The sequence below is a fragment of the Phacochoerus africanus genome, chromosome 10, assembly GCF_016906955.1.
Source record: "Phacochoerus africanus isolate WHEZ1 chromosome 10, ROS_Pafr_v1, whole genome shotgun sequence".
NCBI classification, from domain to species: Eukaryota; Metazoa; Chordata; class Mammalia; order Artiodactyla; family Suidae; genus Phacochoerus; species Phacochoerus africanus.
Genome location: NC_062553.1, coordinates 76,035,481 through 76,285,486, shown reverse-complemented (window position 1 = coordinate 76,285,486; position 250,006 = coordinate 76,035,481). Strand labels below are relative to the sequence as shown.

At 42.8% G+C, this 250,006-nt stretch overlaps 3 protein-coding genes across 16 annotated transcripts; 2 read left to right on the top strand and 1 right to left on the bottom strand.

Moving 5' to 3' along the window:
- Positions 1 to 72,141: 72,141 nt before the first annotated feature.
- On the bottom strand, positions 72,142 to 82,828 carry TIGD4 (tigger transposable element derived 4). Its single transcript, XM_047798241.1, has 3 exons — positions 82,284 to 82,828; positions 75,378 to 75,468; positions 72,142 to 75,219 (listed from the first exon to the last, which is right to left on the bottom strand). Exon 3 carries the CDS (start codon positions 74,676 to 74,678, stop codon positions 73,140 to 73,142), a length of 1,539 nt encoding a protein of 512 aa, XP_047654197.1. The 5' UTR covers positions 74,679 to 75,219; positions 75,378 to 75,468; positions 82,284 to 82,828; the 3' UTR covers positions 72,142 to 73,139.
- A 542-nt stretch (positions 82,829 to 83,370) lies between these two features.
- On the top strand, positions 83,371 to 185,331 carry ARFIP1 (ADP ribosylation factor interacting protein 1). 12 transcript variants are annotated; one of them, XM_047798228.1, is made up of 10 exons: positions 83,376 to 83,520; positions 99,996 to 100,075; positions 116,578 to 116,679; positions 131,185 to 131,293; positions 136,628 to 136,723; positions 138,178 to 138,290; positions 142,124 to 142,345; positions 149,757 to 149,914; positions 158,172 to 158,346; positions 183,460 to 185,331. In XM_047798228.1, the coding sequence occupies exons 2-10, from the start codon at positions 99,998 to 100,000 to the stop codon at positions 183,613 to 183,615; spliced, it is 1,209 nt and encodes a 402-aa protein (XP_047654184.1). In that variant the 5' UTR covers positions 83,376 to 83,520; positions 99,996 to 99,997; the 3' UTR covers positions 183,616 to 185,331. The 12 variants fall into 12 exon arrangements, with proteins under 12 accessions (XP_047654188.1, XP_047654194.1, XP_047654184.1 ...); XM_047798229.1 differs by lacking the exon at positions 83,376 to 83,520 and adding an exon at positions 83,593 to 83,672; XM_047798231.1 differs by lacking the exon at positions 83,376 to 83,520 and adding an exon at positions 83,793 to 83,820.
- Positions 185,332 to 203,836: 18,505 nt separating this feature from the next.
- Positions 203,837 to 248,445, top strand: FHDC1 (FH2 domain containing 1). 3 transcript variants are annotated; one of them, XM_047798851.1, is made up of 12 exons: positions 203,837 to 204,030; positions 210,369 to 210,993; positions 222,113 to 222,174; positions 223,054 to 223,156; positions 230,825 to 230,910; positions 230,998 to 231,098; positions 233,232 to 233,302; positions 233,413 to 233,520; positions 235,472 to 235,542; positions 237,031 to 237,148; positions 241,783 to 241,947; positions 244,335 to 248,445. In XM_047798851.1, exons 2-12 carry the CDS (start codon positions 210,505 to 210,507, stop codon positions 246,243 to 246,245), a joined length of 3,285 nt encoding a protein of 1,094 aa, XP_047654807.1. In that variant the 5' UTR covers positions 203,837 to 204,030; positions 210,369 to 210,504; the 3' UTR covers positions 246,246 to 248,445. The 3 variants fall into 3 exon arrangements, with proteins under 3 accessions (XP_047654807.1, XP_047654806.1, XP_047654805.1); XM_047798850.1 differs by lacking the exon at positions 203,837 to 204,030 and adding an exon at positions 204,179 to 204,301; XM_047798849.1 differs by lacking the exon at positions 203,837 to 204,030 and adding an exon at positions 205,361 to 205,590.
- The last annotated feature ends 1,561 nt before the right edge of the window (positions 248,446 to 250,006 follow it).

Sequence of the window (250,006 nt, the reverse complement as noted above, 5' to 3'; positions counted from 1 at the left end):
TTATAATTGATAAACACATGGGTACATCACAACCACCCCAAGTTCATCGTTTACATTAGGGTTCACTCTTGGCGGTATGTATTTTATGGGTTTGGTAATAATGACATGTATCATCGTCATAGCATCCAACGGAGTAGTTTCCCTGCCCTGAAAATGCTCCATCCACCTGTTTATGCACCTGTTCTTCCACCCCTCACCACCACCTTAGCCCCTGACCACTGCTGATCTTTTTATTGTCTCCATAGTTTTGCCTTTTCCAGAATGGTAGATAGTTGGATAATTGGTCTCATAAAGTGTCCAGCTCTTTGAGCTTGGCCTCTTTCACTTGGTAATATGCACGTAAGTGTCCTCTACATCTTCTCCTGGCCTGATAGCTCATTTGCTTTTAGTGCTGAATAATAATTCCTTTGTCTGGATGGACCACGGTTAACTTATCCACTTACGACGGACATCGCAGTTGCTTCCAAGTTTTGGCAATTAGGAATAAAGCTGCTGGAAACATCTGGGGGCAGCGATTTGTGTGAACACACGTTTTCAACTCCTTTGGGAAAATACCAAGAAGCTGAATTGCTGGATGTATGGCTAAGAGAGGAATGGTTTTTTAAAAGGCCCATTTCCAAAGCAGAATATCCTCTCGGAGGGGAAAAGTGAATCTGTATTTGACCTTTCTCCCTTCTTGAATACCATTTGCTCAGAGGTCATTAACAACAAACCAAATAGAACCCAGGTGGGTTAGAACGGAGGTGGAAATCCTACTGAACTAAAACCAAGCAGGAAGGAGGTGGTAGTTTATACCAGTGTTTGGAGCGATTCGATAGAGCAGGTTAGGTTTTGTGTGTTCAGCTGAAGTGAAGGGCCTAAGCATCCCAGACTGGAATATCACAATTACGTTGGTTGTGGTGCCAAGAGAGACAGGCAGATAGAGAGAGGCATCAGACAGCCATCTCATCTCTAGCCCTTTGTCTGCATTGTGAGTCACCAACTTCCCTTAGTTGCCATCATCAGTGATCTGGCTGGTGTAAACCCAGAAGGTGACTGGACGCCTCAGCCTCTGACGTTGCCATTCATTCTGGGGGGGCCACGCCCGCAGCATGCAACTACTCTCCCAGGCCAGGGACTGAACCCATACTATGGCAGTAATCAGCCACAGCAGGGACAACAGTGGATCCTTAAACTGCTGAGCCACCAGGGAACTCCCAATTTTTTTTTTTAGTGCATTGCTGCTTTTTGTTGTCATCCATCACTGTTTATCTTGATTCTTTTTTTTTTTTTTGTCTTTTTGCCTTTTCTAGGGCCGCTCCCGCGGCATGTGGAGGTTCCCAGGCTAGGGGTCTAATTGGAACTGGAGCCACCAGCCTACACCAGAGCCACAGCAACTCGAGATCTGAGCCGCGTCTGCAACCTACACCACAGCTCATGGCAACGCCGGATCCTTAACCCACTGAGAAAGGGCAGGGATCAAACCCGCAACCTCATAGTTCCTAGTCAGATTTGTTAACCACTGAGCCACTACGAGAACTCCTATCTCCATTCTTACTCACAGAAATCGGTTGATGACTGTGTAATAATTAGTGTGTTAATGGATCTTCAGAATGCGGTTCAATGTTTTAAACCGGCAGTTAAGTCAATTCCTGATTTTAAAAAAAGGCTTTTGCCCTTTAGGTGACAAGGCAGAACAAACATCAAAAAAAAATCAAATTCAAAACTGGAGGATTGATTTGAAGAGAGAAGGGAAAGGACTATGAATCAAACTTTTTTTTTTTTGTCTTTTTGCCATTTTCTTGGGCCACTCCCGCAGCATATGGAGGTTCCCAGGCTAGGGGTCCGATTGGAGCTGTAGCCACGGGCCTACACCAGAGCCACAGCAACGCGGGATCCTTAACCCTTGAGCAAGGCCAGGGATTGAACCCGCACCCTCATGTTTCCTAGTCGGATTCATTAACCACTGAGCCACAACGGGAACTCCCAAACTCTTTTTTTAAAAAAAATTTTATGATAGTTGACTTACATTGTTCTGTCAATTTCTGCTGTACAGCAAAGTGACCCAAATAACAAATGTTGGAGAGGGTGTGGAGAAAAGGGAACCCTCCTGGACTGTTGGTGGGAATGTAAATTTGTTCAGCCACTATGGAGAACAGTACAGAAGTTCCTCAGAAAACTAAATACAAAACTACTATATAATCCAGCAATCCCGCTCCTGGGCATACATCTAGACAAAACTTTCATTCAAAAACATACATGCACCCCTATCTTCATAGCAGCACTATTCACAACAGCCAAGACATGGAAACAACCTAAATGTCCATCAACAGATGAATGGATTAAAAAGATACAGTACATATACACAACAGAATACTGCTCAACCATAAAAAAGAACAAAATAATGCCATTTGCAGTAACATGGATGGAATTAGAGATTCTTATATCAAGCGAAGTAAGTCGGAAAGAGAAAGACAAATACCATATGATATCGTTTATATGTGGAATCTAACACATGGAACAGATGAATCTATCTACAGAAACAGACTCGAAGACATAGAGTACAGACATGTGTTTGCCAAGGGGGAGGTGAGGGATGGGCTGAGTTTGGGGTTAGTAGCTGCAAACTGTTACTATATGCATCAAATTTTTTTTTTTTTTTTTTTTGCTTTTTAGCGCCGCACCTGAGGCATATGGAGGTTCCCAGGCTAGGAGCTGAATTGGAGCTGTCGCTGCCGGCCCAAGCCACAGCCACAGCAACATCAGATCCAAGCCTCATCTGTGCGACCTACACCACAGTTCATGGCAACACCGGAACCTTAACCCACTAAGAGAGGCCAGGGATCAAACCTGCAACCTCATGCTTCCTAGTCGGATTCGTTTTCTCTGAGCCACAATGGGAACTCCTATGAATCAAACTCTTGATGAGCAAGTGACTGGATCCCTGGCTTTGAGACCCTCTAGCACTTCTCTCGCTGCAACACACATGTGCCATACAGAAGGCCCAGGGCTTGGGGGCTTGCTTCACTTTGGCATTTAAGCCTTATTAAAACCATCTTGGATCCCAGGCTCGATGCATGTGTTTGGCAAGGTGTGGGCCTTGGTTTCTTTGATTTTAAAACTGCAGCTTGCTGGAGGCTGCGCAGAGTCAGGGGTCTGGGCTGCAGCCCTCGGTGGGGCCTGGGCACCGGCAGCCGGCGCCGCGCCATCTCTGCCAGGGTGCCCTGCTTCTGGGCCAGCAACACGACATCACTTAGAATGATGTGCAAAATAAGCCTCGGGGAATCTCTGCATCACCCTATAATTTTTTTTTGACCCCTGTGCTCTCTAAGACCCTTGGAGTGATTAAGCTGATCTTAAGGGGAAGAAAATTACCATCATCGATCAGAACATTGCAGCACCTCAGTGATCTCTTTGCTGCAGTTAACCTCCAAGGAGCCTGTGTGCTAGGTAAGGGGCTATTTACCTCTGTTTGTTCTAATTTCACCAACCATTCATTTTGGCAGCAGCCACTGGCCTCAGATTAAATCCTGATACATTCGTGGCAGGAAGTCAGGGCCCCAGTCACAGCCGGGAAGGCAGATGGGAGCTTCAGAGCCAGTAGGCAGGCCCCAGGGCTGGGGTGAGGAGGGCCTGCCCTGGCTTTCAGCAATGGGCACAGGAAGGGAGGTAAGGAAGTAGGGGGCCTAGGAGATACCCTGAGGCCTCCTCAAGCTCAGGAGGGCAGGGAGAGAAGCCCGTACTGGTTGGAGGCCCCCTCTTTAGTACTTTGCACAAATGTCAGGCTTTTTTTTTGTCTTATTTTTAGGGCCTCGCACCCGTGGCATATGGAGGTTCCCAGGCTAGGGGTCCAATCGGAGCTACAGCTGCCGGCCGACACCACAGCCACAGCAACACCGGATCTGAGCCTCGTCTGCGACCTACACCACAGCTCACGGCAAGGCCGGGTCCTTAACCCACTGAGTGAGGCCAGGGATGGAACCCACATCCTCATGATACTAGACAGGTTCTTAACCCACTGAGCCACAACAGGAACTACCTGAGTTCTGTTTTTATGAATGTAAGTACATATGTGTGTGAGTATAATAAAATATATATAGACATTTATATATTTCTATAAAATATAATATATATATGTTCTAGGTGTATACTCAGTCTCATCACATCATCCACAACCACCTACGCACACTCACATGCTCATGAATGTCCACACACACACAGGCTCACACTGACACACTTGCACACACTTTTTGGGGCTCCTTTATTTGGTAAGTTGTGGTAGTTAAAGGCTCAGCAGGGTTTGCTTAGCAAGAGGGCAGGCCCTTAGACGACATAATCCTTTTTTTTTGTTTGTTTTTTTAGGGCTGAACCTTTGGCATATGGAAATTCCCGGGCTAGGGGTCAAATCACCGCTGTTGGTGTTGGCCTTCGACACAGCCACAGCAATGCCAGATCAAAGCCAGATCCGAGTCTGTGCTGCGACCTAGACCGCAGCTCATGGCAAGGCTGGATCCTTAACTCACTGAGCAAGGCCAGAGATTGATCCCGCATCCTCACGGATACTAATCAGGTTCTTTACTCCTGAGCCACAAAGGGAACTCCCCAGACAACGTAATTTAACCCCCAGTGGGGCCTGAACATCACCGCAAAGCTGGCCAGGAGGGCGCAGGGAGAAGGAGGCCAGGGAAGGTCCGAGGTTCCCAAGGGGCACCCAGGGCGCTGAGCAGGTCAGGCCTGAGAGCACACGGGGAAGGGCTCGCCTGGCAGAGGGGCTGACAGCGCTCCCACTGTGGCTTAGCTCCTGCCACCCAACCAAACATCACAGCCTGGGCAGCTTCCACAACAGGCATTCATGTCCTTGGAGTTCAGGAGGCTAGACTTCTGAGGTCAAGGTCCTGACGAGGACCTCTTCCTGGTCTGCTGACGGCCTCCCCGGCTGTGTCCTCAGACGGCACCAAGGCACTGAGACAGAGCGAGCTCTCTTGCCTCTCTTCTTATGAGGACACTAACCTCGTCATGAGGGCCTCACCCTCAGGAGCCCATCTAAACCTAACCACCCCCAAAGGGGGAATACCATCCTATTGGAGGTTAGGGCTTCAACACCTGAGTCTGCGGGACACTGAGTGTTGAGCCCATAGCTCTGCCTTCGAGGCTGGGGGCCTGCCCCTCTGACTTGTCCGAACCTTCAGTGGTCCTGTCCCTGCACCCAGGCTGCTGACCCTTGTCTCCAGCTGTAGCTGGTCCCTCAGCGAAGGGGTTGCAGGGTTTGGGGAATTCTAGCAGCTTCCACCACAGGCCTCAGCCTGGACCTTCTCCTTGACAGAGTCTCCAGGGCCTTTGCACATGGTCTGGCCACCACCAACCAACCCGAGAAGGATTGTAGTTGGGAGCCGAAGTGGGTATGGGATGAGGCACAGGGCTCCCAAGGAGAAGAGGTTGGGAGCTCTGCAGATTCAGGAGTCCCCCTCTCAGGGTCCAGCTACGCCCTGAGGGCAGGGGGCTTCTGCGCCTCTTTCTCCAGTCCATCCCCAGCAGTTAGATTTTTCTTGCAGATTTTTTTTCTGAATGAGCAGATATGGGTAGGTGAATAAAAAATTCCTTTTATAGGAGTTTCCATGGTGGCTTGTGATAATGAACCCATCTAGTATCCAGGAAGATGCAGGTTCGATCCCTGGCCTCGCTCCGTGAGTTAAGGATCCAGTGTTGCAGTGAGCTGTGGTGTAGGTCGCAGATGCAGCTCAGATCTGGCTGTGGCTGTGGTGTAGGCTGGCGGCTGCAGCTCTGATTCAACCCCTAGCCTGGGAACCTCCATATGCCTTAGGTGCTGCCCTAAAAAAAAAATTCCCTTTACAGCAGTATTTTTTTGGTGTGCTGGGAGGGGGTACCCATATCAGAATTGGGGGGGGGGTGGCTTGTTAAAATGCAGAGTCTTGGACTTCACCCCAGCAGGGCTGAGTCAGAGTCTCTAGAGCTGAGGTCAAGAAATCTGCATTTTTAATGATATTCGGGAGGATTTTCATACACGATAAAACTGGAGAATCACTATTCTAGAGTTTCTCTTTCTTTTTTTTTTTAAGGGTTCCTAGAAAGAGATGTCCCTTTTCTCACACAGTAAGAAATAAATAGCACATGGTATCTTCTGTTTTTCGTTGACGAAAAGCTTGGAACGAAAAGCAAAGCTTGAGTGTGGAACGTGCACCAGCCCAGGTCCTCTTATCCTTTCTTAGGCTGTCTCTTGCCCTGGCTAACCAGTCCTTCTCCTTCAGGATTCAGGCCAGGAAGCCCTCTCAGAAGTCCCCCCCGCTGCCCCCAGGCCAGCCTAAGGGCCCCTCCCCCACCCCATCCTATATGCCCATCAGAATGTACCAGAGGGCCTGTCTGTGGTCTTCCCTGGCTGCCCCGCTCCCCCTCAACTGTGGCCTCCCACGGCTGTTAAAATGAACTAAACTAAACTTCCTGCCACTGCTGTTTCGGTTTTGATCAAATCATATCTTGAAAACATTTTTTCTAAGTCCCTTCAAGTTTGTTTTTTTTTGTTTGTTTGTTTGTTTTTTCAGGGCTGCGCCTGAGGCATATGGAGGTTCCCAGGCTAGGGGTCGAATTGGACCTGCAGCTGTCGGCCTACACCACAGCCACAGAAACTCAGGATCCAAGCCCTGTCTGCGACCTACACCACAGTTCATGGCAATGACGGAAACTTAACCCACTGAGTGAGGCCAGGGATTGAACCAGAGTCCTTATGGATACTAGTCAGGTTCATTAGTGCTGAGCCACAGTGGGAACTCCCCCTTCAAGTATTTTTGAAGTAGGACATATGTCATTGAAAACCACAGAGAATCTGTATCAAAGTGCCCTTGAGAATGATACACACAGACGTGTGGGCTCTGTGTTTGTTCCTTTATCTGTTGTTCTGTTTAATTTGACTTTCCTGATTCACAGTTGTTGATGTGCTGGCCAGCTAAGTCCTCAACACCAATGACACCAGAAAATGCAAAGGCACAACGGTTTGGGGGAAATATCGAATTAAATAGAATCAGGGAAGATGTTAGGAGGGACAACTCCAGTGCCAAGAATGTGGGTAGTCACCAAAAATAAACAAAGGTTGAGAAGGAGAGAGTAGGGGTGGCTCGGAGGCAATAGTTTTGAGATTAAAATAATATATTTTTCCTATTAAAAAAAGCACATGTTTATTGTGGAACAATTTTAAACGCATATAAGCAAAACAAAATTATTCCATACATAAATACTTCTAGGTCTTTCTCCGGAGATTAGCTAAGAGTATCACCTCTACTTCCACCTGCAGTGCTAGCCACTGGTGTCACTATCTTGCCGACACACTGTAGGCACAAAACTCACAGGTCACAAACTCAGGTATGGAAGCAGCAATTTACTCTGTTTTTCTATTACAGTATCAATTTCGTGTTTGTTTTTGTCTTGGACATGCCCATGGCACTCAGAATTTCCCGGGCCAGGGGCTGAACCCGAGACACAGCAGTAACAATGCTAAATTCTTTATTTTTTTTATTTTGTCTTTTTCTTTTTTTTTTTTTTGCCTTTTCTTGAGCTGCTCCCGCAGCATATGGAGGTTCCCAAGCTAGGGGTCGAAATTGGAGCTGCAGCTGCCAGCCTACACCAGACCCACAGCAACGTGGGATCCGAGCCACGTCTGCAACCCACACCAAGAGCTCATGGCAACGCCGGATCCTTAACCCACTGAGCAAGGTGAGGGATCGAACCCACAACCTCATGGTTCCTAGCTGGATTCGTTAACCACTGCGCAACAACGGGAACTCCCACAATGCTGAATTCTTAATCCTTAGGCCACAAGGGGCTAAGAATTTTTTTTTTTTTTGCATCAAAAAATTTTTTTGGCTTTTTTTTTTTAGGGCCACACCCTTGGCATATGGAGGTTCCTGGGCTAGGGGTTGAATTGGAACTATAGCTGCCAGCCTACACCACAGCCACAGCAACGCAGGATCTAAGCTGCAGCTGCGACCTACACCACGGCTCACAGCAACACTGGACCCTTAACCCACTGAACACGGCCAGGGATCGAACCTGCAACCTCATGGTTACTAGTCTCGGATTCATTTCCCCTACGCCACAATGGGAACTCCAGCATCAATTTTTAATTTCATTTCTGGTAGCAGTACACTGAATACTATCACAAATACATCAGTTGCGTGATTTCCCAGTTACTCAGGATTAACTTTGGCTTTTGCAGGGTCCCTGCTTCTCATTCTCTCCATCCCCATTTTCTGTAAGATGCCTTGGAAATGCCAGAGTTAGTAGGGAGGGCTATCTCTGAAATGCAGCTCAGATCTTGGGCCCTCAGAAAATCAAAAGCAAAGAATTAACTCTTTAACTTTGCATTTTAGTAAAGTCCTCCTTTTCCTAGACCAAACAGTAGCCTAACTTGCTAGTTATGGGGTCTTCAGATGGGTGTGTAAACAGGGTCCAGATATTTATGGAGATTTAAATCCACATATTTTAGAATTTCATCTAGTATCCTGCCACACATATTCATGATAATTTCAACAACAATGAAATTAATTCCTCCTGGAAGAAGGATCAATGTGGTGAGATTCTGTGAGTCCTGTGGATTGAGAATCACAAGTCCAAGGCCATGGTCTTAACTCTTTCTTGAACTAGATTCCCTGGCCTCATGTGCTTTATCAGCAGGGCTGACTAGAGAATCACCATATTCTATGAGCCCATGATATTCTTTTAGGGACAGGCTCATTTAAAAAACGTTCTTAGTGGGAGTTCCCGATGTGGCTCAGTGGGTTAAGTGTCCGTGAGGATGCAGGTTCCATCCCTGGCTTCACTCAGTGAGTTAAGTTTCCGACACTGCCACAAGTTGCAAGTTAGGTCACAGAAGTGGCTCAGATCTGGCGTTGCTGTGGCTGTGGTATAGGCCGGCAGCTATAGCTCCAATTCAACCCTTAGCCCAGGAACTTCCATATGCTACAGGTGTGGCCATAAAAAGAAAAAAATTAAGCTCTTAGTGGATTATACATGGCCAATAGGCACATGAAAAGATGCTCAACATCCCTAATTATTAGAAAAATGCAAATCAAAAAATACATTTTAGGAAAAAAATTTAATCAAATAACGGCAGCTTCCTATTTTTCCTAAGATGTTTAATTTGCTTATTATAATTTTATTCACCCAATATTATTAAACAATAGCTTCCACTGGTTCTATTTTTTAAAAGGCGCATTAAAGAAGAAAACATGTTTTGACTCCAAAACAATTCTTAGTGGAGGAGCTGCAATTGTGGTTCAGTGATAATGAACCGGACTAGTATTCATGAGGATACAGATTTGATCCCTGGCCTCGCTCAGTGGGTTAAGGATCCAGCATTGCCATGAGCTGTGGTATAGGTTGCAGATGGAGCTAAGATCCTGCATTTCTGTGGCTGTGGTGCAGACTGGCTGCTATAGCTGTGATTGGACCCTTAGCCTGGGAACTTCCATATGCTGCTGGTATGGCCCTAAAAAAGAAAAAAAAAATTATTAGTGGAGAAACAGATGTCAACTTCCAAAGACAAGACCTGCTGTAAACACCCCAGCCTGGATCTCAAGCCTGTCCTGTATCACTGAGATCCGGAAGTGTAGGCAGGTATTTGCAGCCACATCACAGCCCTGGGCTGGATGAGAGAGGAGGGTGGAGGATTTCCAGAAATGCCAGGCAGCAGAGGAAGACGGAGCTGACCCGGAACAGCCCTTAGCATGGGGGTGGGAGCAACGGGACCGTTGCGGAACTGGGGCAGGAAGAGGAAATCAACAGGCAATACACCGAAAAGAAAGATGACGTGCTGCCTTTACTGTGTGTGAAGCAGCAGGTGCAGAGCTTATCTGAAGCCGGGGACAAACGTCTTCAAGTCTTCAGGGATGGCTGTGCCAGCCAATTACAGTCACACTGGCGTCTCAGGACCCAGAGGCCAGCTCCACTACGTGGGAAGATCGCACCCGTGAGGCTGTCTCTCCAAGAAGAATGGGCATCCTTTACGGCAGATTAGACCACGCTTCCCTGTTCTTCATGCTTTCTCTGCATGACATGAATGACATCGCTGTCCTGTGACCTGGCGGTTTTCTTCCACTCGTGTAGGCAACGTTTACTTTCCCGTCTTATTGCTCTTGGGCCGGGCCGGGTGGGACCGGCTCTGATGAAGGAGACCATGTGGTTACAGTTTCTTTCAGAGCCGTCACACAATCTGGCTCGCCTTCAGTGTCCCTGTGATCTGGCATTTCTGTGACCTGAGATCATGAGCCCTGTAATGTGAAGCAGGCCTCACCAAGATCAGCACCTGGAATCCAGCCCAGCTCAGCCCAACTCTCAGCTGACTGCCAGGCACATGAGTGTGGACATATAGGTTCATGAGGGTGAGGTATAGAGCGATGGACGGGCAGGTTTTTTGGTTTTTGGTTTTTTCGGTCTTTTCTTGAGCTGCTCCTGCAGCATATGGAGCTTCCTGGGCTAGGGATCGAATCAGAGCTGTAGCCACCAGTCCTATGCCACAGCCACAGCAATGCCAGATCTGAGCCGTGTCTGCGACCTACACCACAGCTCACGGCAATGCCAGATCCTTAACCCACCGAGTGAGGCCAGGGATTGAACCTACAACCTCGCGGTTCCTAGTCGGATTCGTTAACCACTGCGCCATGACGGGAACTCCGAGGGGCGGTTTTTTGCACAGCATTAAGACAAACCTAGCTGGTTAATATATCTCCAGATGCTTCATTCGAAAGTTGCAGATTTAAATAGAAAAAAAGCAAGAAATAAAATGAGTTGCTCTTATTAGAACAGTGGCTGTCGCACCATCCTGTAGCTGGTAACAATAAGGCTTGAAAAGATAGGGCTGTTCACACTTGCCATTGTCATCTTCCCCCCATCCCCTGCCCCTGCAGGGACCAGAGTTCAGTCCAGAACCAGCAAATATACATGACTGGGTCTGCTGTGCTGTCATCCATGGCCTTCCTGGATCTTTGGAACCTTGGACAGTTAACGCTGGAAATGCTCTTGATAGGAGTTCCCTGGTAGCTCAGTGGGTTAAGGATCTAGCATTGTCACTGCTGTGGCTCTGGAATTTGGAGCCCAGGAACTTCCTCAAGAGATGGGTGTGGCCAAAAAAAAAAAAAAAAGACAGAAAGAAGAAAGAAACAGTGTTGATGGCAGAGCTTATTGCAGAGGAAATCTCTTGATAATATCTGCAGGATTTTAGCTGTACTTAACGACCTTCACCACATTATAACTGAATTTTATCACTCAGACAATCTCTATCCACCCTGATTGACCATGTACTTCTGGAGAGCAGGCTCCACGTCCGAGTCAACTTTATGCCCTCCCTCTCTTGAAAACGCTGCCCTGCAAGAAAGCCTAAAACCAAAGCCTAAAACCAACGAATATGTGTTGAATGAACCAAGGAATTAGAGGAAGAATCTAAAAATGGCCCTTAGCCAAACAGGATTTTAAAAAACCTCTTCTTTGCACTTGGGTACCTGCATTTAGAATGGTCACGAGTTCCCTAATCAGAAACAAAATAAATCTTTCTGATTCCCAGCCAGGAATTTAATCCATGAGCCTTTTCTAAGGAGTGTGGTCACTGGAATGAACCCCAGTCACACCCCGTCTAAATTCTCCTCCTCTGGTGTCACTATTTTTTGCCACTGCCTAAACCTGTCTGTCCTCTCTCCTCAGTGTCCTTTCCAAAAAAAAAAAGGAGCTCTTGTTGTGGTTCAATGGATTAAGAACCCGACATAGTCTCCTCGAGAAGGCGGGTTTGATCCCCAAACTTGCTCAGTGGGTTAGGGATCGAGCATTGCCATGAGCTGTGGTGTAAGTCGCAGTTGTGGCTCGGATCCCAAGTTGCTGTGGCTGTGGCGCAGGCCAGCAGGTGCAGCTCCGATTCCACCCCTAGCCTGGGAACCTCCATATGCCGCGGGTGCGGTACTAAAAAGAAAAAAAAAAAAAGAATCAAACACTATGGAATGGAGGTATTCATGCTGGGGTTAGCATGGGTTTAACCTGAAGGGGTTCACCTGGTGGGGCTTTGGCAGGAGGAGGGGGATGTCTATTTTCTATTTTCGATACCTACAGAGCTCTAAAGAACCTCCTCTTTGACCATCTTTGGGGACTGAGGATTACTCTGGCAGGGGACGGAACAATAGAAAACGCATTATCTTCACGTACAAACATTGGCATGCTGAAAAGGCCATGAGGGAAAAGAAATAGGCTTGCATCTGGATAGAAAACTGGAGGCTAGAATCCAGCAGGAATCATCAGTTATCTCTGGAAGGGAGGAGGAGGAAGAGGGGAAACAGATACACTTCAATATATTTGGATACTATTAGAAAAAAAATGTAGGAGTTCCCGTCATGGCGCGGAGGAAATGAATCCGACTAGGAACCATGAGGTTGTGGGTTCTATCCCTGGTCTCGATCAGTGGGTTAAGGATCCGGCGTTGCGGTGAGCTGCAGTGTAGGTGGTAGACACAGCTAGGATCTGGCGTTGCTGTGGCTGTGGTGTAGGCTGGCAGCTGTAGCTCTGATTCATCCCTAGCCTGGGAACCTCCATACGCAGCAGCAGGTTTGGCCCTAAAGAAAAAATGTAATACATCTGTTACCTTCTTCTCCTCCTCCTCCCCCCACCTCCTCCTCCTTTACCTCCCCTTCCTCCTCCCTCTCCTTCCTCTCCCCCTCTCCCTCCCCCTCCTCCTCTCCCTCCTCCCCCTCTTCCTCCTCCCTTTCCAGAGATAACTGGAGAAAAAGGAGGTAACAGATGTATCACATTTTTTCTAATAGTATTGAAATATATATTCCTCCTCCTCCTTCTCCTCCTTTGGGCCAAGTGGAAGTTCCTGGGCCAGAGATCCAACCCAAGCCATGGCAGTGACCCGAGCCACAGCAGTGATGAGGTCAAATCTTGGACCAGGGAACTCCTTACCTTCTTAATATAAAAAACAGGACAAAAAAGATATGTGAGGAGAAAAGGAAACCTACAATTATTGAATGACTTTTAGGCCCACAGATAGGTTGGAAAAACTGGGACTTTGAAGAGATACTGTGTCAAACTGAAGAGATACTGTGTCAAAAGTAGGATTATCTGGTATACAAAAATGGAAGGATGAGTTAGGAAAGAGGAAATGTTTTAGAGTTCAATGCCCAGGAAACAAAGGTTTCTTCTGGGAGATTCTGTGGACAGAATCCAGAGGAGAAAAACGCACATGAAAAAAAATGCAAAGGCATCTTTATAAAAGGTTGGCAGAGAGTGGGGGAAGGTGTCAGACATAGAATGTTGAAAAGCCTTGTTTATTCCATGACCAGAGCTAGAGGGAACAGCAAGATGGGAAAAGTGGAAGGGTGACCAGAATACAACTCTAAAAATTCACACTAGGAGTTCCCAAGTGGTGCAGTGGGTTAAGGATCCTGCATTGTCATTGCTGGGGTTCAGGTTGTAGCTGTAGCTTGTATTCAGTCTATAGCCCCAGAACGTCTTTGTGCCATGGGGGTGGCCAAAAAAGTTAAAAATTAAAAATAAAAAAAAATCAAACTAAACCAGGGGTTCTCACTGGGTTCCCTTTGCTCCCCAGGGATATTTGGCAATGCCTAGAAACATTTTTGGTGGCATACTGGGTAACCATCCTGCAACACACAGGCCAGCCCGCCCCCCCTCCCCTGCCCACCAGGAGTCATCCAGCCACCACAGTACCCATAGTGCTGAGGCTTCAAACTAAGGTGAAAATTGGGATTTACTGAGATGTTAACACCTCACCCTGGGTGTGCTTTACAGTTTGCAAGGTGTTTTCACACCCGTTTGCTCCCCCATCCCAAACCCTGAGGCCACCCAGGAAGCTGAAGTCCATGGGACTGACCCAAGGTTGCCCAGCTTGGAATCCGGGTACTGGCCCCGGCTCCATGCTCTACTGATTCAAGACACACCAGGTCCTCTGGGAACCAGACAGCTGAGTGAATGAGAGCTCTATTCTGGGAGAGGAGCTGCCACGGAAACACGAAATGAGACGGTCTCAATTCTGGGGTTTAGTGATTGGAAGAAACTGGGAGAAATTATTCAAGCCATATCTTTGAAATGGCTACAGTTGTCTCCTTGGTAATGGCTCTTGGTCACATTTGTTGTACACCTGCAAGAGGAATTTTTGATACATAGAGATCAAAAAGCGCTTGGCTTGCTCTGGGCAGGGCAAGCTCACCTAGTCAGAAAGTGGGGTGTATCAAGGGAGGCAGTGGGCAGCGAGGAAGAGGAAGCTGAGATACAGGCTGGAAAGAGAGGGGAGAGTGCAACTGGTATCTATTGGCCATGAGGCACCCTGGATGTCTTTAAAGGCAGGAGTGACAGGGCTGGACCGGTATTTTAATAAGCCCACTCCAAGAAGAACACTGTGTTTTAGAGAACATTTATTCCTTCTGCCCATAGTTACAAAATGGGTTGCTCTGAAAAGCCTTGCATTTGATGTTGGTGGGTTTTCACTGAGGACTGCGTGCTTTGCTGCAATTTGGATGAAACAACTAGCGACTGGATGGAGGCAGATGAAAATAGCCTCTTGCACCGCCATCCATTTGGATGCCTACTTAAGTGCGTGGTAAGTGAAGTCATAGCACAAATACTCGCATGAGTAACCATCATCTGATACTAACCTAAATAGGGTTATTACTGCGATTCTAAATTCAAATGCACCAAAATAGGCTACAGTGTGTTCCCAGCGTATCTAGTGCCCTTTACACGTGCTAACTCTGGAATGAAGAATGTCACCCTCAAAGACATTAGAAAAGAAAGCCCTTAGTAACTTATGGCACCCTGCTGGGTACCACACCAAATAAATTGCTGACTTTCCTTTTAATTGCTTGCAATTCCCTTTTTTTTTTTTTCCAGTCTTTTTTAGGCCCATGCCCGCAGCATTTGGAAGTACCTAGGCTAGGGGTTAATTCTGAGGGGAGGTTGTGACCTACACCACAGCCACAGCAACACTGGATCCTTAACCCATTGAGCAAGGCCAGGGATCAAACCCACGTCCTCATGGATACCAGTCGTGTTCATTACCGCTGAGCCATGCTGGGAACTCCTTTTTTTTTTTCTCTTTTTTTTTTGGACTGCACCTGCAGCCTATGGAAGTTCCCAGGTTAGAGGTCTAATCGGAGCTGCAGCTGTGGGCCTATGCCACAGCCATAGCAACACTGGACCTGAGCCGCATCTGTGGCCTACACCACAGGCACAGCAACACCAGGTCCTTAACCCACTGAGTGAGGCCAGAGATCAAACCCACATCCTCATGGATGCTAGTCAGTTTCATAACCTGCTGAGCCATAACAGGAACTCCCTGCAAACCATATATTAATATATTTTCTTTTTTTCTTTTTGGCCACGCCCTCAGCCTGTGGAAGTTCCTGGGCCAGGAATCAAACCCGCACCACAGCAGTGACCCAAGCTACAGCAGTGACGATGCCAGATCCTCAAACCAGAACCCAGTTCTCCTGAGCCACAGGAGAACTCCTTAACACAACATTTTAATATTTCTCAGGTGATACATTCTCAAAGTAGAAACATTAGAAATTGCAGAGAAGGAGATGGCAGAAAAGGGTGGCCCACTCTTTCTTTCTATTTTCTTCAAATTAATAAAGATAACGTGTAATTTTTTTCAAAGAATAATTATGAAATCAGACATGTTTTTGTGTTTAAAAATCAAACATTTCAAGAAAGTATATAAAACCTAATCCATCCTCCTGGTACCTCTTGGTAAATTTTATGCCAGTGTGATAACCTCTCTTGGAAAGCTGCATGTACAGGATTATTTAATCTTTTAAAAAACTACAACATTGCCTCATAAATTGTTTTTATCTTAAGTTAATTTAATATTCCTAAATATTCTTAGTCCTTTCGACACTGTGACATTGTGGATTATCTTTTTTTTTTTTTTTTTTAAGGTGCATACCCTCAGCATATGGAAGTTCCCAGACTAGGGGTGGAATTGGAGCAATAGCCACTGGCCTACACCACAGCCACAGCAAAGCCAGATCTGAGCCGCGTCTGCAATCTACACCACAGCTCATGGCAATGTCGGATCCTTAATCCACTGAATAAGGCCAGGGATCAAACCTTCATCCGCATGGATACTAGTCGGGTTTATAACTCGCTGAGTCACAACCGGAACTCCCAACACTGTGGCTTATGTGTTCATAAAGAACACATTTTTGCTTCAGCCTTGATAACCTATTTTCCATTTCTTTTATCCCAAACAGGTTAAGAATCATTGCTGATTCTAAAAGAAAGATTTTGATGCTATTTTCCTTCCTACCTAAATCTGAGGCAGGGGAATCAGTGCGTGTTGCTGATTCAGAGCTCTCCAGGACACAGAGCACAGGTAGTGTCATGAAGGTACTAAAGCAGTAACGGAAGAACCTGTTCTAGAATTATGTTCTGAGTCACTCATGGTATCATTCATCCCTAACTTTCTCTTATAGTTTCAGGGAAGGTGCACCAGGATATTTTATTGTTTTGAGGTTGTCATTGCCATTGTCACTCAGGGGGGCACTTGATCCAGTGCTGTCCAGTGGGCCGGAGGGCTTTTGTCTGGAAAGAGATAATAAACTAATCTAAACTTGTCCCTTTGAAATCTGGACTAAAGGATTTGTAGCTCCTGGCCAGTTGGTAGTGAAAGGAGAAGGCAGAATTTAAAAGCATAGAGAAGTTCCCGTCCTTGATCAGTGGTTAACCAACCCAGCTGGTATCCATGAGGACTCAGGTTCGATCCCTGGCCTCACTCAGAGTGTTAAGGATCCGGCATTGCCATGAGCTGTGGCTCTGATCCGGCGTTGCTATGGTGTAGGCTGGCAGCTACAGCTCCAATTCGTCCCTTAGCCTGGCAACCTCCATATGCTGCATATGTGGCCCTAAAAAGGCAGAAGACCAAAAAAAAAAAAAAAAAAAAAAAGACCAAAAAAAACAAGCATAGAAAGAAAGGCCTTTTCCAGAGACCACGTGGCTCCGACAAGCTGGAAGCAAGGAGAATGGAGGGAGCTGTGAGTGGTCCATCCACATGCATCCCTGTAAGAGGCCACCTTTCTCTAACACCTTGTTTTCATTTTGAACAGTCAAAAGTGCTCCATGCTTATTTTCATTCCAGTGTTCATGGTGATTAGCATAAGTTTGACACAAAGTGAATCTTAATGTTTCTGGAAATAAATAATTTATTTGTTCTCTCAAACAGCATTGTATTCAAGACCTTGGAAAAACTCCACATAAAATGTCAGGATTTTAAAAGACAATATCAAGAGAATTAGCAGACAAGAGCCAGACTGGGAGAAAATACTTGCAAAAGACATAGCTGATAAAAGACTATGATCCACAATATACAAAGAACTCAAAAATCAACAGTATGAAAATAAACAACCTGATTTAAAAAATGGGCCAAAGACCTTAATAGACACCTCACCAAAGAAAATATACAAGTGACAAATCAGCATATGAAAAGATGCTCCACATCATAGGTCCTGGGCGGAGAGGCATGCAAATAAAAACAACAAAGACATACTACTGCACACCTGTTACAATGACCAAAATCCAGAACACTGATAACACCAAATGCTGGTGAGGATATGGAGCAACTGGAATTTTCATACATTGCTAGTGGGAATGCAAAATGGTACAGCCACTTTGGAAGACCGTTTGCCAGTTTTTTACAAAATGAACTGTGCTCTTACCACATGATTCATTAATCTTGCTTTTTGGTATTTACTCAGAAAAGTTGAAAATTTTGTCCCCCCTAAAGCCCCCAACTAAGCACATGGATGTTTTTAGCAGGTTTTTTTTTTTTTTTTTGGTCTTTTTGCCATTTTTCGGACTGCTCCCACAGCATATGGAGGTTCCCAGGCTAGGAGTTGAATTGGAGCTGTAGCCACAGGCCTATGCCATAGCTGCACGGCAACGCAGGATCCTTAACCCACTGAGCAAGGCCAGGGATCAAACCGGCAACCTCATGGTTCCTAGTCAGATTCGTTAACCACTGAGCCATGACGGGAACTCCGCTAGCAGCTTCCTTTTTAATTGCCGTAACTTAGAAGCAACCAAGGTGTTCTTTAGCTGGTGAGTGGATAAACTGTACATCCAGACAGTGGAATATTAGTTGGCACTAAAAAGAAATGATCTATCAAGTCATGAAAAGACTGGAAAGAGGAAAGTTAAATGTATATTACAAAGTAAAAGAAGCCAATCTGAAAAGGCTGTACATACCGTCTGATTCTAACTATATGTCATTATTGAAAAGGCCAAACTATGGAGACAGTATAAAGATTGGTAGTTGCCAAGGATTGGGTGGGAAAAGGATGAAGAGGTAGAGAGCAGAGAGGATTTTGAAGTCAGTGAAACAACTTTTGCATGACACGCTCATGGTGAACTTATGCCATTATACGTTTGTCTAAACCCACAAATTTGTGCAACACTAAGAGTGAACCCTGGAGTTCTCATTGTGGCTCAGTGGAAACGAATCTATTCATGAGGATGCAGGTTTGATCCCTGGCCTTACTCAGTGGGTTAAGGATCCAGCGTTGCCATGAGCTGTGGTGTAGGTCACAGACGTGGCTGGGATCCTGCCTGGCTGTGGCTGTGGTGGAGGCCAGCGGCTCTAGCTCCAATTCAACCCCTAGCCTGGGAAATTCCATATGCCTTGGGTGCGGCCCTAAAAAGACAAAATAAAAAGAGTGAACCCTAATGTAAACTCTGGTTCGAGAGTGAGAATGATGTTCAAGGTAAGCTTCTCAATTGTAGGAGATGTTCTACTCAGTGGGAGATCTTTTAATGGGGTGGAGTAGGATGGGGTTGGGAGCTATGCATGTGTGGATCAGGGAGTGTATAGGAAATATCCATACCTTCCTAATTTTGCTTTGAACTTAAAACTACTAAGTCTTTTTTTTAACTCTCAAAAAAAATCATGTTTCCCAGTCTCAGGGAATATATGAGATGTACACACAAATATCTATAGATAAATAAAAATAGAGTAATCTTAAGATGGCTAAAAGAACATGTATCATTCAGGATGCTTTGAACTTTAACACACAGAAGCCCTAACAAATGGCTGCAACAAAGAGAATCTCACATAAGAAAAATGGGATAAAGCAGGTCCAGGGCTTGTTGGTTCAGTGGCCCAACAGCATCATCAAGGCAGGACCCAGTGTTTCCCATCTTCACACTCTACCATCTTCAAGGTATTGGTCCTGAGGCTTGTGCCCTTGCGGATGCCAGACAGCTCTTCCTCCTGCAAGAACTGAACCTCGCACAAGAGTCTGAGGTCTGCACAGAGAATGTTCCTGAGTCCTGTTCGCAAGGGAAACTCCCCCAGAGACCCACCGGCTGACTTCTCTTCACATTTGTGCTGTTTTTATACCACTCATTGGCAAGGGAAATGGAACCACCTTTATCGGGTTAGACTAATCAAGATGAGACAGGCTGGGACCTGGGACCCTTTTCTGTAGTCGCTGCAGTGCTTGCACCTGGACAAACATTCCTTTGAGTAATAAAACACAAAGAAACTATGGGGGCTAAAAAATGATGCATGCACAGTTGGGACACATTGTGGATGAGAAAATACCAAAAACCCTAAAAAATCAACTACTACTTGTGAAGCGCCAAGAGCAAAAGAGAGTATTAAGAATGCTCCCATAAACGCAGTGCTACTACTAAGGGGGTGGGCAAACCACCAGCGCCACCCCCCCCCCCCACTGCCCCACAGGCTCTGACCTTCACCCCATATAAGGAACCAAGGAACCAGCTCGCTTCACCCTTGGAGAACAAGCAAGCAAGGGAAACTGTTGCTTATTTTCTATCCCTTTTGCTGCAGCAGTAGACCTAGTGAAGCCTTGCCTGAATTTCTTTTCTGGTCTGGTATTCATTTCTTTTCTTTTTTTCTTTTTTCTTTTTTTTTGTCTTTTTAGGGCCACACCTGCAGCATGTGGAGGTTCCCAGGCTAGGGGTTGAATCAGAGCTGTAGCCGCCGGCCTATGCCACAGCCACAGCAACACAGGATCCAAGCTGCATCTGTGACCTACACCACAGCTCACAGCAATGCCGGATCCTTAACCCACTGAACAAGGCCAGGGATTGAATCCGAATCCTCGTGGATGCTAGTTGGATTTGTTACTGCTGATTCAGGATGGAAACTCCCTCAATGTCTATTGATTAAAAAGGCCGAGAACCCTGGATAGTAATGATACAGTATAAGTGACGACATTGTGTTGTGAAATTGAAATTTGCCAAGAGAGTAGAACTTAAATGTTTTCTCTCTCCTTTTCTCTTTCTCTCTCTCTCACACTCACACACAAGATAAATTTATAAGATGGTAGATGTGTTGATTAACTAATGGGAGGAATTATTTCACAATGCATTTGTGTATCAAATCATCCCAATATATACTTTAAGTATCTTACAATTTTATTTTCTTTATTTGTCAATTCCACCTCAATAAAGCTGAAAAAAGACTTTAGAGGGGCTCATGAAACCTATGACCACCCAATACCTCAACCTACTAGGGGTCTAGTTAACAGGAAGAGGGTTTAATGACCCTCAAGTAGGCAACAGTGTCTGTCACTGGGTCAAAGGGAAAATTTTTAAATATTGATAAAGGGAGTTCCCGTCGTGGCTCAGCGGAAACGGATCCAACAAGTATCCATGAGGATTCCAATGCCATCCCTGGCCTCACTCAGTGGGTTAAGGATCCAGCGTTGCTGTGAGCTGTGGAGTAGGCCGCAGACGCGGCTTGGATCCCTCATTGCTGTGGCTGTGGTGTAGGCCAGTGGCTACGGCTCCGATTTGACCCCTAGCCTGGGCACCTCCATATGCCGTGGGTGCAGCCCTAAAAAAAAAAAAAAAGATTTTTATTTTGTCTGTTATACTTGATTTACAATGTTGTGACAATTTCTGCTGTATGGCAAAGTGACCCTGTCATACATATATGTACACATTCTTTTTCTCACATTATCCTCCATCATATTCCATCACAAGCGACTAGACCTTCCCAGTTCTCTTTCACCCCCTCTCTGACACCAGCGCCCGCTAGATCACTTAGCCTACAGCACTGGGCTCCAGGGGCCTGTGGTCCACACCACTCATCCCTCATCGAATCAGCAGTGCCTACAAGGTCACATACTTCCTGGTCACTTGAAGGAAGGTTTTAGGAGTCCTGAACATGAAAGGCTCAGAATCCAGGGCTCCAGCCCATTGTTGAGCCATTTCCCTGGGCTTCATAGCTCTACAGAGTCCGTCTCCCTGCAGACTTTACTGCCTGTCTGCCCTTATCTGCTCTGCTGGTAGCACCTGCTCACTTGTTTCCACGCATGTCTTTCTTTCTTTTTTTAAAATTTTATTTATTTTATTTTATGTTTTGCTTTTGAGGGCCATATCCATGGCCTATGGACGTTCCCAGGCCAGGGGATGAAACAGAGCTGCAGCCGCCAGCCTACACCACAGCCACAGCAATGCCAGATCTGAGCCCGCATCTGCGACCTACACCACAGCTCACGGCAATGCTGGATCTTTAACCCACTGAGCAAAGCCAGGGATCAAACCTGCAACCTCGTGGTTCCTAGTCAGATTCGTTTCTGCTGTGCCATGATGGGAACTCCCCCAACGTGTCTTTCTGGCAGCATCCTTGACTCACACCATCTCATCACACATCTTTTTTTTTTTTTGTCTTTTTGCCTTTTCTAGGGCCACTCCCACAGCAGCACATGGAGGTTCCTAGGCTAGGGGTCTAATCAGAGCTGTAGCCACCAGCCTACGCCAGAGCCACAGCAACACGGGATCTGAGCCGCGTCTACAACCTACACCACAGCTCATGGCAATGCCGGATCCTTAACCCACTGAGCAAGGCCAGGGATTGAACCCGAAATCTCATGGTTCCTAGTTGGGTTCGTTAACCACTGCACCATGACAGGAACTCCTCATCACACATCTTAAATGTCAGAATCAATGATTCTCAAGCACACGAAGGTTTTATACTGATAGTGCTTTGTGGTGGTGAGGCTTCTCAAGAGGGTGAATGCAGAGAGGAAACAAAGAAGGGTCTAAGGAAGGAGCTAAGAGAATTTGTGTGTGTGTATATATATATGTATTTTATATATATGATATAAATTCCCTTACACATCATATACTATATGAGATTATAATATATATCACATATATATGTATAAAGGAATTTATATACACTATGTTATCTAACATATAATATGTAAGTTCATTTATATAAAGGACTCAGTGTAAATACAATATATAGTCATATATAATTAATAGAGTATAAAATATATTAGGTATTATAGTATATAGTACAGCATTATGTAAAAATTATTATAGTATACATATATGTGAATTCCTAAATTTTATTATATATAATTATTTATATAAGAGCTTATTATATTATAATTGATATGAGATATTAATTATATACAATTACATATTACATGTCATTATGTTACATATAAATTCCTTTATATAGTATATGTAACTATAATATTATACATACACCTATGTATAAATTCCTTAGGAAGTCATATATGTGTGTACTATTATAATTTATATGATATATAATATTTAAAGGATTTTTATATAATTTATATTATATATTAAGTTCATATGATTATATGATGTGTGACTATGTTATGTAATTTCCTTATATAAATTCATATTATATATAACATATATACATTTAGATATTATAAGCAATACTTATATAAAATTATTTTATATGTATATTACATATACATATATATATATATAAATTCCCTAGGTTCCCCTCTTAGAGATTTTTATTTATGTGATTTACGGTGGGGCCTGAGCATTTTAGAAACTCCTCTGGTGATCTTTCTGTGCAGCCAGGATTGAGAGCCATTGATTTAGAATGAAACTTTGGAAACTCAGATGTTTAGATAAATATAACATATTTAAAGCAAAAGGGAGAAATACAGCTAACGAAAGCCCCCAAGTAACTCATGTCCAAGGGAAGAAGCCCTGGCCAGTCTTCTTCTCCTCTGCCCTCCCGCTCTGGAGAACCATCACCGAAAGGAATTGTGGGCAGCTCCCGCTGCAACACTGATTCCTCCAGCCATTGAACCTTCACCTTCCGTGATGGCCCAAAGGCTTTGCTCTCACTCCCCATCCCAGGTGGCGAGCTCAGTTCCACTACCTCTTCACACCTCCCTCTGCTGCTAAATCTCCCTCAAACCAACCACACAGGTGATGCTCCTGAGCCTTCTTCTCATCTTCCAGGCCCAAGTGAGCTGAACCTCCAAGCAGTGGCAAAGCAAGACACATGAGAGAAATGCCCCCCAGGGACCAGAAGGCAATGGCATTGATGCAGCAGAGACAGGGCTGGGAGTGGTTGACCAGCTGTCCTGGCTTGCTTGTTTCAGGGCTAAACCTGGGATGGTCTCAGATGAACTAGGCCAGTTGGTCACCCTTTAGCCAAGGACAGGTTTGTATCCTTCCGGAACAGAAAATCATGTGGGCAGTGGGGGCTTCCTTAACACAAACCTTTTCTATTTTCCTTGTTGTCTTACACCCATGCAAGGAGTTAATTTTCCAGTTTCATTTTTTGCTCCTTTAAAAAATAAAGCAATCAACGTGTCAATCATAGACAAATTTAAATATCCAGAGAAGAAAACAAATGAAAGTGCTTATAATCTCATTCCCCAGATAAAACTACTTTTTCAGATTCTACAATCTGCAATCTTTTTATGCAGATATATTCTAAATTTCTATGCATATCTAAATATGTTAGATGTATTCTTCTATTAGAGACATCAAAGATGTTGGGAGACTAGAAAAGATCATTAGGTGCCAATAAAACATGGCACACCGAGGGAAATGAAAACGAAAACATGAATGACTAAGTCACTTAGAGTAAAAGTGGAACATACTTGAGCTTTGCTGGAGCCGTGGCCTTGCGCTGAGGCATCTGGGTGGTGCCTTGTTCGTGGAGGGAGGTGATTAGAATCATGAGGTCATGCTCCCAGCATCCCAGTGATGGTGAGCAGGGTTTGTGTACGTTCTAGGCTCCAGAACTCAAGGGGGTGGATGGCACTTTCGGGAGAGACTGTTGCTATAAAGGGCTCAGGGAAAAGGAACAACGAGGCCTTCAAGCAGAGGTAAAAAAGTGGAACTCTTCAGCCTGAAAAGAAGGGAAGCCAGGGGCAACTGAATAGCACCTTTTATGGAAGGGTTTTTGCTCCTCAGGGTGACCTGCTGTTCTCTAGCTTCACTGAAGACTGACAAAGGAGAACCAATAACAACGGTACCTCCCCTGCCTAAGAGCTTTTTTCTTTGCCCATTAGTTGATAGCCTCCTCGGAACATCCGAGATGCAGAAAAAGCTCACACAGGGGACTGTGGTTACATGGAGAAAATGCTGGGAGGGTTAGAGATTTTCTGCAGTGGTTACAGATTCTTTTAAAAGTCAATAAACCAGCCAGAACGGCCACCATCAAAAAGTTTACAAACAGGAGTTCCCGTTGTGGCGCAGCGGAAACAAATTCGACTATCATCCAGGAGGTTGTGGGTTCGATTCCTGGCCTCACTCAGTGGGTTAAGGATTCCGCATTGCCATGAGCTCTGGTGTAGGTTGCAGACACAGCTCGGATCTGGTATTGTTCCTGGGGTTTGTTCTCCTAATGCAACAGTTAGCTCTGTGTTGTTCTCTAGACCAGAAAATGAGAGTTCTTTGGGAGCAGACATGAGATCCATGTCTATTTCAAGAAAGCAAGGCAGCTACGAGTCTCCCCTTGGACTCCCATTTTGTATGTTCAGTGAGAGCACTAGTTGACAGCATCTGAGAATAGAAAAGGTGTAGTGATTAAAAAAATTGTTTTCTGCAGTTCCCGTCATGGCTCAGTGAAAACGAATCTGACTGTGTCCATGAGGACACAGGTTCGATCCCTGGTCTTGCTTGAGGGGTTAAGGATCCAGCATTGTTGTGATCTGTGGTGTAGGTCACAGACATGACTCATACCTCCCCCAAAAAACCCATAAAAAGACAAAAAAAAATCTTTTTTTCTTTTTAGGGCTGCACCCATGGCAGATGGAGGTTATCAGACTAGGGGTCTAATTGGAGCTGCAGCTGTGGGCCTATACCACAGCCACAGCAACACTGGATCCAATCCACATTTTCGAACTACTCCGAAGCTTGTGGCAATACTGGCTCCTTATCCCACTGAGCAAGACCAGGGATCCAACCTCCATCCTTATGGATACTAGTCTTAACCTGTTGAGCCACAGTGGGAACTCCTGTGCAATAATTATTTCTTCGTGATTCCTGGGCCCAGCAGGGTATGCCTAAGAGTGGAAAACATCGACTCATAAATCTAAAGGATAAATACTAACAGCAAATACACCATAATAAATACTTAGAGGAATCGATGAATAAAACTTGCAGGTTGAGGTAGTGCCTAAACAACATTCAGAAATTAATATCTGGTATTTGAAGCCCTCTCTAAAGTCGTACATTCTCTCCCAATTCTCTGCCCAAGTGATCCCACTTGAGAACTCAGTACTGTGGGGACTCAAAGCCGTGCAGATTTGAAGCAGGAAGATTCTGCAATGTGAAGCCAGGGCTCCCTAAGGACCAGTCTCAGGTCCAGGCCTCTTCCAATAAAGATCTTTCTCCCGTGAAACAGGAACCACCAGGTGTGGCCTGGGTTCGGGAGAACTTTCTGGGTCAGAGTGATGGCCTGGTCAATCCACCCACCCAGTGGATCCCCAAAAACAGAACTGTTACAGGCTGCAAATCCCCTTCAGGGAGATCAAGCCCCAAAGCCTTGGCCACATCTCATCCTAATGCCCCTTCCCCACCTCGACCATCCTGGTAGGGAAGGAATGTCGCCCATACTTCACCCCGCCTCTTATAGAACCTGTTCTCCATGCAAATGAGGCATCCTGCCCAAGACCAATCAGAAGATCAGATACGCCCCCTACAGAGACCAAACAGCACTCAGCCCTGCATAGGGGGGCTGGGGCAGGAGAGATTGGGTCTCCACTCGGGGTCTGCCCTGTGGGGGTATAAAAACAATTGTAAAATAAGCCCAACCCTCCTTTAACCTGCACTCACATGAGCTCTCTCTCTCTCTCTGAAAATGTACTTTTGCTTTAATAAATTGAATGCCAGACCACCCACACCTCCAATTCTTTGTTGCATGTGGGCCAGGATGGAGAAATAACGCAGAGGGACCTGACATGCTAAACCATCCTCGGCTACCAGACCTGACGGAACCACCTTTGACCTCTAAGGTCTTTGGAGCCAAAAGGGAAGTCAGGTGTCTTCTTTCAGGTGAGTTTATGGAAAGGTGAAGGCCAGGAGGTGGGGAGTCAGGGGGTGGCAGGGAATCAGTCACCAGGCAAAGAGAAATGTTTGAAACTAAGACATCTCAAAGTCCGCAAGTAAAAATCTATAAATCTTCACATAGGAGCAGGAGCATGAAAGCAATTTCTGGCTCTGATCCCAACCCCGGTCCCAACCCCTAAGTGCTTTGTGGGGACAACCCTTCTGAAGAAAACAAAGACTCACCCCCCAGGCCTGTTGGGCTTGGCCTACGAGCTGGTTGCCTGAAGGTTGATTGTTTTCTAAAGAGCTCTCCCAGAGAGCAAAAGTAGCTTAACCATCTCCAGCTTTCTGTCTGGAGAGCCAGCCAGCTAGAGCTTTCTCCACGGTTCCTAGACTTTATCTGTCCTGTTACCACTGAACAAGTGGGATGGGCAGGGACATACAGGAAAGGACAATGGCCCAGGCCCTGAGGGGTAGGGAGCGGGATAAAGATTTGCAGGTGGGTACTGGTTGGCCAAGAGTCAGGCGCCACATTGCTGCATTTCCTCTGGGCACTGGCTGAAGAGATTCAGATTCCTTCTGTGTTTTATCTCAGCCCTGCTGCTGGACAAATGCATCCCAGACTCGCTTCCTCTCCGGGGTGATCTCTGGCAACAGATGTGCTCCGAGGGTTCCTGGCTCAGCCTGCCTTCCTGCTGTGAATTCATCCCACATTTCCGTCCACACCTCAGCGATGTCACAGGCTGTCCGTGGCTTGTTCCTTCCCCACTTCCCAGAACACAGAGGGTCTGTGCAGACTGAGGCCCCCAGAGAGGCCAGCATGGTGGCACCTCACAAACAGAAGTTTTAAAAGTTTTCTAATTAAAGCATAGTTGATTTAGGAGTTCCCGTTGTGACTCAGTGGGTTAAGGGCCTGAAGTTGTCTCTGTGAGGATGTGGGTTCGATCCCTGGCCTCGCTCAGTGGGTTAAGGATCCAGCATTGCTACAGTCTGCAGTGTACATAACGGATGTGGCTCAGATCCCACGTTGCTGTGGCTGTGGTGTAGGCCGGCAGCTGCAGCTCGGATTTGAACCCTAGCCTGAGAACTTCCCTACGCTGTGGGTGCAGTGGTTAAAAAAAGAATTTATTTTAAAAGTATAGTTGATTTAAATTGTTGTGGTGATTTCTATAACTATACATTATAGAAATGTATAGTTACAGAAATGTATAGTTATACACATACATATTCTTTTAAAAAAAAATATTCCTTTCCATTATGTTTTATCCCAGGGGACTTGATATAGTCCCCGTGCTACACAGTAGGACCTCGTTGCCTATTGATTCTAAAGGTAATAGTTTGCATATACTAATCCCAAACTCCCCATCCATCCCTCTTCCTCCCCCCACCCCACTTGGCAACCACAAATCTGTTCTCCTTGTCCGTGGATCTGAACCCAAATTTCTTTAGGCAACTTGACACGAAGTTAAATACCATGAGGCACAAAGTTGTTTTCTGGCCACTTTTCTTTTTTTTTTTTTTTCAGTTCCGCCTTTTGTGTTTATAGCTCTCAATCACGCATGTTGTCATTCTGCCCCCTTCTCCTCCTCCAGAAAGCCCCAAGGAAACCATATCTCACTGAGTTGCCTTCCAGAGTGACAGAAGCTTCTCACGCAGGCTGACTGCTGTGCACCTTTTCTCCTCCTGTAACTCAGTCAGGGTTCCTGTCCTCCTCCACGTGGTAGAGCCACTGAGATCATGTTCTCTCTGCCTTTCTGTGTTATAACCATGCACCATGATACTTGCTCATCTTTCTTACCCACCGTCTCCCTCCACACCCACTTCTCAGGGTGGGCTATTGGAGTTGCCAACACAGCTTGTGTCGCCACGTATAAGAGACAGACCCTGTCGTGTAGATCCTCCACCTCGGCTACCACAATGAAGCTAGAGCAAAACATTGGAGCGGTCACTTAGAAGCTAGATGGACAGCAAACAAGCACATGAACAATTGCTCCTACTGATTGTCCTTAGAGAAAGGCAAATTAAAGCCATTTGCGTGGGAGTTCCTGGGTGGCTTAGTGGGTTAAATATCCAGTGTTGTCACTGCCATGGCTCAAGTCACTGCTGTGGGATGGGTTCCATCCCTGGCCCGGGAACTTCCACATGCCATAGATGAGGCAAAAAAAAAAAATTTTTTTTGCATGGTTTTAATGAGATATTACCCACCTATCAGAATAGCAGAAAAGCAAAACAAAATTAACGATGCCAAGTGCTGAGGATGTGAGGCATCTAGAATGCTCATGCCCTGCTGGTGGGAACGTAAAATGGTACAACCACTTTGGAAACCAGGTTGCCAGATTCTTATAAGATTAAATACATACCTTGCCATGTGACCCAACAATCCCACTTCTGACAGAAATAAGAACCTATGTTCAGGAGTTCCTGTCGTGGCTCACTGGAAACGAACCCGACTAGCATCCATGAGGACACAGGTATTTGATCCCTGGTCTTACTCAGTGGCTTAAGGATCTGGCGTTGCGGTGAGCTGTGGTGTAGATCGCAGACGTGGCTTGGATTTGCCATTGCTGTGGCTGTGTCGCAGGCGCGGCTATAGCTCTGATTCAACCCCTAGCCTGGGAACCTCCATATGCTGCTGGGGCAGCCCTAAAAAGCAAAAACAAAAAACAAACAAAAAAAGAATCTATGTCCACATAACAAGCTTTATATGAATGTCTACTGTAGCCTTATTCAAAACTGCCCAAAGCTGGAAACAACCCAAATGTCCCTCCACTGGGAACTGATAAACAAACTGGACTATATCCACGCAATGAAATATTACTCAGTGACGAAGAACTGCTAATACATGCTGCAATGCAGGTGAACCTCACAAACATTGGGATGAAGGAAAGAAGCCAGACTCAAAAGTTCACCCACTGTATGTTTTCCGATTTGTACGATATTTTGGGAAGATGCTTGCAATGGCAACGCTTTAGGGGCAGAAAACAGACCAGTTGTTGCCAGGGACTGGGGGTGTGGGGTCGACTGCAAAGGAACACGGGGGAATTCTGCCAGTGACAGAGCTTGTTCCAGATCTTAGTTAGGATGTGGTTACACTATGTACACATCCATCAAAATTCACCCACCTACTGGAGTTCCCGTTGTGGTGCAGCAGAAATGAATCCAACTAGTATTCATGAGGATGAAGGTTCGATTCCTGGTCTCGCTCAGTGGGTTAAGGATCCCATGGTGTTGTGAGTTGTGGTGTAGGCCACAAACGAGGCTCAGATCTCACGTTGCTGTGGCTGTGGTGTAGACTTGCAGCTGTAGCTCTGATTTGATGCCTAGCCTGGGAACTTCCATATGCTGAGGGTGTGGCCCTAAAAAGAAAAAAAAAAAAAAATTCGCCCAACTACATACTGAGGGTGAATTTTACCATATGTAAACTAAACCTTAATTTTCAATATGCGAAGCCAGAATTAGACTCTGTCTTCAAGCAGGCTCTGTAAATGCCCATGAGGTCACATCTCCAGTCAGCCTCTCCCGAAAGGCCATGTCGCTGCTTCTCCCCCTCCTGTCTGTACAAGAAATGTCACCTCAGAGTGGCTGCAAATAAATGTGGCTTTCCCACAGGCTTCCAGTGCTAGAGGTAATTACTATTGCTGCTTCCCCGACAGCTCACAGCAATGCCGGATCCCTAACCCACTGAACAAAGCCAGGGATCGAACCCATGTCCTCATGGATACCAGCTGGGTTTGTTTGCTGAGCCATGACAGGAACTTCCAGGTCATGTTTTTAAGAGCCCCAAATAGAAAGTCAGTGGTAATGCTTCTTAAACTTCTCTGTGGACGCAAGTTATCATAGGATTGTACTAAAATGCAGGTTCTGATTCAGTAGGCCTGGGATGGAGGCCTCAGATTCTAGATTTCTAGCAAGATCCTAGACAATTTGATGCTCTGGTCTTCAGGCCACAGTCTTGGAAGGGGTCAGTCACAGGTGTTTAATCATTTAATAATGGCTTTTCAACAAGTGTTTAATCACTACCTATAAAACTCCACTAAACACTGGCTAATTCTAGTCTTCCTCTCTCCTGGAGGTCCCTGCAGCTATTCTAAACCAGCCAGGGCCTCCAGCTGAACACCTCAGAGGCTCCCTCAAAGCGAGGAGGCAGTAGGTGCCAGATTTTCGAGGGTCAGGAGCAGCATCTCTCGGAGTTCCCTGGTGGCTGAGAGGGTTAAGGACTGGGTGTTGTCACGGCTGGGGCGGGGGTTCCATCCCTGGCCCCGGACCTTCTGCATGCCCTGGGCGCAGCCAAAACAATTAAAAAGAAAAAGAGCAGCCTCACTTGTCGGCAAAATACCTACGGCTTCTCTTACCTTCTGCCTCATACATTAGTTGCTGGAAAACATGAAGCTTGGGAACCAAGATGCTGCAGAAATGGGTTACAGGATAGGCTGAGAGACTATAGAAAGGGGGAAGGGAACAAGGGTATTCACGGGAAAGCCAGAAGGAAACTTCTAATTATGCTGCCAAGGCTGATCCAGCTTAAGGCCCAGGACTGAGGGGTGAATCTGAGATGCAAATGCTGTTAAGTTTGAACCCCAGCTCCCCAGGAAAACTTTCCACGCAGGCCTCACCTGCTTCCTTCCTCCCAAGACGCGCCCTTCCCCTCCTTTCACTGGCCCCCAGTAACTCCGATGTTTGAGGAAGGGTTGCATTAATCAGGCTCATTCCTCAGGCTGCACATATGTGGCCCAGAGCCTAACTGTAATGAAAGCTTTTTCCATAGGGACCAATGGTGGCAGAACTTCCCCTCCAGTGGAAATGACCTGGAGATGGGAACTGTTGAAATCCCTCATGTCTGGGTGCGAAGTTTTGACAGCGTGATTTACAGGATTAAGTGCACGTTCATCTTCAATCATGTGACAGGCCCTGGGGACACAGCCCCTTCCCTGGAGGGAGGACAAGACATACACTGATGCATCAATGTTCTTTCACACTGGGAGGAGCAGACAAAGTGTCCTAGGCGATCAGAGATGAGAAGGGTCACTTCCAGGGACGCCATATGGGGAAGGTGGCCTGAGGCAGATGGCACTGACCCGAATGATGGCTAGAAGCTGGTCAGGGGAAGCTAAGGAGAGGGTGTTCCAAGACAAAGGCACAAGGGTGAGAGTGTCACCCTTCATTGTTGGAGAGAGGAAGTTACCCAGTTTGTGTGTTGGGAGGGATGGAGCTGGGAGCTGGGAGGTGAGGCCAGAGGCCTCCTTTGACTCTGTTACTACCTGGACTATATTTGGTGCCTAACCGAGGATGTAGAAATGACGGAACTGGAGTTTCCGCTGTGGCTCAGTGGATTAAGAACCCAGCTGGTATCCATGAGGATGCAGATTCTATCCCTGGCCTGGCTCAGTGGGTTAAAGATCTGGCCTTGCCACGATCAGCAGTGTAAGTTACAGATGCAGCTCGGATCTGGCATTGCTGTGGCTGTGGCGTAGGCTGGCAGCTGCAGCTCCAATTCGAACCCTAGCCTGGGAACAGGTGCAGCCCCCAAAACAACAACAACAACAACCAACCAACCAAACAAAACAAAACAAAAAAACAGAAATGACAGAACCAAAGGGGTTCTTTAAGGTGGACTGGCGCCCATGGGCTTGGATCAATCTAGAGATGAGACCAGTTAGGTGGCCATTGTGTCAGGCCAGGTGAGAGGGCCTCACCCAGGATGGGGATCTGGGAACAGAAAGATGGTCTGGATGAGTAGGTGGGGAAGGAAGACACCTCAGGCTCTGGTGGCTGTACCTCAGAGCAGGCAGCGATCTTGCTGCAATGTTTAGTCTTTTTGAGAAAATGACAGCTCCAGACTGTGAGGCCTGTTTTCATTAAATTAAGACATTCACGTGAGAGCATCCGGCAGGCGGTTAGAAACACAAATCTGCAGTTTTGAAAGCGAGGGCCTCCTGGAGACACACAACTAGGCTACTTACACAGAGGCCCTTCTCCCGAGAAGAAAACAAAACCAAGCAAAGCGGGAGCATCTCCAGAATCCCACCCAGAGCGGCTCGCTGGGGCTAAAAGAGAGACAGATGGTCCTTCCCACGTGACCGTCTCGTGTTTGTAAAGGAAACAGGCCCTCCTGCAATAACAGCCCCCAGCACCAGCACCATGGGTTGTCCGCGGTGCACCCATGTGCGCGGAGTTTCGAGAACACCGCTGGCGGAGGGGGGGGGCGGCTCTTTTCTCTCGGGGCTACTTTTCCCCAGAGCTTCCAACATACCAGGCACGGGTCTAGGCCTGGCCAAGTGCAGCCTCGTGCCCACTGCACTAAATATTCCCGCTCAGTAATGTCTGCATTCTGTCAGCAGAGGGGAGAAACTGGTCAGAGACGGATATGGAAGGGAAGCATCCCGGGGCTAGAAAATCAAGATACTGAAAAGCCAAAAAGGAAGCAATGTCAAGGGAGAGCCATGCTCGCCAGTGTCCAGTGCAACGCAAACATCAGGAAGGATCAGAACTGAGCGGGGGTGACCGAATTGGGAACGTCTAGAAAGTCATGGGGACTTTTAGTAGCAATTTCAGCTTAGAAGCAGCCGAGAAAGTCATCTTCTAGGAACATGGCGTGTACATGGCTTTTTGGAAAATTCTGGTAATAAAAGGGAAAATGAGTGCAGTAGCTCAAGGTGAGAGCAATTTAGGATTCTTTATTTTATTTTAAGATAAGAGAGCCTGGGGCATGTTGGTGTCCCGAGGAAAAAGGGACCAAGGGGTTGGAATGGTGGAAGATGGAGAAAATGAATGCACTGAACTGGAGAGGGGAGGGTCTCCTGGGGTGCCCACCTCTAGGGGCCCTACCCTCCTTTGGGCAGTCACCAGGCCCTCACCTGCGGCTGCAGCCCCCAGGGGGACATGGACGACCCCCCCATACACCAGCTCTCTGCCTGGACCCCAAGTCCTTCTGGATCTGCTCTGCCCTGATCAGTGGTTTGCCTGACAGCAACTCATTGGCCTGAAGCCCCATCTCCCTGTGGCGCTCCTTCTGCATGTTCTCACCTGTGAATAAACTTTCGACCAGACCCAAAGCTTTCAAGGAACTGGTTTTCCTAGTCCTGGACACCAGAGTCCCCCGAGATCCAGCGACAGCTCTGTTGGGTGCCGACCGTGTGTGCGCCTACGTTTCTATGACCTTCAGCTTTGCGACCATGGACACCCAGGATTGGGGACTTGGCTTGGAAATTTTGCTAGTTGTTCTTCTCCCAAAGAGATGTCATACAGAAAACACCTTTTGAACCCACAGCTGTCCAATAACTGGCCTTATTGGCACCAGATAACCAGTGTTCAGGGTTCTCCAGTTTAGCCAGGCTGCTGTTGCCTTAGCTTCGGGGTTGAGAATAGGAAAAGCTGTGATAAAGAGCGGAGGGGAGAGGGGGCACACCCTCCCCACCCCAGAAGGTTCGGGAGTCCAAGCAGGTCAGCCTTGAGCTCCCAGGCTCCAGTCAATCAGCCATTCACTTATTCGTCCTTTCATTCATCCTCTCGATAATCCGTTTCTCTATTTGCCAGTTAACAACGTTAGAGAAACACCCATACCCACACGCTAGGTTCCAGAAACAAGAGACAAAAACACTGAGAAAGGAGTTCCCATTGTGGCTCAGTGGGCTAAGGACCTGATCTGTGAAGACGCGGGTTCAAACCCTGGCCTTGCACAGTGGCTTAGGATCTGGCGTTGCAGCAAGCTGTGGTGTAAGTCACAGATGAGGCTTGGATCTGGCGCTGCTGTGGCTGTGGTGTAGGCCGACAGCTATAGCTCCAATTCGGCCCCTAGCCTGGGAACCTCCATATGCCAAGGGTGTGGCCATAAAAAAAAAAAGCACTGAGAAAGCCTCAGGAAAGACCGAAACTGGCCCATCAGTGACTCAGAGGCCTAGACACACCCCAAATCTCTCTGCTTTCAGTCAAGAAGAAAGGGGAGAACCTGTTTTATTCCCAGTTGCTGTACAGGGGTTTCCCTTAAGCAATTGGGACCTCAGGGCTCCTCACCCTCTAGGAGGGGTAAGTAAAGCCATTCTTTGGCATTGCTGGGCAGTAAAGCAAGCACAGGGTGCCAGGCCTTTAAAGACCTCGCCCACATTACCAAATCTGGAGGTAAGGATGAAAGCTACCCACCTGGTTATTCTTGCTCTTCATCATGCAACATTTGAAACTCAAATCTAACCCCAGGCCCTGCTCTAGCAGAAGCCCTATTACCAGCGGCTTCCCAAACTTCCATTGCTTAGCAGTTAAAGACCCTCAGTGGCCCCCACACCTCTCGGTCCCACCTGAAGACACCTGTCTCTGGCTCTGCTTCCTTCCCTGATAGGACTCATGAGACCCAGAATCTTTCCGGCCGCATCTGCTCCTCCAGGACCAGTGCGGAGCCCAGCCTTGGGCCAGGAAGAGAAAGATGCTGGGGTATCGATTGAAAGGAACAATGAAAGACTTTAGCAAACCAGCAGGAAGCTTGGCCCCCTCACCTGGCCACTGTAGGATGTGGGAATCAACAGGCCTCTAGCTAAGTGATGTTCATTTCAAAATAGATTCGTATTTTTTTACATCTCTGATTAAAAGCAAAAATAGTGTTGTAGTGGAAATTTATAAAACATTAAAAGGGATTAAGAAGAAATCAAAGTCACCTGGAAGTAAATGCTGTTAACGTTGGGTCAGGAGTTCCCATCATGGCACAGCAGAAATGAATCTGACTAGTATGCATGAGGACACAGGTTCAATCCCTGACCTCTCTCAGTGGGTCCGGGATCCGGCGTTGCTGTAAGCTGTAGTGTAGGTCAAAGATGTGGCTCGGATCCTGTATTGTTGTGGCTGTGGTGTAGGCCGGCAGCTGTAGCTCTGATTCGACCCCTAGCCTGGGAAACACCATATGCTGTGGGTGTGGCCCTAAAAAGACTAAATAATTAAATAAAACATTAAAAAGGATTAAGAAGAAATCAAAGTCACCCAGAAATACACACTATTAACATTCGGTCAGGAGTTTCCTGGTGGCTCAGCGGGTCAAGGATCTGGTGACAGACATTACTGTGGCTTGGGTCACTGCTGTGGTGTGGGTTTGTTTTCTGGCCCAGAAACTTCTGCATGCCACAGGTACAGTCAAAAAAAAAAAAAAAAAAAAAGAAAAGACATTCGGTCTTTGCCAACCTTTCTTTTTTTGCATCTATCTATTTCCAAAGTGGTCTCTTTTGTAATCTGCTCTTCTTTTCACTTCGTACGTCACGCCCCTTTCCTCATGTTTTCAGATGTTCTTCTACAACATATTTAATGGCCACGTTGTGTCTGCAGAAAGAATAATAATAATAACAGCAGCCAACAAAGAATATAGCGGGAGAGTAACTCATTTAATTCTCATGATGACTTAATGAGGCAGGTGCTATAAAATTATCCTCATTTTACATATGAGGCCACTGAAGCACAGAGAAGCCAGTAAGTGGAAAGGCAGAATTTGATCCCAGGCAATCTCAACATCCATGCTCTTAACCACTTACTCATACGGCGACAGAATTTATTGAACCTCAATTCCCTCATGATAAATATCATTCCAACTCAGGCTTTTTTTTTTGCCTTTTTTTAGGGCCACACCCTTGGCATATGGAGGTTCCCAGGCTAGGGGTGGAATCGGAGCTGCAGCTGCTGGCCTACACCATAGCCACAGCAAAGCCAGATCCGAGCCATGTCTGTGACCTACACCAGAGCTCACGGCAATGCTGGATCCTTAACCCACTGAGTGAGGCCAGGGATCGAACCCACAACCTCATGGTTCCTAGTCGGATTCGTTTCTGCTGCGCCACGACAAATCCACAGGCTTTTTTTAGTGTTACAAACAATATTGAATTGAACATCCTTAAATACACAGTTTAGAACACATGCTTAATTATTTCTTTACAATAATTCCTAGGTCAAGGGAAAACTTACTTTTAAGACTTTTGATATATATTGTTGAATTTCAGGAACATACCAATTGTATTCCGCATGTTTTTAAAGAAATGCTCACCAATGCTTTTTTTTTTTTTTTTTTTGGCCATACCCTCAGCATGTGGAAATTCCTAGGCTGGGGATCAAACCCACGCCACAGCAGTGACAACGCCGGATCCTTAACCCACTGAGCCATGAAGGAACTCCCTCATGATTGCTTTAATGTGCATTTCCTTGTTTACTAGTTTTCTAGAAAAAAATTTTTAACAAAAGTATTGGCACTTTTTTCTTTAAATAGCTGTTTTGTTTGTTAACATATTTTTATTAGCGTATTCTCATTTTAATTAGAAAAGTTTCTTATACATTAAGATTTTTAAGTCGTGTCTGCAATATATGTTGGAATCACCATTTGAGATTGCCGTTGGCATTTTAATATTGTTTTCTCTGGTTTTTTAAACATATGTAGACAATTTTAGGAGTTCCCGCTATGGCTCAGCTGGCTAAGGCCATGACTCTGAGAGGACGAGTGTTCAATCCCTGGACTTGCTCAGTGGGTTAATGATCCATCATTGCCACAAGCTGTGGTGTAGATGACAGATGCAGCTCCAACTGAATCCCTGGCCCAGGAAATTCCATGTGCCACAGGTATGGCCATAAAATACATACACACATACATACATACATAAATTTTAAAAATAAATGAATAAATTTTTAGTTTTTACTGTGTTCAAAGCACTGATATTTTTGCATGTGGTCTCTCTTTAATGCCATTTAGTGAGAACTTCCCTACCTCAAGGGATTAATATTCACTTATATTTTCTTGCAGTTCTTTCCAAACAACATTATTTAATGGCCAGTGAGGAACACTGCAGAATAGCAGAACAACTTGTCCAATGACTTGATTGATGGCCCAGCTCAGCCACTCCTTTGCTGCCACTTAAAAAATCTCCATCTTGGGAAAGGACAGGATTCTTGCCATTTTGTGGGTCTCCTGGGAGCTGCCTATCATCCGACTCAGAGCCTTTCATCCTCCACATCCCCCAAGGCTTCATTTCCTAGCTCAGAAGTTGCCTGCTTGAGTCAAGAGGCTTTCTTTGCTGCTGTTGATAGGAGCTGTGAGCTTACCATCTGTCCCATTGGGACCACTTTTCTTTCCTCTCCAGGCTTCTCCAAAGAGTAGGTTTAGGAAAAATCAGCACCTAAATCTCCCAGGAGTTCCCGTCGTGGCTCAGTGGTTAACGAATACAACTAGGAACCATGAGGTTGCGGGTTCGATCCCTGGCCTTACTCAGTGGGTTAAGGGTCCGGCATTGCCATGAGCTGTGGTGTAGGTCGCAGACGCGGCTCGGATCCAGAGTTGCTGTGGCTCTGGCCTAGGCCGGCGGCTACAGCTCCGATTAGAGCCCTAGCCTGGGAACCTCCATATGCCGCAGGAAGTGGCCCTAGAAAAGGCAAAAAGACCAAAAAAAAAAATAGAGCTCCCAAAGACTTGGAAAAATTGGTCCAAGTTCTCCGAATTTCCTTTAAAAAAAAAAATTGGAGTTCCCATTGTGGCACACCAGAAATGAATCCAACTAGTAACCATGAGGTTGCGGGTTCGATCACTGGCCTTGCTCAGTGGGTTAAGGATCCTGCATTGCTGTGTCTGGGGTGTAGGCTGTCAGCTGTAGCTCCGAGTCAACCCCTAGCCTGGGAACCTCCATATGCCATGGATGCAGCTCTAAAAAAAAAAAAAAAAAAAAAAAAAATCACTGCCTTTGTAGACACTCCCTAAACCTTGTCCCTGTGGGAAGTACCCCACCCAGGGGACCACCTCTACCTGGCTGCAATCCTAGCTCTGTGAACTCATTTTCCAAGTTCTGCAAGGTGTTCTTGCTGAGTGACAGGAAGACTCGGGGTTCTGGGCTGCATTCTCTCAGCAGCCATGGGAGTAAGAAAAAGATAATTTAAGAGTTCCCTGGTAGATCAGCAGGTTAAGGATCCAGCCTTGTGTGCTGTGGTGTGGGTTCAATCCCCATCATGGGAACTTCTGCAAGCCTCGGGCGATGCCAAAAAAGAAAAGAAAAAGATCATTCAAGTGCACAAGTCACACAGTGCTGGCAGACAGTATCTTTCTAGACAAACTTTTCCAGATCGGGGATGAAGAAGCTACATCCTAATTGCCTTCGCTAGAAGCCCACAGTCAAGCCAATGGAACCACTTGTGACTCAAGAGCCTGTAAATTCTTGATTCTTATAATATTTCTCCCTCCCCATTGTGAGTAAAAAGTGAAGAAAAGTATTTTCGCTGCGTCATTTATCTATACCCTCTAACTTCATTCGTCCCCCTGTATTACAATTACGATCACGTTCTTTTAAGAGCTCTCCCACAAAAGAGTTTTGTCCCTACAAGGACAAACATCTAAATGAAAGGTGCCTCAGAGTTCCCATCGTAGTTCAGTGGAAACAAATCCGACTAACATCCATGAGGATGCAGGTTCTACCCCTGGGCTTGCTCAGTGGGTTAAGGATCTGGTGTTGCCGTGAGCTGTAGTGTAGGTTGCAGAAACAGCTCAGATCCCACTTGGCTGTGGCTGTGGCTTAGGCTGGCAGCTGTAGCTCCAATTCAACCACTAGCCTGGGAACCTCCATATGCTGAGGGTGCGGCCCTAAAAGGCAAAGTAAATAAATAAATGGAAGATGCTTGAGCTCACACGGGAAGGGAGGGGCTAGACCCAATAGACCACCTTTAGGAAGCAGCATCACTGTGCAAATCAGTTTCCCCTTCTCCTACCCCAACCCGCCATCAAAGATGCAGGCCTGTGCGTGCGTGTGTGTGTGTGTGTGTGTGTGTGTGTGTGTCTGCAGCCCTGAAATGGAAACTAGCAGTGCGTCCGAAGTTAGCAGCAACCTACTCCTTCTCCCAAAACTGAGGGTCTTCAAGCTTAGAAAGAATGAAATAAATGCCTATGAAATACCAACTTTTAGTCACTTTCAATTTCGTCTCTCAAACACATACTTAAAACCGTCCATAGCTAAGGAGCGGGGCGGGGGGTGGGGGAGTTCCCATGGGGCTAAAACATTGTAAGTAGGAACAAGAAATTCTGAGAGGCTCAGTACAGCATACTATCACACTCAACCCAATAGCCAGCAGGTTTATTTTTAAGACACTTTCTTTTTAGATTTACAGAATTTACAGTTTCAGATTTACAGTGATTTAAAGAGAGAGAGTGCCTATATACACAGCTTCTCTTTTTTTTAGGGCCGCACCCGCGGCACAGTTCCCAGGCTAAGGGTTCAATGTGAGCTGTAACCGCCGGCCTACACCACAGCCACAGCCAGATCCGAGTTGTGTCTCTGACATACACCACAGCTCATGGCAATGCCGGATCCTGAACCCACAGGGCGAGGCTAGGGATTGAACCTGTGTTCTTATGGATACGAGTCAGATTCATTTCCATTGAGCCACTACAGAAACTCCTAACTTCTCCTATTTTTAACATCTGACATCAGTTTATTAAATTTTTAACAGTTAAAGAACCAATATAGATACCTATTATTAAAGTTCATACATGAGTCACATGTCTTAGTTTTTACCTAACATTCTTTTTCTGTTTGGGAGCCCATCCAGAACACCACATTCCATGGACTTGTCCTATCCTGGCTGTGACAGTTTCTCAGACTTGACTTGGTTTTGATGGCCTTGGCAGTCACGAGGACTGGTCAGGTGTTTTGAGGAAAGGCTCTCCATGTGGGTCTGTCTGATACTTTTCTCCAGATTAGACTGGGTTAGTGCATTTTAGGAGGAAGATCTAGGAGGCAAAGCGTGCTTCTCATCACATCAGGTCAGGGACACACACATCCATATGCTTCGCCACTGCTGACATTAACCTTGATCGCTGGGCTTGAGGGGGTCTCAGGCAGGTTTCTCCACTGCACAGTGGCTCTTTTCTTGCCCTTTCCATTGTGCTCAGGAAGAAAGCTTTATGCCAAAGCCACACCTAAGGACTGAGGAGTTATGTTCTGCCTCCTTGAGGGCAGGTGTCCACATTAATGATTTGGAATCTTTCTGCATTTGTCTCTTCTTCCACATTTTTGTTTATTCATTTGTTTGTTTTTCACTTGTTAGGGCTGCACCTGTGGCATATGGAGGTTCCCAGGCCAGGGGTCGAATCAGAGTTGCAGCTGCCGACCTATGCCACAGGCATGGCAATGCCAGATCCAAACTGTGTCTGTGACCTACACCACAGCTCATAGCAATGCTGGATCCTTAACCCACTGAGTGTGGCCAGGGATTGAACCTGAGTCCTCATGGATACTAGTTGGCTTTATTTCCACTGCGCCGTAATGGGAACTCCCACATGTATTTATTTATTCATTTAACCTATTATTCATATAACTGTTGATTCACAGATATTTATAAAATGTAAGTTCTTTGTTATGTAAGCTATTTATGTTATAATCATGACTTTAGGTTACAATTCAATACTACTTCAACCAATAGATTTTTCTTACTTTTTATTATGAAATATTTTAAATGTATACAAAAATAAACAAAATGGTATAATGAGCCCTCATGTACCAGTCACGCAGCCCCAGTGCCCACTAAGCCTTGTGCAATTCTGCCCCCTAAATGTCACATCATTTCATCAAGTATTTCCATATGTATCTCTAAAAGACAAGGATTAAGAAAATAACCATAATACAGTGAGCATAGGTTTAAAAAAAAAATCTCAAAGAGCACATAGTCAACGTTTAAATTTTACATTGTTTCATAAGCATTGTTTTATATACATTTTACAATTTTTCTTTTAAATCAAGATCCAAATCAGATCCACACCTTAATTGACTGCTGTGTCTTTTTTAATCTGTGAATTCCCTTTTTATCTCACTCTCTCTTTTTTTTAATTTAGCAATTTATTTGATGAAGGGATTAATTGCATGTCCTGAGAATTTTCCAGGCTGGATTTTGCTAATGGTACTCCTAGGGTGTATTTCAGGTTTCCTCTGGGCTCTATAATTCCTTTTTTCCCTTTGGTTTTTAAGGCCGCACCCGCAGCATACGGAGGTTCCCAGGCTAGGGGTTGAATCAGAGCGGTAGCTGCTGGCCTACACCACAGCCACAGCAACACCAGATCCGAGCCACCTCTGCGACCTGCCTACACCACAGCTCATGGCAACACCGGATCCTTAACCCACTGAGCGAAGCCAGGGATCAAACCCACATCTTTATGGATACTAGTCGGGTTCGTTTCTGCTGCGCCCCAACAGGAACTCCACCCTGTAGTTCCTTTAAATTGGTAGTTGGATCTGGCGCCCCTGCTGGTGTTTAAAGCAGCCATCAACTACCAGTGAATCCTGAAGCAGAAGTCATCTGTCCTAGTTACTGTGGCCAAGGACACAGATGCTAGTCTGAGCAGGGCCATGCTAGAGCCTCAGACCAGCGTTGCCTGGAGGTGGGTGAGTGTCACGCACCTCCAGACCCCGTACTCCGGGGAAGCAGCCTGAAGGATGCCCACCGGGCCTCGGTGGCATCAACGGTCATTTACTAACTTGGCAAGCTCTGCAACGGAATCCCCACAGAATTCATGTTCAAAGTGATCTGCACACATCTCATTCTCCTGTTTCTATCACTTTTTAAATGTTTTCGAAGTTCTTTACAAGCAGCTGCTGATGCTAGAAGTTTTTGAACTATTAAAATTCCTGTGCCCTGGGATCCCAAACAGCTCCATACAGCTACATAAGAGCCAGGAAGCCTAGGTCTGAAGATGTTCATTGAGCAGGAAGCCTAGGTGCCCCTTGTTCATTGAAATCAGTAAGAATTTCAAGACAGCAACAGCAGGGCATTAAACCACACTGGTTGGGACTCCAGGCTCAGCAGTAACAAACCCAACTAGTATCCCTAAGGGTTTGATCCCTGGCCTCGTTCAGCAGGTTAAGGATCTGGCATTGCTGTGAGCTGTGATGTAGGTCACAGACGCAGCTCAGATCCCTGGTTGCTGTGGCTGTCATGTAGGCTGGCAGCTGTAGCTCTGATTGGACCCCTAGCCTGGGAACTTCCACAGGTGTGGCCCTAAAAAGACAAAAGACAAAAACAGAAAGAATGTTCCAGAACAGAGAGCCACAAGAACAAAGCCTTAAACCAGGGTGCCCCAGCCAGGCAACCAGCATGCCAGGGCTAAAAGCCTACACTTGGGGTTCCAAAACCAGGCAGGTGTCCCTCACAGAGCCTACTTTATGTGTAGCACTGCACAAATGCACCTTGCCCTGTAATCCCTTCTCTCCCCTCTAGAATGTGAGGCCCTCAGGAAGTGAGTTTTCCTTGAACACTCTGTCCCACTGTAGCCCAGCCCCCAGAGCAGGGCTGCAGCAGCGGGAACTCCGTGTTTGTTGACTGGGTGGCCAGGTACGACTAAATGGTCAAAATGAGCGTTTGACGCCTGAGCCATCTCCTCGGCCACTTTCCCCTCGCGCTCCTGCACGAAGCTGGCCTCGGGAGGAAGGGATCTGTGATGTGCACCACACAGACCCCCACTACAGCTCCGGGAGTAGGAGACTTTGCGAAGAGAGCCAACGATGGAGAGGAGAGTGATTTTACTAGAAAGGCAAACCTCTGTGGAAGACATGGTTGGGGCGGGCGGAAGAGGAAGATGAAAGGGGCAGCTTTCCTGCAGTTCAGATCCTTCCACAGAAACAGATTGGACCCCACTCGCCCCTTCCTTTTGTGGACCCTCCTGAAATGCACGCCTGGAGGGTGAAAAAGTTGCTGCTGGTGTTATTTCACCTCTGCCCTGATGCCCTCTCTTATCAGAAACAGGAATTCAAAGGTCCAAGGGTTAAAATACCACTGAGCCCCCTGACCAGCCTCCCCAGTGGGGTTCGCAACCCCACTGATGTTTAGGCATGACCCAGGACCGATGTGTCTGTTAATAATTTTGCAATCTGGAAATACCCAGCAGCAGCTGGATTTAAACGGAGATTGATATGGACCTACCTGCTTGCCATGTTGATGATCTGGCAGAATACAGCAGAATCCAGGGCCACATTTTTAAAGTGATTTTGAGCAGACAAGTCCCATTCCGGTGCCAGGGGAAAAAAAGAAAAAGAAAACAACTGTCTGGGAGATCAAATAAAGTGATAATTCCAGACCTTGAGAATCAGAGAGGGAGCCACGCCACAGGGCTCAGCGGTCTTGTCGAACATGATTTAAGAACAGCAGGTTTCTTAAATACAGAGCCACACGCGGTACGGGCCAGCCTGTGAGCTTGCTTCCCCGCCTTGTGAAAATGTGTGCATTTATTCATCCGAAAACACCTTAAGACTGTCAAATACTAAAAAGTAAAAATAGGACTTGTCGTGTCGAACGAACAGGATTTACGAACCAAATGTGACTTGCGTCTCAGAGGGGAAATAATAGAAGATTCTAAAGAGCTAGAGGCTTGAAACGCTAGAGGGTTTTTTTTTTCTTTTTCTTTTTTTTTTTTTAGGGCCGCACTCACGGCATATGGAGGTTCCCAGGCTAGGGGTCGAATCAGAGCTGCAACTGCCAGCCTACACCACAGCCACAGCAACTCGGGATCTGACCCACATCTGCAAACTACACCACAGCTCATGGCAACACCAGATCCTTAACCCACTGAGTGAGGCCAGGGATCAAACCTGCATCCTCATGGATACCAGTTGGGTTCTTTAACTGCTGAGCCATGAGGGGAACTCCTTTTCTTTTCTTTTTTTTCTTTTTCGATCCTTTCCCAGAGCCAAGAAAACAAAAATGATGCCAAATCATCCCACTGTTTCTCTCTGTCTGGGAGTTTCAAATCTTTTTAGGGAACAGTCCATCTGTTTAGACAAAAGAAAACAGTCCCTTGGCCTTGACACAGGCAAAACTTCTTAAGAGACTTGGCCTTTGGCCTCAGATAAAAGCTGGACATGCCAAGTCCACAGACGTATCAGGAACGAAGGTGATTCCAGGAACACATCTTAGTTCAGCCCTTTGGCAAATGAAAGGTGAGTGTTCTGTTGGCAGACAGGCAGAACCCAAGCAAACGGCAGCTTGAAAAATTTCTGCATCTTCTCTCACAATCAGCGAAATAGAAAAGTGGTCATATTAACCACTGCATTATGGATTAGAAAAACTGGCATTAAGTATTCTATTGCAGGAGAGCTTGTCCATATAAATAACTAACGTAACCAATCTGAATGCATCTAACAATAAATACACATCTGCTTTAGAAGGATTATCACCTAAGTTTTCATCATAAGTATAGTTTTAAGAACAAACGTGTGGAATTCCCTCGTTGCTCAGTGAGTTATGGATTTGGCATTATCACTGCTGTGACTCTGGTTGCTGCTTTGGCTCGGGTTCAGTCCCTGGTTTGGGATCTTCCAAATTCCATGGGCATGGCCAAAGTTGGGGGAGGGTTAGGGAACCTTGCTGTGGGCAGAGACCTAAGATCTCATAGGAGGCCCCAACTGGCCTAACATTCCACTGATTAAGCAGCACACCACATCCCAAAGAAGTTTGGGGGAGCAGAAATCAGCTGAGGAGAAAAAAATAACGAATCTGTATGAAGCTACTAAATAATAGCACAAGTGATTGTAACATAGTATTTTTTGGAGGGCAGACACACCCATGTCCTATAGAAGGTTCTGAGTCAGGGATCAGATCTGAGCAGCAGCTGAGACCTATACCACAGCTGTGGCAATGCCAGATCCTTAACCCACTGTGCTGGGCGGGGGATTGAACCTGTGACTCACCAGCCACCCAAGCCACTGCAGAGACAATGCAGGATCCTTAACCCATTGTGCCACAGAGGGAACTCCTATAGCATAGTATATTGAATTGAGATTATAATCGCACACTGTATGACAAGGGTTGAATTACTGGGCATCAGTGGTGAGTTGAGTGCTATGGGAATTGAGAAGGGGCCCGTTCAGCAGGTATTGGCAACATGTTATCATGAAGAGTATGAAGTGTTCCGGCAGCAGATTCCCAGATTGAACTCCTTCCTCTAGGACACTCAATAAGGGTGTGGCCTCAGGCAAAGCAATGACCCTTTCGGTGTTTGTTTTGTCATGGTAGAATCCAGATGAAACTGACACTTATGACTTCAACGCAGCCAGAACCCAGATTGGGACTTGAACCCATAGGCTGGGACTTGAATCCAGCCAAAGCCAGATTAGGACTTGAATCCATGGTTTTTTAATTAGAATCATTCACCTGGTGTCTGGACTTACTGAGGCTCGGGTTCTTTGTGTCTCAGCACAAAAGGAACTCAGCGAGAGGCAAAGTGATAGGTAAGAAATAGATTTATTAAGATAGGACACTTGTGAGAGATGCAAGCGGGTGGGGAGAGAAGCTCTGGCCCATGGATTAGGTGCGCAACAGTTTTATAATCCAAGGAAAGTGGGAAGTAGAAAAAGACCGCCTCTTCCTCTTTCTTGGAGTAGATGGTAGGCTTATATCATTAGCTTCTCCTTGGTATCCGGTAAGAGAGCATTTGACCCTATGGAGTCAAACTTGGACTGTCGTGGAGCTTCTGCAAACCAGCGGGAGGGGGGTAACATAGGCTTAAATATGCTGAATCATCTCAGGTTTCTGGATAATGAGGGTCTTCCACTTTGGAAAGTCATCTTTCCCTTAAATTCCTGTTCTTGGAATTTAAGGATCATTATCTTGCTGAACTTGAATGCAGGCCTCATCTTATCTTTCACTGAATGACCTGAGGCACATCTTGTGCTTTTGTTTACAGTTTTATAGTTAAGCAAGGCTGCTTAGTTCTGATGGCTTTCTTGAGTGATTATTAACTTACAGGGATCTCCCTAATTCCCCTAGGTTTCCCTCTCTATCTGTGGTCCCCTACTGGGACTTGTATGCCTACCTGCATAACTACTCCATCCCTATCTCTGATACTATATTTAGGTTGTTACGAGGATTAAATAAGATAGTGCATGTGATGTCTTAGGTAATGCTGCCCCATGTTAAATGCCCACTGAGTGTTAGCTTAAAAAAAAGGCAGGCAGTGTGTGTGTGTGCGCATGTGCGTGTGCGTATATGTGTTTGAGTGTGTGATGTCAGCAGATGTTCTTATTTGGAAGGAACAGAAAACTAGTTAACTTGAGTAGGAGATATTTTGCTGGAAGGCTATAAGGTAGCTTCAAAAGGGCAGGAAACCTGAATCAAGAAGCCAAGGGCAGGAGTTCCCGTCATGGCGCAGCAGAAATGAATCTGAATAGGAACCATGAGGTTGTGGCTTTGATCCATGGCCTTGTTAAGTTGGTTAAGGATCCAGCATTGCTGTGACTGTGGTGTAGGGTGCAACTGTAGCTCTGATTCAAACCCTAGCCTGGGAACTTCCATATACCGCAGGTATGGCTCTAAAAAGATAAATAAATAAATAAAGCCAAGGGCATGGAGTTCCCATCGTGGCTCAGTGGTAAGGAACACAACTAGTATCCGTGACAATGCATACTGGTTCCATACATGGCCTCACTCAGTGGGTTAAGGATTCAGTGTTGTCGTGAGCTGTGGTGCAGTTCGAAGATGCAGCTCACATCCTGTGTTGCTGTGGCTGTGGTGCAGCCCTGGTCTGAGAACTTCCGTACACTGCAGGTGTGGCCCTAAAGAGACCAAAAAAAGAAGAAGAAGAAGAAGAAGAAGAAGAAGAAGAAGCCAAGAGTGGGGAGTTCCCATTGTGGCTCAGTGGTAAGGAAGCCAACTGTTATACATGAGGATGCGGATTCATTCCCTGGCCTCACTCAGTGGGTTAAGGATCCAGCATTGCCACAAGCTGCAGCTCTGATTCAACCCCTAGCCTGTGAACTTTCATATGCCATAAGCGCAGCCCTATTAAAAAAAAAAAAAAAAAAGCTGCAACAGAAGAAGAGGGCAAGGGCAGCGGGGTCACTAAAATGACTAAGTCCTGTCTCCCACCAAGACTCACACAAAGAGGATGTCCCCCAAATAGCAAGGGGACGAAATGTTGGGGAGCTCCTTGATTATCAAATACCTGCTAACATGGGTACTATGTTTGGAGGAGTCAGAGTGGATTTCATGCGTTTGACAGTGAGGGATAATAGGAGGAAAGCCTCATGTATTCAATGGGCACAGAGTCAGAGTACAAATGAAACCTTCTGGCGAATCTAAAATTCCAGTTAGGAGTTCCCATCGTGGCTCAGCGGTTAATGAACCCAACTAGTGTCCATGAGGATGCGGGTTCATTCCCTGGCCTCGCTCAGCAGGTTAAGGATCCCATGTTGCCATGAGCCGTGGTGTAGGCCACAGACGTGGCTCGGATCCTGCGTTGCTGTGGCTGTGGTGTAGGCTGGTCGCTACAGCTCCGATTTGACCCCTGGGCTAGGAACTTCCATACGCCACGGGTGCGGCCCTAAAAAACAAAAAAATAAACTAAAATAAAATTCCAGTTAGGCGTTCCCATTGTGGCTCAGCCGAATACAGATCCTGGCCTGGGAACTTCTGTATGCAGTGGGTTCGGCCAAAAGAATAATAAATGAAATTCCAGTTAAGATTATAAGACCAGGAAAATGAAAGGAGGCATGAGTGGAAGGGAAGGCAGGATTTCTAATTCTTCCCCTGAAGCAGCTTCACCAGCAGGGAGAGGAAAATGAACTCTTACCTCTGAAGGGCCAGCAGGAGCAGCCCAAAGTCACCTGCCACAAACTCAAAATTACTTTCAAATGCCCTATTTGGTCTTTAAAGTTTGTTTTTGTTTTTGCTTGGTTTTTTTTGTTTGTTGTTTTGTTTTGTTTTGTTTTTTAATGGCCGCACCTGCAGCATGCAGAAGTTCCCGGGCTAAGGGTCTTTAAAATTACTGTGATTTATTGTACTATTCTGGTTCATAATATGTTCTTTTTTTTTTTTGTCGTTTTAAAAAAAAAAAAAAAAGCTGCAACAGAAGAAGAGGGCACACCCACAGCATATGAAAGTTCCCAGGGTAGGGGTCGGATTGGAACTGCAACTGTCTACCTAAACCACAGCCACAGCAACACCAGATCTGAGCCATGTCTGCGACCTACACCACAGCTCATGGCAATGTCAGATCCTTAACTCACTGAATGAGGCCAGGGATTGAACCCGTGTCCTCATGGATGCTAGTCAGATTCATTTTTGCTGGGCCACGATGGGAACTCCTATTCATTTCAATGTATAATCTGATTTAGGTTCTCTGTACTACACTGTTTAATTTTTCCCTTCAAATCTTTAGGTTTAAGTAAAATGGATGTTACAGAAAAATATATTTTATCTGCATGACTTCATACATCCCCACTCAAAGTGGCTTTGTCCTCTCTAGGGGGGATATGCACATTTTCAGGCATTCATTCATCAAATGTTGGTTAAGTGCCTCCTGTGAGCCAGATGCTAGGTGCACAGAAGTGAGTGGTAACAAGTGAGGCCCCTTCCCTCGTGGAGTGATGGTCCAAGTCGTGGTCCAGTCACAGGAGCATGAGTCCTAAAGGGCTGTGACCAATGCGGCTAGAGAAATACAGATGGGGCAGACCACATTTGTCAACCTCAACTCGACAAATTCTAGGCCTTGGAGAGCCAAAGAGTTTCTATCAAGTAGGAGAGGCAGACAGGAAGAGAAGAAAATTAGACTCAGAAAGTGGGCAGAGAAGTTCCTGTCGTGGCTCAGCAGTTAATGAACCCGATTAGTATCCATGAGAATGTGGGTTTGATCCCTGGCTTCACTCAGTGGATTAAGGATCCGGCGTGGTCGTGAGCTGTGGTGTAGGTCGAAGATCCAGCTTGGATCTCACATTGCTGTGGCAGTGGTGTAGACCAGCAGCTGTAGCTCCGATTGGACTGCTGGCCTGGAACATTCCATATGCCTCCGGTGCGGCCCTAAAAGGACAAAGGACAAGAAGAAGGAAAGAAAGAAAGAGAGAGAGAGAGAGAGAGAGAGAGAGAGAGAGAAAGAAAGAAAGAAAGAAAGAAAGAAAGAAAGAAAGAAAGAAAGAAAGAAAGAAAGAAAGAAAGAAAGAAAGAAAGAAAGAAAGAAAGAAAAAGAGAAGAAAGAAAGAGAAGAAAAGAAAGAAATGAGGAAACCAGCCACCGAGATGCCTGGGGGACGGGCACTCCATGCAGAGTGAACGCATGTGCAACGTAGAGGCGGGAACGTCCCTGTCAGTTCCAGTAAGAGCAGTAAGGTCAGTTAGTCTTAGTGAATGAGGGGAAGAGAAACAGGAGATAAGCTAAAAGCAGTAATGGGATCCCCTTCACGCTGGGCCTTGAAAGTCATAATAAGGACTCAGGCTTTTACTCCAAGTGATACGGGAACTGCCCGTCGCGGAGCAAAAGAGTGACGTGATGGGACTTAAAATTGAACGGGCTAACTTTTGAGAATAGATTTCAGAGACAAGGGCAGACGCAGGGAAACTGATGTCGTGTTGTAATCCGGGAAAGAAATGACAGGGGCTCTGAACAAAAGGGTTGCAATGGGGGTGGTGAGAAGTGATCTGTTTCTGAGTAGAATTTGATGGTAGGGTCCATAAAATTTTCTGGTGGTTCCATTACAGTGTCTGTGTGTGTGTGTGTGTGTGTGAGAGAGAGAGAGAGAGAGAGAGAGAAGAGAAGGTGGAAAGAGAGAAAGGGCAAGGCGAGAGAAACCAAGCCTACGTCTAAGCATTTTGGCTGAGCAGCTGGAAAAAAAAAAGGAAGGATCTTGACAGGGAAGACAGCAGGGAGGTGGATTTGGCAGCTCAGTTGGGACCCGTTAAATTAGTGATATCAATTAATTGTTGGATAGTGGGTTGGAACTCCTGGGGAGTGGTCTGCACTGGAGATAAAAATCTAAGAATGATGATAGGTGGTGTTTAAAACTCTGAGATCCACTAGGGAGTGAATACGTAGAAAAAAAGAAGAGCTCCAAGACAGACAGGCAGAGGCTGAGGAGTTGAGGAAGGAGGAACTATTACAGGAGACAAAGCAGCCAGAAAGGTGGGAGGAAAACCCAGAAGCGTGCTGTCCCACAAGCCAAGTGAAGAAAGCGTGTCCAGGAGTTCCCGTGGTGGCGCAGTGGTTAACGAATCCGACTAGGAACCATGAGGTTGCGGGTTCGGTCCCTGCCCTTGCTCAGTGGGTTAACGATCCGGCGTCGCCCTGAGCTGTGGTGTAGGTTGCAGCCGCGGCTGGGATCCCGTGTTGCTGTGGCTCTGGCGTAGGCCGGCGGCTACAGCTCCGATTCGACCCCTAGCCTGGGAATCTCCATATGCCGAGGGAGCAGCCCAAGAAATAGCAAAAAGACAAAAAATAAAAATAAATAAATAAATAAAAATAAAAAAGAAAGTGTGTCCAGGAGGAAGGTGCTGGAAGATTATCCGCATGTACCTTGAAATTGCTAAGACTTAAGACAGGGGTAGGTGAGCCGGAGAAGGTGAGACGGGTATTAAAATAATCAAAAGGTGATAAGGATGACTGGAGGCTAAGTGTTCCAGTCCAAGGACAAGATCCTCACAGCCGAGGCAGAGGCAGCAAGGAAAAGAGCCCTGCCCACCCCCAAACCCCATGGGGCCCCCAGGGCAAAGGGCGGGGGGGGGGGGGAGTGGGGGCTGTGTCCCCAGGGGACAGAGCTAAGATTCAGGCCTGGAGGGGAAGGGAACGCTCCAGAGAGGCTTGGGGAAGGAGGGTTTTGCTGATGATTGCCCCATGTTCCAGAGGGTGGGTCAAAGGGTTACAGGAGATGGGGAGGGGTGCAGCTGAGGTTAGAAAAGGGGATGGAGTTGGACTCCCAGGGGTGAACGATGACCTGCAAGTTCTAGGTCTTGTGGATGGACATCGGATGGAATAAAGGACATGATGGGGTTAGGCCTGCCGGTCCTAAGGCAGAGAGCAAAGGATCTGGGAGTCTTAACAAGAGCTGGATGGGTTCTGGGGCTCCCCCGTCCCATGGCTGCTGGGAGAGGTGTGGATTCTGGAGTAGGGGGGCGGGTCTTACTCTGAACTGGGCCTTATTTAATCCCAACAACACCGTGGTGAAGGGAGTACTGTTGTTACTCTGCTTTTACAAAAGAAGATATATTCATGGAACTCCTGCTGTGGTGCAATGAGATCTGCAGCGTCTTGGGAACACTGGGATGTGGGTTCAATTCCCGGCCAGGCACACTGGGTTAAGGATTCAGCATTGCCACAGCTGCAGTTTAGTTCATGGCCATGGCTCAGACCTGATCCCTGGCCCAGGAACTCCATATGCTACAGGAAGGCCAAAAAAAAAAAGAGATATATTCAAAGAGCAATGAGGAGTTCCCTGGTGGCTCAGGTGGTTAAGGACCTGGCTTGGGTCACTGCTGTGGCTGGGGTTCGATCCCTGGCCCCAGAACAAAAGCAGTGAAGATGTAAAAGCAACGGGACTTGCTGAATGAAGGCCTTAAATTGCAGGTTGAATCATGTCTTTTTAGGGCTGCACCCACAGGATATGGTGGTTCTCAGGCTAGGGATCAAATTGGAGCTGTAGCTGCCAGCCTACACCACAGCCACAGCAACGCAGGATACGAGACACGTCTGCAGCCTACACCACAGCTCATGGCAATGACAGATCCTTAACCCCCTGAGCGAGGCCAGGGATCAAACCTGCATCCTCATGGATGCTGGTCAGATTTGTTTCTGCTGAGCCACTGTGGGAGCTCCTAAATCATGTCTTAATCTCCGGTAAGGGCCCTGAGAAGGGAGGCTCTTTTGGTGTGAAAGTGGGAAGAAGGGACTGGGAAGTGGGTTCCTACTGGACAGGCTGAAGGTGCCGGCAGAGGATACTGACACGTGGGCATGGGTTGAAGATGATCGGGGGTATGGAAGTAGGCTTGGCTTAGGCGAGAGAGCAGGAGAGTGTGATCTGGAAGTCAGCAGTTCCAGCCAGAGCAGATCTTTCCATCACAGAACTTCCCCGGGTAGAGATCTTCCCACCACTGGGAAAATGGAATTGTTTTTTAGGGTGAGAAACAAGAGGAGATGAGAAGTGGATTTCAATTTAGGAACTTGATAAACCCCCGGCTGTTGCCCTCCAACCACCCATATAATACCTTTTCACTTGGCATGCTCTGAAGGATCCTCGTTCAATTTTATTGCGGGTGGAAAGCATGTGCTTTTGAAAGATTGCTTTAACAGTGACCTCTAGTGTTACAAAGAGATCTCTGCGAACAGACCAGCCAGTCTGAAAAATGGAAATTCCCTTAACCTAAGAGTCATTGCAGAGATTCATCGTGCTTTAATAAATTATTCAGTCCATCTCTCTCCTTTTAGGTAGGACATCGCTCAAACAATTCCAGGTCACTTCCCTTCAAGGAAGATGTAATGGAGCTTGGGAAAGCGCAGAGAATGGCAACTCGGGTAAATAAGGAGAAAAATGCACTTTCCTGGGAGAAGAGTTTTGTTTTTTTTGTTTTTGTTTTTTTTTTTAAGATGAAGAAAAATACCCTGCAGACTAGAAAGCTGACACGTAGGAAACACTGAGCTAATAGAACAAATCTCCAAGAGTGAAATCTTTTTGAAACCTAGAAGAGAGGGCTTTGTGTAATAATAGTACTTGTCACTTTTGAATATCTGCTCCAGGTATGGGTACAACCACCCTTAAGGTAAGAACCACTGTTGTTGTTGTTTTGTCTTTTTAGGGCCACACCCGGGCACATGGAGGTTCTCAGCCTACATCACAGCTCACAGCAATGCTGGATCCTTAACCCACTGAGTGAACCCAGGGATCAAACCTGCGTCTTCATAGATGCTAGTCAGATTCGTTTCCACTGAGCCACGATGGGAACTTAAGAACCACCATTATTATCTCCATTTTGGAGGTAAGGAAACCGAGGTCCCGAAATCAATTAATTAACCAAGGTGACACGGCTGAAAGGGGACACAGTCAGGATTGGAACCGGACTTCCTGACTGCCAGATCTGCAATCTTAACTTGGTTATAGACAAGCAGCCCTGGAGTAATCCGGAATGCTAATTGGAGTGCATGGGAATCGGGAAATCGGTAAAGGATAAATGTGTAAATTTGTTCATGGAAAGTGTGGCTGTGGACACGGCAGTCTGGGAACGACTGGGATGTTCCAGGTGTGGCTGGTTCCTTCCATTTCTCACCCAGCGCTCCTCTGTGCTATCGAACCCCAGATCCATGTACCTTCAGAGAAGAAACCCTCTGCAGATGGAGCCATGTCTTTCAATTTTTTGAAATCCTCACTAGCAGAAAAATTCTTCATGTCTAATCGAAATCCTTCCTGTTGATGAGCATTTTCTTTTATTCTGTCATCAGTGAAGGTAGAAAACAGGTGGAACACTATCCCTAAGTCACTCTCCAGCCTTCTGGTCTACCAGCCTTCATCGTCTCCCATCCAAGGACTTCGTGATGCAACGGTAACACGTCTGACTCCAGAGTCCCCATCCTTTCGATTCTCGCCATAGGTCTTGTTGTCTATCTTGAGGCTTTAATGCATTTTATGGGAGCATTTTCAATCCTAAAGAGCAGTTTTGTGTTTATGTAATTAATAAATCATAAGAAGCCTTCCTTCATAATATTTACACAATATTTCACATTTTCAAAGGACTTCCATAAACTTTATTTTGCGTGCGTCTCACGTGTCCCTCTTTCACAGAAAAGAAAGTGAGGCTCTGGGAAGTGAAGCAATTTGCCTAAGGTCCCATAAGGGAAGAGTGGAAAAATAACAAGGTTGACAAGAAAAGAGGCTGCGTGTTATCTGATGACTCAGAACATCAGAAGCATTTTTTAGAAGGCATGCAAGGGTTGGAAAATAACCCCCATTTTGCCTCTTCTGTTTGTTTTGGTAGCTATCAGTATTTAGCAATAGAAATATCTAGTGAACCAAACAAAAGCACAGCCTCCCTTTCCGGGCTTTCATTTTCATAGCTGGAACCCAGAGCCTCTCCTTCAACTTATGGGACTTAGCCGCCAACTCAGTGTCACCTAACTATGATTATGGGTACTGTTCCAACCCCCTTCCCCTTGTCAACACATGTGTTCCAACCCCCTTCCCCTTGTCAACACATGTGATCTCCACAACCACCCTATGAGATGCAGGCTAGTTCTCTCTCCCATTCTTTCAGATGAAGAAAGGGCACAAATAGGTTCAATAATTTGCTCAAAGTTTTGCGGATAGTCCTGGTCAATAGAAAGGTAAAATGCAAGTCAAGTCTATCTAAATCCTGCTTTTAAGCAGTAAGAATCTATCACAGGCTATGACCCATTATGATGCAGTGGAGGCAGGACAGATATGCTTCCTTTGATGCTTGAGGAATTTGGGTCTAAGTGAGGCGAAGTCATTTAGTGTTGGTCACACAGCAAGGCAGGGCTGGTACCCACTGGCATCCTCTAATGGTCATTCCAGTTGCTACAGTGGTAAATTTTTACATACAGATTGGCAATGCTGTTGCCTCAAGCCCTCCTCACCCCCCAAGAATCTCCATCACCCCAGCTGCCCAGGGTTCTCCCCTGCAAGCCCTCCAGAGCTCCCTACAGACTGGCAACTCCAGGGCTCCCTTCTCCAGTGATGGTTTTTGCCTGGCTCTGGCAGGCTCCCTTTGGGAGCTGGAGTCAGGAAGATAGGAGGGGGACTGAAGGTAGGGGAGGGGGCTAGAGGGGGGCTGCCCAAGCAGGGGGCTTTGAGCGGTGTCTGTCTACTTGCTTGACTAAGTTATGACGTTGAGTCGTTTATAAAAGATCATGGAGTCGCATCTTGCCTTGAATTTCGTAGGGGATTACCATGGCTCCAAAGCAGACAGGTGGAGGCAGCCGGGGAGGGGTTACCAAATAAGGAGGCGTTGTTTTGCTAAAAAAGAGAGTTTCTGAAATGAGCCAGTAGTTATAAATATCAGTGGCAAATGCCTATAGGCTGATGTAAGAGACGAATGGTAAAAGCTGGACCATGTTTTGTTTGTTTGTTTGTTTGTTTTTTGTTTTTGGCCACAACCAAGACAGGTGGAAGTTCCTGGCCCGGGGATCGGACCCATGCCACAGCAGTGGCCCAAGTCACTGCAGTGACAATGCCAGATCTTTAACCCTCTGAGCCACAAGGGAACTCCAGAAGCAAGACTATCTTAGAAGAGACCTGAGCATAATTGATTCTTGCAGGTGGAAATCCTCTGAGTTAGTTCCAAAGCTCCTCAAGCATGACGTGGAAAAAAAGGACAGCAGACAAGGCATCCATCCATCTTACAGATACACTCTCAGGGCACAAGGAAGCAAACAGAAGCAAAATCAGGATAAATGGCACTGGATGAGAAGGTGATGATGGATGACCAACGCATGGAGCCTGAGTACTAGCAAGGGGTGTGTGAACAAGTGTTACTTACTCAATGAAGAGATTGCACCAAGATTCGCTTATTGAGTTGAATAACCTCATTCTTGCATGGGTATAGAAGAAAGAGAACTGGGTCGTAAAAAGCACAAGATGTTTGAGTACTTTCCTGAGGCTGCTCACTCAGTGACTTACAGCAACAAAAATCTATTCTCCTCCAGTTCCAGAAGCCAGAGTCCAAAATGGAGCTGTCAGCAGGGCCATGCTCCTGCTGGAGGATCTAAGGAACCAACTTTCCTTGTGTCTTCCAGCGTCTGGCAGCCCCTGGTGTTGTGTGGCTTGTGACACTTCAATCTCCGCCTCTGTCTTTACATGGCCTTCTTCCTTGTGGGTCCCTTGTGTCTTTTCCTATTTTTCCTTTTTTTTTAGGCCTGCACTTGTGGCATATGGAAGTTTCCAGGCTAGGGGTTGAATCAGAGCTACAGCTGCTGGCCTACACCACAGCCACAGCAACGCCATGGATCGAACCTGCAACCTCTTGGAAAGAAGATCTATTCATGGAACTCCTGCTGTGGCGCAATGAGATCTGTGGCGTCTTGGGAGCACTGGGATGTGGGTTCCATCCCCGGCCAGGCACACTGGGTTAAGGATCCGGCATTGCCACACTGAACGAGGCCAGGAATCAAACCCGCAACCTCATGGTTCCTAGTTGGATTGGTTAACCACTGAGCCACAACGGGAACTCTTTCTTGTGCTTTTGCAAGTCATACCTAAAAAGCATAATGCCCTTGGAAATGCCCTTTTTCCCCTCCCTGCCCCTCTCCTACCATCATGCCAGAGTCTAATATAGCATGGTATGAGACAGATATAAGTATCCTTTTGCATTGAGCTGGCCGGTAAATTAGCTTATGCTAAATGGCTGTCTGCCTGTGACTGTCAACTCTATCATCCTTGTCAGCCTCCTTTTCCTTCCCTTAGACATTTCGTTTCACTGTGGATGACATTTCATTTCATTCTCAATACCGTTGCATCTCCTTGAAAGTAGGAAGGTTTTCAGTGAGCATGCTCACTGACCCTTCTGAAGCTGACAAGGAGACTCATTGGAAACATGTCCAATAATACAGCACTGCTTGGCCTCCTTTCCAGTTTCTTCCAAGCTCATCTACACTGCAGAGGCTGAGTGCAGAAAAAGGAGTACCTCTTCCACCTGTGATCAACTCCCCAGACTCGATGTAAGCCTTCATTTTAGCCACCTGCCCTCCAGGATAAGCTGTCACATGAAGGTCTTTAATGACTAGCAGGCAAAGGCCATCCAGGAATCAGAAATCAATAGATATTTTCTGAGCCATTACAGTGTGACCTTGGCTGTTGGTCTCAGAGTCATCTTAGGAGCACATGATCACTATGCTTTATGATAACAAGAAAAGATCCATATTCCTAGTGTAGAGACTTTCCGGAAGTTCCCTGTAAATATTCTAGGGATTTAATGTCTCCCCATCTCTTCAGTCCAGATACAGAATCACTTTTTTTTTTTTTTAAGGTCCACACATGTGACCTATGGAAGTCCCCAGGTTAGGGGTCCAATTGGAGCTGCAGCTGCCAGCCTACACCACAGCCACAGCAACACCAGATCTGAGCCGTGTCTGTGACCTACCCCACAGCTCAGAGCAACGCCGGATCCTTAACCCACTGAACAAGGCCAGGGATCAAACCTGCATCCTCATGGATACTAGTCGGGTTGGTTACTGCTGAACCACAATAGGAACTCCAGAATCACTTTTTCACACAACTATTTATTGAGGTCTTATTGGCCTCGATTATAGCATGTGGACGTTCCCTGGCCAGGGATCAAACCCCAGCCACAGCAGCAACCTGAGCCACTGCAGTGAAAACACCAGATCTTTAACCCACAGTGCCACAAGAGAACACACTTTGAATTCCAGCTTGATCAGTTACTAGTTTCCCCATGTGGGAAATCAGGTTACTCTCTGCCTCACAGGGTTATTGCTATCTGGGTATGATATGAAATAATGAACATAAAATTCTCAGTACAGGGCCAGGCACATGCTAAGCATCCATTATAGGTGGCTAGTATTGCCATTATCATGGAAGAAATAAAAGGGCGGAAAGAGAAGTTTGTGAGATGATGAAGAAACTAACCACTCCCATGTAGCAGCTGAGCTAGCCCCAGCTCCCCAGATTATATCATTAACTCAGTGATTTTTTTTTTTTAGAGTTATCATCTGACCCAGCAATCCCACTCCTCTGGACATATCTGGAGAAAACCCTAGTTCTAAAAGATACATGCACTGCAATAGCAGCACTATTCGCAGTAGCTAAAACATGGAAGCAACCTAAATGTCCATTAACAGAGAAATAGATAAAGAAGATGTGGTATATATAGACAATGGACTACTACTCAGCCATAAAAAAGAATGAAATGATGCCATTTACAGCAACATGGCTGGACCTAGATATTCTCATACTAAGTGAAGTCAGATGGAAAAAGACAAATATGATATCACTTATGTGTGGAACCTAAATATATGATACAAATGAACTTACTTATAAAACAGAAACAGACTCACAGACATAGAAAACCAACTTGTTTCCCAAAGGGGAAAAGAAAAGAAGGGATAAATTAGGAGTGTGGGATTAGCAGATACGAATTACTATGTATAAAATAGATAAACAACAAGGACTTACTTACAGCATAGGAGCTATATTCAATATCTTGTAACAACCTATAATAGAAAAGAATCAGGAAAAGAATGTATATGTGTACAACTGAATCATTTTGCTCTACAACAGAAGCTAATACAACATTGTAAATCAACTGTACTTCAATTTAAAAAAAACACACGGGGAATTCCTTGGTGGCACAGAAGGTTAAGGATCTGCCATTGTTACTGCTTTGTTGCAGGTTCAATCCCTGGCTGATCCCTAGCCCAGGAATTTCAGCATGCCACAGACATGGCCAAAAGCAAAACACAAATAAATGAAATAAATAAATAAAACCTAGCGATTTTTTTTTCACCTACATAAGACCTTATTAGTAGCACAAATCTGGTTGAGGTGGTGCCTTAAGTATTAATGGCTTGGAATCGGGGGTGGGGTGAGGAGTGGGACTTGATTTTGAATAGACTAGAGTAACTTTCATCCTTAAATTGGTTAAGGTTAAAGTTACTAAGAAACTGAACCATCAGAAAGTAAACCAAACAGTAAGTTTAGAGGGGATGTGGGCGGGTGTGTATGGGGAGGGGACTGTGTGATTTGTCCTTCCTTCACACCCTGGCAGGCGGGCGGAGTTGTGCTCCGGGTAAGTAAGTCGTCTTGCTGCTGCTGATGGAGCAGGAAAAGGTAACACGAGCTGGATGCCTTTCCAGCCACTCCTTAACATGTCTGATCCGAACTTCTAGCTCCCAAAATAATTCTCCTGACCTCAGTGCTTTTATTCCCTACTTGATCTTCCATCCAGCCCTACCCAGTGATCTTAACAGAAGTGTGACCTTAGGCCAGTCTAACTTTTCCTTATCTATGGCAGGAACTACTCTCTTTTCAGTGTCCTTGCAAGGATTCCAAGTACACATAGACCAGAAGGACAGTTTCTCATCGGAGCTCTAAGCGCTCAGGGGTGGACTTGTGTGGATGTTCTACAACCTGTCCAAAGCCCCGGTGACTCACAGGACTTGTCCTTTCCAACATTCGGAGACTCTGTAAATGTACACTTTTTCTTCCTGATATACAGCACAGAAAATAGCAAATTAAAAACCTCCAGGAGGGGAGTTCCCAACGTGGCACAGCGGAAGCGAATCCGACTAGGAACCGTGAGGTTCGATCCCTGGCCTCACTCAGTGGGTTAAGGATCTGGGCTTGCTGTGGAGCTGTGGTGTAGGTCACAGACGTGGCTCGGGTCCCGTGCTGCTGTGGCCGTGGCATAGGCCGGTGGCAACAGCTCCAATTAACCCCTAGCCTGGGAACCTCCATATGCTGCTGCTGTGACCCTATTAAAACAAAAACAAAACAAAACAAAACAAAAAAAAGACAAGACAAAAGACAAAAACCAAACAAACAAAAACCAAAAAAACTTCCAGGAGTTCCCTGGTTAACAATTCTAAGTTGTCGCTGCTGTGTCATGTGCTCGATCCCTGGCCCAGGAACTTTTGCAGGCCACAGGCATGGCCAAAACAAAACAATGCACCCCACCCCACCTCTGCAAAAAAACTCTCTGGATTCTTCCAGTCTGGATTTACTGCCCAGCACTTCACCTGCCTAGGCCTGGGACCCTCTGCAGGAAAGCTTCCTGGCTATAGCAGCTCACACCAAGCTCACGCCCTGTACTCTAGGAATTCTTTTGCCATACTGATTTGAAAGAGCACACAATGGGTTTTATCACCCAGTGTGTTTATTCTGTCTTTGACAGATGGCACAACCTAAGGTAGGGACAAGATTTGGTTTTTCGTTTTTTGGGGGGTTATTTTTGGTCTTTTTAGAGCTGCACCTGCAGCATATGGAAGTTCCCAGGTTAGGAGTCAAATCGGAGTTGTAGCTGCCCGCCTTCACCACAGCCACAGCAACGCCAGATCCGAGCCACATCTGCGACCTTCACCACAGCTCACGACATCACCAGATCCTTAACCTGCTAAGTGGGGTCAGGGAATCAACCCTTCCTCCTCATGATACAAGTCGGTTTCATTACTGCCAAGACACAATGGAAACTCAAGAGATTTTTTTTTTTTTTTTTTTTGGCTGCACCCAAGGCATGAGGGAATTCCTGGGCCAGGGATCAAATTCCAGCTTCTATTGCAGCAATGCCAGATCCTTAACCCACTGCGCCACAGTGGGAACTCCAGGAGGAGGTCTTGAGCTCCTCTTTCTCCCCTCGAACTGTCTAACATAATGCACTGGCAGAGAAGGCACTGGTAATAATATTTTACCCCTGTGTGACAGTGCTCCTTCCAGTTCCAAAACAGCTCAACTAATAATGTTCTGTGATTGAATCGTTATTTTCTTTGCTCTGAAAACAGAAGAGACATCATTCCTAGGAGGTCAGCTTGGGGTCAGAAGTGTTCAGTTTTTAAACGTTGTGTTTCAGATGCTTCACTAGATGACACAACTAGGGAGTGTCACATGAGCAAGTCCTGGTGACAGAGATTCATCCTGGGACTAAGTCCAGACTCTGTTTGGCTTCTAGAGAGCCAAACCCTCAGACAGTTCTATTTATTAATTGGATTTGTCAAGGGGAGTTAATTCCTTATAAAAATACACAAGCAAGCTAGTAAAAATAACATTTAAAGAAGAAAGTTAAAAATAATGTGAAAAGTCCAAATCGCTCAACTCAAACACAAGTTTAGAAAAATAATTCTATTAAAATTTTTCTAAGTATTTATCGGTAAAATGACTTTAAGTATTTATTCGATGTGCTTGCAGAAGAAGAGGGATATTAGCTTAATCTCCTCAGAGACTAAGTTTTTTTTTTTTTAACATTTTGTATAGCTTTTAATAATGAAGACTATATATATGGTGGAAAGATGAAGCAGTGTTTCTTTTTCTTTTCTTTTCTTTTTTTTTTTGCCGAGCCCACTGCATGCAGAAGTTGGTTCCCTGGCCAGGGATTGAATCCAAGCCACTGCAGTGACAATGCCAGATCCTTAACCTTTGGAGTCACCAGGGAACTCCAAAGCAGGGTTTCTTAATAGTGAATCTCCAGAAATCTTAAGCAAATTTTATATGCATATCTTTTTTCTGGAGAGAATCGAAAGCTTTATTTGGATTCTCAGAAGGGGTTGTTAATCAAAAGAGATTTAAAGACAAAGGTAATCTTGTTACCCACTACTTTTAAATTTAATAGAAGATCAAGTTCCTGTTATGGCGCAGCAGTAACGAACCCGACTAGTATCCGTGAGGACTTGGGCTCCATCCCTGCCCTTGCTCAGTGGGTTAAGGATCCAGCATTGCTGTGAGCTCTGGTGTAGGTCACAGATGCAGCTCAGATCCCGCATTGCTGTGGCTGTGGTGTAGCCTGGCAGCTGCAGCTCCGACTTGACCCCTAGCCTGGGAACTTCCATATGTTGTGGGAGCAGCCCTAAAAAGACAAAAATAAAAAATAAAAAAAGCTAAAAAATCCAAGCACACACATTTAATAGGAGAGATGTAGATTCTTTCAAATTACCATTATTTGAAGTATGTCTCATATTTCAATGCATTTTTCACTAATTTCAAAATAAACAACTCCAAAAAAAATGTGCCTTTAACAATTTCAAAATTGAGAGAAAAAAACCCAAAACCCACCGGTAGTACTTAACTCAACAGCTGGCTTATATAAAGATCCCATTGCCCTGTGGAACTTGACAAGGATTTCTAGAGTTGCTCTTGAGAGCTTTGAACATCTGGAGCCCTCACAGGAGTGGGCTGCTAAGTCATTAAAAAGTGTTCCCTTTTTCATTTGCCTGATTAGCAACACAGTATCATCTCCCTGAGGTCTCACAAAACCCTCTGCAATTCCTTGCCCAGTTCCCACACAGTGAAACCATTCTCTGGGCAGTTAATTAGGAGCCCTGCCTTTCCTAGACGCAGAAGTTTTTGAACTGATGAGCACAGTACACACATTATTGAAATTAAAAAAAAAAAAAAAAAAAACAGTTGCCTGAGCTTGTGGGAAAGGCTCTTACAGAAAATAAAAATCAAAGGAATCATTTTCTAACTAGCGGCATTAAGTGAGATAAAGTTCGTTTTTAAGAAGTCTGACTTCTCTTTAATTAGATAAGGCGGAGGTGGAGAAGAAAAACAGGTTTTCAGTGAATAATTTTAAAGACTTCTGCTCCCATTAATGACTTTATCGCAAAGCAGTGAAAGACACTCCAGCTGCGAACAGTGCTCAACTTAAGTGCCAACAGAATTTGGAGGGGACAGTGAACAGTTCTAAAAATATATATTCTGTCTTCTGTGCTAAGGATAGCTGCAGAATGTGATTAAAACACCAAAGAAATGATCCAAGATAAAAAAAAAATAGAGAACGAATTTTATCTGCTGTGCTTTACGTGTCCTAAAATATATTTTCCTCTTCCTTCTCGAGCCCCGGCCTTTGACAAAGAACAACACGGCTTGTTAATATATCAGATCAAGGGGGAAAAAAAAGAGGGGGATATTTTTTATTAGACAGTCATTTGTTTTTAAACATTTATTTTGCCTTTTTGTCATGTTTTTTTCCTTCCAAAAGGTGTTTTCAAATCCTCCTTTTGAGGCTTGACCCTTTCAATACATAGCGTTCACATGGATTATCCACCTTTTCCCAATAATATTGAAAATGTTTTATTCCAAGGAGGATGTTAATTTCCAATGAAGCCATTTGAGAGCATTGAACTAACATAATTCAAGCTGCCCCCGAAAAAAACCACACCTCAAAACAAAGCATGAGGAGAACCCTGGTTATTATTCAATTATTGTGCTTCCTTACAGTAGTCAGAATATTTGTAGAGAAGCATCAGGGAGGGAATCAAGGATGTTAACATGGGGAGTTCCCTTCGTGGCTCAGCAGTTGATGAACCTGGCCAGGATACATGAGGACTCAGGTTCAGCCCCTAGTCTTACTCAGAGGGTTAAGGATCCAGCATTTCCATGAGCTGTGGTATAGGTCGCAGATGTGGCTTGAATCTGGAGTTGCTGTGGCTGTGGTGTAGGCCTGCAGCTGTGGCTCCAATTCACTCCTTAGCCTGGGAACCTCCATATGCCGTGGGTTTGGCTCTAAAAAGACACACACGAAAAAGAATGTTAATATGATTCTTCGGTAACCTACATGGGAGAGAATCTGAAACAGAATGGATTTGTGTATGTAGATATAACTGAATCACATTGTTATAAAGCAGAAATTAATACAGCATTATAAATCAACTATAATACAATTTTTAAAAATAAAAAAGGAATGTTAATATGAGATTGTCGAAATCTATTTACTTTTCTTTTCTTTTCTTTTTTTTTTTGGTAGCCAAAGCCACGGCATGTGGAAGTTCCCAGGCCCAGGAGTCGAACCTGTGCCACAGCAGTGACCGAAGCCACAGCAGTGACAACACCGGCTCCTTAACCCACGAGGACACCAGCGGGCTCTGAAATGTACTCTCTTGTTTTGCAGACTTGTATCTTACAGGATGATCTTTTCTGCTTGTTCCACAAGCATGTTCTTTCCTTCCAGGTTATGCTTTACATTAGTGTAAAGGAAATGCTTTCAGAGTTCCTGTCGTGGCTCAGTGGTTAACGAATCTGACTAGGAACCATGAGGTTGTGGGTTCGATCCCTGGCCTTGCTCAGTGGGTTAAGGATCTGGCGTTGCCGTGAGCTGTGGTGTAGGTCACAGACATAGCCCGGATCCCGCGTTGCTGTAGCTCTGGTGTAGGCCGGCGGCTGCAGCTCTGATTCGACCCCTAGCCTGGGAACCTCCACATGCCGGGCGGGAGCAGCCCAAGAAATGGCAAAAAAAAAAAAAAAAAGACAAAAAAAAAAGACAGAAATTCTCTCATCACTGTGGGAGAGCATGTTGGGAGGAGGGTGACAGTTGATAGGGATCTTCAATGAGCTCAGTTTAGGTCTGATTTCAGGAATGGGGAGATTTCTCTCCCTCGCTGCCGCCACCATCTTGGAGGTGTTCAAGGCTCACCCACCCCACCTTGGGCCATTGAAAGGTAAATTGCTCACCCGGGGAAGGGGACAAGCTCTGCTAAGTGCTGGGGGCTGAGACCGGCATGATTTCAGCAAGGTGCTCACCACAGCACTGGCTGCTGTGAAAGGAAGACGTCCCTGGACGCTCTGAGGACAGAGGGTCGATGACGCACAGCTCAGGCTCAGGCAATGTACACTGCCCGTTTCAGGGCCACCGGGCCATCTGCAGAGCCAACTCAGCTCCCGGAGCTCCTCGACCTCCAAACAACGTCCCTCTCAGTGGCCTTGGCTGTAATCATCAGGGCCTTTCTTTTCACCCTGTGCCTGGAGGAAGTTTTTTTTTCATCTGGAGACTTGAGCATTCCTCAAGCTCTCCTTTCTCTCTAATATTTTTGCCAGTGTTTTGAGTCCCATTATTCTGCATGGTTCAGGCTTTGGAAAACCAAGATGGGAAGACTTCTCCTTTTCCTCCCCACCCCCGCCCCTCACCCCCACCCCCCCCAGTAAATAAGAGAGCTAATGCTTCCCCGGGCCTGACTGTAGACTCATTCTTGCAAGGCCTGGCCTCTACCTGCCTCATCATACCTTTCCTCACGTGAGATCCTTCGCTCCGATTCTTTAACCCATCCAGCTCCTTGCCTCCCAGAGCTTTCGCTCAGAATGTCTTCTTTCATCTCCTTCATCTTAATGGCCCTTATGTATCAGTCAAATCTTCTGACCTTCTCAGTGACTTTCTTCCTGACCTTGAGATTAGGTCAAGCTCCCATATTCTATGATTTTATAGAAGCAGCTGCTACTCCTTCAAAGTATTTAGCATAGTTGTAGTTTCATATTTGTTTGTGTCATTATTGAGGACTCTGCTTCTCCTACTCGTCTGCCAATTCCACCATGGCAGGGATTTTTTTTTTCACTTTCACTGATAAACCCACAGTGCCCAGCATAATTAATAAGTGTGGTAGGCTCTTCTGAAATGGTCATTTTTTTTCCACATTATAATCTTTTACAATTACTAGGCTTGAGTCAAATCTATTTCGAAAACTCTCTGAGTAATTGAATATGGCAGGTAATGGTCACATTTGGTCGGGGGCGGAGGGGGGAAGACTCGAAGTTGAAATTCCACACCCTAAGTATAAGTGGATGTTGTAGAAGGTTATGAGCTTTTAGTAGATTGTGCAACTACCACCCGAGAATGGAAAAACAAAAATTTTTAAATAAAATTAAACTTTTCCATAAGCCCCCATTTCCATTCAGTTGCAGAAAAAACAATAATCTTCCCACTTAAATATTAACTGTCTTCCGGTTTAAAATTTAATTTCACTTTAGAAGTTACTCAGACTTTGTAGAATTTACAAAGTCTGAGTTACTTCCCTGGCATGACCTCTCAGTGAAGGTGCAGGAACTTGTTATAAATAGAAAAGGCATTATGAAAGAGTAAACTAGGAGTGCCCATCGTGGCTCAGTGTAAATGAATTTGATTAGTATCCATGAGGACACAGGTTGGATCCCTGGCCTTGCTAAGTGGGTTAAGGATCCAGCATCGCCATGAGCTATGGTGTAGGTCAGAGATGTGGCTCATATCTGGCTGTGGCTTAGGCCAGCAGCTACAGCTCTGATTCGACTTCTAGCCTGGGAACCTCCATATGCCTCAGGTTCTGCCCTAAAAAAAAAAAAAGACAAAAGAGTAAACTAGACAACATATGGCGATAACTTTCCCTTTAGGAAAAATAAGATTAGATTCTTGCCTCTACCACACATGGAATAAATCCAAATATGAAAACAAAGCTTGGAAGCTAATAGAAGAAAATACAACGGACTATTTCAAGGCCTTCAAGTAGGGATAAGAAAAATAAAATAATTAGTATAAATAAAAGAAATACAGAGATTAAGTGATCTCAATTTTAAATGATAATGAAATGACCTGACTAGAAAGCATACTTGAATTAAGAAGAAACTTTGGTGATGTGACTAGATATAAAAATTAGTCAAAATCATTCACTATTCTCTAAAGTAGTAGTAATCAGAAAATTAAAAAGGGAAAAATATACTCTATTCACAGTAGCAAACAAACTATAGAATATTTAGAAATACATTAAGAAAATAAAGGATATATATGGTGATCTGAAACAAACATCATATGAATTACAGAAATTGGTTGATATTTATATTGTATATACTTTCCCATACTTTTATTTTTATTTATTTATTTAGGCTGCACCCACGGCATGTGGAAGTTCCCAGGCCAGGGATGGGACCTGCGCCACAGCGGTGACACCACCAGATCCTTAACCCACTGCCACAAGGGAACTTCGGACTTTCCATTCTTTTAAGTTAAAAATTGGAATGTGTCAAATTAATGATTATTCCTTTGTGATATTGTATGAGAGTCTTCTTTTACCAAGTTATTGTTGGCTGGCTTTACAAGAGTTGAAGTGCACAGGTCTGAGCATTTCTGTTATTGTTTGCTTTATTTTGCTTTCTTACTTTTTGGTAATTAATTTGTTTGGTTTCATTTAATTTAGTTATTAACTCTTCATTGCATGAACAGTATGGAATTCTCCTAGATATATAGCATATAGGAGAGCTGGGGCAAATATGTTTCTGCAAAGCACTCCAAGTGTTGAGGGGTGAAATTCTGGATTCTGGGGGGAGTGGTTGCTCAGTGGGGCAGGTAGTAACATGAAAATGACTTTTATCTCCACGCTAAATTATCTGTTTTGCAATCTAGAGAATAAGGCGTGGCTCAGTCCATAAAGGGGTGTGACTGTGCATTAACAGCAGGAGAGTTTAGTGGTATACAAGGGGGAAAACAAAACAAAACAAAGCCTGCTCTTTATTCCTAATCCAGGAAATAAGACTATCGGTAACTTCATTGATTTCTCTAACTGAGCAAATATTTAATCGTATCAACAGCCTGTTTATATTTAATAGGTACTACTGAGGGGATATAAAGGGATGATATAGCAGTCCCCCTTTAAAAAACAAAACATGATCTGGTTGGGATTGGATGACTGAGAAAAAATAAGTAAAAGTGGAGTGAAATGGGGCCTATATTCTGATATTTTTTCCCCCTGACGCATCAGCTAAGAGTTTGCTGATCAAAAGAGCAGGCTTCTTTGGACTTATATTGTGTTCGTGCATGAAGATGAACATGGAATTTATTGTAAGTTAAACCAGCAAGTCTAGTTTTTCACCATTTCAATACTACTATACAGTTTCTGTATGACTTGGCAAGGAATTTCCTAGCTTTGTGGTGATGGTAAGATGCACAACAAGGAGAATCAGGAGGAGATTTTAGTTCCAGAATTTGCAAGTTAAAAAGCATCTGCTTCAGTTCCAGCAAGTAAATTTGCACACACACACAAGTGAAAGAAGTTGAAAAGTCGGGACCTTGATGTTCCATAAACATCCACGTTTATATAATCGAATCTCTATTGAAGACACTCAGTTGTTTTGTTGTTGTGTTGTTGTGTGTTTTTTGTTTTTGTTTTTGTCTTTTTAGGGCCTCACCCTCAGCATATAGAGGTTCCCAGGCTAGGGGTCCATTCAGAGCCACAGCTGCTGGCCTACACCACAGCCACAGAAACATGGGATCTGAGCCTATACCACAGCTCACGGCAGTGCCAGATCCTTAACCCACTGAGCAAGGCCAGGGATTGAACCCAAGTCCTCATGGATACTAGTCTGGTTCATTAACCACTGAGCCACAGCAGGAACTCCAAATCATTTTGTTTCTGTTTTAAACTACTCTAGGACTGCAGTTGGCTATCTGCATTAGCAAACACGAAAATCTCTGAAAACCTTGTTATCTCTGCAGTAGTAAAAGCTGACCTGACATGGACCTATTTGGTGATTAAAAACTGAAGCTACTAAGCTATTTATAATCTTTACTATGTAAATTCACATGAATATATTTCACTGAAAAGTTATTAATGTTTGGTTATGGAATGTTGCCCTAGTATTCCCAGGGACGTTATATAATATGAAGTATATGCATTTATTATCTTTTTCAAATCTGAGAAATTCTGAATTTGGAAACCCCACAGTTTTTTTTTTTTTTAATTTTTATTTTTTGTCTTTTTAGGGCCATGCCCGAGGCATATGGAGATTCCCAGGCAAGGGGTTAAATCGGAGCTGCAGCTGCTGGCCTACACCACAGCCATAGCAATGCCAGATCTGAGCCGTGTCTGTGACCTACACCACAGCTCATGGCAATCCTGGATCCTTAACCCACTGAGCGAGGCCAGGGATTGAAACTGCATCCTCATGGATACTAGTCATATTCACTTCCGCTGAGCCACAATGGGAACTCCCACGTAGTATGTATTTAGTGAAAGAAATCCACCTCCAAGTGGACCCACTCAATTCAAATCCATGTTTTTCAAGGGTCGACTCTGCCTTTATAGGTACAAGGTAGTTGTGACGGATTGAATGACTGACTCAGAATTCACATTTTGAATCCCCAGTTCCCCAGTGTGATGCTCTTTGGAGATGGGATTTGAGAAGCCCTTGCTCTCTCCGTCTCTCTGTCCTTGTGGTGGTGTAAAGAAGAGGTCACGTAAGCATCAGCAAGAAAGTAACTGTCTGCAGCCGAAGGCCAGAGCCCTCATCACAAGCTGACCAGGCTGGCACCCTGCTTTCAAGACTTCCAGCCTCCAGAACTGTGAGAGAGTAAATTCCTGTTGTTTAAGCTACCCAGTCAATGGTGTTTTGTTATGGCAGCCCAACCAGACGACAGTGCAAACAAGGCAACAGCAGTGTGCATATTAATCTTTCCCCAATCTCTGGGTTACACATCCCAAGCAAATAATACAGTCGAAGGAGTTAGTGTGGTGACAGAAAGGATTACTTCCTGATGAATAGTTATTTTATTGAATATCTTTTCATGAGGATCAATTCAGGAACAATGAAGGTTTCTAAGTCACCTTATTTCCTCATTCAAAATGGAGATAGTTTTCATCCCTACAAGTAAATTGCCTATTTCTAGAAATGCTGGCTTCTCAATGAGAAAATTGTCATTGGTGTTTAGTGCCCTTGATGTTAATACATGAGCATATCTGGGAGAAGTAACACAGAGGCACCTTTCTGTCATTCCTTATAGTTGTAGAACACTTTAGAGTCTGCTAAATGCATTTACATGCAGATTTTTCTTTCATCCTCGAAATAAATTCAAATGAAGTGTCAGTCTCATTTTATGGGATTCAGAGAAATGATAGGTCTTTTGCAAGGTAGCATAGAACTGGGGCTAGATTTAACTTATCCCATCAAATGAAATTTCTTTTGAGAACTTAGTTGTATGCCCATCACGGCCCCTCACCTAGGCTTTCTGTCTAGGTCTTCCCAGCAACTGGTGTCATGGCCTGGCTGCCTTGTCCCATGTGGTCCTTAGCTTAGGTCACTTCTGGTGCCCCCAAAGATCCAGCTCGCCCCTGGAGTCAGAACCTATGGGCAGTGAGGTGCTGTCTTTCCGAGGGGCAAACTGCTCTCTGCCAGTCTCTACTGAGCCCCTACTGGGCCAATGGTTGAAAAGGCTTCTCCTGACATCTGAGGAAGGTATTTGTCTGACAAGCTCTCCTTCCACTCTTTCTCCCCCTTCCAATTATTCTACTTCACATACACTGAAAGGGAGGTTTCACATTTGATCGTAGGTCCAAATAAGAAGTTAGACAGGTAACAGGAAACCCACAGGCCTTGATTTATTCATTGTCCTACTTGATCCTGAACCAAACCTTTCATTTGTGGAGTGAAACAATGTCCCAAATTCAGTAGAAGATTTGTTGCTTGATGAAGTGGAAAGAAGCAAAAACACTGTTGCAACAGTAGGAATTCATAAGCAAGAATAATGAAAATAGTGCCACATGTAATGGAAAAACAAATGACTTGTAAATCATTTTTTTTGTTGGTTTGTTTTTAGCTTTTTAGAACTGCACCCACAGCATACTGAAGTTCCCAGGCTAGGGGTTGAATCAGCACTATAGCTGCTGGCCTACACCACAGCTACATCAATGCAGGACCCTTAACCCACTGAGTGAGTGAGGCAAGGGATCAAACCTGCATCCTTGTGGATCCTAGTAGGTTCATTAACTTCTGAGCCACGAAGGGAGTGAGGTATGTAGTAGTGATTGCCTCAGGAAAAGTGAATTTTTAAATTTTTGTGCTGAAAATGCTTATTTATACCCCTTGTAAACTACATGAAAGTGTGAGCATTGTTAACAACTTAAAATTTATTTTTGAGTTTAAATCTGCAGGCATCTCTTTCTTATTCTTTGTAGGGGCCCTGTCTTATTTTATCACCTTTAGATTTATTATACCCCAGAAGTAAAAAATGGATCATGTCATATAAAGGGAAAAAGAGTAGGTACTTTTCAACACTTTGGGAATATTACAGTTGTTTTAAATATTTTCCTTAGGACTCCACTGGAACCTCTGTTTAAAATGGTGCAGAATTACCATATCAGAAAGTGTTTCATTAGCAGCAATGCTCTCAGGAGAGAACTTTTTTTTTTTTTTTTTTTAAAGTGAGGCACTTAAGTGTTTATTTAAAGAGAGAAGAGAGAGAAGATAGGTGCAGAGAAAATACAGGCACAGGCAGGCTGGGGCGGGGGTGGAAAAGGAGAGAGAAAGAGACAGAGAGAAAAAGCAAGAGAGGAAAAGCTCAGGAGAGATGTGGTGAATGAAGCTATTAGCTTAGATCAGGGAGAGTCTCTGCAATGCTTTGACCTCAGGGTCCTAAATTCAAGGGGGAAAAAAAACGACAGAATTTTCTTTTATAAAGTATAGAAAAGAAGTATTGTGGTATGTAGTTAGGAGAACACAGATCTAGGTGACAGGAAACTACAGCATTTTAGTTTTGGTCCTGAGATTTTAACCAAATCATCTTTCCAGGTTTTAATTTCCTCATCTGTAAAAAACAGAGATAATAATTCTGTCGTAGACTATTTGGAAGGATTAAATTAAAACATCTGCTATCGAAATGGCATGAAGTGGAGAAAGAAAGACAAAAATTTATTGAGGGCTCAGTACAGGTCAAGTCCTTTAAGTACAGGTGGGGCTCTTTTTTTTTTTTTTTTTGTCTTTTGTCTTTTTAGGGCTGCACCCGCAGTTACAGAGGTTCCCAGCGTAGGGGTCGAATCGGAGCTGTAGCTGCTAGCGTACACCACAGCCACAGCAACTTGGGATTGATCCTCGTCTGCGACCTACACCACAGCTCATAGCAACGCCGGATCCTTAATCCACTGAGCAAGGCCAGGGATTGAATCTGCGTCCTCTTGGATACTGGTTGGGTTCATTAACCACTGAGCCACAACGGGAACTCCAGGTGGGGCTCTTAAGAGAGATCAAGGTCCATGATTTAGGTCCATGGTTCTATCACATTAAAATTTTAAATCAAATCATTAAAAAATGCTTTTAATTAAATAATCCATATTTCACTCTAAAATAAACTTTCTTAATATTATACATTTTAAGGCTTACTATTACTAAATTTCAAAAGCAAAGTAAATCGACAGTGGAAAATAAAAATGCTTTCCATAAATATTTCCTTCCAAATATGTCTTGTGTTGGCAGATTAATGATAGCTCAGAATAAAAATAATCTGTACAATGTGTTGTATATTTTTCAAAATACTTTCCAAAGGGGACACTAAATTAGATGTAGTAAATTAAATAAACATGGTATTTAAAATTTAACAACAGAAAAGGCTGACACACTGTTATATTTTTCTACTGGTTAAAGACTATTTTATGGATAGAGTGTAAATAATCTCATACAATATTTTAAAACATTCTGAAGACAAAACTTCCTCAAACAGAAATTTAATCCAAAACATTACTCACTCAAAAAGTAAATACATCAAAATATGCTGAAAGAACAGTTTTTCCTGAAAATAAAAATCAGTAAAATAAAAAATAGTTCAATATTATAGATTAAAAGTTTCAGCTATTAAAATCAAAAAACTAAGAACTACAAATTTTCTTTTTTAGTAACTGCATATGTATCTTCACAATTACTTTTTTTTTTTTTGGTTTGCTTTTTATGGCCACACCTGTGGCATAGAAGTTCCCAGACTAGGGGTTGAACCAGAACTGTGGCCCCTGGCCTCTGCCACAGCCACAGCAACTCAGATCCCAGCCTCATCTGCGACCTACACCACAACTCATGGCAATGCCAGATCCTTAACCCACTGAGTGAAGCAAGGGACCGAAGCTGAATCTTCGTGGATACTAGTTGAGTTTGTTTCCACTGAGCTACAATAGGATCTCCCATATTTACTTTTTAAGATTAATCTTATTAAAATAAAAATATCATGAGTTTAATACCTGTTGCAATAATATACTTTTTAAACACACACATATAAATACAAATATTTAGGAAGAGTCTACATCATCTTCTGGTTAGAAATGATTTTAAAAATCTGATAAGGTCCTAGTCTTTCATTCGACCTTTTACAGAAATAACTGGAAAGTTAGATATACATTTTCAATCCTGGTATATAACTGGATAAGATTTTATTTTCAGCAGTTTTTCATAGTTTTTATTATGATGATTAGTTATAAGAAAAATAATTTAAAATTAACACTTGATACTTAAGAGTCTAGTTTGAGTATGTTTATAAAAATAAATGTCTAAGCAATAGATATTTTGTTTCTTAGATGAGGTAGATAAACTATCTTAGAACATGATCTTAACTTAAAAAACAGAAAATAGCAATCACCAATTCAACCTGTATGAATCAAATGGCTGGAGAGTACTTTTTATTTTTGACATTTATGCCATGTTTCAAGTACAAGGACTCTATTTCATTTTCTACTCCCCAAAGCCTTGCTAAATTGAAATTCATATTTTTCACTTACTTACTCATTATTTAATCTACCTAGGGAACTTTGCTCTTCAGACTAAAAACATCTGCAATTAAACCAAAGATGATTAGTTTTTTCGTTTTTTATGTTTAGGTGGTATTTCCCCTTTACATACCTTTTTAGTAAAATACATTAGAAAAAACTATTATCTTCAGATGTTGTTCAGTAAATGATTACTTAGATACTAAAGAGTTGATAAAAATTTCAAGGTCTGCTAAAGAATTATGAAGCCCATCATTTATATCTTGACGTCTAAGAAAACGTTTCAGAGTATCTAAAGCGGTTCTTGCCTCATTTTTTGACGGCAAAGGGAGTTCAGTTCCCAGAGAATCACCGTCATCCTCTTCATCAGAAGCATAAAATCCAGTTTCATCTGATTCACTTTCCTTGGTCCATACAGCATCACCACTTGGTCCTGCTTCACACGTCTCTAAATCGTCGTCCAGGGCAGCGTACTCTTCTATAGACAAGCCTTCGGGAAATTCCACTCCTGCTGCCTGGGCATGAGCAACCAAATCCAGACCAGTGTCTGTCTCAACATTTGTCTCGTCACTTTCTTCCTTTTGAGATTTAAATCCTGCCTCCTCATAGCTCTTAACAATAGTCTCTTGGGTCACAGCCCTCCAACAGACATGTAATGTATCAATGGCATCGAACAGGGAAAATGTAAATTCTTTGCTGCCTTCAACGGAGCTTAAAAATTTCTTAATAAGACAATGCCGATATTTGATTTTAAGGTTTTTAATAACACCTTGTTTCATAGCTACAAATTTGGGAGATAAACATGATGGAAAGAACGCTAACTCAATGGACTTGAGGTTTTTTACCTCTGGATGTGCAGGAAAAGATTCAACAAAAATCACCACTCTTCTTTGCTGGGCTTGAAATTTCTCATCCAGCTTCTGCATCCATTGTTCAAATACATCCGAGGTCATGCATGCCATTTTGTTAGCTTCATAACACACAGGCAGTGATTTTATGCCTTTGAAACAATGTGGGTTCCTGTTTTTTCCAATGACGAGCAAAGGAAGTTTCTCTGAGCCGTCCATGTTTGCCCCCACCACCAGAGTTATTCTGTCTTTGCATAACTTTCCAACTGAGCACGTTTCTCCTTTAAATGCAAACGTATTTGTCGGTAGCATTCGATAAAGCAGCCCAGTCTCTTTGACATTAAAAACATTCTTGGGATGATAATCATTTAAATAGTAAGGAAGTATGTTTTGCTGCCAGACAGTTGAAGGGTCTACTGAAACACCTGTGGCTTCTACAGGTTGAGCTCTGAATACTAAGCCATACCTGGATTTAAAGCGATCCAGCCAACCATTACTGCACTTGAAATCATTATGTCCCAGTTTCTGGGCAAAATCATTCGCTTTTAGACGCAGCATTGGACCATTAACGGGCACGTTCAGACACTGAGCAATTCGATACCACCTCATTAGGGCCTCCTCCAGATCCGTGTAAAAGGCAGTCCTCAGTCGTTTTCTCTTTGGATCAAATCTCAGAGATTCAAAGGCTTCTAGAACTTTGTCTTTATTCTTCATAATAGAAGACAGGGAATTTTTCTTTATTCCATATTCAGCTGCGATTTCTGCTTTTTTCTTGCCACTTTCTACTGCGTTTATGATGTCAATCTTTTCTTCAATGGATAGACTTTTCTTTTTCTTCACAGTTATGGGCAGGGTTGAGGTATCCACAGGAGCTTCTGCCATCTCATGTGCTTATGTTGAGATTTCTTCTCCTTCTGGGTCTTTTCTTTAATACAATTTATTTTTTTTAGTATGATACGGATTGCCACGTTCTATCCCACTTCATATATTCAAAGTTGGTAAGTGTCTAACAGTCTTATCCCTCAGGAAATGGGTGAGTAAATATTCTTCAAAAGATTTGAATAAGAAAAATGGTATCTGCCGCTAGAATATTTTAGAAGAGAAACTTCCTCCCTGGGACCTTGTGTAGCTCAGTTTATAGTTTATTCGGAGTTCCAGAAGTCAAGCTAAAATAGAAATCTCATTATGGCAAACCTGTCCAGTCCTGCTGATGTATTTTTGGAACTTCAATCCTTTAAGATGATCCATTTTATCCATGCACGCATTCAACCCTGCTAGTAATTCTCCACAGAAGGCCTCAGAGATAAGAAGAAAAGCGTCTAGTAATTTCATGCAAAATATTACCCATTAATTTCCAAGTCTCTTGAGGATGGAGGAGAAAAAGGCAGAACTCTTCTAGGACTTGACAGTGTAGCTTCTGTTTCTTGAAGCGTTTGAAAAAAAAAAAAGCAATTTTAATGATGATATGTCAACTGAATATCCAAAAATTATACCAATTAGTTATGCTTTTAAAATGAATGAAAAGAATGGGAAGACGTTTCTGAAAATACAGTAACTAAAGCTTCCAGGAGAAATGCTTACCTCCTAAAGGGCGTCTCTGTACCAAGATCTCTGGATCTGCTCTGAGCTTTGGAATTCTCGCTTGCCTTTGAGTGCTTTGTAATATATACTGCTGAAATAAATCAGACAAATTTAATCTGTTTTGAAAATGTGGGCATACCAAAATTAAAGAACTAAAAATGATGCCGGGTAGCTCTTTGGAGGCTATTTTTTACACGAAGACACAGACTTGCCCCCTTTGACTTCTTCTAAAAGAAAAAACATAGTCAGACAGCAGTCACAAGGTCCGACTTTTAATAGCACATTGGAGACAGTGTCTCCTTTATAGGAGTCTGGTAGAAAAGGCTTCGATCAAAATCAAATCAAGTGAGTCCATTATGAATTTAAAAAAATCAAAATATGATTCTATCTAAATGCTTAAAAATCTAGTGACTTTTTATCAATTTGATACATTAGCTGAATGCACAGAGGCCAGAGATATTTGACAAAATGCATAGGAATAAACAAATTACTAAGAAGATATAATGCAGAAAAAGAGCTAGACTGCAGTTCCCGTTGTGGTTCAGCATAAACGAATCTGACTAGGATCCACGAGGATGCTGGTTTGATCCCTGGCCTCGCTCAGTGGGTTAAGGATCCAGCATTGCCATGAACTGCAGTGTAGGTCAAACACAAGGCTCAGATCTGGTGTTGCTGTGGCTGTGGTGTAGGCTGGCGGGTGCAGCTCTGATTGGACTCCTAGCCTGGGAACTTCCATATGCCATGGGTGAGGCCCTAAAAAAAAAAAAAAAAAAATCTATAAAATTAAGAGATTTAATGAAATCCTACTTCAAACAGAAGAATCCCACCATAAACGTATACTGAAAGCAGAGCTCTTCTTAAGCCAAACAGTACTGTGAGAACAGTCACAGGGCCCCAGGTGGGCTCGCCTCCACCTTCTCAGGTAGTACCTCCCTTACCAGCATCTGCAGACTTTGGGCTTCCTGCAGGCCAAGGTAACAAGCTAATTTGATGAATGGGTGTTACTATGAGTGACTCTGTTTCACTAGTTTTTCTTTCTGTCCTCTCATGTTTCAAGATGACACACGCTTTTTTTTATTTTTCCACAAAATTTTGTCAGAATTTCTCTGCCTTTGTCGTCCAAATCAAAGAAGTAATTTTCAATATAGGAAATACAACTAGTAAAGCCATTTTTTGTTGTTATTGCTGTTATTGCAAAAAAAAAAAATCTTAATAATAATTACGAGAGCCCAGGGTGTTAGTTTCCAAACTGCTTTACTTTCTGTATTCCAAACAACTCAGGAGGAAGGTAAAACTGGATTTCAAAGTTCATACTGTTACAGTGTGGCTGAATGCAGTGCAGGATCCAGGCTTTCCAATGTCAAATCTACATTCTTTTCACTATATTACAGTGTCCTTGAATCACATGGTGTGGCTCCACTAAATTACACATTCTATGCTCCCAGCACCAAGCCAACTCAGCATTTCCAATGCCTTTGCAAACCTAACACACACACACACACACAGCTCACCCTGGCAAAAAGCAATATAATGCCTCCATAGGAGAATAGCTATGACGAATTCTGTGGACACAAATAGCAACCATAGTCCACATCCAATTGTTAGGGTTGGCTGACCTTTCTCAGTAAATAATATTTGACCATTCAACTAAAAAAATAATAAATCTAGTTCATATATGAGATCTCCCTATACATTTTCCCGTAATTGCCTATAAACCTACCATTATTTCAAAATAAAAAATAAAAATTATCTTGCTCTTGTTAGGAAGATACCAACCTTCAGACATTCAGGTAGCAAGAACCAATTTTTTAAGAAAAGTTAAAACCAAGAAAAACTACTCTCCAAGAGAAAAGGGAATCTTTTCTTTTTGTTCTTTCCTTTCTTCCTTTTTTCTTCCTTTCCTTTTATCCTCTGCCTTATTTAATTTGTCAGAAATAAACCCTACCATCTCACATAATAAAGATTACAGAAAAAGTAACTCGAATTTTCTCCCCACCCTATCCCTAATAAAGCAATATAATACACACAGAGATTATTGATTATCTTTTTTTTTGTCTTTTTAGGGTCCCACCTGTGGCATATGGAGGTTCCCAGGCTAGGGCTTGAATTGGAGCTGTAGCCACCGGCCTACGCCAGAGCCACAGCAACGCGGGATCCGAGCCGCGTCTGCAACCTACACCACAGCTCACGGAAATGCCAGATCCTTCGCCCACTGAGCAAGGCCAGGGATTGAACCCGCAACCTCATGGCTCCTAGTCAAATTCGTTAACCACTGTGCCACGATGGGAACTCCAACTTTTTTTTTTTGATTATTGATTATTTTGATCAAATTGAAAACAGTGATATGTTTAATTTTTTTCTGAGAGCTTACAGTATATATTTCCTTCTAAAAGAGTAGTCAAAGTGGAGTTCCTTTCGTGGCTCAGCAGTTAAAACAAACCCGACTAGGATCCGCGAGGATGCAGGTTCAATCCCTGGCCTCACTCAGTAGGTTAAAGATGCGGTGTTGCCATAGCTGTGGTGTAGGTCACAGATGTGGTTTGGATCCCGCGTTGCTGTGGCTGTGGTGTAGGCTGGCAGCTGCAGCTCTGATTTGACCCCTAGCCTGGGAACCTCCATATGCTGCGAGTGTGGTCCTAAAAAGCAGAAAAAAAATAAATAAATAAATAAAAAATGCCAGAGTAGTCAAAGCTACAATTTTCCCTGGTAAGATGCGATATATCTTTATTCCTGAAACAACCACATTTCTAGTGCTAAAATGGAAAAGCTAGACTTTTTCCCTGGCAAAGGATAAGGCACCAATATTGCCTAATCAATGAAGCTGACATTTTTCATTCTCCCACAGTAATGATAGCTGGGATGTTTTTTTGCAGGGAGTAAGGGCAGAAGCTAATATTTCTTAGAAGTATTCATTCTCTCAATCATTCTACCCTTTGAAAATACTGCAGCAGAAAAATGCTGTATAACATGTCAGGAACTACTTTGTACATGTCAACAGTAAAGCTAACCAAAGAATAAGAACAGGCAATTCACTAAAAAAGACTTACCAACTGAACTCCAAATAAACAAAACAAAGGTTCCCAATGCACTGATGGGTGTCCCTCCCCCATCCCCACCCCATTACAGATGACTTCTACTTAAAATACCTGATGCGCTGGGCTTGAGATGCCTCATTTAGCAGGAAAAGGCATTGACTGGACGTATTTATGTGACTGCGGGCATTTGTGGCTGTAGAGTCCTTGACCATTATGTTATATGTAATGGAAACTATCTTATAAACTTGAAAAAACAAAGTGTTATTTTCTTAAAAAAATGGTCAATTCTATTGGCAATAAGAGAAATGTCAATCTCCCTTCAAAACAGGAGATATGTTTTTGTTTTTGTTTTTGCTTACCAAAACAACAGTATCTAGCATTTGCCAGGATGCAGTAATATAGGTTGTTAGGAGGCACATAAATTGGTACAAAACTCATGGAGGGCAAATTAGTAATAAAACACGAAAATCTTAAAAATGCGTATAACTTTTATCAAGTCCACACTGAGGGATTTACATCCCTGCCCCCAAAAATTATAAATGTAAAAATAATCTATTTTACAAATATATTCATCTTCTATTACTGTGTAACAAATGAACATACATTTGGGGGCTTAAAACAATACCCATTTATTATCTCACAGTTTGGTAGCCAGAAGTCCAGGAGGGCTGAACTGAGTCCTCTGCTTTGGGTTTTCCAGGGCAGAAATCAGGACATCAGTCAGGATGGGCTCTTATCTAAAGGTTGAGGAAGTATCTATCTCCAGGTTCATCCAGGTTATTTTCAGAATTCAATTTCTATTGTTGTTGAACTCAGGTCCCGGGGTTTTTTGTTGGCTGTGAGCAGAGCCTCCTCCAGCAGGAGAAAACGCTCTGCTTTCAAATGGTTCACGTAACCTAATTAAACTTTAAAACTTTTGGACAGCAAAGGAAAACACTGACAAAAATGAAAAGCCATTTTGGTATGGTAGGTAGGTAGCCATTTTGGAATAGGAGGAAATATTTGCCAATGATACGATGGAGAAGGGGTTAATATCCAAAATATATAAGCAGCTTACACAACTTAATATCAAAAAACAACCCATTTAAAAATGGGGAGAAGACGTGGTTGGATATTTTTCCAAAGATACACAGATGGCCAACAGGCACATGAAAAGATGCTCAGAATTACTAGCCATCAGAGAAGTGCAAATTAAAATCATAATGAGATATCACATCTGTCAGAATGTCATCAAAATGTCTACAAATACTAACAAATGTTGGTGAGGATGTGGAGAGAAGGGAACCCTTGTACACTGTTGTTGGGAATGTAAATTGGGGCAGCCGCTATGGAAAATAGTATGGAGGTTCCTCAAACTAAAGACAGAACTACCATATGATCTGGTCATTCCAGAACCATTAATCAGTACCCTCTAACAAAGGGTTTGCCTCCAGAGAACTACACTGTGCAATCAGTAACTAAATATCGCTCTCCTTTTTTTTTTTTTTTTTTTTTTTTTGCTTTTTAGGGCCACACCTGCACAGCATATGGAGGTTCCCAGGCTAGGGTTCCAATCAGAGCTAGAGCTGCTGGCCTGCACCACAGCCACAGCAATGCCAGATCCAAGCCTCATCTGCCACCTACACCACAGCTCACGGCAATGCCTCATCCTTACCCCACTGAGGGAGGTCAGGGATCGAACCCACATCCTCATGGATTTTAGTTGGGTTCGTTAACCACTGAGCCACGACAGGAACTCCGAGCTAACTAAATATCTCTTAATGAAAAGGAAGCTGTTGATAAAGACTGATGACATTATTGTGATACTATGAGAATTCCCCTAGAAAAGATCTGAAGGTAGTACCTTCTTTCTTTTTGAGGAAATAATACTGATAAGTAGCATACAGTATACAATATCTAAAGCAAAAAGGTGGCATGTGCACTTAACTCATTCAGAAAGGAAAAATAACATCCTTCAACCTGTTGTCTTCTTTCCTTCCTTGTCAATAAATGAGATAAGCTGCCAGGTTTCCCCACAAGCCAAGTGAATAAACAGTACTTGATTTTTCTTTTTTCTCTTTATTATTTTAAAATTTTTTGTCTTTTTAGGGCTGTACCAGCAGCATATGGAAGTTCTCAGGCAAGGGGTCGAATCTGATCTGTAGCTGCCAGCCTTCGCCACAGCCACAGCAATGCCAGATCCAAGCCGCATCTGCGACCTACACCACAGCTCATGGCAATACCAGATCCATAACCCACAGATCGAGGCCAGGGATAGAACCTGCATCCTTATGGATATTAGTCGGATTTGCTACTGCTGAGCCACATCTGGAATTCCAGTACCTGATTTTTCTAAAGCTGAATAATAGCCAAAACAGAGCAAAGGTAAATGAATAAATAAGCCCCATGTAGTGAGTATATTATGACAGGAAGTTATTCCCTTTTTTTCTTAAAAAGCTGAATAATAGCCAAAACAGAGCAAAGGTAAATGAATAAATAAGCCCCATGTAGTGAGTATATTATGACAGGAAGTTATTCCCTTTTTTTCTTACCCCTCCAAACATAACACTAATAAAAGAAAAACAATAATCTATATTCTTCCTAAAGAGAATGGGCAGGCAGAATTCCTCAAGCTGTAGGAGAAAGAGAAAAGGGGGGAAGGGAGAGAGCAAGAGAGCGAGAGCACGAGAGAGAGAGAGCGAAAAAATAAAACAAAACCTCATCTCAGCAGGGTCAGCTTTAAAATAAAGTTTTTGAGTTAGAATGAAAAAATTTCCCCCGATCCAAAGAATACTGGCTACTGCTTCTTTTTCCCAAAGTAAGTGCCTAGAATTTCACTGTTTTCCATCACCAGCTGAAGTAGCTTGCAGTGTATCCGTTCCAGTCAGCCTACTTTCTAATTTCCCTTGGGGAAGCAGAACTCATAGGACGATTAATCTTGTGTACAGCCTTGCACAGCATAACACCGCGTATAAGGACTAATAATGCAAAATACCAGAATTGCAGCAGACCAAAGAGCACCTAAAATGACTGACAGCACCTTCACCAAGCAGAAGTTAGCATTAGTCTCAAGTCTATCAGAAGCTCTATCAAAACCAGCAGCTGCCAAGAAAACTATTCAGCTAAGGACAAATAATCAAAGCAAGTGTCCACCATTCTAATATAAGAAGCACCTCTGAGCCTAAAAGTTTAATAGATTTCTTCACCGAAGTCAAGAGTTCCCAGTCTCAAGAGACATCTGGCAGGAGTCCTTAGGGCACCAGCCAGATCAAACAGTTAAGCATCATTCAAGTATCACTGTACACAGCTATGAACATCTTCCTAATCACCCTTCTGAAACTCTAAGAAGAACACTTGTACTTGGCTACTAAGTTCCATTCTTAAGTTCCTATTTAACAAGAGCAGAGCAGTAATTATTTTAGATTGGGGTCCTTTCCTTACAACTGAGAAGACTAACCAGATGGCCTGGAAAAGGAATATCCACAGTAAACTGTTAGAACTCTATGCATTACTTTTATATATATTCACTTTTTCTTTTTCTTTTTTTGGTTAAGGACAGAGCCATTTAAGATAAGGACCCTTTAACCACAGATTAACGTTTTAGGATTTCATTATGATTTTGTCAGAGGTGTCCTGGAGAGCTCGGATAATAAATATTGTTATTTACTTTTGAGACATTTGTGGTGTCATGGGTTTTTACTGTTCACAGATATGCGGACGATATCTACAGGGATGTACCATTCACTACGCTGAAACTCTCCCCCTCAATTTGGAGAAGCAGAGTTCTGCCTTTGGGCGCTTAGTCAATAAAAACGGCTTGTTGATTAATGCAGCAAGGCAGGTGAGTAGTACAAGTCTAAAGAGAGGGAGATCCCACAGAGAGTACTGTTACCTTTAGCATTTCTGCAAGTGAAATGGCGGTGAAAATGAGCACCCAAGAGCTGTCAAAGGAAAAGCAGTCCAGAACTTTGAAGGGAGATGTGCGCGGGCTGGATCACGGGTCTGTATTGTGTGTAAATGAGCTTCACGTTTCTCTGCATACAGCGCTGGGGACAGGGAAAACATCCGAGGTACAGGTTGGAGCCTCCTCTTAGGAAACTACAAAGGGCTCTGAAAGAAAGGTTGTTCAGCGGTTTCTGTAGGCAGGGCAGTAATCTGTTTAAGTAACGGGGCGAGCAAAGCTAGCAGAAACTGGTCACCTGGATGAAGAAAGGGAAGCAGGAAAACAAAGTATCATGGATCCACTGCCTGCGAGAGAGCAGAGCAGAAATGATCACAAAACAGAACAGGTCGTAAGAACTCAGGGACGCAGGGCAAGGGGTTCTGGTCTTCCTGAAGGGGGTGGGCGTGAGTGACGTGGCCAGAGTGGGTCCTTCCAAGCACTGGGGAAGAAGAGTCAGGCGCCCGCATCCCCTATACTCCATAAATTCTGCATTCTCCCCCCCCCCCCCCCCGCCAAGGCGCTGGAATAACCTTCTATATGCTCTCCGGCAGCTGAGAAATAAGCTTTGGCTCTCCTAGGAGGGCCAGGCGGTGAGCTACCTTCAACCTCCAACCCTCCCGCCACCGGCTCACGGTCTGTTGCGGGGCGCGGGGCGCGGGGCGCGGAGGGGGCGGGGGGGGGCGCGCCTAACGCCCGAGACTGGGGTGTGTGAGTGAGAAAGAAAGGATGCTGAAGGCTCCTGGACCTCCGACCACTCAAGACCAGCCTACGAGTCTCCCCGCGAGCTTGCAACTCTGGCAAGTGCTTCTTTACCCGCGCTCACACCCCTTGGTGATCCCACCGCAGCTAGAAAATTACCCCGGCAACGGCGCCGGCTGAGTCCCGGATGTGGTTGCTAGGGCCGCAGAGGGAGGGGCGGGGCCCGCCTCCCGGAGGGCGGTGGAGGGGGCCTTGGGGGAGGTGCGCCGGCACCATCGAGACGCGGCTGGGCCGGCCAGATCGAGGGAGAGAGAGGCCGTCCAGAGCCACGGACAACGCTACTTCCGGTCCCCTCACTTCCGGCTCCGCTGCTCTCGGCTCGGGGGTTGCAGGCCGGGTTGGGAGGCCGCGGCTGTGCGTGTCCTCAGCGGTCGGTCAGGGTGAGGCTGTGACAGCTGCACTTGCTCCCCGCCCCCGCGGAGCCGAGGTGCGTGGGGGGGAGGGTAAGAGGGGGGAGGGTAAGAGGGAGGAGGCTCAGGTCGCGTTTCCGCTCACTTGGGGCCAGGGCTGAGGCAACTCTGGAGAGCAGAAGGCAGGGCTAATCCTCGACGTGAGAACCGCTGGCTTCTCCGCGGACAGGTGAAGGCGGAGCTGGCCGGCGGGGAAGAGGCGGGGGAAGGCGGCTGGGAGGGGTTGACGGGGCGGGACACGTTGCCGCTGGGGCTCGCAGTTCCGGACTTTCACTGGGCACTTCTGTCCTTAGTCCGTGCCATCTGTCTCTGCTCAGGTATTCGGCCTTGGGTCTCTGCCCCTTCGTCCCTTCTGTCCCACCTGCGTGTGCCGGGTGAAGAGGTAGGACCGGCCCTCCTGGGGCGGCGCCCTCCCGGTTTTGCACGCATCGAGTGGGAAAAGGGGTGGCAGGATCCAGGTGTGGGTCCACTCCGAGTGGGCCACCGTCAGGTTTGGGGGTCCAGCCTTTACGGTTCTCCGCCTTTCCCCGCATCCCGCACTTCTCTCCCCCGCAGTGGGAGGGAGGGAGACGCGGTAGTCCCTGCGAGAGGCTCTTCGGGCAGTGGTGCAGGGAGGCGCCCCGCCTGTGAAAGGTCCCGAGCCTGGCTCTGCTTACGCGGACCGCCAAGGAATGCTGGAGTTGGGAAGGAAGTTGTGCTGGCGTCTCGTCCGTTCCTCTTTGCCAAGTTACTACTGTTTACGTGTCTAGGAAAAAGGATTTTTTTTTTTTGTTTTAAAGAACTGTTTCTAGACGCTTTTCCCTTTTACTTTATTATTACTTACTTTGTTTTTTCCTTATCTCCCTCTCGAGCCCTTTGATCTCAAAAAAGTTTGTAGTCTACACTTCCTGCAGATCCTTTAGCCGCCCCCTTTTAGGATTTCTGTCCCCCTCCCTTCATTTTTTCCTAGATTAAAGCATGTCATTTCTCTAACTCGGTTCTAAAGGGAGAAAATGGAAGATTTGCAGGACTTCTCGTGAACTTGTGCTTTCACTTGCAAGTGTGGCAGGTGTGTGTTCACATTTGCAATTTAATTAGCTTCTTTGGCATGGGAACGTGCGCCGGAATTGGTTACGTTAAATCATTCCTGTGTCAAGTCTGCAGGGATTGGCTATTTTATCGCTGCTATCTCAGAGTGAATACATCAGATTCTACGTCACTATTGTTTTAAATTCACTTTTCTTTTGTCAGTCCTGTGGGGTTTTTTGGTTTGTTTGTTTTTCCTTTCTTTTCTTTTTTTTTCTTTTTTTTTTTTTTTTTGCTTTCCTTGCTAACATGGCCAACACTTTCTCCGACCACTACATCTAACACTCCATTACCTGAGAAAACAGAAAATATGTCTCATTTTATTTTATTTTCTGGGTTAAAATCTCTGCCTCAGTTACTTTCACCTTTTCAGATTGATAAATTAGTTTGCCTTAATCCTGGGTTGTGCTTTGGGGGTCCATGGTCTAGGGGTCAATGACTTTCAGGGTGTTTCCTCACCCCTTCACCCCCCCCCCCCAAATTATGCGTGCAAAGTTTTGTTTGAGTGCGTTTTCTCCCCCGCTGGGGAGAATGTCCATTTTTTAAATCAAATTCTCAAAAGAGGTATATAACCTTCAGATAGACTAAAAGGCACTCCTTAGGTAGTGTCTTTTTGAAGTTAATGAAACTTTTTGTGTGGAGCTATTATTTTTTTAAACTGTACACAGCTAGTTTTGGGCACTGAGGAGAGTAGAATGCAGAGATTCTAGCTTCATGCTGATGAAATCTCCAGCTACTTCAAAACTTCGGTGTTTCTAAATTCCTTCCTAGACCTAGAGAAGGAAGTAAGACTACCTACTTATTTAGTTCCTGTTTTGTGGTATTGAGGTTTCTTTATAGGGATAGCTGTGTGTGGCCAGTGTTGTGGCGATCCACTGGATTTAGAAATGGATAGGTTTATTCTTAATACATGTTAAAGATCACCCACCCACTGGGTACAGTTCAGAGTAAAAAGTTTAAATTTCTGGTGTACTTTGTTTTCCTTTTCTTGTCTTTCATTTGAGGCGTCTGCTTTGGGATTTGGCATGGTTAGGAAGGGCAAATAAGATGTTCCCATGGCGTGGTCCATAAGCCTCTGGCATGTTGCTGCCCATCTTGACATCTCTTTTCCCTCCATATCAACCTCTGTATTAAGTATTTATTGGGCATTCTCTTTTGAGAATAAGTTAATGGCCTTCCAAAGTTTATGTAAGTTTAGAGTGCATATTCGAACTTACTGATTTGATGGTGAAGTGTTTGTTGATTAAGGGTTGATGTTCTAAATGTTTGACACCTGTTTCATAGAATGTTAGAACTTGAAGAGACCTGTGCAGCTCATCATAGTCCTTATTAGAGTAACCAGCTTCTGCTCACGAAATAATTTTCCCTCTATCTAGCAGCCTTACTTTGGGGGGCAGGAAAACATAACTTTAAAAAGAGTCAATTATGCTAAATTAGTTTTCTTTTATAGCAATGACAAAGACAGAAGATAGATTATATCTGACACCATAACACAAATTAGCATTTGTTCACCTACTGTGTGCCAGGCCTCATGCTAAGTGCTTTACATGTTTATTCATCTAATCCTCACAACAACCTTATGACGTGGCTAAAATTTTCTCTTTTTTTTTTAGCTGAAGTGATGGAAACTCAGCAATCAACTGAAGCTAAAATAATGTGCTCAGAATTACACTGGTGGAGCCAGGATTGAGCCTAGGTTATCTGAATCCAGGCTGTGAGCTCTTAAGCACTACCTAGGCTGCTTCTACCACATTTTCTTTACGCCTTTCTTGGCCAGAGGTGGGGATATCTCACCTGATTTTCTGTCAGACATTAGAAGGTCTCTTTCTTTATTAATCTTAAGTACCTAACCAGCTGGTTGAATATCATCCCAAAACATATGACAAAAAGAGATAAGTTTGGAGGAGGCCTTAGCTTTCCCACAAGGTGGCTGTAAACCTGTAGATATGTGTTCGTGTGTGCGTATGAAGTATGAGGGGTGGATAATGCGAAAATAAGGGTTGGCATCGTTAGAGTCTGGGGTCAGAATGATTAATTTAGGATGGAATAAGGAATAAATTCAGGATGGAGGAAGGAGTAAATTTAATCAGGAATTGAAGATTACACGGCTATGGATGAAAAACTAACAATATATCTACGACCGGAAAGAGTAATTCCACAATATGTGGATGATGATGACTTAGGAACCATGACAGTCTAAAAGTCAGATATCCACCAACATTAATTCTGGGAAATAGGGAAAAGACTGTAAACCAAAGGAACATAAAAGTAATCTTATCTTTAGTCTCTACTCGTTTTAGGTAGTCTTGGAAGCTCTTGCGGATTCTCAGCTTTTCTCTACAAGGCAAAAGTATATATTTTCTTTTTCTCTTCCCTTTGTTCTCTTTTTCTTCTTCCCTCCATCCTTTCTTTCCCTCTTCTTTATTACTTCTAAACTTTTGACTTAAGATGTCTTAAGATGCTTATAGACAGATATTACTGGAAATTACTGGAAATATCTTTGCCATGCTGTCGCCTAAGAGTTTTTATTTTGTTTCTTTTTCTTTTTTTGTATATTTGTGGTGGCAGCTCCTTGATCTTCAGGCTTGATCCTTTTTGATCCTTTGGGGAACTGTGACACACTATCTTTGAATCAGGATCATAAGAATAACAGAGTGGGTGGTGAGGCCTAAATCATCCAGAGGAGGGAGTTGGTCGGCCAACCCGTTTCAGCTAACATGAGGTAGTGTTTTAGGGCAAGGTTTCCAAGTTTTTCTGCATCACGGCACACATAAAAATGGTTATATTTGTTTGTCAGGCTCCTTGGCCCTCTGAAGGCTGAGGGGGTCAGGGAAAGGGACAGTCAGTATTTTAGCACATTGGTTGGAAATCTTTGAACAAGAGATGAGGAATATGATACTCTTTAATGTCTTCTGTTTATTTAGCATACAATAATCTACAAAGCCATTTCACATATATTCTATGGCATATGGATGTCCCCCAGCTAAGGGTCAAATCGGAGCTGTAGCCCCCATCCCACGCCACAGCCACGCAGGATCCAAGCCACATCTGTGACTATCCCACTGCTCATGGAAATGCCGGATCCTTAACTCACTGACTGAGGCCAGGGGTCAAACCTGTGTTCTCATGGATACTAGTCAGATTCGTTTCCATTGTACCACGATGGGCACTCTTCACGTATATTCTCATTTTATTTTTATTCCAGCCATCTCAAGTAGGTAAGAGCAAATGACATTGCCATATTAGAAATAAAGAAATTCAGATTTTTAGATAAAGTGCTTTGTATAGTCACACATCTATTAAGGGATGGATCAGGAATTTACATCCCAGGTGGAAAGAGTCCCTGGGGGTTAAGCCAGTGGAATGGTACCTCTAGGATAGCTGGACTCTGCTTTGTTTTAGAGCTCTACCTTCAGCATCTAGGGCAGTGCCAGGCACATAGATGTTCGTAATAGTTGTCATTTATTGAGTGCTACTCTAGCTAGTCCTAATGCTTTAGAGATGCTGTCTATGCATTAGGTATTCTTTTCTATTAACAAATGAAGATTGCAACAGAAGAAAGGGTGGGGGAAAAAATGTAATTGTAGGAGTTCCCGTCGTGGCGCAGTGGTTAACGAATCCGACTAGGAACCATGAGGTTGTGGGTTCGGTCCCTGCCCTTGCTCAGTGGGTTAAGGATCCGGCGTTGCCGTGAGCTGTGGTGTAGGTTGCAGACGCGGCTCGGATCCCGTGTTGCTGTGGCTCTGGCATAGGCCGGTGGCTACAGCTCCGATTCAACCCCTAGCCTGGAAACCTCCATATGCTGCGGGAGCGGCCCAAGAAATAGCAACAACAACAGCAACAACAAAATGTAATTGTAATGTATACATGTAAGGATAACTTGACCCCCTTGCTGTACAGTGGGAAAATAAAAAAAATTATTTAAAAAAAAAAACAAAAAAAACAAATGAAGAAACAGGTGTAGAAACCAGCAGAAGTAATTAGTCCAAGGTCATCAAACAGTGAAAGGAGAACCACAAGACTCATTACCAAAGTTGCTTGACTCTTGTGCTCTTTTTCACTATAGTGATTAAATGATTTCATGACGTTGTGGGATAGCGATTGGGTTTCAGTTAAAGTTTGGGACACTGGTGGCAGAGGTTGATTGTGATTGTGGTGGAAGGGAGATAAGCGAGAAGATTACTCAGTGTTTATTTTGGGCAGTCTTGAGGGAGAGTTCTAGAGATGATGGCTTTCTAAAGGATTTCCAAGGTGTTTGGGATGGGGATGGGGCAGAAGAGAAAGGTGATAAAACTCAGAGAGTAACTTGGTCCACTGGTGCTCCAGGTACTTCATTGAGCCACTTCGCATATGGCTAAACGTTAATTGTAGATTATTTCTTAAAGGTAGTTTTACAGATTATTTTTATTTTCCTCTTGTATCCCAATTTTTCTATACAGCATATTAATTTTAAAATTAAAAAAGTTTAAAGTTATACAAGTAATATACTCTTGAAATAAAAATCAGATAATATAATAAGCAGAGGAAATAAAAGTTTCTACATTTCTAATCCCTCTGTTCCCCACACCCAACTTTCAAGCTCTAAATATATATGAGGAAGCTCTAAACCGCTGATGTCCAGTAAAGTAGCCACTAGCCACATGTGGCTATTTAAGTTAAGATGAAATAGGATAAAAATTGAGTTCCTTTGTCAAACCATTCATATAGCAAGTGCTCAGCAGCCACATGTGGCTAGTGGTTACTTTATTGGCCAGCACAGGTATTGAGTATTTCCAACGATGTTGGCCAGCCCTGCTAAGTACTGTATGATTAGTGACATAATATATATACTATTGAACCAAGACTGAAAAATCTCTCTGTACCCCCATGGTGCCTCACAGTTTTTGTTTTAGCTAATGAAATATTATTGCCACGTTCTCAGCTTTATGTTTTAACTAAATCCAGATGGTCGTAGTCTAATGTTGTTCTTGGATGTTTGGGGATTATAGTTAGCCGCTTTTCTGGGATAAAGATGTCAGCTCTTCTAAGGACATGAGTGTTTTCTGTCTCCTCTGAGTTCCAGCTCTGTGTATCTTGCTTTCTAGTTGGCTCCTCTATTGAATACATTAAAAATATCTCAAATACAAGGTCGAAACTAAACTGATTTCTCCCTCACTCCCAAAACCCTCCAAAATGTTGGTCCTCTTTCTTTGTTTTTTATTTCAGTGAATGACTTCTTTATCTTTCCAGTTGGAAAATCCAGCAAAGTAGGAGTGAGTCTTAATAACTCCCTTCAACAAGTTTTATTAATCTTCCTTTCTTTCTAAATATCTCTTGAATCTGTCTGCTACTGTCACTGCTTTAGTTTGTTACCATCATCTTGCCTGAAATTTCTACAGTAGCCTTCATTCTTGTCTGCTCACTTCTGTTTCAGCCCTTCTCTAATCCATTATCCATCCTGAAGGCAGTGATTTATTTTGAAACACACATCTGATTGTCACTCTTCCCTACCCCCCAATCTTTTTATGGCTTCTCATTGCTTTTATGATTAGAAACAAAACTCCTTAACAGTGCTTAGCTCTCCAGCCTTATCTTTTACCATGTTCTGCTTCACTCTCCATTTCACCCATGTAGGCCTTCCTTAGTCCTTTGTACTTGTCTTGCTGGTGGCATTACAAGGTCTTTGCATGTGCTTTTCTCCCTGTCTGGACCACTCTTTATTTTGATTTCACTTGTTGGCTCCTAGCTCTCCTTCACACCTCAATTAAAGTTTTGCTTCCTTAGGAAACATTCTAACCTCCCAGACTAGGTAGTAACATTGTACATTTCTTGCAGTCGTGATTTACATTTATATGTGTGATTATAGGATTTTATCTTCTACTACCTCCATGCTCCATGAAGACAGGAACGAATCTTAATTTTCTTTTTTGGCTTTTTTTTTTTCTTTCCTAGGGCCACAGCCGCAGCATATGGAGGTTCCCAGGCTAGGGGTCTAATCAGATCTGTAGATGCTGGCCTACACCAGAGCCACAGCAACGCCAGATCTGAGCCGCATTTGTGACCTACACCATAGCTCTCGGCAATGCTGGATCCTTAACCCACTGAGCAAGGCCATGGATCGAACCCACAACTTCATGGTTCCTAGTGGGATTCGTTAACCACTGAGCCACGACAGGAACTCCCTTTTTTGGCTTATTATTGACTCCTAGGACCTAGCTCAGTGCCTGTCACCTAAATATCGATTGAATTTCCAAGTTGATGGTTTCAGAGATTTCAGTTCATGGAGTTTTGTAATAGAGGATTTTGAATATAAATATTTCTAAATATAATAGTTGTCAGTTATACTTTTTTCCAAATGCACGAAAATAATTTAATATAAATTTATATTATTAATAATAATTATTAAAAACAATAATAATTTAAAACATAGCGCAGTGGTTTTTGGGTTATTTTTTAAGAAACTTATTTTCTTTTATTTCTTTATGTTATTTTTTTGCCACACCCATGGCATATGGAAGTTCCCAGCCAGGGATTGAATCTGAGCCACTGCCCTAGCAATGTGGCATCCGTAACCTACAATGCCAGGCCAGGGCTCAAACCTGCACCACCACAGAGACAGTGTCAGATCTTTAACCCACTGTGCCACGGTGGGAACTCCTATAAACTCTTATTTTAGAATAGTATCAGATTTATAGAATTACTGTGGAGGTACTGTACAGCATTTCCTATGTACAGCATTTCCAGTTCCCCGCATTATTACTGTATTACATTAGTATGCTACATTTGTCACAATTGATGAACCAGTTTTCATAGATTATTACCTAATGTGCTCTGATTGCCTCAGTTTTCTCTTGATATCTTTTTTCTATCCCAGGATTTTCTATTCCAGGATTCCATCCAGGAATAAATCCAAAATTTAGTTGTCATATGTCAGTTTCTCAGATTTGTCTTTTTTAGTGACACATTGCTAGTTTCGAGGATTACCGGTCAGGTGTTTTGTAGATGCTCCCTCAGTTGGGATTTGTCTGATTCTTTTCTCATGGTTAGGGTGGGTAATGTGTCTTAGGGAAAAAGAGCACCGAAGTAAAGTGCCAGTCTCCTGTCATATCAAGAGTAAATCCTATCAGTGTGCCCTCCCATGGTTGATGGAACCTTAAGCAGCTGGTTTTCGGCAGTGTTTGTCAGGTTTGTTCACTCTAAAGTTACTTTTTCCTCCCTCCCTCTGCCTGTTGTACTTTTGAGGAAAAAAGTCGTTATGTGTAGTACGCACTTAACATGTAATGGGTTGTGTTCTACCTTTTAACAGTAGAATATGTCCACACATTTTTTGGAATTCTTCCGCAAAGGAGATTTGCCTTGTCTCTCCCGCTTATTAATTTATTCAGTCACTTATTTATATCAGGATTGATTCATGGATATTTATTTTATACTTTGTGTTATAAGCCAGTATTACTTTATTTCTTTAGTTTTTGGCTTTTTTAAGGCTGCCTGTGGCGTATGGAGGTCCCCAGATTAGGTTTCAAATCAGAGCCACAGCTGCTGACCTACACCACAGCCACAGCCACGCAGGATCTGAGCCACATCTGCAACCGATACCACAGCTCATGGAAACGCCAGATCCTTAACCCACTGAGCAAGGCCAGGGATCAAACCAGCATCCTCATGGATACTAGTTGGGTTCATTACTGCTGAGCCACAATGGGAACTCTCTTATTTTATTTTGCTGTTCAGATTGTTCCAGCTTTGGCCATTGGGATTTTTGAGATTTGTTGTTGTTTTGTCATAAGTTTTTTGTTTGTTTTTTAAAGCAATTTCTTACTCTCTAGCACTACGAGATGCTCCATGCTCACCTTGTATATATCCAGCGTCAGTCCTAAACTGCCCATTTCTCCAAGGAGGCCAGTTCCCTTTACTGGAGAATGGTAGCACAAACTAAGACCTGGGCACTATGAGTACTCATTGCTGAGATTGCTTCTAGAAAATATGCACTAACTCATGTATGTACACACATGTGTAAATATTTCTGTATGTAACTATCTGAATCTATATTAAGCTGTATTCTTAGATTATTTACTCTGAGCTTTTTCCCATTGAAAAAAATTATCTGTGAATATTGAGAGGATTATTTAGTAGCAGAATTAAGGTCACTCCAGTTCTCTTGATTGGCTTCACTGCTAATGTTTTGGAACTTAGCTAGCTATCTATGAAGAATGAGGCCACAGTACACTGAATAATTCAATTTATTTACAGCTAGTTTTCTTTTCAGGTAGTCCTTTAGTTTTGAGAGTCTTATCGTTTTACTTCTCATTAGTTTCTCAGTAACACAATCCTAATGGGGAAAATAAAAAGACTTCTTCAAACTGTTAATTTTATCACTTGGTTAGAAGTTGATAACAATGGTCAGGATGAGAATGGTTGAGTATCTGATAAATTGATTTTTAAGTTGTTTCTCATTACTGCGTATACTTGAGAATTAACCAGATTTTGTCAAAGCTTTCTACTTTTGAATTATCTACACTGATGTGTTTATCTTAATGAGCAACCTGAACTTAATTTATCACTATCTAAAAGGACTTAGAAGTGTCTGACCAAATAGCTTTTACAGATATCAGATAGTTGTTGACATAAAGACAGCAGCATAATGTAAATGATTCTTTATCTTATTTCTTCTTATTTGATTATACTTACGGAAGAAAACTTTGAACATGTTGTGTGGCAGACCCTTCTCAGTTCAATATCATTTGCATTGACAGTAGGGAAAGGAATTTTTTCCCCATGTTAAGGAAACTTTCCTCCTTAAAAAAAACCACTCTTTTGAATGGTTTTGACTAAAACAAAACTAATGTATTTTGGGTATATTTTCCAACTCCTCGGTCCCATATATCATAATTATTTATGGTACTTCTCCAACTTTTTAAGCCAAAGTACCCCCAGAAGGAATAACTCTTCAGATGTTTCTTTTCATCATAAAAATTCAAGAAAATTTTTAGAAGGCTTATGTATATTTTATCCAAGTAAATTTTGTTTTAGATTCCATAATAGCATACTTATTTTCATTAAAAAATATAAATTCTCATTCCAGTGTGATGTGCTATGTTTATGTCTGCCCTGTTTATATCTGCTTTCCTATGTCTTGAGCCTCCTGTGGTATGTGAGAGCCTTAATTTGAAATACTCATGTTATAATTTCTATTCAGCACTCATCCCATACATAGGTCCTTTAGTATTAGACTTCTGATTTTTAACTCACTGGCATTATGAAGATTGTAAAGGCAATTTTTTTCTTTTCTGCTATCCATAGTCTTTTGTTGCTTCCAGGATCCTGGCAAATCTCTTACCTCCTGCCCCTCTCTTCCTTGGGCCAATGCACTTAACAGTTATAGGGTATAGAATTCTTCCTCACTTAAAGTTCTTAGATAGTTTCCTCTGGATAGATCTAGTCTATTCAATTTATAGATAGCAAAATGTGATTTTGGTAATAAATTAAAAACAACTCCAAACAGTTGGGTGAATTATAAACTTCAGGTAATATTAATTAGGCATTTTTTTTCCTAATGCTAATTAGTAATTCACTTTATAGGTCATTGGTTCTTACACTCATTAGTTAATGAATACCTCTGACTGATTTATAGAAGGCATTTTTGGCCTCCAGTATAAACCAAACCTTTTTCTTCCAGTTTTATTGAGATATAATTGAAGTACAGCACTTTGTAAGTTTAAGGTGTACAGCATAATTGATTTACATACATCATGAAGTGAGTATCACCATAAGTTTAGTGAACAAGTCATTAACTTTAAATCTTGCCATTACTGGGTATATTATTAAAGTTATAGACAAACAGACTTTAAAAAATGTGGAGGTCAGAGCATTTAACTCACATGAACAAAACACAGACTTAGTACCTAATTCTCAGAAATATGATTCCCTGTTTCCCGATCTGTCTGAGGTTGTGTGGTCTTTCCTATATATGTGGTACTATATTATATATTGGAAAGACCTATATATTTATTATATAGGTTTATTATGGAATAAAGGATACAGGTGGCTGTCAAATGAGGAGCTACATGGGCTTTTGAGTGCAGGAGATTCTGTCCCTGTGAGTTGGGGTATTTCCTGATATCAGAACATGGATGTGTTCACCATAGAATTTCTCCAGATTCCATAGTTTAGTGTTTTTTGGTGGAGGCTTCTTCACCAAGGTGTTATCAATTATTAACTCAGTAATAACTCGGTCTCTACCCCCTCTTTGTCTCTAAAAGTTCCAAACTTCTTCTCATGGCTTGGTCTTTCTGGTGACCAGCCCCCATTCTGAAGCTATTATTTGGTCTTGTCTTGAGCTGTGTGATAATTTCCTAATTGGTGCTGCTGTTTGCTACAGGAGAGCAGGTGATAACTCCTATTTCACAGGACAGTAGAAGACAGCAAAAGTGAACTGCCTTAACTTTCTTCTGTTTTCCATTCTTCACTATCCCCATGGGTTCCCTCCTTTCACTCTTCCCTCAGTGGAAGAGATTTTCTTCCATCTGCCTTGGCTCAGAATTCCTTTTTGTTTTTAAAAAACTTATTTTGATCTAATTTTAGACTTGCAAAAGTGATACAGAGAGTTTCCTTATATTTCTTACCCTCCTTCCCTTAATGCTAACATTAGACATGACCATAATATAATCAAGAATAGGAAGGTAACATTGGTATAATATTATTAACTAAGCTACAGTCCTTATTAGAATTTCACCAAATTTTCAACTAACTGCCATTTTTCTGTTATAGGATCCTGTCTAGGAACCTACACTGAATTTAGTTATTTCCCTGTAGTATCTCTCAATCTGTACATTTCTCACACTTTCATTGTCTTTCATGACCATGACAGTTTTGAAGAGTACTGGTCAATTATTTTGTAGAATGCTCCTCTTTTTGGGTTCGTCCAGTGTTTTCTCACTACTAGACTGAGCTTTTGGATTTTGGGCAAGAATACCCCAAAAGTGATGTTGTGTCTTTCTCAGTGTGGTGTGTCTAGGGACTGTGCTGTCAGTATGTCTTATTGCTGGTGTTTACGTAATCACGTGGTTAAATTAGATCTGCTGACTTTCTTCATTGTGAACTGCGAGTTTCTCCACTTACTGTCTTTCCTTTTTTAGTTAGGAAGCTTGTGGGAGATACTTGGAGATGTTGTAAATCCTGTTTCTCCTCAGACTTCTTGCCCTCTGATTTCAGCATTCGTCAAGGCATCTTTACGTAGCATGCTCTGATGTTTACCTGATGGCAGTTCTGTTTTTCTCTTTCTTTTCTATGTTTAGGTCTCTCGGTGCACAAAGCTAGGAAACCTCTACATAGACATGCGTGTGTGTGTGTACAGATAATATACTAACACATGCATGTATTAAAAACCATGTGTTTACACAGATAACTCTGATTCCAGTCCAATACCACAGGTTATATTTAGCATTTTTCCTTTGTTTATAGCGTTTTTCTCCAACCAGGGAGAAACCAGGTTCTCAGTATCTGCATTCTGTTTACATATTTGTGTTGTTCTATTATGCACATAATTTCAGAATTATTAACCCATAGCCCCGTGAGAAATACTTTGCTATTTTGATAGAGTTTGTATATAATTCTTTTTGTCTTTAGTGTTAGAGTGTCCAGTCAAGATACTCTATTCTCTTGCCCTTCCTTTCCCTCTTCCTCCCCCTTCCCTCGCTTCCCCTCCTTCCCTTCATCCCCTTTCCCATTCCCTTTCCTGGATTAGTCATTTCAATGCACTTGGTTTCATTTGTTAGTGATTTTATACCATTCAAATTTCTCTCTTAATTATTTTTATAAAGGGTATGTAAAAATTACAGTGGTTCTAAGAGAATTATTTAAGACTGTATATTCAGAGAAGTGTCACTCCTTCCTTATTCCTGCCACCTTGTTCCCATTTCCTACTATTTTCCACTTCTTTCCCACCTGTCCCCTGTAGGTAATCTATCTCCTTAGTTTCTGGTTTATTCTTCTTGTAGTTTTGTTCCAGTGAGTAGAAACATGTATTCTCACGTATCCTCTTTGTTCTTACATGGAGACAGCATACCTATAGGTGTTTTTGGACTTTGCTTTTTTCATTTATCACTGTTCCTGGAAATGTCTCCATATCATAGAAATCTTCATTTTTTTTTTAAGGTTGTGCAGTACTTCATTGTTTGTGTGTATCATAGTTTGTTCAGTCATTTTCCTGTGTACAAATATTTAGGCTGCTTCCAGTATTTTACAGTTATGAAGAGTGCTGCAGTGTGTAGATATTTTTGTCTTGTTGGAGATGTATTCCCAGGATAGATTCCTAGAAATGGGACTGCTGGGCCCAAAGGTAAGCGCATGTGTGACTTTGTTAGGCATTACCAAAGTTCCCTCCAGAATTCTCATGTGGATTTGTATTCCCATCAGCCATGTACATGAGTGCCTGTTTCCTACATCCTTAGTGACGTTTTGTTATATGTAAAATTTTTTTTTGCCAGTCTGATAGATGAGAAATGGTGTCTCGGTGTTATTTTAACTTGCGTTTCTCTAATTATGAGTGAATTTGATCATTTTTTATATTTTGGAGGCCCTTTTAATCTGAAAGTGAATTATCTATTCATGTCTTTTTCCTGCTTTCTCTCTGAGTTTAGTCTTTTTTCCCTTTGTTTTTAAGAGTTCTTTATAGATTGGGAATACTAACCTGTTGAGGCATATGTTGTGAATATTTTATCCTAGTTTTTCAGTTGTCTATCTTTGTTTATAGTGCTGATGTTTATACAATTTTAAAAACCTTATTTACACAGATTTATCAATTTTTAAAATTGTCTTTAGATTCTTAAAATTAGAATGGCTTTCCATATACCAAGTTTAAAACACAGTTCATCTGTTTTCTTTTAGTACTTTCTATGGTTTCACTTTTTTTATATCTAATCCGTTTGAAGTTTGTTCTTGTCTATGGTGTAAGATATGGGTCTAATTTTGTCTTTCTCCCAATGGCTACCTAGTTTTCCTGGCACTATTTATTGAGAGGTCTATCTTTAATTAAGTGATCTGAGATGCCGCCTTCATTATATATTACATTTCCGTATATATTTGGTCTAGCTCAAGAGTTTTAATTCTGGTCTCCTTGTTTATTCATGTGCCATGACCATAAAGCTTTAAAAGTATAGCTGCTTTTGGTTATGTTTTAACATCTGACAAAACTAGTCCCCTTGTGAGTTTCCTTTTTCAGTGTTTTCCTGGATATTTTGATTAGTCTTTTTTTTTTTTCTTGATAGCTAAGAAGGTTTATTGACATAGAGTGTGAGCCATCTCATAAGCCAAGAGTGGCCACTTCTTAGACAGAATGTGCTCAGTCCAGTCTGTCTCAGAAGGCAAGAGAGTGGCTCTGTCTTTAGTGTCTCTCAGTTGTGTTTAAACATTTTTCTCATGTAGATTTTACACATTATTTAATTTATTCCTAAGTATTTAATCTTTGTTGTTGTAAATGGGATTTTCTTTGCCATTATGTCCTGATTATTACTTTCCAAGAATAGTTAAAAATTGTTGAATTTTGTATGTTAATTTTGTATCCTATTTTTTTCACTAAATTCTTTCACCTTTTAGTTAGTCTTACTACTGATTCTTTGAAGGTTTTCAGGTATGCTATCACATCACCTGCAAATAGGAATAGTTTTACTTCTTTACCTATTACTCTCCTAATTGATTTCTCCTATTGACTTGGGTTGGTTGATCATTGAGGGTTGAATAGAAGCAGAAATGGTGGGTGTCTGCATTGTTTCTCTTCTTAGCGGAAATGCCTCTGTTATTTCTTTATTAAATAAAATAATGGTTGTAGGATTAAAGTGTATATATATTTGTATATATATATTTAAATCATAGTGTAGACTCCTATTAAATTATCTCTTAATTATTTCTTAAGATACCATTTGCTTTTTCCTTGAGTATTGACTTATTAATGGGTGTTGAATTTTGTCAAGAGATTTCTCAGTGTCTATGGAGAAAACTGTGGTTTTTCCGCTTAGATTTATGACTATATTGTATATTAATAAATTCCTTAATTGAACAGCCTGTACTCCTGGGATGAATCCCACTTGTTCATGTAGTAATATTTTCTTAGTGTGTGTATTAGATTCGATTTACAAATGGTAAAATTCTTTCCTCCATTATATTTCTTGAGTAAAAATGTGTTTCTCTGCATTAGAGTACCTAATATGGCATCTTATGATTATTTGTTTATCTGTCTCTGATTAGATTCAGAGTATAGTCTCCCTAGGTAACTACAGGGGGATTGATTCTAGCACCCCGCGAATAACAAAATCTGCAGCATGCTCAAGTCTCTTATATAAAACAGCATAGTATTTGCATATGACATGTGCACATTCTCCCATATACTTTATTTTTATTTTTTATTTTTTTTTGTCTTTTTGCCTTTTCTAGGGCCGCTTCCCGTGGCGTATGGAGGTTCTCAGGCTAGGGGTCTAATCAGAGCTATAGCCACCAGCCTACGCCAGAGCCACAGCAACTCAGGATCCAAGCCGCGTCTGCAAGCTACACCACAGCTCATGGCAACGCCGGATCCTTAACCCCCTGAGCGAGACCAGGGATGGAACCCGCAACCTCATTGTTCCTAGTCGGATTCGTTAACCACTGCGCCACGACGGGAACTCCTCTCCCATATACTTTAAACCATTTCTAGATTGCTTGTAATACATAGTATAATGTAAGTGCTGTGTAAATAGTTGCTGGTACGTGGCAAATTCAAGTTTCGCTTTTTGGAACTTTCTGGAATTTTTTCAAGTATTTTTGATCTTCGTTTGGACCCGTGGATATGGAAGGTTGACTATATTCTTATAACCTGAGTTAGATTTTACTTTTCTTTCTCCTAGTGCTAGCAGAATTCTTCACAGGCAGTTGACATTGTCTAAATGTTGTTGAATAAGTTAGAAACAGAGATAGCTTGTTAAAGTTTTATTGAATGAAATCTGAGTACGATGTTTTACTTTGGCAATGAACAGTCATATCTGCTATCAGTACTTAAGAGCACTGGCCAGGGAGGTGGAAGACAAGAGTTCTGGTCTAAAATTTTGATTTTATAGAAGCCATTGCCTCACTAATATTTAGACTTCAGACGTCTTTGGATCTCAGTTTTTTCATCTATCAAGTCAAGTTGACACGCTGATCTTTTAAATCGGTTCATATCTAAAATGATTTTATAAAATTATTTTTTAGTCATTAAGGTATGCATTTTTACATTCTGCATAAAAACTTTTCCTGAATTTTTGTTTTTAGAATTGTTTACTTGTTACAGTCAATAGATACTCATGATTATATATTTGCAAAGCAAATTCTGACTGCAGATGAATGATTTAGGTTGTGGAGTATTTGTAAGAATATTGGTGAAATGATACAGCTCTTTTGACAATCAATTTAATGTGTGCTTAACACATTTTACTTTTAGGTATGTCTGACTGCAGCAATGATACTACAACTCTTGGCACATCTAAACCAGCCACAGAAGAGGTCAAGTCTAATTCTGAGGTGATTGGGTGGTATTTATATATTTTTTTAAAATATATCTATATCAAACCCATCTCAATCAAATTTAGACTGTCCAAATTGACTTTGTCTAAGCATGTGCCATTCTGAATAAACTCTCCCACACACATAGGCACAGGAAAGGGCTGAGATAAAAGATATTTCTTTATGATTATGGGCATATGAAATTCTAGAAAATACCTGTCCTGTAAAAATGAACATACGGAGTTCTGGGCTCAGTGGTTAACGACTAGCATCCATGAGGACACAGGTTTGATCCCTGGCCTCGCTCAGTGGGTTAAGGATCTGGCATTGCCCTGAACTGTGGTGTAGGCCGGCAGCTATGGCAGCTACAACTCCGATTCAACCCCTGGCCTGCGAACCTCCATATGCCATGGATACTGCCCTAAAAAGACAAAAAGAAAAAAAAAAAGAACATAAAATTGGGTCAACTATAATTTTAAATTGAAATATGAAATGAAGTTTCTATTGCAATAATAGTAGTAGTTGGTTCACATTTGAGCTCATCTACTTCCATGTACTCCCTATAGTTAGTTATTCATCAGAATCCAAGTATAGCATTTTAAAAAATACTGAGTTCTGGACTTCACTACTGGGCTGTGTGTATTTTTTTTTTTTTTTTTGGAGGTTTACAGGTGATTCTAATATATTCCACTGAAGAGCCACTGTTCTAGTTCATTAGACTAGAGAGAGATTAAGAAATAAATTTGATATTGAATTCAAGTCATCAGCTATATTTTTGAACACCTAATCCTGTAACCGCTCTGAAATTTATAGTGCTTAAAGATTTACAGAGCACGTTCATATTGTCCCACCTCGATCTGATCTGATGTGACACAATTCAGATAGGTAACTAGAACAATGATTATTTCCCCCATTTATTTGTCGAACATATTTAACTTTCAGAGAGGTAGTGACTGACTTAAAGTAACTGCAAGACTGGAATGCAGCATGGGTTCTTTCAGCTGCAGGTGCAGTGTTTCTGAACCAGTTTGCCATCTGTGTATGTGGCACAGTGCTAGCCACAGTGTTTCATCATCAAGCCAAGATACTGAGTCTGTATGATGAGCTTTCACGTAGGATTCAGAGCTAGATAATTTGGGCCCCAAAGTCAAAAATGAGTTCTGATTGGCAAAATATGTATTATCTGTGGAGGATTCAGGATTCTTTGTGATTTAAAATAGTTTGGCTTTTTGCCATTTGTCAAAGCAGCATTTTGGTTATATTTAGTTCTGAGAACTTGGGAATTATACTATATTTGTCTTAACTGGTGGATTTGACTTTTTATGATCTATACTTTTGAGAGATCATCAAAGAAAGTTTGTGAATTACAGGAAGGAACTGACTCATAATAATAAGTGAAAGTATTCTCTTTGTGGTTTACCACTGTGAGTTTCATATACATGAACGTCACTTGGATAGACGCTAAACTAGAAATTTCCTGCTCGATAGAGAGGTAGGCCTGGATGACAGTGATCTGAAGGAATTCACTGCTGAGTAATTGATTATTCAAATTTGTGTGTAAATTAACATTACAATTTATGTTAGACATTGCCTGTGTTTTTAGCCATGCGCAAATATGCGGCATCCATAAGGAATATTGTACTTAGAAAAAGGCCAGGTGTGTGAGAATAATCTAAGTTTATATCCAAATTTAAAAGCATTTTATTGAGTTTACAGTTAACCATAGTAGGATTTAGGAATATTTTGTGGCTTTAAAGTTTCCCATTTATTAGTATTCTACTAACTTAAATCCTCTTTTTTCAGTATCCTTAATGAAAACATTTTGGGGATCAGATTTACTTTATAAGAATTCCTCTTTTAATAGATTATAACTCTATATGTATTTGGCCATTAACTTTTTTTTTTTTCCTTTCTTTTCATGGCCACACCTATGGCATATACAAGTTCTCAGGCTAGGGGTTGAATTGGAGCTGCAGCTGCCGGCCTGCACCACAACCACAGCAACACCAGATCTGAGCCGCATCTGTGACCTACACAGCAGCTTATGGCAATCCTGGATCATTAACCCTCTGAATGAGGCCAGGGATTGAACCTGCATCCTCATGACCATTATGTTGGATTCTTAATCTGCTGAGCCACAATGGGAATTCCATGGCATTAACTTTTTTTTTGATTAAAAACATTTTATTATAGTTGATTTACAGTGTTCTGTCAGTTTCTGCTGTACAGGAAAGTGACCCAGTAATATATATGTGTGTGTGTGTGTATATATATATATATATATATATATATATACACACACACATTCTTTTTCTTGTAATATCTTCCATCGTGTTCCATCACAAGTGATTGGATATAATTCCCTGTGCTCTACAGCAGGACCTCATTGCTTATCCATTCCAGATGTAGTTTGCATCTACTAACCCCAAACTCCCAGTCCATCCTACTCCCTGCCCCCTGCCTTGGCAACCACAAGTCTGTTCTCTGTGTCCATGAGTTTGTTTTTGTTCTGTAGATTCTTTTGTGCCATATTTTAGATTCCACATGTAAGTGATATCATATGGTATTTGTCTTTCTCTTTCTGACTTAGTTCACTTAGCATGAGCGTCTCTAGTTCTGTCCATGTTGCTGCAGATGGCATTATTTTGTTCTTTTTATGGCTGTGTAGTATTCCTTGTATATACGTACTACATCTTCTTAATCTGTTCACCTCTTGATGGACATTTAGGTTGTTTGCATGTCTTGGCTATTGTGAATAGTGCTGCAGTGCACATAGGGATGCATGTTTTTTTTTTTTGTTTTTTGCTTTTTAGGGCCATACCCATGGCATATGGAGGTTCCCAGGCTAGGGGTCAGATCGGAGCTACAGCTGCTGACCTACGTCACAGCCACAGCAACGCAGGATCTGAGCTGCGTCTTCAACCTACACCACAGCTTACAGCAACGCTGGAGCCTTAACCCACTAAGCAAGGCTGGGGATCGAACCCGCAACTTCATGGTTCCTAGTTGGATTCGTTTCCACTGAGCCACGACTGGAACTCCCATGTATCTTTTTGAATGAAAGTTTTGTCTGCATATATGCTCAGGAGTGGGATGCTGGATCATATGACATTTCTGTATTTAGTTTTCTGAGGTACTACCTCCATGTTCTTTTCCATAGTGGCTGTACCAATTGAACTCTTTTTTTTTCTTTTCTTTTTTAAATATAGTTTCTTTTCTTTGTTTTATTTTTATATAGTGATTTTTATTTTTTCCATTATAGCTGGTTTACAGTGTTCTGTCAGTTTTCTACTCTACAGCAGGGTGACCCAGTTACACATACTTGTATACATTATCATGCTCCATCATAAGTGACCAGACATAGTTCCCAGTGCTACACAGCAGGACCAGTTTAACTCTTAATTAAATGTTCTGTACATTAGACTTTTCAATAATTCAGACTAATCCTAGAAGAGCCTGGCACATCAGTGATGATCAGTTTGGTGAATGAATTAATCCTGACTCCACTAATGTAAATGATATAGGGACATTGGTTTCTTAGGAATAGAATACAATGACCTGAGTGATACTTTTCATTTCTTTAAAAACAAAACAAAACAACAACAAAAACAAAAAAAACTTGAGCATTTTGAACTGAGTCATAAACATTTATCACCTCTGAATAAGAAGAGACTTAAAGTTCATGTAGATTCTATAAATTGCCTTTGCTTATCATCACTCAGGTAGTTAATTGCAAAACTCATGTTATTTCCTCTCAATCAAGTGATTTCATTAAGATGTCTATCCCAAGAGGGTCCATCATGCTTTCTTCTTCTCATGTTTTTTTTTTTTTTTTTTTAGGGCTGCACCTGCTGCATATGGAAGTTCCCAGGCTAGGGGCTGAATCGGAGCTGCAGCTGCCAGTCTACACCACAGCCACGGGAACATAGGATCCGAGGCGGGTCTGCAACCTACCCCACAACTCACGGCAATGTTGGATCCTTAACCCACTGAGTGGAGGGATTGAACCCACATCTTCATGGATATACTAGTTAGGCTCTTAACCTGTTTAGCCACAATGGGAACTCCCGGTTTTTTGTTTTGTTTTTTAAATGACATCAGTTGTTGGTTTTTTCTTTTGAATTAAGAAAGGAGACAACATGAGCTTTGCTTGCTTTGTACTCTATTCTGGTCTTGAGTAGATAAAGATGGATTTTGTTTGTGTATTTTTAATATTCAAACCTTACACCTTGAAATGTGTTTAAAACCCGCTGCTTCTATATCTATAGAAGAAGTAATCACCTAATAGGCACTATTCACTGAGAGCCTACTTGGTGCCAGGCATTATACTGGGCTTTTACATACATCATCTGACTTAATACTATAATAACCTGTTCGTGGTTGAGGTTTTTCTCCCTCATTTTATAGATTAGGCAGCAGAGACCTGGAAGAGTTATTGTAGCTAATGAGAAAAAGAACTGTGATTTGAACCCAAGGTAAAGTGGGAAGGATGACTAAATTTAAGAAACTTACGGGAGTTCCCGTCGTGGCGCAGTGGTTAACGAATCCGACTAGGAACCATGAGGTTGCGGGGTCGGTCCCTGCCCTTGCTCAGTGGGTTAACGATCCGGCGTTGCCGTGAGCTGTGGTGTAGCTTGCAGACGCGGCTCGGATCCCTCGTTGCTGTGGCTCTGGCGTAGGCCGGTGGCTACAGCTCCGATTCAACCCCTAGCCTGGGAACCTCCATATGCCGAGGGAGCGGCTCAAGAAATAGCAACAACAACAACAAAAAAGACAAAAAAAAAAAGAAACTTACTAGGGAAGAATTATTTAAAGATAGAAGCAGGGAAGTTGGGAAAACATGCATTTTTAACAACAGCAAAAAACCAGAGTAGTTGTATTAGGTATTTATTAGTGTATCCTAGAATTATTGCATGAATTCTTCTTATCTCTCTGCCCTATGATGTAGTCACAGTAATACACATACTAATTTCTAATAGCCAAGAAAAATAAACAGATATTTGCATTCCCTTTTATGTAAGTAACTCAGCAGTCTAAAATTGAATTAGTTCAGGTCCTGCACTCAAGCTGCCTGTTGACTAGTAGAGGAAAATTTAAATAAATAAAATGTAGGATAATAATGCCTTTGGAGTAGGACAGATGAAGGACTGGGGCAGGTCAGAGGAGGATCAGCCAGGAACATGAGTGAAGGTGGTGTTTGAACTGACTCTTAGAGTGTGGGTAGAATTGAGCATGTGGATGATGATGTCACTGCCTGGGCAGAGTCACAGAAAGGAAACTGAGAGACGTGTATGGAGGAGTGTGAGGGATTCGGTTTGATTTCATAGGGTATCTGAAGATGCATGATTGGTGGAAAGAAGAGAGTTTAGATCATGGAAGGATTGTGTCAGGAGGTGGCTTTTATGTTGTAAAAGGAAAAGGAGACAGATATGTTAAACATAACCAGAAATTATTGTATAATATAATGGAGTCTTTTAGGGGGGCACACCCACGGCATTTGGAGGTTCCCAGGCTAGGGGTCCAATCGGAGTTGCAGCTGCCGGCCTACACCACAGCCATAGCAAGGCAGGATCCAAGCTGAATCTGTTCAATGTATGATGTAGTCTTTACTGCTATAAAGCAGGGTAAGAGGCTGAAGAGTGACATGAAATGCTGTTTACATCACTTGGTCAGGGCATGCTGCTCTTACATGCTGTTTAAGCAGAAACCTGAATGAGGTGGGAGAGTCCTATGAAAATCTGGGAGAAAGAGGAAATAGCAGAATAAGACCTGTATGTTTGAGGAGTTCCCATCGTGGCACAGGGGAAATGAATCTGACTAGGAACGATGAGGTTGCGGGTTCCATCCCTGGCCTTGCTCAGTGGGTTAAGGATCCGGCATTGCCGTGAGCTGTGATGTAGGTTGCAGACTCGGCTCGGATCCCACGTTGCTGTGGCTGTGGTATAGGCTGGCTGCTGTAGCTCCCATTTGACTCCTAGCCTGGGAACTTCCATATGCCATGGGTGTGACCCTGAAAAGACAAAAGACAAAAAAAAGATCTGTATGTTTGAGGAACAGCGGTTGAGGGCTCCAGCTGGAACTGAGAGTCAGTGAGGAAAGGGTGGGAGGAAATGCCGTTCAAGTGGTCACGAGTGGCTAGGTTTGGCTTGACCCAGGAATGAGAATGAGACACGGAAGAGGAGAAACTTGGGAGATCTGAAATGCACTGTTCAAGTAGAAAGTGGTTGAAAATACATGACAAATAGGTGTTGATACAAGTAGATTAAACCATTTGTTAAGAAAAAGTTGTAGCATACGAAATAAAGGTGAATATGGATAATGAGTGAATTCCCCACTCAGCATCCAAATTCAGTAATTGGACTCGACCATATTTGCTTTATCCATCCTAATGTAATAGGTTTGATGATCATCCTCCTTTTAAAACTGTGACATTACCAAGATAAAAAAGAAAAAAACACTTGGCTACAGACAGTGACATTTGTAACCAGAATTCACCTCTGTCTTGATACTGGTCTGTATTAGAGGAATGTAATTGGATTCCCATAGTTAGAAAGCTAGGAGGAGCTGTGCTAGGAAATGCCAGTGTTGATGGGACTATGGCAGTCCTGTTGATCCTTGGCTGAAATCAGTGTGCTATAATTTTAACATCTTTATATAGCATTCTCTGTTTTCAAAGCAGTTTCACATTTGAGTCTTATCATGACTGTATGTTAGGTGAGGTTAATAATCTTATTTTATAAATGAGGAAATGGAAACTTCAGAAGTACAGTGACTTCTGTAAAGTTATAAAAAGGGGCAGAGCTGGTCCTTAAATCTGTGTCTTCTGATACTTTGGTTAGTTCTGAGACCTCATGCATAGGCTTAGTCACCTAATAGTTTTGAACTATGTTAAATTAACTTTATCATACATTAACTTTTTTTTAAAGATCATATTTTTACTAATACAGAAGGAAATTTCAAAGACTTTTGAATTATGGGCTTAATGAAATTTCTTTCTCTTTTTGTAGGCAAACAAAAATGTAAATAATTTCATGTCATACAAAAGGCATTTGTGCTTTTTGATATTGGAACAAAATATGGTCTCTATTGACATGCATAATTCGTGCACTAAGCACTGTGACCTTCACTGTCTGAAGTCACAGCTAGAACAATTAGAGTTGAATATTTGTGGGTTCTCTTTTTCTGTTTTCACACTATTTATTCAGTGCTCTTTTGTCTAGGTTAGACTGAAATTGAGAATGCAGTCCTTTAAATGAAGAAAATATAACTGCTTGATAGCAGAACAGAATGCCTACTGAGCATTGGAAACATTTCACAGTGACTTTTTTTTTTTTTTTTTTGTAGCTGCGCCTGTGGCATATGGAAGTTCCTGGGCCAGGGGTCAAATTGGAGCTGCACCCGGAGCCTATACCACAGCCACAGCAAGGCCGGATCCCACCAGCACCTGGGACTTACGCCGCAGCTTGCACAACGCCAAATCCTCAACCTGCCAGGCCCGCCAGAGATCAAACCGACATCCTCACAGAGACCGTGTTGGGTCCTTAACCCACTAAGCCACAACAGGAACTCCTTCACAGTACCTTTTAATGAATTTTCAAATAACTTTTAAAAAAATGGTAGATGTTAAGAAACAGTTGGAACAAATTTACGTTTATTATTATACCACTTTATTTTTGCCTGCTTGGTGGCAAATTAAAGAACAATGTTAAGTGCATGTATTTTAGAAGATATAATGCCTTGTATTATTCCAGAAGTCTGATTAAGGCTAAAACTTCCTTTTACTTCCTTTATAGAAAGTTTTTATCTTGTTCTAAAGGCGTTTTAGAAATTAGGTTCTGTCAATAATCATGTAATATGTAGATAACATCAAGAAACTTATCTTCAGAGTTCCCATCGTGGCGCAGTGGTTAACGAATCTGACTAGGAACCATGAGATTGCGGGTTCGATCCCTGGCCTTGCTCAGTGGTTTAAGGATCCAGTGTTGCTGTGAGCTGTGGTGTAGTTCGCAGACATGAATTGGATCTTGCGTTGCTGTGGTTGTGGTGCAGGCCGGTGGCTACAGCTCCGATTAGACCCCTAGCCTGGGAACCTCCATATGCCACAGGAGGGGCCCTAGAAAAGCAAAAAGACAAAAAAAAAAAAAAAAGAAGCTTAGTTTCAGTATGTGTTCTCTTGCGTTATGAAGATAGATTTTTTGCCTTTGGATGAATTTTTTTTTTCTTTTTATGGTCACACCCGCAGCATATGGAGGTTTCCAGGCTAGGGGTCAAATTGGAGCTGTAGCCGCTGGCCTACACCACAGCCACAGCAACCCAAGATCCAATTCATGTCTGCAAACTACACCACAGCTCACAGAAATGCCAGATCCTTAACCCATTGAGCGAGGCCAGGGATCAGACCCGCAACCTCATGTTTCCTAGTCGGATTCGTTTCCGCTGTGCCATGATGGGAACTCCTGGATCAACTTTTGTTTATGTTGCATCTTTTATTTTCCTTGAGGTGTTCACCCATAAATGCTGATCATCAAATGTAAAGCTTTTTATAATGTTAATGTCAGGGTATTATTTTCAGGATTTGAAAAACATAAATTATGCCAGAAAAAATTACATGAGCTTTTTTCTTTTAGCCTTGGTCTTGGGCAGCTGGAGAAAAGGCTGTAGACTAGGAGTTGAATTTACAGGAAGAAGAGTTACTTTGCACTGTGAGGGTGAGGATGAAGTAAGTAGACATTTAGGTGGCCAGTTTGGAGAAAGTTAGGGCAGAATACGGTCTGCAGAGTGGCTGGAGAAGCGGGTAGGGGTCAAACTGTGAGCAGCTTTATGAGCCATGCAATAGCTGTTGTCCTGTTGAGAAAGTTCATTGGAGTGAGTGATGGATAGTGGTAAGTGGTTTACCAAAGGAGGACGTGGGGGAGGTTTTCACCCCAATACAGTTGGTCCTATGCTTTGAAATGGGTTCCCTTCATGCCATTAAAGTAAGTATTAAGACCCATCAGGCTCTTTACAGGGGTCTTTCAGCCTTGACACTTTGACGTATTGGGCTGTATGATTTTTTATTGTGGGGAATTATCCTGTGCATTGTAGGCCATCTGGCGACATTCCTGCCTTCGAGATGCCAGTAGCATGCCATCCCCAGCCCTAACAACTGGAGATGTCTGTAGACATTGCTGAAGGAGTGGGGGCTGGATGCTAAAATAGACCTCAGTTGATAATCACTGAGTCATCAGGATCAATAATAACAAATGCCTATTTTCTGGCAGCTGATGCCATTAGCAGTAACAGGCTTAGTGCATATCGTGACGCTTCTAATTCCTAGATGTGCTTGTTTAATTCTGCAACCTCCCGCAGCTAGCAGTAGGAAGTTCCTTGATGCAGCTGTCTCTAGGGCTTTGCTATTAGTCAAAGACAGTACTAATGATATCAGTGGAGGCTAATGCTTCAGTGTAGAATTGTTGGAAGTGAAGTCAGATTATGACAAGTGCAGGATGATATGGAAACAAAAGAAACAATAGTACAAGTTGTCACCATCAAGAAAGCAGTATGTTTAACTCATATGAATATCTGAATGCATATATATTTTTTGGCATGGCCCATTGATGTATTTCAGTCACCTTTGCAAAGGCAGTGTAATGTTGAGTTAAAAATAAGTTCTCTGAATAAATTCCTTTATATAACTTTTATTAGATTCCACATTATTAGTGATCTCATATTTGTCTTTATCTGATTTATTTCACTATTAATCACATCTCTAAGTCCACCTATGTTGCTGCAAATGGCATTGTTTCATTCTTTTTTATGGCCAAATAATATTCCATTGTATATATGTACCACATTTTCTTTATTCAGTCCTCTGTTGATGGACATTTAGATTGCTTCCCTGTATTGGCTATTGTAAATAGTGCTGCAGTGAACATTGGCGCAAGTATATCCTTTCAAATTATGGTTTTCTGGGTATATCCCCAGAAGTGGGATTGCTAGATCAAATGATAGTTCTATAGTTTTTTAAAGTACCTTCACAGAGCTCTCCATAGTGGTTAAACCAACCTACATCCCCACCAGTGGAATAGGAAGGTTCCCTTTTCTCCGCACCCTCTCCGGTATTTATTGTTTGTAGATTTTTTTTTTTTTTTTTAAGGGCTGCACCTGCAGCATATGGAAGTTCCCAGGCTAGGGGTTGAATCAGAGCTGTAGCTGCCAGCCTACACCACAGCCACAGCAACTCAGGATCTAAGCTGCCGGATCCTTAACCCACTGAGCGAGGCCAGGAATCGAACCCATATCCTCATGGATACTAGTCGGGTTCTTAACCCGCTGAGCCACAACGGAAACTCCTGTTTGTAGACTTTATGATGATGGCCATTCTGATTGGTGTAAGGTGATATCTCATTACGTTGTTTTGATTTGCATTTCTCTAATAATTAGTGATGTTGAACAATTTTTCGTGTGTTTTTTTGCCGTCTTCTTCGGGAAAATGTCTGTTTAGATCTTCTGACCATTTTTTGATATATCAAAAGCTGTATGAGATATTTGTGTATTTTTGAGATTAATCCCTTGTCTGTCGCTTTGTTTGCAAAGATTTTCTGCCAGTCTGTGGTTGTCTTTTCGTTTTTATTATTTCCTCTGTTGTGCAAAAGCTTTTAGGTTTAATTAGGTCCCTATTTGTTTATTTTTGTTTTCATTTGCATTCGATTTCAGAACCAAGCTTAGGGTTACCAGAGGGGCAGTGCTAGGGGAAGGGATGGATTGGGAGGTTGAGCTTGGCTTATATACACTACTATGTACTTTGTACTGTTCTGTGTACAGTTTCAGGTGTACTTTGCCGTAAACCTGAAACTAACACAACATTGTAAATCACCTACACTCCAGTACAGTTTATTAAAGAAAAATTAAGGTCTCTGAAGCCAGACAGCCGGGTTTGTTCATCCGTTTGCTAGCTGTATGTCCTTAAACACATTTCTTAATCTTTTGATTTTCTCACCTGTAAAACAGGAATAATGTACCTATGTTCAAGAGTTGGGGGTTTGAATGAGATAATGCACATAGAGCAGTTAGAATTACATTAGTTAATATGTGAATAACACATACAACAGTGCCTGACACATACTTATTGTTAGCTCTCATTATTATAGGGCTCCATTTGCAAGAGCGCACATTACTTAAATTCTTCATATTCTTTAACCTTCCTAGCCCTCAGTTTGCTCCCATCTGTAAAACCGGGAAGATCTTATCTACCTCACAGGGCACTTGGGAGGTTAAATGCAATATTTTGTGTAATGTGCTTATTATTAGCACAGTGCCTGGCATGTAGAGGGCAGTTAATAAAGGTAAAGTTAAGAGTTATTGTCAGCATATTAGATTAGGGGACCATGAGCTAACTTGTTCACTAGCATTCTGAAAAGTTTCTAGACCATTTCATGGTTATCACTGACATTCAAAAGGACTCATAACGGTATTTCGAAACCTTTTGCCATTTATCCACTTCTTGCAGGTCTGCTGTTTGGGTCTTAGGTGCAAGCAAGTGAAACCAGCTTCAGCTCACTTATATAAAAAAGGTGTTTATGGAGTTCCCAGGTGGCCCAGCAGGTTAAGGACCTGGCATTTTCACTGCTGGGGCTCGGATTGCTGCTGTGGCATGGATTTGATCCCTGGCCCTGGAACTTCTGCATGCCATGGGTGCAATCCCCCCCCTCCCCCCCAAAAAAAGAAAAGAAAATCATTTGCTAAGAGTCTGCGAGTTAGCTTACAGGAAGGTTGGGAAAGCAGAATCCAGGCTACATATCTAGGAGTGTGTCGAGCCCTATTTCAGTAAGGGCACTGTTTTGGCCATTGCTTAGCCCCAGATGCTTAGCTTACATTTCTGGTGACTAGCCCTTGTGACTGGGTGCTGCCCCCAGCGCTGTGGCCACTGCTGAAGGCATTTGCTCTCACCGCAGTTGTTACTGCCCCAGAGAGAGTTCCTTTCCTTTCCTCTTTCTTGTTTTCACTAGTTTCTGATTCCAGGTCTCAGGAAATTGCCTTTGATTTGGCAGAGCCTGGGTCATACGGCAATGCCCCCAGGGCTTGAGAAACAAATAATAATAATGTAACTTATATAGCATTTATTACATTCCAGATACTTTTCTAAGTACTGTATATATTTTTTATTTTATTTTATTATCACAGCAGTGTTATAAGGTAGGTACTATTCTCATTTTACTAATGAGGGACGAGAATTTATGAACTTTTGTTAAGTTTACATAGCTAGTATGTGGAGGAGCAGGGTCCGAACCCAAGTCATCTGGCTCTGGATATTTGCTTGATTATCTAGTATTTTGAGCTTTTGTATAATAAGCAGTCTCTGCCTATCCCCAGCCTTATGTGAAGGCTTTCCCCAACATTGGCAGTAGGCTGTGGCTGGGCAGCCGGAAGAATAAGATAGATCCAGTACTTGGTGAAAGTCAGAGTTGGCCAACCACTCGTTGCTTCTTTGGCTATTTTAAGAGATCTAGGATGAGGGATACTAGATCTGAGAAATAGGGATTTTTTTTTTTTTTTTTAAATGCTCTGTCATTTTTTAGATATTCTTGTAGAGTCAAGTTCTTGTGTGTTTTCAGGCTCTGGATCAAACAGGGAATATATCTCTCTAAATAACACTTAAGATTCTGCAGTTATTTTTATAATGAGAGAGTATTGAGCTTATTTATTTGGCAGCACCCATGGCATATGGAGGTTCCCAGGCCAGGGGTTGAATCTGAGCCACAGCTGCAACCTGCACCACAGCTGTGGCAACACTGGATTTTTAACCCACTGCACTGTGCTGGGGATCAAACCTGCACCTCTGCAGTGACCTGAGCCACTGCAGTTGGATCGTTAACCCACTGTGCCACAGTGGGAATTCCATGGCCTAATTTATTTTTGTCATGGAGGCATAATTTGGAAAATGACAAACCTTATTTGCTACTTGGTTGGAGAGCCAAAAGTCCATCCTTACTTATTGGTGGGCACTGTGATCAGGGCTGCGTGCCTACACCCACCAGACTGGTACGCTTTCCACGTGGGTGGATTTGGGGCCCTCAGGAAAAATAAATCCTCTGCCATTAGACATGGTAGGATGGGATTTTACCCTTAAAAAAAAAATCAACAGTTTATTGAGGTAAATTCTTGACATATGATAAAACATGCATGCATTTTAAATGTATAGTTCAGTGAGTTTTGAAAATGTATAAATTTGAGAAAGCATCATCACAATGAAGATAAAGTTTCTTGCGCCCCTTTTGCAGCTAGTCCTCCCCTTCCGCCTTCCCTCCAGGCAACAGCTGGTCTGTCATGATAGATTAGTTTTGTATGTTGTAGATTTCAGCATAAATGGAATCATATAAGATGTATTCTTTTTGTGTCTGCCTCTTTGGGGTTAGCATAATCTCTTGAGATTAATCAACAGTTACTGCACGCATCAGTAATTCATTCCTTTTTATTGCTGAGAAATATTCCATATGTGTATACTACAGTTTGTTTTTCTATTAACCTGTTGGTGGCATTATCTCAGATCTTCTCTCCTGTCTGCAAGTGGGACAGGGTGGCTGGAGGTTAGTGTGCTGGGTTTGAGTATTTGCCTTCTGCGGGTCAGTTAGGTGCTCAGGTTCTGGTTCTCCTGAGGGCAGGCCTTGTTAGGAACAGAGCCCTCGGGTATGTTTCAGAATGATTCCATGTCTCCTCCCCCTGCTGGAAGGATGAGGGGATTTTCCTGCAGTATTTGCTGGAGGAACCTGGTCCAGGTCTTGGAGGTCGGAGTCAGTGGTGGGGCCCTGCTTGTGACTGGACTCACCTGGAGTTGTTAACTCTCAGTTGTCCACGCTGAGCCCGCAGCAGTTCAGGTTTTCTTACCCCAGCACTTGTTCCTGAGGTAGTTTCCACTGGGTTTGGTTCCGGTTAAGCCACGGACACCCCTCATTTGCTGTCTTTCCAGTTGGGGAGTAGCAGTGTGCCCTGTGGCCTCCCCTCCCTCACGAATCCAAGAAGAGTTGTTGATTTTTCAGCTGCTTGGCTTTTTGCTTGTTTTGCGAATGGAGTGGTGACTCCCAAGCTCCCTACTTGCAGGGACAGAAATTGGAAGTCCTGCCCCCAAGGTTGTGATTCAGCACTCCCCACCCCATGTAACTCTGTTCTGCTTACAGCATCATGGCTTACTGCTTTTCTTTTTTGTGTTGAATCATAAAGTGTGTACTCTTTGGGTCTACCTTTATTTGCATAACGTTGTGAGTTTTTTTCTGTTTTTTATAACAGTAATTCTGTTTTATTGCTGTGTGGTGTTCCATCATATGACTATGCTAAAATTTCTTTATTTGTTCTATTGTCAGTGGGCATTTGGGTTGTTTCCAGTTTTTAGCTGTTATTTTTGTTGTTGTCCTGTAATCTTTTAATAATACACAGATAATAGGTGTTTTTAGCTATTATGAGTAAAGCTGCTGTGAATATTCTTGTCCTTGTTTTATGATGGACATATGCACTATATTTCTTGGGTATATTCCTAGGAGTGGAACTGCTGGTTCATAGCATAGACATGTTTAACTCTAATAGTACTGCCAAAAAGTTTTCCAAAGTTATATTATCAGTTTTTACTTGGCACCAAGCAGTGTATGAGTCTGCATACTTGCTAACACTTGGTTTGGACATTCTTTCTAAATGTGGCTATTCTAATGGGTGTATAAGAGTATAGTTTTTTTTGTTGTTGTTGTTGTTGTTGCTATTTCTTGGGCCGCTCCCGCGGCATATGGAGGTTCCCAGGCTAGGGGTCTAATCGGAGCTGTAGCCACTGGCCTACGCCAGAGCCACAGCAACGCGGGATCCGAGCCGCGTCTGCAACCTACACCACAGCTCACGGTCAACGCCGGATCGTTAACCCACTGAGCAAGGGCAGGAACCGAACCCGCAACCTCATGGTTCCTAGTCGGATTCGTTAACCACTGCGCCATGACGGGAACTACTAAGAGTATAGTTTTAATCTGCATGACAAGTTGAACTAAGTGACTTGTAGATCTTCCCAGTACTAAATTTTTATGTTTGTTTGAAGAGTCTAGGGCGCTCTTATAGCAGTGGCTCTCAGCTGACTGCACGTTGGAATCACCTGGCGAGCTTTTAAAACCTTTTTTTTTTTTTCCCCAAGGTTGATCCTGTGGCATACGGAAGTTCCTGGGCTAGGGATTGAATTGGAGCTGCAAATTCAACTGCAACTGCCTACTCGACATCTGTAGCAATGCTGGATCTGAGCTGCCTCTGCGACCTACACTGCAGCTTGTCACAATGCTGGATCCTGAACCCACTGAGCGAGACCAGGGATTGTACTTCCATCCTCACGGACACTGAATTGGGTTCTTAATTCTGTGAGCCACAATGGGAACTCCTAAAACTATTTTTAAAACTTTAAGTTCTCCAGGTAGTTCTAAGATGCAGAGAAGGTAGAAAATCATTGGCATTTATGAATGAAACATTCCGTGCCTCTCAGGATTTTGCTGTACCCTTTGGTGAGTGACACATTTGTCTTTCTAGTTACCCAAGCCCAAAATTGGGTAAGGGGCAGGGAGGGGGCATGAGTCAGTCATTCTTCATTCCTGCTCCTTTTTAATCTCCCACAATGAGTCACTAAATAACTCTAGAATTCACCCTTTTCTATTCCACAGCCTTTATTTAGATCTTTACTAAATTACCTGCTTAGACCCTCATTCTGTTGCCCTGGGGATACAAAGATGTAGAGATTTTCTCTTCATTTTTTTGTCAGACAACAAAAACATTATTATTTATAAAATTTGTCATGGTAAAGCAAAAGAGGTGCACAGAAGGAATAAAATATAAATGAGGATCAATGGGAAATGGAACATTTCTAGTGCTGCCAAGAAATAGAAATCTGGCCTCAGGAGACCCTAGGGTTAATGCAGTCTGTAGCTATTCTAAAAGGTTTGGTTTGAGAGAGTCCTAAAGAAAACAGGGCAGACCCTCAGTCCAAGGTATTTACTGAGGTGCCCAGTCGATCTCCCCATCGGCGGAGTCATCGGTACTTCCCCCCAGAGCAATAACTGACTTGTTTGTTTTTTTTCTCTTCTGTAGCTTCTAGTAGAGTGCCTTGCACGTGGCAAGTTTCACAAGTGTTGGTTAACTTTGTCTGTACTAGTGTTTTTCAAAGTGTGGTCTATAGGCCCAAGACTCAGGGAGTCTACAAGGTAAAAACCGTTTTCAATAATATTAAGACATTATTTGCATCTTTGATTTTTGTGTCATTTGCTTATTTACAAGGTAAGGATATTGTCTGCTGGCACCTACAACATAATCTAGAAATCTAAGTTGAATGCAGTTTTAAAATACAGATGTATGTTTTATTATATTAGTATCATGATTATTACATAAGGATTAGGCAGGTTGTAATTATTTTTAAAAAGGACTATAATGGTGGCTTTTAAGTGCAAGAAACATGAATGTAGTCTTTTGAATATTTGCCTTTTATGATTTGGTGTTATTTATGACTATTTCTTTTTCTTTTTCTTTTTTAGGAGTCTACCATGGCTCAAGAATCTCCAAAAAATTCAGCAGCAGAAATTCCAGTGACTAGTAATGGAGAAGTTGATGACCCTCATGATCATGGCTTTAACAGGGTAAGAACTCTTTCTTTCTCTTAATGCAGAGAATCAGGATAAGCCCTTAAATGTCGAGATGAAAGTAGTTGAGTTTTTAATATAGGAGTGTTTTTTACAAATTGGCTGAAATGCCAGGAATCTAATGTTATTATGTCTAGATGACTAGGTGGGTCATGTTAGTGATTTGTTAGGAATAAGCTCCAGGCCAGTAAAGCATTTAGGCTGTGATGTTACTACCTGTACTTTTATTATATGACCAGGACAAGAGTGTGTCTGATGACTTTGGCATATAACTTTATAAAAAAAAACAACAACTTTGTCTTATTTGCGATAAACAATATTTTAAAAATTTTTTATTATAGTTGATTTACAGTTTTCTGTCAATTTCTGCTGTGCAGCAAAGTGACCTAGTTATGTATACATTCTTTTCCTCACATTATCCTTTATCATGCTCCGTCATAAGTGACTGGATATAGTTCCCTGTGCTGTACAGCAGGATCTCCTTGCTTATCCACTCCAAATGCAATCGTTTGCGTCTATTAACCCTAGACTCCCAGTCCATCCCATTCCCTCCCCTCCCACTTGGCAACCACAAGCCTGTTCTCCAAGTCCATGAGTTTGTTTCTTTTCTGTAGATAGGTTCATTTGTGCCATTTATTAGATTCTGGATATAAATGATGTCATATGGTATTTGTCTTTCTTTTTCTGACTTACTCCACTTAGTATGAGAGTCTCCAGTTCTGTCCATGTTGCAACAAGGGGGATAATATTAACTGTAGATTATCCTTTAAAAAATTGGTACTGTCTGATCTCTTTTTCTGTGTGTCCTTAATACATAATTCCTAAGTAGGCTTCTCTTGACTTTGCTGATCACTTTCCAAAGTGGCAAACTTGATTGAGTGGAAAATGAAACTTGGGATGTGTTTAATTTTGATCTGCCTCTCATTTGAAATTGAAATTCATTTATGTATTTTAATGTAGGCACTGAGTTTAAAGATAACGTGGGTTCAAATTTCAGCTGTCATTTCAAGCAGTGTAACCTTGAGCAGATACTTATTTAATCTCTTTTAGTTTTTTTTTTCCTAATCTCTTTTTTTTATAATGAAGCCAGTCAGAAAAGAGTGCATTTAATGACGTTTTAGAAAATTCCACTGAATTTCACTGATTTTTGTCTCAGCAGTCCTTTGGAAGAAGCAGATGTGTCTTCAAGCTTGGGATGTGTATTTGTGTGTGTGTGTGTTTAGGGCCACACCTGTGGCATACATAAGTTCCCAGGCTAGGGGTCGAATCAGAGCTGTAGCTGCCGGCCTACACCACAGCCACAGCAATGCCCAATACGAGCCATGTCTGCAACCTACACCACAGCTCAAGGCAATGCGGAACCCACCGAGTGAGGCTGGGGATCAAACCTGCATCCTCACGGTTACTAGTCAGGTTTGTTACTGCTGAGCCGCAGCGGGAACTCTAGGATGTGTATATTTTAATTGCAGGTATTTTAACTTGGTTTCTAAGCACCCATGGCCCAATATAGAGTGACTGACAGAAGAAAACGACTTTTTAAATTCTGAGCACTCAAAGAAAATTTGCACCTCAGGTTTTAGTCTTTCTGGTATTTGAAAACACTAAGACACATGTGCATTAAAGAAACTCAAGTTGCCATCATTAGGTGCTCTACCAGTTACTTTATAAACTTAATTCAAATAACACAATATACCAGGATTTTAGTTAATGATTGTTGCTTCACCTTATTTTCGGTAACAGCTCCTTTTTGTGAATTTATTCTGTGAATATCTACTGAGTGTCTGCTGTTTACCAGGTACTGGGGATCACAGTGAACAAAAAATACCTGCCATCATGGAGTTGATATTCTAATAGTCTAAGGAAACTTTCATCTAGAAAAAATGCATTATGTACAAAATGCTGCATTGTTTTGGAGATGGACCTGCCATCTTAAGCCTGTTCTTGTTCTTCTTTTTCCTTTTTTTGCTATAGCTTATACATAAAAAGCACAAGTTTAAGTGTAAAGCTCAGTGGAGCCACCATCCACGTAAGATGAGGAACATTTCCAAGTCCTTACCTAGCTCCCTCTTGCCCTCCTCTAGGCAGGACACCTCCCTCCCTTCCAGGGTAACCACTACTGCCATAATTCTGTCGTTGCTGATTGCTTTTGACTTCTTCAACTGCATGTGAAAGAGTTTGCACTCTTTTCTGACCGGCTTTCACTCAACATGTCTGTGGAATTCATTCATACTGTTACTTTGGCAGTATTTAATTCCTTTTCATTGTAATATAGTTCTCTATTGTGTTACTATACATTATCTGTATATCCATTCTTTTCTCTTTTTTTTTTTTTTTGCTTTCTAGGGCCACCCTCGAAACATGTGGAGGTTCCCAGGCTAGAGGTCAAATTGGAGGTACAACTGCTGGCCTATGCCACAGCCACAGCAACACAGGATCCAAGCCACAGCTGCAACCTACACCACAGCTCACGGCAATGCCAGATCTTTAACCCACTGAGTGAGGCCAGGGATCAAACCCGCAACCTCATGGTTCCTAGGCAGATTCATTCCTGATATACCACGATAGACAGAAACTCCTATGTATCCATTCTTCAGTTCATGAATACCTAGGTTGTTTCCAGGCCGGGGCTATTATGAATAAAACTGCTGTGACCATTCTTGTACAGGCCTTTTGGTATACATAATCATATAATCATAGATACGCTGGAGTGGAATTGCCAAGTCTTGGGTATGTGATGTTTGGCTTTGGGAGATATTGTCAGCTAGTTTACCAAAGTGATCAAACCAGTTAACAATCCTGCCAGCAATGATGGAGTGTTTCAGTTGTTCCATATCATAACCAATTTTTGGTATTGTCATACTTTGTAGTTTTAGTCCTTCTGATGGAATCATGATATCTCATTGTGGTTTTAATATGCCTCTCCCTAATGATGAATGATATTTAGCATATTTTCATATTCTTATTGACCATTTGAATATTATCTTTTATGAAATGCCTTTTTAAGTCCTTTGCTTATTGAAATTTCTATTAGTATATGCCTTTTTCTAATTCATTTGTTCTTTATATATTCTAAGTCATTTGGATGTGTGTATTGCAAAAGTATTCTTCGTCTGTAGCTTCTTTTGCACTCTGCTAATGGTATCTTTAGATGAGCAAAAGCTGATTTTAATGAAGTCCAGTTTGTTAGTGTTTCTTTCCCTTTAGTGATGTTTGTGACCCTTCTAAGACATCTTTGCCCATCCCAATATCGTGGAGTTACTCTGTTTTCTTCTAAAACTCTTTACTGTCTTACTTCTCATATGTAGGTCTGTGATTCATCTTGAATCTTGTGTATGGCAGCGATGTACAGGCTAAGGTTCATTTTTTAAATCGCAAATATCATGTCATAGTCATCGTTTATTGAAGAGATGATCCTGTCTCCACACAGGTGGTCTTATATGTGTGGGTCTGCTCCTGGGTTTATTGTTTTATTTCTTGGTCTTTTTGCTATCCTTGGAATAATACTACCCTATTCTGTTTACCCTATTCTGTTTTATTAGGGTAATTCAGTCTGGAACAAATACTAGTTTCCATCTTGATACCTGGTGGTTAATTCCTCCAGCTTTGTTCTTCAGGGTGTCCTCGTGCCTTAAACTTATTCATGAGTCTCTAGTTAAGAAATTTTATTTGCCTTCAAGTAGCACTGAAAAAAGGACTTTTTAAATCTTTTCAAATTTTAACTTTAGAATAAAGAGACTTATTTTATTTATTTATTTATTTATTTATTTTGCTTTATAGGGCTGCACCTGCGGCATATGGAGGTTCCTAGGCTAGGGATCAAATCGGAGCTACATCTGCTGGCCTACACCACGGCCACAGCAACGCCAGATCCAAGTCGCATCTGCGACCTACACCACAGCTCACAGCAACACCAGATCCTCAACCCACTGAGCAAGGCCAGGGATCAAACCCTTAACCTCATGGTTCCTAGTTGGATTCGTTTCTGCTGCGCCACGAAGGGAACGCCTAAAGAGCCTTATTAAAGCGAAATGAGTTAAACCCTTGTATAGCTGTATGAGTTCTTTGCTAATGCAGTCAAAGCCAGTTGACTTTCTGCTTTGTAAGTTTATGTGTTGTTCGGTGTCTGATTCTCTTTTTGGAGATTCCCGTGTGATGTTACTTCCTTTTCTGTCGAGGGTCGTGGAAGGAAAGGAGGTGTTCTTCTGGAGGTCTCCTCTTACTGGATGCGAACTTCACCAGTAGGTAGGACTCCACTTCAGCCAGTACACTTCACTCTACCTCCCTTAAGAAATTCAACATCATAAGACTTGCTTCTCTTTGTACTTGCTCTAATGAAAAATGTATTTGTCCTGAGAGTCTCTTACATATTCAGTATTCTTGTAAATAAAAATTGGCTATGTAATTCCTTTTATCGTGAGTGAAAACAGTTTTTCAAAAGCGTCTTTTGACTATTTTAAATAAATTACATCCAAGGTCCGTTAGGCATATATTTAACTACATTTTGGCACACTCCTTTATTTTCCTGAGCAATAAAAGAGAAATTGTATTCAAGCTCTAATTCATGTTTCTATTTTAATATAGATAAAAATTCATTAGACTGTACTAGTAAATAGATTTCATGTAAAGCTAGCTTTTAAACAGTTTTCTGAAGTACTTTACTAATATACATTTTCCTTTTATATGTATTTGATGTTTAAAATCATATAATGGCTTTTATTTACTACCTAGTGCATAGTGCACTTTAAAAAAGTATAAGGTCCTTTATAAAATTGAGATGGTGGTTTATTAAGTTGTCATAACTCATATGGCCGGATGGTGTCACTATGACCCAGGCAGTGAAATTGTAAATGATTCTGTTCTTGTTTTTCTGTCTCATTGCTGATATCTGATTTTTCATTTGATTTTCCTTCTTAGTCTCTCCTGCTAGGAGAGGCCCTGATGAACTCTAACTTAATATTCACATTGAATTAGAGAATATAATGGGATGATTTGCCCTAGAAATTCCTTCGGAGCAGCTTAACATACTGTTAATGTTTTGAGGCTTGTTACTCTTTTTATTAAGATGAGGGCAACAGCAGTACGTAGAGAGGATAGAAAAACAATCTTAGTATTGTTGTAATTCTTTACAGCAAAAATATTTTTAAGTCTAAATGAAAAGTAATTATTATCTTTTAAAAAATAATTAAGTTTCATTTCTTTTTTTTGGGGGGGGGGAGGGGTGGGGGACCTGGCACCTGCAGCAGGCATGTGGCAGTTCCTGAGCCAGGGATCAAAGCCACACCACAGCAGCGACCCAAACTGCTGCAGTGACAACACCAGATCCTTAATCTGCTGTGCCACAAAGAAAATCCAAGTTTAATTTCTAAAGAATACAAATTACTCTTTTACTTATAAACTGCATATTATTTATAATTTTTTCTGTTATGGTGCTAGTCAAAATATTAGATTAGAAATATGCAATTTGTGCCATTAGTTAAATATTAAGTTGAAATAAGTTGAAGCTTTTTGTGAATTATATGTGGCAGATTTCGAGAAATGACCTTAGTAGATATAGCTAAAAGAGAACTTTTCCTGTGGTAGACCCACAACTAAAATTCCTAATTTAGATTTTTCCACCTATAGATCTTTTCTCTCGAAAAGCATATATATACCAATCTTACATTTAGTTTGAAGGAATTTAGGATCCCTTGAACCCTGCCTGTGGATCCTTATAATTCCTGTGTCTTAAATCCGCCTAGTCTTGAAGTTTTGAGTTCAGTAGCAGGATTTTAGTTCAGTAGGAATACTTTAAAGATCCCTGAGTCTCACTAACTATATTTTTCAGCTGAGGAAAAGGGCCTCTGAGGTTGTGGTGGGATTACCCCAAAGCTTATGTGACTGTAAGTACAGTGAGGGCAGGAACGCTCATTCATTTCCTTACTTATCACCTGGGCCTGGCAGTAGTGCTGCACGTAATAGATACTTAGTCTTTGATGAAATGTTTGGTGAATGAATGAACAGATGCTAGAATAAGGAGTCGAAACACGAATTCTAGACTACTCTGGGACAACAGGAAGGGATATTGTATTCTTGGACTTAACACATCTTTGTCCTTGATTTCCCGGCATGCATCATGCTCATCGTTGTTGTAGTTGTTGTTGGAGATTTTATTGTTTTGGAAGTTTTTATTGTTATTTTTCTTTTACTCCTTAATGCTTTTTGTCAAACTAAGTAGTTTCTCCATTCTTTTGTATGTACCAGTCTGGATAATATACTTTTGCAGTCTGAGTAAGACTTGGGAAAGAATGTAAGGATAGAAATTGTAAGAACACTGCTTTTGACATATTTCCTCCGCTCACCTTCATGTTGTCATGGTCCATTTATTTCTCTGCTTTTCTTGAGAGATGGAATCACTCAAGGGCAGAGGCCGTGTATATACACTGCACAGCTTACGGTTCACAGCAGCTGTTCAGTAAAAGAATGAATTTTACTATGACTTAGATTTAACATATTTTCTACTTCAGCCATTCTGCCCTAGAATTTGAGTAGCACGTGATGACAGTCATGGTCATCCCATTCCCCCCGCCCCGCCCCCCTATGGTGATACAATGTAGTGTTTCGGCATCATCTGAAAAAGTCAGTAGCTCAGTCAGTGGCGCATTGATTTGATGGGAGCTTTTTCCTAAGGCCACTGTTTACCAGGTGTATATCTTGCACTCTTTTAAAGGTATGGCACCTATTTTTCAAGATTCATTTCTAGATTCATTTTAATGTTTACTTTCCAAGTATAGAATATATTCTTAGCACTATTACCACAAATTATTTTAAAATATGTGTTTATTGTATATACATCCATTAAATTAACTCTGCATTGGGAGTCCTGTTGAAAATTTTGAATAAATCAATTTTTAATGAAAGGCTGAAGGCCTGTGTATTTTGATTTATAGATTCTGCTTTTATTTATAAATAAACACGGTCATGGATAATCATTTAAATATCTAGGAGAAATTGTTTTGAAGGTAGGTAACATACAAATATTTCTACAGTGATTATCTTTGAGTGAAATTCAGCAGTTCTTTGATGCAAGTTTACCAAATTAAGAATGAGTTCATTCTTATCAAACGTCAGTACTACTTAGAACCCAGACCCTAGTCTAGGTGGAGGGGTGGGGACGAGGCCAAGAGAGTAGACCGCAAACTGCCAGAAGATAGGGAGAGTCATCACATTCGCCTTTTACACGGTTGTCTCTGCCTGCCATTCAGAGAATGAATTTCAGGGCTGACAAGACTGGAGACAAGGCAGACAGATCAGTGGTTCACCATGGGAAAAAGCAATGAGACTTCAGACTTGGCTCTTGTAGACAAACTTGAGCTGGTAAAGAACACCAAGCCATTTCTGAAGATGCAGATTGGAGGAAAACCGGAAGCATGTCGTGTAAGGAAAGGAGGAGAGAAGAGTTGGTGGTATTCCTAGCATCGAGCAGATACAGTACTAATAGTTCACTTATTTTTCTCAATTTAAACACCTTATCTCCTTCTTCAAAATGGATAAAACCTGCCATAGCATTTACATAATTTAGTTTAATTTTATTTTGTTTTTGTCTTTTTAGGGCTGCACCTGCGGCATATGGCATTTCCCAGGCTAGGGGTCGAGCTGGAGCTGTAGCCACTGCCCTATACCACAGCTACAGCAACACCAGATCCGAGCCGCTTCTGCAGCTTATACCACAGCTCACAGCAACTCCAATCCTTAACCCACTGAGTAGTCCATGGATTGATCCTGCGTCCTCATGGATGCTAGTCAGATTTGTTTCTGCTGAGCCACAACAGGAACTCGTACATAATATAATTTTAAAAGAGACAAATTGCAAATTTTATGTTCAATGTTCTATAAATTTTGGTAATCTAAAATCCCCTTGTTGTTTTAAACATTTAACTGCTTATAAGGAATATCTGCCAAAGCAAAGCTGTTACTCAAACAGAGCTCCACATTCCAACTCAACTGTAAACATATTTCCACCTCCTTAACCTCCTCATGGGGGCCTCTACCACTCTGCAATTATCTTGAGTCAAAGCTGATTATTCCCCAACATTGTGTTTATCAATTGGGTAGAGGGAGGGTCAGCATTTTCTCACCTCTCCACTTTTAAACTACCAGTTCTCAAACTTAATGTGGGTACTAAAAAACGCCGATTCTTCTTAGCTGCTTCTTGTAAGCCTCACTAAGATAGAGTGTGAAGCTCAGGAGCCAGAATTTCAGACACGTGAACTAGGTGATTCGGACTCAGGTTATCCTTTGTCTACACTGCGAGGCTCTCTGCTGTAGGGAACTGCCTCCTGTCCTCGTGCGCTGCTGACACTGACCCCCACCCCCAGCTCCTTGCAGTCTGTGGCCCCCCCCCACCTCCCCTGCCCTCTTAACCTTGTCATCTACCCTCTCAATCAGCCTCAAACTATGGAGGGTTCTGGTCTCTCCAGGCCTTCTGCTCTATCCCCAACTTCTACCATTATCCTTGATGTCCCAGGGTTTCGCAGGCCATCGGGCACACTTTCAGGCAAAGTTCAGTTTGCAACTCCTTCCAAAGTGCTATATATAAGGTGTCTGAGCTGTTTGCATGGCTTATCAAAAACACAGCCCACTAATGGCACAGTATGTAGTATCCTGCTTTATTTTTTAAAAATACTGAAAGTGAAATAAAATCTATTGCATAGCTTGCCTGCCTGTGTTGATGCAGATGATGGGCTGTAGTAAAAACAACATGGAAAGATGTATCATTTTTTGCCCTAAGTCTGTAGGAAACCTAAAGTTGGTAGTTTGATTCACACTTGGTAATTTGTAGTTGGACAAGGGACCAAAAAAGTGTGAAGGCAGACAGAAGATGTATTCACCTATAGTACAACCCAACCTGTACTTTAGTCTCAGATTTCATCAGTATCTTCCTCTCTAATGCCTTTCATCTTTCATGCCCAATTCTACCTAAGCAATGGGAACTCCCATGGCTACTTTCAACCTTGTCATTGCTCAAGAAACAGCACTTCTGAAATCTAAAGTGTAACAACTCATTTTATGATCACAATCTCCTCCCATATCTGTTACTCCATTTGATCAAGACAGCAAATCGGACTTACTTTTTTTTCCATTTTATCAGCACATACACATACAGACACAGACACAGTCGCAGTCTCATTTCTCTCTCCACACTTCCCTCTCATTCATTCGACAAATAATTAACAAGAGTTTATAGCATCACTATCTTGGTGTAGTTTATAGAGAACCTGAAGAGTTCTCACAGATTGGTGATGGTTGTAATGATGCTTTGAGAATCTCTCCTTTTTTTTTTTTTGTCTTTTTGCCTTTTCTGGGGCCACTCCCTCGGCACATGAAGGTTCCCAGGCTAGGGGTCTAATCGGAGCTACAGCTGCTGGCCTACACCAGAGCCACAGCAGCAGGGGATCCGAGCCTCATCTTAGACTTACACCACAGCTCACGGCAACACCGCAGCTCACGGCAACTCTGGATCCTTAACCCACTGAGTGAGGCCTGGGCTTGAACCTGCAACCTCATGGTTCCTAGTTGGATTTGTTAACCACTGAGCCACAATGGGAACTCCGAGAATCTCTCCTTTTTAAAAAAAATTTCTCCTCCTCTCTCTGAGTTAAAGGGGAGAATTCATTAATCTCTAGTTCTGCTTAGTATTGTGGTGGTGTGCGTTTGTATTAAAAAGCAAATTTGCTGAACATTTTGTGTTAAGTGTTAATCTGCACTAACTTTAGTTCAAATGTAGATTACTATGCTAAACTATAAAGTTACATTTTTAACTTCATTCTTATTCTTCTGTCAAAATATGCAAATGGAGGCAAGTTATTTTGGGAAAATGAGCACCCCTTCTCAGCTTTATGGAAGCTGTAACTGCACATATATTCTGTATCCTTTGAAAAGAACTTGAACTGTACATGAAATTTTTTTGCTAGAAGCAGTACATTTTGTTTTATTTTACTTGTCTAAAGAGTTATTTTCTAAAACACTTGCATACTCCAGCACTATCCTAGTAGCTTGAATGAAAAGTTAACTTCAGGTTTATTCCATTTTGTTGTAAAACTGATAATCAGGACTTTACAGAGTTTCAAAAGTTGAGGTGAATGTCAGTGACATAAAAATGCAAATTAGAGATTTTATGTAGTTATAAATGGGCTCATTGTCTCTCAAATATATTCTGGAAATTATAAGAGTAAATGCAGATATTTTAAAAGTTACTAGGCTAGGCACCGCCTTTAAAAATTTAAGGGTTATGTTAAGATTTTTGTGATTTTAAGATTTTTGTGAACTATGAAGCTAAATTATATTTCTTAGAGAATGTGTATTTTACCAAAAACAGTCAACAAGCTCATAAAATACTCAGTGTTTTCTCCCAAGTCATGCATTCTTCTCACATAGCCCATATCATTTTTGTCTTGCAGCAGTTTACCTTCCAGACCGCTAGCACAATGATAATTCTCTTCGGGATCTGCATGGTCCTATTTATTTGTACCACTTTGGGTTAAACTTCTCTTAGGAACAGTTTAAGCCAAGGAAGGCCTCCGTGCTTTTCAGATTTTACAGCTGTTTTACATAAAGGACAGGAGGTTTTTTCTGGAACAACTTTTGATTGTTGAGTAAAGGACCCTTGGGGGAGACCATTGGGAGGGGTTTGAGTGAAATGTAACACCCTCAGACAGCTAGAAATTGTTTCTCCCTGAGGCCATGCATGACAAGTTGGAACCATCCCTTCACTTCTTGAAAATGTTGCAATAAGGGCATCCATCATGTTTCCTAGTTAACCTACTACTTGCTCCCCTCTTCCCAACCACTGCTACTATATCTCTTTCCTGGGGTATTTTGTGACAGAACAGATGATTCAGAGGAGTAATGTTCTTTCAGATAAGTTCTGAGAATACAGCAAGCACAGTTCTTCTGGACCTCTCTGCCATTTGTATGTTTTTGTGGTTTTTTATCCCTCATATTTTGAGAGAAGTCTTTGATACTTTTTTCTTAAGGAAAACTGAAAAGCTGTCAAAACTTGGAGCAAGACAGTGTCCAGGGAAACTACTCTGTAAATAATTGACCTTAATAATCAAATTTGCCAAGTTTAAGAAACATTGGTGCTTTGACATTTCTTTTGTAGGAGATGTAGTTATCTTTTAGAGTTAAAAGATTAATTGCTTTTAATATCAATGTATATAAAAGGATCACTAATATTTAAAACTGGAAACCATTGATTTAGTACATTAGTATATTAAAAAATCAACTAGAAAGGTAAAGGTCATTTATTCAGCAAAATGAACAGACTCAGAGACTTGGTTTAAAAATAGGAAGTAGGAATTCCCGTGGTGTTCAGCAGTGAATGAGCCCGACTAGTACCCATGAGGACTTGGATTCAATCCCTGGCCTTGCTCAGTGGGTTAAGGATCTGGCATTGCCGTGAGTTGTGATGTAGATGAAAGACAAAGCTCGGATCCTGCGTTGCTGTGGCTGTGGTGTAGGCCGGTGGCTGCAGCTCCAACTTGACCCTTAGCCTGGGAACCTTCACATGCCCCGGGTGCGGCCCTAAAAAGACAAAAAAAAAAAAAGAAGTAAAACTAAGTATAAAGAATGTTTTCTTCTTAATTCTCAGTGCTCTCCAAGATAATACACAGATGAAAAGGATGTTGTCCTATGACAAGAGGTTTCTTAAGTGACATTAGGAAATAAGTAAAATGGCATAAAAGTTTTCAAGGGTCACCTGTACTTGTTACTGCACTTCCTCTTACCTGAGATCCATTTCTTTACTGTCAGTCTCCTTCTCCCTCACACCTCGCGTGAATCTGATGGGCAGAGACTTTACCTCTTTACCACACTGCTGTATCTGTAGCGTCTAGAACAGTGGCTGTCATGAACTTGGTGCTCATTCATTGTTTTTTTTGGTTTTGTTTTTTGTTTTGTTTTTGGCTGCACCCGCGGCATATGGAAATTCCCAGGCCAGGGATGGAATCCAAGCCTTGGCTCTCACCTACACCACAGCTGCAGCAGTGCCAGATCCTTAAGCCACTGTGCCACAGCGGGAACTCCTCATTCAGTGTTGATTCAATGAATAAAATAAATCCTTTGTGTTCTAGAGCTCAAGCAGTACTTTCTCCTTTCGTATTTGGTTCTCGTTGGATTTAGTCCCTATTCTGAATTTCTGATACTTATTGTCCTTATTTTGGCACCATGTTCAACTTTTATATTAATGTTTGTATGTCTTGTATATCTTGTCTCTCCAATGAGGCAAGGACTGTACCTTATGTTATCTTTTTCTTTGCCCAGGAAGTCTACCATGGTAAGAATAAGCAGACACTCATTAAATTAAATTTTAAAATAAGCCTTTTGCTGTAACAACTTCTTAATCTGCATGGTGTTGTCATAAGTCCTTTGGTTTATTCAATTAATTCATTTATTCATCCAACAAATATTTATCGAAGATGGCATGTTACTTAGTGATAACTGCTATGAGAAAAATAAAACAGGGTAAGCAAAGTAGGGAATTCCAGCATGAATTCTAGTTGCCAGAGTTGCTGTTTCTCACATTGTCAGGAGAAAGCCTCTCTGGCCAAAGAAGCAATAAAGGAACAAACCCTGTGGATTTCTGGGAGAAGGGCATTCCAGAAAGAAAAGCAGAAAGTACAGGGGCCCTGAAACAGAGGTTGGGTTATTGTTTTTGAGGAAGCAGTGTGGCTGCAAGTTTGAGGCCAGTAAGAGATGAAGTCATGTAATCCCTTGAGGACATTTAATAGTCTGGGTTTTACTTCCAGTGAGATTGGGGGCTATTGGATAGTTTTGTATAGAGGATAGCTTTCATGTGTCTCATGGATAGAAACAGAAAGGCAGTTGAGTCTTTTGTAATAATCCAGGTGAAATATGATACTGACTTAGACCATGGTGGAGGTGGTGAGAATTGATTTGATCCTGGATGTGTTTTGAGGGTAGATTTGATAGGATCTGCTGATGGTTTGAATATGGTGTAAGAGAGGAAGAGTCAAAGATAACTCCTACGATTTTTGGTTAAGATTTTAGTAACAGAGATGCCATCAACTGAATGGAGTAGAAACTATCAGTAGTGCCATATTTTATCTTGTTCTGTCTGTTGGCAGTAGGGATTTACTGTGGAGTCAATCAGTTCGGGATATATGAAGTTATGCCTCTGTGACATCCGTGTGGAAATAATGAGTATGTGGTTAGGTATGTTAAAGAGAGAGGCCCAGATAAAACATAAATTTTGGAGTTGTCAATGTGTAGGTGATTTTTTTAAAGCCAGCAGAATCAATAAGAAGTGAGTATAGGAGAAAAAGTCTGGGGGACTCCAGGATTTGGAGGTTGGGAAGATGAGGAGGAATCAGCAAAGGAGACAGTAGAACATATCAAATGACCAAAGAGGAGACTCAAGAGTGTCTTGAAGTGGGAGGGTGAACGAGTAACAAGAAGAGTCAGCTGTCACATGCTGAGTCATATGCTGTTTGCTAAATCACAGCAAGTGAGAATGAACTTCATTAGTTATTAATTCTGGGTCCACCATCACCTATCAAATAATTGCCTATCAAAATTATTGAGCTTCTCAAGAAAAACCCTTCTCAACACTTGTCAGTTATGAAAGATTGTATCTGTTAAGTCTTTACTTTGCAAATCGGAAAACTAAGTTAATGCTAAGTTTTCAAATTAGAACTGTACATGATGCGTAGTGGAATAGAGTATTAAGAAAGGATTTCAAAGACATTTATCTTTAGTGCATTGCTCACTTGTCATTGTTGTGAAAAACCAATAGGATCCATTCATAGATTCTGATTATGAAAACTGGGCAGTTCCTCATGTTGAAGCCAGAGGAAAGAAAGGACTTCTAAAATTGGAAATTCGTGTTTCATGGCTTCTCTCTTTTCTGTTGCTTTAAGACTGGAGACCAAATATTTTGTTTATTACCTTTATACACTAAGTTTGCAATTAGATTGGCTAATATCAATGTTTAATGTAAGTCTAAATAACAAGAAATTTTCTTTACCTTACCCTAATTGAAGTGAGAGAAGTCCTTTTTACCTAGCTAACCTGGAAATCAAAGGGAAATTTAATATTGCAAGTGAAGGATTTGTTTATACTAACATTAGCCAGGCTTATCATAATTATATTAGACATCAATGAGTTTTTAATATTAGACATGATTTTTTAGTCAACTTAATTCTGTTTTGAGAATGATTTCCTGATATATCAGTAGACTAGAAATTTGAGATTGAATTTTAATATCTGCCTGATGCTTAGCTCTAAAATGATGAAAGTATTTTGTATTTGACATACACTATACCTCTTAATAGCAAATCTTGCTGAGTTTGATTACAGGGTGCTGTGATAGCCAAAAGGGAATAAATACTACATAGTAGAGAGAAAAAGAGTGTAAGGTGTGATTAAAAGGACATAGTTAGGCTGAACTGTTATTTGATGTGAGATTGTTTACAAGATTTTCTCTTCTATTTAAATGTTGCTAAGGATTTCAAGCGTTCTTTACCAGCTGGACTTGGTCTCTCAGAAACCCAAATCACTTCTCATGGCTTTGACGGTACCAAAGAGGGGGTTATTGATGCAGGAACGTTTCAAGGTAAGGATCCTACTATTTTTAAAGATGGTTGGGGTGAAGGATGAGAGAAGTTCATGCAATGCTACTACCTTTATTAATAAAGTATAAGAATTGAGCCCTTTAATTCCTTTTAAGACATTGATTATAAACATCCTTTTCAATTTAAATAAGTTAGAAATTGGGTTTGGGTTTTTTTGTTTGTTTGTTTGTTTGTCTTTTTGTCCTTTTTAGGGCCGCACCTGTGGCATATGAAGATTCCTAGGCTAGGGGTCAAATCCAAGCTGCCAGCCTACACCTCAGCCACAGCCACTCCAGATCCGAGCCGCGTCTTTGACCTACACCACAGCTCAGGGCAACGCCGGATCCTCAACCCACTGAGCGAGGCCAGGGATCAAACCCTTAACCTCATGGTTCCTAGTCTGATTCCTTTCCACTGTGCCTCAACAGGAACTCCTAGAAATTGTTTTAGTAGTTGTTTTTATATAAATAGTTTAGTGTGTGTAATTTCACTAATTGTTACTTAAGAGTTGGTTTTAAAATTCTGAAATAAAAACAAAAGTTATATCAAGAATGCATATTTAAATATTTTAGCTATACCACAAAATTTCTAACTGTAAACCAATATTTATATAAATACATATTTCCTATTTTTTTTCCAAAGCAATTAGGAAAATGAAGTTTTTATTTTTCATTAAAAACCATGCTGTGTAGGAGGTCTCCAAGACCACCTTCACATTCAATAATGTGCTAAGAGGCCCCGAGGACTCAGTATTTCATCATACTCCAGGCAAGCAAAAGTACCCCAAGCACAGTTAGCAAAGACAAAGGATGCCTGAGGCAAAGTCTGGGGAAAACTAGGCGGAAGCTTGCAAGTCACACAAGGCTTAACTCCCCCAGCAGAGTTGGGACAACAAATGTCAAATGTTTGCTAACCAGGGGAAGTTATTAGAGACTCAGTGTCCAGGATTTTTATTGGAGACTGCCCGCACAGGCACCCGCTGCCTAGCATGTGCCAAGACTCCAGACTCCCAGAAGGAAAGCATAAACCACATCGTTTGTATGAAAAGTTTAGGCATATTCGTGAGTCTTACCATTCTGGGGATGCAGGGAATTATCACAAAATGAAAGTTCTTAGATGTTAGATGTTCTTAGATGTTAAAGAGCCAGTCTTTTGTAACCTGGTCTTTTTGACGGATACGTAGTTAGACCAAATATATTAGCTCTTTTCTGCATGCATCCTGTCTACATGTGTCTATTTCTAATATAAAGAAAAGCCCCTCCTTTGTTGACCCTCCTGCCTATAATAATCTTTATTAGGTATTTTTCATTTTTACACAAGTGAAAGAAAGTAAAATCATGTGAACATTTGTATGTAAAAATGGATTGTTTCCTTGGCAGAGCTGTAGTTAAAGTAGCAATTGGAGTTGATGTTCAGTGAAGTATATTAATTTTAGTACTACACTATAATTTCACAAAATAAAAAAATCCCCATGCCTTTGTAATCCTTAGCCCTCTTGCAGATAATTGTAGTCTACATTTTAATTTTACTAGTGGCCAACACTTTTGTCAAAAACAGCATATATTGTGAAATATATTCTTTGTGAATTGGATCTTGGATATAGGCATTTAGGATAACCCAGTATAATGCCTTCCACTCTGGGCTATAAAATGAGTGGGCTATATAGTGACATCATTTTTTCCCCTTTTCATGCTTATGTTCAGAAAAATATACAGAAAGGGTGTGTCCATGTTAACATCTCATTAGTCATTGTGTAGCATTGTGCTGTTCTCATCTAGGGGATAACTTTGAAAAGGTTGACTGATTGCTTAAAATTTTGAGTGCTTAAAGGGATACGGCTTACTTTCCATAATGTGACAGCATTTTTGAACCCATCACCAGTTTCCAAATTTAAATATCAACATAGAATTAAAAAAAATACCTTTAAGGTATTTTAAGTGTCGTCGATGAAATTATTTAGCAGACATTTGGTTGTATCCTTTCACCCTTAAATGGGATAATAGTATACAGTAGTTGAAATCAGTGATGCATGGGTGTGAAAACACCAGTCAGCTTTACTTGCTTACAGATTCATCCTAATCCTTTAAATTGGAATAAAAAATGTTTCATGATAATGGTAGTAATATATGTCCCTTTGAAGTGACTTTTAAAACATTTTTTTAACCACAAACGGCATTGTTGATCAGTATATTAAAATGATCATCATTATGCCACACTCAGATTAGTTGGGCATCTATTGGAAAGTTGTGGTTGTTTTAAGTGCCTTTGTTTTAAGATATATGTAGATAAACTGGAAAGAACATGGGGGGAAGCATCATGATTAAAATTTAGGAAACAGGTCTTATGAAAAAATGTTGGGGCTCTGTTAGCCCTCTGGAAAGATGACTGAATCATAGTAATGACTCTGTTACTTGAAGGTTACTGCAGTTAAGAGCATTACTCATTTACATCTCTAGAACAAATTTAGAAAAAATTATACTTAAATGCAACTTAACAATAAATATTGAAATATGCCCCTAAAATACATTGTAGAATCAATATAGTGGAAATTGTGAATAATCAAAACTCCTAAGAGTGAATTGTGCTGTGCACCTAAGTTTTGTTTTAGTGGGGGTTTGATCATTGCACACACATGTTCATATTCCCAGATTTCTGCTGTTGAGATAAAACGAAGTTAACTTCCTAAACTTTTGTCAGTTAGCAAAAGCCTAGAGATTTAAGAGTTATTTTTTGTTGGAATTATTTATTTATTTATTGTGAATGATTTTAGTAACTAATTTAGTCTAAACTCGTGGTTTAAAGGGTTGAGGACACAGAGAAATTGTCTTGAAACTAAAGCAAAGTGTTGAAGTCACCCAATTACCTCAGAACCATGACTTTCACTACTTGAGTGTGGAAAGTTCTGTATCATTTTATTGCATATATTATATGTATCTCATCTGTTTCATGGGATTATTTCTTAGGCACAATTAATAAGCAGTCGTAACCAGAACAATAGAGCTCTGTTCCTGGGATCATCGAGAAATGGAACTGCAGTAGTCATCTTTTATTTAACGCTTCCTTGTATAATAGAAACCCTTGTGCCTTGGACAATAGAGATGAAGTCTTTGTTTAAAATGGTGATTGGACTGGATAACCGGTTAATAAATACCTTCCAACTCAACAAATAGCTTATGGATTGGTGTGTTCTGTATTGAGTTTAATAGTGGAGCTATTAGGGTGTGGATTCAGAACATCTGAGTCTCTAATGAGAAGCTCTTTTAACCTTTCTGGACATCATTTCCCTTGTAGTTTAATTTCAGACTAGTTGATTTCCATGGTCTCTTCTAGTTTCAAATTTTATGGTTCAAGATTTTTTTAAAAGACAGGTATCTCTGACTTGGAATGATAGCACCAGTCTGTTTAGATCTATTGCATGTTTGGATTTTAATGTTAGATCCAGTCCAAATTAAAGTTTTTGGTGACGGTTTCTGATTAGAACTTAGTATATATGGAATATGAGAAAGTTGACATTGATCCTGTCTTACTAGAAAATTTTAGTTATAAATTTGACATATGTTTTCTAGAGAACTGGGAAAGAGTGTAGTTGAAATAAAATTAACGTGCAGACATTAAAGTATACTCACATGTGAAAGGATGTTGATTTTTTCAACTTTTTTTAATTATCCCTCCCTAAAGATAGATAGCCTTTAGAATTCAAAATAAAGAAATTAATTAAATCTGTACAGTTTTCTTTTGTTTAATGCTGGACATTAGCAGCAGTGTTGGGAGCTCAGTTTTTCTTACTCTGTAGGTAGCAAAGACTCAGAGATGTTAAGTAGTTTGCCAGGGTGTTCCTGATGCTCTGTGGTAAGCAGAGCCAGAATTTCAAACCCCGGTTAAGAGTTTAAAATTCAGGAGTTCCCGTCGTGGCGCAGTGGTTGACGAATCCGACTAGGAACCATGAGGTTGCGGGTTCGGTCCCTGCCCTTGCTCAGTGGGTTAACGATCCGGCGTTGCCCTGAGCTGTGGTGTAGGTCGCAGACGCGGCTCGGATCCTGCGTTGCTGTGGCTCTGGCGTAGGCCTGTGGCTACAGCTCCAATTGGACCCCTAGCATGGGAACCTCCATATGCCACGGGAGCGGCCCAAGAAATAGCAAAAAAAATAAATAAAATAAAATTCAGTTGTGTTTCATTTAAAAATTGTGTTCTTTCCACTGGTTTTCAGACTTGGTCGTGTTTGAGAATAATCTAAGTGGTTTTTAAAAAACAGTTGCCTAAAGAACAGCATGGTGACTAAAGTTAATAATACTGTGTACTTGAAATGGTCTAAGAAAATAGATCTCAAGTTTTCTCAACACACACACACACGCACACGCACACACAGACATGAGGTGAAGAATGTAATCATTTCACAATGTACACATATATCAAAACATCACTTTGTATACCTTAAATATATATAATTTTGTCTAATAAATAAATAAAAACCAAAAATCAATCCAATAAAAAAACTAAGACTGTTCCTCCTCCCCCACCCCCCTGCAAAAGCCCTTCAGACAACCTCTTTCACTGATGATCAGTAGGTGTTGTGGAGTGCCCTGAGTTATTTTAAAAGCTTCAGAAGTGATTCTTAGGATTAATTAGAATAACACTCTGTATTAGCACTTGTCAGGCTTCAAAATACATACAGATCACCTGAGAATCTTGTGAAAATGCAGCTTCTGGTCCAGAAGGTCTGGGGAAGGGCCTGAATTTTGCGTTTTGAATAAGCTCCCAGGTGACAGAATTGATGGAGATCCTTGCCTTCATACTATGCGTAGCAGTATCTACACTCTGTGATAGTTGATTTATGATTTGAAAATTTTAGCCACTATTTATGTGAAGGCTACGATTCATTCACATTTCTCTGAATTTTAATTATAAATGTGATATAGTATTACATGCCTTTGGATTTCTACTTGCAGTTCTCCTCCCTATGTTAGAGTAGTAAGTTATAAAATATTTACTTAAGCTTTAAATCATTCAGCTCTGGGACTTTAATCACATTCTCTTAATTGATTTGGAAATAGCAGAGTCCAGGTAAAGTCCTGTTTAGACGTGATCTTCCCAGGTTTCTTCTTAGGTTATGTGTTTTGTTTGGCTTTAGTAGTTCAATGAAAAGTTTATACAAGAACTCAGCCTGGTAGCATCCATTTCTTATTAATCCATTCCTTCAAGAAGGCAAGTATCTTCGTTCCAGCTTTTAATCCTAGCTTTCCAGTACTTTAAAGGAAATGCCAGTACACATATATTCAAAATGTACAGTATGTAGAGGAAGAAAAGGATTTTTACAGTGAAATGTCTGCCCTTTCCAGGTTCCCCAGCACCACCACTGCCATCTGTTATGTCTCCTAGCAGGGTGGCAGCTAGTCGACTGGCTGAGCAAGGAGGTGATTTAATTGCTCCTGCAGGTATTACTGTCCTGGTTGGATAAATCCCTTCTTGCTACTGCTGAAGCTAAACTCACTCAGTTTCGTACCACTTGCCTTATATTCTTACATGTGCGTTACTCTGACTTTTCTCATGGCTGACTCTTATTTTTTTAACAGTAAAAGAAATAATCTTTCTAGCCATAGCCTATCTTTCTGTCTTTTCAAAGCTGTAGGCTCTATCTCAAATGTGAAATTGTGTTCACTTTAAAATTTAAAAACACTGTAAAATGGGATTCATTTTAAATCATCCTTTCTTTGCCCTAGAAGATGTTGTTTTACTTATTTGATCCTGTACTCTTGGCTTTGCAGTTTGCCCTGTTTTCAGTTAAACCAAAAAGGAGCCTTCAACAGTTGGCTTCTTCATTATTTGGAATGGATCACATGGAAAAGTTGTATCTTCTTATTTTGAATTTAGGCTTACAAATAGTTGTCAGGTTGCAACAAAATACTGTGTAATTTACCAGTTGTGCCCAGACAACTCTATTTCTTTGCATTGGATTTGCTCTGTACTTTAATATTGCTGGATTGTAAAACTGGGTAAAAAATAAACTTTGTTTCTTATTATATGAAATGTTAGTATTTTATAGTTTGTTTCTATAAGAACTTTGTAAATTCTTAAACATGTTTGATTTTGTATACTGTTCTCATTCTTAGGTTGTGGTAAAGGCTGGCCTGGCTGTAGGAGTGAGAAAAGAAATTTTTGCTGACTAACTTTTAAAATCATTTTATAAAATGTTTTCTCTTGTCTTTATTTTATTTTTCTTTTAAAATTATTATACATTTTCTGTCCCAAGTCATTAGCATTGTGAATGTTTATTAAATATTTTATTCTATGAAAAATATTTTACTACTAGCAACTATATAGTTGTGAAGTTGCTTTTGTGTCATAGTTTCTTAATTGTTGAAGCAATACATTATCGAGGCTTTGTACTGCCTTTATTAATTCTGGCTTTTTTGGGAGTGGGGGCATATTGAGGAAAAAAAATGAGGCACAATGTCGGTCTTGTTATCCATGACACTGTGTTGCTGCTCTGTTCTGTGTCCCACAGTGAAAGGAGAGCACTGTGAAGAGGACTAGCCTTTCAGATTTTTACTGACAGGTTTTTTTAGGATCATTAGGTTATAAGATTAATTGTGGACATTTTATTTTTCTTGAAGTAAATAGCAGGTTTTTTTTTTTAAAGAAAAGCATTTTTTTTAAGAAGATGGACAAACCACAGAGCATATGTGTTTAATGGAAAGAAATGCTTTTTTTTGAAGTGTGTGGAAATTATCCTCAAAATGATTCCCGAAAGATCTAGCCCATCACTTTATGGGAACCTTTTTATTTCTTTAAATGCTTAAGAAGTTTAATTAGAACAGTGTCCCTGTTTTGTTTTCTTTCTCTGGTTGCCTTTATCTGGTTTATTTTTTATCTGGTTATGATCATGCAGGTGGCCAGAGAACACAGACAAAAAGTGGGCCAGTTATTCTAGCAGATGAAGCTAAAAATCCTGCGATGGAAAAGTTAGAACTTGTTAGAAAATGGAGTCTAAACACCTACAAGGTTTGTAATTTTATTTGAATGTTTCCACTTAACTTGCTCAAAGAATCTTTATTCGTATGTTATTCACATTATTAGTTTGCAATTATATGAATATATAGGAGAGAATGTCATTTAAACATAAAAATGCAATCAGAAAATGGAGTATTTTTTTCTTATTGTTCATCTTTGCATAAATGTGGTTTAAAAAATCAGCAAAAGAGTTTAAAAAAAAAACTACTACAGTTCTTAGTAACTGACAGATAACGCATACTTGATGAAGTAGTATATTGCCTGGGCATACATTTAGCTGTAGAACTGCTATGAATATGTTTGTCCCAATCTCCATCTTGTTGTTACTTGATAGCAACTGAATGTCAAGAGAAGTATACTAGTTTTCCAAAGTTTGGAATTCTCTGATCTTATTGTAATAATGAAACATTAATTATACAGACAGCAGATGAGTTGGATTTCAGAAATTTATTGTTAGTTGTATTGCTTCAGCATAATTGTTGGTTAGTCTTTTATATTCTCCACAAAACAAATAAGCAGAGTATTTATACTGTATTGGATGCCTTACCAATAGATAGCTCAAGCCCCAAATCCCCTTCTGCTTTTGAAATTTAGCAGGGGCAGGGCAGTAGAATTTGTAGAGTAGTTAAGTCGCTGAAAGCCCCAGCAGTTGAGGTTGGAGCCTAGCTGAAACGCTCTCTGTACTTGTGAATTGGTTGCGGGCCTGGTGGTTTGTAAATCGGGAATTGTCTGTATTTTTATACAGGACTCTCTTAATATGTCTTCTCAAGAGTAATAAAGTGAATTAATTTTTTCAGTTAGCATTTTTAGGATCTGACATTTTCTACAAAAGTACAAGTTTTCTTATGATGGTAAAAGTGGCCTGACACTGCTTTCCAAAAATTATTTAGCTGATGTCAGTGTAGGACTGAGAAATGCCATTGGCAGTCATCAAAACTCGATGCCTGCTTAAAAACTGTTCTCATTCAGGATGTCCTATTTAATCACTGCCTCTCTCATTCTCAAGGACGAGGAGTCTCTCATTCCGTGTATCATTTTGTCCTTTGTACTCCCTCATATCACAGCCATTCACCCATCTGTGTTTTTAGGGACTTTGGTGAAAGATAAAGAACTGAGATTCTTAATTCTCTTCTGTTTTTAAACTTGCTTTACAGTATATACAAATCTCCAAATTGTACATTTTAATTTCAGTATGTACTTAAATAACAATCTGTTTTTCAGTGATCATATGAGAAACTTGCCCTGGGACCCTGATGAGTGGGGAAATGTTTTCTCTACCACTTTCTTCACCCAGCTCCACATAGGCTGTCGTAGCTCTCTCACTTCCACTTCTGGGTAACTTTAGGTTCTCCTAAGAGTAGTTAGTTATCTGTATTGGAATACAAGCTCTCTAAAAGTTCAGTTTCAAAACTTGTTCCAAGGGCCCAGGTTTATCTTATTTTGCCTCACATTCACTGTTGCCTTTCTTTTCCCACTGTGGTAGCTTCCTAGAAACAAAAAACATTTCCTCATTAAACCTTTGACCCTCCCATCTGCTTGTAACTATTATTTCTGTGAAAAAAATGACCACTCAGACAACAGCAGACAGTTCTTTCATTTTGCCCAGTCTACCAAGCTCCTTCAATCAATTCTGGCTTCTTGACTTTGAACAGACTATTCTATCTGGGTTGCTAAGGAAGGTACTACATGCTTTGGCTTTTGAACCTTGTAAATGTCTCTAATAATATTATGTTGCGTAGGGAAAATCCTAGTGCGACTGAAAAGTGGGAACGAGTGGCTTATCTCCCTTATCTTGTAACTATTTCAGGTGTTATTTCTTGCTGCTGTTTCCCTCATTGAAAGCACAAAGTCTCCAGTTAAACTTTTCTCTTGATGGGATTTTCATTTCCCAGGAGTCTTTGTTTGTATGTTTTCCATAGAAACAGTTTTATCCCCCTTCTGTGAGTTTGTCCTCTCCTCTTTCCTGTCCTTTTTCTATGTAGTTAATTTCTCTACTTTTTAAAAACAGTTATCTGTATTGGAATACAGTTATTCATAAAGGTCTTAATTGATGATAATAGAAAATGTGTCAGGGAATTCATTTCAATTTTAAATAGAAGAATGTAAGTAGCATATAATATGCTAACATTAAAAAGATAACCATAGATTTATGTGTATGGACAAGAAAAAGCCTCCAGAGATGTGTTCTTAGAAAAGAAATGCTAGGAAAAGAAAAATGCTCAGGATATTATGTATAGCATAGCATAGTCTTATGTTTACTTTAAAAATATTATATATGTGACTATATAGGTTTAAAGAAGAGTCTAGACTAGCCTTCAGACTGTTAATAATTTCCTTTTTGTTTTGCTTTTTGTTTGTTTGTTTTGCTTTTTAGGGCATATGGAGGTTCCCAGGCTAGGGGTTGAATTGGAGCTACAGCTGCCAGCCTACACCACAGCCACAGCAATGCCAGATCTGAGTTGAGTCTGCGACATACACCACAGCTCATGGCAATGCCGGATGCTTAACCCACTGAATGAGGCCAGGGATCAAACCTGCAACCTCATGGTTTCTAGTCTGATTTGTTTCCATTGCACCACGATGGGCACTCCAATAGTTTTCTATTACCTAGTCGGATTAAAGGAAATTCACCTTTTATTTCATTCATTATTGTAATCTTATAGCAGATATTAATTTTGTAACAGAAATTTTGAAAGATATGATAAAAGAACAAATTTGCAAATTTTAAAAATTGTACTGCTTATTTGCTACTTTTTAGAGTAGTTTTGTTATCTTGAAATGGTGAGTATATTAATGCCCTACACTCTTGATTACTCTTAAAATATATTGCTGAATAGTGAATTTGCTTATAATTTTTATTTCTAACAAAACTTATTTCCACGTGCTCTGAAATTAGATACTTTTAAAAATTGTAAGTTCCTATGTCATTATTTCTGGGACAGAATAAGGTAACATAATTTAATACTATTTTATCTGGGTAAAAGTAGAAGATTTTAGGAATCTCTTAATTTCTCCTCTTTCTCTGTCCCTCTTTCCTCCCTCCCTACCCCCTCTTCTCCTTCCTTTTGTCCCTTCATTCTAACTACTCACACACACACATTCACAGCTATTTGGTGGGGAGATAGAAGGGAAAAAAAAAGTATTTGAAACCAGTAGGAGAGTAGAATTTTGGTATTTCTATTATTCTTACATTAATAATCCAACATGGAGTTCCTCTTGTGGCTCAACAGGTTAAGAACCCAACTAGTGTCCATGAAGATGTGGGTTCGATCCCTGACCTTGCTCAGTAGGTTAAGGATCCAGCATTGCTGTGAGCTGTGGTGTAGGTCACAGACACGGCGCGGATCCCATATTGCTGCGGCTGTGGTGTAGGCCGGCAGCTGCAACTCCAACTCAACCCCTAGCCTAGGAACTCCCATATGCCGCAGGTACAGCCCTAAGAAGAAAACAAAAATAGTCCAATATTATTCTCAAATCAATGCCAAGTATCTCAGTTATTTTAAATAATCTACCCAAGTGCACCAAGCTTGAAATATGATTATGTGAGAGAGCTCATCTGGCAGTATATAAATTAGCTAGATAAGTTTTAAAACTTCCTCTGATTAGTGATAGTTATTAAACATGTCTGGTAAATTTACCTTCTGTGTTCTGATGAACTTCTAAGGGATCTGCCAATTTTCAGTTTGTTAGGCTAGCTCGTTTGAAACCAAAACAGTGTGTGCCTTATGTTTCAGCATATTTAGTTTGGATTGCTATATTACTGGGTTTTTTTCTTTTGTTCTTTTTCTTTTCTTCCTAAACAAAGTGCATCTTTCCACTTTTAGTGCACTCGACAGATTATCTCTGAGAAGCTGGGCCGTGGATCAAGAACTGTGGACCTTGAGCTTGAAGCTCAGATTGATATATTAAGAGATAACAAGAAAAAATATGAAAATATTCTAAAACTGGCTCAGACATTGTCAACCCAGCTTTTCCAGATGGTGCATACCCAAAGGCAACTTGGAGATGCATTTGCTGATCTGAGTTTGAAGTCACTAGAACTCCATGTAAGATTATTTGAAATAATTATTGGGGGGTGAGAAGGATGAAAATGGCGATAGGAGTGAAGAGGTAATTTGTTATGTTTCTGATTTGCTGAACTCTTAGTAAAATTGGAATCTTGAGGTCTTCTTTTAAGATATTTTGTGTAATTTTCTACAAGGCCCAACTGACTTTTTTCCATGTAGTATTCAAGTTGTCAGCTGGGGGTTTTGGGGGAAGAGAACTTGGTTAGAGGGAAGGAAAAAGAGCCTTCAGCCTGCCCGAGCCTAGAGAGAATCCGAGCTCTCTATGGAGCTGGGCATGGGTAGAAAGTCAGTTCAGGCCTGCTGGCCATCTCTTACCTGTCTCTTAAAGTGTCCTGAACAAATAGTAATTTGCATGACTGGCTTTGTGATACACTTTTACTAAAATTATTAATATAAGTTATGAATTTTAGAATGAAATGTTTTCTGTATATACCTATATAAGTATTCAGCGAAGTTTTTCTGATAGTTTCTTATGATCTCTTATATGACTCCTCTTACGTCTTTTTGTTTTTTCCTCACCTGGAGCCAAAAGATGCAGAAATTCCTTGTCTGCAGACTTCTAACTTAAAGAGAGTTAGATAATTTAGAGCATTAAATCATTCGATGATATCTAAATCTTGGACAAAGTTCGGCTAGCAATGACAATATACATCATAATAGTGGAAAATGTTGAGATTTTTAACTGAGTCATTAGAGAAAGAGAAGAATGAAACTAGTAATAGGAAGCTGAATTATCACAACAGCTGCAGTTATTTAGTATCCACAATTTCAGTGTAATGGGCTGGGTGCTTTATAGCTATTATATCCTGTAATATATCTGACAACACTGCAAGAAATGTTATCCCTATTTTATACATGAGGAAAGTGAGGCCAAGAGAGGTTAGGAAGTTTTTATATGATCACAAAACAAATAAAAGATAGAACTGGAATATATTAAGATACATCCAGGCCTTTCTCTTTCTCCATGATCTCTTGCTATCTTTTTTGAGGGTCTGTGACCCAGAGAAAAATCCCCACAGTATGGAATGAGGTAGCTGGAGTAGTGGAGGGTCTGGGGAAGTGTTAGGCCCTGTTCATTATAGTGGTTAACATAGATTGAGGGCTTACTACATACCACATACAATTCTTAAGTGGTTTGTAAGGGTACTAGCTGATCTAAAGCTGTGTCAGCCAGTAGTGCTTTTATTATCTTTCTTTTCCAGATGTGAAGTCCTTTTTTTTTTTTAAATAAACGGAGCTGAGAGGTTAATCCTCAGTATTCAAGTCCATTGTACCCAGTTTAATTTTTGAGTTTCCTATTTGAGCATTTCTAGCTTTGTAAAGATTGAGATTTCTTGACAATTATTTTTTTTCTTAGAAGTCTTCCATTGAGAAAATTTACTTAATTTTTCAATAGAATAAAATTTTTTATCTTGCAACTGCCATAGGGGTCCATTGCAAGTCAGAGACACAGTATGGGATCGTAATTATCTTATTTTCTTATATCTTAAAACACTTTACTGTTTCATCATCTTAGGAATTATTTCGTTATTAGTCATCAGTTTTTTCCTACCATGTTATGAATGACTAAGATGATAAACAAAAGAATGACAGCATTGCCTAGAATGATAGAGTAGTGAGGTAAATACTTCGTGCTTCCAGAAAGAAATCTGAAAAAAACTATTTCTGTAGTCTTTTTTTTTTTTTTTGTCTTTTTAGGGCCACTGCACCCATGGCATATGGAGGTTCCCAGGCTAGGGGTCTAATTGGAGCTACAGCTGCTGGCCTATGCCACAGCCACAGCCATGCAAGATCCCAGCCACATCTGCGACCTACACCATAGCTCAAGACAACACCGGATCCTTGACCCGCTGAGCAGAATCCTTTCTTGCCCAGGGGAGGTCAGTCTTTGTTCTGTTAAGGTCTTCAACAGATTGCATGAAAGCCACTCACACTGTGGAGGGCAGTCTGCCTGACTGACAGGGCAGCAATTTAAATATAAGTCTCATCCAAAAACACCTTCACAGAAACATTCACAGTCATGTTTGACCAAGTATCTGGACACCATGGCCCAGCCAAGTTGACACATAACTGTACAGTTATTTCATCTAGTTAGTTGTTCAACAGGAATGACTCCATCATGTAACATTTCTTGACAAGAATCTGTACCATCCTATTTTACTAAAAAGATGTGATGTATTCTTTTCTTATGGTTTGTATGCACCATAATGTATTATGATAGTTTGTTAGTGAATAAAGGCTGAAAGTAAATATGTTTACAAAAGTGATTTGAAGGAAATAATGTAGGAAAAAATTCATTGGATTGAACATTCTAACTGGTATTTATAAATGTAGAAATAATAATAAACTAGAACATATTGGAGATGAATTTGAAAACTGCAATCAGTATTTACAGGACAGACGTTTTTGGTTTTTTGTTGTTGTTTTGTTTGTTTGTTTTTGTTTTTGAGGCCGAACCCACAGCATATGGAAGTTCCCAGGCTAGGAGTCATATTGGAGCTACAGCTGCCAGCCTACACCACAGCCACAGCAACACTGGATCTGAGCTGAGTCTGCACCTACACCATAGCTCATGACAACGCTGGATCCCCGACCCACTGAGCAAGACCAGGGATCGAACCTGCATCCTCATGGATACTATTTGGATTCATTTCTGTTGTTCCACAAAGGGAACTCCCACGTTTTTGTATTAGTCAGGTTTTTCAGAGAAATAGAATCAATAAGAGATATGTGCATAATACACACACATACCACGAGATTTACTTTAAGGGACTGGCTCACACTATTGTAATGGTTGACAGGTCTCAAATCTGTAAGATAGACCAGCAAGCTGAAAACTTGGACAGGGTTTCTGTTAGAAAGAAACCCTGAATTCTATGTTAAGACAGAATTCCTTTTTCTCTAGGAAACCTCAGTCTTTTACGCTTAAGGCCTTCAACTGATTATGCGAGGCCCACCCACATTATGGAGGATAATCTCCTTAAATTCAGCTTTAAATCACATCTGCAGTGTTTATCATTATGAATGTCGATCACATCAACAAAATCTGTACCTTCACAGCAACATCTAGACTGATGTTTGACCAAACAGTTGGACACCAGTCTGATCAAGTTGGCACACAAAAGTAACCATCACAGGAGTTCTCTTGTGACATAGCAAGCTAAGGATCTGGCCTTGTCACTTCAGCAGCTTGGGTCACTGCTGTGGCATGGGCTCCATCCATGGCCTGGGAACTTCCATGCTGCAGGCACAACCAAAAAAAAGAAGAAGGGACAAGTTAGGGAGCTGGGATTGACATATACACAGTAGTATATATAAAATAGGTAACAAGGACCTACCGTATAGTACAGGGAAATCCACTTAGTACTGTGTAATAACCTATATGGGAAAAGAATCCGAAAAAGAGTGGATATGTATATAGCTGATTACTTTGCTGTACACCTGAAACTAACACAACTTTCTAAGTCCAATAAGGTTTATTTAAAAAAAAAATTAACCATCACAGTCCACCCTTTATCAACTTAGCAACAATTATACACATTCTTTAAACCACACTTAATCTCCAAATCAAAACAATAAAATCTTACTTCCACCTAACATGCTATATAACTCTCCTGTGTACTATTAAAGACACGCTTCCCTAGAAGAGGATGCAAAGTTCTTGGGTGAGGTTCACTTTTTCCTTTGATTTTCCGAAACTTAAATACTATGATGTAGAGTTAACAATAGTTAAATATTATGATGTAAAGTTAATAGAGTTTACGTCATGTGATAAGGGGATAAGAGAGGGAAGAAAACAAAGGTATCTGCTTTCTACACAGACACACACACAGACACACACACACACACACACACACACACACACTCATAACAAAGTGACAGAGAAATACTTACAGTCCTCATTTCTACAAAGGTCACATGGCTATAGCTTCTTCCATAACCTATTCTGTATTGCATTCGCTCTCAGGCAGCACCTTAGCCTGTGGTGGTTCTTTGCCTGATGGAATGAGCTGGACCATCATTCCTGAAAGGTCCAGGCCACTAGTAGTCCTTCCTGTAATGGTTGATGGAGTTTTCCACTCACATTAACCTCAGGGCACCCGTGGCAGGACTAAGGGGTCACCAGCATTCCAGACCCACTCTTCCTTACCTCCTCTGCGCCATAGCGGGCCCCGCTCTCCTTGGTAATAGGGATCAGTCACACTGCCAGCAGAATAACACCCTTCTTTGCCTGTTGGTTCTTTTTGAGGAAAAGTTTATAGAGTACAGCAGTGAAGAGCTGGGGTCTGCTTTTTTCCGCTTTATGCCGTATTAACGAAGATTGATGGAAGACTCATGATACAGGACCTGGCACATAGAGGCACTGAATAAATTATGATGATTATGCAGCTATTGTTGAAATTGTGACATTTAGGGATTGAGGAAGAATTTAAAGATTAGTCCAGTTTCTTTATTTTCTAGAGAAACAACCAATATCCAGCAGTTAAAAAACTCAAATCTCCTGAGGGGGATAGGATATGATCTTTTAGTGAATGCCCATCATCTGCCAGAAACTTTATAGGGGTTACCTCATGGCACGTCTGTCAACTTGTAAGGAAATTAATTATCTTTAATTTATTAGTAAGGAAATTGAGCCCCAAAGAATTTGAGTTATTTATGAAAGACACAGATCCTCTCAGTGGCGGAATCAAGATATGAATTCCCAAACTTGATTTTTATCCTTTTATTACACACCTTCTAACTCCTAGTTCCGCTCTACCACAGCATCTCATTAAATTGTATTTTTCTCAGTTGAGAGGTTACATCTACATTGAGATGAGGGAAGTTTTCACAATCCATATTGCTGTCAATTATCAATTAGTACTTGTGATTCCAGGTGGGTTTTTTTTTGTTTTTTTTTGTTTTTTTTGTTTTTCTGCTCTGTATTATTGTAAAATAATTCATTTGTTGTAATTAGATGATAATTTATACTACTAAAACTCGATGTTTTAGGTCCAATTGGATCCTTCTGTTATTTGGTCCTGATATATAAATTGAATGGGAAATGGTGGTCATTTACATCTGGTAAATGTTGTAAATAGTGTAAGAGCTGCTAAAGAGAAAAAGAATTTCAAATGTTCTGAAACTTCATTGTGTCTATATATAAAGCAAGATTTTTTTTTTTTTTGCTTTTTAGGGCCACGCCCACAGCATATGGAAGTTCTCAGGCTAGGGGATGAATCAGAGCTGTAGTTGCTGGCCTACACCACAGCTCACCGCAACTTTTGGATCTTAACCCACTGAGTGAGGTCAGGGATCAAACCTGCATCTCATGGATCCTAATCGGGTTCGTTAACCACTGAGCTGTGAAGGGAACTCCAAAGCCAGCAAATATTTAGATCAAGGAATTATGTTGGCCTTTCCTCTTCAGTGGCAGATTAGAACTATTTTTGATTTATATTGACTGTTGTAATAATGTGTAAACTACCTCTATCCAACTGAGGATATTGAAATAATTTATGAACTAAATGAAGTTTAAGAGTGATGTTTTATGTTTATTGTCAAAACCCGTATTATTATTTATGTATTTATAATACATATGCGTATGTATATTCATTTCTTTATAGTGTCTTAATTGTTTTGTATCTTAATTGTGCTGAATCTCTTGTATCTTACTATAAAAAAGCTTTTTTATTCTAGTCAGTTTTCAGGTTATACAACAAAATCTTAAGTTTTATACACATTTGATTCACAGAATTATAGGTGAGATTGACGTTCATGAAACAGTGACCATTTACTCTTGTCTGCTTTGAATTTTGGCCAGTTTTCTCATCTGTAATTATAGGATTCCTAATTCTGCTCTATAACATTTCGATCTGCTGTGATTTCATCTTACTATATTCTAGTTTTTTTGTTTGTTGTTAGTAAAAGCACAGCTTTCTAGGTTGTGTAGATCTCCCTGTGACTAAATTAGGACTTGTATTTTCAAAGTTAATAATGTGAAATTGTGAATATTGAGAACTTAAAGCAGTGAGTGATGTTACAGGCATATGATGCTGTGATATATACCAAAATGAGTAGAAAAGGGATTTTTTTTTTTATCTTTCTTCCTCTTATTTGGTGATTTTTTTTAAAATTTGATTTTTACCTCTTTTAACACCAAAGACAATAAGAACAGTTGTAATATGTTGTGTGAACTCTTTCTGAGATTTGTAAAAAATGTTTTCTCCTATATTCTATTTCCAGTAACATTTATTTAGTCTTCAGTAATGGAACTTAGGTTATAAAATTGGTGCCAAAATTCTTTAGCCTTTCATTTTAGTTTTTACATACTACTGATTGACAGTCCTTTTATATAATCCTTATCTTCCAATATTTTTTCAAATCAAGATCGGTACAGTTTTGAAGATTGAGTTACACAGACCACTCTTAAGTGGAAAATGCTTTTAGCCTAATAAAGATAATTTTACTTTCTTGCTATTAATTATTGAATATTCTGCCACGTAGAAATTTAATTATGGCTGTAGCACTAACATTAAATTTGAATCTTCTAAGATTCTAGTTAACATAATACTACATTATTTTTTCAGCTGAAATTAAAAAGTATTTTATAACAATCTCAGAACTCTCAAATGATATATCTTGCAATAAGATGAGATCAGCTTTTTTATTTAGTTACATGTGTAACCTATAATTTGTTAATTAATCAGACTCTCTCTGCTGAAAGCTTTATCTGCTAAAAATTGAGTTAGTTCTTGCCACCCACATGTTAAAGAGTCTTATGTAATGTTTGCTAAGTCAAGACTCAGTTTATTCAGAGAGAACGAACTAAAACTGGTGTTGAGTGATCCTTCCTCAGCTGCTTGTCTAGATAGACCTGAGCTTGGAAGTCAGCTGGTCACTAAGTTTACAAAGAAATGTATATTGTTAATATTTATACTTGGAGGACATTCAGTCAAAACACAAAAATTACAATCTATTTTATGTCTGAAAGTTTTAGCCAATTATTACCTAATTTGGTTGTGAAAGTTAGTTTCTTTGATTAATAATCTGCTATATTTTTCTTCTTAGCAGCTGTGCTTACAGATAATAGAAACAAAACGTAGAAATGAAACTATTCTTTCTAGTACAAAGTAGTTTAACTTTTAAAAATTATTTTATTTTAGCTATGCATCTGAGCTGATGACAGTTTTGGTTTACTAGACTTTTTCTGTAATTGTAATAGCTAGTTGTGATTTAGATTCCTATTTATTTAAACATTGAAAGAAAAAACTTCTGTCTATTCCTTCTATCTATTCTTAGCTAGATGTCTAAATCAAATATTTTTCCAATAGTGATAATGTTTGAGATTTTCTTTAGACACATTTACTAATTTATAACCAGACAAATTAAGGTGACTTTTTTGTTTTAGGAAGAATTTGGCTATAATGCAGACACTCAGAAGCTTCTGGCTAAAAATGGAGAGACTCTTCTAGGAGCCATTAATTTTTTCATTGCCAGTGTGAACACTTTGGTGAATAAAACAATTGAAGATACATTAATGACTGTGAAACAGTATGAAAGTGCCAGGTAGGTATAAATTTTCACTATATTGTCTGTGTAACAGATAGTACATAATCCTTTAGGCATAGTTTTTGGTTGCAAATAAGAGAAACCAACTCTGGCCAATATAAGCAGCAAAAGAAAGTATTAGAAGTTATAGGGTAGCCCACAGAGCTAACAGAAAGGCGGGAGAACAGATTCTAGAAACAGACAAGAACTAAAGACAAAGTTATACCTTAGAAGAATCTAACTAGGTTCCTAATCCCAGGAACCTCTGCTACACACCTCCCACAAATAATAACTTACAGGATTCCCATCGTGGCTCAGTGGAAATGAATCTGACTAGCATCCATAAGGACGCAAGTTCGATCCTTGGCCTCGCCCAGTGGGATAATCCAGCGTTGCTGTGAGTTGTGGTGTAGGTTGCCAATGCGGTTCAGATTCTTCATTGCTGTGGCTGTGGTGTAGGCCAGCAGCTGTAGCTCTGATTCGACCCCTAGCTTGGGAACTTCCATATGGCATGGGTCCTGCCCTAAAAAGCAAAAAGGCTCCTGGTACTTTGCTTCCTTGCCTTGAGAGTACCTGTGGAGCCTTGGTCATATGCCCCACCCTGCCTGCTAGAGAAAAAGGAGGTGGAGGAGCTCCCAGCTCCAGCTTACTTGGACAAGGATAGTGTTCCACCAGGTAGATGCCAGACAGCCTCTCTCATCTGGCCTAAGCCTACGCTTTCATCCTATACCACTGCTTCCCTGTTAGTAGTTGTGCAGCTTCTGCAGGAGCCAGACTCACAATTTGAATTTCTCTTGAATATACAAGCACTTTTCTGCTTCCATTTTATCTTGGATCTTAGATTATAACCAGACTTCAAACTCTTTGTGTGTGTGTGTGTTTGCTATTTCTTGGGCCGCTCCCGTGGCATATGGAGGTTCCCAGGCTAGGGGTCCAGTCGGAGCCATAGCCACCGGCCTACGCCAGAGCCACAGCAACGCGGGATCCGAGCCACGTCTGCAAGCTACACCACAGCTCATGGCAACGCTGGATCCTTAACCCACTGAGCAAGGCCAGGGATTGAACCTGCAGCCTCATGGTTCCTAGTTGGATTCGTTAACCACTGCGCCACGACGGGAACTCCAAGACTTCAAACTCTTTTAAGTTTTACCTTTACATAAATTATTTGCCTTGTATTTTCAGAGTTTATAATGCAGTGTTTTCATACATTTTATACACACACACACACAATACACACGATTTCTTCATCTCATAACCATCCTGTTAGGTAAACAGAATGCTTTTTTTTTTCTTTTTTAATTTTTTTTTCAATTTTCACAGCTCTACCTGCAGCATATGGAAGTTCCCAGGCCGAAAGTTGAATTGGAGCTGCAGCTGTAGCCTACACCACAGCAACACCAAATCCCAGCTGCACCTGCGACTTCAACTGTGCAGCTGGAGGCAACGCCTGATCCTTACTTAACCCACTGAGCTAGGCCTGAGATCCAACCTGCATCCTCACAGAGACGTTGGGGCCTTAACCCACTTAGCCACAGCAGGAATGCCAAAATACATATTAAGAGTTACTTAGAAATGTCTAAAAAGTTGCAGACCTATGAGAGCATTTTTCAACTCTGATTCCAGGCCCAGCCTCCCCCTCCACCATTCCTGTCCACTTAGAGTTTTTCTTCCTCCAAACACTTGATTTCCTTATTTTCTGTTTAAGCTTTTATAGCATAGTTGAAGATAGTACAAACTTTACCTTTTGGAAAGTAAAGTTTACTTTTTGGCCTCTCGTGCTAGTTTAATGAATGTGAGAAATGCCTCTGAAAACTCTACACTCATCTAGTCTTTTTGCAATTGATTGCTTGTTCTTAAGTATATATATTCTTAGGTTTTATGCCACTTGGAAAATTAACTTTTTGAAAAATTTTCTTAAAATTTATCGGTGGTAGTTGCCCAAAACATTTTTGTACTTTGTAAACAAATAAGTCCTATTCAAGCATTAAGAAATTATTACCACCTTCTCTGTACCATGTTCTCTATATAGCTTTGCCTTTTTACAGACACCCTCTCTATTCTCCTGAAATTTTCTTTTTTTCTTTTGAATGATAGCTGATTTGCAGTGTTGTATTAGTTTCAGGTGTACAAGTTGGTGTATATATATTCTTTTCCAAATTTTCTCCATTACAGATATTATAGGATATTGACTATAGTTCCCTGTGCTATGCAGTAGGACCTTGTTGCTTATCTACCTTATAGATAGTGGTGTGTAGCTCTTAATCCCACACTTCCAATTTATCCCTTCTCCCCCTTTCCCCTTTGGTTATCATAAGTTTGTTTTCTATATCTGTGAGTCTTTCTATTTTGTAAATAAGTTCATTTGTATTATTTTTTGGATTCCACAAATAAATGATATCATATAATATTTGTCTTTCTCTTTCTGACTTATTTCACTTAGTGTAATAGCCTCTAGGTCCATCTGTGTTGCTGCAAATGGTAACGTGTCATTTTTTATCTCTGAGTGATATTCCTCTGTGTGTGTGTGTGTGTGTGTGTGTGTGTGTGTGTGTATACACCACATCTTCTTTATCCATTCATCTGTTGATGGACACTTAGGTTGCTTCCATGTCTTATAAATAGTGGTGTCATGACATTGGGGTACCTATATCTTTTCAAATTAGTTTTCATCTTTTCCATATAGATGCCGAGGAATGGGATTGCTGGATCATACAGTAGCTCTGTTTTTAGTTTTTTAAGGAACCTCCATACTGTCCTCCATAGTGGCTGCACCAATTTACATTCCCACCAACAGTGTGAGAGGGCTCCCTTTTCTCCACACCCTCTCCAACATTTATTATTTGTAGATTTTTTTAATGATGGCCATTTTGACTGGTGTGAGGTAATACCTCATTATAGTTTTGATTTGCATTTCTCTAATAATTAGCAATGTTGAGCATCTTTTCACGTGCTTATTGGCCATCTGTATTCTTCTTTGGAGAAATGTCTATTTAGGTCTTCTCCCACTTTTTGATCAGTTTTTGGTATTTTTGATATTGAGTTACATGAGGTAATTTGTATATTTTGGAAATTAAGCCCTTATTGGTTGCATTATTTGCAAATATTTTCCCCCAGTCCGTAGGCTATCTTTTCCCTTTGTTTAAGTTGATCTTTGCACAGAATGAGATGCTCTTATCCTGTGCTGTGTTTGTAATTTTCCGTTTAGTATTAACATATCAGATTCTTAATGTCTTAGGAAGGAAAATTAGGACAAATACCTGGGATTGTCTGGTGGTGGGCGAAAGGACAGAAATGGATCTCTGTGCCTTATTTAGGTTTTGTACTTGGTTTTTTACTTTTTTTATTGTTTGAAGTATTTACTAACACAGTATTAAAATCAGAAGGTGGACAAAAAGAAACAGAAGGAATCAATTAATATGACTTCTCTCAACGACATTGAAGAAATCTCTCAATAAGATATCCTTCAGTAACATTGCCAGTAATTGGTTCTCCAGCCTCTGTTTAAAACCTTCCCTGGGCATTCCCTGTATTTTTCAAAGGATTTGTTACGTATATTTTTTGTTTCTGTAAACTTTGATTTTTTTCCAAATCTCTGTTTCTTATTCATGGTGTTCTAATTTGTTTATAACAAATACTTATTCCTTTTATCCCTTTAATCATTTTACACATTCTTATTTTCTCCTCTAATGTTTGTGGGGTTTTTTTCCCTTTTCTTTCTTTCTTTCCTTTTTTTTTTTCTTTTCACATCCACACTTGTGACATATGGAAGTTCCCAGGCCAGGGGTCTAATCAGAGTTGCAGCTCTGACCTACACCACAGCCATAGCAATGTGGGATCTGAGCTGCATCTGTGACCTACACCACAGTTTGTGGCAACGCCGAATCCTTAACCCACTGATTGAGGCCAGGAATCAAACCTTCATCCTCACAAACACTATGTCCAGTTCTTAACCTGCTGAGCCACAAATGGGAACTCCTAATATTTGTGGGTTTGAAGATGAAAATTCTTTTGTTCCAAAAGTATCCTCTACCGCTTCCCAGTGAAGGACTACGTGAATCTAATTTCTGTCTCTTGACTTGTTATTGTCTACCTACACTGAAATATATTTTAGCCACTAAATATATGTTAGTGTAGTATATTTTATATTTAATATAAATATATTTATAGAAATATATTTCATTGAAGCATGTAGTATCTTTCTCTTCAGCCTTTATTTCTAACATGCTTTTAAAATATTAATCCATATTAAAGACAGACAGTTATATTAGATGTCACTGTTCATACACAAAAAAATTTATGTTTGATTTGCGAAGGAGAAAAATAAGCCTCTAGAGGAGTTGGACTAATCTCAGAATTTCACATCTAATTATAAAAAATAATTTTCACATTTTATAATGAGGAATCTGACTTAATGTACACTGTGATAGAAAATCTTTAATTTATCCAATATATAGATGCGCTTGAAACTTTTGAACAAAATTATAAGCCAAAGTATATGTAGTTGATCATTAGGAAACCTTTAGACAACCTCTGTGTATACTTTTAAAACCAACAACAATAATTACCACACCTCATAATTTATTCTTTTTTATTGAAGTTGCAGTGTATGATTTTATTCATTAAGCTTAGCTTGGTTGACTTACTTTTCTGTGCTCTTTATGAAGTAGCTGAAGCACTGACCAGTTGTAACATTAAATATTGCCTGGTGAGGGATAACATCCAAAAAGAATCCCAGATTAAAAGTTTCTCAGCTGCATTTTCTTCTCTGTCAAAACCAGAATTTACTGACATTTAGGGCAAAGGTCACCTATTTGATCAGCCCAGAACGTGGCAATTTAGGCAGATGTCCGGGTGGCCTTTTAATGCTCCCTATTGTGTATTGTACACGTCTTTCCTAGCCTTCGGGTGCTTCGTGTATGGAAAATCCTCTAACAGCCCATTCAGCGCTTGTCCAGAGCAGTGCCTGCAAGGGAGTTAGTTGTGCTTGACTCCTTTCTGACATGGACACCTGTTCTCTAGAAGTTTTATCTAAGCCATAAAGTAACCAGCTATCACTAACTTTATTGGTATGACCCCCGTTCAGACTGGCAGCCTTGAAGTGATGAAAACTCAGTGTCCTTGTTTTCCTGCTGGTAATGAGCACTGTTAAGTCAGGAAAAGTTTTGCTTTGACACCCTCCACAAACCGGATGTCACAGTCAAGGGAGAGGACAGCAGAATTGATAGACCATTGTAAATCAACTATACTTTAATAAAAAGTTAAAAATAAAATAAATCTATATCTGAAAACATTATATTAAAATACACACCCATGTTAAAAAAATTAATTAAAAAATAAAAATTAAGGTATGTAAGGTCAGCAGTATAACTTTGTTCTTAATCACTGTTCTTTTTAAGTGTGCCCCAAGGCTGTCGAAGGACATTTGTCTTCACATTAAGTTGCCACACATTACTTTTTTCTCCTTTATTTCTTATCACTTTTAGTATGTTGCTTCTGGCCAACCCTCTTCTAACTTGGCAGAAAAAATAAGCACTCTAAAGATATTATTAACAGGTATCCTAAGTACTTTGTATATGTGGTTTTTTGTGGAGATTATTACTCCCATTTAGAGATGAAAAACTGAAGCAGAAAGAAAATAACTAGCTCAAGGCATTAGAGCCAGTAAAGGCAAAGTAGAGTGGTCATGTGATTCGGCCCTAGAACTCATGGGGCTTAATTAGTTCTCACCACGTCAGTCCTGCCTCCTAAATCTTTAGTAACTGTCTCCTCTACTTTAGCTTCATGCCATGTCCTGTTCAGTGACTTATTTCTCTTTTGCCCTCAGTCTTGTGGTTGGTTTCCTTGCTTGGATTTCCATGTCTGATATCACCACTGGAGCAAATAGAACATGCCACTTTCCAGATAAGAGTTCTTCCAGGGCTTTCCATCGCTTGTGCTGCTGCATTAAATCTGATTCCCTTACTGTGGCCTGCTTGGTCTCAGTCCTGCCTTCCTGTGAGGTTTATCTTTTCTTTTTAGGGCTGCACCCACGGCATATGGAAGTTCCCAGGCTAGGGGTCAAATCCAAGCTGCAGCTGCCCACCTACACCACAGCCACAGCAACACCGGACCCTTAACCCACTGAGCGAGGCCAGGGATCGAACCTGCATCCTCATGGATCCTAGGCAGATTCGTTTCGACTGAGTCATGATGGGAACGCCCCACCCTTTAAAATTTAATTGTTTTAATTCTTTTCCTGAGATGCCTTTTCAGATACCTGATTAAGCAATTCCTCCTCTTGATTCTCTCTATACCGTATCTTCCCTCCCCTATGGTAGTGTCCGTTATCTTACTTGGTTGTGTTGTTTAAGAGCTTTTTCCCTCTGGGGATGAGCTGTGAAGATGACCAAATAAAGTTTTGGTTTCCAGCACAGAACCTGGAACTAGAAAGTGTTTACATAATGTCTGTTGAATGAATTAGTGTAGCAGTGTATCAATGAATGAACAAATGATATGCTTTTGGCCCTGAAAAGATTAAGTTTATTAAATTCAGTATGAGTCAAGAATAAGTTAGGCTCAGTGCGAGGGACTGACGTGTTTTTTTGTTGGGTTTTTTTTTTTGGCTTTTGGCTTTTGTCTTCTTAGGGCCACACCCATGGCATATGGAGGTTCCCAGGCTGGGGGTCGACTCAGAGCTGCAGCTGCCCACCTATGCCACAGCAATAGCAATGCGGAATCCAAGCCGCATCTGTGACCTATGCCACAGCTCACGGCAATGCCAGATCCTTAACCCGCTGAGCAAGGGCAGGGATCAAACCCGCAACCTCATGGATACTAGTCTGGTTCGTTAACCACTAAGCCACGACAGGAACTCCAGGGACTGATGTGTTCTTTCTCAGGTCATATATACTATATAATTTATGTTGTTTATTAATTTCCAGAGTAGAAGATGTGAATTGTACTATAGATACTTTAATGAAGAGCTTTAGTTTTAGGCAATAAGTTTTGTGATGCTGATTTTGACTAAATCAGAGGCCTCTTTGCTTCTTCGTAGCTGAGTACAGAATAGCTAAGTCACTCTTCACTAGCTAGTACTATACTCAACACAGGTGCTTCTTAATACCTTCTTGACAGAGGTATTGTGAGGTGCTGTGGAGTCACGGAGTGACAGTGGTGGGGTAGCTGTTTCAGTTGGTGATGGGAAAGTATTAGGGGAAGGCATCTCAGGAACACAAGGCAGTAAGTGCTCTGTAATAGATGCCATGTCACATTATAAATACTACTATGGAAATCCATCTAGAGTTGTGCTGTCCCGAATGGTAGCCAGAGGCACAGGTGTCTATTGAGCACTTAAAATGGGGCTCATCTGAATTGAGACATGATGAGAGCTTAAAATACACAATGGATTTCAGAGACTCAGTAGCCCCCCCAAAAGTAAAATAGTTTATTAAAAAAAAAAATAATGTTTTAGGAGTTCCTGTTGTAGTTCAGTGGGTTAAGAACCTGACTAGTATCCATGAAGATGCAAGTTCGATCCCTGGCCTCGCTCAGTGGGTAAGGATCCAGCACTGCTATGGCTGTGGGGTGTGTCGCAGAGGTGGCTTGGATCCCACATTGCTGTGGCTGTGGCATAGGCCAGTAGCTGCAGCTCCAGTTCGACCCTCAGCCTGGGAACTCACATATGCTACAGGTGCAGCCCTTAAAAAAACAAAAAGAAAGAAGTCGTTACATTGATTACATGTTACAGTGAAAATATTTTGGATATACAGGGTAAAATAATACTGTTAAACAGGTGAAGTTTATTTTTATTATTTTAATGTGACTGCTAGAAAATTTAAGTTGCCTACATGGCTTGCAATATATTTCTGTTGTGCATTGCTGACCTGTACTTTAAGGAGTACTGGCCCTTAAAGGTTACCACTTTTACCACTTAGTTTATGTCATTCTAAAGTCTACTACCCTCATCTGCTTGGCCTTATCAATATCAACCAATTCACATGAGGGACTGATCACTACCTTTGATCCTGCTAGTCTCAACACTGGATTTTTAAATTATGGAAATTTTTACTTGTCAATTAATACTGTACTTGGAACGCAATAGTTAATGAGATTAAGGAGCAGCTCTTCCCACTCCATGCTTATAGTAATAGCTCTTTATAAATACTTGCTTTCAAAAATTTTAAAAGCATAAGTATAAAATATGTATGAGGATTGTTATATATTAATATATGATATGTTACTGTTGTATATTTCCACTTTATTCCTAAACTTGTTTCACTTATTCTCTTCTTTCCAGAATTGAATACGATGCATATCGCACTGACTTGGAAGAACTGAATCTTGGACCACGTGATGCAAACACTCTGCCAAAGATTGAGCAATCACAGCATCTGTTCCAAGCACATAAGGAAAAATATGATAAAATGCGCAATGATGTTTCTATCAAGTTGAAATTTCTTGAAGAAAATAAGGTAAGTTTATTTGTTACCTTCTGAGATCTCTCTGTGGACTTTAAGATAAAGTCACCCTAGAGAGAAATAAGTGGGGAGTTTTTTCTTTTTGTTAACCGTCTTTCATTATAGAGTTGACTCTTGAATGACGCAGGGCTTAGGGGCTCCGACCCTCCGCACGGTTGAAGATCCACTTGTAACTTGCAGACAGTCACCCAATCCAGGGTTCCTCAGTGCGCAGTTCTCCATCTGCAGACTCAGCCAACTGCGGATGTGCAGTGCCGTGGTGTTTACAGTTGAGAAAAGTCCACTAACATGAGGGCCTATGCACTTCAAACCCATGTTGTTCCAGGGTCACCTGTGGTTACAGAATGGAATTCCGGTTATAATCAATGTTTGAGTTGTTAGAAATACACAAAATAGATTTACCTTTCTGTCATAAAAGCTATCAACTCCATTGTTCCAGTCTTTCACATGTAACAGCAAAAAATACTTTATAGTCCGCTGTTGATCTGCAGACTGGTGTTGGTAACCAGTGCTTTAAAAAGTTATATGGTGACAGCTTCTCTTCTGAATATTTTTAAACCTTTTTATTAACAGTAGGTGCAGATTTCAGGACGGGAACAGCGTTCTTCCCAGTAACTGATAAATAAGGACTGACCAAAAGGTTTCCTTCAGGACTGCAGTTAGCATAACGTCAAAGAAATAAGCCAAGAATTCAGTGTTCCACATTATTTTCATGTAACATGAACACATCCAAGGACTAGAGCATTGGTCGCAGAGAGGGATGTGCTGTGGCTGCCTTTGGAGGTGGAGTCATTTTAAGAACAGGCTCCTGAGCTTTGGTTTGAGGAGAGGACAGGGTAGGGTCCTGTGGTTAGCATTCCTTCCGTTTCATGCACTGGAGATTTGAGGGGCCATTGCAGTTCTGGGGGTGGGGTCACATATTGCACACTCTTGGGCCCCTTCCCGTGCTTCTCCCATCCTCTGAAGTCATGATAGACTTTGAGCTGTTGCTGTCTCCTTGTTCTCCTTAACATTTCCTTGGAAGCTCTTCTGGCTGCCATATATAGCGATGCATGCACTTCCTTGAGACTACTTTTTTTTTTTTTTTTACACTACAGTGGGTGCAAAGTACTCAGTTTCTAGTATACTGAAACCATTATAGTGGCAGTGAAGGAAACTTCTGCAGAGTCATCAGACAGGTGGCCCAGTACCCCTGAGACAAGAGCACTGTGAGCCCCTCAGCATTCGTTAGTGGAGCACATGAGATGGCCGTCCTCCCAGTCATTCTGTTTTCATGTGTTGAAGGGTAGGAATAGATTCACACTGAGCTGTAGACATGTATTTTAAATGTATCAGCACCGCACAGTTTGGTGCTAAATGAGGTATGCTGACACTTTCCAAGCCCTACCTAAAGCTCCTTTGGAGGGAAAGGAAGGAATTCATCTAATCTGGGGTGGGGAGTGTCAGGACCTCCGCTAATAGAGAAAGTGATTTCAGCAAATGTATAAAATGGTAATTATGTTCTGTGGGGATCTGATGTTATTATGTGCAGTTCTCTGCATAGGGAGGTTATGGGTAATTTTGTTTTCTGTGTATTTTTCTGTATTTTAGACATTTTCTATGAAAGTTTATGGTGCCTCGTAAAAAGGAAACTTATTTTGAAAGAAGGTATATCCCTAAACTAGCTGTGCTTGTATAGTTCTTACCAGAGTGAGTAAAAACTAGGAAGTTACACAAAGATAAATAATGGCCATGTAACTGCTGCTACTTTTACTTATAACTGTTTTTTAAACTTAGCAGTAGATCTTCAGATTTAGATATGAATCAGGGAAGGCACTTATTTGTCTTTTAGTTATTAGGCATTTCACATAACATTTCCTCAGTCCTCAGAACAACCTTCATATTTACTTCTTTCGGTAAAAATCATTGAATACTTTATGTGCTGAAGACACATCAGTGAATAAAAAGGATACAGTCCCCATCCTCTCGTGGCTTACATTCTCATCAGCCAGATACTTTGACTGTGCACATCTTACAGATGATAGATGACGTTTACGTCTTCTTTTGTGATCGTACGTGCTCTTCACTTCTCATCTTGGGAGACTCTGTCTCCCTGATCTGCTAACTGTAAAGATGCTCCTTGCTTCCTGGGAAGAGCTGCACGGCACCCCTAGGCTCTTCCTTTCCTCTGTCCAGGGGTTGAGTTGATTCTCCCAGATCGTAGGAGCATCACACCTAGGATCTGGGACCCCTAGACTCTTCCTTTCCTGTGTCCAAGGTTGAGTTGATTCTTCCAGATCCTAGGAGCATCAGAGTCAGTATTAGAGCTGTGGGCGTGGCCTGTAAGACTGGGATGGGCCCATCTGAACCAAGTGTCCTTACTGCCTAGAGTAGCCCTGAGTTGTATCTGGAGAACAGCGGTAGTGCTAATGTAAAAAATAGAAGCAGGGGTGATGGGGAAACTGTGTCCTCTCCACTCTGCCCTTAATTTGCCTCACTTGTGCTTTGTTGTCCTCTGCCCCAGAGTTGAGTGGTGTGGTCCGATATTTAGACAAGTTGGACTGCGTCTTTTGTGAAAACCCCTGGAATAAGAATATGAAGACCTGGGTTCCATGCCCAGTTCCCACACCTAATTCCTTTTATGACCTGGGTCAAGATGCATAGTCTCCCATCTTCTGTACTTTCCTCTGGAAAATGAGGGGAATCATACCTTGTGATGAGCAGGTGGATAAAATGCAGTGTCTTCTGTCAAGTCTTGGTGGGATTTCTGCTGCAAACCAGGCACCTGGCTCAGGGAAGGGACAAAGGAGAAGAATAAATAGTGTTTATGGTCTCAGAGACTGACAGAAACGCAGAATGGCTTCACACCTTCTCCAGGTGTCCTGACTGCCTTTTTTGCTGGTATGAACAGAAATCGACATGAGAGGCATATGACAGGAGATAGGAACTGTTTATTTGAAATGCTAGATCATATCATTTGGCATGACTCAGTACTTCTCCGTGGTAGGTAAGTGTGCTGAATCGTCTGAGGTACACTCAGATGTGTGCCCAGCCAGCTCTCCTACCTGAGGTACCTTAAGTGATTGGCAGCAGAAGCTGCTGAAGACATACGTTGATCGTTTGACAGCAGAAATAGTTGTTTTGGACATGATATTTCACACTTGAAATTCATAACAATTCCTTCCTCTTTTGTCATTGTTCCAGATAACTTTATGTTCCTTCTAGTGATCCCTCATCTAACATGTTATTTTTTTAGGTAGAGAAGTTATTCTAATAACTGTCATTCTCTGCTCATAATAGTCAGCAGATGATAGCAGATAGCTATCATCCAGACACAGCTAAGCCTCATGCTTTCAGCTACATTGGTGGTAGCACTCGGCATTCACACTTGCCGGCCCCAAAGCAGCACTGAAGGAATGCTGTGCAGTAGAACTTTCTGCAGTGACAGAGGTGCTCTGTATCTGCCCTTTTCCTGGCAGCCCCTAGCCAAGTGGCTCTTGGTCACTTGAAAGGTTGCTAGTGCAGTGAATCTTTATTTTAACATTTAAATAAATTTAAAGTTATTTTAATTAGAATTTAAGTAGCTCCATGTTGCTAGTGGCTAGCATATTGGGCTGCACAAATTCCAATTTTTGAAATTTCTCTGCTTTGAGAAAACTTGCTTCACCCCTCTGAGCCTCAGATTCCTTAGAAATAAAAAGGGTTGAACCATGAGGTTGCGGGTTCGTTCCCTGGCCTTGCTCAGTGGGTTAAGGATCCAGCGTTGCCGTGAGCTGTGGTGTAGGTCACAGACGTGGCTCGGATCCCGAGTTGCTGTGGCTGTGGTGTAGGCTGGCAGCTACAGCTCCGATTCAACCCCTAGACTGGGAACCTCCATATGCCGCGGGTGCGGCCCTAGAAAAGGCAAAAAGACAAAAAAAAAAAAAGAAAGAAAGAAAGAAAAAGGGAAACCTGCCTTACAAGGCTGATTGAATAGTAGTGACAATGTGTAAAGCTCCCAGGAAACACCTTGATAACAAATCAAGAACTTGAGAAGTGGATAGCTGCTGGGATTGGAGGTGATAATGTTTTTATTTCAGTTCTGTTGTGGAGGAGACATGTACAACTCACCAGTTATTTGTTAACAAGTAATCTGAAGAAGAATGTGCAAAGTCCCAAATTACTGACACAGATGACAAACTTAGAAGTGGTGTGGGCCAGGCCATTCAGGGAAATTTTCAAGATCCAGGGAAGAGAGAAGGCCTCAGCCTAGCCCTGAGTGATCAGGACGGGCCTGAAGTAATTAAGAGGAGACCTGCTTGGTCAGGGGAATGGCCAGCGTGTAAGAACAGAAGGGCGTGCATGTTTTGTAGACAAGTAGGAGTTCCCTGATGGCTCAGCAGGTTAAGGATCCGGAGTTGTCACTGCCGTGGCTCTGGTTACAGCTGTGGCTCAGTCCCTGGCCTAGGAACTTCCACCTTGGGCACAGCCCAAAACCAAAAAACAAACAAACAAAAACCCAGAGAAGTAGACTGCCCCAGGGGCATGACCTTCATGTGCTTTAAAGGAAGAGAGAATCAGAAAGATAACTGGAAGCCAGGTGCTACTGAGCCTTGCTCACAAAAAGGTTGAATTGTGACTTCAAAAAAAGTACACTGAGCTGTGAGGGACGACAAGGACACCCTTATGACCAGCTGGGTCATCTCAGTAAATTGTACATGTCAGTCAGATGGCTCTCACATCCAGTTTTATCTTATTGGCATTGAAGAATTTTAAAGTCGGTAGTGACAGAGAATTGTGACTTAAAAACCCTCTTCAAGCACTAGTAAGAGCCTGGACCAGGATCGTTGCTTTAACAGTGAAAGGAAAGAGCAGTGGTTTCAAGGCTGTGTGGCAGGAATTGGGAAGTCAAAATAGGAAGCTGGCTCGGCTTGAAGGTTATGAGGGATGAAGGTTGGGAATTTGTTGTGTTTAACCCAGTGTTTAGTTTGAAGTGACAGCAGAATATTCACATGGAAACAATTGGTAGGAAGTTTATGATGTTGGTTTGCAGTTTGGATGAACAGGGTCAGGGTTCCAGAGACAAAGGTTTAGAAGTCATTACTTTGAGAATAATGGTGTCATTGTCACATCTTCTCTTCTTTCAACCTTTCTTACCATAAAAAAAAGAAAGAAAAAAAAAAGAAAATTGCTTTTATTCTCAAGGATTTTATGTTCTTAGAAAGCCTAAAGATATTCTTTGTTTTGGATTTTCTACTTTGTCATCAAGCTAAATTTCCGTCTCAACTTGGTAATAATTAATCAGTTATGTCTAAAATAAAAATCTGTAGAGAAACTCTGATCTTTTTAATCTTTTGTATTTAATTCTTTAAAACTATAAAAAGATAATGTTGAACTCTGTTATTTTAAGCAATAAACAGCTATAATTTGGTTAAGACTTAGATTCAAAAGAAAGCTTTTGTTTTTGCTGTTGAACAACTTTTGCCCTTTTCTTTTTAATAGCTCTAACAAAGGGAGGAAAAAGCAAACCTTTAGGCCTAGGAATTGCCTGTCATCCCTATTTGCTTTCTTGACACTTGGGAATTCCTAAAGTCTGGGGTTTTCTTCTTTTGTTAAACTACAACCGAATTTGTACCTTAGGTATTTCTTTTATATGTAGTTGTCAGGTAATCTGCTTAGCACTTGAATTTAACAAAATATAGTATATACCCTTTCTAATTTCTTAAATATCATATATTGAATTTTTTTTAAATGGAAGTTACCTGAAACATCGATGAGTGTGCTATTTTGTAACTTGATGACATCCTGAAGGCTTCTGCTTTTCCCTAAAGCTGTTTTTGCCGGACTGTGTAATGGTAGTGGTTGAGGGGGTGCTTTCTCTTCCTTCTCGTATCCTGGTTTTTGGAGTGTCCTCTCTTAGCAACGCCTGTCTTGTAAAATGAGAGGCCAAATAACCAAACAACTAAAAGAGTTCAGAAGTAAATGCAAATAGTCACTGAGTAAAGGACTGGAGACCATCCTATGACTTTCATAATACATAGTAATAGCCAAGTGTCGTGAGAATATTTTTATTTTGTTTTTAGAACTTTAAAAAAAAAAAAAAAGGCTTTTGAGAGGAGTTGAGAGGTAGCTTCCTTGCTGTATTTTAGAAGATCGAGATGCTTATATGTACTTAGTGTAGCCTTCCTTCTCTCCAGCAAAACAAAGGGAATCAGTGTGGAGCATACCTCTGTGCCTACCTGGGTGTGTATGTGTATACGTTCATGCTGAGAGATGTGTGCACACATCCATATTTGCCACTTACTCTGGTGGAAAAACTTAAATTCTTCTATTGTTTACCACCCTCGTCCCCCTAATATAGTGTATTTACCTTTAACCTAAACAGCCCTCTTGATAGTTTCTTCCTTGTTTACTGAACAACACTACCTGCAAAGCCGTAAGGACAGTTATTTAGGCTCTACTGACCTTTCTCCTGTCATCACTGTTTCTCCTTTTCTAGACCTTTAAACAGTGTAACTTGAGTAATTTTCTGACTTATTTACCTTTTATTATTCCTTTCAAAGTTCAAAACAAAACATAGGCTGCTTTGATCAAGAGAAAGAAAATAGATATTTCTGGTGCTTTGTAAACTTTGTGGGACTAGGTACATGGCCTCTTTCACAGCCCTCATGGTGCCTAGCGATGGGGTTAAATGTTAGAAATCATTCAGCAAATGCATGTTTGCATTTCTTCCCAGAATTTGAGGCATGCTGCAGGGCAGGGAGAAGATGGGGGTGAATGAGAGTCAGCTAGGACAGGCCAGAAGGGTGACTCCTCATCACCTCACTCTTTGACTTAGTGAAGGCAGAGCATGTTCTCTCAGGAGTGTTTCTGTTACCTGCATTGTGCACTGTTTCTGTGGAAAGAGGAAGCCAGAATTCAGAGGAAAACAAATCGGTGTGAGCAACCCATGTTTACTTTTTAAAAACTTTTTTATAGCTTAGAAGCACATAGAATGTGAAAAAAAGTCATTTAAGATTGACATTTCCTGTAAGGTAACTATAATTTAGCTTGAGAGTGGAAATAAATATCTTTCCAGAGCTAATATATTAAGGGGGGGAGAAACCTGAATGTATCAAAAGATTCAACAAGGGAGTTTATTAGGGTATAAGTAAAAACTAAGAACCCCTATAATCCCATTAATTTTGTTACATTCTTATTTTAAGAAGGATAAAGGCTGCCGTGAGAACGTAATGGTAAACACTAGCCAGGGAAAGTGAGAAGCAAAGAGTATTCCAGGTAGAAGGAACAGCATGTGCAACAGCCCTGTGGCAGGAAGGGGGTGTCTGTTCAAAAAGTAGATTGTGAGGGAAGGGCCAGACCATGTAGGCTTTATAGGCCACATTAGGGAAATGTTTTAATTCAATATCAGAGAGGAGCCATTGAAAGAATTCTTGGTAAATAAGAGGTCTCAAATACGGTGCATAGATCTTAATAGAACCTGAGAGTGGATAGAGAGATGATGGGAGTTTGATTAGGGCTGTGGTAGGGGAAGTAGAATGAACTGAGGGTTTCAAGAGATACTTAAAATGTACAGCAGAAATCCAGGTGTGAAACACTAGGAGCAGTCGATGTATACTTGGCAGCTTTGACATTTATTTCTTTGTTCAGCAAATATTCATTCACTGCTTTTTATATGTCAGTCACTGGGTTAAGTAGTAGATGTATAATGGTCTTGCCATCATAGAGCTTATAGTCAAGTGAGAGAAATAGGCATTAACCAAATAATTACAGGAATTATAATGATAGGAATACAAGCTGTAAATGCTGTGAAGAGAGAATAGAGAGAGGGGTCTTGTGAGATTCCAAAGGGAACTTGGCTTGGTGTGGTAGAGGAAGTGACATGGGGGCTGAAATCCGTAGGGATGGAGAGGAGTTAACTAAAGGTGTGTGGAGAAAGGAATAGAATATGCAAGACCCAGTTAAAGGTCGGTGAGGCCAGAGCGGAAGGAGAAGTGGGAAGAGTAGCTCTGGATGAAGCTGGACAGGTAGAGGCGGCTGCACAAGGATGAAATGACATGACGAGGCTAGTCATCGCAGTATCACTGCTAATAGAGTTCCTGTGGCGCACTGGCTTATGGATCTGGTGCTGTCACTGCAGGGCTCCAGTTGCTCCTGTGGCGTGGGTTTGATTGCAGGTCTGGGAACTTCCACATGCCACAGGCGCAGCCAAAAAAAAGAAAGAGAAAGAGAAACAACAGAGATGGTTCAGCAGTAAAGGACCAGTTGAAGAAACTGTGGTTCCTTTATACAATGGAATACTTTTCAGTATGTTAGATTCTGTGTTGGAAAGAATAGGAAAACAGTTCAATCTTAAGTGACAGATTAAAAATGGTGTAATATAGGGAGCTCCCTGGTGGTCTGGTGGTTAGGACAGGGCACTTTCACTGCTGTAGCCTGGGTTCAGTCCTGAACTGAGATCCCACATCATTTCCTTGCACTGTGGCCAAGAAAATAAATAAATAAAAATTGAAATGGTGTGGTGTAGTGCTTTCCATATACTTGAGAAAATAATTTCATGTATAGTGCTGTGTTTGCCGCTATTAGTGGTTTGACTTCCAGGTCCCTTTAAAACTTTTTCTAAACTCACATGGAGCAGGAAAATTTCACCTATGATTTGCATTCCTCCTTTTCCTCTTTAGAAGAAATTAACTATATAAATCATGTAACCAAAAACATTGTGAGCTGTGGGTTGATTTTGAAGTTAACATCATCTAGGCCATACCTGTCCAGAGTCAGGCGGTATTTGCCGTTGTCAGCAGGTGGATGCAGGAGAGAACATGCCCAGCTGACCAGTGCACACAGTCTCTGTTGGATCAGTTCTTTCGAAGGAGAGGTATTTTGTACACTAGATTGAAACACCTTCCAGGGGATAGCTGCATAATCATGAATTGCAGTTTTTATGGATTTAACTTGGTTCTTTTTTTTTATTTGGGCAATTATGTTTAAAGTACATATGTTTTCTGACCCTTTTTGGACAGAAGCGATCAACCTATTCGGAAGTTAAGTTCATTTTTCTGTGGGTTATGTTAGAGAGGAAGGGATGGTTCAGTCCTTTCATTTCTTAACATTTATTTTTAACTATTACCGCTGCAGGTGTCTCTGTTCTGGTTGGTACCGGTGTATGCCTCGGTACCATTACACATTTTGCTTATTTTGTGGGCCTTGATTATCACCCAAGTCAGTTTGCCAGATTTTGTGATAAAGGTTAGCAATCATTGTGAGATTTCAGCAGATCACTAATAATCTGCATTGGTTTGGGTGGAGTGGTACTACTGCTATTTTTTTTTTTTTTTTTAGTTCTTAGTAGTTACAGTCTCTGTGATTTACTTAGAAGTAAAACCTTTATTATCTCTGAGTAAAATCTCAGACGATACTAGCAGTGTTTAAGAACTTGACTTTGTATTGTTCTTTTACACCTTTTCTTGAAGGCCTGTCAGTAGTGACTCAGTGCTTTCCTGTTGACATTCCTTCTGATATATATATTATGTATTCCTTCCATGACTCATCTACACTTTGTTAGATTTTTAAAAACCATTGGATAACTAACTTTTTTTCCTTATTCCTCTTAATCCTTGTAGTATTCAGGTTTCTATATGGAACTCATATAATAACAAATTTTGATAAAGCTTTTTGATTAAGTTTATAAACTGTTTTTAGGTGCATGAGATCAGAGTTTTGTAAGCTGTATAAGAGGAAAATATATAGCTTTCCAAAATAAAATGTAGAACCATACTTATGAAGGAAACCTATTTTGTGAGTATAAAGATGAGTTTGAGTGGGTCATTGGTTTATCTATAAGTTCCTTCCTGTTGCCCAGTGTCCAAAGGCCTGTGAGAACAGGGTCACCTGATTAATGAAAGGAAATACCCAATTCCTTAACTACTCTTCTGAACCTAAATTAATTTTAAACTAGGAGCTTAGATGCTAACTGGAATGAATTATGCTACTTAATAATTCCCTCTAGAAACTTGAGAATTTCTTTCTTTCTTCCCCTATATATTACCACAGTGCCCAGGGCTTTTTCCAGTTAAAGCACAAATCATACTGTGCCAGAAATGCCTGCCAGTCTGTTTCGTCCCTAGAGGTGGTTCTATGGCTGCATGTTTGGGACATTCCCTTCCTACAGTAAGTGAGTCCATGAACACTGATCTTGGAGTAACCTGCATATGGAGGAAGCTCCTAAAATATTTCGTATAATATGTATATCTATAATCTGAGATCTAGATGGTCATTTGCTAGTGTACTGTATATCTATAATCTGGGACCTCTGTAATCTGGGATCTAGATGGTCATATGCTGCTGAGGTTCAGAGAGGTTAAGTAACTTGCCTAAAGTCTCACAGCCAGACCAGGATTCAAATCTGTATCTAACTCCATAGCTCTGCTTTTAGTTAAGTTCGAGGCTATCATGCTGCTTCAAATAAGGTTCTTCCAACAGTAGCAGAGGGAAAAGATTGGAGCTAACCTTGGGAGATGAAGCCATATTGGTCACATCTAAACCTGGAACCCTTGGAGAGGAAGGGTTAGGACAGGGAGGTAGCTAACATGGCCACCCGTAAAGCTCCAGGGCAATAGACTTTGACGCTACGGGGCAGAAAACCTGTGCATTGAGAATTTTCATGTACTATTGGATAAAGAATTACGAAGCATAGTTCTGTGACTTCCAATTGCTGGAGTTTATAGCTTGTGTTTCATCAGTTTTCTTCTTTTCAAGACAAGCCTGCCCTTTTTTTCTCATAGGATGCCTTTTTTTTTTTTTTTTAACCTACTTGTCAATGATTTGTTGAAACCCATCCCAGTGAGTCAGAAAAATAAACTCTCTTCTCCCACCTCCATATTTGTCTTTCCCTCTCTCGCTCCCTTCCCAGTGCCCACACCCGTATTTCTGATAGTGCTTCTCTCAGCGGGCAGTCGCTTTCATGACAAATCATTTCCAAAGCTATTACAAAGGAATTATGCCTCACAAACCTCATAAAAGGCCAAGACAGATATACTTTCCTGCTTGTTATTTTTCCGATTTCTTACTTACTGGAAAAAGATCAATGATGGGCAAAGTATATCATTACATATTTTTAAATAGCTGGGAGTAAAGAACAGAGTGCGTACTTCCCATAGTAGTTGGAGACTGCTCACTAAAGAATGATTTTGTTCCATCTTTTCCTTACATGTTTAAACCAAGCTACTGCCCCAATATTAATGTACACTTAAGATAAATCCCTATTTTATACAACTACTGGGAAAGCCAATAATTACTTTGAAGAACCTAACAATTGTAAATATATTAAAACTAATAACTTATTTTAACTAGAAATTTCCTCATTAAAAAAAATTATTTCAGGAGTTACCATTGTGGCTCAGTGGTAAGAAACCCAGCTGGTATCTATGAGGATGCAGGTTCAATCCCTGGCCTCGCTCAGTGGGTTAAGGATCTGGCATTGCTGTGAGCTGTGGTGTAGGTCGCAGATACAGCTCGGATCTGGCATTGCTGTGGCTGTGGCAAAGGCGGGCAGCTGTTGCTCCAATTAGATCCCTAGCCCGGGAACTTCCGTATGCTGGAGGTGTGGCCCTAAAAAGAAAATAAATCAATAAATAAATTAAATGAAAAAATAAATTATTGCAGTGTCTCTGATAAGAAGTCATGTAATCTAAATTGGATTTGGGAAGAAGGTTCATTTGGCAGAAATAAAGTACTTTTTTATGGTTTTGATGCCATAAAAGTAATACTTAAGTAATACTATAAATTTTTTAGTCAGTAATTCTGTAAATGGTATTTATGTTCTATTGAGACACTCTGTGTGAAATAATTTTTTTTTTAATGAGGAGAGAGTTTTTGGTGTGATCCACTTGGCATCACCTGTCAGTCCTGCTCTTAAATTTCTCTTACCCAGTTTCTGTTTAAAACTCCAGCTTGTCTCTGCGTTAGTAAGCGGTGTGGAAATTTGTTTTGCCCTTGAACAGTTAAAGTATCATATGGTATACTTTAAACCATTCACCAGATGTTGCTGTAGTGGTTTTGCTTGTGTCTAATCTGGGTTTCTCGTTGTTTGGCAGATCTTTATGGAAGTTCTTGTAATTCAGTTTACAATGATTTAGTATGTTTCTAAATTACTGTAATTGTTTCTGATGTCAGGTTTTGAAAATTGGTCAAATTTGTCATCATCCCATGGCCAGAAATGCTGTATTCTTTTGCTCCATTTTAAATCTGCTTTTCTGTTGTGCCTTTTTTTTTTTTTTTTTGGCTGCACTCGAAGCATAAACATGTTCCCAGGCTAGGGATCAGACCCATGCCACAGCAGTGGCAACACCAGATCCTTAACCCCCTAGGCCACCAGGAAACTCCAAGTCTTTTTTAAGTTAGGAGATATTCATAAATAATTCAACATAGATTTTTTTTTCCTTTCTTGCTGTATAACTATGGAATGATTATATGAAAATTTTTTATGATATGAAAGTTTAATATTGCATTATTCATAATTTTAGAAAGAATTAACTTTTATTTCTTTTATCTTTTCCAACCGTTGTCCTAGTTCCTTGTCCTGAGGCTGTTTAAATGCAGCTTCAGGGCCGGAGACAAAATAGGAGGAAGGTTAAAGTATATCTTTTCTACATTTCTACCTTTCCTCCAAGTGATCTGTTATACTTTTCTTTTTGTTTGTCCCAAACTTTGCTCAAAAGCTTTCTAAAATGTTTACTGCCCTATGAGTAGAGGCAGGTTACAACAGTGAAGGAACATGGACTAGTCTTGGAATAGACTTTCCCAGGTTCTCCCAAACGCCAGCCCCTCTGCTTCTTAGCTGTCCAAAACTTGGGCAGGTTACTTAACTTTCTGAGGCTGTTGTGTTCTTTTTTTAAAACTATAAACAATAGAAGACCATCCAGACCAGATGTAACATATTATCTGTCACACAGAAAATGCCTCACAAAGGTCAGTGCCACCTGCCATGTCAAAGACTAGTCAATCCGAAGTGCTTGGCTGTCTCTCTGATTCTGTATGTTCATCACTTCTCATGATTTCACAGCATAAATATAGAAGTAAATTGAAAAAGTGAAATGACCCTAAAATATTTCCTCCACTATTTTGGCTTTTTGCCCCTTCGTCCAAAATAGAGGGCTTGACCTTCTCCCCCATTTCGCTTTCTTCATCTCTTTCCCCAAGCCAATTCTGAGAAACCAGAATCTTTCCTAGACTGACCAGATAGCCTAGTAAAGTGAACCTGACAGACAAGCCACAGAACTTTAATACTTTTAAGTCTCGTCAAAACTACCCTTGTATAGTAACAGCAGCATAGTCATTCCCAAGACTGCAAAAATTAGTTATCTGTAAAAGTGTATTGCAACTGCTTTTCTAATATAACTTAATTTTTCCCTCTCTTGGTAATGATTTGTATTTATTTAATAACCAAAACGTCCTGAAGATTGTTTGTAGCCTGTAAGAGCTATACTGAATACATTATATAAGCACATATCCTAGCGCACATTAAGATTAGTCAAAAATAAGTAGAAAAGCAAAATATCTAACTTTTTAATTCATTTAATTTAGAAAGTATATTCATTGAGAATTGGTTTATTTTAATTTACCTTTATTTTTGATTTAGTAATAGTTTGATTGGATAAAAGAGTCAACTTACCATTCTTATTTAAATTTGCATCTGAATTTGAAGATATGTTACCAGAACTAAAACTCGTACTAGGATAATTCTTACATAATCAGCATTAATAGAAAAATGAGGCAAGTTATCTTTGGGTGTAAAACAGCTTCAGAGATGAAAGAGACAATGAAATTTTATACTTTATTTCCATAATTATAATTGAAAAGCTGTGAATCCCCAGAGGCTCTCTTTATACCGGGAACCTCTCTGAAGTGTGGATATTTTTAAAAGCTTTTACACATCAACCTTCTCACAATTACCAAGAGAATGTTTTTGTGAAAATGGTTATTGTATCATTTTGTTGTGAAAACTAGAGTTCAGTCCTAAAAAGCATCCTCTTTCCTTTATTTCCCATGGATAAAGTTTCACGTGCAGGGGAGGGGGGCGCATTTTAAATTCACCTGATGCCCCTGTTTTGAGCTTAGTTAGTGGGCAGCCAGGCTTCCCTCAGCTACAGGAAGAGGTATGTCTGTGTTGGATTTGTCACCTGTCAGGGGCGGGGACGCTGACTTGTGTTGACATCGGTAGGGTCAGCTCAGAATTGTCTGAAGCTCTTCCCATTTTCCTACTGACTTAAACTTTCTAGACTGTCGTCTAGACCAGCTCTCTGCAGTCCCAGTACATGAACCAAATCCTCTGCTCTTTTATTTGTCTCCTTTAATTCTGAAACCATTGGGGATAAAATAAAATGCACATCAAAAAAATTTTTATGGCCCAAAGAGCCGAAATTAGCTCGAACCTATTTCTGAAAATTAAAGTTTCACACTAAAAATACAGAAGCCCTTTCTTTAGTTGCTGTGTAATACCAGCCAAGGATCATCTGAAATTGGGAAACGAGAAAGGCCAAATAATACTAGTAGAGCAAGGTGGAAAATTACTTTGACTCAAGTAGGTTACTAGTGTGAAAGCCTTAAAAAAATATTTCAAAATAGGGAAGAGTGTTTATAAACTGGTACAGAAAATTTTCATCTGAATTTAATACATCTCTGATAGAAGTGTCAGTTCAGTCCTTAAAAATAAATAGAAAAATGTTTTCCTATTGAAAGCCATTTGAGCTTCCAAATATATGTATACCTGTATTTACAAAGTAGTTTCTCAGAAAATGTTAATAGAAAGGAACCTTTAAAAAGTGAACTTACTCTTAGTTTTTTTATTATGCAAGTGAGAGGAGAGCTCACATGGTGAACTTGTGGCAGAATGGGAATTGAGCCCAATTTTCCTGAATCTTTCATTCTTTTAACTAGATCAGCCTCCTCCTGCGGTTAATAAGAGTCTTAACTGGCAAAGAAAGAGACTACTTAATGGACAGAGAAAATAGAAAATTGATAAATGGTTTCTTTCTGGTAGATGTGCTTTGTTCCTAATCTGGAAAAAGCAGTTTTTGTTTTTGGGTTTTTTTTGTCCTTTTGCCTTTTCTAGGGCCGCTCCCCTGGCATATGGAGATTCCCAGGCTAGAGGTCTAATCAGAGCCCTGCACCACAGTCACAGCAACGTGGGATCCAAGCCCACGTCTGCAATCTACACCACAGCTCACAGCAACGTCAGATCCTCAACCCACTGAGCGAGGCCAGGGATCAAACCCGCAACCTCATGATTCCTAGTCCGATTCGTTAACCCGCTGCGCCAGACGGGAACTCCGGAAAAAGCCGTTTTCGAACTTAAGTGTGCTCTGTAAACATACAGAATGCATCACATACCAGTTCTAAGCATCATGTTTTAGGGACAGCTATTTTCCTTGAATTCTCTGAGGTGTACTACTAGAGACTCTCCACTCAGAGGTCTTGATTATATGCAGAATTGATTTATGGCTTTAGAGAGGATCAGAAACTAGAAAGACTAATTGCAACTTTCTTAGTTTCATTTTTAAATCTCTCTACTCATCTATAGTCTTCATTTTTTTAATACGACATTTGAAATGTCATGAAGCATCATCATATTCCTATCATTGGGTGTACGCACAATATTGTGTGTATAATGCATATGTAAGTTATTGAGCATAATGCAGTGAACATCTTTGACCCATCACCCATCTCAAGAACTAGATCATTACCAATATTTTGTTTTCATCTTCATGTTCCTTCCCCTAAACCACCTTCTCACTTCCCCGTTAGCTTACATTTTCTTTATCCATTCTACTCTTAACATTTGCATTGTTTCTGTGTTTGCTGTGAATGTTCCTGACCGTGTCTTGCAGTAAGGCTTTGTGAGTTTCAACTTTATAAGGTACATTAAGACAAATTGTTTCCACTGTAGATATAGCAATTTATACCCCCACCAGCAATGTAGCAATGTATGCAAATTCCCTTGATCCACATTCTCTCCAGATGAAGTGATTTAAATGGTATTTTTGTTGTGCTTTTTTGTTTTTTTGTTTTGTTTTGTTTTTTAGGGCCACACCTGTGGCATATGGAGGTTCCCAGGCTAGGAGTCAAATCAGAGCTGCAGCTTCAGGCCTATGCCACAGCCACAGCAATGCAGGATCCAAGCCGTGTCTGCAACCTACACCACAGCTAATGGCAACACCGGATCCTTAACTCACTGAGCAAGGCCAGGGATCAAACCCGCATCCTCATGGATACTAGTCAGATTCATTTCTGCTGAGCCACAATAGAAACTCATGTATTTTTGTTCATTTTTATTTCCCTATTTTTTTGGCCATGGCATGCAGTGATTTGATGTGGGATCTCAGTTCCCAGACCAGAAATTGAACGTGGGCCACAGCAATGAAAGCACCAAGTCTTAACCACTAGACCACCAGGAAACTCCCCGTGTCTCTCATTATTTATTAACCACATGTGTCTGTGACTTTGCCCATACTTCTACTGGGCGGTATGATTTATAGGAGTTCTTTTTATATATATACACATGTATTTTTTTTTTCTTGTTTTGGCCACAGCTGTGGCATTCAGACGTTTCCAGGAGAGGGATCGAATCTAAGCCACAGCTGCAGCAATGCTTGATCCTTAACCCACTGCACCACAGTGAGAAGTCCTGTATACTTTTTTGCTTATTTATTTGGTACAGATATCTTCTGCCATTTGTGGCTTATGATTTTACCCTCTTTACAATGGCTTTTGACAAACTGAAGTTGTTAATTTCACTCAAATTATCCATCTTTAGTTGTTAGTATCTTTTTGTACTATGTGTATATCTTTAAAAAGATCTTTTCCAATCCAGTGTTGTAAGATTTTGGTTATACAGTATTTTCTTGTAAAAGCCTTAGGATTTTTTTTTTTTTTTTTGCTTTTTGCTTTTCACACTTGAGAATGCACCTGGAGCTGCTTTCTTTACATGGCAGTCAGCAGCCCTCCTTACTTGCAGATCCCATATCCACCGTCCACATCCACAGGCTCAGCCAGCTCTAGATCAGAATTCTCTGTTGGTCGAAAATGCGGATGCGGAACCCTTGCATACGGAGGACTGACTGAGCCGTTTTATACAACGGACTTGAACAGCCTTGGGTTTTGGTGTCTGTACTTGGGTTGTTTCCTGGAACCTGCACCAACAGCATGTGAGTTAGGGATCCAGTTTTCACCCCAAGTGGATCAACAGTTTTCCCAGTGCCATTGTTTTTCCCCACAGCTTTATTGAGGGATAATTGACATGTAATAACTGCACATGTTTAGGTACAATTTGACATGTGGATGCCCATGAAATCATCACCAGAACAAGACAATATGTATGTTCATCACCCCAAACATACAACAGATTTCCTCAAACCCCTTTGTAATGCAAATCCTCATTACCAGAGAACCACTGATTTCCTTTCTGTTACCATAGATTTGTTTGCATGTTCTACATTTTATATAAATGGAATCAAATAGTTTATTCTCTGTTCTCTCTTTTTTTTTAAGGCTACACCTGTGGCATATGAAGTTTCTAAGCTAGGGGTCCAATCAGAGCTGCAGCTGCTGGTCTACACCACAGCCACAGCAACATGGGATCCGAGCCACATCTGCCACCCACGCCACAGTTTGCAGTAATGCTGGATCCTTAACCCGCTGAGTGAGGCCAGGGATTGAACCTGCATCCTCACGAACACTATATTGGGTTCTTAGCCTGCTGAGCCACAACAGGAACGCCTGTTTCTGGCTTCTTTCACTGCACATGTTTTTGTAATTCATCCATGTTGTGTTTATCAATTGTTGGTTTCTTTTGTTGCTGAGTAGTATTCCATTGTATGGAATAGCAAGGTTTAGCTGTTCCCCTGTTGCTAAGCATTTGGGTTGTTTCCAGTTGGAGGCTCTTAATACAGGTAAACTGCTGTGAAGGTTTACATACAGGTGTCTCTGCGGCATACGCTTTCATTCTTCCCAGGCCAGTACCTAGTTGCGGAATAGCTGGGTTGTATGTATACATACATATGGGAACAGTAGGTACATGTTTAACTTTTTAAGAAACTGGCACACTTTTCCAAGATGGTTGTATCATTCGACATTCCGACCAGTAGTATTTGAGAGGTCAGTTTTTCCACATCTTCACCAATAAAGTATGGTTTAAAATCTTCAATTTTAGGGAGTTCCTATCATGGCAGAGTGGTTAACGAATCTAAGAACCATGAGGTTACAGGTTCGATCCCTGGCCTTGCTCGTTGGTTTAAGGATCCGGCGTTGCCATGAGCTGGATGTAGTGTAGGTTGCAGACTTGGCTCGGGTCCTGCGATGCTGTGGCCGTGGCGTAGGCCAGCAGCTATAGCTCCCATTCGACCCCTAGCCTGGGTACCTCCATGTGCCGCCGGAGTGGCCCAAGAAATGGCAAAAAGACCCCCCAAAAAAAAATTAATTTTAGCTACTCTGGCGGATATGTAGTGGCATCTTACTGAGATTTAAGTTGGAATTTCCCTAATAACTAAAGATGTTGGTCATGTTTTCATGAGCTTATTTGCCATCTGCGTGCTTATTTCCTCACTTCTTTTGGGTCTTTATTCAGTGTCACCTTAGTGAGACCTCTTCTAGCCTTCTTATTTACATTGAGACATCTCTCCTGTACACACATCTCATAATCCTCATTGCTGCTTTGTTTTTCTCTGTAGCAAATGTCATCATCTGACACACTGCATATTTTGCTCTTTATTCCCCAGTGGATTGTAAGCACCTGAGAGCAGAATTGTCTTTTTGGCTGATTGCTTGCATTCCAGCCCCTAGGGTAGTGCCTGACACCAGACCCTGGTAATATTTATTGAATGAATGAACATAAGTAACATTTTTGATGTGGTTATTTTTTTTTTCTCTGAATAGGACTGAGGATCTCATTAGAACACTATGAATAATACAGATCCTCAGCAAAGTTATGATATAGACAGAATTTATCTTTCAGAACCTTTTCCTTTTTTTAATAATGAAAATGTTAAACACCTTCAAAGGAATGTTTAACATTTAGACAAAACATAAAGGGTAACAACAGCTAATAGCAGCTGCGCTCCCATTACCCAGGTCAAGAAACGAAACCATCAGTACTTTCGAAGCCTCTCTGTGCTTTTCCCTTATTACCTCGTTTTCTCTCTTCTCCCGCCATAACCTCTCCTCTGAGTTTCGAATATTGTTCCTATTGGTTTTCTTTATAACTTTACCACATCTAAATGTCTCATTTCGTTAGGTGTGTTCTTGAACTTGATGCAAGTGGATCCTGCTCTGTCTGTTCTTCCTGAGACTCATCAGTGTTAACACACGGAGCTGCAGTCACTTGCTTCCTCTCTTACCCAGTATCCCTTTTGCATCAAGAGACCACAGTTCATTCATCAGTTCTCCTGTAAATACAGATTTGGGGGGTGTTTCCTATTTCTTTTGATACTAAAGATAGTTCTGCTGTGAACATGATTTTATGTACATGCCTTATGGAATACAAGTGCAAGTTTCTTCTTCTTAGTTAAATTGCTATTCCCTAGGGTATATGCAGCTTTCACTTTCCTAGTTAATGCCAGAATGTGTTCAAAAGTAATTGTTCAAATGTATACACCAATCAGCAGTGTACAGTTTTCATTGTTTTAAGTTGTCCTAGTATAGAGGGTATAGCAGAGCGTCCCACATCAGTTTTAATTTACATTTTCCTGTTTTCTGATGAGGCTGGGTGTTTTTTCAGATTTAATTGGCCACTCTTGTCTCCCCTTCTGTAAAATGCCCATCCAGGTTATTTCTTTTTTTAGTTGAGTTGTTGGTTTGTGGGAGTTCTTCACATTTTCGAGTCCTGTAATGCAGACCCCTTTCCCCAGTTTGTAACTTGTATTTTCACTATCAGGTTCTTCCTTAAAACTTCTGATTTTTTATCTTTAAGAGGTTCTTTCATACCAAAGGTCATCTGGAAACTTTTCCACCCTTCTGTTAAAACATACTGCCCTCGGAACCTTCCTTTGACCAGTCCCTAACAGTCTGTTAGCCAGAGGAAATCTGAAACTCGGTCACCCTGGCAGAGGGCACTGAGAAGAGGTCAGTTTGAGAAAACATGTGTATGTGTGTAGAAATCAAATGAAAGCCAGCCTGTAATGTTTTATTTTATTTTACTTATTTTTTCTAGCATAATTCTAATTGACTCTAGTGTCTTACAGCAAAGAGATTTGATCCTGAAATCAAACTCCAAACATGTAAGGTGCACCCTGGTTATAATTTGCTTAATTAGTATAATTTGACCTTTTCTTAGTAGATACTTACACAAATCAGTTTATCATTTTAAAGCTTGTTGTAAAAGTGATTGCAATGTAAAAACTTTCTGTCTAGACACAGAAAAAGACGTCAGGATAAATTAATGAAAGTCTGTGTTAAGAATATTTAAGCAAATTTTCAGTGTAATACTGTTAATTTGAATAGTACTAAACAATGAATTTGGAAGAAATTAGGTGCTTTCTTGGTGCTTAAAAAATTTCGTTCATGTGGAGTTCCCGTTGTGGCGCAGCGGAAACGAATCCAACTAGGAACCATGAGGTTACAGGTTTGATCCCTGGCTTTGCTCAGTGGGTTAAGGATCCGGCGTTGCCGTGAGCTGTGGTGTAGGTGGCAGATGTGGCTCAGATCTGGCATTGCTGTGGCTGTGGTGTAGGCCGGCGGCTACAGGTCAAATTAGACCCCTAGCCTGGGAACCTCCGTATGCCGAGGGTGCAGCCCTAAAAAGACAAAAAAAAAAAAAATTTTGTTCATGTTATTTTTTTATTTTTATTTTTTCTTCTTAGGGCCACACCGTGGCATATGGAAGTTCCCAGGCTAGGGGTCGAATTGGAGCTGCAGCTGCCAGCCTGCACCACAGCCACAGCAACTCCAGATCCAGTCTTCGACATGTTGCAGCTCAAGGCAACACCAGATCCTTAACCTGCTAAGCCAACGCCAGGGATTGAACCTGCATACTCACAGAGACTGTGTTCGGTTTTTAAGCCACTGAGCCACAGTGGGAACTCCAAAAATTTGTTGATTTTAAAAACACAGAATTGTAGGGTGTAAAGGGACCCTTAAGCTTTCTTGAGATGATCATCAGGCAGAGAAATTCCTTCTGCAGCACCTCTGCTCTGGGATTGAAGGCAGGCGGTGTTGGTAAACCAGCTGCCTGTGCAATCTTAACAAAATTTATTTGCTTAGCCCACATCTCATTTTCCTTATGCTGAGGTAAACTTCACATCAGTTTCTCTGTTTCTTTTTTCACCCACAGCACTTCTTAAACACTCTAACATCTGTAGGTTTTTCCCCCCAACACAGACCAGCTCTCTGATTTTCTGGACACTAGCTGGCGTCTTACAATTCGGTTTGGTCCTGACACGTGGGCTCCCTCTCCACGACCTGCAGACGCCATTCATTCAAAGTCCAGGTTGTCACCTGCGCTTTTGACTGACCTGTTTTACATCAGTGGTTCAGCCTCCTCCTCAGGTTCAGTCACTTCCTATAGCAACTCACAAAGCTCTTATTAGATCATTAGTTCCTTACAAAAAATATTAAAGGATGCAGATGAAGAGGTGCACAGGGCAAGGCCTGGAAGGGTCCTGACACCAGAGCCTCTGCCCCCATGGGGTCTGGTGGTGAATGCCTCAGCCAGCCCAGAAGCTTTCCAAACCCCATATTTGAGGGGTTTTCATGGAGGCTTCATTACATGGGTATGGCTGATTAAACCATTGTCCAGAGGTTAGGGGTGAGGCTGAAAATTCCCACCCTCTAAGCACAATTGAGTTCCCCTGGCAACCAGCCCCCAGGCTTTGGTTATCTAGGGGCTTTCCAGAATCTCCTCGCTAACCCAGAGTCAGGTATGGTTGAAGAGGGTTTGTTAGGAACAACGCAAGACCCTCCTTTCACCTCCAGGAACAGAACCAGAGACCAAACAAAACAACCAAAGATGTTCCGGGAGCCCCCTGCCCCATGGCCAAAAGAGCTGTTCCCTTGGCCCTTATCGCTCAGGAATTAACAAGCATTTTAGGAGCGCTGCGCCTGGAATGGGGATGAAGACCAAAACATGTCTCTCTCACTATAAATGACAGTGTCACAATCTTACTTGTTACACGTTCCACATCAGTGGGTTCTAAACAAATGAAATTTGATTTTACTAAGAAAAGTCAACGTCATTCTAAGATTCCTCTGAAGTGGAATGAGTGTTTATTCTGTGTCAAGACAGTGTGCGAGGTAGCATCTTGTTTCATTTAACCCTTACAGCAGCCCTGCACATTCCCTCTGTAGCAGCATCCCGGAGGAACTGATAAAGGCCGTGGCCAGTGGGTAGAAGTCCCCTGAGCCTGGGAAGAAGAAAACTGGGAAGTGGTACAGCTGAGCTTGGCAGGAAGGCCTCCCGATTCCAGAGCTCTTTCCGGCCTTTTCTGTAGAGGAACAGTACTAGTGATGGGGATGTTTTACTCATGACCCAGAAGAGCAACGAAATGCACAGATTTAGGGAGGCTGTGACCAGGAGCAAGCCTTGCCCGATGCAAGTCTTCCCAGAAAATGCGATGTCAGAGTTCTCAAAAATCCAGCAGCGCGTGTACTCCTCACTGCACCGAGTTAGGTCTGGGCTGCTCAGGAGCAGTTTTGCCGCTTGTTTGAATCTCTGTTCCTCAGCCACTTTCTCTCTGTTTCTCTTCTATATCGCAACCACCCAGGTTATTATTACCTTTCCTCCTTCTGAGCCTGTCCACCTCCCTTAGATTTTTCTCCCTTTCATAGTGTTTTCTAAACCCTCATTCAGTCCTAGGAAACCGCATTCTCAATTGTTTTCGTAGATGTTTCTCTTGTCTTTTGCTGCATAACAAAGCACCCAAAACTTAGTGCCCCCGGAACAACAGTGATGTGTTCTTTCCTGCGGTTGCCTGTGTTGGGAAGGTGGGTTCTTGGGGTTTCACTTTGAGCCGCAGGCCTGCTGGGCCCTGGGTGCAGCTGGGAAGACCGGGCCTCTGTCCCTTGGGGCGCTCCTTCCCCACGCTGCCTCACAACGGCCAGCACTAGCTGTCAGGTCTCGTTTTCCAGAGGTTCAGGCCAAGCTCATTTTCACTGCGGAAGCCTCCCCAAGGGTATGGATTGAGAGGGCTGGTGGGGGCCGCTATTGTAACAGTCATTATACTAGTATACTCTGCTCACCTCCTGATTGCCTTCTAGAAACCTGCTTTTCCTATGATTATCTTGTTTCTTTAATAATTGACTGTAGGTGGAAGTTCATCTTCCTTTGAAATATCCCCCTTATCTCAGAACCAGAGGGCAGGGGACTTGGCCTTCTCCCATTCCAGTGCCCACCTCCACCCTTTCTTGAGAAAACCCACTTCCCCCCACAAGTGCCTTTTTTTTTTTTTAAGTTAACAGGATATATTTTTACTGCCCACTTATCATATTAATGATTCTTTTCTACTGCCCGCTGACTTATCCTTGTATTCTCCATCCTTAGGACCAGCCCTGATGCACAGCATTAAAGGTTTCGTGTCATCCTTTTAAGGCTTTCATTTGGGAAGGTTGCAGGACTTAAATGTCTGACCAGATGAATTCAAGATACTCTTTTTAGTTCGTACAGACATTTTTTTCATTGTCGTCATTTCATGCTATCTGGTTCTCTTAAATTATCTCCCTGCCAGTAACTTTCTTATCTTTGTCAGAAAGAGAGAAAAAAATGCCTTTTATTTTTTAAACAACTTGAAATGAACAAGCAGCTTCAGATGCCCTAAATGTTAACCCAGCTTCTTCTCAAATCTTGAGATACTCTTTCCCTGGGGTCAGCACTTACTTGGTTTCTTGCCTCCCTTTCCTCCCCCTAAGAATGTCAGCTCAGGAGGGCAGGGATTTCCTTCTATCGTCCCTTTGAAGAATGCCTGGCACTTACAAGGGACTTAATAGCTGTGGAATGAATAAATGAGTGGAATAAAAAGTTACTTCAAATAAGTAGAAATCTGTTACTAACGGTGTGCATAGAGCAGTCCATTTGCATGTTTAAATACTGTCTGTAAACCTAGCACATGTCTCAAAGGGTGCATAATAAACTGTTAACAGTGATTCTCTCAGGCAAGGAAAGGCAAAGAAATGCAGAGTGGGTCAGGAGATTTTACTTTATAATCTTGAACGTATGCTGTTTTATCATATTGTAATTCTTAAAGGCTTTACAAATCAGAAATAGCCACTATAAATATATTAGGGTTATTTCCCTTATAGAAGTGTATGGAAGAAGAGATGTGTGTTACTGGTGAAGACAGCTATCATATCCTGGATAAAATGTTATATCCTGTTTTTTCACTTAGCACCATATTTCAGTCATGTTTATTACATCATTAAAAATTATTAAAGCTTAATGTTTTAATGAAAACATTTAATTAAAGCATAAAGTTTTAATGAATATTGCACGGGATGGGTAGAGTTTATGTTATACTTTATTGTTGAATATTTTGCAGTTATAAGTAAGAGCTCAGGAAACACTTTCAATTTATAAAACCTTTGTGATGCTTTACTGATTTCTCTAAGAGTCATAGAGGTCGTGTTCCTTGGTTAAAACCTGCTCTTGACATCATTATAAAAAGCGATAAGCAATTGAAAATGACTGAGAGGCATCTGAACTGTAAGTAAGTTGGCTTCTGGGCAACACTTGGTGCTGCTTCTTCAGTCTCTACTGAGAACTGCAGTGTTTAAAAGTACCCTGCCCACTCAGAGGGCGGCCTTAACGACGTCCATACTTGGTATAGATCGTATATCATAGAGTAATTACTTATGTGCAGTTTTCGCCTCAAAATTTTGGTTTTGAGTATGCTTATGATGTATTAGTACATAATCCATACTATTGATAGTTTTCATTAAGGTATGCTCTGAAGTTTCTTAAACTCATCTCTTCCCTTCGGGGAAGCTAAAAAGTCATCGGAGGCTCTGTAGCTTGGCAGAGCTATGTGTCGTTGGTGTGTGTGTGGCGCTCTTTGTCAAAACAGCTTTTCCAGAGGAGAGATACCCTCCCTCCTAAAGGCACATGGTCAGTCACCATATGTTTCACTGTCGCTGGTGTTAATGCGTGGTCTTATAACTCTGCCCTGTTCACAGGTTAAAGTCTTGCACAATCAGCTGGTCCTTTTCCACAATGCCATTGCCGCTTACTTTGCTGGGAATCAGAAGCAGCTTGAACAGACACTTAAACAGTTCCATATCAAATTGAAAACCCCTGGAGTGGACGCCCCATCTTGGCTTGAAGAACAGTAAAAATCACACCTGGAAAAGAAAGAAAAGGAAGTCATATTGTTATATTTCTAAACAAACCTAATAAGAATTAAATGGAAATGGGAGAAGAGGGAAAGGGTGACAGCCATTATAGTGATTCTTGCACAAACAGCTTTAATTTTTCCCTATTTCATACTTTAACAATTGAACTGTTAAATTTGATGGGAAGGTGGGTGTTTTAATGTAAACATAATTTCTATAATCTGAACACAATAATTCTCCATTTTGAGAAATCCTTTTGTATTGTGAAGGTTGATGGCTATTTCTCTAGCTTGAAAACACCTAATATAGATTTGCACTGACAAGATAAAAATTCAAGGTTTTTGGTCCCACAGGTGAGGACCAGTCGTAACTTTTCAAGGGAGGTTTACATGATTTGTATCAACATCAGATATTTTATATATGAACATATTAAACATCTTTAAGAGAGTCATTTTCATCTATTGTCTTAAGGAAAAAAGAAACTATTTTGCAGAGTAAAATTATATGGTGTTCCTGCAGCATCCACATAAAGGAGGCAGCTCTGACGAATGACTGATGGGCTGGTGGAGTTGTGGCAAATACCTTTTTAAAAATGAATCTGTACCATTGTAGTTTTGTTTAGGCTTTTTCTTAAAGACAGAAATCACACTGTCATTTCTGTGAGGCTTTTGAGCTTACGAATTTGTGTCACCCAAAGTCATGAAACGGTTCTGTTAGCAATTTCTTTTGATTCGTAATGAAACCTGCTTAAAAGAATTCTTTTGACAGGTGGACTTGGAAATAGAAATTCTTGATGGTTCCTAGAGTAGAAACCTATGCTTTGAAAGCTAGTTTGGGGTAAATTCCATTTTGACAGACGTGAATTCCTAGACGCCTTTCATTGACTTCCATGTGTAACAATACCGGTTAAGCCTTAAATCACAAATATGTGCCTTCTCAGATAAAGTAATTCTCATTCAACCAATGTACATAAATCCATAAAGAAGCCCCTTTCAGATAATGTTTGACGTGTCTGTTCCTTCCTGGGAAAGGAGCACTGTGTATAAATGTTGAGTTTCTATGTACTCGTTAAGCCACATTTAAGGTTTATGAAGAAATCAGCTTTTGAATTCGCTCTTCGGTTTTTCTTCATTCCTTTCGTGGAATGGGAAGACGGAGGACTTTTCACTTGTGTAAAGAAAGGGTGGTGTGTGTCCGTGTGGGGGTAGCAAGAAGAAAGGGGCTGGAGAGGCCAGTACTGCTTCATTTGCTCAGCACTGTGGGTTTTGTGTTGTGTGGTTGGCCTGTCTGCTGTGTGGTTTTTATCAGTAATGGAATCCTTTTTCAATATAAGTTCTCTTGATTTTTGTCATAGACATGAATTATTATTTTGAGAAGTATCTCTGTACCTGTTCATTTCTTTTGTGTTGAAATGAAGTACTTAAAATTACTGTTATACATGACCTTCGTGGACTGTAAGATTTGTTATATATGTTCAGATGCCATTTAGCTGACTTTTTAATTAATATGCCTGTGTCCAGTGCTTAACACAGTGTCATGTGACTGTAAATCACAAACCTATTTTAAATCATTCCCTCCTGTATATTTGTACTCTGAGAGCCTTATTTTATTCTTCCAGCAGAATTACTACTTGTGATAGTTCATTTACATTCCCCAGAATGTGCCTCTGGTGTGAATTTTGTATTCTTATTAAAAGTGTTTGCTGCAGCACCCATTTCTTTGGCTCTTCATAATTTAAAATGAGAAGCAGTTATTTGGAGAAAATGAGGACATGGGATTGGTCTTTAAAAACAATGGAGGAGTTCCCATCGTGCCTCTGCAGTAACGGACCCACGCACGAGTTCGATCCCTGGTCTCAGTGGGTTGAGGTTCCAGCATTGCCATGAGCTGTGGTGTAGGACGCAGACGTGGCTCGGATGCCACATTGCTGTGGCTGTGGTGTAGACTGGCAGCTACAGCCCTGATTCGACCCCTAGCCTGGGAACCTCCATATGCCACTGGTGCGGCCCTAAAAAGACAAAAAATAAATAAAATAAAAGTTAAAAAAAATAAAAACGGTGGTGCTTCTGTCACTTACAGTTGTTTATTTAGTAAGTTACTTCTTCCCTCAGTCGGAATCTCACGGCAGGCGAACAAGTCCACTCAGTACATTTCAATAACAGTTGTAAGCTGAGGAATTAAATAGTTCATGGATTGATGATTTTTCAGATTAAACTAAAAAGATCAGTGATTCTGAGTAGTGGGTATATATGCAAAACAAATAACATATTAGCCAGTGGTGTATTTACTTAGGAAAATAATTCGCATTCATTGTAGGAAAAAAATTTGAAGATAATCTCAAAAAAATTGAGGATAAAAGAAATAACTTCCCAAATCAATAAATACGACATGAGACCGACCCCCTAACTCCTGCTGAAGTTACTTTAGTTTTTTCTGTCATAAGCTCTAATTTGAATATCCTTTAACCTGCACTCTTAGCAGGTTATTCCCATAGTTGAGATTCTTAAAGCGAAAATACACTTCTAAGACTGTTACGCACTGCCAGTTGGCTTTCAAGACAGATTTTTGCCAGTTTACACGCATGAGCCTGGTGAGCATATTTTTTAAGCGAGTGAACATGAAAGGACATCAGGTGTGTAACCTGCAGAACATCACTTTTTAAAAATGTTTAAGCAGAAAGGGGAAGATTATAGGGAGCTGAGTTCGGAGGATCCTTTTATAGAGAAGAAGTAGGAGCAAAGGAGGAGAATGATTTGATTGTAGCTTGAGCATTGATTATTTGGAGAAAGCCTGGTTGATTGTTCCTGTATGGTTGTCAGGTTTTGATTTCTTAACCTTGAGGCATTTCAGCCTTGGGTTTTGGTTGGCTTCCGGAAGCTATCTTGCAAAGGCATTAAAGCCAACACAGTCCAGTGGCCTCCTTGTTTAATTAATTTCAATCCCAAAGCTCCCCAAACCCAGGAAGAACCTGGGTTCACAGGAATAGTTGAGCTAAATCTAGACTTGAAGAAGCCTTCTATCCATATTTCGAAGCGCACTGATAAGGTTACTAAAGCTTATCCCCTAGCACGTTCCTTAGAGATTATGGTTAGCCCCTCCCTTTTTTTAACAAAGACCCAAAGGCGCAAAAAAACGTTAAGTTAAACTGCCTTAGCCAAGCCCCATCTCCAAGTGTGATGCCAGATGAGTGTTTGCGATGAAGCATGAATTCCCCTTGAAATCCTGCCACTTCAAGTGCATAATTAAATCAGTGTGTCAAAAGTGTCACTCTGGAGTTCCTGTCGTGGCGCAGTGGTTAAGGAATCCGACTAGGAACCATGAGGTTGCGGGCTTGCTCAGTGGGTTAAGGATCCGGCGTTGCCGTGAGCTGTGGTGTAGGTCGCAGACGCGACTCGGATCTCTCCTGCGTTGCTGTGGCTCTGGCGTAGGCTGGCAGCTACAGCTCTGATTAGACCCCTAGCCTGGGAACCTCCATGTGCCGAGGGAAGCGGCCCTAGAAAAGACAAAAAAAAGAAAGTGTCATTCTTCTACTGAAGCACTACGTGTATAAATGTCTTCTTAGCCGAAAAAAATAATCCAACCCCAACCCCAAAAGGATTCATATTTAGTAGAGTTCAAAGTATAAACGACCCATTGATCCTCAAAGAATTTTGAAAAAGAAATCATGAACCTGAAAAGGGCTATATAAAGTAGAATAATGCATATTGAGAAAGCAAAAGATAAATCTTTTAATCATGGGACTGTGAATTTGAAGAGCAATGTAAGTATCTCGTGTGCCTAGTCTCCTTTTCCCTGGAGAAAACTCTAGGTGTGGAAAATAAAAGCAAATAACTTAATGGGATAACTCAGTGTTAACACATATATAATTTATACACTTTTTGCAAAGTACTAAGAATGCCTGTATTTTGTAGTAATATTCTTCAATATCTTTTGCCAGTAGCTCTTTTCTTGAGCCTTTCAGTTGCCTGGGAGAGTTGAAACCTCCTGAGACCCCTCATCACTCAATTCTCACCAAATTTAGACATTTAAAAAGAAAAAAAGTATTCCCCCTGTAAGACTGAAGATTTGTTTATTGGCTAAGACTATCCAGTTATGAATAGGCTATTTTCTGACCAAAAGGCCAGTATATTTTTCATTAGTTCAAAGCTTTTCCAAGGACAACAGGTCCTTAGCTATTTTTATAGCATAGCAAAACCTGTTAAAATAGAACGGCAATGCAAACAAATTTCCTCTTTTGAGGACTTTCATTAAATTCTATGTTCCCGCTTGAAGGTTTCCTGTTTGACAGGTTTCCTGGCATAAATGGGCCTTTATAATAAATTGCCAAGTAAGTTCTCCTAATGTACAGAAAACTCAAGTTCAGCTTTGTTTTCCTGGAATAAAGGCTAACTCTTAGCAGTTTCTGTATATTGAGAACTATTTGTTATTCTGGTCGTAACTCTAATATGGAAAGAGGAGACTGCATAGGAAGAAGGAAATTAGGCCCGGTCTGACAGCCATGACTCTGTTCCTGTGCACTTAATTGATTACTATGCTTTCAGAGCTGGAAACGTCAGTGACATTTTTACAAATGAAACTTCCATTAAAAAATAATAATAATGTGTTTCTCCCCAGCAGACTAAAAGATTCTAAAGGGTGTAGTTTGCATCTCATACTCTGTTGAATTCCCATAACCCGGGAAAGTGCCGGAAGAATAACAGGTGTTCTATAAATGTTTGTTGAATGACTGAGTGAATGTTGAAGACATATGGGAATGAAAAGGGCACACGAAACATAAAAAATTAAATTAAAATAAAACCATAGTTTGGTTTGGGCCCAAGCCAGGCTTTGCCGTCAGCGTGCTCTGTCAAAGACTGATATTTTTGCAACTATGGTTTATCACGAGTTACTGAGTCCAAAGGAAGATGCATGAAGAACACGATGCCACTTTGTTGATCCTAGACATGAAAGAAACTTTCCATAGCTTAAACTGTCACATTGCTTTGCTTTTGGTACAGGCATATGTTTGTGTAAATATCTTAGGAGTGAAACGTACACCTCACTGGCATAAGGGCACACAAGGAAGGAAAATGTAAACCATGAGTCTTCACCATTTCTTGGAGTTTTATCATTGGAGTTAAAAGAAAAAGCAAACTCACTGTAAAAATAAGGACTGGACGGTATTACAGGGTAAGGAGAGGAAAGGTAATTTCATCCCTGTGGAGCTTGCTGAAAAGTTTTAAAATTATGAAATTTTTAGAATCATGAATTAAGTACTCAAATTATTTTTATAAATAAAAATCACAAGTAAAAACTTATTTATAAATAAAAATTGGGAGTTCCCTTTGTGGCTCAGCGGTTAATGAACCCGACTAGGATCCATGAGGATGCAGGTTCAATCCTTGGCCTCACTCAGTGGGTTAAGGATCCAGCATTGCCGTGAGCTGTGGTGTAGGAAGCAGACGCCGCTCAGATCCCACCTTGCTGTGGCTGTGGCGTAGGCCAGCAGCTGTAGTTCCGATTCAACCCATAGTTTGGGAACTTCCATATGCCTTGGGTGCGGCCCTAAAAAGCAAATAAATATATGTGTGTGTGTATGTATTTTATTATAAATATATTTTTATATATGCGACTTTGATCCGCCCCCTAAATGATTTCTAATTCTATATTAGGGAGCTTTTTATGAAAAACTCCCTAAAGTTTTAGGCAGATAATTATACTTCTTTCCTTTGAGGAACATAGATGTGCTTATTACGGCTAGACTCAGCTCTTGAGAAAGGCACAGGGTATGCTTTTATTCACCCTACATCCCAACTCCTTGCAGTTCTTAGCTCAAAGGAGCTGTGTTGGAAAGATGCATCTGGTTTGTTGGGGTTTTTTGTTTGTTTGTTTGTTTGTTTGTTGCTGCACCTACAGCATGTTGAAATTCCCAGGCCAGGGATCAAGCCTGAGCCACAGCTCCACCGGAGCCACTGCATTTGGTGATTGCACTGCCATTTCATTTGTGTTGTAAAGGAATTTATAACTTAATCTAAATCAAGGTCAGAGTGTTACCTAAGGTAGGAGGATGTTTACTGATGAATGGCTTGTTTTTTGTTTTTTGTTTTTTTTTAATGTAGTGATATTGGCAGACAGAAAAATCACCAGTTGGAACCCCTAATGAAATTTTGTTTCACACAGGGATCACAAGTGGATGCTAAAATCATTAGAAATGGAAAGAAAACAGATTATGTCCATAATACAAAGTATTACCCCACATCTTAATGTGAAAGGGAGAAAAGTGCCATTTGTAAGATTTTTGTGTCTACCGTCTAAATCAGGTGATCAAAGTTAGCATCGCTAATAGCCTGATAATCATGTGCCTGCAGATATGATGCAGTATAAGTTACGCAACATCGCTTATGAGATCTTCCTGCTGAGATTGTTTCACCTGAATCTAGTCAGACCTTTGGCCTTAAATTCCAGTGAACAGAAAACACTGTGGCACGCGGGGGATGGGGGCGGGGGCGGGGGGCGGGGAGAACAAGTTAAATGATACGGTGAGGAATTAATCAGATCAACCCAGAATCTGGAGCTTTCCACAAGATAATTGGTGTGGCTTCTTCAAAAAATCAGTCACAGAAGAAAAAATGTCTTAGAAATTTGTGATAAAAGAGACTTTAGATTACAGTTCAAAAAAATAGCTTTAGAAAACATTTTGAGAGCAACAGATTAATTCATGTATTTGATGTGAGGAGGGGCTTTTCATTAATTTTTTTAGGTCTACTATTGCAGTACTGTGGGAAATAGCCTTATAGGAAATGCATGCTTAAAAAGCATCTAAAAGTGAAGTGGCGTGATGTTTGCAAGTCTTTTTAAATGGTTCAGCAAAAATATATCCATTCGTACAAACATATTTTGAGAGAAAGCTGGAGGAAAGAGAAAAGGAAGGAGAGAAAGACATGTTAAATAAGTTTGCAGTCGTCACAGGTGGTGGATGTGTGGGATTTCGTTCCACTGGTCTTTTTTTCTTGCTTTTTTTTTTTTCCTCTTTAGGACTGTACCTGCAGCATATGGAAGCTCCCAAGCTACCAACCTACACTACAGCCACAGCAACCAGGATCCAAGCCACGTCTGCGACCTACACCACAGCTCACAGCAACACTGGGTCCATAACCCACTGAGCGAGGCCAGGGATGGAACCTGCATCCTCATGGATACTAGCCGGGTTCATTACCCGTGAGCCACAGTGGGAACTCCCTCATTGTACTAGTCTTTTAGCTTTAACTTTTTTGAAATTTTTCATGATAAAAAATTAAAGATACCTTTTCTAACGGAAGAGTTATTAAAAACTGCCAGTGTACAAATATAAGTTAAGCAATCTAAGTTTTTATAAGAAGTGAAGCTATAAGCGGGAAAGTTTGAAGAACCGCCTCCCTCTTGGGCTAGGATGGCAATCAGGGGCTTCTTTTGGTGATGACCAATTACACGGCTCCCTCCACTTCTGCAGATGTCAAAAGCCCTCCTGGCAGAATGTGAAAGAAATTGGTTTGTATCTGGAGGCACAGAAATTGCAGAAAGTGTAAAGTTGAGCCTTTTTCTGTTTGTCTATAAAGATTACAGAAACAGGACAATTGAAGCAGAAATAGTTTAGGATATGAGACTCAGAAAAAAAGTCATGTAAGAAAAGATGCATTCACTCAACTAGATTTTTTTTGGGTGTGTGCCTTTTTCGCCTCAGCTTTCTAAATGCTATTTGAAACTATAAGGGGAGTTATGCCCCAAAATAAAACACTAACTTGATGTTAGCTTAATACCAATTTTTCTTCTGTCTCGGTTTTTTTTTTCTTCTCGTAAATTTTTAAGCACATGTACTAGTCTGTACGCTAGACTTCTTAAAACTTACCTGCTTATAGCTTCACTTTTTATAACAACTTTGCTTATATTTGTACATTGGTAATTTTTAATAACTCTTATTTTCAGTCTAAAGCGATATCTTAAGACCTGAACAAATGACCCCTAATTTACACCATTACATTAACAAAATAGCTTAGACTTGTCAAGAACTCCCCAAATAAAGAATCGAAGTTTACATTGTTCTCAAATTCTGTTTCTCCTTCCCTCACCCCTACCTGAGGTCAGACCAAGGAAAATCCTCTGGATTAAAATTTTCTAACTAGTTTACATCAGTCATAGAAGCAGTAAAAAACCCCAAACAGGGTTTTGAGAATCAAGATTTTACCATGGCAATGGTTACTCTACAGTCACTGATGCCATCAAGTGAGTTGAAAAAAAAAAAAAAAAGTGTCGGTTTAAAGGGTCCAGAGTATTTGCTGAGCCAACTTGTCAGCTTGCCTGCACTGCTGCCCTTCATCACCTGACCCCACTAACACCCTCAGGAGGGTCAGAGTCCCTGACTCTAGACTGACAATTCCTTGGACCGTGCTGACCAGCAGAGGAGGCCAGGCCTGTACTTCATCATGTAGATGTCCCATGGTACAGCCTTTAAAAAAAAAAAATAACCCAGGGAGTTCCCTGGCGGTCTAGTGGTTAGGAATTGGCACTTTCTCCACTGCCGCCCTGATTCAACCCTTGGTCTGGGAATTGAGATCCCACATCAAGCTGCTGCATGCCTTGACCAAAAAAAAAAAAAAAAAAGTAGATACATCTTTAAAAAATAACCTATCTTCACATACTCTAAACTTTATGTAAAAACGCTCACTACATGTTCTTTGAAAAGTTCAGCATTTTCCTCCAATGAAGCCAAATTAAGAGAAATTAGTTTGAGATTCCAAATGAAGAGCTATAAGTCTAAAGATAAAACTTTCATATATACACACACATATATATATATGTAGGAGACCTTGCCTAAACTCAAGGGAAAGGAAAGTGTTAAAGCCTCCTAGCTTCATAGCAGGCCCTGGTCCTAACTTGCCTCTTTGTCCTTAAAAAGAAAAAAAAAAGAAAAAAAAAAAGACATAATAAGAGGCTGTTGTGCTGTCTTCGGGTTTTCAAGCTTTGGAGTCACTATTTGTGCTCATAGCGACAGCAATGAAAACAAGTCCTTTTTTCCCCAAGACACTGTAGCTTCAGTCCGGACCACTCCAGACTTCCTTGCCACTGACCCCCACACTGACCTTGACCTCTTCTAGGAAGAACTCTGCCCCTTTCATCCTTTGGCTCTTTTTTATGAGACCTTCGGTTCTGTAGCAGTGAACTGGGACCTAAGAAAAACTTGCTTCATGATTACCTTCATTTCAAGCCGGCTGACTCTTCACTGTGACGATCTCACTCTTCACTGTAGCCTCTCTGGACGCTTGCACACCTGGCCCGCGGAAGCAGTTGACCCAAGCAGTGGCAGAGCCAGGCGACTGCCTATCTTCATTTGGAATCAGGAATTCCCAGCTCTTTTCTCAATCCTCTGTATCAAATTTCAGGGAGAGACCTCAACCCCAATCCCTCTCCTTCCCAAATGCTGTCCACGCCGGGGTTGTTCGGGGGTCCAGGTCCCGGCTGCCTTGCTATGGGTTGGGCATCAGCACACCTCTGAACTGCTTCAGGTGACTGGCTGTAATAAGCCCACGTTTTTTCAGTTCATGCTACTATATCTGGCTGTTCTCTCCACGGGCTCTTCTTCCTTGGTTTTTGTGTGTGTGTGTGTTTCGTTTTTTGTTTTTGGCTGTGCGCACAGCCTGCAAAAGTTCCCGCACCAGGGATCCAGCCTGTGCCACAGCGGTAACAATGCCGGATCCTGAACCTGTGGGGCCACCAGGGAACGCCTGTTCATGTTCTCCTACACTCTGCTTCTAAGAGCTTGAGTCTCATCGGGTGGCTTCCCTCCTGCATTGCAGACGCCTCCTGAGGACAGAACTGTTGTGAAGTGCGCATGGCCTCCCTGTGCCTCGCACAGACAAGGCATCCAGTCGTATCAATGATGAGGATTATCACTGCCGGAGCCTCCAGCTGTGAGGGATGAGAGGCCTGGTGGTGTCGTCTGCTAGAGAGGAGGTCCATGTTGGCAGGCACAGTGACAGCCAACCTGGGACTAGATATGCCACTGAGATATGAAGACAGACGAGGCGGCCCTGCCCTCAAACTTTTTGGTTTAATGCGGAGAAAGTCTGTGCAAATCCCAGGCAAGTGTGGTGTGAAGAATACAAGCTATTTACCCGTGGTCAACTTCTTCTTCTGGTTGTTTTGTTTTTTTTGTTTTTTGTTTTTTTTTTTTTTGCTTTTTAGGGCTGCACCTGTGGCATATGGAGGTTCCTAGGCTAGGGGTCCAATCAGAGCTGTAGCCGCAGCCACAGCCGAGCCAGATCCAACCTACACCGCAGCTCACAGGAACAATGGATCCTTAACCCACTGAGCGAGGCAAGGGATCGAACTTGCATCCTCATGGATGCTAGTCAGGTTCATTAACTGCTCAGCGATGACAGGAACTTTGAAATCAAATCTTCAATATAGTATAAGGTTATTTGTAGGCTTTTGATCTAATACTTTTATCTTTTTTTTTTTTGGTGTTTTTAGGGCCACATTCATGGGATATGGAGGTTCCCAGGCTAGGAGTCGAATCAGAGCTGCAGCTGCTGGCCTACACACCACAGTCACAGCAACACAGGATCTGAGCACCACCACAACGGGAACTCCTGGATCTTAATTCTTTTTCCTCCACCAGTCAAATAGAAGACTTGCTTCCTGGAGTTCCCTGGCGGCTTAGTGGGTTCAGGATCCACCATTGTCACTGCTGTGGTGCAGGTTCCATCCCTGGCCAGGGAATTTCCACATGCCTTGCACTTGGCCACAAAATAATAATAATAATAATAATAATAATAATAATACTTGATTTTGTTTTACCTACAAAGAGACAGAACTTGTCTACAGCTTCTAGGTCATCGGGGGAGAACTTTTGGTCAGAACACATGACCTAGTTTCTCTCTGGAGGTCAACCTGATTAAATTATGCTCTCCCATTTTTGAGAAGGAAAGGAGATTAATAACTACTTACCTAGCTGCTCTAATATGTGTGCTCTAATATGTAGGATTGGGGTGTATGCCTGTTTCGAAGTCCTCCAGGTACACCTTAGAATCTACCGAGATGGCTTTCTGGAATGTGAAAACCATTCTATAGAAGCTCTTTATTGCAGCTTTGATGTTGCCTGATGAAGAATAAATCAGCTTCCTTTGATAAGGAGGACACCCATGCAAAAAAAAAATGTCATTAGCGGTTATCTCCAGAGCTTTGTCCAAGTAGAATAACATGTGGCTTTTGTTAACAACCTAGACACTCATAAAAATTTGGGGGGGTACCTTCGGAGTTCCCGTCGTGGCGCAGTGGTTAACGAATCCAACTAGGAACCATGAGGTTGCGGGTTCGGTCCCTGCCCTTGCTCAGTGGGTTAACGATCCGGCGTTGCCGTGAGCTGTGGTGCAGGTTGCAGACGCGGCTCGGATCCCGCGTTGCTGTGGCTCTGGCGTAGGCTGGTGGCTACAGCTCCGATTCAACCCCTAGCCTGGGAACCTCCATGTGCCGCAGGAGCGGCCCAAGAAATAGCAACAACGACAAAAGACAAAAAAAAAAAATTGGGGGGTGAGTCATCATCTCTCCATGGCTCCCCCTTTTTGCCCTACGGCCCTGGCCTTGCTCCAGCCTTCTCCATCAGCACCTGTGATTTCTTTATGGTGCCTCAACCCTGCCTGTCACACAGGACAAAGTTCTTTGAACCATCAAGTGACTTCTATAGACTCTGTACCATGAACATGGGATCACGGGGCCCCCCGTTTTTAGTGAACTCCTGTGCCAGGCAGCTGCAGGTGGAATTCCTTCCTCTGTCCTCCCCTGCGGTAGACAGGTTTATCCTGATGCCCGGCAGGCTAGTAGGATGCCTGGAAATCAGTCTCCCTCTTGAGATCAACTGTGAAGAGCGCTGCTTGTAAACCATGCAAAGCTAGGGGTCCCTGTCATGGCTCAGTCAGTGGTAACGAACCCAACTAGTATCTAAGAGGATGCAGGTTCAATCCCCGGCCTCGCTCAGTGGGTGAAGGATCCAGTGTTGCCTTGAGCTGCGGTGTAGTTTGCAGACGTGGCTCAGATCTGGCGTTGCTGTGGCTCTGGCAGAGGCCGGCAGCTGCAGCTCTGATTGGACCCCTAGCCTGGGAACCTCCATATGCTGCAGGCGGCCCCGAAAAGACAAAAAAAAAAAAGAATGCAATGCTAGAAAATATGTTCAAATCTGACAATGAAGAAGGGAATGAGATATGTGAACAATTTGATTTTTTTTTTTTTTTGCTTTTCCTTCTTTATACTCCTCTTAAAATTTCCAGTGTGATAGAGTTACCCAGTGGCTCAGTGGGTTAAGGATCCAGCAGCGGCTGGGATCTCTGCTGTGGCAAGGGTTCTATCCCTGGCCCTGGAACTTCTGCATGCTGAGGCAGGGCCAAGATAATTAAATACAAAAATATTTGAAAAAAAATGGCAAGTGTGGTGTTTCTTTGTGACTCCAACTTGGAGTAAATAAGAACCCATAGTGATCAATTTTCCTGGGAAGAGAAAAACTCCTCTTTTTTTCTTTTTGAATAGAAGTATTTCCAGCATTAAAGAAATTCCATTATACAGTGTAAATTAAAGTCGTATGTTTGGAGTTCCTGTCATGGCGCAGTGTTTAGCAAATCCAACTAGGAACCGTGAGGTTGTGGGTTTGATCCCTGGCCTCACTCAGTGGATTAAGGATCCAGCCTTGGATGAGCTGTGGTGTAGGTCGTAAACGCAGCTTGGATCCCGAGTTGCTGTGGCTGTGGTGTAGGCCGGCAGCTACAGCTCCGATTAGACCCCTAGCCCAGGAACCTCTATATGCCTCGGTGCGGCCCTAAAAAAGACAAAAAATAAAAATAAAATTAAAAAAGTCATGTTTACCTGCATGCATGCCCTGCCTGTCCTACCCCACCCCATTGTAAACCACTGATGAGCAACACAGCCCATCAGTCATCCCACAGGAAGTGTGACAGTTCAAAACTCAAAAATTCAGAAGTGTGTTCATCTGCACTATCAGCAAAGGGATGTGGTAGGCAGGAACTCCAGAGTTTTATAGAAAACCAGAGAAAAATTACAAATAAGAAAATTAAAATAAGAAAACATTATAGGAGTTCCTCTTGTGGCTCAGCAGTTAACAAACCCGACGAGTATCCATGAGAATGCAGGTTCGATCCCTGACCTTGCTCAGTGGGTTAAGGATCCGGGGTTGCTGTGAGCCGCGTTGTAGGTCGCAGAGGCAGCTTGGATCCCTGTGTTGCTGTGGCTGCGGTGTAGGCTGGCGGCTACAGCTCCGATTGGACCCCTAGCCTGGGAACCTCCATATGCTGCAGGTATGGCCCTAAAAAAGACAAAAAAAAAAAAGAAAGAAAGAAAGAAAAGAAAAGAAAATATGGCAAAAAAAAAAAGTCATGTCTTCTTTTCTCTAGCCTAGTCCTGAGAAATCACCACCAATATTAAACTACTTTGTATAGTTAAGTTCTACTCTTTTATGGCCCAGTTTAGCACACAAAATTGATCATATGCACAAAAAAAAAACTAGATAAAAGGAACTTAGAAATGTGAAGGGAATTTTTTTCATCCATTTTAAACTACAAATGGCTGAATGCTGAATACCACCTCTCCAAGTTAGATTAAATACAGAAACCTCATTTTTCAGGAGGGAGCCAGCAAGTTAGGGGTAAAGGTGAGAAGTCCTGGGTTTAACCCCAGTGCACCCCCTTGCAGTTTTAGCCTGGATGCAAAGGTGAGCTGACTGTGATGCTGTGTACTTTGATAGGGATCTATTTCTGGCCAAGTCCATTCAAAACTTGAATAATGGGAGTTCCCATTGTGGCTCAATGATTAATGAACCCGACTAGTATCCATGAGGACTCAGGTTCCATCCCTGGCCTCGCTCAGTGGGCTGGGGATCCGGGATTGCTGTGAGCTGTGGTGTAGGTCACAGACTCGGTTCGGATCCCGAGTTGCTGTGGTTGTTGCGTAGGCCGGCACCTGCAGCTCCAATTCAACCCCCACCTGAGAACCTCCATATGCCACGGGGGTGGCCCTAAAAAGCAAAAACAACAACAGCAACGACGACAAAAAAAAACCCAACTTTGAATAATGGTATTTCCACCCCAAAGCTTACCCTCTTTACTTTTTCCAAAAATGGACCATTTTCATTGTTTTTATAAGTCTGGCTTGAAAAATATGAAGATGCTAATTGTTATGAGCTGGTTTTATTATTTGCTACCATACCCAAAGTGTTTCCCTTCTTATTAAGATGGAAGCTTGGTGCAAAAGGGATTGTTCATAGCTGGTCCCCTAAACTAAGTACAAACTTAATTTCTAAGGGGAGTGAAGAGGGACTTGACAAATTGCTAAGTCACCAACAAGGCCTTTCTCCCACCTGCATGTGCCCACAAAGTCTTGTTCAGGAGCTTGCACACAGTATTTCCCCAGGGGGACACACACACACACACACACACACACACACACACATCCCATCCCAATATTGTGGGTTAGTTGGGTTTCTGTTTGGGCAATGCCTATACTGTGTGTATTATGGTTTCAAATTACTGTTTGCTCTTCTAAGTTCTTAGAAGGTCAACAACCTGGAAACAGAACCGGTAGCAGAAGAAATTGGCATCTGACAATTTACCTTAACTCCTCTTTTTGAGACTCACGTCCTTGTTTTTGCTGGTGGGTAGTGGAGAGAAGGGACATGCTTGCATGCTATAGTTGAAGGCTGTTTTTCTCCTCCAAATGTGAATGTTATCACAGCCAGACGTGCATTTATCCTGAAAACCAACCAGTTTTCTAAGCACTGTACCCTCTGTAAAAAAAAAAAAAAAAAAAGCCTAGGTGAAGGTTTTCTGGGTAAAAACTCAGTAATACAGCTTTTCTCTTGTCTCAGTCTCCTCTTCCATCCCTGCCCACACACACGCACACACACACACCTTTAAAAGGAGAAAATGGATAATTTGCTCTAAGGAACCTTACTTGGGGACAAGAAGGGGTCACGGAGTGTCTAATTACCTCAGTCCTATACATGGGTAAGGATTGTCTGTAATTCCTACCTGCACATCAGGCACTGTTACTGACAGAGCACCTGTATTTACTTCTGGCAAAGGAAAAGCCGTTGACGCTGCCATGGCTCTCAATACCGCGTGTGGAAACATTTTCTATTTCAAACTTTCAGAATTCACTACTTGGCATCCAGGAACAAAATGTCTCCCTCTTAATGATCACAGCTTAGTCATTATTTACTCTATTTAAAGGCAACTTACTATTTGAATGTCTGAGCCTGCAAAAATAAAGCAGGCTTTATTGTCCATTCAAAGCTGTTTTGTCCATTCAAAGTTGTTTGAAAAATCATAGTCATGCAGAGTCTGCAATTTTCCATAAGATACTGGATGCAAGTCTGCATTCAGGGGAACATTAAAAATTCTGCTGATTTCACTTGTTTGATGTTTTTCCTCCTCCAAAGGCAACAAGGTCTAGTGATTTCTCTTAGAAACAGCTATTGCTAGAAGGGTTGATGAGTCTTTGCTTTGGTCTGCAAGTCTGTTTAACTACAGAGCTGGTAGAGATTGTTTCTTTTGCAGTTTCCAGTTGTTAAGAGCAAGGACATATAATCCTTCAGCCTATAATCTACTGAACAACTGATCTCATCAGATATGTGTCTTAAGAAGAGTAAAGATTAAGTAAATCTCAGTCTGTGTCAGAGGAGGGAAGAGAAAGATTTAAAAATCAGTTTGATGCCTTGATCCTGTGCCAGCGGGGACGCATTTCAGTGTGTGCCCTGGTCTTTCGAGGCCCATGAAATCAGCTCATGGTTTAGAAATACTCCTTGAGCAAATAAGCCAGTTTTAGAACTGTGAGGTGTTCTTTAGAATGGATTCTGACATAAATAAGGTCCTACTGTATAGTCCAGGGAACTATATTCAACATCCTGAGATAAATCATAATGAAAAAGAATATACACACAGAAGTATGTATAACTGAATCACTTTGCTGTCCAGCAGAAATTAATACAACAAGGAAATCAATTCTACTTAAATTTTGAAAAAAGATGGAGTTCCCGTGGTGGCTCAGTGGTTAACAAATCTGACTAGGAAACATGAGGTTGTGGGTTTGATCCTTGGCCTTGCTCAGTGGGTTAAGGATCTGGCATTGCTGTGAGCTGTGGTGTAGGTCACAGACTCAGCTCGGATCTGGCGTTGCTGTGGCTCCAGCGTAGGCCAGCGGCTACAGCTCTGATTCGACCCCTAGCCTAGGAACGTCCATATGCCGCAGGTACAGCCCTAGAAAAGACAAAAATAAACAAATTTTTTAAAAAATTTTCAAAAGAAAAGAAAGAATGGATCCTGACATTTGCTTTAGTTTGGTTTGAAAGTTTTGCTTAGGGCGTTCCCATTGTGGCACAGTAAGTTAAGACCCCAGCTAGTATCCTTCCTCTAATTGAGGATGTGGGTTTGATCCCTGGCCTCGCTCAGTGGGTTAAGGATCCGGTGTTGCTGTGAGCTGTGGTGTGGGTCATAGATCCGGCTCGGATCCCGCATTGCTGTGGCTGTGGTATAGCCTGGAAGCTGCAGCTCCAATTCGACCCCTAGCCTGGGAACTTCCATGTGCCACAGAAGTAGACCCTAAAAAAAAAAAAAAAAAAAAAAAGTTTTGTTTAGTGGCTCCTAAAGACAGATTCAAATGCCTGATGAAGGAGAAACTGAGAGCTTCTCCAAGCTGAGGAGGTAAAGCTAGGAGAAAGAAAACGAATTGGGCAAAGGTAATGGAACAATCTGGAAGGGACAGCCTGGGGAGAGGGAAGAGCACACTGCAACAGAATTCTTCTGAAGGGCTGGGCACTTGGCACCTGGGTTGACACTTAAAGCTGTTGCCAGCGCCCTGAGAGGCCTGGTGGGCTGGCCACACTGCCCACAGCTCAAGAGCCCAAGAAGGACCAGCAGCTGCCTCCAAGCCACAAACTCCAGGGCCTGCGCTGCCTGGGGATGGCTTGGCCTCCAGCATCTCTCCAGCCTTCCTCTCAGACACAGCTGCTGGCACATTTCTAGGATACAGGTGAATGGCTGATCCTAACTCCTGAGCACCAGCTTAGGTGAGGTGAAGGTGTGGCTAACAATTGATAAATGAAGAATAAATAGTCCTGTAGGTTTGCAGCCTCAGATCCAATCCACTGGGATGTGAACTCTACTGGAGTTTTGTGCTCTGTTCTATTCAAGAACTTTTGGGCCACCCAATATGCACACCAGAGAAAATGCGAGTCCAAATAAGCCTGTCACCTTCAGGGTCCGCACACAATGATGCCTGTGTGATATGAGATGCTTCAAACCGTGCGAGATGGAGCAGGATGCTGCCGGAGTGTCAGACTGAGGACAGCCACCTCTTCCCCGTGAACCTAGAGAAGGTTTTCAACAGGCAGGTAATGATGAAATCAGACTTTTCAAACCACTGACCTGAAAGCATAGTTGGGGGAAAAAATGAGGCAGAAAGAACGCCGAGGCAGTGGATGCAGAAAGCCAGTTTAACTTGTCTAAGCCAGAAAATATAGAAGGTAGGACTCCCAGGATGGTTGTCAGAATCAAGCGTGACACCCAACACGCTGCCAACAGCAAATAAATATCAGTTCCCCCTTCCTCTAATTGGGGCTGGTGTAGTGGCAGAGGATATAAAATGCAGATGGAAGGAGTTCTCGTTGTGGTGCAGCGGAAACAAATCCTTCTAGTATCCATGAGGACGCAGGTTCGATCCCTGGCCTTGCTCAGTGGGTTAAGGATCTGGCATTGCCATGAGTTGCCGTGTAGATGTGGCTCGGATCTCAAGTTACTGTGGCTGTGGTGTAGGCCAATTGGACGCCTAGCCTGTGAACATCCATAAGCCTCCAGCAGCACATTTGGCAAATGCTTGGATATAAGGAATTTAAAAGAAGAGTCCCCTGGTGGCCCAAGAGGTTAAGGATCCAGCATAGTTACTGCTGTGGCTCTGGTCACTGCTGTGGCACAGGTTTGATCCCGGCCCAGGAACTTTCACATACTGTGGGTGCAGCCAAAAAGAAAGAAAGAAAGAAAAGAGGCAAAAAAAAAAAAAAAAAAGAATGGGACCTATGTAAAGGGTGCAGGCAGGAAGAGTACCAGTTTGAGAGACAGAGGAATTAACTTTTAGACAATGAATTTGGACTTGAGCTTTTTCAGGGATAAAATAGATTCAAGAATCCCTGGCATATGACATCAGAAGCGGATTTACCTTGGAGCTCAAGCTTTCATGCCTCTCACTTTCCTTGGACTCTTCCAAGGACACAGAGCTGGTGTGGTGCTGGCATGTTTTGATTATTTTTCTCTGAAAGGCTCCCTCATGAGTTACACAAGCGTCAGACACCACAAAACCTGGGCCCCTCCGCGTTGACAGCAGAACCCGTCGGATGATGGGAAATGAGGCCGGGGGAAGCCGGTTACTGTCCTCAAAGGACAAGAAGGGTGGGCAGAGAGAAGGCCTGAAGGTCAGGATGCTGTTGGGACATCAAGGGCTGAGGGGCTGAGGACGGGTCACCAGGCTTGACCCCTCAAAAAAGTGACTGATCCTAGACACAGCGTGGGGTCACCAGGCTTGACCCCTCAAAAAAGTGACTGATCCTAGACACAGCGTGGGGAAGCCCAGGTTGGAGGCGGGGCTTGACGAGTGAGCGGGAAGCCTGCGCAGTGGCTGTAGACTCCTCATCCAATGAGGCTGACAGAAAAGGAGAGGAGGCCAGTATTATGACCCTTACCTGTGCTGTCAGTATTCCTTTGGGGTTATAATTAACTCCCCAAGCACGGGGTTTTCTCTCCCCTCCCCGCCTTTTTTTTTTTTTTTTTGTCTTTTTTAGGGCTGAACCCACAGTATATGGAAGTTCCCAGGCTAGAGGTCCAATCGGAGCTGCCGCTGCCAGCCTACACCACAGCCACAGCAACTCAGGGCCTGAGCCTCGTCTGTGACGTACATCACAGCTCACAGCAACGATGGATCCTTAACCCACTGATGGCGGCCAGGAATCGAACCTTTGACCTCATGGATCCTAGTCGGGATTGTCACTGCTGAGCCACGATGGAAACTCTGGGGTTTTCTCTTTTATTACACTTCCCACTCCTTGAAATGTTCATTCCTCTCTCCCTCCCTCTCTCTCTCTCTCTCTCTCTCTCTCTCTCCTCTCTCTCTCTCTCTCTCTCTCTCTCTCTTCCCCTCTTGCTCTCTCTCTCTGTCTCTCTCAAGCAGCATTTGGAAGTCTCTGGCCAGGGATGGAACCTGTGCCACAGCAGCAACCCAGGCTGTTTCAGTGACAACGCTGGACCACAAGAGATCCCCACCCCTTTTTTAAAAAGATTTTTTCTGTGGTCTTAGTTGGATCTACTTCTCTTGATGGTGCATGTAAGCCTAGCCAAAGGGTAAAAAATGGGCCATAGGTGGGCAGGATTTGGGATTTGGGGTTGTTTTCGATTTTTTGCCCGGATGGCTTCTCTTTCTGTATCCATGGGGAGGTGGCGATTTCTGCCCTGGGAGTTCCGGAACTATGGACCAGGGTGCAGAGGAGGAAGTCATCAGGCACCAGAAGGTGGAAACGTCCTGGTCTGCTATCTGGGATCACAGAGCCAAAGGTAACGATGACTTCATCCCCGCAGAGGGCGCCTCCCCATCCCTGCAGCAGATTTCCGATCAGCCAGTTCGCCAGGGTTAGGCTTTCTTTGATTCCTCGTTTCTCACTGCCTGGCGTCATAAGTCACTTTGAAAAAAGATACGATTAAACCGCCCCCCCTCCCCGCCCCGTTTCCTTCTGTGAGGAGCTTTCCCCAGACCGCGTCTGCTCACGCGATCACCTGAAGTGCACTTTTTCTTTTCTTCTCTTTTTCTCTTCTCTTGCTTAAATATGACAAAAGTTTCTGCTACCATCACCATTAAGAAGATTAAAAACAAAAAGTAACAAATTTTCAGAATGGCAGGTCCCAGGGAGGAACTGACCTTTGGGAAGCCTTGGCCAGGCTGGGACTCGGCCATGCGGGCTGGGACAGGTCACCCAGGAGCTGCCTCTTGCTCCAGGGAGAAACAAGTGCGTTGGGCAGAAGGTGGCCTGGCGCGCATTTGTGTGCGCGCGCGGGGTTTGAACGTGCATGAGTGTGCGTGTGTGCACGTGTGTGTGCGCGCGTGTGCGCAGGGGAGGGTGGCGGGGCGGCTGCCGCAGAGGCTCCTTTGTGGAGGCACTTGCGGGTTCAGAGCCAGCTTGGCGCCTCCCCTGGCTGGTTCCACGAGGACGCCTGCCTTTTCTTCACAGTCTGTACATCTCTGTCCCCCGCCGCCTCTACTTTCTTCGGTGGCCGACTGTCCTGTGCCGCGCCAGCCTTCGGGTGTGGGCGGCCGCGTGCCGGGTGGCGGCTTCCAGGCTCTCGGGGTCCCGCGCAGGTGGAGGTAAGCGCCGCAGCGCCAACGTGGGCGCTCGAAGGAGGGAGGGAGGAAGGGCCGAGCAGGAAAGGGCGTGCTGCCCTTTGCAGCTGGCGCTGGGAGCAGCCTGGTCTGCAGCATTGTTACCTGAGGCAGCGGCTGCGCCCCGCCCCGCGCCGCCCTGCCTCCTCGCAGTCCACGGCAGCCCGAGTTGCTGTGACCCGAGAGGAGGCGGCGGCAGCACGGGGAAACCGCGGGCGGTTGGGGGCGAGGAGAGCGCGGGGAGCGCCGGCCGCGGGTGAGTGAGTCCTGAGGCCCAGGCAGGGCGATCGCTGCTCGGGGGTCCCAGGGATCAGAGATTTCTAGGCTCGGGAGGGCCGGGGCAGAGATCGGCAAAGGCGGGGAGCTGCGGCTGCCTTAGAGCCTCACCGGGTGGGCTGGGGATGTTTGAGCTCCCCTGGCTTTGGCAGCTGCACTCCCCCGGCCGCAGAGGACAGTGATCGGCCCCTTGAGACGAAGACGCTCCTGTATGGACCCATCTACAGAGAGCGCCTCTGGGTTAAATCTGAGTTAGATTTAGCTGCCAGACTGCGTCCAGGAGCGCGCAACTGGGGGCGGGGCACCGGGGTCCCCAGAGAGCGGGAAGCCGCGACTTGCCCCTCCTGACAGTGGGTGCTGGGCTGGTCAGGACCGCGTCCAGGTGATGCGGACAGAGGACAAGGAGGCTCTCGCTCTGGCACATTCACTCTGGCCGTGCCGAGTTCAGGTTAGAAGTTGCTCCCCTCGCTTGTGGAAGTTTAGGCAGGCAGCGGGTGGGAGGGCGGGTCACCTCCAGCTGCCTCGGCGCCCCGCTTGGGGACAGCAGGCTCTCGGTTTAATCCTCTGACCAAACACCAGGAGTCTCCCCTCTGAGTTTTTCTCGCCGGCTCCTCCCGGCTGTCTTTGGCTGATCCGCACTGCGGCCGGGAGGCTCCGGGAACCCTGACCCCAGACGTGGGTTGGTGTCGTGGCGGAGTCTCGAGGAGGGGGCGGAGCCCGCAAGCCGGGAGACCACCCCCCTTTGGTTTCAAGCCCAGCGACACCTTCCCTCATGAGCCCCCGCCGTCCGCTTGGGGAAGCCTGGCACCGAGGCCCCCGAGGAGGGGGCGGGGCCCCAGGGATGGGCGGGGAGAGGCGGGGGCGCAAGGGGCGGGGCAGGCGACCCCGCGGGGGCCGGGGAGGGGCGAGCTGGTGCGGCCTCTCCCGCCGCTTCTGCAGGCGAACCTGCGCGCGCTCAGCGATCCCGGGAGACCGAGGGTCCGGCGGTGCCCGGGCGTCCGCCCTGTGGCCCCGCGTGTCCCCGCGGCGGGCGGCGGCCTTGCCCCGCCGCGGAGCCTGCGCGGCGCGTGTGGGCGTTTATCTGGGCCGCGCACCCGCACCCGCTCCCTCACCCCTCCGGCCGCCGCCCAGATAAGGACGCGCTGGAGCCGCTGGGGACAGCCACCCGCGTCCCTCTGCTGCTTCCGCCAGCGGCCGAGAACTCCCCGGGGACTCGGGCGGCCGTGGCGCCTTACCAGCCTTTGGTGCGGCCGAGCCGGTGGCGCTTTGGTGAGTGGCTGGGGCGGGACGGGGGGTTGGGAGCGGAAGGACGCGGTGGACAGCTCTCCAGAGCAAAAACCAAGGAGGGCGCTGAGCGCCCAGACTTTGTGAAAGACAGTGTGCCCGCGGCGTCCCCCGCGCCGAATGCCTGCGGGACCCAAGAGTCGGTTTTCAAACATACATTTGCCCAGAAACTGCCCCTAGCGTTCGGCCCTCCGTGACCCCCTCTCCTGAACTACAGCTGTCCTCCTGGACTGAATCGCGCGCTCCCTTCCCTCTCTCTAGAGCATCTCTTGGAGCTCCGTTTGCTTTTTTTTTTTCTTCTTGGTTTGGGGACCTTGAGAGAAACCGAAAATGCACATTCACAACCAGGCGTTCTTTCTCTGCCCTCAGGGTGTTGCGCTCCCTCCGGGGCATCTGTGGACTGTTTACGTTGTGCGGCAGGTTAAACGCGCGGCCTGGAAACCGTCTTGGGTTCTTTCACCGCTGGCAGGAGTGCCAGGGTGAGGAGTGGGATAGTGCCAGCTCTGGTTCGACCGTGTGGTTGACATTCTGCGTTTCATAATCAAGAAAGGTTTTGATAGATGGGTGGTAGGGAGGAGCCTGCTCCTGATGAGTTGGTGGAGAGCAAAAAATTCCATAGATTGGGTTTCCCAGTACTTTCCCCACTCCCCCCACCCCCCGCCAAGTAAAACAGGGCCTCCTATTTCTCTGCCTCATCCCTCCACACCCGGCTCGCTGTGCCCCCATTTGTCATGAGATGGGTGTGGACCAGCCTTTCCTGCTCCCACCTCACCTGTGACACATGTCACAGGGGAGAGGTTTTTTCCCTAGCGGGTTTTCCTTGGTGTTTACTTTTGAGTATGGTTGACCAGCTGAGCAACAAGGCCCCACTACCCCTCTTTCCAGAAAGCTCTGGCGTTTTCCTAGCTGATACACTGTGAAGTAAAGCATACTTGGGGCTTTCTTCTCTCCCACCCACTCCCTTCAAGAGGATAGAGCTCCAGCGATGTTTCTGACATCGGAGTAAAGTAACACTGGATGTTTAGGCAAGAGAGTTTAGGGCGGGCCGAGGGCTGCTTTGAAGACCTTTATAAACATTCTTATTCTAAGATTATTTGCTTGCTGATCAGCTAAAGCCTAGGTACAAGGTCACAGCCTCCCCGGGAGGGTCCTTCACTCAGACTCACCCCTGATGCGTCATGATTAGCGGACTTGAAGGGAAGTTCTTACCTTTAGAGACTTAGGTGACAGCGCTACAGTTTACTCTAAGGCATTTGTCAGCCTTAGCTGCAGGCCTCCCTCCCGCTGAGGTCCCCAACCAGTAGGTGAGATGTTAAATCCTAGCCTGTCCCTGTTTGCCCTGGGGGAGATTGATGAGGCACTTGACATTTTCCAGATAGAGCCTAAGGCTAATTCCGTTGTCCTGCATGCAACTGCCTGCTGTGTCTTTGCGGCTGCAGCAGCGCCTGTGTTCTTGGCATACTTGGCAGTGTGCGTTTGCGTCTTTACTACGGACAGTGCCAGAGTAAATCAAATGCCCCTTGTGTAGCCTCGGTTTTAACATCTCGCGAGACTGTGGAAAGGGTTAGAATGTCTGTCCGCGCTCTCTTTTTCCTGCCATCTCTTTGTCGTTGGAAATCCTGGCCCAAGGGGGAGACCCTATCAAAGCCCTATTGAGGCTTGTAGTAAAAAGCATTAGCATCTTAGCTAATCATTGCTGAAGAACTTATTCATGAGAAGCTGTTGGGGGCCTAGGAACCTTGTCTGTTACCCTGGGAAAAAATTAGCCAGACAACATACCAGGAACAATGTTGTAAATTTTCCTTTGTTCCTTTAACTTTCTAAAATAACATTCTTTCTCAAGATGGGGCAGTGGTTAGAATCCTGCTGAGGCATAGCTAATGCTTGTCACTTTTTACTTTGACAAGCTTTAATCTAGTACTTCCTCTGCGAAACAGACTATACGCAAAAGGACTCATACGCCCTGGTATTAGAAGACAGTGTTGTTGCCTGACCTCTGAGGGCATAGGGCATAGTCTTTCTTGCTCTTTCTTAGTATCTCTGCATTTGCTATGTGAGGTTCAACGGCACAGCTGTGCATATACTTACATAGCACTGAATGAATGATTGCTTTCTAGGATGAAGACTTTTTTTTTAGCTTATCATTGTTCTTAACAGGGATAATCTATAAACAAGTCAGCATATTTAGAATTGGAGGTGAATTGGAGGATTAGCAATTCTTCTATACATGAGATATTTTATGTACAGACGCATTTTAAAATATGTAAGGATAAACAGCCAAGAATACCTGTACGGTCTTGAGAAGAGTTCAAATATAACTATAAACTGTAATTGACAGTGAGTCATTTGCTTTAGGGATGCCAACTCTGAAAACAGCGTAGTTATGCCCCTAATGATAATTATGAAAACTCCGTTTAAAAGCTAGTTGCATCTCAGGTGAGCTATCAGTTAGCTTGAATAAATATTTTTGGTTTTATTTTCTAAAAAATTATCCCATGGTAATGGCCACACAACACTGTGAATATACTTCATGTCACTGATGTAAGTGGTTAAAATGCTAAAAAAAAAAAAAAATCCAGTTAATAGCTGGAAATGCTGTTTTCTACCCTTATATAATTTTCAGAGCTTAAATATTTAAATGCTTCATTAAAATGTTCTTGCAGAGATATAATCACTGATGAGTAGTGTAAAAGGACAAAGCTCACAAACCAGTAACCTAGAAAACAGACTGGAAATATTAAAGGTATGTTTCTGGTTGCCAAGGGAAACTTAGCATTTTACCTGCAAGCCCACGACATACCTTAAAGCTAATGTAACACCTGTGTAAACAAAGTGAAATCGTATGTGCATATATGACATCAGATGTTAATAACAGCCAGCTAGATACCAGGCATCTTCATAAAGGTGTACGTGTACAAGCTCATTCTTTTTTGTTGTTGTTGTTGTTGTTGTTGTTGTTGTTGCTATTTCTTGGGCTGCTCCCGCGGCATATGGAGGTTCCCAGGCTAGGGGTCGAATCGGAGCTGTAGCCACCAGCCTACGCCAGAGCCACAGCAACGCAGGATCCGAGCCGTGTCTGCAACCTACACCACAGCTCACGGCAACGCCAGATCGTTAACCCACTGAGCAAGGGCAGGGACCGACCCCGCAACCTCATGGTTCCTAGTCGGATTCGTTAACCACTGCGCCACGACGGGAACTCCCCCTTTTTTTTTTTAATTTTTAATTTTAATTTTAACTTATTTTTGGCCCCAGCTTGCAGCAGCTTCCTGTGGGATCTCAGTTCCCAGACCAGGGATCAAACCTGGTCCACAGCAGGGAAAGCACCCAGTCCTAGCCACTAGGCCACCAGGGAGCTCCCTGAGTGCATTTATTCTTATACAGACCAATGGAATGGTGTAGCCTTATGTTATAGATGAGGATGTGAAACATAGGTTAATTAACCTACCTCACCTCACTTCTAAAGAAGTAGCAGGACTGGAATCTGAGGGAAAGCAGTCTGTTTTTGGCGTCTCCACTCTGACTCCCAAGGCAACCCTGCCTCTTATGTCTGGTCCTGTATAAAGCATCTTTCAATATTTAAATTAGTGATATCGGACCATTTACTCCTGTAGAATCCTATATCGTTTGATGAACGTGTGTAAGTGTGAGTGAGCTTTGAACAATAATGCTGCAGTAGAATCATTACCCTCAGAAGTCCAGTCTAAAAAGCTGCCCTATGTGACACCTCAAGACCTGGACCAAACAGCCCCCTTTTCACACTCCCACAGAGTCGGCGTGGGAGCCCTGCTTTCTACATCCCCACTTCTCTGTCCTCATATCTGAATAAATGTTCGATGTTTTGACCCCTCTTTTCACATCAGGTTCACAGAAACCCAAACCAAAAACAAACATTTAAATTTCAACAAGCCACCGAGATAAGTCAGTGGCCACGTGGATAAAGAGGAGACATGTGGCAGGTGTGGCTCGCCTGGCATGTGCTTTCTCTGCTAATAGTGTCACCAAAGAAGCAGAAGGGGCAGGGAGAAGATCTAGTGGTTTCCAGATGGCTTCTGATCGTATCTGAAGCCATAGTGGAGGTCAGTCCCAACCTCCTCATTTTACCCATGAGAAGGCCTAAGTCTAGTGGGATGCAGTGACTTTTCTTGACTTAGAGCTGGAACCTTTCACCTTCATGTCTGGCATTCTTTTCTCTATTTGCACGGAAGCGGCATCACCCAGTGTGGAGGCAACATGGTGGCCATGACTCCAGGGAAGTGAGCTTGGCCGCGATTTTATCATCCCCAAGTGCCCTGCCTCTTCTGTGCAGGGTAGAGGAGGTCCTTTGACCCCCCTGATTGGCAGGGGACATGTCTCTACTGGCGAAAGGCGGAGTCGCTAAGACCTCAGCCATTTGGGTAATTTCACCAGGGCTTGGGGATCCATTGCCCCAAAAAAACAAGCCACTTAGTGAACAAGTTGCTTATTCATAAAGCGAGCAATACTTGCTGAACCCATTGTGCATTCTCAATAAATATGTGTTTTATTGATGAGTGGAAGGTCTCCAAGTTGGATTTATCGCTGCTGCATTGGCAGCCTCCCTAGGTAGTAAGACTTGGTTCGCCTTTAGAAAAGCATTAGCCCTGTTAAATTCTCTTTTGGATGTGGTGCTCCTCAGTGATTTTAATATCCACCTACTCCAGGAGGACGAGCACTAGCCTGGGAAGGGAATGGGGAGCATGGCAGTGTTTTCCTGCCCTGATTTTAAAGTTTTATCTTTGTAGGTTTGGAAGATGACACACCACACAGTTGCCTGTCCTCTGGTGGCCGACTAGAGGGCGGACAAGTATGACCCAAGTTTGATGTCTGTGCCTGCTTCCCCAAGGTCAAGAAATTATCTCCTTAGACGGCAACAGTACTATGCACGTTATGAATTGTGTCTCCTCGGTCAGCGATAAAGGAAATGGGAATATCGCCCCGGCCGCTGGATTCATGATCGGGCAAACGCAGCCACCACCCTCTCCTCCTCCACCCCCTCCTACTCCACCATGTCCATACTCAGGGGCAGGGTTTCCTCCCGCTCCTCCCCCTCCCCCTCCCCCGCCTCTGCCTGGGGGGCCTCCGGTCCCCCCTCCCCCCCCAGGACTACCACCACCTTCTCACCTGAACGGCTACAGCCACCTTGGTAAGAAAAAGCGGATGAGAAGCTTTTTTTGGAAAACCATTCCCGAGGAGCAAGTTCGGGGCAAAACCAACATCTGGACCTTGGCAGCCAGGCAGCAGCATCACTACCAAATTGACACAAAGACCATCGAGGAGCTGTTTGGGCAGCAAGAAGAGAGTGCCAAGTCCTCCCCTTCTAGGAGAGGGGGCCCTTTAAATTCGTCCTTCAGGGAGGCCAGAGAAGAGGTAAGCATGGACCTCCGAGGGCTAACCCTCCCCACACGGCGCTGTTTTGTGTTTGGGGGTGTCGTGCTTGTTTCAAAACCTGCCCACATCACTGAGAAATGAGATAATGCAAGTGACTGTGCCCGGGAATGGATAGAAGGGGCCTTAGATGATACACTTGAGCTGAGTAGCAAAAAAGTGGAGGGCGCGTGCGAGCTGTATCCTCCCAGACGTCCCGGAGGATCATGACCTCATGCGGAGAACATGCTATGTGGGGCCTCACTCGGTGGCCTCCCAGCACTGCCCTGCCTCTCGCACATCTGCTGCCGTTTCCCCCGGCGGAGCAGTTCTGCTGAAGCTCGGTACTGTTCCTCTTGACTGGAACCGAAAACTGAGCTCCCGAACGCAGGTATCTGAGATTAACTGGAGCTTTCTGAGACACAGTGCCTTTTATTAAATTACATCATTAAATGATGGACATCCTTAGACTTTTATCTCTATTTTTCCCTCCAGTTTTCTTTCCACAAGTGTTTCAAGGTGGTCTTCATTCCTCGGATCTCTGACTTAAATTTTGGCCGTTGTTGGAACGGAGATTCCAGAGAGCCAAAGCATAAAGCTATTTTCAGACAGATTTTCTAGGAAGCACGTTTCCAGTGAACACTAACAGTGTTACTTTGGAGAAGATGTAAAGCTGATGAGAGCTCCCTGATGGCTTAGCGGTTAAGGATCCAGCATCGTCACTGCTATATCTCGAGTCACTGCTGTGGCGCAGGTTCGATCCCTAGTCAGGACCTTTCATATGCTGTGGATGCAGGAAAAAAAAAAAAATCTAGCTAGCAAATTATAAGAAGTTAAATGAAAGCATGGCCTTAGAGCTACAGTTTCTCTCTATATTACAGTTTCTATACATTTTCTATACATTATAGAGCCTGTGTCAAAAGTTGCATTTGTAAGTACTCTCTGTTTAGAATCTGTACTGAAAGTAAATTAAGGAACCTCTTCTTGCTCAAAGAGACAATTAGGAAAGCAGAGGTTAAAAGAAAAGAATGCTACTCTCCCCCCAACAACCACAATGGGCAATGGAAATGCATCATTTTTTAATCTGTTGCAAAGGAGCAGAGAAAATTAGGTCAAAGATGGAGCTGACTAGATAAGAGGGTGGGCAGGGCTCTGGAGTGAAGGAGCTGCTCTCTGCATTATTGAATTCTTGAGCTCTTTTCTGTCTGGCTCAGGAATTCACTTGGGGGCCCTTGGAGTTGGCAGTACGGCCCCCTCTTGAAAAGGCCAATAGTCAATTTATTATAAAATCAAAGACCCCTAGGATTGGAATTAGGTGTAGGTGGTGACATGATTTGAGAGGAAGTCTTTCAAGGCCTTCTCAGAGCCCTAATGTGCTGAACATGGCTTTCCCTGCTCTTTCCTTTATTCAGAGCCCGCTCTTCCTTCCTTCCTTCCTTTTCTTTCTTTCTCGCTCTCTCTCTCTCTCTCTCTCTTTCTTTCTTTCTCTGCTTTTTGAGGCTGTACTTGTGGCATATGGAAGTTCCCAGGCTAGGGGTCGAATCAGAGCTGTAGCTGCCAGCCTATACCACAGCCACAGCAACTCACGTCTGTGACCTACACTACAGCTCACAGCAGCACCAGATCCTTAACCCACTGAGTGAGGCCAGGGATCAAGCCTGCGTCCTCATGGATGCTAGTCAGATTCATTTCCGCTGAGCCACAATGGGAACTCCACCCTTAACGATTTTTAAGCGAGCAATTCAGCGTCCTAGAAACATCCACATTGTTGTACAACAACTGTCACCATCCATCCACAGATGTCTTTGCATTGTAAAACTGAACCTCTGTCCCCATTAAATACTAATTCCCCTTCCCCCCTCCCTTCTACTTCCCATTTCTGTGAATCTGACGCCTCTAGGGACCTCACGCAGTAGCTGTCTTTTTGTGACTGGACTGTTTCACTCAGCACAGTGTCCTCAAGGTTCATCCATGTGGTATCAGGTGTCAGAATTTTAAGGCTGAGTAATATTCCGTGGAATGTATAACACACTTGCTTTATCCCGTCATCGGTTGGTGGACACTTGGGCTGTGAATATGAATGATGCTGCCGTGAATATGGGTGTGCAGACATCTTTAGTTTTAACACACCTAGGTCCTTACCAGAGAGTCTAGAAAGAGAAATTAAATCACCGTGACTGTGTATCATATGATAATCTGACTCTTCAACTCTTCAGCACTCAGGTAGGATAAGTAGTGTAGGTAGATGGATTTGAGTGCATATTAGATAATATCATCGAATAACAGCGGGTTATCCAGAGTTAGTTTCCATTTTTCATGCTATCTATCTCCAGCATGACCAGAAATACTGTATATACTTTATTTATTTTTTGATGGAAGGAAATAATACAGGCTATTTTCTTCTTTTTTAAAAAAAAGTTTAACAATTTTAAACTTTTTATGGCTGCACCCAAAGCTTATGGAAGTTCCCAGGCCAGGGATTGAATCTAAGCCACAGGTGCGGCCTGACACATCTGTGACAACACCGGATCAGTAACCCATCTCACTGGGCCAGGGTTTGAACCCGTGCCTCTGCAGCAACCTGAGCCACTGCAGTTAGATTCTTAACCGACTATGCCGCACGCAGTGGGAACACCTAGATTTTCTTCTGAAGAAGTTACAGCCCAGCAGAGTGATAGTCTATCATGGACCGAAAGTAGATCTTACAATTTACTCTGTAGTAAGTGGAGTCCAGGGTTAAAACTGTGGACCGTTCAGCCAAGGAACCCATCTTGAGCCTGAATGTGGCTTTCCAGTCTGTTGCTGCACAGCTCATAATTCTGGAGTCTCAGACGTGCCAAGGATCAGATTATGTCCCCTTGAAATGTAATAACCTCCTGCAGAAATGGCCTGTCATTATGCGGTTGGTTCCAACTTTAAAGGGCTTATAAAGCATTACAAATAAGTCCCATTACACTCTGAGGGAAGAAGTTACTGGGAAATAGGAAAGAGCTGGGTTTGGGAATGGCTGAATTTAGGAAGAACTCACCATTTTAGGTAAGCTTACTATTTTAAGTAAATTAGAACATGGAGTAAGGGAGCAAAGGTTTTGAAATACTATCCTTGAGTCTTTGTTAACTAAAAATTGACTGGAAGAGGCTACAGAGGTTACAATAATAATTATAATAAAGTACTTGAAAATAACAAAGACTATGACTGGGGATAATAATAAAGAGATTCAACTCAAACCCCACCTTCTTTTCGGAGTTCACTGATCTCACCCTCAAGAAGTCCCCTGTCCATCTGTTCCCGCTGCTTCTCAGCTCCTCCGGCTGGTTGGTTGGGGATGTGCTTGGTTCCTATAGAAGCCGAAATGCTCCTAAGTGGGGGGTGATCCTCACATTGGTGTCTTCCAAAGAGAGTAAAGACAACTGAGCTGACAGAACCGAACCGAGGGAGGGAAGGCATCGGTATGATAGGTCAAAATAAGATGGAGAGGAGGTCTGTGGAGTTCCCCTTGTGGCACAGTGGTTAATGAATCTGACTAGGAACCATGAGGTTGTGGGTTCGATCCCTGGCCTCGCTCAGTGGGTTAAGGATCTGGTGTTGCTGTGAGCTGTGGTGTAGGTTGCAGACGCCGCCCGGATCCTGAGTTGCTGTGGCTGTGGTGTAGGACGGCAGCTACAGCTCTGATTCGACCCCTAGCCTGGGAACCTCCATATGCTGCGGGTGCAGTCCAAGAAATGGCAAAAAGACAAAAAAAAAAAAAAGATGGAGGAGGTCTGAGGAGGGAATGTGAAACCTGGAGACTGTAGTTGATAATGCCGTGGTCCAGTGGGTTGAAGATCTGGTGTTGCTGCAGCTCTGGCTTGGATCTGATCCGTGGCCTGGGAACTTCCATATGCCTTGGGGCGGCCAGGGGTGGGGGGTGGGGGAGGAAATGGATAACACTGGATTTTATCATTGAAATTTGCTAAGAGAGTAGAACTTTACTGTTCTCACCAAAAAAAAAAAAAAAAAAGGAAAAAAGTTAAATATGTTGATTAGGTGAGGGAATATATACATGTAAGCAATGTGTACAGATGTCAAACCACCATGACATGTACCTCAAATATCTTGCAATTTTGTCAATGAAATGAAAAAATGAAAGAAAAAAAAAAGAGAAAACAGAAAAAAGAAACACAAATGTTGAAACCCTTGAGGCCACTCACGATGGTATCTGCAGTAATATGACAATGAATTTAATTCATTATACCACAAAAGAAATGATTAAAATCACTTATTAGAACAAGACAGGACGGGAAAGAGAGAGGAAGGAAAGATGGCAAGAAGATTGGTTTTTCTAAATTTATGAAAAGCGATGTTATTCTCCCACATGGCGATTCAGGTGTCGGCCATTCTTTGTCAACTGGTGTTGCGGTCCCAGAATGTTCTAGAATTCTGAGACATGCTTAGTCCAAAACTATAGAACTAGGTAGAGAATTGGAAATATATTTGAAAGGAAAAAAAAAAAAAAAGCTTCAGTAGGGCTTTGATTTTTTCCCTTTGGGGTAGGAGAGGGACATTTCCCAATGGACAGCCAACCACAAATTAAAAGGAATGAAAAAGCATCAAAACTTGACAAGTTCATCTGTATTATAGGACAGGAGGACTTTAAATTTTGCTTTTCGGATTTGACATAGGATTGAAATAACTATTACTTAGTGTTATTTAGGTAAGGAAACTTCTTTTGACAAATTGGAACAAAGGTAGTTTAAACATTTCTTCTTTTACCTTGAGGACCTTAGGCTAAGTGAAATCAACCAGTCACCAAAGGACACATACTGCGTGATTTCACCTACACGAAGTCCCCAGAGTAGTCAGACTCACCAAGACAGAAAGTAGGAAAGGAGGCTGCTGGGGTGGGCAGGGGCTATGGGGAGTTAGTGTTTCATGGGGACAGAGTTGTAGTTTTGCAAGATGGAGAGTTCTGGAGATGGATGGTGGTGGCGATGGTTAGACAGCAGTGTGAATGACTGAACGTCCCTGACCTGTATACTGAAAAATGAAGGTGGTATCTCATATGTGTATTTTACTGTAACTTCAAAAAAGAAAACCTTTTTTTTCCCATTCCCTTTTTGAAATAAATTCTTCTTTTTTAAAAAATAGAAATTCTCCTTTTGGAGTTTCCCATTGTCGCTCGGTGGGTTAAGAATCCAGTGTTGCCACAAGCTATGTCACGGGTCACAGCCACGGCTCAGATCTGGCATTGCTGTGGCTGTGGTGTAGGCTGGCAGCTGCAGCTCCGATTCCACCCCTCGCCTGGGAACTTCTATATGCCCCAGGTGCGGCCCTAAAAGAAAAAAAAAAAAAATCTTTTTTAAAAGAAATTCCTTCCTTTAATGAATAGGGCAGGCAGATTTTGTAGTGCATGGATAGTGGATGAAAGTACAAGATTTGTAGAAGAAGGTAGAGGGCTCATTTGGAGGTTTAACAAAGAGCTGTGTGTGTGTGTGGCCATTCACTTCCCTGAGCACCGAGCCCCGCTGTTTGAGCCTGGCCCCCTGTCCCTATGGCTGGTGGAGCATCCTCAGGATGGGATGGGACCAGCTGAGTGCTTTGCCTGAGATTTCCACTCCCCTGCGGGCCGGGGATGGCGTAAGCCTTCATGGGCCTTTAATGGGAAAGTCACGAGCTCTGTACACGCCGGGCGTACCTGCCTCGGCAGGCCTGTGGTATCCAGCAAAGTAGATAGGGATTGATTGAACTGGCGGGGAGGGAGGGGGCCGGGTCAGCTCACCCCTGTCCTTGGGGCCATTTGTTTCAGCCCAGGCAGGACAAATACAGGAGTGCTCGCCTACTGGTGACTCAAAGCAGCCCCAGCCCGAGAGCTCGGGTTTCTCAGCTGCCCGCCGGCTGGAGACAGAGACCACAAGCCTTTGGGAAGAAAGATAAGCCAATTTACATGTGTAGTGATAACCCTCTTTAAAAGGACTGTTTTAGAAGACGGCTTTAGAAGGCTGAGTGTGATGCACTAGGTGAGGGCACCTGCCTGTGGCAGGCGGGCAGAACTGAGGATGCCAGGTGACATGGGCATTGCCCCTGCTGCATTATCAGCTGTCTTATTTTCCTGTGGTTTGCAGGAGGCGCTGGGCTTTGTTTTCTCCTTGAGGAGACGGCCAGCCCAGGTTTTCCCTTGGGAATATTGCTGGGTTCTTTTAAATCAGTGATCCTCCTCTGCAGCCTTGCTTCAGGGGGTGCAGACCGCTGCTGCCCTAGTCGTGTCCCCCATCTGTGCTGAGCCTGAAGTTCTGCCCCTGGCGGCCCAGAGCTCAGCTCCTGGCACCCATCATAGCTGGTGACAACCTGGGTCTTGTCCTTCATCCCACAGAGACAACTCTGGGTCACCAGTGGACTCTGTGGATGGCTCTCTCCAGATCAGCCCCCAATCCTGGAGAAACAGCCCATCGTGAAAACTGGACTGGTGGGGATTGGTGGCTCCTCCTGTATCCTGTATCCTCAGCGATGTTGAAAGGAACTAGAGTGAACAGGAATCAGACCAATCTAGGAGCATTTCAGTTCAATATTGCTTTGGGGAAGGTATAAAATGATACCTCCAAAGCTCAGTTCCCTTATCTGTTAAACAGGAACAATAAGAGTAATTTCTCCATCACTTTTCCAGCAACAGTAGCTGTGGATCTGAGTACCAAGAGTTCCAGGGGGTTGAGGGGTGAAGTGGATGAGGGTGGGCCTTGGGATATGGGGGTGGGGAGGGTGCTGTCATCAGGGTTAAATGTAGCAGGAGGTGGTAATTTAATGAAAGAAATGTAAAAGAATTTTTTTTCCCCATTTTTAGTAGGAGTACAGAGAAAGCGCTTCAGATATGTAGGTAGCCAGATCAGTGCACATGCTCTTGTTTGTGGCTTTTTAATTTGTGAATTATAATAAGCCTAGAGTTTGCTGTCTTAACTTTAGAGTCTTCTTTTTGGTCTGAGCATTCCTCTTGAAGGATGTTAGGTTGAAGACGTTTTATTCTCCCTCTTTCTTTCGCCCCCTTCTCCTCTCCTCCCTTCACACTGAACTTGGCCTGTCATCCAGGGTTAGTTAGGATTCTAGTAAGGAACCTGCCCTTTTAGCTTGGGAGTTTATTTTATGGCTGGCAGGTGATTGTGTTAACATGAAATAAAGCCCTAGGATAGTAAATAACATGATTGTTCAAGATTTGTCTTCAAAGGAAGGCAACCATACTCTTGTAAAAGTTTAACCTTGTAGCTGGGAAGTCCCATTAACTTTGGTTAACAGTCTTGCTGCTTCTTATAACCTTAGAAACAGGCCCAGAGATCAGGAATTTAATCTGAAACCTGATGCTTTTTTGTTCACCATGAACCACCCACATTTGGAAAGGAAGAGCATTATAGCCACATTCCTATTTTAGCTAGGCTCCCTTTTGCAAAAAACAAGTGGGGAAATTTGCAGACTTATAAGTTATCTTTCCTCTGTTATTCTGAATGTTTACTTCCAAAGACATGGCTCTGCGTTTCACAACACCCACCCCGCCCCCGAAAAAAAATTCTGTCTAATGTCTGATCTGATAAGACTCTTTCAAATTATTAGAGTAGTTCCCTTATCTGCTGGGGATCTGTTCCAAGATTGCCAGTGGATGCCTGAAATCATGGATAGTCCCCTGTCTGTGATAGCTCCGTTTAAGATTTTTCAACTTGATGATGGTGTGAAAGCAATAGATATTCAGTATAATCTGTACTTGGGATGTTGAGAGGTTTTGGTTGGGTTTTGGCTTTTTTTTTTTTTTTTTTTTTTTGTCTTCTGTCCTTGGCGTGCAGTGGCTCGATGTGGAATCTCAGTTCCTGACCAGGGGTTGAACCCGGGCGGCAGCAGTGAAAGTGCTGAATCCTAACCACTCGACCACCAGGGAACTCCCAGGAGTTTGAGTTTTGAGCTTTTCCCAGCTAGCTGTTTGCGGTACAGTCCCCTCTTGTGATGCTGGACAGCAGCCGCTAGTCAGCCACATGATCACGAATAAACAAGGGGCACATTGACGTTCTGTTTTCCACTTTCAGTACAGTATTCAAGAACCTACATGAGATGTTCTTTATTTTTTTTGGCTGTGCCTGTGGCATGTGGAAGTTCCTAGGCCAGGGATCGAACCCGTGCCACAGCAGTGACCCAAGCCGCTGCAGTGACAACACCAGATCCTTAACCCACTGCACCACAAGAGAACTCCATGATGTTCAACACTTTAGAATAATACAGGCTTTGTGTGAGATGAATTTGCCCACCTGCAAGCTGATGCAAAGGTTCTGAACACATTTAAAGCAGGCTGGGCTATGCTGTGATAGGGAGGTTAGATGCACTAAATGCATTTTTTTATATTTTCAGTTTACATTGGGTTTAGAAGTCAAGGAAGATCTGTACTGTGGTTTTTTTTTTTGATACATACATAACTCTGATAAAGCTTAATTTATCAGCTAGGCACAGTAAGAGATGAACAACGCTATGGAATAACAAAATAGAACAATGATGCTTTATCAATGAACAAAAATTAGTCGACCTAAGAAAGAAATGGAATATTTTATTTGAGCCAAATTGAGGATTATAACCCAGGAACAGCCCCTCGGAAAGTTCTGAGAACTGTTCCGCCCATTGGAGGTCAAAGCACAGTTCTATAAATTTTTGTGCACCCTAAATGATATATCATTGACAGTTTACACCATCTGGATCTACCCGTACAAAGCCAGTAGTGGGTCATAGGTCCTGGTGGCCTCTTACAAGATTAAGAAGGCAGGTTATCTCCTAAGAAGTTATCTTGCTGATGCCAGGAGAATGTTGCTCTTTATGGTCCAGCAGGTATTTCTGCCGATGGGGAGGTTTGGTTGATGCGTAATGTGATACACCGTGCACCGCAGAGGGGAGAGAGGAGGCCAAAGGGCAGAGAAAATTTTTCATGTTTAAATTTTCCTGGATTTGCTTTAGAATACTAATTTTTATTTCATTCAATAATAATTAAAGTTAGGAGTTCCCATTGTGGTGTAGCAGAAATGAATCTGACTAGTATCCACAAGGTTGTGAGTTCCATCCCTGGCCTTGCTCAGTGGGTTAAGGATCCGGCATTGCCGTGAGCTGTGGTGTAGGTCGCAGATGTAGCTGGGATCCTGTGCTGCTGTGGCTGTGGCTGTGGCTGTGGCTGGCAGCTGTAGCTCCGATTTGACCCACAGCCTGGGAACCTTCATATGCCGCGGGTGCGGCCCGAAAAAGAAAAAAAAAAAAAAGTTTATGTGGCCGAGGTCTTTCTCGAAAAATAGCGTATGGTACAAATGTACTGCCTTTTCCATCCTAACGGAGCCCTTGTCACTCACCGTGGCTCTAGTGTGTGCAGTTTGATGTGCAGCAGCACAACTGGCACATGAGTCTTTCCTGTCTTCACAGTTTCCTGGGTAGACGATTCGTGCTTACCGTCAGTCTCAGCAACCTCAGCACTTGATTTTTCCTTATCGAGAAGTTTCACTTTCACAGTTGGCATATCCGTGTCACCAGCATCACTGCTCTTGTGCTTTGGGGCCATTACCAAGTAAAAGCCAGGTCACTTGAGCACCAGCACTGTGACACCATGACAATAACTCAGTAACCAAGGTGGCTACTGAATGATAATGGGCGGGACGTGCTGGGCTGAGGGATGACTCACAGCTCGAGATGTGAGATTTCGTCACTCTGCTCAGAACAGCGCAGAATTTAAAACTCATGAATTGTTTGTTTCTGGAATTTTCCATATAATATTTTTGGTTAACCGAGGGTAACTGAAAATGTGAAATGTGAAACTGTAGGTAAGAGGAGACCACCATAATTTTGAACTGCTTAAATCCACTACAGCCAAAATATGGGTTTGGGAGTTCCCATTGTGGCACAGTTGGGTTAAGAATTCGACTGCAGGGGTTCAGTCACTGTGGAGGTAAGGGTTCGATCCCAGCCCAGTGCAGTGGGTTAAGGATCTGGTGGCACTGCTGTGGTGTAGGTTGCAGCTACAGCTCAGATTCAGGCCCTGTCCTGGGGAGCTTCCATATGCTGTGGGTGTGGCAAAACAAACAAACAAACAAAAAACCTGGGTTTGGATGGTGCATTGGAATAGCTACCATATTTCTTAAATAAAAAATGATCCATAAGGAGTTCCCATTGTGGCACAGCAGAAACGAATCCAACTAAGAACCATGAGGTTGCAGGTTTGATCCCTGGCCTCGCTTAGTGGGTTAAGGATCCGGCGTTGCCATGAGCTGTGGTGTAGGTCACAGACGCAGCTCGGATCTGGCGTTGCTGTGGCTCTGGTGTAGGCCGGCAGCTACAGCTCTGATTCGACCCCTAGACTGGGAACCTCCATATAGTGTGGGTGCGGCCCTAAAAAGACAAAAAAAAAAAAAAAGATCCATAAGTTGTAAGACATATCCTGATTCCAGAACATGTTCACATGCCAAAAAGATAAGCATCTTAGGCTTGGTAAAACAGAACACAAGAGTTTTCTATGTAATTTCTGAATAAGTAAAGTGTAGGACACTTTCTTATCTCCTCCTGAAGGGGCTATTGGGCTTATGTATTCTTTTTCAGTGAGAATAAATTTTTCCTTTAGAAAAATAGTAAGAATTTTATTACATTCCTGAAAATAGCAGTGATGGTCCTTTTACATCCTTAAATCAAGGTTGGGACTCACTCTGCAGATCTTCAGAGTTCAAAGCTCATGTGATTCTCGATATGCTAAGATGTCTATTCCCAAATCGGGGCTTTTAAATGTGGGCTATACTGTTCTCCGAGGAAATGCAAAATTTAGAAAATTTTAACACAGCTTATTTAAAATTATACAATATTAAGACAGACATGTAATTATTACCATTCAAGAAATATGTCATTACAGAAAGTTTGGAGAGATGAAAATATTTTATCTTCATGAAGCTGTATTAGTTCTGTCAGTTAGTCACCAAATTTAAAATTGGGAATTTAAATTTTCTTATACATTAAATTCTCTTACAGATCTCTTAAATTCTCTTCTACATTAAAATTGGTGTTGTATTTTCATAGGTTTTAATTCTCTTCCTTCCTCCAACTCTTGTTGTTTGTACTTTAGTGATCTTACATGTCTCTCTCTCTCTCTTTTTTCTTCCAGATTACTATCTTGGATGCAAAACGGAGCATGAACATTGGGATATTTCTTAAGCAATTTAAGAAGTAAGATTTTTGCACACCTTTGAAACTTTAGTCATGTCCCTGCTGTCAGCCTCGGTCTGTGGGTATGAGCTGAAACACAGATTCTAACGAGGGAAAGTTCGTTCTTCAAACCTTCAGACTGTTTGTAGACACAGCACTTGATGCGTCCCCAAGTGTGTGTCCCTTTCTGCTGTTTTCCTTCATAAAAACATAATCTGGGAGTTCCCCTTGTGGTTCAGTGGAAACAAATCCAACTAGTATCCATGAGGATGTGGGTTCGATCCCTGGCCTTGATCACCGGGTTAAGGATCCAGCGTTGCCATGAGCTGTGGTGTAATTTACGGATGTGGCTCAGATCCTGTCTTGCTGTGGCTGTGGCTGTGGCCGGCAGCTGCAGTTCCGATTGGATCCCTAGTCTGAGGACTTCCATATGCCATGGTTGTGGCCCTAAAAAGCAACAACAACAAAAAACAAAACATAATCTGGTGTCTTGGGGTTCAGAGAGAGTTGCTTTGGGGCAATCCATTCAAGCCTGACAGGTCAGGGAATTTCTAAGGGCATCTGTGGTGTTAGCTGGTCAGGGGAGGGTGGAGGGTGAGTCAAGCAGTGGTTCAGTTCACATGTTCTGAGAGGAGAGAACTCTGGCTTTGGGAGGGTCTGCAGATCTGTTGTTGCTTTGTGGTCTCTCAGAGACACCAGAGGATGGTTTGTTGGGGGAAGGGCCCACTGGTGGAGCAGGTCTCCCTGCTTAACCCAGCCGAGGGGCAGCTAGGATTGCTGCCCATCCTGGGGCGCAGGATGGAAAGGAGGGTGGAGGTGATTTGTTTTCATTTCCACTGGCTTGCGTTTCTTTGGCACTCCAGCCAACGTGAGATGGAATCTGACACTTGTCTTTTCAAGGTCTCCTCCATCCATTGTGGAAGATATTCATCAGGGAAAGAGTGAGCATTATGGATCGGAGACATTGCGAGAATTTCTTAAGCTTCTGCCAGAGTCAGAGGAGGTAAGGAATGTGGGGCGTGAGTTTTAGATGTTAGGAGTGATAATATGAGCTTAATATTTTTAGGAATGTCAGAACTCACTGGGGAAGGGCACTCACCTACCCAGAGCCAGTGTTACTGTTGTCTCTCTTGTAACAGTAAAAAGTTACCCAGATGAAAGGATATGGGATATGGAGTTAGAGAACCTGCGTTTAAATTGGAGCTCTTGGAGTTCCTGGTGGCCTAGTGGTTAAGGACTCCTGGCATTGTCACTGCTGTGGCTCAGATCACTGCTGTGGCTCAGGTTTGTTCTTTGACCAGGGAACTTCTGCTTGCCATGGGTCAAAAAATATATATATGTTCATAGTAGTAATCAAAAATAAATTGAGGTTCTTCCCTTAATTGAGAAAGTTGGGCCAGTTTCTTAAGTCCTATGAACTTTAGTTTCCTCACCTGCAAAATGAGGCTAATGATGCTTACATCATTGGATTGCAGAGATAATTAAACCCGAGTTATGCATCTCACATGGTACTTGGCACCATAAATGTTAGTTCTCTTTCCCAGTTCTCTTTTCCGTCATCTAAGGACGCTCTTTGGCTAGGGTGTACCCAGGGTTGTTTCATAATACATACACCTTTTTTTTTTTTTTTTTAACAAAAGGAATAAACCGCTTTTGAATAAAGATGATCTAAAAACTGGAGAGGTAGGTAAATTGTTAATAACTGTTGTCTAGATATTGACTAAAAAGTGGAGACTGCTATGAAGCAATATAGTGCCACAGTATATATACAGTAATTGATTTTTTTTTTTGGACTGAATTAACAGAATTTTTGAATGGTTACCCTGATAGGATAAAAAAAAAGGAAAACAGTTTTGTAAAAACTTCCAGCATTGTGACGTTGTCTTTTATTTCTGAAGAAGTGATCCTTGCAAAAACTCAGTAAGAAATTATGTGAATAGGAAGTTCCCATCATGGAGCAGCAGAAACGAATCCGACTAGTATCCACGAGAATGCGGGTTTGATCCCTGACCTCGCTCAGTGGGTTAAGGATCCAGTGTTGCTGTGGGCTGTGGTGTAGGTCGCAGACGTGGCTCAGATCCAGTGTGGCTGTGGCTGCAGCTGGCAGCTGTGGCTGCAATTTGACCCCTAGCCTGGGAAAACCCTTATGCTCTGGGTACAGCTCTAAAAAGACAAAAAAAAAAAAGAAAGAAAAAGAAATTACATGACTACATATGCATGTAAACCAAGAGTCTTATAGGGTAAAAAGTGTAAGTTACCCTTTTACACATACTGCTGATTGCTCCATCTCTGATCCCACTTGTCTTCCCAGACACAATTTATATTTAGTAATATAATAACATATTTGTGCTTTTTCTTCTCTGTCGGTGATAAACTTGCAGTGCCAAACTGAGAGCCTCAGTGAATAACTGGATATCCTAGGTAACCTGAGCTGTTCTCTGCACGTCAGGTTTTCTGTTTGCAAATTAATAACTTACCAAAGCCAAGATTAACTAATGGCATTTATTAATGTTAGGAAAGGGTCTTAAAGAGTTCAGGGAAAGGTATATTAGATCTAAATTTACCCTGGATGCTATCGAGTGAGCACTCCTTAATCTTTTGTGTGTGTGTTTTTTTTTTTTTTTCTTGAACACTCCTTAAAGAATGGGCGTCCCATAATCTTTTTTAAAAAATTAAAGTATCATTGATTTGTAGTATTGTGTTCATTTCAGCGTGTTCTCAAAATATTTTAGTAGGATGGATGCTGTTGAATGAACTGAGTTTAAAAAAAGACTTAGTTGCTCTGGAAATCTTCCTGCATGGGCATTTTTCATGCCTCCTCCTTAGGACGGCTCTGCAGCCAGTCCTCACGGAGGCTCTAAATTTCCCACGAAATGCAGGTTAAGCACGAGGGAGGCTGCCGACTTCATGCCATGAAGAGGGTGGAGGTTAATTATGGTTTCCTTAAGATCTTCATTTCTGAAAAGTCAGAAGTGATTAGAGAGTTCGAAGGCCAGGAAGACCAGGGAGCTTTCAGAGAAGCACGTAGCTGTCGAACCTCTCCTGTTGTAAAGAACCCTGTTTTTTCAGTTGTGTGATGACTAAAACCCACCCCACTGCTGCCCTGAGAGCTGGAGGCACCCCACCCCCACCCCAGGCAGTTTGCTGACCGCATCCCCCCCTCGCCCCATCCTGCTGAAATTGCAGCCTTGGCCGGGGACCCTGCACTGCCTTCCCAGACCCTGGACCCAGCCATCACCCTTCTGTGGCAGGTCATCCTCATCTGAACATCTGCCAGGCTCCGTCACACTGCAGCTTGTTTACAGTACTGACTCCGGGCCTCGGCTCGCCACACCCTCCCACTGCACTGGGAGCTTCCTTGGGCAGGAACACCCTGCCCATCTCCAGGGCTGCTGGGGGCCCCTCCCTAAGCCCCCGCAGGGGAGGTGTGCCAGGCAACACCTCCTGACCCAGGCCACCGCAGGGACGCCCTGGCTCTGCAGTGACTGCTAGGTGGCCTCTGGTCCCACCCAGACCCAGGGCCGACCCTGGCGTCCTGGGTGGAAGGTGGAGGATGGAGAAAAAGGTAAGGAAGAGGCAGGGCCAAGCGAGAGAGGTTTAGGGATGTGGCAGAAATATGCTAATAAACACATCACCGTATAACTGCCCGTTCCTAAGCCTGTGAGTTACCATCCTGTGCTCATTTATAGCGCGGGGAGGGTCTGAGCAGTCATTGAATGCCCCATGTTCCAGGCACTGGATGGGGCCAGAGGCGATGGAATGCTTGGCCAGTGCCCGGGCCACAAAGTCAACAGGTCATCACCGTGGTTATCTTCTGTATTTTTCTTCCCATTTAACCCTCCAGTGACATTACAAGATATTCCTCATTCAGCAGGGGAGAAGCTGCGGCCCACACAGCTTAGATGCTGCTGGTTTAGTGCTGCGTGACTTTGGCCATCGAGGGCGGTGGCCAAGAACCCTGGGTCGTCTGACCCCAGAGCTGTTCCTTCGGCTGCTCTCCACCATCTCCCTCCAGGAACAAAGGGCAAAGGGTCCCCAAACCCCGCCTGGCACTGAGCTGGGCTCCCAGCCTTGCATCACCTCTGCTCTTACCAAGCACCAGTGTGAGCACATGTCACTCAGAATAATGCCATCAACGGCCATGAGGAATGGAAACGGCCCTGTCTCCCCTGCATTCTCTGCTGACAGGCTAACCCCAGGTTAATTGTTTTCAGGAGTTCTCTGCCCTTCACCACAAAGCTTTGATCTGGCATGTTTGTTGGTCTTGCCTCCAGCTCGTGATTAACACTTGTGGAGGGAGGAGTTCCCATTGTGGCTGGGTTAGGGATCCAGTGTTGCCACAAGCTTCAGCGAAAGTCACAGACGCCGCTTGGAAATGCCATTGCTGTGGCTGTGGTATAGACCAGTGGCTACAGATTCGATTCGACCCCTAGCCTGGGAACCTCCATATGTCACGAGTGCAGCCATAAAAGAAAAAAGAAAAAAAAAATAAAATAAAATCTTGTAGAGGAAGAAGGTAGAGCCAGAAATCAAAGTGTTCTCCCTGTCCAGGGCCCTGAGAGGGGGCTTGAGAAGGGAGCCCTGCCCTCCGTTGGCGCTGGTACCCTACCTCTGGCTCAGCTTCGGGGCTACAGGGCTGGAGGTGAAATTCCTGTTCTCCAGCAGCTGGTTGAGTTACCTCCTCTGACATTTTTACCACCTCATTCTTACCTTGGTTGTTCCCTCTGTGCCTGGGAGAGGAGGCAGCCCATGGTCTCGGGTTGGGCGGGTTTGCTGCTGGGAAGCCCTGCCGTCCCAAGGCCATGTGAGTGGAATTAGATGGGATGAAGGAGGCCTGGCCCTTGGAAAGCATGAGTCTCAGGAAGTACGCTGTTGGCTGTTAGGACAGAAACCAGGCTCAGCCAGTTCATAATGAGAGTCCCTTGGCTCAGCCAAGAAAACGATGCCTAACAACGTTTGATAAATGCTTTTTGATGATGATGAAAATGCCTAATAATTACAGGGTTTGTCCACCTCTCTTTTCTACCTCTCTCACTGTGAAGGCACTGTAATCCCTCTTAATGAACATAAATCTCATTTTGAAATGGAATTAAGAACTGTACACAGAGCGTGTAAATCAAATGCTATCTTTAGTATCACCATTCTCTTGAACTCCGTAAACATTTTTCCCTCATTATAGACGTGAAGACGATTAATCACTGTTCGTGACAGTTCAGCACATGTTTAATAGAAATCTCTACCAAGTGTCCTTAGCCTGACCTGTTCTCATGCTTCAGGCAAGAAACTGTGCAGTGCTTCTCAGAAGCTTGGCCCGTGCAACATATGTGGTCTTATAAAAGGCCAGCCCCTCTGCCCCTGCCCATATATGGTGAATCGTCAAACTCCAGTTCAGAAGGGAGCAGAATTCACCCTGTGGCTTTCTGAGCTCAGAAACCAGACGCGAGTCTGGGTTTAGCTGATCCAGAAGTTCCATCTGCCCTTAAATTTAGTAAAGCTAACAATGGAACATTCAATTCAAGGCCCTAAAGGTAGGGGATATAGTGCTATTCTATAAATGGCTATTTTCTGCCTGTGAGGGGTGGGGTGTATGTAGTCTTAAGATCCAGATCTTTTTTTTCTTGTTGCAACGCCAGACCCTTTAACCCACTGCACTGGCCAGGGGATCAAACCTGCACCTCTGTGTCCACCTAAGCCACTGCAGTGGGGTTCTTAACCCATGCACCATGGTGGGAGCTCCAAGGCTCGGGCTTAATACCAGGCTGTGCACCTGTGCTGTTCCATTTTTAATTGTTGCAGATATTTCCGTTTGTGTATCTTTGCAGGTACACCCTCCTCTGTGTTTTTGAACTGTTAATTCCTTTTTTTCAAGAGGTTTAAAAATTATGTTATTTTTCCAGGCACATAAAATAATCTGGGGGAATAGAAGAGAGAAAGTTTAAAAAATAACAAAGTGAGAGTTCCCTGGTGGCCTAATGGTTAAGGGTTCAGCATTATCACTCCTGTGATGCAGGTTCAATCCCTGGCCCAGGAACTCCCAAATGCTTCAGGCTCCGACAAAAAAAAAAAAAAAAAAAAAAAAAAAAAACCAAAACAACAACAAACAACCCCCCCCAACAACAGAAAGTGATAAATGCTTAGGTAGACTGTCAGCTTTACTCTCACAGTATTTTTTTTTTTTAATTTGAAGTATAGTTGATTTACAATGTTGTGTTAGTTTCAGGTGTACAGTGGGTATTTCGTTTATATATATCTACATATATGTATGATATTTAATATGTACATATATAATGTTTTATACAATTATTTGTATAATTATATACAAATATGGAATATTTGTGTATATTGTGTGTGTATATATATATATATATATGATTTTTTAGATTCCTTTCCCCTTGTAGGTTATTACAAACTCTAGCAGTCTCAAGGAACTACTGACCATGAAGTGTTTTTGTTTGAAGACTCTCTCTTACAGCATGTTTTTGCCATTGGGTTGATACGGATTTCTGTGTGAGGAAGCCATGCCTTCCACTCTGATGCAGTTTGAGAGCTTTTCTCTTTGCTTCCATCCCTATTTGCGAGCTGTTTGGCTGCATTCCTATATAGGAATGCTTTTTTTTTTTTTTTTTTTGGCTACAGTTGAAGGAATACTTGTGTGTTTAATAACTTTTAGTTTAGGTTAACCCTTTACAAAAATAGTAAATGTTCATTGTGGGCATTTTAGGAAATAAAAACGAGCAGCGGAGGGAGTTCCCTTTGTGGCTCAGTGATAGCAAATCCAACTGGTATCCATGAGGACGCAGGTTCGATCCCTGGCCTAACTCAGTAAGTTAAGGATCTGGCGTTGCTGTGACTGTGGTGTAGGTCACAGAGGCAGCTCTGATATGACCCCTAGCCTGGGAGCTTCCATATGCCTGGGGTGGGACCCTAAAAAGACAAAAAAAAAAAAAAAAAGGCAGCAGAAATAAATGGCAATGACCATGATCCCATCACCTGGCGTACACACCTAGGTTGTCTTGTTCCTGCGTTTGCAGTATGTGTGTGGAGCATCAGAGTGTAGTAGACACGTCTTTTCTTAATTTACAGAAGTGGAATCCTAGTGTACACACTGTTTTATTACCTTTTTTTTTCACGGGGGAAATCTTGACATGGATCTTTCAGTTGTTGAAGCCGTTTTCCTTTTTATCTCCCCTCTGGAGAACTAATGTGCACATATCTCCACAAAGGACCCTCCCTTCCTATGAAGCTGGTGTGTGTGAAGGGGGCCTTGACCTTAGAAGGATCTCTGCTGGACTCCCTCCCTGCCCCAGTCTAAGGATCTTATATCCAAAACACAAAATAATAAGATCTTTTCATTTATGACTCAGACTCTCGTCTAATGACTATCCCGTCTCTTTTCTTATTCCAAACAGTTAGCTCCCTTCCCAATTATAAGAGAACATTTTTATTGGCCTTCCTGTTGTGGCGCAGCAGGTTAAGGCTCCTGCATTGCTGCAGCTGCAGCATAGGTCACAGCTGCAGCTCGAGTTTGATTCCTGGCCCTGGAACTTCCATGTGCCACAGGTGTAGCCATGAGAGAAAGAGAGAGAACATTGCACAGAATATTTTCATCCTTTCGGACTTATCCTTTTTCCATCGCCCTTTAGTAACCTCCCTGAGGATTCTAGTAGCTCCAGTTCTCTGTTTATACCCGCATAGGTGACACGACTGTCCTCTCCCTGATTTGCTTGTTTGTTTTTTTTTTTCTTTTAAATAAGTAGATGTGATGATTTCCTTTTCTATCTTTGGTCTACCTTTTTATTAATTTGAATTTAGCCCTGAAATCCTTATTTTCCTAAAGAAATCCTAAGAAGAAATTTATTTTTTAATTTGTATTTAATTTTATTGGAGTACAGTTGATTTATAATGTTGTGTTTCAGGTGTACAGCAAAGTGATTCAGTTACATACACACATTTATTCACTCTTTTTCAGATCCTTTTCCCATATAGGCTATTACAGAATGTTGAGTAGAGGTCCCTGTGCTATGCAGTAGGTCCTTGTTGGTTATTTATTTTATATATAGTCGTGTGTAAATGTTAAACTCCTAATTTATTTCTCTCCCCACCACATTTCCTCTTTGGTAGCTGAAGGGTTCTTTTCAAAATCTGTGAGTCTGTTTCTGTTTTGTAAATATGTTCACTCGCATCATTTAAAAAAATTAGATTCTACATATAAGTGATATCATGTGATATTTGTCTTTCTCTGATTTCACTTAGTATGATAATTTCTAGGTCCATCCATGGTGCTGCAAATGACATTATTTTGTTCCTTTTTATGGCTGAGTAGTATTCCATTGTGTGTGTGTGTACACATCTTCTTTATCCATTCCTCTATTGATGGATATTTGGGTTGGCTGTTGTGAATAGTGCAGCTATGAACATAGTTTGTTAGGGGTTCATGTATCCTTTTGAATTAGACTTTTGTCTGGATAGATGCCCAGGAGTGGGATTGCTGGATCATGTGGTAGTTCTATTTTTAGTTTTTTAAGGAACCTCCATACTGTTCTCCATAGTGGTTGTACCGATTTACATTCCCACCAACAGTGTAGGAGGGTTAAGATGAAATTTTTAAAAATGTTGCATTTTAATCATCTGTCCTTTTTTTGCTTGACCGCCTTTTCCATTTGTCTTTTAGATAAAGAAACTAAAAGCGTTCAGTGGAGATGTGGCCAAGCTGTCTCTGGCAGACTCCTTTCTGCACTGCCTAATTCAGGTGCCAAAGTAAGGATCGCCCATCAGTGTTCTTTGCGGACCAAGGTTTTTAGGTCAACAACGTCCAATTCTACAGTTCTACTTTCTATGTTTCAGCTATTCACTGCGGATTGAAGCCATGGTGCTGAAGAAGGAATTTTTGCCTTCTTGTTCCTCTTTATACACAGATATGACAATTCTAAGAACTGCTACAAAAGGTGAGTTAAATACATGATGCTTTGTGTAATTTGTTTTTATTAATTTTGGTAGCAGTTTATTTTTTAGAAACCCATTCAATTGAAAAATTAGATCGGCAACATCCCATTTCTGATACAAATCTATAAAGGGAAGCGAGATGTTATGGGGGTCATTGAAGGTTTATTTCTATGTACTTCCCCTCCTCTAGTTAATTAATTAATGGACCAGTCAATCAATTCATTAGCATATTATCCACCCATAAAATAAGCTTTCTTTCATCTCAAGCTTAGGAGTAAACCTGGCTGCAGCTGCTCTTGTTCCTTTCCTAAATTAGCTTTCTCTGTGTGTGTATGGTGTATAGTGTGGTGTGGGTATAGTGGTATGTGTATGATTTTGGTGTGTATGTGATGTGGGTACAGTGATGTATGATTATGGGTGTGTGTGGTGTGTGTGTGTGCTTGTGTGTGTGTGGTGATGGTGTCTTGTGAGTGGTGCGTGTGTTTTGTGTGTGCGCAGTTGTGTGCGATATGTGTGTAGTTGTGCGTGTGTGTGCACACACATGGGGACACATGCTCACAGCCTGGGCCCCAGCACCAGCTGCATGTCCCCTCCCAGGCTCTGGTCTTTGCTAGTGGCCAAGACCCTGCTTCTCGGGAAGCACACCCCCTTCCCTGCACACTCCTCGCGGCACGTCCTGTGTGGCTCCTCTGCCAAGGTTTCTGATATTTCTGCTCCAGCGGTGTCTTCTTCCACCTGCTTCCCCTTCAAACATCTGGGGGGGGGCTGGTTACACTGGAGATGGGCAGGTAGACCATTTCTGTTTCTTTGAACAGCTTGCTAAATGTTTACCCCCGTGGACAGACACCTCAGGTTGCCCTAACGTCTCATTGCCTGGGGCTAGGAGCTCGCTTTCTGGCATTCATGGCACTGGAAATGCCACCCAGCACACTGGCCTCCTTCTGTCTCTGAGAAGGTGTCTCTCTGATGCTCCCTGACCCTCACATTTTTCAGCTGGAATCATTGCCCTGATTTCCTGCTGGTCACTTTCTGGATTTTTTGTGGTAGAATATGTATTCCTATTTGATTTTCCTGTTTAATTGCTCTGATTTGTATTGAGATTTGTATTGAGATTAACTTTTTCTTTTCAGCTCATCATATTTTCATTTTAGAGAAGAAACTAAGAATTAAGAACAAGTTTTTTTTTCTTTCAGTAGAGAGGCCTTTTAAAATTTCTTCCTATACCAAGGCTAAAGCAGTAACTTTGAAAGGATTGTTTCTCCTGTTCAAATAGAGATGGAAGAATATGTTTTCATACTGAGCAATGCACGTTTTGGGGCACAGCAGAAACGTTTCTTATCTGGGTACCCTTCAAAACCTGACCCTCTTAGATAATAGGCTAGGCAGTGATCCAAGTCTAATTTTTTTAAAGTAATACCAGACTTGATGGAGAATATTAACTTTAAAATATCATAGGTGAGATTTTATTACCCATATACACTATAATTTTAATAATTAAAATTCCCTCTTAGCTTCTCAAGTATATTAGTATTTTTTACTATTTCTTTGTGTAGGTGTGTGTACCAAAGATTTTATGTTTAAAGAACTACTTTACCAATATATTACAATGATAAGTTCTTTTTTAAACCTTTAAGCCAAACCAAATGAAATGTAGCATTTTGAATAAATTGGCAAGATGCTCTGGGTACCTGCCTCTAAGGCTTTGGAGCTTTGGAGTTATTTACACGTCATCCCAGCCTAATTATTTATCTCCTTGTAACCCATCGACTAAACAAAATGTTGCTCACTATTCATTTTCATAGTCCACAAATGTAGTCTCAAAGGATATTAAGGAAAAAATGGAGACATAACTGGGGAGAGCGGAGATTAGTCCTGAAACACAATGTGCTGCTTTTCATGAGGCTTTTTGTATTTTCTGCTACTTGAAAATGTTCATTATCGAAGTATTTTGTGATCCCCAAGTGTCGTACATATCTGATTCTCAATTAAACACCAGTAGCCAGTGGTACAATGGGTTTATACAGTTCAGGGTCAGAACTTGTTGCAGACACACTTGAACTTGGATGTGGTAGCTGTCTTGTGTATGTTTAAGCTGCAGGCTTCTCTAAGGTACTGTGGTGTGTTCTTTCCGACAGAGCTGATGTCATGTGAGGAGCTACATTCGATATTGCACTTGGTGCTGCAGGCAGGGAATATCATGAATGCAGTAAGTAAAGTTCCCAAAACTTGGAGATGTTGTTATTTCCAATTTGATTTGTCTGTCTAAAGGTGTATATATATATATATTTTTTTTTTCTTTTGATTTGTCTTCTTTAGGGAGGGTATGCTGGCAATGCAGTAGGATTTAAACTGTCTTCTTTGCTCAAATTGGCAGACACAAAAGCAAACAAACCTGGGATGAATCTTCTGCACTTTGTTGCACAGGTATGTGGAGGTGATTGATGCAGGGAGAGAAGGCACAGGGATCCCGCAGAGGCAGTCAAGTTTTTCAGAGGTGTAAGGTGGTATCCGTCAGACTCAGGAAACAGAGTCAGGGGCCAGGAAGGTTCCGTGTGCAGATTCCTGCGTTGAGCTGTACCTGAGGCTCCAGGCCTGGAGGGAGGTGGAGGGTCGGGGAGTGAGGCAGAGTGGTTGGTGAAGCCAGGTTATGAAGGATTCAAATCTGAAAGCTGGAGAATTTGGATTTCATGCTTTAGCAGTGGGGAGCCAGTGGACGTTTGCAGACAGCATATTGGCATGACCCGGTAGGTTTCTGTTTCTAGGAAAATGAGGCAGTCTGGGGGCTGGGTTAGAGTGGAGGGAGCACGAGAGATAGGGGGACCTCTTGATGGAAGTTGGCACTCACTGTCTGGTGAGAGACGAGAATCAGGGTAACGGCCACAGGGATGGAGAGTAGAGGCCTGCATATCCAAACCCTTTTGAGGCTGAATTGACTAGACTGTGGACCAGTTGTGTGTATAGAGTGAGGGAGTCAGAGCTATTAGAGGATCCACTTCCATTTTTTTTTTTTTTTTCCGCTTATAGATTGTGGGTTGGGGGCTTTGCCTGTCATACAGGTTGTGGGGTCTGAACCCAGCCCACCACTGCATTTTTTTTTTTTTTTTTTTTTTTTTTGCCTGTGCCCATGCCATGTGGAAGTTCCTGAGCCAGGGACTGACCCCGAACCACAGCAGTGACAATATCAGATCCTTAACCCAAAGGGGCCACCAAGGAACCACATTGCTTCCATTTTTGACTGGGCCCATGTGACATCAGCACAGCTGGTTACAAAGTCAAAGATCAGCCAAAGACAGTTCTCTCTTTGTTGTTAAATTCTTTCCAAGAGCAAATCGTGCTAATTTGTTTTTCCTTCCTCGGATCTCCTTGTTGTTTGGACAGCCATCACATGGGCACAGCTTAACGTGGGAAGGAAGCTGTGTTGCTGGCTTTTTTCTGGCGTGAGTCTCAGGACGGGGCAGGACAGGGAGATTTTTGACGTCCTTTATTAGCTGTACTTCCTCAGACAGGTTACTTGAGCCTTCAGATCCTGCACTCCTTCGTCTAATGGTGGAGGGTAGGGAGACCTCAAAACCAGGTAACTGACAGGGCGGAGGGAGATAATTCCAGAACGTGCTTATTATTAGCTCAGTGTTCCCAACATAGTAAGTGCCCCGTAAGTAATGATGCACACTATTATTGCCACTTTCTTTAGCAGACAGAGGGCACCTTGAACTCAGTACTAATGTAAGAGTCCTTCTTCAGGACATTAAAACCAGAAAATGTGTCCCTCATCCCTCAAGGCCGATAGCATCTCCTGAGCTGCCTTTTTGGTCTGCATGTCGAGGTGCTCTGTGGAACCCGGTCCCTGCCCGCTTGGGGAGTTTCCTAAGTGGGTCTCTGCTCCCTGCATACCTGCCTTCCTTGTATCCTCTGAACAGGCCAAGAATCCAGACACCTGCATGGCCTGTGCACCTTCCGATTAAACTCAGTTTGCAAACTGGTTTAGCAGCTGAAGGTATCTCGGTCATGTCAAGGCGAACTCATAGGTATGGGTGGTATTTAAGCAGGCTGTATTGGATTCTCTTAGGAACAATGGGCCCTCCTAAGCTGTCACCTCCTCGAAGTGAGTTTTCATGCCCGTGAATCGTATTTCACGTCAGGATCAGTTGCTCTGGGAAGTTAAATGTTTCTTGAGAGGAGGAAAGTTCTGGTAAATCTTGCTAAAGACATCAGAATAAGGGTTCATGTCCCCATGAGTGGCTTTGACTGGATCAAGCCTACAAATGGCAATAGTGGTTTTACGGTGCTTTTAAGCCCTGAGAAAAATGTATCCAAATAGGGGATGAAATTCCGCTTTTATCCTCTTATAGCGAGAGAAATTCTGTTTTTGTTCTAGGAAGCCCAAAAGAAAGATGCTGTTCTTCTAAACTTTTCTGAAAAATTGCATCATGTTCAGGAGGCTGCCAGGTAAGCAAGGAAGAGAATTGGGAGAACAAGGGGTTTTTTTTGTTTGTTCTGGTTTGGTTTTTAACTACCTTCTTGTGAAAACTGATGAATATTTTGCAACTTCTGGATTCAGGTTTGAACTTTAAGAAGTTTTGTCCTGTTGAACTTTCAGCCTTTCATTTGGTTACAGAGGTGTGTATGTGCACCTTTGGAATTTGGAGGTTTTGAAAAATTAATCTTTGTTTTTAATCTAAAAAACTCTATTGTAGTCTATTCTAATGAATATCATCACTGTAAACATATATATTCATATATATATATATGAATTAAGAACTTCAAATACCTCCACGCCCAAAAAAAATAGAGCTCAAAGAACACAGCCTGTAACCTTGGGAGTTGGTATATATCAGTCAAACACCCAGGGCCATACCTCACTGATTCCTTTAGAATCTAACATGGTACATTTATTTTCTATTGCCTTAAAAGAAGCTGGAACCATGCCAAGGGCTGTGAAAGGATTTCGTTTTAAATTAGTCACTCAACTTTGCAGAGAAGGCATCAACCATACATAAAGCTCTCTTTACATCAATGTCATTTGCTTCTGATCCTGATTGAGCTGTGTGTTTTAATGTGGCTCTAATCTGCGTATACATGCCTGTTTTGAGTTCTGTGTTTTTAAATTTACAACACACATCCATGCATCAGTGGGAAGTGTTCACTAACCAGCGTTTCTGGGGGAAAAAAAAAAAAAGTGTTGATTTGTAGCAACTGCTGATTGCTGTGGTGTAAATACTGCTGTCAGGGCTGATCTAAGCTCCCCACGTGGCATTACTGGCTGTGGATCTGGAGAGAGATAAGCCCTGGCTGCCTCCGTGAGCTGGCTTCAGCACTGCACCTCACCTATCAGCCTGGCTCCCGTCGTCACTTGTTATCTGAGGGGCTCTGTCCAGTGGGGACAGCTGTGAACCACAAGCATAAACACGTGAACCAGAGCTCTTCAAGCCGAGCCCTGTTGCTGGCCAGTGTCTCAGTGGTCCTGTTAGCTGGGTGACAGTTCTCTCTAACACACAGAGTGCTGACTCTGCCTGTCTGTGGCGAGCGAGGTGGATTCTGTGTAGGGTCTCCCCATTGTCAGGGTTGTCAGCCTGCACCACCTTGCTTTTCATGGGTTAGAGCTTTTGTGTTTGCATTCATGGCCAGAGTGAAGTGTAAACATCTGAATCATGCTGGATTCTAATGAAAGTGTTCAGACCTGGTTATGAAAAGCTTTACACGTCCCACACTTTCAGTTATCTCGCCAGCAAGAACAAAATTACAGCCGGCTGTCTCTGCACCCGTGTGTGTGTGTCTTTAGGAAGGAATCGCCTCAAAAAAAAACAGGAGGAAATTCAACGCAGAGGGCGGTAATCACAGTAGCCCCCCTTCTGTTTCCAGGGTCTTGTTGGATGTGCCTGCATGACACATGGCCTCCCTGTGCCCGCTGCCCATTCTCCCTTTCTTTTCTTCCAGATTGTCGCTGGACAACACGGAGGCAGAGCTGCACTCGCTCTTTGTCAGGACGAGGTCTCTGAAAGAGAACATTCAGCGAGACGGAGAGCTTTGTCAGCAGATGGAAGATTTCCTCCAGGTTGGTGTTTGATTCAAGTCAGTCCCTCTGAGGAGTTCCCTTTGTGGCTCCATGGTAACAAACCTGATTAGTGTCCATGAGGACACGGGTTCGATCCCTGGCCTTGATCAGCGGGTTAAGGATCTGGCCTTGCTGTGAGCTGTGGTGTAGATCACAGACGTGGCTTGGATCCCGAGTTGCTGTGGCTGTGGTGTAGACCGACAGCTGCAGCTCCGATTTGACCCCTAGCCTGGGAACCTCCATATGCTGAGGGTGTGGCAAAAAAAAAAAACCAAAAAAAAAACAAAAACAGTCTGTCCCTCTGAGCTCAGCAGTCCCGCTGAGGCCGGTTGGGTTGGCAGGGGTGTGGTTATGGAAGCAGGTTCCCATTTGTATTTGTTCCCCCAAGTCAGGAAGAGGACCTTTGTATCTCAGGGCCCCTTTGCTGGACTGGTGTTTTTGACAGAGGATATTGAATATGGTCTAAACCTGAGGCTCCTGTTAGGGACCAAGCCTGCTGATGACCGAGCAGCCTGCATGACGGCACGGCCCGGTAGCGAGCTGGGTTCGCCTATGGGACTCTCCCTGGCAGCTTATGGCTGGCAACTCAGGGTTGGGTTCTAACACCTGGCTCAGGAGCTCCTCTCTCCCAGTCACACTTCTGGACACTGAAAGGAAACGTTCCCCAGAAATCATTAAGGACACCTGAACACCGGGGCTCTTGTCCCTTGACTTGTTTTTGTGGACAAGACAAGCTCCGTTTCGCATGTTCTGTAGTGAGAGCAGGACACACCGGGAGCTGGTGCCACTTGACACCCAGAGGGCCTCACCCCCAAAGGGTGTGGCGGGAGCTGTTCCAAATAACATCCACAAAACCGGACAGAGTGGATGTGTTTGCAACAGCTCACTGTGACTCACTCATCACATAGTCTGACGTACCTCTTCTATTTTCCTTAGTTTAAAAAAAAATGGCCCCTTTCCCTCTCGCAGTCTTGAGTGTGGTGGTGCGCTCCCTTCAGTGTCAGCACTCCAGGACTTGTGCTGCGGGACTTGGAGGGGGAATGTGAGGTGGGGCTGCCCTGGGTGGTGGGAAAGGGCCTGTGCTCCGGAGGGTGGCCCACCCCAGCCTCCTCTCACAGCCCTGTAAGGAAGCCGCATCGAATGCTGTGAGCTGCAGCTCCCATCAGCAAACATTCCATTTTGTTTGGCTCTGCTGGGAGTTTGTTTTTATTATTAAGCCCATGTTGTGTATTTTCTTTCAAATATAACTAAACTCTCATTTCCCCTTAAAAGTGCACAGATTTTTTTGTTTTCTCCAAGTGAAACAACAAAGCAAACACCACCACAGAAACACCTCCCAGTAGCTAGGAAAACCCTCAGCAGTAACTAAGTGCTTTCAGGCAAATGAACCACATCCAGAAATGCAAGGAGAGTGTCCATCACACATGGAGAGGAGGATTCCAGAGGTCTCATTTCCCTGTTCTTTTTTTTTTTTTTTAGTTTTTATTGAAGTGTAGTTGATTTACAATGTTGTGTTAATTTCTGCTTTACTGCAAAGTGATTCATTGACACACACACACATTTATATCCACATACACTTTTTAAAATATTTTCTATCATAGTTCATATAGGATATTGAATAGGATTCTCTGTGCTGTACAGTAGGACCATGTTGCTCATCCCCTCCCCCCATGTATAATAGTTTACATCTGCTAACCCCAACCCCCTACCCCCTACTGCAACCCTCCCCCAAACCCCTCCCCTTTGGTGACCACAGGTCTGTTTTTGTCCATGAGTCTGTTTGGTAGATATGTTCTTTTATGTCATATTTTAGAGTCCACATATAAATGATATCGTATTTGTCTTTCTCTTTCTAAGTTCATTTAGTATGATAATCTCTAGTTGCATCCATGTTGCCACAAATGGCATTATTTTGTTCTTTTACATGGCTGAGTAGTATTCTATTGCACCTCTGTACCACACCTTCTTTATCCATTCCTCTGTCCATGGACATTTAGGTTGTTTCCATGTCTTGGCTATTGTGAATATGCTGCATGAACATAGATAGGGGTGCATGCATCTTTTTGAATTAGAGTTTTGTCTGGATATAGGCGCAGGAGTGGGATTTCTGGATCACATCTCAGTTCTTATATTAAACGTTAATGTCTTACACTAAATAGGAGTACAGAAAGGCTTGTAAGGCGGAGCAGCTCTGTTGTGGCTGTACCCCCAGACTGCTGTTCAGAAGCAGCCTTTTTTTCACTCCAAACTCATCTTTCTGGTAGAGTCTTTTTCTTTTTGTCTTTTTGCCATTTCTTGGGCTGCTCCCACAGCATATGGAGGTTCCCAGGCTAGGGGTTGAATTGGAGCTGTAGCCGCCGGTCTACGCCAGAGCCACAGCAACACGGGATCCGAGCCGCGTCTGCAACCTACAGCTTACGGCAGCACCGGATCCTCAACCCACTGAGCAAGGCCAGGGATCGAACCCACGGCCTCAAGGTTCCTAGTTGGATTCGTTAACCACTGAGCCACGACAGGAACTCCTGGTAGAATCATTTTTATCTAAGTAAAATATTCTACACAGAGATTTTTTTTTTCCTGTTTTTAAAATTGACTTTCTTTTTAAATAGGGGAGATACCTTTTTTTTTTTTTTGGTTTTCTTTTTGTCTTTTTGTCCTTTTTAGGGCCACACACTGCGGCACATGGAAGTTCCCAGGCTAGGGGTCTAATCAGAGCCACAGCAACACAGGATCCAAGCCGAGTCTGTGACCTACACCACAGCTCACGGCAATGCCCCACAACTTCATGGTTCCTAGTCGGATTCGTTTCCGCTGCGCCACAACAGGAACTCCGAGATACCATTTTTTTAAGAGAGGTTCAGTACAGGCCACACAGGCTCTGAATGCCAGTCTGAAAACTTCCACGCTCTAAGCTGTGGGGAACCCTTAAAGGTTTTTGAGCAGAAACAAGATAGGAACACAGTCGTACAGCTCTGTTTCCCTGTTTTGACCCTTTGGGCGTGAAGTACCAAGTGAATTGGTTTGGAACTTTGGTCCATAACAGACAAGTTTGAGATGGACAGTTGAATCGACTGCCACAGCTGCCCATCTGTCAGTCACACTTTGTCCCTGCAGCTTTGGGCTTTTTCTTCTGGGGCCCTAATCAGGAGGGAAGGGCTCAGAAACTACCCTTGGCAGGTAACTCCAGCCTGGTGGTTCTTCAGGCCCTATTCAGAACATCCTGCCTCCGGGGCCCTAAGGGGACTCCAGGGCCTTTGGGCACCCTTCACACCCACCCAGGATCTGGCTGAGACCCCCCAAGGTAGGGGAAGCGCCCAGGAAGGTTCTGGCCCCAGTCCTGTTTCTCTGCAGTGGAGCTGTTCTTGGCTGGAATTCACCCTTCCCCAGTGCAAGAGTGACAGGCAGAGATTTACCCTTTCATTAATACTCTTCTCTCCATAAAGAAAAACACAGCCTGAGCATATGCACCGCCTTGGGCTACTGACCCCGGTGCTGGTATTTGGTGTCCTAAATAGTTTTGGTTTCCTATGACCTCCCGAGCGTTTGGTGTAAGCAGAGGGCTTTGTAGGGGCGAGCAGGTGGGATGGGCTGTGCCTTCTCTGGATTTCTCTCTGGGTTCTGTGCTCCAGGCTGATTCCAGCTCTCTGGCATGGGCAGCCCACACCATCACCATTTCCGGGGCCCGTCCCCTTCACCGCAAAAGAACTTTCTCAACTATAAGCCTTTGAAACAACATACGAGTGTGCTTTCCTAAAGGAACGTGTTCCAGACAGCCCTTCCTACGTAGAAACTTTGTTACCCGAAGGCTGTCTCTATGGCGCTCTGGCTTCGTCCACCTGCTGCTTCCTTACTTCAGTCCAACATGAAGTGTCACTGAGTGGCCTTTGGGGATAGATGCATGTCCCCTTGGCTCTGGGAGCCCCGGTATGAAAAGGGTTGAGGCTTCTGTCCCATCGTGTTGGGGCAGTATTCGAGTCTATTGAGGCTTTGGTGACTTTGTCCTAGAAGAATTAGGAGAAAGCTGAAGGGGTTGGGAGGATGCATTTGTTTAGGGCAGTGATTCCAAACCCCGTCAGAATCTCCTGGGGAGTTTTAATAAAATAATGGCAGGTCCACCCCAAATCTACTGGACAGTGTTGAGGTGGGGGGGCACAGGCACGGACTTCAGATAGAACCTCCTGGCTGGATGTTTGTCTGGGCCTGAGGGCTTGCGGCCTGTGGGGGTGACACTGACCCTGATAGTGCTCATTTGAGGTTAAGTTGAAACTCCTCTAAATGGGGCAGACCTCTGCATAAGACCACTCGTCAGTACCAGTGGCTGCTGGGACGGGAAGTAGACTCTTGGCCAGTGTAAGAAGTCAGAACAGATCAGACTGGCCTTTCCTTCAAGAGGCCAAGTGCACACCAGTGCCATGTTTCCAGGGACACAACAGGGAGACATCTGGTTGATAGTATTCTCAGTTTAAAACCCCTCGGGCTTCACAAGGTCTTCTCCTGGCTGTCCCAAGGTTTGGGGGTGAATTATTCTCCTTTTGGCTCTGGGGGACCAGATTTGCAGTGAGACCGGAGATGGAGCTGCATTCACGGCTCGGCTGGCCTCTCACCCTGTGTGCCATTTGTCTCCTTCTCTGCAGTTTGCCGTGGAAGAGCTGTCGGAGCTGGAGCGCTGGAAACAAGAGCTCCTGGCCGAGGCCCACACCCTCATTGATTTTTTCTGTGAGGACAAAGACACCGTCAAACTGGATGAGTGCCTTCAGATATTCAGAGACTTCTGCATCAAATTCAACAAAGCAGTGAAGGTACGGCTGGAGGCACCTCTGTTTTCTGAGTTGTTGGGATTCTTCTTTTTCCTCTTCCTACCCAGCCCTCTGCTGTGGCACAAAGGTGGTGGCAGGAAAGGCTGGCTGGGGCTGCATGGCCAGCCTATCCCTAGGGGGTGCCAGGAAAGTGGCCCTGCCATCTCAGCCCTGAGCATTTCCATATCATCAGGTTGGTGTAGCCTCTGCTACTTCGCTGTGGGTTCCAGCACTTGCTCTGATGCCCTAAAAGCATTTTGTTAGTCAAGTTTATTTGATGGCAGGTCATGATATTGAGACAACTCTTTAAGCATCCCGCTCCCAGGAGACTGTATCATGATGGGATGTCGAGGGTTTTGCTCACCTGTTTCGAGCACTGTAACCATTGCCAGGGGTTGTGGCTCCTTGGGACCCATACTGTCCTTGGCCAGAGTGGGCTCCGAAATGCCCAGGTAGTGAGAGGACCTGCTGCTGTCTGAATGCAGCCACCACAGCCTCCAAGCCAGTAATCTCTGAGTTCGTGCAGAAGCCAGAAGACTCTTTGGGTTGCTTGGCTTTGCAGATACAACTCTTTGTCTGTCAGTTAAACACAAAAACAACATCCCTTCATCTCAGGTGCTGATAAGGAACCAAATCCTGGTGTGCCATCTCCTTCCCTGTATTTCAAGTACAGATTTGTCCATAGCTGAATTTCCTCGAGGGGTGGGTCTCTCCAGCCTTAAGTGAGTAGCCCAGAGTAACTCCAGTTCCCACGCCTCCCTTTCTCTGTCCAGCCAAGAGAAGCCTGTGGCCACGTTTCCTTGCCCTTGTCCAAGCAGTGAGGTCAGTGAGGGTGGGGGTGGGGTTGCTGGTGGCGGTAGCAGCAAATTGGCTCTTTCTGGGGCTATCCCTCCCAGCCAGAATCCTGCAGGTCCTGAGAGCCAGGAGCTGGCCCCATGCCCGCTGCAGGCAGCCTGGAAGGGAGAAGACCCATGGTCCTCCAGAAGGCCGAGGCCAAGGCTTCACGAGGGGCCCACGGCCCCCAACACAGCCTGAGCCTCATAAAAACGTGGAAGGGAAAGTGCATCATTTGAGAAAACCAATGTTCAAGTAAAAGCTTGAATGATAAGAGATTGGGGTTGTGAGAGCCACACATTTACGTGTCGCAGGTATATTTAAGGTGCAAGCCGTTAAGGGGTGCTTACTTTGGTGTGTGCATTTGTTCCAGTTTGGTTTTGCTGGGGGAGGGCTGCTGGGTCCTTGGAATGGGGTGAAAGGTAGGATTTGTATAGTACATCCTCTGCTCTCATTGTGGGAAGGGGGTGGGGCACAAGAGACACAGCCTCAGTGGCCTGTCTGATGTTTCTTTCCCAGGCAGGATTTAGAAAGCAGAGGTTGGAAAGGCATCTCTTAGTGTAATGTATGCATCCAAGTCATTGTTTTCTTATTTTTATTTTTAGTCTTTTTGCCATTTCTTGGGCCGCTCCCGCGGCATATGGAGGTGTCCAGGCTAGGGGTCTAATCGGAGCTGTAGCTGCCAACCTACGCCAGAGCCACAGCAACACAGGATCCGAGCCGCATCTGCAACCTACACCACAGCTCATGGCAATGCCGGATCGTTAACCCACTGAGCAAGGGCAGGGATTGAACCCGCAACCTCATGTTTCCTAGTCGGATTTGTTAACCACTGCGCCACGATGGGAACTCCCAAGTCATTGTTAAGTAAAATGTGGGGCACATGAGTGTGAATGTGTGTGAGCGTGTGTGTGTGTGTGTGTGTGTGTGTGTGTAGATGGATCCAGGCAACACGGACTCTGGCTGCCTCTTTTCTTTGTTTTTTGGCCACACCCCCAGCATGCAGATAATCCCAGGCAGGGATCAACCTGAGCCACATCAGTGACAAAGTCAGGTCCTTAATCACTAGGCCACCAGGGAACTCCCACCAGCTCCCTTTTTAACACTCGTAGTACTTTTCTCTCTGCCATTGCCTGAACAGCACATTCCTGGAAGCCCTTTCTGTCTCGCCCTGTTTAGAAATCAAGTCGGCTTTCCTCAGAGCTGAGGTCATGGGCAGGTGCGGAGTCCCTTTGCAGGTGAGGGCACAGTGCCCTGACTGGAAAGCTGGGAGCTGGGCCCAGGGATCTGGTGACAACCCTCAGCAGATGGTTTGTGCACCATCATCAGTCATGCCCACACGGCTCTGGGACAACCAAAACCTCCAGCCCTCCGGCACATGTGCACATGCAAACACATGCCGCCTTCTCTCTCAGTGAAGCTCACCGCCTGTTCTTTCTTCCAGGCACCTATCTGGGGGTGGGGAATGGGTGGGTCTTAGAGTTGCCAGTCTGGGATTGCACTTGGGGCCCATGTGTCTCACGCATTTTCTGGCCTCTCTCCACACCCTCCTCCAGGACAACCATGATCGCGAGGTGCAGGAGCTGAGGCAGCTGCAGCGGCTGAAGGAGCAGGAACAGAAGCGGCGCTCCTGGGCGGCTGGGGAGCTTGGCTTCGGCCGGAGCAGCAGTGAGAATGACGTGGAGTTGTTGACCAAGAGGGGCGCAGAGGACCCTTTTCTCCACTCCAGGCCCATCAGCCCCTCCCACCGGCCTCCCAACACCCGGCGCTCCCGCCTCTCCCTGGGCGCTTCTGCTGATAGGGAGCTGTTGACCTTCCTGGAGAGCTCCACTGGCAGCCCTGAGGAGCTCAAGTTCAACAGCTTGCCCAGGAGCTGTCCCCGGCAGGCGCCCCCCAGCAGAGCCTGGATGGAGTCTGGAGAACAGAGGGACCAGGACTCCAGCCAGGCACACAGACCTCCAGCCTCAAAGGACCAGGAGGAAGCCACTGACCCACCCTCAACTTGGCAGAGCCAGCTCCTGGCCCCCCGGCTGGAGGAACCTGCTACGGCCTTACCCCGAGTCAGGCGCAGTGGAGTCAGCATCCTGCGAAAGAGGAACAGTGAGCCCCTGGGCCTGGGTCCTGTGCGGTCCCCTCCACTCTCGCCCTTGGCTCTAGGGATTAAGGAGCATGAGCTGGTGACCGGGCTGGCCCAGTTCGACCTCCACGCTCCCAAGGGCCCGGAGGAGCCGGCCCGGCTGACCCTGAACGACTTCAGCCCAATGGAGCTGGTGTCTGTGGTGGGTGAGAGCCCACAGGCCCCCCGCGCCCCAAACGACCGCCTGACGCCCGTGGACAGAAGCGCAGGGGATGCTCCCCTCCCAGCCCTGGAGGGTGGCGGGGCCGCCCGGGAGGAGCCAGGCAGTGCGGCTGCGGGATCAGTGGGCAGCAGCGACCCCGAGAGCAAAGATGCAGGGCTGTTCTCGGACACCACCGACTGTTCGCTGACCCTGGACTGCTCCGAAGGAACCGACTCCAGACCGGAAGGGGGGTGCCCGGGCGATGGGGGCGACAGGGAGGGCTCCGTGTCCTCGGGGACTGGGGACAGCCAGGTCTCCTCTCTCCCGGCCTGCAGCTCGCCAGGAGAGGTTCCCGCTCCCCGTCCGGTCTCGGTCTCGAGGAAGAGCGAGCCGGGCTGCCAGGCGGGCCCTCCTAGGGACAGACCGGCCCGGGAGAAGGAGGTGATGTCCCCGAAGAGGAGCTCCGTCAAAGAGGCGCCGGCGGGGACGGGGGCGGCCCGGCGGGTGGCGGGGGCGGTCCGGCCAGTGCGGACGCTGACGGGCTCGGAGAACGAGAGCCTGCGCAAGGTCGTGCCCATCGCGCGGGCCGGCCGCGCGCCCGTCTCGGGGAAGCGCGCCCCCCGCGAGGCCCCCGGCGGCCCGTCCCCCGCTGCGGCCCGGCCAGGGAGGGAGTCCCCCGCGCCCGCCAGGACCTCCTTCCGGAAGCCCAGCGCCAAGCCGCTCCGCAACGTCCCGCGGCCGAAGCCCGACGAGGACAAGATGTGCCGCTCCAGCTCCCAGGGCCCCGAGAGCCCCGAGGAGGCACCCCGGGCCCCGGCGGCCCCCAGCGCGCCCCGCGGCCCCGCCCCGGTCCCCAGCTTTGCCCGCAACACGGTCGCCTCCTCGTCCCGGTGCCTGAGGACCGACTCCCCCGCCGTGGCCCGACCCCCCGGCCTCACCCGCACCGTGTCGCAGCGGCAGCTCAGGGCGAAGGGCGGCCCGGAGGAGGCGGCCCAGAAGGACGGAGGCGCCCTGAGGCGGGCCAGCAGCGCCCGCGGCCCCCGGAAGGGGCCCGAGTTGCCCGAGGGCCCAAGGGCCGGCAGCGAGGCCTCGCCCAAAGGCCGCGGGGCCGGGGAAAGGGCCTCCGTCCGGCTGAAGGACGCCAGCCGGCCGGCCCTGGGGAAGGGGCTCCATCCCTTACGGAAGTGATGAGCGGCCGCCCTGCTCTCCCGCCTCCTGCCTGGGGTTCCGATGGAGAGGACGGACTCCTGCGGAAGTCACATGCAGTCAGTCATCCCTGGGGCCACCTGCCAATGCTGCCCCCGCAAATCCCCCGTGACCGAAGGTGCAGCCCTGGGGTCTGGAGACCCGCACTGACTCCTGCTGGACAGAGGTTCCCCGCGGTGATGGGCCGCGGAGGTGGACCCCTACCCCCACGCAGACCGCAGAGACCCACAAACGATTCAGAGAGGAAGGCGACCTTCCTATGTAACGAGTGAAAGAAAATTTTTGGCCAGTTTTTATATATCTGACTTTTTTAATATAAAAATTGAATGTTGTTTTTCATTTGTTCCTTTCATGGAGTGAAACGCTTCCCAGAGGTAAAAGGATGAAGATATTTTTATCAGCCAGTGTTCCCTGGCCTCAGGGTTCCACCTGCTCCCGCCGTCCATTGCTGGCAACTGGCCTTCTGCAAGCCCTTGGGTGTGCTGTGGCTGACACGGTCTTCTTGAAGATTTTCTGCCTTGCTCACCTTACCCTGCTGTTTGGTGAGGGTTTGCCTGTGAACAGGAGGGAAAGTGAGACTGGTGGCCGGAAACTGGATGCTCCCTGTGTGAGGGCTGGCACCGTAGACAGTGGGGCCAGCCTCCCCTGCAGATGAGTGGCAGCCCCTGGGAGAATGCTGGAGCTTCCAGAATGTAGAGGTGCTGTATTTTGATGGATAGGCATCAGGGGCTGTTGGGCAGAATACAGCTTGCCCCTCTGTGTTTTCTTATTTGAGTATCTGTTGTGAAGCTGAGTGAAGGCTGCTATGACTTGTGTTCACTGGAGTTACAGGGAAGAAGAAACCCTCAGTCTCCCAGTCTTCTTTGTAATATGACCTGGAGCCTAAAAATTCAGTATCTTTGCTTTTTTTTTTTTCCCTCCTCTTTCAGTGATTCTTTTTAATGTTGATGTCTGTTCTTTGATACAGTGATTTTCATTCCTGAGAAGAACCAGATCATATTTTTAAAAACAGACCTTCCAAAATGAAATTGCTTTACGATTTTATATTATCAGGAAATTTTTGAAAAAAAAAAAAAAAGTTCGGCTTCTTTCAAAAGAAAGGGAAAAACTGTTAATGTATTATTTCTACCCAGTGCCAATTTCACTATTTCCCTCTGACTAATTGGGAAATGGAGAACGTTCTTGAAACTTTTTTATTATTTAAAAAACTTCCCCCAGTTTTTTCACTTTTGATTTACTTAGTAGTGCAACTTTGTCTTAGATCTGACAGTGGGAGATGGAGTTCAGCAAATGCAGTGTAATTGTCTTGAATCCATATGGTCGATGTCCTGGTCTCCGTCCTGCAGAATTTTGCCTTCCGTCCAAATTAATTGGAAATTCTGAGCTTCCCTAAGTCAGCCGCATTGAAAGGGTAAATGCTAAGGTTGAAGAAATAAGGCACCTGACCACAAAACCTCTTGTAAAAATCACCCTGGAGATCCAGGGCTCCACAGAGATGGTTAGTTATGAGGATCCTGAGCCATCTTTTGCCATCTCAAAAAGCCTTAAAAAATCATGTATCTAACAGGCAGCGATGTTCAAAACAGAGGACCTGTGAAAGAGGTCCCAAGTTTGTGGATTTGTGGGTGTTCCAGGGTCTGGACCCCTTGGCGGAACCCTAGAAACCAGGGTCAGTCCCTGTTCCATCACTGATGCTGTGTGGCTTTGGCCCGTCACTCGTCTCCTTAATCCCGTTTCTGGTTTGCAGAAGTGAGGGCGGGGCCTCCATGATGGTCTTCAAAGGTCCTTCTACTCCGAGAGTCCAAGTCATTATCACCCAAGGACCCATCTCTTCCCCGGGATCAGCTTCCAGAACTATCGCCCAGTATCTCTCCAGCAGAGATCTCACATAAAGCTCTGCTCAGAAGAAAGCACCCTTGGAATGGGTGGTTGCTTTGAAATCTAATAAGCTGAGTGTCATGAGTTTTGCTAGCCCTGTGGACAACTTATATGCATCTGTGTGAGCAGGTGAATCATTCTATTACCTTTTATTGGTAGTAAGCTTGGAAAAATAATTTAAGTATATAATGCAGAAGTGTAAATAAGTTTCTATATAAGTTTAAGATGAACTGAATGTATTTAAAGGTCCATTTATATGTTCTTTTATGTAACGTGTAGTTTAGTAAAGTTCTTGTTTATGGGATTCGTGTTTTATTCTCGGCTTGCTTCCATTGATGTGTGACCTTGGTGGAAGAGTATATCATTTCCTGCACAGGAGGTTGGGATGGAGCAGTCCTGTCTTCAAAAGGCTCAAGAGGGGTTGCCTGGTGGCCTAGTGGTTAAGGATCTCATGATGTCACTGCTGTGGCTCAGGTTCAATCCCTGGCCTGGGGACTTCTGCCTTCTGCATGCCACAGGCGTGGCAAATAAAATAAAATAAAATTAAATTAAATTAAATAAAAGGCTCAAGAGCTAAAATTAGGGCCATCGATGTGGGTCTTGGTAGCACAGAACCTGCAATTTAACTGAGGGCCTAGGGAGCAGGCCTAGTGCCACATCTGTGGGGATGCGGGCGTACACCTGACATGCAGGCCATCCCTGGAATGTTCAGCACCTCGAACACATTCACAGTATTCTGGGTTGTGGGCCAAGCTTTGTGTGATCTTTATGGGGCTGCAAGTCTGGATCTGCTCCCGTGTGTTCTCACGTGTTTTGGCTCAGGATGCTGCTGGGAAATCGCAGCTCACTTCTGTGGCTGCCTCAGGAATGAGCGAGAGGGAGGGAGGTGAGCTTTTATTTGAGACACGGTGTTGGGTTGAAAAGATAAGCAGATTGTGTGTAAGATGAGCCTCATACCTTGGGGTTTCCTATCCAGCTTTAGTCCTCTCGCTTCTCTCTCAATAGATCTGATGGTGGCTTAGCGGAAGATCCGGGGTCAGGCACCAAGGATGAGAGAGTACATAATGTCATCGTCCCCACCGTGAGTTGCTGCCCCAGGGACATTGGTGGCCTGGCTTTGCCTGGGCTGTAAGAGTTTGGGACACTGAGGTGCTCGGGGTTATAGATTCCAGGTAGTTTTATTTGCACCCTTTTATTTTAGGTTTTCACAAAGAACCTGCATTCTAATCTTTCTCCTGAAGATTCACATTGGTTTTCAAGGAGCCACAGTTTCCCAGCTGTTCCTTCAAGAGTCCACATATCTGTCCGTATTATGGTGAGAGGCTCTGCAATGGTTTGGTAAAACAATTAACTCAGGCTTCCGAGGTGCACAAATTCACCAACTTCTGTCACTAAGGGTGCAGTGTCCTTCCTCTATCACCTCCCACCTGGCAATGACATCTTGCAATTGCACAGAATTTTCTATTGAAACTTTATTCTTTTTGGGGGGGTGGGGGCACACCCAGGCAGGCGGAAGTTGCCTGCCCAGGGATCCAACCCAATCCACAGCAGTGAGAACGCCAAGTCCTTAACCGCTAGACCATCAGGGAACTCCTTAAACTTTACTCTTAATTCTTCATTAGCTTTTTCTTTCATGCTACAGTCCTGCCAAAAAAAAAAAAAACAAATTTTTTTTCCAGTGTGTATCCCCAAACACATATACACATTAAACATCTAAACCAAATTTGAATAAGAGACATTGCAGCTGGTCATTCACTAAGTACTTCTAAAAATGATTTGGGGGAGTTCCTGTCATTTTTCAGTGGTTAACGAACTCAACTAGTATCCATGAGGACGAGGGTTCGATCCCTGGCCTCACTCAGTGC

Bases quoted from the DNA above. Each gene is read 5' to 3' on its own strand.
- TIGD4 (XM_047798241.1), bottom strand. From the start codon at position 74,678: ATGGCAGAAGCTCCTGTGGATACCTCAACCCTGCCCATAACTGTGAAG.
- ARFIP1 (XM_047798228.1), top strand. From the start codon at position 99,998: ATGTCTGACTGCAGCAATGATACTACAACTCTTGGCACATCTAAACCA. The intron at 131,294-136,627 runs GTAAGGATCCTA...TGCCCTTTCCAG, and splicing joins TGATGCAGGAACGTTTCAAG to GTTCCCCAGCACCACCACTG. The intron at 142,346-149,756 runs GTAAGATTATTT...TTTTTGTTTTAG, and splicing joins TGAAGTCACTAGAACTCCAT to GAAGAATTTGGCTATAATGC.
- FHDC1 (XM_047798851.1), top strand. From the start codon at position 210,505: ATGCACGTTATGAATTGTGTCTCCTCGGTCAGCGATAAAGGAAATGGG. The intron at 235,543-237,030 runs GTAAGCAAGGAA...CTTTTCTTCCAG, and splicing joins CATGTTCAGGAGGCTGCCAG to ATTGTCGCTGGACAACACGG. The intron at 237,149-241,782 runs GTTGGTGTTTGA...CCTTCTCTGCAG, and splicing joins AGATGGAAGATTTCCTCCAG to TTTGCCGTGGAAGAGCTGTC.